We start from the raw sequence: 250,774 nt of genomic DNA on the forward strand, positions 1-250,774 counted from the left end.
TATCACCTCCTGCTAAGCCCAGCATAAGTGGCGAGTCCTGTCCTTGTTACCGACGAGTTGGGGCCATACGGGGGGTTGCAATGTTAGTTGTACGGTTCTGGTGTCACCATTACGTGAATATAAAGTATTTTAAATATTGCCAAGAAAAAAAACCTTCAGCATAAGTGAAATCAGCTGCTCAACGTGCCAAACAAAATATTTTAATATAAAGTCTACAGACATGGTTATTGAAATGTCTTTGCTTTTCTCATGGCATCTCCATTTTCTCATTTATCTGCTCTGATAGCTGTTGGTCCATTGTGGCACACTTTGGAATCACTCTCATTAAGCTTAGACCAGTTCTTCCATTTCTTCAGTTACTGTCATATTATAATAAAGCTCTCTGGGCCATCCATTCTTTTGGCCATTGTGACAGTGCCCAGTCCTGGTTTTCCTTTCGGATCCCTCTCTTACTATGGAGTATCATCTTTTACCTTACCTTGCTTCTCTACTGACCTTCTCAACAGCTCACTCATTACCTATTTACATACTCACATTCAAAACTTTGCTAAGGCTGCAACTGTGGAATCTACTCCCATGCTCCGTTCAACTTTCTACAAATCTCTCTGCCTTTAAACCATCTATTTAAACACATTTCTTTAAAGAAGCATAATCTCATCTAGCCTACAATATCTTCATTGTACACTATAGCCTGCTAAATGCAAAGCTCAGTGCCACATATCTCACCTTGCCCACACCACCCCCACTCCTTGTGTCTCATACTCCTTCTCTTCTTAGATTGTAAGCTATTTTGCCTTTTGTATTAATGTTCAGTTGTTATTTTTATGTAATCTGTATATTCAATGTATACACACTGTTATGGATTGACTATTAATGTAAAACCAGTAGATGGCGCTGTTACATGTTAACTGATATGTGTCAATCTGTCCTGCTGGTAATTGCTTTCCCTAGCATCTGCCTCTATCTGTCTATTCCTCCCAATTTGTTGGCAGTTCAGCCATGTTTCCTCCTGCTACTGTGAATATTTTCTGCACTACTACAAGGTCCAGCATATAACACACACATTTATAGTAAAACATCACAGAATATGTTGTGCTTAAGGACAGGATAAGGTATAATTACTGATGGGTACCATTTTGTGATATTCTGCTTCTTCTCTTTTCTTTCCCTAAGCCAGCACATGATAAAGCAGCTATGCTCAGCTTCTCACTTTACTCTGCACCACACTCGCGGGGCTAGATTTCAGATTTATAGGCCCCTAGGCCGGCCTGTGATTACGTACTAATCGGCCCCACTTGGGAGCTGTGCCCGCCTCCTCCTCACCTCAACCTGCACCTTGGCCCCTATCTGAAGAAAAGGAGCCATGCTGAGAGATTTGAAAGCTGAAGCAGTCCCTGGTGCAAATCCCTATCAACGTGGCAAGTCGGCAGCATGCCACCCTTAAAAACTTTGCTGCACTAGGCCTTCAAGAAATAAATAAATATATATGTCAACCCCAGCAGGGGCCCATCAATTGAATCTTTGCCCTGGGCCTGCTGGTACCCTAAAGCAACCTTATTTGTGACAAACATTCTTCTAGGTTGAATTAATTCTGTACTCCTGAACATTGCCGGTCTCTATAAACATACATCACATATGTAAAACATACATCCCATATGTAAAACACTGTTTTATCTAAATAAATCATTTGAATATACTTTTCTATATTTAAGTACACAGGCCATCCCCTGGCTCATAAGATTTACTGTGCTCACACACAATCCAAGGACATATATACATGTTAGGTTACATCAGGATCATGGGCAGGGCTAGCTTCACAGATCAGGAGGGACTCGCTGTGGGTGAAGGGGTTGGTGACTCTGAAGGATCCGAGGGTCAGTGGTTATTAGCGGTACATTTAGCATTTAGATTTAGATTGACAGTGGTCACGGTTACACTTTATAATTGAACATCGACCGATTCGTTGAATAGGGTTGCCACATTTTCGGGAAAAAAATACCGGCCTTCCTATATATTTATCTTTTTTCCCTATTAATAACATTGGTATCAACCATTATTTTTACCGGCCCGGCGGGTAAAATACCGTCCAGGTTGCAACCTTATCGACGAATGAGAGGGGACTCCATGTGGGTGAAGGGGTTGATGTCTATAGTGTAACTGATTAGGTGACTCCATTGGATTTGTAACGCATTACCGCTTTATTACAGTACTATGCCGCAGCTCGCAATATAGCATTTCTGATAAGCGGTATATTTAGTATTCAGCTGGTGGGTTGCGCTTGAGGCACGGCTCAGATACCAATAGAAGATCACGGTTACATTTCATATTTGAACATTTGAACATCGACCGATTCGCCAGATGGAAGAGGACTCCATGAGGGAGAAGGGGTTTGTAACCTATGACTGCATTAATATCTTGCTGTTCACAATATAGCATATCTGATAACCTGTTTGCATATCAGACATATATGTACAAGACCAACCCACTGCCTCCTGGTGGTCCGTCCGCGAACTATTTACCTTTATTTTAATATAATTGATGCACAATGGACATTTGGTTTTAAATAATTTATTAAAAGTTATGTTTTATTAACTAATTCATCGGATGTGATGGATGGGAGGGTGCAGTTACATGGGTCAGTTCTTTTTTTCTCTCCTTTGTTACATGAGCTAATATCCCCCCTTACCACCTGGCAGCAGTGCCCCTGCCCACGAATTAGACCGCCATCTCCAGTAGAGTTGCCACCGTTCTGTAGCCTACGATCGGGGATGGGGGTGGAGCTATGACTCAGCGATCAGCGTTTGGCTGATCGGCATGTCAATCAAGGGAGATCCTGACCAGTTTTCCTTATTTGGAAAACCAGTCTTGACCCGGGCAGGCCTTCTGAATCCGGACTGTCAAGGTCAAACCCGGACAGGTGGCAACCACATTCCCCAGCCTCCTGCCGCCTCATTCTTTTGGGATTTTCCACTTTTCCTTGTGAAAGGGTAAAACCTGGTCCTAATCCTCGGACCTGTAGCTACGAGTGCACTCGATTTAAACCTGCCACTCCAGGGGTCATCTATCACTGTCCACTCTGGTTCCTTCACCTTGGAAGCTGGTGTGCGCATTGACAGCAAGCATTCAGTGACGTCACCTGAGCTTCTCAGCATGCATGGCAAGCAATCAGTGGCTTCAAGGTAATTGGATGCACATGTGAAGTGACATCATTTCTGACAACAGGACATCGTAATGATGTCACTTCCTGTGGTGTCACTGACTTTACCTCCCTCTTTTACTCCCACGCTTTTTCCTGTTACAGTTACGGTGGCATTATTTCCTGCCAGGTAAAAAGGCAATATTTACTTATGTATATGCCAATGTTGCAAGATTATTTAATAATTCACTTATTATGATACAAATTATTTGTTGGATAAGAATTCATTGACAAGTATAGCTTTCCTTTAAAAAAAAAAAAAAAAGTGAACAGGAGGAGAGGACTTTGGACATGTTGGGGCAGATGTAGTAGAAAAGATATTTTAATTTTATGAAATTAAAAGCTAAATTGTATACAAATATAAATAATAATTAAGAGAGTCCAACCTAAATGCCAGTGAAAACATTTAGCAGCCCTGAAATGTTGATATATTTCCTTTAAAATATGGTCATATAATGTATATGAAGAAAATATTTACATTTAGAAAAGCATTCCAAGACGACATGATTCAAGAATTCAAGAAATCTTCTAACCTACTTTCTTTCAATGTTTTTCTGTTGCCATTGTGTTTGTGTAGTTCGCCTGTCCAGTATGCAGTTGCAAATATTTTAGTTGCTGTAGCAACAAAGCTAAATCTCTAACTACAGTTCCCATAATTCTTAGCTGACACATACTAAAGTTCGCTTTATAACCTTTTACCCTGTTAATCATTATTTTTCTCATGTATCATGACTAAATTAACATTATGGTTGTGGTTTACCAATTTATGCTTTGTGTGCTATTTACTTTTCCTTTAGCCAAAAATTAACTTTCTTAACATATATTTGCACACATGTTTTTACTACTGATTATTACTGATAGTAGCGATTTCCATTGCTGTGAAATAAACCAAAGTTAATGTCTCCCTACTAGTGTTTGTTAATAAACTGGTTTGTGTGTGCTATTCTGTTCCTGAAAGATGTGACTTTTGATGCTATATAAAGAAACTATGGTATGATGCCTGCAGCAGCATGGATACTATGAACTACATTTCCCAAAAGACCTTGCTCTGCAGTGGGCGTGATGGAGGAAATGATCTAAAGGCAAGGAGGGGAGAATATCTGGAAGGGGGCAGTATTTCTTACATTGCCTTTTGAACTATCATACGTAGTTGTTACAGTCTGGAATCTGTCTGTCAGTCCTACACTCAGTAAGTTATATTATCTTATTTGTCTTCGTAGTTTAACAGTCTGGAATCTGTCTGTTAGCCCTTTACTCAGTAAGTTATTTTATATTATTTGTCTCCTTTGCTTGAATAATTATCACTTATATTTAAATTGATATTTTTATGGGACATGAAGGCACAGCTTACTTACATTGTCAGCTCTGTGCAGCAGAGCTGACAATCTAAGTATATATGTATATCTGTATATATTGTTTGTTCTCTGTACAATCACTATTGTTATACAATGTGCAGTGCTGTACGTCAAAATAGCAATATATTAATATAATTATTTACGCATATATGCGTAAATGTCACATGTTATTGGCAGCTGTACTGTACGCCAACTTTTCGCAATGGTAGAACACAATGCCTTATCTCAAACGGGCCCTTTGCAGATGTATTAAAAGGGCAAGCTAAACTATTAATCTCAATACATTCACTTTATAAAGAGACACTAGTACAGCTATGGGACCTGTTTTCCAGATAACTGTTTTATTATTTACCTTTTTCAAAATTTGGATTATTTGGATAGAATGGAGTCTACCGGTCTTTGCGTAATTCGAAGCTTTCTGGATAATGGGTTTCCGGATAACAGATCCCATGCCCAGCGGAGTAACTACTGGGGGAGTAGGGGGTGCGAATGGACCAGGGACTGCACCCCTGCAAGGCCCCCCGTCAGATCGCGCCCCGCTGCAGCCACACCTGGGCCCGCCCCCACCTAGTTACTTCACTGCCCATACCTGTAGTTCTTTATCAGAAAACAGTAGAGTTATTAAAGGTATGTCTTTTGTACACCAAGGGGCACATTTACTATTGGTTGAATATCGAGGGTTAATTAACCCTCTATATTCTACCCTCGAAGTAAAATCCTTCGAATAACGAAGTCAAAGGATTTACCGCAAAGGCTTAGATCGAAGGAAAAATCGCTCGATCGAACGATTAAATCCTTCGAATCGAACGATTTGAAGGATTTTAATCCATCAATCGAAGGATTTTCCTTTGATCAAAAAAAGCTTAGAAAGCTTATGGGGACCTTCCCCATAGGCTAACATTGGTACTCTGTAGGTTTTAGGTGGCAAAGTAGGTAGTCGAAGTTTTTTTTAAAGAGACAGTACTTCGACTATCGAATGGTCGAATAGTCGAATGATTTTTAGTTCGATTCAAAGTCGTGGTCGAAGTAGCCAATTCGATGGTTGAATTTGGAATTTTTTTTTTGGCTACTTCAAAGTTTTTTTCATTCTAATCCTTCACTCGAGCTAAGTAAATGTGCCCCCAAATGTTCAAGGGCATAAATTCATCCCACATACCAATTTCACACCATAGTTTTCTGTTCCCAGTAAATAATTCTAATCGAATGGTGCTCTAAGGGGTTTACACTAAGCAGCAGATCTATCAAAATGTGAGATTAGAGCTCACCACAAAAAATGCACTCGCTTTTATTCTTTCATAAGATTTGTATTTATCAAATAGTGAACTCTAACTTTCACCAACTGATAAATACGATTATGAATATCCTCTGGGAATGAATAGGAAGTGAGTAAATGATCTAATGTCACATTTCGACAAATATGCTTCTAAGTCATACTCACTTGAGACCCTACAAACTGGTAAGTGTCACCTGGGTGTCTACATTGGGCACTTCCCACACTACATTCTGGATAGAGCACATACAGTAGTTGCTCTAATCTAACCTTGCCTATCTAACATTACTCGAGTGTTTTGTAACAAGAGTAACCTGCAGCTATCTAAACCTAATTCACAATGTTACTTATCCCCAACTTCACTTAGGCCTTAGCTACCTTCTTACCAGGGCCGGAACAAGGGGTAGGCAGAAAAGGCACATGGCTTCTAGGACACCTGGTTGGCTTGGTCAGCCCCTGCTCAGGGGAGATCCTGGCCCCTCCACCACCTGAGGCAGCAGTTGCTGCTGCCCCCCTCTCCCAGAAATTCGATCTTAAAGTACCAGGAGCAGCATTTTTGCTGCCCCTTGGACTTAGTGGGGCGCTGCCGCCTGAGGGAACAGCCTCAACTCGTCTCATTGGCGAAGCACCCCTTTCCTGCTTCTTACTGAGGCCTCTGACTTCAGACTCTCCAGCAGCATCTGCCCCAACTCCTGGAGGGGAGTCCAATTAAAAAAAGCCATGTATTCCCTCCCAGCACAGGGCCAACCCGGGCAGGCGCCATAGGCAGCACGGGCTGTTGCATTGCCCCACAGCCATGCATGCACGAAAAAACGTGCGCAAACACGCACAAAAAAAGGATATAGCGTGAAAGGAACATCACACATGTGCTAAAAACACTGCACACGCAGGCTAGACCGGGGACCAGACTAGGGGGTAGGAGAAGGAGAGTAGGTGTGTGCCTGGCACCCCCAGTTTTGTGCCCTAGGCACGTGCCACTCTGCCTACCCCTAGTACTGGCCCTGCTCTCTCCCCTTATATAGACAAGTGGACAGGAACTACAACTGCAACTCCTGGGCCTATGGAAACATGTTGCCCCCCAGAGCATAAATACACTTCCTCAGTCCAGGGATGATTAACTTCTTACATCTCCAACAATACATTGATATTATGCCTAAAGGTTTGGATGTAGCACAGATCATTTAGACATAGAGTTCATCATTTTTAAAAATGGAAACCTATATCATGCATGCATCTTGCATACATATTCTACACCTTTATAGGCATTCCATGGATTATAAATAATTAAAGGGGTTGTTTACCTTCAGACACTTTTTTTCAGTTTTCGGTTCAATTTGTTCAGCAGAACAATAACTTTCTATTTTTTATGTGTGACCGTTTTTCTAAGTATAAAGTTTAATTTTTCATCTTCTAAAGCAGCTCTGGGAGGGGGGGATCACTGACCCTGTAAACTGTTCTAAATTGATACATTTAGTTGATACATTCTTATGGTTGTCCCTGTTGAGCAGAATCTCTGGAATTCATTACAGGCAGCTGATAGAATTGATACAATAGTTGCTAATACTCCAGATATGCTGCTGAAAACTGTAAATTCAACATTGTAACAGTTTGCACCTGAATTATTGAGCTGACAGACTCAAACACCAGAGACCGGGACATTAAATCTTTAAACTTAAATTGTGAAACAATCTGGGGAACTGAAAGCAGTGTTTAGAAGGTGACCAACCCCTTTAACAAAAAAACATGTACCTGTAGTACTTTTTTTTTTTTAATTAGAATCATACTGTATACAGTGTTTATATAAAGTGTTCATATGTTTTATTTATAGAACATTGAATCACATTGGAGTTAATTAGTTTATTATGCTTTGATCAACAGAAATAGACTCTTTCATGTAAAAGTTAAAAAAAAATGCTACAGCTGATTTAAATAACTGCTTAATTATAAGTTCCCTTTCAGGCAGTATTTAGTAAATATGTCTGGATCTCTCTGGTTTGAACTTTGAGCTATAAGGTGGTGGTTCATTACTTAGTTGAGCCATGGGAGACTTAGTAGTAGTGTAGCCTTAGTCACAATGCTAATATGAATGTACATGTTCTTGTATGTTTACACTCTCCTTCTCCAACCTTTTTACATCCAGTTGACTGGTCCTAACTATTTTAGCCAATAGTTGCTTAACCATTAAGCTCAGGGCCGTTTTAAGGCCTTGTCCCTGGTGTGTATAGCATGCCAAACATTTTGGTAAGGCCACACCTCCTAAATACCACGTATAATATTTTAAGAAAACATAACTCAGTCATGCCAGTATTAAATGGATAATAGAATATTAACCACAGATCTGACTGTATACTACATTTACTACAAAAAATGGATAATTAGCATATTAACCCTAGCTGTGTAGAAATGGCCAATGAGCACTCCATTGATCCCAGACAAGCAAGTAAGATTACAAAAACATGGCTAATGAACAGAAAGTCTCTGTGACCATCTGTGCTTGTGGCAGATTGGCAGTAAACCAGAGCCAAGAGAGAATCAATTCTGAGAAAACAGAAATTCTGATTAAGTAGGGAACCCGTGGAAGTGGAACTCCCTGTTCATTAAAGGGATTGTTTAACTTTAAAATAAATTTTAGTATGATGTTGAAAGTGATATTCAGAGACAATTTGAAATTGGTTTTTAATTTTTTATTATTTGTGTGTTTATAAGTGTTTTTTTAATTATTTAGCTTTTTATTCAGTTTGAAATGTTAACAGCTATCTGGTTGCTAGGGTCCAAATGACTAATAATCAACCAGGTGTGTGGTTTTACTGAGAAACTGGAGTTTGAGTAGGAGAGACCTAAGTAGAAGACTTGTAATAAATAGGGATGCACCGAATCTGAATCCTTCTGCTTGGCCGAACCGAATTCAAAATCCTAATTTGCATATGCATATTAGGGGCAGAGAGGGAAATCGCGTGACTTTTTGTCACAAAACAAGGAAGTAAAAAATGGTTTCCCCTTCCCACAACTAATTTGCATATGCAAATTAGGATTCAGTTCAGTATTCCCCCCAAACTCTCCCGAAGGATTCCGGGGTTTGGCCGAATCCAAAATAGTGGATTCGGTGCATCCCTAGTAATAAATACCAATAACAACAAAATTTAGTCTCTTAACAATACAGCCCATTGCACAATACTTTATGGGCTGCCATGGGGTCTACTCTGTACACAAAAAAAACCCAGTGGCACAAGGTCTGCATGAACACTTGAAGTGTTTATTTTAGCGGAGTGCAGTGCAATGTTTCGGGGTAAACCCCTTTGTTTGTGTGCACCACAAATCCTAGAATCTCGGGGGCGGTCCTTATTTTATAAAATGGCAATTTTCTATTTATGATTACCCAATGGCACATACTACTAAAAAAAGTATATTATTATGAAAATGGTTTATTTACACAGAACAGGGTTTTACATTTGAGCTGCAATATCTTTTTATAGAGACCTACAATGTTCTGAGGGTATTGTTTTCCATTAACTGGATTGATCACTGGATCACATTACATCAAGTGATATTTATTCATTTAAAACATCAACCTCTGAACTGTGTGTATATGTACCAAATGCCAATGCATTTTCTGATACATATTAATTATACTTATTATAAGAAACATGTTCCTCTGTACTTAACTGGTTGGGAGCAGGTGTAAAGAACATGATTTGCCTATAGGCATGACCATTGTACCATACACCTATTGTAATGCAGCAATCACTCTGGTTATATTAATGTTAAATATGCAGTAGCTAGGTGCACATGTTTTGTGCATGGTGTTTGGTCCAGGACCCTCTGAATTCTTCATTTCAATAGTGTGTTGGTTGTCACATATGGAATGGAAATATCTCTTCTCCCGACTCCTGCAAGAAACCCATTACATGTGGCACAAAGTTTTACAGCACCAACAACTCCCTGGCACACCTATAATGATAGGCAAAGGTAAATATAACAGATTAAATATGAATTATTACTAATTATTACAGCAGCAGCCTACACCATGCCACACTGTCTGGAACCCTGACTCAGGGTGTTTGCACAGTGTAGGCTGATGCTGTAATAATTAGCAAATAGTAATAAATCATAATTGGTATTTACTCTGTCCTTTCCCCCAAATTATCTCTGCTGCACCAGGACCCATTGAGCCCAATGACTTTGCCTGCCTTATATCATTATCAGATATATCCATCAGACAAATATCTCTGACATCACAGACCATTGACACAGGTGCCTCTTTCCGTTTTTTCAGCTACTGTAAAAAAAAATATATAAAAAAACCTTGCAAGTTAGTGGGCCCCCAAAATAAGTGGGTCCTGGGCAGATGCCCCTTTTGCCGGCTTATTAAATCAACCCTGATTAAGCGTCCTATCTGAGATCTAGCTAGCTGGTTCCTGAGTTCCAGCTCCTGTTCTCTGCCTGATTCTCATGCCCCGATTTATGATAAAACATTAGTAAAAACAACCAGGCTCCACTGCTTATTTAGATGTATAGGGTCAAGTGTATCCAGTTTTCGGATCCAGAAACATTTTCTCTGTAGAAGACAATTTTTTACAATCTTTACCTGTCATTATTCTAACTTCCTATAAGATTTACAAATAGAAGTCTTGGGACAGATGGGGGAAATATATTATACTGGTCAAGACTGCACACCTTTAATCCCCAAGGTCCTATTGGGGATCAAATCCAAAATACAAAGAACTAGTAGAAGGTGGATTGCAAAACCAATATATTTAAAAATACAATTTATTTAGGGGTTCGATCCGAATCCAGGATTCGGTTCGGGATTCGGCCTTTTTCAGCAGGATTCGGCCGAATCCTTCAGCCTGGCTGAACTGAATCCACGTCCTAATTTGCATATGCAAATTAGGGGCAGGAGGGAAATTCCGTGACTTTTTATCACAAAGCCAGGAAGTAAAAATGTTTTCCCCTTCCCACCCCTAATTTACATATGCAAATTAGGATTCGGTTCGGTATTCAGCTGAATCTTTCGAAAAGGCCAAAATGCAGGATTAACTGCTCAAACTTTGGTTGAGCAGTTAATCCTGCATTTTGGCCTTTTTCTTGTGAATATACTAATATACTATATATACCATTATATTATCACCCAAACCCTTGTAAAGGCATCTGCCATTACATCACCCGGCAGTGGATTCCATACCCTCAATGTCCTCACTGTGAAGAACCACCTATGAAAATTCAGTTCCTCTAATCTAAATGTTGCAAAATTTTAACAGTTAAGAACCTGTACCTGAATTACTGAACTGCCAGACTGAAATACCAGAGACCGGAACATTCAACTTTAAACTTAGATTTTGAAAAAACATTAAAAAATAAATAATTGAAAGTCTTCTTTCTGGGGAACAATCTAATACCAACTGATTTGAAAAAAGTGTTTGGAAGGTGAACAACCCCTTTAAGGATCTTATATAAATAATATCTTTTAATTCATATCCCAGCATGCTCCCTGGATGCAGCTTCACTGGTATAAACGTGACATTTGAGAAGAGATACTCACTGAATTGCACCTTGAAATCTATTAGCCACAATGTTGTTTTAACCTTGGTGTCCCCCTTTTTTAATGGACACAGTTTCCCACTTACATTAACTAATGTGCAGAGCAACCCTCTCTACTTATAACTGAGTAACAGGCTGTGTGACTTTTTGATCCTTCTAGGAAACTTCTTGCTTCATTTGTTGTATCTGATTATAAGGGGTTTGTCAGCATGTCTATTAGGTGGTGCACAAAAAACCCAAACACTGTATTCATACATTCGGGTAAGCTTCTCTTAGGAAATTTGTTTTAGGTGAGCGTTTAGAAGCTGAAAAATTGGGAGAAATCCAGACAGAACGTGGGAGGGAAATCAAGAGAAGGGGTGCAGCCATTGCAAAGTCTTGAATGTGCGTATTTGTAAAGTTAATGCGTTAGGTCAGGAGAGAAGCATATAAAGCTAATGGTGAGAGCTTTTTAGATAAGCTTAAGGGTGGAGTAGAGCTGTGAAATGCTTTGAATGTCAGGGTCAATAGTTTAAATTGAATTCTGAAAGGTAGTGGAAACCAGTGCAGAGTGATCCTAACAGCACAATTCATTGACCAATTTACAGTGTTACAGTTGTTGATATATGATATGTTGAAAAAGTGAATCAACACTTTGGTGGCATTTTGGGTGAAATATAGTCCTTAAAATGGTATTTCACCTTTAAATTAATGATTTAAATCTTAATATTATGAGACTTCAGTATCATCTTTATGCTGATGACACTCAACTCTACTTGTCTACTCCTGATCTTTCTAATTCCTCCAAGATCTTCCCCTGTCCCTCAGATATCACTCACCGTAAACAACACCACCTTTCATTCCACCACACAGGCATGCTGCCTAGGAGTTATCTTAGACTCTCATCTGTCTTTTTCACCACACATGCAAACACTTGCAAAATCTTGCCGTATTCAACTGCGCAACATTGCTCGAATACGACCATATCTCAGTTCAGAATCAACTAAAACACTGATTCAGTCTCTCATCATCTCCCGCCTTGATTACTGCAACTTACTCCTCACAGGTATTCCAACAAGTCACCTTTCACAACTCCAATCTGTTCTAATCGCGGCCGCTAGACTCATTCATCTAGCTCGCCGTTCAACATCAGCTGCTCCCATATGTATGTCCCTTCACTGGCTCCCAATCTCTTCTAGAATCAAATGCAAATTACTTACACTCACATTCAAGGCCCTTAATAATGAAACCCCTCCCTATATTTCATCTCTAATCTCCAAATACACTCCTTCACGAAACCTACGCTCTGCTTCTGATCTTCGCCTCACTTCTCCTCTGATCACTTCTGCCCATTCTCGTCTACAAGACTTCTCTCGGGCTTCTGCTTTTCTCTGGAACTCTCTGCCACAAGCTGTCAGACTTTCTCCTTCTTTCCAAACTTTCAAGCGCTCATTAAAGACCCATCTGTTTAAAGAGGCTTATTCGATGTACCTTAATTAATCATTGTTGTATCAAAAATGACAAAATGTTTATATAATCCTAATGTCTCAATTGTACCCTAACCTTTAGTTTGTAAACTCTAATCTCTAGGTCCTTCTAACCCTATTGTACTCTGTAATCCTTGTTTGTTATCCACCATTTATTCCCTGTTTGCTATAACTGCAGTAAAGCACTGCGTATCTTGACAGCGCTATATAAATAAATGTTGATGATGATGATGATTGCAATTGGTTATCAGTTTGTAGTGTTTCAGTTATTTACCTTTTTGTTCAGCAGCTCTCATGTTTGGTATTTTAGCAGCTATCTGGTTCTGCACTTATCAAAATTTAACCTCATTTGCCAGTTTGTCATCCAGTTCCTCATTTTCGTCAAATAAGTCTACAAAGTGATGGCATCCTCCATCTAAATTATAGTTTTGCACAATTTAGTATCATTAGCAAAAATAGAGACAATACAAACAATGCCAAATTCACGGTCACTAATAAACAAGTTAAAAAGCAATGGGACAAGGACTGACCAATGTGTTATCCCACTAACAGGGGTCCAAGTACCACATCTTTATGTAACATATCCTTTACCCAGTTCTTTTTCCAAGTACAAATATGTTTCAGATCAGTATTCCTTAATTTAATCTGTAACCTCCGTGGTACTCTAGCAAATGATTTGGCTAAGTCTAAGTAGATTACATCCACTGTGACCACAGGGTCTAGGTTCCTGCTCACCTCCTCATAGAAGGGAATTGGATACATCTGGCAACATATATTATACCTGTGCTGGCACAAATGCATAGTATGCTTATTACCACTGATGTCAAACTAACAGGCCCATAGTTTTGAGAATTAGATTTCTTTTTTAATACTGACACCACATTACAAATCTCTAAGCACTATGGCAGCTCTCAAAGTATCCTGATAATGAGATTTGGCAGTCACAGAGCTAAGCAGTTTTAGCACCCTTGGATTAATACCATTCAGTGCTGGACCTTTTCTTACCTTCACATGTTTTGTCTCTTGAATTTTCTCCTGAATCACTAATCCATTAATTGTTATATTATCAGAATTGGGTCTATTAACAAGGAAGCCTTCATTAGCTGGTTCCTCAGTTGTATAGACAAATGAAAAATAATAGTTAAAAATTTCTGCTTTTTCCCTGCCAATCGACCACAAATTGATGTTTTGCATGCTTTACTGACCACTTGTCCTGCTTTTCATATGTCCTGGCTAATTTAAATTCCCAAAATGCACATTTTGTTTTTCTTATCAACCTCAACACTAACATTTCTGTTTAACCATAAGGGTCTTATGTATTACCTTGCTTACAAGGGGAATTTATAAGACACATATAATATATAAGAAGATATAAGAAGCATTTAAAAGCATTTAAAAGAAATTCCATTTTGTTTCTGTTTAACCCTGTAATGTATTGCACAGATGCATGTCTAAAAGTTAGTGTTTTAGTTACTCTACTAATAGAGTTGTCTCTGCAAAATTATCTCAAAGGGAAACATGTCATGATCGCTGTTTCCTTAAAGAAGAACTAAAGCTTAACTAAAAAAGTAGCTAGAAATGTTGTACATTATGTTTTGGGCTTCTATACCAGCCCAAGGCAATCACAGCCCTTTAGCAGTTAAGATAATGTGCCTCCAAAGATGCCCCGGTAGCTCCTCATCTTCTTTTCTGCTTATTCACTGCACATTCTCTGTGCTGCTGTAATTTACTGAGCTTAGGGACCGACTAAAAATATACAGTACACATAGAATATAAATGTCACAGTATAAGGCTGATTAGTAATTTATACAGATAATTACTACATGGCAGCTCAGAAGCCAAAACAATTAGCATCAGAATTTAATAATCTGCCTTGTAGCATCAGTTTATATTACAGCCCAACCTGATTTTCTGCTTGCTAATTTACAACAACCCATAAACTTAGCTGATCAGAGCCCACTGAGCACGTGAGTGTTGCAGACACTTTCCAAGATGTTGACCCCCTGTGACAAGTATGATGTTCTGGATCATTGCTGCTATTGAGAAGATGAACATATTGATTGTTGGGGTTTAGTTCTCCTTTAATGTTCACCTACGCAAATGCTAGAAATGAATTCAGCTTTTTTAGTTATTACCAGATCCAAAAGAGAGTTTTTCCTAGTGGGTTCCTAAACTACCTGCAATTGGAAGAAAAAGTTAATTTAGCATGTAGTTGCAAAGTGTTGGCTTTAATTGACTATGCTACCCCATTACTCCAGTCAATGTCTGGATAATTGAATTCACTCGCAATAAATCTTTGGAGTCTGAGTAATTATTGAAGATAAGTGAAATGTCTTCAATAATTACTCAACAAGTCCAGTTGCTCTCGATTTACTTCTACTAGATATCACCTGCAATAACAACTTGACATAGTTGTGAAGCCACCTCCATTTGTAATAGTAGCTAAGCTTTTTTCTCCTCATTTATACTGGGTGGTTTGTAGGGGGCTGGTGGTGATGTCATTGGGTGGGACAATTACATCACGGATGCAATGGCTATATCAGGGGCGAGGCTGGGACATGGCAATTGTCCAATCACAGCATCAATCTTGGAGGGTCCTGCCTGGTTCTCCTAATTTGAAAAACTAGACAGACAGCTTTGACCTGGAAAACTAGACATACAACAATGATAATGTTTGGAAATATATTTGTGTTTCCCTATATATTATATTATATTAAATATATTAATACAGTATGTTTGTGTTGCATTATGATACTATGTTGTAACTATGTTTCTTGTTTCACCTCTTAAGCTAAGAATCAACAGTATATTCCAGATGGCAACACGATTGTTTGAGGGGAAATTACATGCATCACACTACCAAAAATACAGGATTTCTCCACCACAGGAAATCCAAGATCTGATCCTCAATTATCTTGACAAAAGGGTAAGTGTTCTTACATATAAAAGACACCGACCCATCAAGTTCAACCTTTCAAGTCTATATATAACATATAACCTGCCTAACTGCTAGTTGATCCTGAGGAAGGCAAAAAACTCCTGAAGCTTCTCCAATTTGCCTAAGAGAGGGGAAAAAAATCCTTCTGGACTCCAAGATGGCAACAGACCAGTTATTTGATCAACTTGTACTTTGAGCTATCTTTTTTATTATCCTGTATTCCTTAATTTGTATAATTTAAATATATATTTGTACATCATTATCATATCACCCCTTTCGCGCCTCTTCTCCAGTGTGAACAACTTGGCCAGTCTTTCTTCATTGCTGAAATTTTCCATAACTTTTACCAGCTTAGTAGCCCTTCTCTGGACCCTCTCTAATTCAATAATATCCAGTCTGAGTGCTGGAGACCAAAACCGTATGGCATATTCTAGATGGGGCCTTACCAGCGCTCTGTACAGTGGAAGAACAACTCCCTCCTCCCATGACTCTATGCCCCTTTTAATACAGCTCAAGACCTTGTTTGCCCTTGATGCTTGCTTGCTACAGTCAAGTTTATCATCTACAAGGACTCCAAGGTCCTTTTCCATTATGGATTTGCCTAGTACAGTCCCATTAAGGGTATAAGTGGCTTGGATATTTTTAAATCCCAGGTGCATGACTTTACATATATCAACATTGAATCTTATTTGCCACTTAGCTGCCCAGATTGCTGGTTTGTCAAGGTCCTGATGCAAGGATGCTGCATCCTGGATGGCATGAATTGGACTGAATCGTTTTGTGTCATCTGCAAACACTGATACATTACTTACAACACCCTCCCCTAAGTCATTAATGAGCAAGTAAAGTAAAATGGGCCCAATACAGAGCCCTGAGGGACCCCACTAAGAACCTTACTCCAAGTAGAGAATGTACCATTAACAACCACCCTCTGCACCTGATCCTGTAGCCAGTTTCCTATCCATGTGCAAACGATTTCATTAAGCCCTTAGTTAAGAAAGCAGTTGTTTGTGCTGCACTGTATCAAATGATTTGTCAAAATCCAAATATATCACATCTACTGCAAAACTGAGAAATTACAAAAAAAGGGGCAAAGCATGCCAGTCTTTTGCTGATCAGTCATATAGGCAGTGCATTTTCTTTAAAGCAGAGTGCCAGTGAATTACATCAGAGACATTTTTTAAAACACATCAGTCAATAGTGCTCATCAAGCAGATCCCTTTACCAAAATTAATTTTCAAAAGAGCAGGTAGATTGTTTTATATGTAATCTTAACATAAGGCAAGTCATTTGTCTTCTTCAGTCTTATTTAGGGCTGGGACACACTGGGTGATTTGGGGAGATTTAGTCTCTCTTCCCCGAATGCCTCCCCTCGCTCTGCGCCTGGCTAAAATGAAAAATCGCCTGCGCTAATCACACGCGGCGATTCGTTTTCCGAAGTCGCCAGGCGACTAAATCTCCCCAAATCGCCCAGTGTGTCCCAGCCCTTACTGCTGCACTGCAATTTGGAGTGATATCAAATCTGCTCCCCCTTTTCACAGCAGCTGATATCATGCAAACAGAGGCAAGTCTAAGTCATCAGAACAATGGTTAGGTAACAAACCTCTCTCCCTTATACTTCTACTGAAGGATTCAGCTGCCTGAAGTCAATGTTGCTCTATGTATCTATGCTGCTGCCCCTGCTCTGTTTCAGGATAATAGTATGTACTAGTGAAGAAATAGAAACTGCCTTGTAAGTTTAAGGAGAAAACGCAAAAATTGTTCGTGTAGCCTCCAATTCACTTTAAGGATAAGAAAAATTCCGGCATTTGATGCCCCATGGGAAATTGCACTCTCTATGGACAACAAATGCCAGAAAACTCCTTTGCATACATGATTTTTTTTATGCCCAGACAATTCGAACCCTGTATTTGTGAGACAAAAGCCTTATGTGTTCATGCAGTTATATGATTAAATTTATTTGTTTATATACACTATAAATAATGGTACAGTTATTCCAAGAACAATATCCCCACATCTTCAGTACATTATACAGTGATAGGCAGAGGGTATTGTCACCCCCAAAAACATGAAATATATTCTCAGCCAGTGGAATCTTTAGCTCCAAATACAATATTTTTATATTAACAGACAATTGGTTTTGTCACCCTAAACAGCACCCTTACCATTCCAACCATTCCAAAAAGCAGGTTACCTGAAGGCTGGAGAAGGTTTATCATTATGATTCTGTTGCTCAGCCCACAATTCAGATAAAATGGGTGGATTGGGTGCACACAGGTGGGGCTTAAAATCAAATATCAACTGTAAGGCATTCCATATGACTCACAGGGGAAACTAGATACTAAACCTCAGCAAGGTAAAGGGGATATATTTGATAAAATAGTTACATGATTTGTGCAAAGTATGCATAAACTGCTATGTCCTGTTGGAGGCTCTGGCAACACTCCATTCCTCTTCAGCACATCCAAGATGGTGATGCCCATGGTTCTCATATGTATTGCATCTCTGGAGTAGTGACATCATCACTCTAGAATGTGGTGTCAACCCACCGTGGCACCAAATTCAAAATAAAAGGAAGCAGAGGTTGTGAGTTCAATACTTGTTTCTTTGAGTTCCTGGGTGTGCTTTAGTTGCTATTTTTGACCAATTCTCTTGATCCTTCTGCTTTGATTCTGACTTCATTGATTGCCACCTTCCCCTGACTTTTTGCCTGCATTTTACTCAGAGCCTCTAACCTCTTGTGTACTGTATATTGAACTGTTTCAGCCTGTCTGTATTACTGCTTCCTCCTTGGTCCTGACTTCAACACCAGTAAGAGCCATCAGGCCCCAACACAATGGTTACATTATACAATCCATTTCACTAAATATGTCTTGTTTATCAAAAGTGGAAGTTTTCCATTTAAATTGTGGCGGTTTAGCATCTGGTCTTCCTATGAGTTATATGGAGTACCTGGGTTTATAACATTTGATAAAGACATTTCATAGGAGAGGCATCATATTACAACATACACTTCTCAACAAAACTGAACAGTAACTCTTTGTTTTACCAATAGAGTTTTCATTGAAACCTCAGTTAGTTAAAAGCTCAGGGTCGGAATGGCCTGCCAGGAAACCGGTAAATAAACGGTGGGCCCCGATCCTGTTGGGCCCCGAACTCAACCGTTGTTGTAATAGTTTAACAAAGCTTGCAGAAAAAATGCCTCCGAAGGTGCACTACTCTAAAGATCTAAGCAGCACGCTGATGATTGAAGTGCTTTTATGTGGACGAGTGTACATTCCAAGGCATTTGTTTTGCTTCTGCGAGTTGTCTGCTTGGCAGGAGGACTATTAAATTATGTGAAGGCCCGGTAGCGGAAGTGGAGGAGGCAGGAGGAGGGGATGGGCTTGTAACACTGTAATATGGTCAGGGAAAAGACAGAAGTCCCCTTTACTGCCCCAGATAATCAGGAGAATTCAGAGATGTTAATTATAAGGGACATACAGGATAAGTGTTTCAGGAATCCCTTTCTATTGCTGGGATGTAAATAGCAGGGATAGTGAAGTTTGGCCTGTTTTGTGCTCTCTACCTGTCTGCCAGTAAATGTTTATTCATTGCATATTCCGTATTCTCACACAGCTTGTAGTAACAAAGGTAACAATAGCCAACAAACAAAACCCAGCTGCCCACATAGCATTTGTCCTGGACCTGTCATTGTGGAAGCTGCCAAACTGCTTGCTTTGATATATCTATATAAAAGGTTTACCATAGGCCTAGAAATTTTCTTTCAAAACCAGTACCTACTGTACTAGGCTATATTAAGCAGTCAAATTTTGTCAATTAACCTCTCCACTATGGGCCTACACAGCAAGAACAAAATGTAAAGGATCGCCAATGATTGGTGGGCCCTTCATATCAAGTTCTCTGGTGGGCCCTTGGTATCCCTGTCCGACACTGTAAAAGCTGCACAGTGTTAGATTGCAATGGCTGAGTAGTGCAATTTATAAAGGACCAAGAAAGTATTCCCTTAAGTGGAAGCATGGCACTTAAGTACTAAATCTAAAAAGGCCTAGTTTTAGACAAGCAGCTGCTAGAATCTATGCAGCAATATACAGAGTATCTGGCACTGCTCCCAAGAGAAAACTAGCAACAATGTATCAAGTAAATTATTTCTTTGGAGCTGGTCCCAGGAGAGACTTTGCAACAAAGGATTAGCTAACACAAACACAAAGAAAGCTGCAATCTGATTATAGAGAGGGGAAGGACATCATTGAAGATAAACCACACACAAGTACAAGGTTTAGGTTAGGGCCAGGCAGGGCAGAAATCAGTCTGTCAGAATCTGTAGGCTGATTTCAGCCCCCGACCGCTAGCCAAATCTTCTTGTCTGCTAGCGTCTGGCTTGTGTTGCATGTAAATAACTGTTTAGCAGGGGTTAAAAAAGTGTTTGCTGCGCATGCTGGGAGTAAGGTGGGAACGTAGAATTGAAAGCATGACTGCTGTGTTATTCCGAGTGTTACCTGGATGATAGAAACTGCCTTTACTCAACAGGTTTCTGTCCTCTGGTTTAAAACCTCAGTACATTTAAGACTGCACTTATGTGAATAAGTTGTTAGCAGTAATTGAAAACAAAAAGGTGTTGAAAACTAGAAAGGTGGTGTACATGTGTGTATCTTGGGGTGGCCATTCCAGGGATTCCTGGGTTTTCCTTGAAAACTGAACTGCAGTATCCAAAATAGGAACTGCAAATATGGGGAAAGATTTATGCATCACAGAGCAGTCACTTGCAGGAGTGACTTGTGGGGGGGTTGAGATAGAACAGTTAGGGTAAGTGAGGGAGACAACATTGTCATAGTTGTGCAATAATAACAGTTTTTCCATGGGCCGGTGCATTTTTCTCAGAACTGGAGCACTGGCTGGGTATAAAACCTAAAAAGCTATTTATAGGTGCTTTCGTAGTGTTTTAAATGGTTTAATAAGGTTGAGCTTGTCAGGCAAGATTTATTGTGCATGAAACCAAACATATTATTGTACCGCTAATGCAAACTAACAGGCCTATAGATTTCAGGCTGAGAAAGGGATCCATTTTTGAAAAAATGGCACTATATTAGCAATTTGCCAATCTCTCTGCATCATTCCAGACCTCAAGAAATCCTGGAAAGTTAAGTGGAATGTCTAATATAAGTAATTCTAAAACAACTGGACTTGCTGAGTAATCATTGAAGACGTTTCACTACTCATCCGAGCAGCTTCTTCAGTTCAAGTTGAATGGTTTGCCAATTGCAGAGCTGACCTCTTTTAATGCCCTGGGATGAATAAGATCTGTTTCTGGACTTTGGTTAATTTTCACATGTTCTCTTTAGCACTAACTCCTGAGTTACTCATTAGTAGAGCTGGGACTGTTAAAAAGTAAACTTTCCTGCTTTTTTTTTTTTAATGTTTAAAAATATATTTTAAAAAATACATTTGGTTTTGTTAAAGGGGTTGTTCACCTTTGAGTTAACTTTAGTATGATGTAGAGTGATATTCTGACACAATTTGCAATTGGTTTTCATTTTTTATTATTTGAGGTTTTTCAGCTAATTAACTTTTTATTCAGCAGCTCTCCAGTTAGAAAGTCCTAAATAGAAAGATAAATAATAAAAAATAGCAATAACAATACATATGTAGCCTTGTAGAACATTTGTTTTCAGATGGGGTTAGTGACCCCCATTTGAAATCTGGAAAGAGTCTGAAGAATAAGGCAAATAATAAAAAACTAAACTAAATCTAAAAAAAGAAAAAGTTGATTAGAATTGGACATTCTATAACATATTAAAAGTTAATTTGAAGATGAACCACCCATTTAAGCAGCAGTTTAAAGATATTCCATTTTCCTTCTGTGTCTAACCCTGTGAAAAGTCTTTCCCAGTTAATAATGTTACCTTTAGCCATACCATATGGAATGCTAAATCTAATTGGTGAGGGAATCTCAGACCATTGTGGGTGGAGGGACTGATGTTCCTCATGAATGAGAACATGGCCCCTGAAAAGTTTTCTTTCATTCCATGTCCATGCCATTTCCTCAATGGAGGGCCATTGCATGTGGGGGCCCCATGTTTTTGGAACCAAAAGTACCTGCTGATATTTTTGTGGATGAGAGGATGGTCCCTGAGAAATTTGGTTGCATTTTGTCATAGCGAATACCCAAACAGATAAACAAACATTGTTTTTGTGTGTGTGTATGTGTGTATATATATATATATATATATATATATATATATATATATATATATATATATATATATATATATATATATATATATATATATATATATATATATATATATATATATAACAAACAAGGGAAAGTTGTGCTCACCACTATTTTTTAAAACCATTAGGCTGGGGTGCAATGAGGGTGTGACCACAAAATACATATAGTCAACTACAAGAGGTCCTCTGCACTCAACCCATTATCAATATATTTAAGACAGCGACATTATAATTAAGCTGGCCAACTACGTCAAAGTCATCCCATATCTGGCCAGTCCTACGCTTAATTTTCATCTGATTCATTAAGAATTCAATTGCTTAATTATACATTTTACAGGAGCAGTGACCAGCTCCATGTTGTAGCTCCCACCCTTCCCAGCTATAGTCAGGTGATCCCACTGGTGTCTAATAAAAGGGCAGCCAAGTTTGGGAGTTTTACTTTGAAAGCAGCTAGTAAGTTGCAGGTAAAACTTAGTCCCTTTGTAAAATGTATAATTAAGCAATTGAATTCTTAATGAATCAGATGAAAATTAAGCGTAGGACTGGCCAGATATGGGATGACTTTGACGTAGTTGGCCAGCTTAAATATATTGCAATATATGGACAAACAATCCCTGTGTTGTTTAAAGGGTAAGGCATTTTTTAGTAGCAGTATGCACAAAATGTCGCTGTCTTAAATATATTGATAATGGGTTGAGTGCAGAGGACCTCTTGTAGTTGACTATATATATATATATATATATATATATATATATATATATATATATATATATATATATATATATATATATATATATATATATATATTTTTTTTTTTATATATATATTTATATATAAATATATATATATATATATATATATATATATATATATATATATATATATATATGGAGAGCAGGGGTAGGCAGTATGGACACGGCCCCTGATTCGTCACTCAGTAAAGAGATCATCATTCCCAAGGGCATAAGTGCTCAGTATTGGGCACTCCTTAGTGCTCTTACACTTGCACCTGCACCCCAGGGCATAATAAATTACCCATTGTGTATATAATTATAACTGCATATATCATTATATAATTGTGTGTGTGTATATGTATATATATATATATATATATATATATATATATATATATATATATATATATATATATATATATATATTACCATTGACTATTATTCCCCTAGTCATTACTGATATATATTCAATTGTATAAATATTCTTGAAACTTTTCTCTTCTTTTGCAGCTAAAAAAACCCTTTGGACTCGCAGTAGATGTTGGTTGTGGAACTGGGCAAAGTTCAAGATCTCTGATTCCTTATTTTCAAAATGTTTTGGGGACAGATATAAGTGAGGCCCAAATAGAAGAGGCCAAACATGCAGATGGTTTTCCAAACTTGGTCTACAAGTAAGTTACATCTAAAACTTTCATTTTTCATTTATATTTGTTCTATTATTAGTCATCATTATGCCTTTGACAAAGCTCCCTGAGCAAGCGAAACGCACGTCAGGTGCTTGTTCTTTTTAGATCTATTAGGCAGGGCGATTGAACTTTGAGTTAAACGGCCAATACCATGTATAACTCACGGGTGGTTTGGGCTGGTCCATTATAGCAGCTACAGCAGAATCGGCTCTTATGGGTAAATGAGGGGACGCCAACATCTTAGTTATGTTTTACCCATACCTTATGTTTCATACACCATATCAATTCACACTGTAAGCTCTTTTGGCAGGGCCCTCTTTACTTATTGTATTATTTGTTGTTTTTTGTATGTATTCTGTATGCTTGATGTGTACACTCATTTATTGTACAACATAGGGGAATATGTTGCATATTCTTGATGAGGCCTTATTAGTGCTTTTTTTTTTTTTTAAACTACCAGCTGATTTTGTCAAATAAAGTTATAAACTGAAGCAATTTTTGAATGTGCCCTTTCAAATTAGGGACATTTTCTGTTGTGCAACGGTTAGCACTGACATAACTACTATATAGCAGTGGGGAGGCCCACAGGATCATAGTCCACCCCCTAACACCCTCTGCCACTTAAGCTTATATACGGCACAAAGCCAGTGAACAGCTTGTTTGAGGGAGCTGTGTGAATAACTAGAGTGGGAGTAAGGCCTCCCTAAAAAAAGTAATTTTTGTGGGGCCTAGGCCAGAAGTTATGACACTGATGCTTAGAATACCTAGAGAAACTGTTGTAGAATAACGTAGTGTTATATATGGGAACATATTTTTTATGCATAAAATTAAATAGAAAATGTCCCCTGAACATGTCAGTACCCAGGAGTATAACTTCAGGGGCCCCCTCTGTTGATTTTGTGGGGTTGTGGGTCACACTTAATTAGGAACATAAAACATTCTACTTTTTTAAAGAGTTTTTTAAAACTCAAAATTAATAATAAAAAAATGAAATATAGACTAACAACTTTATATGTTTGTAGGGCATGTGCAGCTGAGGAACTACCAGTACAGGATGCATCTGTAGATCTGATAACTGCATGTGCTGCTGTCCACTGGTTTAATATTGAAAAGTTTCTGAAAGAGGTAATTAAGTAATCTGATACTTTTGTTTTGCAATAATAAAGACATGTAATAATTTTATTTAAGAACAATAAATTTTACTGACAAATGGAACCATCTTTAACCTGTTACCGATTTTTAAATTCGTATCAAAGTGTATCTATATTGGATACTACGAAAATGTAATTTTCACAGTTTATTAAAACAGTCCATCCTCGTTGAAAATTAGGAAAATGGGATTTTAGTTTGTGTGTCAACTTTTTTTCTCACTTTCAATTAGGCTGAACATCTTGAATGTTTTAATTAACTGGGAAAATAAAAAATTAAATGAAGTTGTTAGAGGCTATTCCTATTGACTCTTTTAGAAACGTGCCAGTTTGAAGCAACACCAACTTTACTTCTTTCTTGCAATGGCCTCTTTTCTGTTATACCACTCATTTAAAACAAATAATTCTATTTTTGTTGTATTTAAAGTCTCTAAAATGTCTCTCTGCTTGTTTGCTAAGCTGAAGTTTGCCTGGAAAGGTCCTATTTATCAGGCAGAGCAAGAATTGCATTCCAGGCCACACCCAAGATTTATCTTCTCACAGCTACTTACAAATGTAGCAATCAGGAAAGAAAAATTCCCTTCCCTTCCCTCACAAAATTGTTTGCATTCTGTTCTCACAGATACATCACCATTTCAACATTTGACCTTAATATATTTTAAATGGCTAAAACTCTACTTTCACTGTATTTAAAAAAAAAAAATCAGGCATACAGCCACATTAGTAGTTAGGCATAGAGACTTACAACACATTTTTAGTCTGCAACAGCTGCATGGGATCATACTTGTGTTTGCTTTTCACATTTTATTTGGAAGAATTCAGGCTGAGAGACTGGGTGAGCCATCACTGGGTGCTTAACAGGAGGCGTTGTGGTCAGCCAGCACCTTACTCGCTGCCTTACCTTTTGCAAAATATCTACCAAAGTTGATGGATGGCCAGAATTGATGAGCATGTAGTTCCCCTCAGCTCTACCCTCCAGAGCCTGTAGTAGGAACTTGTAGCAGCGGTGCAGAGTGGAGGCAGGAGTAGTGGGCAACCCAAGACTGAAACACCAATGCCCTGTTGGCAAATTTTGGCCATGCATGACATTTGCTTGCCAGGGCCATGCTTCTGCTGGTTCTGCTGAGGGGGCAATCCCTGGTCCCTTTTTTCCCTCTCTCCCATGTGCTACTCAATTTTAGGGCAAGTAAATGCAAGTAGGTCTCAAATTTGTGAACCTGCTGTTTCATTCAAATCCATAGTGGCCAGTACCTCTTCACCCAATTTTTCTAAGAAAAGAAACACTGCTTCAGCACAATGGGACTCAGTACCAAACAAGACCCATTATTGTAAACTTCATTAACGTCAGTGCATTTGCTCTAACACTTTTCAGTGTAACATTATTTTGTTAAAAATCAAAACTGCCATGATTGTCTTGACCAACTAAAAGATAGACAAAAAATTATAGCATGCAATGTTAACCATGTCCAAATATCTTAGCAGATAAATCTGCATATGATTATATTAATGATGCATTATTATTACCGTATAAAGCAAACATACTGTATTTTAAGGTATACATTTTTACATGCTCTACATCTTATGGGCCTGCAATCTTCAAAATTGGATTATGCAATCATGAAAGACAGCTTTGTCAAGTAATCTTCTTACACAAGGGGTCTGTGCTGAAATTCCAAAGACTTGACTCTTATTCTTTTAAAACTTATTTTTGTTTGGAGATTTGCGGAAGCAATTTTTAACGCTCATCCTTACCTTTCTTTTATCTTATCCTATTTTCCTTTCTAAGGTATGTTGGGTTTGCGTTTTTGTAGAACGGTCTCTTCTAACTAAGATTAAGGAAGATTAATATTGAGACCGCAGCCCTCCAGTCCCTGACCTTCCTCCCACTTTTTGGTACTCCGAGGGACTAGAAACAAATGAGTTAGATTCTATGGGAGTAACTCCACCAACTATATTATATCAATTTCCTGGTTATAAACAAAAGAGCGACATGAGAGACAGATAACCATTCCCACAATTGAATTTTTATACCAATTTTTTTTATTTTTGAAGCACAGATCACTTTATAAATTTATGAACTGATATATAAGGAAATAGAAAATTAATTGAGCTGGATAATTAAGGACTAAGCACTTGCACTTTATAATTTATTAAATGATTCTGTTCTTGTTATATGTAATTGTGTTTATAATTTATTAATTAATTTATAGCCATCTTGAAGCACTTACACTTTGTAATCACAAACTAATTAATTTAATCAAGTGTCAGCAACTAATGGTTGCATATTGAATTGTGATATATGTTTAAGGACCAAGCACTTGCACTTTACTACTTGGGTTAAGTTAACATTGTTTTAAATTAATTTATGGTTCACAATTTATCAATTAATTTATAATCAATTGATGACACTTATACTTATGATCTCTGACAACATTAATTAAGAAGTGGTTTATAAAATTTGTGAAATTAATGAACTGGTCTCAAAAGGAAGGCGGAGGAGGTGTTTTTTAAGCAACGAAACATTTCAAAAAGGTTCTTTCTCTTCTTTTTAATACAATTTGAATAAACAATCCTTGTGTGTTTTAAGAAATTGTGATCTAATTTGGAGGAATTGGTAGTGGCCATACTAATTCATACCTTACAAAACATCTGACTCAGGCAATGATTACCACTGTAAATTGCAGCACTTGTTGTCCTCTTATAGGTGTAATTGTTCCCCTACTTAGCTTCAGACAGAGGGTAGGTTCTACCCTTAGGAGGAACTAAGCCAGAAATTCGATCAATTGCACAATCCCAGGAACAGTTTGGAGGGAGGCCTATGGAATTCTTCTTAAAGGGCATGTAAAGGCAATGAAAATCCCATTTTTACTTTCTTGAATGAAAAAGAAACCTATCTCCAATATACTTTGATTAAAAAATGTGTACTGTTTTTATAAGAAACCTGACTGTATGCAGTGAAATTCTCCCTTCATTTACTGCTGTGAATAGGAATTGTCAGACGTTCCCTAACTGCTCTGCAGGGAAACAATCATACTTATGAACAGCAGGGGGAGCCCCCACCTTACTTCCCAGCCATACAGAACTCAAGCAGCTTTGTTTGTTTCCCTGTAGAGCAGTCGGCGGCTGTGTAGAGATTTGTATTGGATTTTATTTTTGCCTTTACTTCCCCTTTACTGTTTCCAACTCCAGCTGCAGGGACAAAGATCATGGAGCCAGATTTAAACAGATAAACTGGGATTCTAATTGGAGGATTATTTTGCTGCAGCCACTGGTTCTGCAGAGTTGGAGAAAGTTTGTATTAAACAATACAAAAACTATAAAATCCACATCAGATTAGATTACACAGGACCCAGTGCAGTCTGCATATTCTGATTATTAATCAGTCTTGCTATATCAAATTCTGGCAGATATTATTTGACTTGTGCTGTTTTGATAATTTATGATGATCCCTAAGCAGCCCAGACCACACTGAGCATGTGCACTGTCTTGGTCTTGCAAACATGTTTAACAAAGTAACAAGATGACAACCCCTTGTAGCCAACTTTGAAAGCATAAGTCATTTGTTTGATTAGGTGGTGCAGTAAGTTCATGTTTATGTTTAGTATACAAAATACAGTCAATTCTATTTTAGACTTTACTTCCCCTTTAAATATGACTAAAGAAGTAGGCTAGAAATGTTCTATATTATGTTTTGGACTTCTGTATCAGCCCAAGGCAGCCACAGCCCTTTAGCAGTAATGATCTGTGCCTCCAAAATGCCCCAGTAGCTCCCCATCTTTTCTGCTGATTCACTGCACATGCTCTGTGCTGCTGTCATTTACTGAGCTTAGGGACCGACGATGTCACAGTATAAGGCTGATTAGTAATAAATACAGATAATTTCTACATGTCAGCTCAGAAACCAATGCAACTAGCATCAGAATGTAATAATCAACATTGTAGCATCAGCTCATATTACAGGCCAACCTCATTTTCTGCTTGATGATTTGGGACAACCCCTAAGCTTAGCTTCTCAATAGCTGCTCAGAGTCCACTGAGCAGACACTTTCCAAGATGGTGACCCCCTGTAACAAGTTTGAATTCCTGGATCATTGCTGCTATTGAGAAGTAAAAACTTTAGGCTGGTGCAATAAGTTCAGTATATAAAATATGGCATTTTTAGCCACATTAATTTTTAGGGTTTAGTTCTAATTTAAAGACATGAAAGATGCCTCTAACACTTAGGTATTAGTTCATAAACAGGGACAATTAAAGTGGTTGGAACTGAAAAATTTGAATGTGTGCATTAAGTTGTGCAGAAGACCGTTCAATAGTTGGATTATGCTCTTGCTGCAGCTAAGGAAGTTCCAGAATTCTAGGGGTTACAGGACAACTGATACCAATCCGTGGGTATTTAAACATTTACAACACACAATTCAACAAATATATACATATAAACATGCATATAAATTCTTAAACTGTCTTTGTCCTAAAAAGTGATTTGCGTAACTGCCATCTCATTTCAATATCTTATTACATTTTTAGTGCTATTTTTTTTTTTTTTGCAATATTTAGAAATGTCATACAAAAAAATGCTAACACATTTACAGTTGGAAGTTTGGAGAAAATAAGAAATATTTATAGAGACTTGCCAGATTGTGTACTTTCTAAAAATATATGGTTTTCTGAGGTCTGCATAATCCTAGGACTCTCATGACCCAAATGCATACAAGGTTCTTGTTTATTTTTGCCTGTGGAGAATTTATATTTGTGTGTTATTTCCATTTGCTTTAAGGACAAGTCATTTTAGTTCTCTACGAAAAAGGCATAGCAATCAAAATGCCCATAGCTGTCAGTAGCTGTTTCCCATTGATTTAAATGTAAAACTAACTGCATATGAAACTAATGTCAAATGACTTCTCCAAGACATATCTACCTAATAGCAACAGTACCTGTCATTGGCAACACATTATTTAGTACACTGATAGTATATTGATAGATGGATCATTTCAACTGCTTTTTGCATGCTTATAACTAAATGGGAAGTATAACCCCTTGTGCAACATGAGTAGGATTTGTACTGAACATACTTTCTGCCTATTGTTTAAATCACATAAAATCTGTGTTTTTTTTATTTTTACTTGCACTAAACAGGTAAATTGAAGCTACTCCATGTTTGGTTCTTGTGAGTTTTCATGATTAAAGAAATATACAAGTATGTTTAGCATAATCTTAACTTAAAAAAGTTAATGTACTGTCCTTTAAAGTAGAAGAATTATTATACATGGTATGCAGCAGGGATAAAATGCAGTTTTTTCCTATTTTGTGAACTACTGCCTGTTAATTAATTAAAAAAAATTAATTTTAGGTTGACCGAGTACTGAAGCCCCATGGTTGCCTTGCTTTTTATACCTATCTTCCAGATATGGAGGTCCATTACAAAGACCGATCGCAGCAGCTTACACAGGTCATGAAGGAGGTAAGAAGAGAAGTTCATTACCTTTTACTAAAATGCAGTACTATGTTGTGAAATAATGTATTGAAAAACTTTAGGATTTCTATAACAAAAAAGTAATGTATTACAGGCCTTGGTCCCTTATCTGAAAACAGAATGCTTAGCTCCCATTTTAACTAAATAATTTTGATTTTCTTTGTAATAATAAATATATATAATATATATACTATTTTCTATACAAAATTCTCCCACTTTTAACATATTATTAGAAAAATACCATACAGTCGGTTCCTTTTCATCAAGGCAGATATGTGTGAGGTTTGTGCATAAATCATGGCAATTGAGGTACAGACCTTTGGAAATAGGACATAGCGGGGATAACAACTACTAAAAAATAAAAAATGATATATGTAGATACATGACCTTTTTAAAACACATACAATCTGTATGATATTTCTCAATTCCCGAAGGGCTGGGATAGTGTGAGGATAGTCACCATAAAAAGAGAGATATAACTGAAGCCTTATCTAGTTTCTTGACTTACAGTCAAGAGTTTGATTGCTTTAAATTTGACATTCAAAAAACCTTTGCTTTATTACAGACTGATATTGTTTTACTAAGATTCTACAACCAGGCTGCAATTTTATTCCCAGAAGATCTACATTCTTTGTCACCCAGTTATAGTGGAACTAAAAATGCAAACAAAACTATTTGGTTAACACACAGTGGAATGCATAAATGTGGTCAGGGCCACTATCAGAAACATTGGGCCCCATACAAGTTAATTATCTGGTCCCTCCTAGAAACACAAGTGCATAGAACCAACACGTTGACCATGTTCCTTGTGTGTGCTACACAGTCAGCTAGCAGTTAGGTATGTTGTAGGTTTTGCTTGGCCAAAAGATTGATAGGCCTTTGGTGCTTTTATATGGTCGTGGAACTCCTTGGTAATATAATATCCTTATATTTTACAAGGGGGGGGTACTTTATTCACTATATAAAACTTTGATTTAACTTTGTAATTCATAAGTCAGTCCATTAATTGGGGGGTCATTGTAATTTACTTTAGGTTCTTTTTTAATTCATTGGTGGTCAGGGGAGTTGCGATAAGTTTATACCCTACAGTCTGTCCTGCCCTTGTCACACTGTTCTGCCATTGCATTGACATAAGATTCCATGTAAGGGCAAGGCCTGACATGTCGTTTTTACGTAGCGTTTTTCAAAAAGCTCCGTCAGGTGTAAATACACCACTGAAACCACACGCGACCGCCAACATGCATTTTCCATGCATTTTTCAGCACGTAGGTTTCTTTTCCCAACATGCACTTCTCATTGTTCTCGTTCCGCATAATTCCACTAGCTGGAAATAGAAAATCTATTTAGAAATAGAAAAACTATTTACATGCAAAATGGAGCAGGGATGATCGTCAATACACAACGTAATTACGTCACCAGCCGTAAAGACGTATATGCTTCATTTATCTTGTGAGAATTTGGATGCCATATTTAAAATACGCTGCGTATTTACGTAAAGTGTGGTTTCAAACTTGCAGATCCCATAGAGTCTATTGATTTGGTCGTTTCTTGACGTATTGGCGTTTCTGCTAAAAAACGCCAATACTGGCGTCCCATGGCAGATTTCAACTTGCAAGTGCCCTGTGAGAATTGCCATAGTGCGTTTTCCATTAGTTTAAGTGGTAGTGCAGTTTGTGCGTATTTTTGCCCGACTGAGCTTTTTTAAAAACGCAACATAAAAACGCCACGTCTGGCCTTGCCTGGAAACTTACATAACTTAGGGCAAGTCATAGAAGTTATTTAAATTGTGCAACTTTTAGCATATGTATATATGTAAATTACACAATTTATGTAACTTTGAGATATGGCCCAGGACCCCCTTCTGACCAGAACTTGTCCGGGCCAAGAGTGCCCTTTTCCCCACTCGATGGATGGGACAGGAAACTTTAAAGCACCCTGTTGCTTATTTTATAGATAGATTGAGTGGTTCTATTCACAACAAACTTCTGACTTTATTTTTTTTTCAGGTGCAAGATGCTCTGTCTCCATATGTAAATGAAAAAGTTCAACTTGTCAGATCTGGTTATAAGGAAATTTTTGATGTAATACCCTATACCGACAAGCAGAGGTAACTACAAGGAATGACATTTAGGGGCAAATTCATCAAGGGTCGAATTTCGAGGGGTTAAATCCCTCGAAATTCGACTGGGGAATAGAATCGAATAGGCAATTCGGGCGAATTTACGCGCTGGCGAATAGTCGAATTGGCGAATATTCGCCAGGCGAATAGGCGCTCGATCGAATATTCGCTCGAAGGATTTTCATTCGATCGAATGCCTTTTTATTCGATCAAAAACTTGGAAAACAAGCCTATGGGACTATCCCAAAGGCTTTTAAAGCAATTCGGTAGGTTTTAGGTGGCGAAGTAGGCAGTCAAAGTATTTTTAAAAGAGACAGTACTTCGACTATCGAATGGGCGAATAGTCGCAGCGTTTTTGCGCTCGATCTATTAGAATCATTCTACTCAGGCGAATTTATGCCAATTCGATAGTCGAGGAGCACAAAAAAAACTCGAAATTCGAAGTTTTTTTACTTTAATCCTTCACTCGAAGTTAGTGAATCGGCCCCTGTATATAGCAATATTTCCACTTTTAAAGGAGTGGTTAACTTTTAGTATGTTATAGAATGGCAAATTCTTAGCAACATTTCAGTTGGTCTTCAGTATTTATTTTCTATATTTTTTTTTAATTATTTGCCTTCTTCTTTTGACTCTTTCCAGCTTTCTAATGGGGGTCACTGACCCCATATAAAAACAAATGCTCTGTAAGCCTACAAATGTATTGTTATTGCTATTTTTGATTACTCATCTTTCTATTCAGGCCTCTCCTATTCATACTCCAGTCTCTTATTCAAATCAATGCATGGTTGCTAGGGTCATTTTGACCCTAGCAACCAGATTACTGAAACTGCAAACTGGAGGGCTGCTAATTAATAAGCTAAATAACTCAAAAAACACAAATAATGAAAACGAATATCAAATTGTCTCAGAATATCAATCACTACATCATACTAACCGTTAACTCAAAGGTGAACAACCCCTTTAACTTGTAATGGATTTCAGGGTGGTGTTCAATAATTAATTGGTAAAATAACAGAACTGGATAAATAACACTATTATTGTACACCACTTCATACATTAAAAAAAATGTTATCCTTAGCTGAATCCTGTTTTGTCTTGGCAAAAGTTTTACATATCCTGTTTTTTTGTTCCTGATAACGTTAACTATGGAAAATAACCTTCTTCCAATTGCAGGTGTACATAGTTCAGCTAAAGTCCAGTCAGTGTTGCTAAGCCAAAATAATTATTTATGCGGCCTTGTTTAGTCAAAATAACCTAACCAGAATTGCTAGGCCCCAGGACAGTTGTGGACCCTATACAACTAAACAACATTTTTAGGGGCAAATCAAAATGTAAGATGTGAGCTCACCACAGGAAAAAACTCACTCACTTTTCATTCCTATGGGATTTTTAGAATCATATTTATCAGTGGGTGAAAGTTAAGAGTTCACCATTTGGTAAATATGGCTAAAAATACCATAGGAACAAGCAGAAAGTAGGTACGTTTATCTGAGGTGAGCTCACATATTGATAAATCTGCCTATTGGAGTCTTTAACCCTTTAAGTGCCACCCCACGTAGAATCTACGTTCTGTGGGAATGACACTTGAAATGCCACAGAACGTAGATTCTACGTTCTGCAGCATTTCAGGGTTAGGGAACGGAGGAGCGGCTTTTCAAGCCGCTTGCTCCGTTCCTTTTCGTTCCCCAGCCCCCAGGCAACGAGCAGGGGCTGGGAACGAGTGGCCCCTGAGGCGCGATCGCCCAGGGGCCCCAAGGCAGCAGCAGGCACGTGCAATATATGTGCCCTGCTGCTGCCTGCACTTTCAGAACGGAGGAGCGACTTGTAAAGTCACTCGCTCCGTTCTAAGTGCTATCCACCGGTTCCCCAGCCCCTAGGCAACGAGCCTAGGTGAAGAACAAGGGGCCCCTGGGTCGCGATCGCCCAGGGGCCCCTAGGCAGCAGCAGGCACGTGAAATCTACGTGCTCTGCTGCTGCCTGCACTCTGTGAACAGAGGAGCGGCTTGTAAAGCTGCTCGCTCTGTTCAGACTCATTCCCCAGCCCCCAGGCAACAAGCCTAGGCAGGGAATGAGTGGCCCCTGAGGCTCTATAGCCCAGGGGCCCCAAAGGCAGCAGCAGCACGTGGAATGGACGTGCTATGCTGCTGCCTGCACTTCCTGGCCGCTAAGCTCCGCCCCTTTTACCGGATCATCAGAAGAGGACGGTGCCAGCTCTGCCTGCAGCTCTCCTGGACGATCTGGACCCTACTACTCCCAGGTTAGTGCCCATCCACACACACAAACACACACAAACACACACAAACACACACTTATTTTCCCATTACACACTTACATTCACACTTACACACAATCACATACATTTTTGGGGGATCAGGGGGGTCACACACATTCACAGCACCCCCACACGCTTGCACACGCACACAACATGCAATTGGTCAGTTCTACACACACATACACACTTACACTATGTTGTGTCTTTGTTTTTTTGTTTTTATCGCATCGTCTGTTTTTTTTTGCCTGAAAAAACTGTTTTATTGCCATTGCGAATAGCGTATTTGCTAATTGCACTGCGCAATACCTTTTGTATGTTATTTTGGTGATTATACTGCAATTCTGGTGATTTTTGTGCATTTTTAGCCATTTTATTGCATGTTTAGCCATTTTATTACATTTTCAGCTGTGCAATGGTGTTGTTCCCCTGTTTCTGTCTGTAAAACTTATTTGGCCATGCTAAAATATTCAACCATTGATTCTGACTGCTGATTACAGTAGGCGGAAAAAAAAAAGCATTGATTTTTGCGGTTTTGTTGGATTTTAGTGATTTTATACCATTTCGCTTTGTTCTTTGTTACTTCATTTTGACCATGAAAATTTTGTCTGCTATATAACCATTTGGAGGTCTCTGTGTGCAAAATAGTTTGGTAAATCTTTTCATACCAGGCATCAAACTGTTCAGTACACCCCTGGCGTTCATATTTAGGATGACTTTTGCTGGTACGTTACAAAATGTGGGGTATATAATGGGGTAAAATGCTTGCTTTGTGACTATTTTCAGAAATTCCATAAAAACTGTTATGTTTAGCATTGCTTTGCGGTTTGGTAGTTTGCAGTAGAAAGATGTAATTACTTGCTTTAGATTCGTCTGAATGTGTACTTTCGGAAAATATATGGGTTTCTAGGGTCTTCATACTGTTAGGGGGTCTTATGGTGCATAATGCACATACCAGGTGCTAGTATTGTAGCAGTCAGTGTGTCATACGTGAAAATTCATATGTACTATTTTCATTTGGGCATCTCTGTATGCCACCTAGTTTGGTAAATCTTTTCATATCAGGCATCAAACTGTTCAGTACACCCCTGGCGTTCATATTTAGGATGACTTTTACTGGTACGTTGCAAAATGTGGGGTATATAATGGGGTAAAATGCTTGCTTTGTGACTATTTGCAGAAATTTCTTAAAAAGCGTTATGTTTAGGATTGCTTTGCGGTTTGGTAGTTTGCAGTAGAAAGATGTAATTACTTGCTTTAGATCCGTCTGAATGTGTACTTTCGGAAAATATATGGTTTTCTAGGGTCTCCATACTGTTAGGGGGTCTTATGGTGCATAATGCACATACCAGGTGCTTGTATTGTAGCAGTCAGTGTGTCATACGTGAAAATTCATATGTACTATTTTCATTTGGGCGTCTCTGTATGCCACCTAGTTTGGTAAATCTTTTCATATCAGGCATCAAACTGTTCAGTACACCCCTGGCGTTCATATTTAGGATGACTTTTGCTGGTACGTTGCAAAATGTGGGGTATATAATGGGGTAAAATGCTTGCTTTGTGACTATTTTCAGAAATTTCATAAAAAGCGTTATGTTTAGGATTGCTTTGCGGTTTGGTAGTTTGCAGTAGAAAGATGTAATTACTTGCTTTAGATCCGTCTGAATGTGTACTTTCGGAAAATATATGGGTTTCTAGGGTCTTCATACTGTTAGGGGGTCTTATGGTGCATAATGCACACACCAGGTGCTTGTATTGTAGCAGTCAGAGTGTCATATGTGAAAATTCATATGTACTATTTTCATTTGGGCATCTCTGTATGCCACCTAGTTTGGTAAATCTTTTCATATCAGGCATCAAACTGTTCAGTACACCCCTGGCGTTCATATTTAGGATGACTTTTGCTGGTACGTTGCAAAATGTGGGGTATATAATGGGGTAAAATGCTTGCTTTGTGACTATTTTCAGAAATTTCATAAAAAGCGTTATGTTTAGGATTGCTTTGCGGTTTGGTAGTTTGCAGTAGAAAGATGTAATTACTTGCTTTAGATCCGTCTGAATGTGTACTTTCGGAAAATATATGGGTTTCTAAGGTCTTCATACTGTTAGGGGGTCTTATGGTGCATAATGCACATACCAGGTGCTTGTATTGTAGCAATCAGAGTGTCATATGTGAAAATTCATTTGTACTATTTTCATTTGGGCGTCTCTGTATGCCACCTAGTTTGGTAAATCTTTTCATATCAGGGATCAAACTGTTCAGTACAGCCCTGGCGTTCATATTTACGATGACTTTTGCTGGTACGTTACAAAATATGGGGTATATAATGGGGTAAAATGCTTGCTTTGTGACTATTTTCAGAAATTTCATAAAAAGCGTTATGTTTAGCATTGCTTTGCGGTTTGATAGTTTGCAGTAGAAAGATGTCTTTACATGCTTTAGATTTGTCAGACTGTGTACTTTCGGAAAATATATGGTTTTCTAGGGTCTGCATATTGTTAGGGGCTCTCATTGGGTGCTATGTTGTAGTAGCCAGAGTGTCATACGTGAAAATTCATATCCCCTATGTGGATTTGGGGGTCTCTGTATGCCACATAGTTTGCGTAAATCTATGTTTATTGGGTATCAAACTGTTAAGTAGACCCCCGGCATTCATATTTAGGATGCCTTTATGCTGGTAATGATACATGGACGATACAATGCTGGGAAGTTTAAGCTTTGAGGCAATTTCAGGTATTTCACCAAAACTGCCATTTTTGGGAAAGCCTTGCGACTCAGTCGTTTGGAGCAGAAAGGCATGGGTACCCATTTTAGATTCGGTAGAATGTGTCCTTTTCCAAAAATATATGGTTTTGGGGGGTAAACCAATATTTCTGTGTTTTTTACCCCACAAAAATGCAGTCAATGTGTTGATTTTTCATTAGCTGAAGTTACCCACAGAACTATTTGTATGAGCTAACTTCATTTTGGAGCCTCTAAATGCCAGATACTTTGGTAAAACTATGAACAATGGCACCAAAACTGTTTGGAGAAACCCTGGCAATCATATTTAGGGGGCTTTTTCTTGGCACCTAATGATACATGGGTGATATGGTGTGGGAAGTTGAAGCTTGAGGCAATTTTTCAGATATTTCACCAAAACAGACAATTTGGGAAAGCCTTGCGAGTCAGTAGTATGGAGCAGAAAGCATGGGTACCCATTTTAGATTCGGTTAGAATGTGTCCTTTCCAAAAAATATATGGTTTTGGGTGTTAAGCTATATTTCTGTGTTTTTACCCCACAAAAAATGCAGTCAATGTGTTGATTTTCATTAGCTGAAGTTACCCACAGGACTATTTGTATGCCGCTAGCTTCATTTTGGGGTCTCTAAATGCCAGATACTTTGGTAAAGCTATGAACAATGGGCACCAAACTGTTTGGAGGACCCCTGGCAATCATATTTAGGGTGCTTTTTCTTGGTACCTAATGATACATGGGTGATATGGTGCTGGGAAGTTGAAGCTTTGAGGCAATTTTCAGATATTTCACCAAAACAGACAATTTTGGGAAAGCCTTGCGACTCAGTAGTATGGAGCAGAAAGGCATGGGTACCCATTTTAGATTCGGTTAGATGTGTCCTTTCCAAAATATATGGTTTTGGGGGGTAAACCTATATTTCTGTGTTTTTACCCCACAAAAAATGCAGTCAATGTGTTGATTTTTCATTAGCTGAAGTTACCCACAGGACTATTTGTATGCGCTAGCTTCATTTTGGGGTCTCTAAATGCCAGATACTTTGGTAAACCTATGAACAATGGGCACCAAACTGTTTGGAGGACCCCTGGCAATCATATTTGGGGTGCTTTTTCTTGGTACCTAATGATACATGGGTGATATGGTGCTGGGAAGTTGAAGGTTTGAGGCAATTTTCAGATATTTCACCAAAACCGACAATTTTGGGAAAGCCTTGCGACTCAGTAGTTTGGAGCAGAAAGGCATGGGTACCCATTTTAGATTCGGTAGAATGTGTCCTTTCCAAAAATATATGGTTTTGGGGGGTAAACCTATTTTTCTGTGTTTTTACCCCATAAAAAATGCAGTCAATGTGTTGATTTTTCATTAGCTGAAGTTACCCACAGGACTATTTGTATGTGCTAACTTCATTTTGGGGCCTCTAAATGCCATATACTTTGGTAAACCTATGAACAATGGGCACCAAACTGTTTGGAGGACCCCTGGCAATCATATTTAGGGTGCTTTTTCTTGGTACCTAATGATACATGGGTGATATGGTGCTGGGAAGTTGAAGGTTTGAGGCAATTTTCAGATATTTCACCAAAAACCGACAATTTTGGGAAAGCCTTGCGACTCAGTAGTTTGGAGCAGAAAGGCATGGGTACCCATTTTAGATTCGGTAGAATGTGTCCTTTCCAAAAATATATGGTTTTGGGGGGTAAACCTATTTTTCTGTGTTTTTACCCCACAAAAAATGCAGTCAATGTGCTGATTTTTCATTAGCTGAAGTTACCCACAGGACTATTTGTATGTGCTAACTTCATTTTGGGGCCTCTAAATGCCATATACTTTTGTAAACCTATGAACAATGGGCACCAAACTGTTTGGAGGACCCCTGGCAATCATATTTAGGGTGCTTTTTCTTGGTACCTAATGATACATGGGTGATATGGTGCTGGGAAGTTGAAGGTTTGAGGCAATTTTCAGATATTTCACCAAAACAGACAATTTTGGGAAAGCCTTGCGACTCAGTAGTTTGGAGCAGAAAGGCATGGGTACCCATTTTAGATTCGGTAGAATGTGTCCTTTCCAAAAATATATGGTTTTGGGGGGTAAACCTATTTTTCTGTGTTTTTACCCCACAAAAAATGCAGTCAATGTGTTAATTTTTCAGTAGCTGAAGTAAAGTCCTGGACAATTTGGATGTGCTAACTTCATATTGGGGTCTCTAAATGCCAGGTACTTTGGTAAACCTATGCACAATGGGGATCAAACTGTTCAGTGGACCCCTGGCAATCATATTCAGGGTGCTTTTCTTGGTATCTAATATAGTGTGTGATATGCGGAGCAGCAAAATAAAACCTTTGAAGTGATTTTTCAAAATTTTGATACATTTTTATAAAAACCGCTACGTTCAGACAAGCTTTGATGTTTGGTAGTTAGGAGTAGAAAGACATAGTTACCCATTTTGGAATCCGCAGAATGTGTACTTTCTAAAAATATATGGTTTTCTGGGGTAAACCTACAGTTTCAGGATTTTGTGGCCTTGGAATCTAAAGTATGCCGTTTTCTGCCTTCTGCTTTCAAAATTCGGTAATATACTGCCGGGAGTTTTTGCTGTACAGATGTCCTAAATCTGGCTAAAACTATACATATCTGGTATTGGCACGTTCGTGAAACACGAGGCTTTCCAAATCAGTTGGATTTTCATGCGTAAAATGAAATATTTTTCTGGTATAAATGCATATATTGTGAAAAATAGGATTTTTTCATTTTTTTTTTGCATTTAGAGCTATAAATCTTTTTGCAGAGGTGGAAATACATGACAACTCAGGCAGATTTAGAAAGCTCAGTTTCTCCCGAAAAAAACAATGTATAGTTTTCCTAGGTAAACTATAGGTTTCCCCTCAGAAAATGCCACTAAAGTGAGAGAGCACAAATGTTTCAAAAACGGCTGGCATTTCGCGTAACCAAAATGTGAAATTCTGCTGGCACTTAAAGGGTTAAAGAAGAAAACAAAAACATAAACACTAATTAAAGGGGTTGTTCACCTTCAATGTACAAATCTTATGAAACCACTGACAATGCTCTCAATGTGTTAGAAAAACCATTTTCCATAACAAAAAGTAAAAATGCCATTGTAAAAGCTAATTTCTATACCTATTAACTCAGTCCTTCTCCTGTCTCTCTGACCAGTTTTCTGAAGTGATGGGAGTGGCCTATTTTGAACCTGACACACCAAGAACTTCCTATATGATGACATCATCATGCCCAGGCTTTGCCCTTACTTGTTTCCTATTGGATGTTGATACTGCCCTCCTCCTAGTAATTTATTGGGTGCTTGTGAACTGTAACCAGTCACATAATTTGAATGGCCATTGGTTGATTATTCAATTGTAATGGCAGAAGTTAACAGACGCAGCATATAAACAAACCTGCCTTACAACAAACAATCACACAGCCAAGCAGACAAATACTGCAGAAAAGGAAGGAGCAACATTGTTTGGCAACCTTTGGCATTAAGCATAATGTCAGTTATTTACAAAATTGCAACAAAACCAGCACTGACTTGCTTAGAAACGTATGTAACTTACACATCTAGCAGGGACAGTAGGGTTGCCACCTCACCCTTTTAAAACCAAACACATATGAAATCCACAGGCTGCATGGCTAATTATCAACTCATTTAGATGCTGCAGACTGAACTGATTTCTGTGCAGCCATGTATCATGCATCTAAATGAATTGCTAATTAGCCATGCAGGCTGTGGATTTCATATGTGTTTGGTTTTAAAAAGGTGAGGTGGCAGCCCTAAGTGACAGGCAGAGCAGTGATGAGGGCAGGTACGTTTTTTGAACATTTTGTGCGCTCTCCTGTGCGCTCTCCCGGGGGGGGGGGCGGTAATTTACCTAGGAAAACGATACCTTTTTTTAAGTGTTCCACTTCTGGAACAAGATTTAGAGCTCTAAATACCAAAAAATGAAAAAGTTATATTTTTCATGATGTAGGGATCTATACCAGAAAAATATTTTACCTTTTTTATGAGGTAAATACACAAAATAATACATGGACTCCCCCCCCCCAAAAAATAATAATATGTTTCTGGAAAGTACAAGTGTCATCTCCCATAGTAGCCATTATAATCCAATAATTCAAATTTTTAAAAATGATTTGTTTTTCCTGTGTAATAATAAAACAGTAGCTTGTACTTGATCCCAACTAAGATATAATTAATATAATTAATTGGTTATTGGAAGCAAAACCAGCCTATTGGCTTTATTTAGTGTTTACACCATTTTCTAGTACTAAGATCTAAATTACAGAAAGATCTGCTATCCGGAAGACCCCAGGTCGCAAGCATTCTGTATAACAGATGCCATACCTGTACCTTGTACTTGATCCCAACTAAGATATAATTAATCCTTATTGGAAGCAAAACCAGCCTATTGGCTTTATTTAATGTTTACATGATTTTCTAGTAGACTTAAGGTATGAAGATCCAAATTATGGAAAGATCCATTATCCAGAAAACTCCAGGTCCCAAGCACCTTGATCCCCTCCATCTGCACAGTTGAAGTCTCTGCAGTACACAGCCCACACTCCCCCTCCCTCTCACAAACTTGTAACAGTTTCTCTTCAGTACCTGAATGCTGCTCAAATTCCCCAGCACAGGAAGCAGTGGCAGATTGACAGCAGACATAGCCAATAGGAGTTAAGTTAGCTGCCAGTACAATGTGTGATGTCATATAAGGAAGAGGAAGTGAACACTGTAGTGTTTTTGGGGGTCAGTGACCCCCTCCCAGCACAGGGTCTGTGTGGAACTGAAGGATTAGTACAGGGACACTTCTGAGGTGAATATCTCTTCAACTGTACTTTTTCTGTTAACTATTTCTATGGAAAAGTTTGTTCTATTCATGTGAACTGTTAGATTTGTCAATTTGTTACAAAGGTGAACAACCCCTTTAAAGTACTGCATTCAACAATAAATAGAACTAATTAACATACCACACTCAACAGGATCAGTGATGCAAAAAAAAAAAAAGGTTTCGTTTTGATCACTATATTGTGTGGACAGGGGAAATGTTAAAAAAAACAGGAAATGCTTTCAAGACAAATTCCCAGTAACCATGGAGATACAGTGAGAAGAATCAAGCAAACAGTGCTAAGCTCAGTCAAAACTCAAAAATACCACCATACAAACGGTGCCCTACAGAAGATAACCTTTTAAATGCACCCAGCATAACTGTTGCAGGTGTATAGGAATAAAAGTCTGCTTTCTAATAGAGGTTTAGTGATGGCAAGGTAGTTGTAGAACTATAACACTCCACTGCAAGCTAAAGGGCCCAAAAGCATAACCTAACACACAAAGCAATAAATGGATGATAATCTCATATTCAGTTAAGGATAGACTCTTTGTGAATGGCAGCTGTGACTCCTCAGGCATAGCAAACAAGAATGCGGACAGTACAGAGATTTAAGACTCGATTGTTATGTATTGTAGTGTTACCACTGCTTTGTCCCACTGATGGGATCATTTTTCCCCCATAGTTACATAATTAAGTTGGTTTGAAAAAAGACACAAGTGCCTTTTATCCAGAAAAATAATCTCAACTTTGACAGTCTCCATCCCTATTTCCAGCCTTGTTTCATATCTCAAGCTTATTCATATACTTTTTAAAGGAGAAGTGAACCTTAATATGGCCAGAAATAGCACACTTTATATATTGAACCAGCCTAAAGGTTCAGCATTTCTATAGTACTAATGATCCAGGCCTTCAAAGTTGTCCCAGGAGTCTCCCATCTTTGATTTTGTTGCGATTGTCTGTGATTCGCACATGCGCAATGGGCTCTGAGCAGTTGTTACGAAGCTAAGCCTAATGGTTGTGGCACATCATAAAGCTGTAAATAATATTTGTCTGTCATATAAACTAATGATACAGAACTGATTACTAAATTGCAACTAATGCTAATTGTGCTGGTTTCTGAGCTACCATGTACCAATAATCTCAGTTATTTACTAATTAGCTTTATACTGTGACATTTATATTATATATATATATATTCAGTATATTGTGCATTGTATTGAAGTGCGGGTCAGGGTTGTCCTGACCCGCACCCGACCCTAACCCGCCCTGCGGAAACCTGCGCTTCCGGGGTCCTTTTATAGACCTGCACCGATGACATCACAATGATGTCACAAAAGGGGAGGGGCGAGCAGACGCGAGACTATAAAACCGGAACCTGGAAGTTGGATGCCGGCATTTGAAGGTGAAGGGCGGGGAGAGCAGGAGAAGAGCTCAACCCGCACCCGCCACCCGTGAGGAGCAGTGCGAGAACGCCCCGAACCCGCTTGACCCGCGGGTAAACACGCGGGCCTCGCGGGTATCGGTCGGCCGCACATCACTAGTGCATTGGTCCTCGTGGGTATCGGTCCCTAAGCTCAGTTTCTGACAGCAGCACAGAGCACGTGCAGTGAATCAGCAGAATCAGCAAGGGCTGTAGTTGCCTTGGGCTGGCAAACATAATATATAACATTTCTGCCCTACTACTTTGGTTAAGCTTTAGTTTTCCTTTAAGGACAGGAGCCAAAAACTGCTCTGCATACTCAAGGTGAGACCTTAATAGGGTCTGATAAAGATGTAAAATTATGTTTTAAACCCTCATTAATTTCCTTTTTAATGCAAGACAGTACTTACAGTAATTTGTTTTAGTAGCAACTGAATGACACTGCCTAGAATTCTAATGACACCCAGTTTGTGTTCCAGTGGATACATGTGTAAACAGTACACGCACTCATACGGTTCAGTAACTGGTGTTTGATTCCAACCATCCACTGTAACACAACCCCACCCCACTTATGCTGCTGGATTTAATAGCAAAATATCCAGCAACAGAGGAAGTTGATTACAAAGTATCCAGCAACAGAGGAAATTGATAGGAAAGTATCCAGCAGCAGAGGAAGTGGATAGGAAAGTATCCAGCAGCAGAGGAAGTGGATAAGAAAGCATACCTCCCAACTGTCCTGTTTTGAGCGGGACAGTCCCGCTTTTGACAGGTCAGCCCACAGTCCAGGATTTTTACTGACATTTCCCAAGTTTCTCTTTGATCTGCTTCACTGAACAGCCAGAAAAAGATACAAAGTTTCTAACTTAATTGGCTCTTGGCAGATAGTCCAGAATACATACTTAAGATATTTTTGTAACAGTTTTAGATGAGAACAAAGACTCACAGCTTAAAGGGCAAATCACCTTCATTAGCAAAACTGTAATAACATATAAAAACCATAGAATGTGTTCAGACTTTCATAACCTGGCAAATTTTGTAAAATGGACATTGTAATTAGGGGGGTGTGGCCTCAAAAATTGGCGTGGTCAAAAAGATTGCAGCGCTCCGTGCGGCAAATCTTTTTGTCCCTCTTTCTGTTTCCAAAATGTTGGGAGGTATGGGAAAGTATCCAGCAGCAGAGGAAGTGGCGTTTTTTTGGAAAGTTTTTTCTACCTTATATGCATGGAGGGCCGCCCCCTTAAAGCTGCCTCCCAAGGCACAGGCCCTCCAATCCTATATGGTAAATACGATACTGGGTGTATCTTTCATTATTCCCACAGGAAGTGGTCATAACTTTGAGTGACAGAACTCTGCGTTAGCAGGTGAAGTCCCACCCCATTGCAGCTCCACTTCACTGTGGAAGGCCCAAACAACTAATGTACTCTGGCTGAAAGGCTGGCAGCATAGACCAGAAAAGCCATTTGGAATTGGATACTGTGATACCTGAATCTGAAAACAGCCAGTCACAGGTCATAATTCACTATAGTAGATGGGTCACCAAATGTCCATTTTTTTTTTTTTGTTTATACAAAGTGCAAGTGCGCCTGAGCTCAGATGGACTCAAGGTTGTACAGATACGGACTTTATTCATTAAAGGGACTTGCATCCAAATATAGTATAATTCTTACATTGTTGCACTAAGTGCCTGTTCAGTCATTCAGAAAACTGTGTTCATGCGCTCTTTTGTAACAAGGGGACCCGGAGCTATCACCAGCTTAAAAGTGGTGGGAATTCCAGGGTTTAGAAAGAAAAGTATTGGCACAATAAAGTAGCTGCAATTAGGGTGGTCACTCGCTTGCTTTTCGACTGCAAATTACTCTGGACTCTCTGCACTATTGACATGCAACTCAGTGGCTCATGGGTGTAATGTCATTCTAGTAGTATTATTAATACCAGTCTACCTGTGGGTTTACATAAAACTTTCTTTTGAAATTCTCCCCTTTGATATTATATTTATTTATTGCAGGGTGGAGAATATAGTTAGCTCATTCTCAATGTCATTGAAAGATGTGTTGGGTCTCATTCAAACCTTCTCCATGTACCAAACTTTTCTTAAAGTCGAACCTGAGAAAGCAAAAGATTTATTGGAGACAACTGAAAAGAGGTAAATAAAATTATGCTTGACGTATTAAAGAAGGAAATTGCATTTTTTTTACTGTTTTTTACAATCCTTCCTTGTTCTAATTTGCGTATGCAAATTAGGGGTTGGATTCAGTTTGGGAATCGGCCGAATCCTTCATGAATTTGAGATTTGGGATTCGGACAATTCCCAAAATCATGGATTCGGGGCCTTCCTAGTAATAACAAGAAAAGAAAGTTCTTTGAAAATGTATTTATTCATTTACTTTCTTTAACTTTCTTTTTCTTACTTGCAAAAAACAAATGTAGTTGCAAGTACAGGCATTGTTTTATGTTTTAAACCAATTTAAAAACATTTTGGTAGGGAATTATTTCCATCACAAGGAAACCAAAGGAAATGGAGGAAAAGAAGATTTCCACCATCCAGTTAAGCAGGCTTGCTTTATAAGGCTGTCACATTATGGAACTGTCTTCCACAATTTTAGTACTGGAAGATATTTCTGTAATGCTAAATTCTCAGTTGAGCTGCTCCATTTTTTTCATCTTCCTGTGTTTAACCTATGACAATGGTTTTTCATACTTTCTTTTTTTATTTGACTCATTTACGTTTGCTGCCATGTTTGTAGTTTATCAATTAATTTTGTTCTACCTCTGACTTAAATGTCCATATTTATTTTCCTCAATTTGTTGCAATGCTCTAGCTTTATTTTCTGCATTTGTTATTCTAAATATGCTTCTGAACATTGATGTACTATAGGCAGCTAGTAGACACAGGGCAAATTCACTAATGGGGAACTCCGCACCACTTTGTCAGGCGCAATATCGTTGCCACTACGCTAATTCACAAAAATGCGAAGTTACATCTCAGCAGCCAAACGATGGTGAATTTTCACCAGCGTTACTTCGGCAGTTAGAGAATCTCATAGCGAAGTTTTGCGTGCGTTCATTACTGCATAGCAAACCTGCAAACAGGATATGATGTCACTGACATAAGATTGAGGAAAATGTTGCTTTGTTTTATCAGTCCGTCTGGTGTGAGGTGGCAAAGTAAACTCTGGCAAAAGAGGTAACGTTCAGTAAAATTAGTACTTTACTGAATTTGGGAGTAACGCCAGAGCGAAAAGTCATCTGGCGATAGAGAACGAATGCTAGCGACAGTCTAGTTTGCCAGCAAATTGTCCTCTATGCCTGTTATTGAATTGGCGATGTCCCTGCGAATGGGATTTCTGGCGAATGGAATTTCTGGCAAATTGACGCTAGCGTTGGCCACTTCACCCTTTAGTGAAACTGCTCCATTATCTTTGAAAAACCTGAAAGTCTAATTATTAAATCTTTGTCTCATTTCAGGTTTCTGGAAATCATGCAAGTCTCATCCACAGAGACAATAGTAGAGCTACAGCACAATTATAATTGTGTACTGGCTTCTAAACCTTAATAAAGATGGAAGATATGAATGATCTCGTATCACTTTGCTTGAAAACTGATCTCTATTGATTAGTTTTCCGATAAATACTGGTGCACTGAATGTGGTTTGAGAATATCACAATTTAAAATTAGTAAGGCATTGGAAATTCTGCGTTGGTTAATTTCAATGAAATTTTTTTTCACTTTCATTCTTGGTTGAAAATTACAAATAAAGTACTTTATGATTCTTTTTTTCTATGATTTTATTATCATTGTGTTCATCATGGATCTGAAAATTTATTTTGCAAAACAAATTTCAATTAAATATAATACATTTAAACTATATGCTATGTTAGTCTGTATTTAGTTTGCTTGTTTAAATTAGAATTAGAAATTAGGGGCCATTTTTTTTTTTTTAGTTGAAACTTTTGTGAAATGATAATTATTAATTCTGTACTCGACACTTACTACAAAAATGAATCCCCTGCCACCATAGCATAATCTCTATAGTTCCAAGCACAGGAAGATCCAGCCACACATTTTAACACATTAAGGGGCAGATTTACTAAAGGTCAAGTTGTTTTTTTCACGAAACATTCTAATTTTCTAGGGTATTTTTCTGTCAAAACTCGAGAAAAAAACAAGATAAATTAAAACTTTTTAACAATCACATTTTTCGAGATTTATTACCCCTGGAAATAACTCTAATCCAAAAATACTCCATCTAAAACCTGTCTAGGTCATGTAGAAGTCAATGGCATAGGTCCCTTGAACCATGTGAAGATGTTAAAAGCCTTCATGAGGTTCAAGTTTTTTTCAGTGGGTATTGCTCAAAAACTCAATCAATTCAAGTTTTTTCGGCGGAAAACTCGATGAATTAGAGTATTCAACTTTTCACCCCTACTACACTGATTTGAGTTTTTTTACATTCAAGTTTCTTCTCAAATTAGAAACCATTTGAGTTGTGAGTTCATTTGAGCTCAGTTCCCATAGGAATGAATAGAAAGTGGGTGAGTTTTTGATAAATCTGACCCTTACTGTCAGATTAATAATGTTGTTGTAGGATATTTGGCTTTTTATTTCTTCATGAAATGGGATTTAACATACAGAATAAATGTTGTAATTTCCTGGATATATAATTAGTACTTTCCAAAAAATATTCTTTAAAAATAAAATTATGAAAGGTTAAATTTTCTTTAATTCAAGAAAAAACCTGACAGCATGATGTAGAATGTTTCACAAAACAACAGCGGTAAGCAAATCTATCAGTTAACATAATATGTAAAACTAAAATAGCCCCACAAAATGATTGTTTTTAGAAACTACATATTTCCAGGCTATTGGGTGTGCTGTAAATGTCAACTAAAGAGCATCTAGTGTATAGAGCTTTTTCTGTAATGAGTTTTTTTGTAAAACGTAAGATCAAACATGATTTGGCAAAAAAAAAAAAATACTTTCAAAGAGACAATTTTAAAGAGAGAATCTTCTCCCAAGTAAAGGAATACCTAGCAAGTATAGGTGTAAAAAACACCAAACACCCCAAAACTATTACATCTAAAATGTTGGTGGCTGCAATCATAGGGACATAGTACTGAACTATGGGGCAGTACTGCACTATGTTCAGGGCATCCAACTGCAGAAAAAACAAGTGATTTCCTGAACTCATTCTGCCTTTCTGCATTTGGTTGAACTGGCTTGCTGAGGGAAGAAGTGGATTTTTGACAAAAAATAAAGCTTACCACTTATAACCTAGCAAGCTTTTCATTTTTGTCACAAACATGCTCCTGGAAAGAACAAGTCACACGAATTGTTTGCATAAAAACCAAGTGAATTTAGAAACTCATTTCTTCTTCAGTTGAATGACCCTAACCCCAGTTAGTACTTTTAATAAATCTACCGAAAACTGCATACCTGGGTGTTTTCCCTCTATACCCCCATTTACATTTTTAAAAATACACACCGCTATTTAGACATCCCTATAGACTTTCTTATGTCACCACCAAACAATGCATTTCTGACTGCACTCTAAATGCATACATTGTGAAATATTCCCACAAGCACATTTTACCCAAACTGCCGACAAAATGTATGTATTTTCAAAATCTCTTGTCTTGTTTTTTGGACCATCTCTAGTGCTTTCAGCACATCTGTCCTGTTGTCTATTAGGAAACATTTATAAAAACAATTGTTACTCAAAGTTTACAACTTGTCACAAGTTAAAATACCAAAGAAGCAACAAGGGAAAGTATAGAACAGCAGTTGTCAGGACCGTTGTGGTTAAGATGTCTATGTGTGCATTTAAAGCAGCAGTAGCAGCCAAAAAAAGCCATCCAGAAGCTTAAAATGAAGAATTTGCTCAAGATAAACTGTTGTAACAATTTCACCACCAAGTATAACTATTATCTCCTCAACATCCCCAAGCAACAAGGGAGCAGCGTTAGTTGGTAACTATAAATGACAATTTGGCGCCTGGTACTGCTGCCTTGTAAACAGGGGCATAACTACAGAGGAAGCAGACCCTGCGGCTGCAGGGGGGCCTAGGAGGTATAGGGGCCCCATGAGACCCTAAATCATATACAATTTTAATAAATATTGGTAAAACAGGTCAACCTATAGACATTTTGGGGGGCCTGAAAAATAATTTGCTGTAGGGCCCAGTAATATCTAGTTATGCTACTGCTTCTAAACAACAAAAGAATTAAAAAGGCCCATTTGTATAATTGAAATTGTTGTTAATTTTGTACCAGGACTTTGGATTTGTCAGGCTTTTATAATGGTGTTGTGTTTGGTCAGTTTTATCAGTGTCACCCATATATATGCTTTGTTACCCACTGGCTTTGATTTAGGAGCCCTTCCATCACTTGTGTGTTGCACAATGGTTATCCCGTTGTCAATGGTAGCATTTTTAAATCAACATATTTTATTGCAACAGTTAAAGCATATGATTTCATTTTTTTATTCAGTAGCTCATTGTCCAAGCTTTTTCAGTTAGAGATAGATGATTGGGGTATATAAACAATGTAGGTCTCTAGACAACAGAGGGGAGGGCAATGAAAGGGAAGAGTAAGGGCAGGGGAGGTAGGGAAGGAAGTAGGGGCGAGCGACAGAGAGGAAGGAGGTAGGAGGGGAGAGTTACAGAGGAGGCAGGCAAGAACTGCACAGGGGAGTGAATCTGAACTAGGGGTAGGCAGAAGAATGTTGAACAGGCACCTGCCCAGCGCCCCCACATAATTGAGCCCTAGGCAAGTGCCTCTTCTGCCTACCCCTAGTTCCGGCCCTGATAACATCTAAACATGCATCTAAACTATAAACTTCTTCATAAATTATGAAACGTAGCATACTCATAGTTTCACAGTTTGTAAAATTTAATTCCATAGGGAGATTCATTACTTATGACATAATGAAGGAATTTCAAGCACTCATTAATATACCTACCTAAAATACTTATTTTATGCAAATATTTTGGATGGGGGGCATAAGCTCTGTAATGTTCTGAAACGGTTATGTAAAAAGAGTCTCAATTTAAAAAGCCTGTCATAACAGGCCTCAACAAAGGGAACAGCCATAAATGTGTTAGGGGGAACCCCTTTGGAACCCCAATCTCCTTCAGACCTAAATGCAGTGGGTGGCTTCAGACATACCACACAATCTGCCCATACCCCATAATCCCTTTTAAAATATTGAAATTATTGTCCAAATTACCCTAGCAACCATGACTGATTTGAATAAGGGACTGGAATATGAATAGGAAAGGCATGAATAGAAAAATGAGTCATACAAATTATTAATAACAATAGATTTCTAGTCTTATAGAGCATTTGTTTTTTTAGATGGGGTCACTGCCCCAATTTGAAAGCTTGAAAGATTCAGAAGAAGAAGAAAAATAATTTAAAAAAACTTATTTTAATTGAAAAGTAACTTAGAATTATCCATATATAATATACTAGATGTTAAGTTAAAGGAGAACGACCCCTTTAAAACTCTGACTCCTCTATTGCATACAATAAAGAAAAGAACATGTTAAGCATATTTGCTTTATATAACAAAGTTATTTCCATTTTTTAATGAGGCCATGTTGCATTTTTTACTACTGATATATATTTACTACTGACTTATTAATAATGTTTTATTTATTTTATAATAAATTGTTATAGCCTTTGCCCTCGTTTACTTTCTTTGCCTTCCTGATTTCTGTTTTACACTTTATTAACCACCATAGGGTGGTTCTTAACACACATTTCTAAGAAACAATAATGATTTCATATTTTAAATAACTGACCTACGTTATTGTTCTGTGTTTGTAGTGGAAAACCTAATGTGCCCAAATTTTCATCTGATCTATCTTCCACATTATTACTCATTACTCCACCCACCATGCTTTATTTAAACTATCCTCCAACCTTCTAGACATCTCTCCCCCAAAACAGTTGCCCCACCATGATTGAGGTGCAGCCCATCACAGGCAAAGAGTCATTAGTCAATGAAAAAATCATCTTAAGTCTCTTAAAACCCAATCCCTCCCCTTACACCAATTAAAATGAAAAAAGTTAAAATACAATACAATAACTACTGATGCCATTAAACTACTAAAATCTGTACAAATACTAGATACTGAGTTCAGCAATCAAATAGACAAAAATAATAATTGAAACATGTATCTCACAGGTTCAGAATACAGTATGTACATGTTTACTAGCACTTCACCTTGAGTATAATCCTTGTATTGAGTGAATGAAACAGGATAGCCATATCCACCAGTTCACTAGAATTTATCATCAGTAGACGGCACTGCAAAAGAATCATCTTAAAGGGATACTGTGATGGAAAAACATGTTTTTTTCCAAAACACATTGGTTAATAGTGCTGCTCCAGCAGAATTCTGCACTGAAATCCATTTCTCAAAAGAGCAAACAGATTTTTTTATATTCAATTTTGAAATCTGACATAGGACTTGACATTTTGTCAGTTTTCCAGCTGCCCCAGTCATGTGACTTGTGCCTGCACTTTAGGATGGAATTACTTTCTGGCAGGCTGTTATTTCTCCTACTTAATATAACTGAATCAATCTCAGTGGGACTTGGCTTTTACTATTAAGTGCTGTTCTTAGATCTACCAGGCATCTGTTATCTTGTGTTAGGGAGCTGCTATCTGGTTACCTTCCCATTGTTCTTTTGTTTGGCTGCTGGGGGGAAGGGAGGGGGTGATATCACTCCAACTTGCAGTACAGCAGTAAAGAGTGATTGAAGTTTACCAGAGCACAAGTCACATGACTTGGGACAGCTGGGAAATTGACAATATGTCTAGCCCTAGTTTGCTCTTTTGAAAAATGGTTTTCAGTGGAGAATTCTGCTGGAGCAGCACTATTAATCGATGCATTTTGAAAAAAAACATGTTTTCCCATGACAGTATCCCTTTAAAAAACTTAATTCAGACATGAATTGTGACCTAGGCAGCAGCAACATTTCTGAACTTTTGTTTTAAACTAAGCTACTACAACAGTGCATGCATAAACAATTTATATTGTAACAACATAGTGCCATCTAATGGTGACTCACTTTTTTTATAAGGTACAAAAACTTCTCATATGTTGCAAAAAGAATGCATTTTATATAAATTGTATAATTTATCTGTTTATCACAATGTTCTATCCCTTCGTTACTTATCAAGAGTTTTTAGAAAGTCCACATTGTACATATAAAGTGAATATCCTTTGAAGAAATAAATAGAATTTTAAAAATGAAATACCCGACCACAATAAATTGCCAATAAATAGTACTCAGATGAATCTTTCTATTTAGGCCATGGGGTCATAAGGTCTCCAGCTGGTGGATCCACCTCTCCTCTTTGCTTTTAGAAATGACCAGAAGCAACTTGATCAGATTACCTAGTATTGATTGCTGACTTGTGTCCCTGTATTCCTGTCCCTAGTAATTTGGGTAGTGTGATCACCGTAAGTCCACATGGACCTTTAATTGCAAACATCCTCCTCTGGCAATTAGAAAAGCAATTGCATCCCAGGCAAGGGAATATCTCACTTTTACTTAGGTGGGTTTAAAATATGCAATTATCTAACTGTGTTACAGGCATTGAACAGCAACACAGAACAATAAAATACTGTATAATAAAAGGATAAAATCACTTAATGAAATTTTTTTAGAAATGAGTGTTCCTTATATGTGATCAAGTAGTTCAACGTACAAACACAATAAAAGCACCCAAAAATGCAATAAAATAACTCCATTAAAAATATGTTAATTTATAACAAATCTGTGTATTTTATTTCCTTGTGGGGGTCACCTGAGGTGTATCCCTTAGTGCCCAAATATAGGCACAGCACTATAAAATCCTAGTTCCTCAGTTTCTTACAGTATATCCAAATTCCCAGGATTGCCTAATTGCCAGCAGGTATGCTGGAGTGTGATCCTATTCTAAGTGAGCTAAGAAATTGTTACAAAAATGTATCAGTTATTATTGTCAATAAGTTCCTGCTGCCTTTGTTTAAGGCATGCACACTGGTGGCTTTCTTACGCTACAATAGCACACATTGTGAAAGCATGTCCAGCGGCTGGGGGTTGAAAGTAAGGTACATTATAAACGGATTAAAAATACTACACCTACATCAAACTGTCTTTTACATGGCATAATGCCTTCAGATTTGGGTATGTTGCACTACTTTTAACACCACAAATTTTCCATAATATACAGTACGACCTACGCTGGGAGCATGTTCAAATACACTTGAACTCAATGCCTCTTGAATATATTTTCAAGCACAAAAAATTTGAAGCCCTTTGTACCCCTTATTCCAACCTCACACAACTGAGGTGACCTCTCTCTGTATGTTTCTGAACTCCTTCTGTTTCTAGTTTTAATTATTTTGCCTCATCTGCTCTGATCTACACCCACTCTATTGTGCCTCAACATGTTTTTAGTTTGCCTCTCTTCACCCTGCCCCACAATCAGGGCAGGCCAGGCAACCCGGCCGGCCACCCCCCACCCTGGCCGTGACTGAGGGTAGGGAGGGGACATTGACGGAGAGAGATGGGTGAGCAATGGAGAGGAGGGATGGAGGGGAGAACGATGGAGGGGTGGGTGACAGAGGGAAGAAAGAGGTGAAGAAGGTGCAAACATGGACTAGGGGTAGGCAGAAGACAATTTTAGAGGCAGCTGCCCTGCACCCCCCTATCATTGCACCCTAGGCAGATGCCTCTTCTGCCTACCCTTAGTTCTGGCCTTGCCCACAAAGATTTATATACAGAAACAACCAATAAGGGATCATGGGCGTCCACAGACAATTTTCCAGGAGGGGCAAGATCTTCTGTGAGTGGAGCATGGTATGTTTGATATATATGACTTAGAATTCCACAAGTTTTAAGAAAAGCTGCAATGTGTAATATCCTGTTAAGGCCTACATAGACCATCTCAGAGTAAAGTCAGGATCAAGATGGAAGCAGAGTTTGAGGGAAGCATAAATAGTCCGATACGCTGTATCCAAAAAAGAGTTACATTTCAGGCACAGGCAGGGACAGGTAGCAATGAGAGTAGTCAGGATCCAGACTATTAAACAGAATAGACAATTTAGAACACTCCCAGGTACAAGAAAAGTCCTATAATTGGGCATTGAACTCATGACCCTGGCACCCTTTTATCTTGAATTTGGTGTCAACCCCTGAAGTGATGACATCAAGTGCTGACATAATGATATCACTACACTGGCGCTGTGTCCAGCGTGGAGACCATGGACACCATCACCATCGTGGATGCAGCACCAAAAAGGAACAGATGCTCCTTACATCTCCTATAAACTCAAAACCTCAGCATGTCTCCAGTCAAAGTGAAAGAATACATAGTATATCAGAACATTTTCCACAGTGCCATAACAGTAATGCAGAGGGTGTAACATTTTTAGACATAAGTTCTTTTTAGGCATAGGTCCTTAATATTTGTGAAGATTCTCATTCTTCAAGGTCATTAATGCTTTAAATAGAATCTGTGTAACACCCACTCTGGAAATTAGAGGCAAATTAAGTCCCAGATTCCATCACTTCACATAGTAAGGTTTGCATTATGCTTGAGGCTTTAGAAGGATGGGGAACTGTTGCCTGTAAACAGAGATTGGATATCATGGTTTCCTTTCAATCCGTGGAATCAGGTATGTTTTTATAGAAAAAAAGATATTTATATTTATTTCTTAGATAGTAGTTATGCACCTTTTTATCATAAATTCAAATTAATGAGGTCATGTCAAAAAGGGGGGGGGGTATATTTTTTCTTTAAGGGCATAATAAAACAACATATGGGCTTTCCACAACCTCATTGCCCTCATTGACGCTACTTCACTGCTTGAAATGAAAAATCAGTTCTAAAGGAGTGGCCTATTGTTCTTTGATCTTGAGCAAAAAAAATCCCCATCATCTATAATGTTCTCTAATGTACATTAGAGAATGTTCCCTCGCAAGCACCTTCTCTCCAGAGAAAACCGCAATGGGAAATATGTGTATAAGGTTCCTCCCATCCATATCTGCTAGAGACAAAACTGCAAATATAATGAGCACATTAGAGCACAGTGATGCAGTGGAACTATAACTCATTTGCTTGGGAGGCCATATAATTAAGGTTCCCAACTCAAAACTAGTGTTAACACATAACTGGAATATTGATAAAAAAATAAGAAGGGTTTTCTAGCAAATACCTTTGTAGTTTGTAGTAAAATACAAGCAGTGTAATTTGTTTATAGTGGCCCTGACAGACATAGGAACTTTTTGTATTTAAGGGTCTCTATGCAACACATTATTGGATAATCCTATTTATATTGGGGTTTCACAAGACCTGTGATGTATTTGTGATGTATTTTCTTTGTCTATGAGAATGTGACTATTTTAAGTTATCTTGTAAGAAAGCATTACTGCAAACATTTTAAGGTTAGATCAAAAGACATATTTAACCTTTATAAATTATTCAGAAAGCGTAGGTCCTAAAATATAAGGTTTTCTTGACTTGACAATTCCGGACTTTTGAGACATATAAAATAAAATCAGTCATGTTCATTTATTAACACTGGGCAAATCTGCACCCATGAATTCTTAAAAATGTGTACTTTCCAAAAAGATATTGTTTTTTGGGGTTACTATACTGTATATTGTTTGGGGTTCCGTACTGTATGTTACGAATTTATTTTAACAATATACATGCGCGGTGTCTTTTTGTTAGTGAAGAGCTGAGCTATTTATTTGTATGTATTGCAGGATCCGCAAGGGATGGAGCCTTTGATCTTAGACTATCTTTAAAATTGTCTGTTGAAATGACTGTGGTAAAATGTCCTTCAGATTGGAACTCCTTCTATAGCACATAGACCCTTGGTTTGGTAGAAAAGAACTTAACGTTTGATCTTATTGATGTTATTTCAGTGTTTATTAATAATACTGCTTATTTCATTACTGCCTTTCATTACTGCCTGTTCTATAAGTACTGATCTCAGACTATCCTGATTTTTCTTTTGAAGCCATCAGAGTGTCTCAGGTTGTGTGGAGAGTCCTATGGTCTATGGACTAACTTAAAATGTTTGCCTTTTTATTTTAGTATAACTCTCAATTCTTTTAGCATGTGCCTTTAAAGTATCAATAATATCATATACGTTAATTTTGCATTTATATTGTCATTTAAGGAGCAGAAAATAAACTCAAACAATCATTTTTTAGGGCCATCCCAGAGTATTGAAATATGATCGATCTAACAATACTTTTGCCAAAATTACCAACTTTCACCTAAAAATGTTCCCTCCCAAATACGAAAAAGCATTTTAACATATGGTTTTGATATATTTGTAGATACATGTATTATCCAAGATGAAATAGTTTAACTACCAAATAAACTTAAGTACCTTGCATTAAAGGGGTTATTCACCTTTGAGTTAACTTTTAGTATGATGTAGAGAGTGATATTCTGAGACAATTTGCAATTGGTATTCATTTCCTATTATTTGGGGTTTTCAAGTTTTTTAACTTTTTATTTTGCAGCTCTCCAGTCTGCAGTTTCGACAATGTGGTTGTTAGAATCCAAATTACCCTAGCAAACATGCATTCATTTGAATAAGGTCTGAATAGAAAATGTGTAATAAAAAGTAGCAGCAACAATAAATGTGTAGCCATATAGAGTATTTGTTTTTAGATGGGGTCAGTGACCCCCTTTTGAAAGCTGGAAAGAGTCAGAAAAAGAAAGCAAATAATTAGGAAACTACAAAAAATAAACAAGACCAACTGAAAAGTTGCTTAGAATTTGCCATTCTATAACATACCCAAAGTTAGCTTAAAGGTGAACCATCTCTCTAAATTTTACCTTGCTTACTTTCCACCTGATACTTACTTAAAGGGATTCTGTTATGGGAAAACGTGTATTTTTACAAAACACATCAATTAATAGCGCTCCTCCTGCAATGAAATCCATTTTTCAAGAGAGCAAACAGATTGTTTCAAATTTAATTTTGAAATCTTATGTGGGGCAAGACATGTTACTAGTTTCCCAGGTGGCCCCAGTCATGTGACTTGTGCTCTGATAAACTTCAATCATAGTTTACTGCTGTACTGCAAGTTGGAGTGATATCACCCCCTCCGTTTTCCCCCATCAACTGAACAATGGGTAGGTAACAAGATAACAGCTCACTGACATCCACATTGCTAAAAATGCTCCCATGTCCCACCTAGGGTAGATATGAGAACAGTACTCAATAGAAAAAATCCAAGTCCAGCTAACCCGAGTCACAACTCCTTCAGTTAAATTATGTAGAAGAAACAACAGCTTATCTGAAAGCAGTTGCATTGTGAGGTGCTGGCTCTTTCGGAAAGCTCAGGATCAGGCAAAATGACCTGAGATGGCTGCCTACACACCAATATTACAAGTAAGAAAAAAATTATTAGTTCAAGAATAACATTTTCTATGGTAGAATAAATTACTTGAAATGTAGATGTAGATGTAATTTAGTAATAAAACCTATACCATAAAAATCAAGACAAAATCCCTTTAAAAATATCTCACTGATGTCAGACCCATATCATGTTTTATGGATGTGTATAATTATTCTGTATCTCAAGGTACAAATAACATTTGATCTGTTGGACTAATATCCTTTTTTTTAAAAAAAAAATACATGGTAACTGCTAACTGATTTAACAGTATAGCATAACTACTAACTGCTGACTCACTTCTTTGCCTAGTGGTTTGATTATACTCTTTAGGCTTTTTATTTTGTTTTTTAATGTAAGATTTTATTAGTTTTAGCAAACATAATTTTACATTATACCCAGCCAACATTACATTACAGAAAAAATCAGGTGTGGTGAACAGAATCATAAGAGGTTGAGTATACAAAACATATCTGACAAACACATTGAACTATGTATTTGTATTAGCATGTTTGTCCAGAAAGTTAGTCTAGCTCTGTTATAAAAATTTCCCCCTGTGTGCCCCTTACTTCTGAGGTAAGTTTAATTAGGGCTATTGCTTTGTTGACCAATTGCGTCCATGTTTTAACTGTTAGTGGATCATGGCCCATCCAGGGCATAGCAATATCTTTCCTTGCGTAGAACAGGAGGAATCAGAATCTGTTCCTGGTATATTTGGCCATCATAAACATATTCAGGACCCCAGGAGACAAATAAGCAGAGAAACAACATTGGGAAAGTTTAAGACATCAATCAGAATGTTGAGAATCTTTGATCATTACCTAGCAATAGGACAGAACCAAATCATGTGGAGGACTATGGCTTGTGGGGTATTATACCAGGGATAAGGCAGGACTGGATTTACTCCCATTGCTGCTCGTCAACCCCAGCACCCTCCCCTTGACACTTGCACATGCGTAAATTCCTTCCTCAGGTCAAGAACACTGAAGATTGCTGCTGGGGAAATTTAAAAAACTATCAAATTTCAGAACCAATGTGGATGCAGCTGGGTGGTGTGCCACCCCTACAATTCTGTCACCCTAGGCCCAGGCCTTTGAGGCTTGTCTCTGCCTGACTACAAAATACAGGTGGAGGAAAGTAGAGGATCTGCTCAGTGTGACTTTTCCCTAATTTAAGTGGATGTCTGGTCAGACTACTATTAGACCGAGGGCACGTGGAGTGGTGGCTCTACTGCTCCAGGACTGTATTTAGGTCTGATGCCGCCTTAGGTATTGGACCTAAACACGCCCTTACAGGTCCGGACTGAAATTAAAATAGGCCCTGGCATTTCAGGTACACAGAGGCCCACCCAGCCCCCACCAGCCCACTAAATAGTGACTTTCTATGGCACCTTATAGCAGACTCTTGTGTTTGACCTTATAGCAGCCCCTCTGGCATTTGCCAGAACCCACAGATTGCCAGTCCGGGCCTGCGCCCTTACGTTGTGCGTGTGATGTTGGCGCATTGTGCGTGTAACGTTGGTGTGCTGTGCACATGACATCATACACCATATTCAGTGGAAGTGACGTCAGTGCGCCATATGCATGACATCACTTCTGCATGCTTTCGCGGCCCCCCTACCCGTCAGCTCCGTCACCGGATTTCCTATGCGAATCCGTGGTGGAGGGTGGAAGGGGGGTTGAAAACACAAACAAAACAGTAAAAAATAGGCACCCCGCCCCCAAAACCGTGTCGCCCTAGGCACAGGCCCTCGAGGACCTTAATATAAATACAGCCCTGTACTGCTCTCAGCCTGCGTTTTTTGTGCAGACGGTGAGAAGAAGATCTGCTCCATTCCGTGGAGTCATGTGGAGTGGAGGTTGGCCCTAAAACACAAAAACAGGCATTTTTAGGCTGACCCCTGCTCCATACCCTGTGCCATTTTGCAGCAGAGGCTGTACTATTCTTTGCAGATTAGTGAAGCAAAATAAATGCAGACTGAGAGTATCCTGACACCTCTTACAATGTATATTTCATGAATGATTAGATGTTTTCCAGATTGCACAGTGGAAGGAGCTGAAGAACATATATATACTATATATATATATATATATATATATATATATATATATATATATATATATATATATATATATATATATATATATATACTATCTATATATATATATATATATATATATATATATATATATATATATATATATATATATATATATATATGAAGCACTACTACTTGCTGCAGTTATGTATTTATTGTCCCAATGAACTCTTCCATTTCGCACACACATGTGGATGGCTGTCTGTAGGAAGGCGCAATGTAAGTGCTCCGCAGAAGCCTCCGCCAATCAGCGCTCCCAGCCCACAAATCACCTCCCTGGGTCATGAGCTTGGAGATAGCCCAGCTTTGCGTATAGAGACACAGGCGAGGGACCCACATGATTTGGGAACAGATCGGGAAATTCTCCTCCGTTTAACATATTGTTTCTTTTGTGCAATCGCGCTCAGCCGTCGACGGCGAAAAGAAGCCTCGTCACGCCCAAGCTACGTTTATATGTCGCTGTTGGTATTTGGATGATATTCGGATCCGAGACATGTTCAATTCCGGCTCATCCATTCAGCGCTGGCAGTGGGAAGCCGTTTTATCCCGATAGACACGATGGCTGGAGAAGCCCATAGACTGCGCCGTAACCGGCTCTGCTCGCTCATTTTACCGGCACTGCTGCTGCTGACCGTCGCCTGGCCGACACAGCTTGTGGCTTTTCCGACCTCCCTTAGCGACTGCCAAACGCCCACAGGCTGGAACTGTTCCGGTAAGTGTCAGCGCTATGTACAAAGCTTCGCATTCATTTTACTATAGAATTCCAGCCATGGCTTTCATTGATTAGTGAGAGCAATCTATCTGCTGAGGTGAACTGGAATAGGAACACGTTATTTTTGCTGATTTATTTAGTATGCTGCTGAAAGATGCGGTCAAACCTTATTATCCATTTTATTTCATGGTTCGTGACGTCATAGTAATAAACGTCAAAAATCAACCCCTGTGCGAAATGATAACGGAAGACTAACGTGTATTGTCATCCAGTGTCTTGTCATCCAGTGTATTGTCATCCAGTGTCTTGTCATCCAGTGTCTTGTCATCCAGTGTCTTGTCATCCAGTGTATTATCATCCAGTGTTTTGTCATCCAGTGTTTTGTCATCCAGTGTATTGTCATCCAGTGTATTGTTATCCAGTGTATTGTCATCCAGTGTATTATCATCCAGTGTCTTGTCATCCAGTGTATTGTCATCCAGTGTATTGTCATCCAGTGTATTGTTATCCAGTGTATTGTCATCCAGTGTATTATCATCCAGTGTCTTGTCATCCAGTGTATTGTCATCCAGTGTATTGTTATCCAGTGTATTGTTATCCAGTGTGTTGTTGATTAACGTGTATATGGATGGACTGGTCTGAAACAGCCTTACAATTCTGTGCAACTGTTTACATTTATAAGCTGTATCTTTTCCATGGCTTAAAGCTCTGGCCTAACAGTTCTTTATTATTTATACCCTGACTATACACAATATTTTATAGGGCAGCTGTCAGAAGCTATGGTATTTTTCAGGTGAAACCAGACATAATTAACTAAATCAGAAATGTAGGGCATTGCAGTAAAATGATGGGTTTATTTGAACTACAAAATATTTTTTGATAATCCACCTGCAAAAAAAGGGCCTGCTAATAAATGAATTGGGCTCACAATGGAACAGTCAAGAGCTGTCATTGGATCACCCCCCCCCCCATGGATGGCTGCCTAGGAAGAAGACAGTGGAGGGCCTAGTGCAGAACTGAGTTGGATTAGAAAAGAAAAGATGACTGAAATTCTAAGTACAAATTGTAATCTAGGAATTGATGTGATTGGCCTCTTGGAGTCGGGAAAAATGTTTTTCCTCTGTTAAGCCTCAGATGAGTTTCAAACTGATTTAAAGGCCCAGTAACACCATTCTTTAACCCTGGGCATATGAAACCACGGTAACTCCATTACCTTAAATATTAGGTTGAGGTGTAGGGTAAAAAGTAAGTTGTCACCCACCTCTGAGTAGCAGTTTGTTAGTGCTGGACTGGTGGGATGAGATTTAGCTGCCAATTGTCTGCATCAAGGTGTCGCCTCATCAGGACCTCTGATCGTGGTATGCGTGCATGCAATGACTTCTGTTTCAAATCAGAAGTGAAGTAAGCAGGCTCGATCCTGGCTGTGCTGCTGAAGGTGGGCTTACCTATGCCACTATCCTGTCTTGTTTCCCCGCACTTAGCTTTTTATCTTCAGAGGGGGCAAGGAGGGGCCACATTACTAGAGTACAAATATGTTCTCTGGACTAGAACAGATGATTTAAAAATCAGAATTTTGGCTCTTAAAGCCATCTAGTTTTGAACTGGACAGTTGGGTTTTGATATAGATGGCTGGCTCAAAACTGCCTGCACGGATTTCACAATTCTGAAACTGGACAGCCCTGTCTTCTGATTGGTGCACAATCCAGCTAATTACAAGGCTCTGCATCATAACCCTGCTCACAAACTTCATTGGCCCGTCCTCTTGATGTCATTGGTCTGCCCCCCAACATCACCAGCCTGCCTCTGACATCACCAGCTAAAAACCCAGATGTTTGGTTTAGAGGCTAACAGTAAAAGAAAGGCAGGACAATAGTAAGACAGACAGGATGTGGTCCAGTGTAGCCTTTTTAGGAATGGGCTTGACCCAGACCTCATTGACTAAAGAAGGGAAAGTATAAGAAGTTAGAGAGACATTGAATCTATGAGTAAAACAAGTTAAAGTAAGGGCAGGAATCCAACGTTTTAGTATTGTCGAGTGCATAGAATCAAGTGATCTAATTGTAGGTGGAGAGGACAGGAGAAGCTGAGACTCAATGACAAGAGCAAAAGAGCTGAATATGGAAAAAGGAGATTTAAGCTGTCTATAGATTCACAGTTATTGTCATACAAAAAGGTTCGGACTGTCTGAGGAAATTTTCTGTTGGGTAATGATAATATTACTGCATGTATTGCCATCTGATGATATCAGTGGGTGACTACCATTTGTTGGAGAAAATCCAGAAAAATTCACGAGAGGCAAAAGGCTTAATGTATCATAAGGATAAGTTTACCGCTTTCCCAGTTGGGTTCGGGTGCACATGCCCCAGACCTTCAGCATAGGGGAGTACTTCACAACACATCACATTAGGCAGGCACCAGTCCGGAACTTCCAACGAAAGTAGATTCCAAGAGCCAAAAATATATATAAAATATAATACTTTATTTTACATCACATCTATAAAAGAAGAATAATGCCTGACGTGTTTCGTGTCACAAGGACACTTAATCATAGTCTAATTTGTTGGGGGTACAGTCACAATATTTTAAGGAAAATAAGCCAATAGAAAAACACTTAGGCGGAGTTAACAGCACCATTTGTTGGACATGACTTCCACACAATTGTCTGTCTGTCAATTAATGGCCAGAACATCATCTGATCTGTTATTTACCCTACTTTAATCCTACAATTTAAATCTGAATGGTTAGTTTTAGATTGTTCCAAATGAACGAGTGCTATCTCACCATTCGTCATACAAGAACTAATATCTGTGTGTGTATGACCAGCTTTATTTGTGTCTGAGGGAGGGACGACCATTTGTACATAGTCTACTTTGTGGAGTCTGTTCGGGTGTGAGTGGTTAACTTGGTGTGCAATGAAGAAGGGAATGGAAAACAGAAAACAACCATTGTGGGTTGTGCCTGGGAGAGGGCAGCATTTAGGCATAAAATGATAAACTACTATTGCAGATGCATTAAAAAATATTAGGTACATAATCTTGTTGCTGATATTAAAATGTGTAAAATATGGGCAGGGGCATAACACATAAGAGGACCCCCTGCGGCTGCAGGGGGGCCCAGTAGGTATATGGCCGCATGAGGCCACAATACATATAAAATTTCAAAAAATATTTGTAAAACAGATCAACTTATAGACATGTTGGGAGCCTGAAAAATAATTTGCTGTGAGGCCCAGTAATATCTAGTTACACCACTGATTATGGGCTGCTCATAAGAAGAGGACAATTTGTTAAATTAGCTTCTTACAAAAATATATACATCTTGTTAAAGGAGAATTCAACCCCCCACGGTGAAAAGTCCCCATTGGCCCCCCTTCGCTGGCCCCTCTCCCTGCAGCAGCGACGCTCACATGCACCATCTTCCAGCACTAATCTTCGGTAGTCTTCGGGTCTTCTTCCTTCCCCTTGGCAATTTCCATCACTTCCAGTGCATGCAAATTAGTCGCAAACGGGAAGATTGGTCCAACTGCACATGCACCAATACGGCGCTCACTTTACAAAGATTACCTAAGATGGTGTCCGTGAGCTCCTCTGCGCTCACTCTGCATGTGCGTCAGTAATCTTACAGGGGACACAATTCTGGGGTAACATTTAGCAGGGGGGAGGCAGGGAGGGGGGGGCCAGTGGGGACTTTTCACTGTGGGGGGTTTAGTTCTCCTTTAAAGTAAAAGTGTTGGAGATGGAAATTGATGTCTTGAAGTTCTTGCATATAAACACTGTGTCACTGTGTTTGGGGGAACTCTGGGGGGAAGGTACGTATTTCCCAGAATGCTCTATAAGACTGTATGGAATGTAAAGAGAATTATAGATGCTTTGAACAATCTGCATTGCTAATTAACTGCAGGTGAAGGGAATGATGACATAATCTGGGGGAGGAGAGCTCTCTGAAAATGAACCAGGAAGTGTATGTGTGTGAGGTAATGGCTCTCTGAGGGAAAAGAGCTTTGGATATACCCCTGTGCCAAGTCTGTTGGAGACTAAGGTATAGACTGAACCTCTATTTGGGGCTTAAACTGTGCTGTAAAGGGCAAGAACACTGCAGCCAGTGGGCCAGTTGAGCAGGCTGTTCTGAATGTCGAATAAGAATTGTCAGTTGCTTTACTCCTGTTAAGTGTACTGTTCTCTGGTAAACTTTGTTGTGATTAAAACATACAGATTTCAGTTAGTTATCCACGTGTCATTGTTTTGCTACTTTCAGAAGTCATTGCTAAGAATACCATTTGAGTGAAATTCCCACAACACCTACAACCTACGCCTACAACTTACATACTGTCGTGGGTGCAAGAAAAAAAAACTTTAATAATTTATGTAGCACAGCAGTCAGCATCACTTCAGATGCAAATATCTCCAAATCCCAATTGTTGACACTAATGCTGGATATTCATAATGCTTTTGACACAATGCTGTTGCAATATTTATTTCATATTTTACCTTAATAAAATATTGATGGAGCTTTTCTTGATGCCTTGAGTGCACCAAATGACAACCCTTGGCCTATAGGTGAAATTAGATCTGAATTTCACCTTTCACTGAAGAAAAGATAATGCATATTATATAGGAATTAAACAAAACTACATCATGCTCCTCTTTATATAGAATTTATTACAAACCAATGTATTATCTATATAGGTAAATCTAAAAACAACTGGACTTGCTGAGTAATTAATGAAGATGTTTCACTACTCATCGGAGCAGTAGTGAAACATCTTCATTGATTACTCAGCAAGTCCAGTTGTTTTTAGATTTACCTATACTAGATATACCATGACCTGGATGAATGAAAATCTTCATAGTCAAACCAATGTATTATAAATTGTTCAACTTTCTTATAGATTGGGATAAATGGACAATTGTATGGTTAGATCGTATATCAATGAGACCGGCAGTCTTCTGGAATTACTCAACCTAATAATGGGGGATTCAATGAATGGGTGGAAGGGTGTTTGCGCTAACAAATTCGGAATAAATTCAGCATGTTAATTATAAAAAGAAAGAACAAGTGTGGTGAGCTGCCACATTTAACTTGTGTAAAATGGCATGCGTTCCTTCTCTTGGTTGTTTTGCTGGGATGAGATGACTGATTAAATGGACAGGGAATATGCAACAGTAACTTTTTCTTTATAAGCATTTACCCTGGGTGATATTTTATATTGAGTGAGGTGAATTTGGTGTTAGTTAGTGCCAAAATATAGCACTCTTATGCATACTTCCACTTCAGGTAGCTGAAGCTGAGTTGAATTAGGATACTGTGCTGCATTTAGGGTTTGTAAACAATTTATTTCTATTTTTATTGTAAATGAGTAAAAGTTAAGTTTCAATTTTGAACTTTTGTCTGACCATTCTGATTACATAAATTGGGAGGTGCAACTTTATTGGCTGCTGTTGGGCTATTTTTTCTACTTTGCCCAAGTTGTTCCTCCATGAATGCACCTTTTCAGATTACAAAAAATGCCAAACATCCCAACAGCAAAGGCACTGCACTATCATACAATCAAATATCACAATTTTAGTTTATACAGTCACTACACTGTGCCCTTGTGATAAGCCTTATGTGATCTGCTGCAAAGTTCTCACCACTCCAATTATGCCGTAGAATTAAATGAACAAAACGTGCATTATAAAATAGCCTGGTTACATAACTCTGTAGATGCTTATAATGAAGGTATGGTCTTCTTGGGATTAAAAGAGCAATATGTTATTGAGTTTAGTGGCTGCACACATCCTAATATGATACAGAAGTCAACACTACATGAACTACTTTGTTTGCTTTGCTTTTTTATTATTCCCTACTTTTTTCATTTTTGTGCACCTCCTGCTGAAAAAAAGGAAGGAGTTTCTGAGTGTGACTTAAAGTCACGAACTGCCTGTAAAACAGAGAGTGTGTTTTGCTGGCACAGAAGCTTCTAAATATGGCCTTGAAGTTAATAGTAACAGTAGTAACAGAATGTGTCAGTAAGTGACTTATTATCCTTTTCCTGCGGAGGGGGAGATGCCCATGCAAGTTGAAATATTGCGTGATTACTATGATTCTGAAGAGCTAAATTAACTGCAGGTTGGGGTAGAGTCTTAAGATTATTCAGGTGTCTTAATTAATGAAAGTTTAACAGTAAAGGAGTCAACCATTTTGAGCGAAAAATCCGAAAAATATTGTATGACTGCTGTCATTGAAGAATATGTGTTGGATTTCTATGAACCCTGATGTCTTAAATGGATGTACATTCCTCATGTTGTTGCTACAAATAAGAAAGCATGTATTTGTATTATTTTATATTGTGTTAAATTTGCAGTCACTGGAAAAAGGGACCTAGCCTAAACCAAGAAAAACAGCCCAAGACCATTATTCTTCCTCCATGAAACTTTGCAGTGAACATTGCATATTCAGGCATATGCCATGCCTGAGTGTTCCATCAGGCTGCTAGATGATGAAGCAGGATTAAGCCTTTAAGAAGAGGCATTCCAATGCTCCAGGGTGCAATGGTAATGACTGCACCATTCCAGCAAAAGCTTGGCAGTGTCCATGTTTTTTAAATGGCTTATTGCCAATGAAAACCCATGTTGTTAACTAAAGTATATTTCTGTTGCTGACATTGCTGGCATCTGGCTTCCGAGTGATGTGCCACAAAGGTTATTGTGATCAAATTAAATAGTGGAGCTAAAGCTATTTTAGTTTAGTTTTATTATTTGCAACTGTTAGACTGAAGTTGCGTGTATTTGTCCTTATGTTTAGGTTTTGATGACAAAGAAAACGATCTCTTTCTTTGTGACACCAATACATGTAAATTTGATGGTGAGTGTTTAAGAATTGGAGACAGTGTAACCTGCGATTGCCAGTTCAAGGTAAGAAGCTTTGTGTATAATTTTTTGATGTGCATGAGCATGAAAGAGAATCAAGGTTGTAGTACTATGCATGCAGGGCATAAAACTGTTCAGAAAACCGCTGGGGTCTGTAATTAGGATGTTTTATCTTTGTGTGTAAGGATATATGGGCAGGGTTGGACTAGGCCGGCAGGACACAGGGAAAAAACTTGGTGGGTCCCGCAGGCCCAGACTCCCTTCCAACGGCTGTTAGAGCCTTAGCTCCTTCCTGACCTCACTGCATAAAGAAATAACATGCTTGAAGAAGGTATGCGCTGGTGTGTGTGTGGGGGGGGGGTCAGAGGGGAATTTGCGGTGGGGAATATGATGTAAAAAAATACAACCTTTAAGGTGATTTTTAGAAATGAAAAAAAAGCATAGCTTTGCAGTGTAGTTTGAGGGTATAAAGACATGTTTATCTATTTTGGATTCACCAGAATGTGTACTTTCCAAAATTATATGGGTTTCTTTTACTTTAAGGGTTTTATTTCAAATAAAATGCATGCAACTGGATTCTTATTTGCCACAGCCAATGTGTCAGTAAGTAAAGTCGGTATGCAAGTAAATTCATATGTACTGTATTCATTTTCTACATGGCAAATACCATGTACTGTAAACTGGGCATCAAACTATTTAGATGAGGCCTAGCGTTCATACTTAGTATGATTTGTGTTGGTACATAAGGGTATGTGTGATATAAGATACTGTAAAATGCAGACTTTTCAGAAATTCTATAATATATTATATACCATACGCTAAGGAGTGTATTTATTAACACTGGAGACAAACCTCACCTGTAATGTTGAGCATAGCAACCAATCCGATATTAGCTTTGAGCAGTTATCTTCAAGTTAGAAATCAAAAGCAAAAGATCTATTTGGTTGCTATGGGGAATATCCAATGCCCCCTAAGTATATGGCAGCTTATAACTTGATTATAACTTGGTCTAGTCGCTCTTTGTATACTCTGGGTGATTATAGTAAAACTAATAAGTAATAAACAAAGGTTCCACATATCTTTTAGTTGAACTCAGGAACTTCTCTTTATTTGTCACCAGTTCAGCTTCCACAGTGACAATTGCCACACACAGGTCTCACCAATATATGTCCAATAGTATAACCAGAACTCAGGAGTCCCAGGCCACCAGATGCCTACCTACCCTTCCTTCTCTCTTCATCAGGGACACTGTATACCTTAACAGACTTGCCTTGAGATACTAGGCCCTATCAATCCTAATCACATCTCCTCTGTGTCCCTAATCTGGGCAAGGTACCACCAGGACACTAGTTCTTCTCTCTCTCTCCTTGTTAGAGCTCAGCTGTACAGTTACACCACCTTCACTTAACTCTCGTCCACCATACTACCCTATCACTAACAAATCTATCTAATGCTTCTCCTTAGTACCTCTCTGAGGTGGCAAGCCTCAGACTCTCCAACGTCATTCCCTTGATATTCCTTTTAGCCAAAGAGGAAGTTGTCTCCTAATCTTTCCCTTGTATAACCTCTGACTGGGGCTTCCCCTTACCAACAATGCCCCTTTGTAACCAATTAGAATTAAAAACACTTATATAACATATATTATGTTACCCCTTTAAAAGCAGTTGTGTAATACTATGTATACTACTAATCGTACTGCTCAGAGGAACCTGGCATTCATATTTACAATGTTTTGTCTTGGCACTTAACAACAGGGGAAATAAGATACTGTAAAATATTGTAAAATACAAATGTTGAGGCAGGTTTTAGATATTTCATAAAAACTGTTAATTTTAGGAAAACTTTGTAGTTTCGAGTAGAAAATAATGTTTACTCATTGAGTACATTTCAAATGTATATGACTTTATGGGGGTTTGTATTGTTTTGGGGGGGTCTTATGAGACAGAATATGCATCTAGTATGGTTATTGTGCCATACGCAGAGGGTTAGTGATGAAAATTCATATCCACTGTTTTCATTTTGGAGTGTCTACAATGCACATTCTGTGGTAATCCTATACTAACTGGGCATGAAACTGTTCTGAAGACCCCTGGCATTAATATTTAAGATGTTTGGTACCTAAGTTTATAAAAGCTTTGTGACTTGTGAATTGTTTTGAGTAGAAAGACATGTTTATCAATTTTAGATTAGACAAAATCTGTACATGAATATGTTTTTTTTGTTTATGGAAATTTTTATTAAAAAGGCATTGCAGTTTGGTACATTGAAATTCAAAGATATGAATACCCATTTTAAATACAGCAGAATGTGTACTTTCCAAAAATGTTTGGTTTTCTGGCATAAACCTATTGTTTGTTTTGATCTATACTAGTCAGAAGTCTCTATTAAACTTTATGTACCTTTGTCACATTCGGGAGACAATAAGACTTTCCAAACCAGTTGCATTTTTGCAGATGAAATACGTTTCTGGCAGGTGCCTGAACACTCGAAGATGCATCAGGCTCGTTGCACGCCTGTCGCGAGTTTGGTGCACCACGCACCTTGCCTTGTCTTGTCTGGCTACCTAATCTTTTCTCAGCAGCGACCAGACCCAGCAGCGCAGATAAAAAATTTTTTTAAAAGAAAAGAAAATTAATTGAAAAAGCTAACTGTCCCCTAGACCAGTGCTGTCCAACTTCTATGGTACCGAGGCCCGGAATTTTTCCAATCTACATAGTGGAGGGCCAATAACGTAAGCCAGTGTTAGCCACTCCCTGTTTTTAGACCACACCCACTTTAAACCACACCCTTACTGCAAGACCATGTCCACATTAAGAGCACACCAAAAATCCAAATGGTTGGTGCTCACTGCAGGGATCAGGGCCGGAACTAGGGGTAGGCAGAGTAGGCGGCTGTCTAGGGCACCATCATTGGGGGGCGCAATTTTTTCAAGCGTTTATTTAATAATTTGTTTCAGTAATCATGGTCACCCAGTTGGGTGGAATCCATCTCCTTCCCCTTCTCCCTCTTGCCGGCAAGTAATAGCTCCTTCTGTGCGGTGCACCGCGATGTGCATACACGCGTCAATGACGTCATTGATGTGTTGGGTGACAGAGAGAGGCAGAGAGCTGGCGGCCTGCTTGGTGAGGCTCTCGCTGCTCTCAGCCTTGCACAGTTGTACGGAACTGAAGACTTTCTTTCTATTACTGTAAAGTGTGAAGCTTCCTGCTGGCACAGCCAGGTACAGATTTGGGGCCCATATGTTTGCTGTTGCTGCTAGGCTGGGCGCTGGTACAGGTACATAAATACTTGGGGGCAATATAATGTGATCAGATTTATTTTTGGCTGCTGCTGACACAGGTAAAGATTGGGGGCAATATGATGGCTGCAGGAGGGCTGTATGATGGATGGCTGCTGAGTAGGGATGTAGCGAACGTCGGAAAAAAAGTTCGCAAACATATTCGCGAACTTGCGCAAAAATGCGAGCGGTTCGCGAACGGTTCGCGAACCCCATAGACTTCAATGGGAAGGCGAACTTTAACATCTAGAAAAGACATTTCTGGCCAGAAAAATGATTTTAAAGTTGTTTAAAGGGTGCAACGACCTGGACAGTGGCATGCCAGAGGGGGATCAAGGGCAAAAATGTATCTGAAAAATCTGCCTGTGTGTGCTTGGAAGAGATAGTGTAGGGGGAGAGCTGTTAGTGATTTCAGGGACAGATGATAGTAAGTTTGCTGGCTAGTAATCTGCTTGATACTGCTCTGTATTGGAGGGACAGAAGTCTGCAGGGATTTGAGGGACATTTTAGCTTAGGTAGCTTTGCTGGCTAGTAATCTACTGTTCTCTTTAAACAACTGCCATACGTTGACCTTGTGTTTTTTCTGGAGACGGTAATATTATGGATATTTAGACAGAATGTGAACAAGGTCACACAGCTAGATGGCGGGTTGAAGAAAACAGTGTGCAAATAAAGCCTACAGGGCAAATAATGCCTAAAAGGTCAACTTATACACTACTACAGCGGTAGTAAAATAAAAAAAAGTAAAATAAAAAAAAATGAATATTAAAAAAAAAAATTAAAGTTGGTGCTGCTGAACTACTAGGAGCAGCAGATTAGCACACCAGTCCCACTCCCCAACACTGCTAGACTAATAGCACTGGGCTCTTATAGTAGTAGTAGTAGTAGTAGTAAAACAACAAAAAAATAAATAAAAGCAGTCCTTACAAGGACTACTGTTATTGCAGCAGTCAGCAGATGAGATCAGAAGCAGGACAGCTGCCCACTGCAGCTACATACAGAGCACTGCAGTAGAAGGTAGATTACTAGCCAGCAAAGCTACCTAAGCTTAAATGTCCCTCAAACCCCTGCAGACTTCTGTCCCTCCAATAACAGAGCAGTATCAAAACGATTACTAGCCAGCAAACTTTCAACTGTCCCTGAAATCACTAACAGGCAGCAGCTCTCTCCCTACACTATCTCTTCAGCACACACAGGCAGAGTGAAAAAACGCTGCAGGGCTTCGGTTTTTATAGGGAAGGGGAGTGGTCCAGGGGAGAGCTTCCTGATTGGCTGCCATGTACCTGCTGGTCTGGGGTGAGAGGGCAAAAAAAAGCGCCAACAATGGCGAACCCAAAATGGCGAACGTCGCGCGACGTTCGCGAACTTCCGGCGAGCGCGAACACCCGATGTTCGCGCGAACAAGTTCGCCGGCGAACAGTTCGCGACATCTCTACTGCTGAGCTTGCTTGCACAGGTACAGGGGCAGTAATATAAATGAAAAAGTGTTGTACACTTTCTTGCTCTCTTTATTTAAAATATTTACCATCATGGTAAGGAGGGAAATGGTAATGCAGGACAGGGGGGCACTGATTGAAGCTCTTGCCTAGTGTGCCAAACTACCTTGTGTCTGCCCTGGCAAGGATGTCACTCATATGGGAAAAAAGCTAAATCATATTAAGGCATACCCATAAATCCATATGCCTCCTCCTCCCCTGTGTATAATACAGTACCCCAGCATATGATTAAACACCTTAGAGACCACTAACAATAATTTTCAAATGCTAACAACCCCCAGAACAAATACCAAAGTATGACACACACAGGGAGCATAGGGAAGGCAGAACAGAGCAGGAGACAGGAATCAGGACCAGTCTAATATGTACTACATACAGTGACACAGTGCTGGTGCCCCATTAGCATTTTGTATAAAGTGTGAACAGGTGAACAATGTGGGCAGTTTCAGTCTGGGTCTCAGGTGTGAACAGTACAGGGCTTTAGGGGAGAGAACAATAGAGGTGCCACAAGTGTGAACAATGCAGGGGATTATTTTGAATTTGTGGTTTAGACAATGCAGGAGCCAGTTAATCTCTGTAGTGATACCTTTTAAATTTTACATATGGTAAACAGACACAGCAGGCAGACTTTGATGTGGAGGGCCACATGAGGGGGGGTTGGACAGCCCTACCCTAGACTATAGCCTAGGGTAGCCTATTAATTAATCCATTCTTGAACACAATCTACAGCTTTCACATCATGCCAAAGTTAATGGGCCATGAAACTTCCCAAGGTTATATTTATGTAATTATGTTATGTATATTTATTCTCATCTACCTCTCTGCCTCACTTATACTCACATTTCCAGTGGGTTTGGCATCTGTGTAATCCCTGCAGTAACTCCAGGAACTGTCCAACTAAAATGTAACCCATTCTATTAAAACTAATGTTTAGGACGAACCAGAAATTTAATTTACAAGTATTATAACACCTGGGTAATAGTGATCATAATATTATTCGATAACAAGTTGTCTAATTCTGGGCAGTGTCATTAAAAAAGGGCATTAACTCAAGGGATGAAAACATAATTATGCCTCTTCATAGTTCCCTCGTAAGGCCTCATCTGGAGAATGCAGTGCAGTTTTGAACTCCAGTTCTTAAGAGGGATATAAATGAGCTGGAGAGAGAGCAAAGACATGCAACTAAACTGGTTAGAGGGATGGAAGACTTAAATTATGAGGGTAGACTGTCAAGGTTGGGGTTGTTTTCTCTGGAAAAAAGGTGCTTGCGAGGGGACATGATTACACTTTACAAGTACATTAGAGGACATTATAGACAAATAGCAGGGGACCTTTTTACCCATAAAGTACATCACCGTACCAGAGGCCACCCCTTCAGACTAGAAAAAAAGAACTTTCATTCGAAGCAACGTAGGGGGTTCTTCACAGTCAGGACAGTGAGGTTGTGGAATGCACTGCAGGGTGATGTTGTGATGGCTGATTCAGTTAATGCCTTTAAGAATGGCTTGGATGATTTCTTGGATAGACATGATATCAAAGGCTATTGTGATACTAAACTCTATAGTTATTATAGATATGGGTATATATAATTTATGTGAAAGTATGGAGGGGTGTGTGTATGGATGCTGGGTTTTCATTTGGAGGGGTTGAACTTGATGGACTTTGTCTTTTTTCAACTCAATATAACTATGTAAATATCTCAGTTAATGTGTAATGTTAATTTGACCGGTGCACTCAGTATAACCTCCAGATAGGTTACCTCAGACTTGATCATACCAGTCACAACTCCCTGTAACTACTGGTAAAGTCATGTGTTACATGGGACTCTTCAATTACATTGGACCTTATTGTACTGGTGAAGGAAGGTTAAAACACATGACTTTACACTATCATGCAGAAATAATTGATCTTACAATAACTACACTATCATGCAGAAATAATTGATCTTACAATAACTTGGGCACTAGTGGTTCTTGCAACAGTAAAACTTTATTTGCTGGATTTTACAAACTCTTTTGGCGGTACTGGTCAGATGGTACAATCAATATTCACTTCATAAATGCTTTAGACATTTTAATCCACTTGCTGATCTATGTTTAATCCACTTGATGATCTATGTCAACTCCTATGATTTTCTTGGGAGTTAACTGGACTCCTGTCAGTATACTATTCCCTTGTTTTTTTTACAATTTCTGCATCTCAGTTAGATGTGTGAATGTGCAGTGAGTTTTCAGTGATATGGAAGGGCTTGTGTACCTACAGTATAAAGTGTGTACTCTGTAATTTTAAAAGGGCCCTACCATTAGGCCAAACCCATATTTTTCAGCAGCAGCAGCAAGGCTAATTCAGCATGTGGTTGCAATTCTAGGTTGACATGAGGTAGTACTCACTTATATGCAAACTAGTCCAAGTGCTAGCAGATGCTTGCACTGGCGGTTTACACCAGGAAACACCTATTCCCGAGCCTAACCATTTAAGTCCCTATTCTGGTGGGTGACAGGTTGAAATGTCACCATCCACTGCTGGTTAGGGTTGGGTGCGGATCAGACTGGTAAAATACACCCCTCCACTGCTCCCAAAGATTTCTTGGAACCAGAAATGTAGCACAGAAGTATTGTACAGAACAAAGTGGCATGCTATGGGTTGGGTCCTACATTGGCAACATTTTGCAGGGTTAGGGTCTGTATGAGTTAAGGTTTTGTGGGTTAGGGTCGGGTATGAGTTAAGGTTTTGCGGTTAGGGTCGGTGCGGGCTGAGTTTTTTTAAAGATATGGGAAACCTGACACCCCTGGTCAATTACATAACTGGCAGGTAAAGTTGTTGTACCGTGTATACAAAATGTTATAGGGAAACCCTTTTGAAATAAAAAAATAACAAAAGTTTCTGAAAGCTTGCTATGATTATATTAGTTAGCCAATAAAGGTATCACCTTTATACCACTTTTGTTATTTTTTATTTCAAAAGGGTTTCCCTATAACTGGCAGGGAAAAACTTCAAACTGGAAACAGTTCCCCCTCCCATCTACAAAAAATCTCCCCAAAATATTAGTTGTAAAAAGGAAACATATGCTGGGTCATCAAAGGCCATCAAATTAAGGAACGCTTTTTTTTTTTTTTGCACCTTAAAGGAGAAGGAAAGACATTTTTACGTGGGGTGCCAAAAGCTAGGCTACAGTATGTTAATTGAGTACCATGGTTATAAAATTGCATTTGATTATGTAAGGAAGGTTAATTTGTCCAGAAGATGTTGAATGCTTATTAAGTATTATAGGCTTGGTGCACAGATGTCACGGAGAATTAAAATAGGCCCTGGCATTTCAGGTACACAGAGGCCCAATCAGCCCACATAGAGGCCCAAACAGCCCCCACCAGCCCACTAAATACTGACTTTCTATGGCACCTTATAGCAGCCCCTCTGGCATTTGCCAGAACCCACAGATTGCCAGTCCAGGCCTGGATGCCACCAGGACTTAAACGAGAGGTGCAAGGCGAGAGGTTCTGGATAAGCAGAGGTGCACGACTGTTAGCAAAGTCTTCTGGCAGAAGGTCATGGTACAAGGTGTTAGACGGGATCGTAGTCGGAACTGGCCTGGTCGAGGCAGGTAGAAAGTGAGCGTAAACAAATCAGGCCGGGTCTGGGCAGGCAGCGTTCAAAGCGAGGTCAGGCAGGCAAGGGTAATCTGAAAATACTCCATCTCAGATCTCATGAAGAAGTCAATGGAAGATGTCCCTGAAGTTGTTACTTGACATTGTGATCTGCGCTGGATAATCTGAAAAAGTCGGGGTTTTCAATAAGTGGAGTTTTCAGAGTGTCAATCGTACTATATGAATTGACGCTCAATTTTGTTGCAGCTTTTTTCACTCCGACTTTTTCAAGGAAAATTATTGATAGATGAGTTAAATTCATGAAAGGTAGTTTGGTCGACTTTGTTTTTAGAAAAAGATATTAATTTGAGTTGTAGTAAATAGGCCTCTTAGATAAGGTGGCCATAGACGTAACAATTATGATCTTTCTTGGAAAAGATCTTTCCAAGAAGGATCATTCGTTTCAACACACACGGGTAGAGCTGAATCGTCAGATATACAGGGAGAAACAATAGAATTCTACCTGTATCTGACAATTCAGCACTAACAATGGGCGATGTTTGAGTGCCTAGAAAGGCACCCGATCAAAATTTTTCGTCCAGCCTGATCGACGAACTAACCAATATCAAAGTCTTCTGCTGATATCGGTTGGCACTTTTCCCACCATTCACGCACCAAATATTGTATGAAAATTATCATACGATATTATCTGTGTGTCTATGGCCGCCTTTAGTGTAGATCAACTGCAAAAAGATGCCTAATCCCATTGGTAAATACCTTATCTGCATTGGTTCTGTTCTTGCAATTAAGGCAGATGAAGGAGTGGTAGGTGAGGCTTTAGCCATTGGTCAATTGGGATAGACAACTGAATATGTTTTTAAGGCAAACTTGAAATCCCAGATCAGTTTTATCTGATCAGACCAGCCAAAACAGTAATTTTTTTTTTTTTGTGGGGTAAAGCCACCCTTGCATCCTTGACATAGAGGTATACCTATAGGGCTCTGGGAACAGGGAACCCGTTAAGGACTAGTAGTGGGGGTTAATAGTAGATCACATGCAAGTGCCAGTGCATCGATACAGTAGTGTGATTTGTGATGCTGGAAGACCTTGCCCCCTGGTGGAGATCACATTTGATAACTAACTAAAGCCCATAATAACATCTACATTACAGATATTGTTGAATAGTCTGTATATTCTATGCAAGTTTTATTTTGCCTGACACTGTTTCAGTAAAGGGACTATTAAATGCATGATGTCTATGTTGTATGTCAGAATGCCTTGTTTTAGTTTCCAGTTGGTGTTGTTTTAACTCTGTATGTAAAAATCTGAAGAAAGCCATTTCCTGTTTTTTTCCCAAAGTGTCCCCATGATTACATCCCAGTTTGTGGCTCCAATGGTGTCACTTTTCGCAATGAATGCTACCTAAGAGGCGCTGCCTGCAAACAACAGAGTGAAATACTTGTAGTTTCTGAAGGATCCTGTATAGCAGGTAAGTATGTTCGATCTCGTTCTTTAAATTTTTTATTACACTTACATACAGGAATTGATTCTAGCCAAGTCTTTTTTATTTTTTAATACCTGCTTAATCTGATAATATATTATCAGATGCCACTGTGTTATTGGACATTTTGTTCTTGTTACATCTTTGCCAAATATAAAGCCATGTTAACATAGGAACTTTTTAGCTACATTTAAAGACTAATAAGCAGTAGTCTTCATGAGCATCCTCTACATTTGCTTGCCACAAGCATTGCTTTTACTCTACTAAATATAGCTAGCCGCTCAGTGTGTGGCCTCATTATAAAGAGGCTTATTTGTTGATAACATATGTTTTTTTTTAGCTGCAGCCAAGCCTTTTTGTTAGGAAAATGCTAAATATTATCTATTAACCAAGCATATATAAATGTACAGAAGCATTGGTCAGATTTCTTTTAATTCTGGATAATCCTCCCTATTTATGCCATTTAACCCTTTCACTGCCAGCCGATTTGGTGCACATGAATTTTCTCAAGTGCCAATTCAGCTTTTGCAGTCTGAGCCCCCTGACTGTGTAATATGTGCTGCAAGATCCCCTAACTGTACAAAGACCCCACCCACCCAGAAAACTATATATTTTTGGAAAGTACACATTCTGACGAATTTAACAAGCAAAAAGACAGCTTTGTATATCAATGTACCAAACTGCAAAGCTATGTATGTTATGGCTTTTAAACCTTTCACTGCCAGCCTATTTGGTCACTTGCAAACGTTTATTGCCAAACAGTTTTTGCACACTAAGTGCTCTTTCAATTTAGGGACCTTTCCTGGAGGGGACTTAATGTTTACTTAGGTAAACGATATATAGGTTTTTTTTCCAGAACAACCTAAACTTTCAAAATATGTGTAACACTAATCTGACTAGGCAGACCAAAAAGGGGTTAATGTCCAGCTAGTTGTTAGAGCATGGGTTACATGTTATTCAAAACACTTCAGGTTAGGGCCTTCACTACATGGAAGATTTCACAGGTGGAGTAGTATAAGTACAACTCTCACGCTACTGTGCTACACCAAATAGAAATAATGGGCGCCAGGAGATTCTTGCGATGAACCAAACGAATAACAGTTTATTTGTACAAGACAAATGAGCCCAGGGATTACTTACAGAGGTCAAGGCATACACAATGCCACACAGTAGGCTGAAACAGGTTACATTACACAACAGAGAACAGTGACTCCCATCAGGCAAGGTAGTCAGGTAGTACATCCATTTTCTGCTGCAATATACCTCATAGTAGTCTGGCTCCCACCCAGTGGAGTGGTCCGGGAGAACACTTTTCTATTCCTGACACCCTATCCACTGTGGCCCCTTCACTCTAGGCAATTGAAAAGACGTGGGAAGCTACCCCCTACTACAATCCTCGATGGAGTTCGAACTGCTCTTACTATCTGTCCTCTCTACCTTACTCTCCTAGAGAGTCTATGACAGAATTAACCCTGTTTAGCTAACCTCATTGACAGGGTTCCCTGCATCGCCGACTCTACACTATAGGACCCAGTCCCTCTAGGGCTAACACTTTACTGGGCCTTGTTGCACCCAGTACCCCAGCAGCAAAAGAGGAAGATCCATCCCTTCTCTCTCACTATACCAAAGTGTGACAGGTTGTGGTCACAATGCCTCCTGGCCAATAATTTGGATATGCAAATATTTAACTACATGAGCTTCTGCCCAGTAACTAGGGAAGGGAAATAAAGCCATAGGGGCACATTAACCCTATGGGTCCCTACATTTGCTAACATTTTAATGTAATTCCACTTCTGTAATAAATTATAAGCTTCTAACTAATTTAAAAAAAAATCATATTTTCTGTAATATAAACTGATATACAGCAATAGAAACATAATTTATTTTATGATTTTATGAAACATAATTTATTTGAAAATGCCCATGTATCCAGAACACACCAATTCCAAATATGTATAGTTTTATGGAGATTTCTAATTTGTATAGGTCAAAAAATCCCACATTTTCAAAAGCTGCTCTGGAAACCTGCATACTTCTGATTTCAAGGCCAAAAACTCCACTAACAGTGGATGTATCCTAAAAACTATACCTTTTTGGAAAGAACCAAATGCAAAATAAGTAGATATGTCTTTTTATTTCAAAATACTCAGCTACAACGCTTTCCTAAAGTTAGCAGTTTTTATAAAAAAAATGTGAAAAAAAATTTGGAAGCTTTGAGGACATTTTTGAAAAATGACCTCAAAGCTTCCAATTTACATTATCCTTTCTCCTACATACTGTAACTATAGGTAGAAAGAGAAATCAACCTAAGTATGAATGCCAGGAGTCCGCTGAACAGTGTGGTGAACAATGTTCATAGTTTTACCAAAGTATGTGGCCTCCAGGGGCCTGAAAATAAAGAAAGCCCATATGCTGTATAATTTCTGTCATTCAAGCTACTGCAAAATGAACACATTTACTGCATTTTGTGTGGGGTAAAGCTACAAAAAAGAAAGTCATATATTTTTGGAAAGTACACATTCCCCAGAATCCAAAATGGGTAAATACATCTTTCTGCTCCAAAGTACCAAACCGCAAAGCTTTCCTAAAGTTGATAGTTTTGATGAAATTTCTGAAAATCGCATAAAGATTTAGCAGTTTGCAGTAGGGATGCACTGAATCTTCGCGAAAGATTACTGAATCGTAATTTGCATATGCAAATTTGGGGTTGGAAGGGGAAAGCATTTTTTACTTCCTTGTTTTGTGACAAAAAGTCACGCGATTTCCCTCCCCGCCCCTAATTTGCATATGCAGACTCGGATTCGGTTCGGCCAGGCAGAAGGATTCGGCCGAATCCGAATCCTGCTGAAAAAGGCCGAATCCCGATTCGGTGCATCCCTAGTTTGCAGCATTTATCTCACAATGGGAAGGAAAATCATCCTGAATATGAAAGCCAGAGGTCTACTGAACAGTTTGATGCCCAATAGATTTACTAAAGTATTTGGTATTTATGTACCCCAAATGAAAATAGTGCATATGAATTTACTTGTTTGCCAATTCATCTTTGCAAACTGATCCCCCTGAATGCGTATTATGTGCCAAAAGACCCACTAACTGTGCAAAGACCCCCATAAAACCCATAAAACCATAGTTTTTATGAAAGTTCACATTCTGACAAATCCAACAAGTGTAAATACGTATGTCTTTCTACACCAAACTACCAAACTGAAAATCCTTCATAAACATAATGGCTTTCATGACATTTCTGGAGCATGTTCAGCTGACTGAATAGTAAAAGGAGTGTTACAATTTAGAACAGTGAGAAGGGGGAAGCACTGAGAGGAGAGATCAGGCTCCCTATAACCAAGCCACACTCATTGGGATATGTACCGGGGCTTGTAAGGAGGCATTGAACGTTCCTGAATGTTTGGATTTATGCCATGCTGAAGTAAGCAGTTTTCATTTTACACTTGAACTGTGTTATTTTGCTGAATAAACGAGCAGGCCCAGTCCTGTTTACAAACTCCACTTGCTGTTCACGTCATGTTATGCAAGCACTGCAGCCACCAATTGAGCAAATCCCCACATATGGTGTTTGGATGCGGGCAAGATTCTTAAAGAGACAGTACTCTTAAAGGGAATTTCTCAGCAATTAGGGAGGAACTAGTAAAGCAGCTAGTACTGGCAAATGCTAACCAGCAGCAGGCAAACCAACTGCAGCAAGAGACCAACCGACTAAATGTTGAACAAATGCGACAATTATCAGACTCTTATCATGCCTCTGTGAAAGAACAGCAGCTGGTAAATCAGTCATTGCAGCAGCAGATTCAAGTTATCGCAGAGAGACAAGTTGGGTCAGTTTCCAGGTCGCGAAAGTTGATCCAGTCCTCCCTGCAAAAGCTTACACTTGACGATGATGTTGAAGGTTACCTGACCATCTTTGAAAAGGTCGCAGAGAGAGAGAAGCTCCCTGAGGATCAGTGGGCTGAAGTACTGGCTCCTTTTCTAACAGGTGAACCCCAAAAGGCATATTATGATCTTAGCTGGCAGGATGCCAAAGTGTATGCCAAGCTGAAGGGAGAAATCCTGGCCAGGATGGGTGTTACCCTGGCTGTCCGAGCCCGGAGGGTCCATGTCTGGGAGTATAACTCTACCAAACCGGTGAGATCCCAAATGTTTGATCTGTTCCATCTTACCAACAAGTGGTTACAGCCGGAGGCACTTACTTCCAGTCAGATCGTGGAGAGAGTTGTCTGTGACTGTTTTATCAGAGCCCTGCCGCTAAAACTAAAGCCTTGCATTGGACGTACGGATCCCAAAGATGTGGATGAGCTTATTTCCGTTGTGGAACCATATACCACTACAGAGGAGTATGTCCAGGAGCTGTATTCTAAGAGGGTATTCTCTAAATTCGCTAGACCACAGACTCCGGTAAGACTGTTCCTTTTGGGCAAGGGGTAGCGCAGGCTCCTAAGGAAAGGGGAAAGACTCCTGTACAAGTCAGGCTCAAAAGGGCACCTAGCCCTAAAAGTGGTACTTTTTCCAGAGACAGGGCACAAACTGTGTGTTGGCGGTGCCAAGGACTAGGACATATGGCCGCTGAGTGTCCTTTACTTCATGAGCCAATGGAGTGTGAACTAGGCATGACGCATGCTGATGTTTGCAAGCCCTGTGTGCACAGCCCACTTGAATGTGAGATAGACAGACAAATGTGCTCTATCAAAATAAAGGAGCATCCACTGAGGGCTCTATTAGACTCGGGAAGTTTGGTCACCCTGGTGCATGCCAGTCTGGTTGCAACAGAAAAGCTTCAGCCAAGGCAGATTGGAGTCATCTGTATACATGGTGACACTAAAGATTATCCTACGGCTACACTAACTTTTGAGACTCCTTGTGGCACGGTAAAGCATGCAGTGGGTGTGGTTAAAAACCTGTTACACAGTGCCATTATTGGATGTGATTTTCCTATGTTTTGGGAATTGTGGGCTGAAACACAGGTAGTACCCCCCATAAACACGTTGGAGGGAAATATTGGCTATGACCTTATCCCAGAGGAGAATCTGGTAACAGGTGACTCGGTAGCACCCTTTACAAGTTTCCTTGATAACTTCCCCTTAGAGGTTATGGCTGGGGACCCAGAGGAACCCCCTCCTGAAACAGAGTTGCCTGACTTGCCAGTCTCAAGGGACAACTTTGGAAGTGCCCAGATAAAGGACCCCAATTTAGTTAATGCCTGGAGAAGTGTTAAGGTAATAAATGGGGTGCCTCAGGAGCCAGAGACCAACATAGTGTATCCTCACTTTATGGTGCAAAATGATTTACTGTACAGAGTAGATAAGGTACAGGAGGAGGTGCTAGAACAACTGGTGGTACCTCAGCCCTATGTAAGAATGGTGTTAGACCTGGCTCATTCGCACATTTTGGGGGGGGGCACCTAGGGGTAAGAAAAACTAAAGAGAGAATCATGCAAAGATTCTTTTGGCCAGGGATATATAAAGCTGTTGAACAGTTTTGTGAGTCTTGTCCCGAGTGTCAAATGAAAGCGCCCCAACCACATTTTCGGAGCCCACTAATACCACTTCCTATTATTGAGGTTCCTTTTGAGCGGATTGCCATGGATCTAATTGGCCCTCTACCTAAGTCGGCCCGGGGCCACCAACATATTTTGGTAATCCTAGACTATGCCACCCGTTACCCAGAGGCAATCCCTCTCAGGAACTCATCATCAAAGCTCATTGCAAAGGAGCTATTTCAAATATTTACCAGGGTGGGAATACCACAGGAAATCTTACCTGACCAGGGGACACCTTTCATGTCTAAAATAATGAAAGAGTTATGTAGGTTGTTTAGAATAACCCACCTTCGTACGTCTGTGTATCACCCCCAAACGGATGGGTTAGTGGAGAGATTTAATAAAACTCTTAAAGCCATGCTTAAAAATGTAGTAGACCGAGATGGAAAAGACTGGCCTCCACAGGTTTCTCCCCATTCGAACTGCTATATGGTAGACATCCCCGAGGCCTATTAGATATTGCCAGAGAAACTTGGGAACAAGAAACTACCCCCCATAAAAGTATAATTGAACATGTCACGCAGATGCAGGAGAGGATAAATGCAGTTATGCCTATTGTTCGAGAGCATATGCGTCAAGCTCAAGAAGGGCAGGCTAGAGTTTACAATAAATCGGCTAAGGTGCGTGCCTTTAACCCAGGGGACTGGGTGTTGGTCCTAGTACCCACTGTCGAGAGTAAATTCATAGCCAAATGGCAGGGACCCTATGAGATTAGGGAAAAGGTGAATGAGGTAAACTACCGGGTATATTAGCCAGGAAAAAGAAAACCTCTTCAGATATACCATATTAATTTACTAAAACCCTGGAAAGATCGCAAGGTTTTATCAGCGGTGGGATGTCGTAGAGTGTCCCACTCCCAAGAGGAACCTGAGGTTAAAATTGCTGAAACTCTGTCTTCAGCTCAGTCTCAGGAAGTAAGGGAGTTTCTACAAAGACACAGAGATGTTTTTTCTCAATTGCCAGGTCGAACTAATGTCATAAAACATGACATTATTACTGACCCTCAGGTAAAAGTTAAGTTAAAGCCCTATCGGATACCTGAGGCTCAAAGACAGGCAATTTCAACAGAGGTTAAAAATATGTTGAGTCTTGGGGTAATAGAAGAGTCACACAGTGAGTGGTCCAGTCCCATTGTCTTAATTCCCAAACCTGACGGCAGTTTAAGGTTCTGCAATGATTTCAGAAAGTTAAATGAGATCTCCAAATTTGATGCTTACCCCATGCCAAGGGTAGATGAACTAATGGAAAGGTTGGGCCAAGCTAGATACATCTCTACTCTTGACCTTACCAAAGGCTATTGGCACGTACCCATGAAAGACAGGGCAAAGGAAAAGACGGCTTTTTCTACCCCAGAAGGCCATTTTCAGTACACTGTTCTGCCTTTTGGTTTACATGGGGCCCCCACCACTTTTCAAAGAATGATGGACCGTATACTAAAGCCACATAGTAAGTATGCCTCAGCATATTTAGATGATGCAGTGATCTTTAGCAGGGACTAGATTTCCCGTCTTTCAAAGGTACAGGCTGTTCTAAATTCCATACGGGAAGCTGGGTTAACAGCCAATTCAAAAAAGTGCACAATAGGCATGGAAGAAGCCCGGTACCTGGGGTATAATATAGGACGGGGAGTTATAAAACCCCAAATAGATAAGATTGAGGCATTTGAAACCTGGCCCCAGCCTATTTAAAAAAAACAAGTTAGAGCCTTTCTGGGGATTGCAGGTTATTACAGAAGATTTGTGCCCAACTTTGCTACTATAGCCGCCCCACTTTCAGACCTTACAAAAGGAAAAAAGTCTGCCATGGTCAAGTGGACAGAGGAAGCAGAAAAAGCCTTTCAAAGGTTAAAAGAAATATTATGCAAAAGGCCAGTGTTAATTACACCAGACTTCTAAAAAGAGTTTCTGGTACAGGCAGATGCCTCTGATGTTGGGCTAGGAGCAGTCCTATCACAGGCAGTTAATTCAGAGGAGCACCCTGTAGTTTATCTTAGCAGGAAGTTAACTCCAGCAGAAAAAAACGACTCCATAGTAGAAAGGGAGTGTCTAGCCGTAAAATGGGCTTTGGACTCCTTGAGGTATTATTTGTTGGGTAGACAGTTTAAATTGATTTCTGACCATTCTCCCTTAAGATGGATGTCTAGAAATAAAGGGAATAATGCAAGGGTTATGAGATGGTTTCTGGCCTTGCAAGACTTTAAGTTCTCTGTAGAGATTAGAAGGAGAGCGATCCAAAACTAGAGAGGTGAGCGCACATCAGCGAACTGCCTGGCAGGTGTAACCGCTAGATCCGCTCTGGCCGCGCAGACAACAATCCAAGGAAATAGGGTTGCGGACACCTCCAAATTATGTCAACACGTGTGAACCGAGGTAGTTTAAAACAAATTCATCTTTATTAAGCAGGTTAAAAGTAGCGGGCAGGGGAAAAAGAAACAGGCTTGACGCGTTTCGTGACGACAAGGTCACTTCATCAGAAGCCAAGTTCTCTGTAGAGCACAGACCCGGGTCTCAGCAAGGAAATGCTGACGCTTTATCACGAGTCCACTGCTTGCTGGCCAAAAGTGCTCTACCCCACAGGTCTGAGCAGAGGGGGAGGGTATGTGAGACACCAGCTGGAAAAGTTATAAATGGTGTCTATATTTCACCTAGGTTTCTTACCTATACATGGTGAGGGGCTCCAGGGAATAGATATAGGGAGAAAACCATCTTATGGGTTTTCTCCGAGTTGTTTTGAATTTCTGGTCTGGGTCCTGGAGTCCGGAGGCGTTGTAGAGCATTGGGTGGGATGAAGCTTCCATTCCTGAAATAAACACTACTACTTCATAACAGTGTGCTGATCCTTCAAAAAAAAAAAAAAAATTATATATATATATATATATATAATTTTTTTTTTTTTCTGAAGGATCAGCACACTGTTATGAAGTAGTAGTGTTTATTTCAAACAAAACACATTCTTATCTGACGTTTCGGTCACACCTGGGGACCTTTTTCAAGGTGGGACCGAAACGTCGGATAAGAATGTGTTTTGTTTGAAATAAACACTACTACTTCATAACAGTGTGTGCTGATCCTTCGCAGAAATATACATGCTTTATTGACCGTGCACTGCTGGCTACATCTGTCTGAGTGCTGGTACTGTGGGACTATATATATATATATATATATATATATATATATACACATATATATATATATATATATATATATATATATATATATATATATATATATATATAGTCCATGGAGGAGTCGGCACTCACGTCACAGAATTCAAATATGCCTGGGTGCAGTGTCCAAAAATAGATACAATATCATACAAAATAAGGTCCGCACTCTCAGGACTTAGAAAAATATAAAAGGTTTTTATTCACAAGGAGACTGACATTTCGACCTCTTCAGAGGCCTTTCTCATGATATATATATATATATATATATATATATATATATATATATTATAATTTTAAATTTTAAATAACCATTCTGCTCTGTTTTTAGTATTCTTTATTGAATAAGTGTAAGTTTGCTTTTTGCAACATACATTAATTAACATTATAGTCACTATTATTCCCTAGATCCACTGTTGCATAATTTATGGTTGTGTCCTCAATAATCTGTGACATGGAATTGTAATCTAACAAGTTTTTTTAAATTTATTTTCATTAACTGTCCTGGTAGCACTGTTGCAACTGTCAATATCTGGGTAAGTTAAATTACCTATTGTAAGAAAACTGTTCCTCCAAACAACATAGGTCTTTATAAAAATATAAAATTATTTACAAAGTGGGATTTATACTTTTGTACCAGCTGAATACTACTCAATTATTACCATCAATATACAGTAAAAAGACAATTGGAGCTCATTTATCAACACTGGGCAAATTTGCCCATGGGCAGTTACCTATAGCAACCAATCAGTGATTACCGGTAGCTTTTTGAAACCAGCTGCAAGTAGAACAATGAATGCAGAAATCTGATTGGTTGCCATGGGTTACTGCCCATGGGCAAATTTGCCCAGTGTTGATAATTGAGCCCCAGTGTTTATTAACAACCGTGCCAATTAATCACAATATATATTAAAAACATTTAAAAGAAACCAGATGTTGAAAAAGAACAAAACAGATCCTACCAGAGACAAATCATAATGTTCCAAGTATTATCTGCTTGTAATGAAACTGTTTCATTACAAGCAGATACTACATGGAACATTATGATTTGTCTCTGGGAGGATCGGTTTTGTTCTTTTTTGTGCGGAAAAGACCCATCCATGATTGATCATATACTTGAGTAATCATGCATGCCAGATTAGTGGCTTTGGGTATCTTTGAATAAACGCACTAGCGTTATCATTAGAGATGGGCAATAATATATGAATCCAATATCGAGAATGTATGGCTAAGATTGTTTTTAAAACAATATTTTTTGCACTTTAATAACAAATATTTAAGAGATTTTAGCACTGTATTTATACTTCTTAATAACCTAATGTATTTTATATATGGGTGAGAAATTATGTTGCGTATTATCACATTCTAACACTAAATATGCTGGTCAGAGGCCAGCCATACAAGAGTTAATTACATTGGTGATGTCACTGGCACGTTACAAACAATGTGGGTGAAGGCTATTTAAGTGTTGATTTGATGTGTACCTTGAGAAAGGTCCCAATGGGGACCGAAATGTCTGTTGTGCATACCATACTATAATTCAAGTTTTTTTGCAAAGACCCTTGGTGCTGTTTTTTGTTTTACATATACATATTATTTAATGGAAAACTCTGCCGTTTAAAATGAATCCCTTAGAGACATTAGAAATAGAATATATACGCCTCCTTGTATTTAATACTTAAATTTTTATATATTAGTTTGGATATGTCATGATTAAATTCTTAATTTTTATGTAATTTGTTTACATTTAATTTATGTGTTTTATCCAATATAAGGCAGACTTTTTGCTTGGAGGGCTGGGATTATTTCAACCCTTTATTAGTAGACATATAGCATCAGGTACAAGCTTTTTATTAATGAAGTTATGGTGCATAGAAATTGCCTTCGAACTGGTACACTTTGGTACAGTCACTATATTATAAAGTAATATGTTTTTTTCATCTTTGCAGATGGTGGATCTGGCTCAGGTGATGGAGGTGAGAAGAAGAAAAAATGTTTGAATGGGATTCTATGTGTGTTTGTATGTTACATTAGTTTAACAAATATGAGTTTAAAACTGACCAAAAAGCACAATACTAAGCCAAGTTATGGTGTTTGTAAAACAAAAGCAGGAACAGAAATGGAGCTACAAAGAAATAAGTGATGCACTGAATCCAAATGTTTTGTATTCAGCCAAATACCAAATCCTTCAAAGAGGATTCAGCCGAAAACCGAACCCAATCTGAATCCTATTGATGGTAGAATATTTACCAAAGCTACAGAATCGATTGGCAGTGTCGGACTGGGGGGACCCATCGGGACTGCTGTCCAGGGCCCTCGTTCCCACCCACCCCGCTCCCCTACAGTGATGCGCCGATCCGCTCGGCGCACATGTGCAACCGTCGCCACGCGCAAATTGTGCCACTTGGCGCGTATACGCTGTGCGGCACCGAAAAAAAAATTTGGTAACCCCAATATCGGGAGAGGGGGTCTGGCCCATCCAACCCTGTTGATTGGTAACATATGTAGAGCAGGACTATGGTATTACATCGCAAGCCTTTGTCTATATTCATTTAATGGTTGCAGTTTTAAATTATGACTTGAAAGAATATGAATGATGACTTGAATGAACATTAATGTATATGTGACTAAGTAAACTGAAATTGAGTTTTCATTTTCATGCTATAAAAAGACAACAAAAGGCAAGACGTTTGGTGTACTGCTGGTTTTTATTGAACTTGGTCTTGAAGTACGTTCTAACAGAACAAATAATAGTAAATACAGTAATGTAAAATTACAAATATTGTATTGCTAAAGGGCACATGTAGGTTAAAGGGATACTGTCATGGAAATTTTTTTTTCCCAAAATGAATCAGTTAATAGCGCTGCTCCAGCAGAATTCTGCACTGAAATCCATTTCTCAAAAGAGCAAACAGATTTTTTTATATTCAATTTTGAAATCTGACATGGGGCTAGACATTTTGTCAATTTCCCAGCTGCTCCTGGTCATGTGACTTGTGCCGGCACTTTAGGAGAGAATTGCTTTCTGGCAGGCTGCTGTTTTTCCTTCTCAGTGTAACTGAATGTGTCTCAGTGGGACATGGGTTTTTACTATTGAGTGCTGTTCTTAGATCTACCAGGCAGCTGTTATCTTGTGTTAGGGAGCTGTTATCTGGTTACCTTCCCATTGTTCTTTTGTTTGGTTACTGGGGGGGGGAAAGGGAGGGGGTGATATCACTCCAACTTGCAGTACAGCAGTAAAGAGTGATTGAAGTTTATCAGAGCACAAGTCACATGACTTGGGGCAGCTGGGAAATTGACAATATGTCTAGCCCCATGTCAGATTTCAAAATTGAATATAAATAAATCTGTTTGCTCTTTTGAGAAATGGATTTCAGTGCAGAATTCTGCTGGAGCAGCACTATTAACTGATTCATTTTGAAAAAAATGTTTTTTCCCATGACAGTATCCCTTTAAGGATTGCAGTAAAATATCAAGGAATTAAACATTATGGCTTATAACGCGTACTAATTTACGAAACATGATGGCTATCAACAAACAATCCTAAACAGTAAACAATGGAAAATGTAACCTTGAATACAACTTTTAAAACACTTGTACTTAGCTTTGTTTAGGTGGTGAATTTTAACAGAGGTTCCTGAAGAGCTGGAGACTTTAGGTGATGGTACAATCCCATGAGCCTTGGGTCTATGGTCATCTGCAGTATAAAATTACTTGTTTTAGGCACCTCCAATGTCCTAGGTGAGATTCTTCTTTAATGTCCTGGGTGGGATTCTACAGAAAAATCATGTGCAAGCTCATTTCTGAACCAACATAACTCCCTAAATATGCTAACTCTGCCTGTACATTGGGGCCTAGCAGAATAAACTGATTCTTCCAATTTTCTGTATATTAATAAAGTATTTAAAACTCCCCCATTCAGATAATGGAAGATAGCTTCCTTTATATGATAAACAGATCTTGGGTGGGGTGAAGAAACTCCCGGTATTTTGTCTCTTTACCATTGTGTTGGGTATAAAGATGCCCAGCCCAGGGTCTTTTGGGTTACCTATTAGTTTGTGTGCGCGCTACTGATTACTGAAAAGTACTTCTCTCAGACAGCAGTAGCACACAAGTGAAAACAAACAATAGTTTGGGAAGATAATTCTACTTTTTCCATGAATGAACATGACCTTCGGAGCAACCAATAATAGGATATAGATAGAAAGTATTAATTTCATTTTCAACAGTATTGATAAACATGGGTGAATTATTTTTGTTGACAAACACATCCTCCCAAATACAATGAATCCTCAATGTTAATACTCTGATTTTCCTACATTTTACATTGTTTTTGTGGTCCCACTAATTTGTCATGCATTTTCAATGGGTGCCTTTCCCCAATTTTACATAATGTTTTCCCAGAAATTACACCAAAATTTTGTCCTGATGTTTCCAAAATGTCTGTTTTCTGTGAATATTATTATTAGTGAAGCTAGGATGTTTAAAATACTTACCAGATATATTTTGTCATGGTTCTTGCTATAAATAGTCAAGTCAAATGAGTCTGCATCTCATATAGCATTTCCATGATTTTACATTTTCCTGGATTTTTCTTTATATTTTCCTGTTCCCCTGAAAAAAGTAAAATGGGGGTTCTACAGTTTTCCAAATGCCTATGCACTTTTTTTGGACGTTGGACACCTTTCTTCTCTACCTTGGGATTTTGAACCCTGTTTAGAGTTTTGGTCATCAAGGCTTTTAGGAGTACCACCACTATCATCACTAGTATGATCACTGTCATCTTCGATTTAAGTTTGGGTCAATATTAGGTACAGTTGTAAAAGCCTCACCAATTGAGTAAGGCTGGAAATCAGCTGCCATCATGGGAATAGCAGTGTGAATTTTTAACAACATGAGGGTTATCAGAGGCCCACTGATGTTTCTGTTTTGTTAACTCGTTAATTGTTGCTTGCTTTAGGTTGGCAGTTTGGACACAAGTGGATTTCTGACTGTGTTCTGGACTTGGAGGTACAGTACTGGTCATTGTAGAGGTGATACTGGTGGTAGTACCTGCATTGAAACATAAGACTTTTTGATATTCTGCTCAATGCCTCAGATGTAGATGTTTTAACAGTGGTGATGTGGTATACTGTTTGTGTCCTTGTCACCTCAAGAGTAAATACTATATTTGCCTTCTGTTCAATCACCCTCTTTTACTGACAAACGTTTCCAGACTGGACTGATTTTTTGAGAATTTTTCCATTAGCTGCACCTGCAGGCCACAATGAAAAAAAAAAAACAATCTCTGGTTTAGACCAATAGACTGGCTTCTCCATCAACAACACTTTCGGGCAATAAAATAGTACTGTAATAAATATAACTGGATGGGGCTGCCTAGGGGAGTTTTAAAAAAATGATGTTGACTAGTACACTGAGTACACTGAGTGCTCATTAAGCATTAGTATGGTACATCTACTTCTCCACACTGAGTTGCTCAGTCAGCAGCAATGGCATCATGATTCATGAATAGCACTATATCACTATTCCCTAATATTATTGATTTGATTCACAAAATTAGAAGAACATTTTTTTTCCGTACGAACCTTAAGCAGGCTTTTTGTCTGGGTGATAATGATGAATGATGATGTTGATGTGAACTGTTAGCTGTCTGCCACTGCTACACAGCCTAAAGTGTATGTTTAATTTGTATGGTCAAGGATGATCTGGAGTCTGACTGTAATATATAGAAAACACAATGATACAATTAGTCAGATGGATGGACAAATATGCAACATTTTAACCCCACCCATAGGCACTATTAGATAGTAACATAGTAAGTTAGGTTAACCTGCCTAACTGCTAGTTAATCACAATCACTTTGTTTGTAACAACAAAGTTGCTGTCTTTGGCACTTGATAATTATTAATATGAAAAAGTAAGTAAAGATAAAATCAGAAAATATTTTGTTTGTCTGGCAGTCTGCCACACAGAAGGAGCAAGAGAAAATTTGCCAGCACACGATTTGCCTTTAAAAATAATTATTACAAAAAGTGGCGTGTTAGTACCACACTTTGGCCAAAATATCAAAATATGTAAGCTCACGTGCCACGTCAAGACTCCTTATTGCACTACAATATAAAATGCTAATAGTGTAGGAAGGTAATTATTCACAGGTATATTTTGTTGTCTGGGCTTTCCCACTAGAGCTCCTGAGCTAAGGGTAAGTGCACACTAGTCTTACTACTCGGTCACATTGGTTGCTGGGGGACTTGATTTTAAATGCACTACAAACTTATAATGCTCACAAACAGTGTAGGTGCACTTCCCCTTAACCCTAAGAAGCTTTTTAGCCCCAGCCAATTAACATATATATAAGTAAGTAAGGGGAAGTGCACCATGGTCTTATTACTTAGTCAAATTGTTTACTGGGGGACTTGATTTTAAATGCACTACAAACTTAAAATGCTAATAGTGTAGAAGTAATTATTCACAGGTGTATTTTGTTGGCTGGGGCTTAAAAGCTCCCAGCTTTCCCTCTAGAACTCATAAGCTAATGGTAAGTAAACAATGGTCTTACGACTCATTCACATTGGTTGCTGGGGGATTTGAATTTAAATGCACTACAAACTTATAATGCTCACTAACAGTGTAGGACTCACGTACAATGAGGTACCTTGACATGGTACATGAGCTTACATATTTTGGCCAAAGTGTGTGCGCCGGCAAATTGTCTCTTTCTCTTTGTGAACAAATTTTGGCTTGTTATCGTTTACGGCAGCTGATCGTCTCCAGAGTGTTGGTTAGACCGAGCGCTGGGACAATGGTGTCTACGGCAGCTGGTCAACGCCACAGCGTGAGTTAGACCAAGCGCTGGTGATTTCTTTCTGTGTTTCGTGTACACAGTAGGAGCAGTCTTGTCTCTCAACTCACCTCTTACAGACACTTTGGGGCATATTTATCAAGGGTCGAAATTTGAATTCAAAAAGACCAACCGAAATGAAGTCAAAATGAAGCGTTTTTTTGGTCAAATAGGTCTGTTTTTGATTGAATAGGTCCGTATTTGGCCAAATTCTAATTGTACGATTTGAAGGAATAGTGCATTCGATTCTAATTAGATTTGAAGTTTTTCCCCAAAAAAACTTTGATTTTTCAAAGTCCACCAATTGACTCCACATAGGAGGTCCCCCATAGGCTAAAACATCAATTTGGCAGGTTTTAGATGGTGAATGGTCGAAGTCGAATTTTTAAGGAGACAGTACATGATAAATTTCGATATTCGAATTTTCAAATTTTTTACAACTTCGAATTTGGACTATTCCCTAGTCGAAGTACACAAAAAATAGTTAGAAATTTGTATTTTTTTCATTGGAAAATTCATCTCTACCTTTGATAGCTTGCCTTCCATGCGATATCACATGCATTTATCAATATGCAACCCTAATAAAAGATATACATGGATAATATTCACCTCAGGAGATTATTGGGGTTTTCAATCTTCTGTTCAAAATCTAATTGGCAGATGCTGGGAAGAATGTTTGCGGTTTCTGCCAAAACCCACTAATGACTGAGTAGATATGTAGATATGGTAGCCTTGCAAGAGAAAAGTCTAAATCAAAACAAACCAAATATTAGGCATCCCCAGTGATTGTAATCACTTACCTGATACCCCAGGCTGGTGGTCATGTTAGCAGAAAACTGCACCAGCTTGGTTAATGAGCACCACAGAGAAAAACTCTTCTTCCACTTCTTCTTTCTTCAATACATGTGCAGTAGAGTGAAAAAACTGCCTTTTGTTAAAGTTCAGCTTTTCACTTTACTTTGTATGTGCATCTGGAATAGTATTGCTCCGTGTTGCTTGCTGAAAGGTATCCCAGGCCAGCTGCAGTTTTCTTCTAACAAGAGCATCAACCCAGGGTATCAGGTAAGTTATTAAAATCATAGGGGGTGCATTGGGCTATTTTTAAAAATTTTATTCTCTCCTATAATAATTGACCTAAGGATGGAATGTACCTTTGCATCCATAATGACATGTATATGTTTCTAATATGGAATATGAAAAAGTAATTTTTTGTATAAGATTGCTCTTCTTAATTAATCCAACCTTTTGTTTCAGTTTTTTGGTAAAGTTTCTATTGCATGTGAGAACAATGGATTCGGATTTGGTTTGTTGCTGAATACTTCCACAAAATGGCTGGATTTGGCCCAAATTCCAACAGAATCTGGGATTTGGTGCATCCCTAAACATAATCCAAGCCCAAACAATGAAAAAAGCCAACCCCTAAATAATATATCTGATATATTTTCCAAACTTTAATCCAGCCTTTTGCATAAAATTTACATCATACTTATTTCTCACTTAATTTAACATGCATATTATCAAGAGATATAAGATTTCACTTACAGATGTTGGAACGTCAAAGAAATTTTTTTTCCCTTATTATTCAATACAAAGCCTTTATTGTTAATTAATTAAAGTTAAACAAAAGCAAATGACCAAATCACACCGTACGTACACATTGTCTTCATGGACACAATGGGGCACCTTTATCAACGATCAGATTTCAACTTTTAGCAATTATTCATGGAGTATATTGTCAGGCTCATTTATATGACTTGTACTTGTAATGTATTGTGCAGTTAATGTGTAACATACATATATTCATTATTTTTTAGTGAATGAAGGCTCTGGGGAAACAGTCCAAAAAGAAACATCTACTTGTGACATATGCCAGTTTGGAGCAGAATGTGATGAGGATGCAGAAGATGTGTGGTAATTTTTTTTCTCTTACTGCTTCTGAAATGTGCTAGGTTCTTAGTTATGTTAATGATATACTCACACAGCACGCAATAAAAAATAGTAATACACTTGTAAGGCTATAGTAAATTGAGCAGCACCGTTAATCTAACCTGCAGCTTTACATCAATGTGTGCTCCAGAGGAAACTTATATATTTATAAAGGGGAGCCCTTGCAACAGTGTTGAGGCAGGGTGTTGTAATGGAGCTACGATACCACTTAGCACATAAGCTTGGGATAACTAGGGGTCATACTGAGTTACTCCCTTCTTTAGACAAGGGGTCCCCTTTATGCCTAATCTTAAGGGGAATTAAATAAAGTAAATAAGGATACATGTATCAGTCCCCTACACACACTATAGAAGAAATAGTAAATACATCTTATAAATACACAAGTAACAGAAATACTGTCTTCCTTATGTAGCTTTGTTGACAGATTGGTTGAACTCCCCAGCAGGGAGGTATGTTGACTATTTGTGGAAGCCTAGTCAAATAATGTGTGTGCCTTTTTACACATGGTGGTCTTCCATTTAGGTTGATGGCACACAAGGTGATCTATCACCCACAGGAAATAGTGCTCCAACAGGTGTCCAGACACCCAGAAATACCCCATAATTAGGACAAACCGCAATAGCGGCAAGAAAACACTCACATTTTATAATTGCACAAAATGGCATTCTCCTGCATCTTTGCAACTGAAATGTTTTACACATGGTGAGTGCTGCTCTTCTCAAAGAAGGGGTATTTCTGGGTGCTTTGTCATCTGTAGGCAGTGTGATTTCCAGTGGTCAACAAGGCATCCAATTGCCATCACCCTTATTTGTGCAAGATATGTACAAGAATGGGACCTGTTGTTCAGAAGGCTCGGGTTTTCCGTAATGTGGCTCTCCATACATAAATTAAAGCCAATAGGTTTGTTTTGTACTCAAAGTTAGGTAGTCTCTAATTTTGCTGATGATGCTAAATTGTGCAAGACTTGAAACACAGAAATGGTTAAAGCCAAAGTGCTGGACACTAGAAGAAAGTCATACATCTCAGTCTAAACACATCTGGAAATATCTGAAAACTGCAGTTTACAAAATAGTGGTCCAGTCTGTCTGTAGATAGATGCAGAGATCTCATTCATGACTGCAGGAAGCACTTCAGTGGGATTAGAACGGAGGCACAGAGTATATCTGCTGAAGGAGATCCCACTGTTACAAATAAATCTAATAGTAATTATAGATCTAACTCTCCAATGAAGTTGATATTATGGGTGACTGGAGTAACTTAGGGGCCAATTCATTAACTTCGAGTGAAGGAATAGAAGAAAAAAAACTTCGAATTTCAAAGTGTGTTTTTGGCTACTTCGACCATCGAATGGGCTACTTCTACGACTTTGAATCGAAGGATTCGAACTAAAAATCGTTTGACTATGCGACCATTCGATAGTCGAAGTACTGTCTCTTTAAGAAAAAACTTCGACCCCCTAGTTCGCCACCTAAAAGCTACCGAACCCAATGTTAGCCTAACTTTTTTTGGTCGAAGGATAATCCTTCGATCATTGGATTAAAATCCTTCGAAACGTTCGATTCAAAGGATTTAATCGTTTGATTAATCGAACGATTATTCCTTTGATCGTTCGATCAAACTATTTGTGCAAAATCCTTCAATTTCGATATTCAAAGTCGAAGGATTTTCATTCCCCAATCGAATATCGAGGGTTAATTAACCCTCGATATTCGACCCTTGATGAATTTGCCCCTTAGTGTCAAAGTCAGAAAAAGCACCAGGTTTATGCTAAGGGGGTTATTTATCTAAGTCCAAATTTATCTCAATATTTTCTACTATAAACTCCGATCAAATCTGTTCTGGTTTTTTATGTTTATTTATTATTGCATTTTCCCAAAAACTTGCTTTGCGGGGAAAAAAATCTGATTTTCACGATTTTTTCATCAGCTTTTCATGAACTATCCCGAATTTCATGATTTTTTTGGAAGTTTCACCCCAAAACTTTGGGGTATTGCACGAAACCCTGCGCACATCAAAAAATCATTGGGACTTCTCCCATTGACTTATATGCAACCGTGACAGGTCTGAGATGCCGGATTTTAAGATTCAGACTTTTACATCCTCAGGGTTTAATAAATTCCCAAAAAATTTGTGATTTTTTAAAAGTCTGATTTTATAATCACTAATTTTTTGTGATTTTTGCATTTGGAGTTTAGTAAATAACCCCCTAAATATCAACGGAAGTATAACAGTGGACGATGATACACCACTGTCATTGCTGATTTGTTTTAGAATAAATCCCAAATACTTTTTTAAAATATATAAATAAATGTATATAAATAAAGATTAAACCAAGATTACTAGCCCCATCTAGAACTGCTGTTTGAAGTTCACACTCCCATAATCCTTGCACAATTGTGCATATCTGTTAGAGTTCATAACACAGGATCAGCATCCATTTTCTTCTTCCATGCACTACCCAACTGACTGCTGCATCATCATCCAACCATTCTTCACCCCCAGTACTACCTCCACCAATTAGGTCCTGCTCAGTGAGAAAGAGGTTCCTCTCAAGATTTGCAGAATCTTTAATAGGAGCTTTTATGTTGCTCATATCTATAACAGAGCTAAGAACCCATGCTTCTTGTAAACTGTCAGACATTCACTCTTACTTGAAAAAAGTAATTGTGGAAACCTGGTTCTGTCAACTTCAAACTGATTTTACAGTAAATTCATTTATTTGACCGTAATCACTTTTTCAAGAGTTACTTGAAAAAGTGCAAAGGTGCCTGTTTGGTCACATGTGTTTATAAAATGCATTATCATTACATGTAAGACCACTTTAAAAATACATCCCTAACTCTCTTCACTTAATATTCATTTACCAATCACTACTAGAAATATAGGCCATATGTTCATCTATGCTAATAGATGAGAATAATTTTCAGTTAGAGTGTGCTCAACACAACAACCAAACAAGTACCTTGCTGAGCAGACTGTACCAGACACTAGACACTGCTCTGTGCACATTTCATCTTAGTTTTGTATTGCTTGTTGTACTTATTCTTGAAGTTGTTACAAACTCAATAAAGAATATTGTAAAAAGAAAATCTTCACTTCAGTCCTTTCAGGTGTCGATTTGTGTAATTTTACATTGCTTACTGACTTTGATATATAGACCCCTGAATGTTGCATATTAAATTTATACTTTACTGTTCTTTAGGTGCGTCTGTAACATTGACTGTTCACATATCAGCTTCAATCCGGTCTGTGCTTCAGATGGGAAATCCTATGACAATCCATGTCAAATCAAAGAAGCTTCATGTCAGAAACAGGAAAAAATTGAAGTCAAATATTTGGGTCGATGTCAAGGTAATACCAGCATGAATTTTACAGACAGTCTTAACAGATTTTCAAAGGATATAAGCAGTGGCATAATTAGATATTACTGGGCCTCCAAAATCTCTAGAGTTTGCCAATATTTATTGAAACTGTATATTAATCAGGGCCTTGTGGGGCCCCTATACCTACTGCCCCCCATGCAACCGCAGGGTTTGCTTCCTCTGCAGTTACTCCACAGGATATTAGAATTTTGCAGTCTATTATTTTTAGCTTCATATAAAGTAGAACTAAAGCCAAAAAAGATTGTGGCTATATAGGTTGTATTTATATTCTTAATCTACTGTACCAGTCCAGAGGTTTATCAGCGTTATAAAAGTTATCTATGCCTTAAAGAGACCCATGCCTTTCACATGAACTTAGCTGCAATGAACCCTGGCTGGTGAAGAGGCGTGCCAACCGGGATATAAAGGTTGACAATTTTAGTTGGAGGGGGTACGTCACTAATTGGCAATGACAGGGTTTTTTTTGTCCTTTAGGTTTCTAAATCAACTAATAACTCTGTTATAAATACCAATATGCAGCAAAACAGCCCAATCCAATACTTTTTTCACCCAATCAACCACATCCTGAACAATGGCACCAGGGAGACATCAAACTGTTTAGCTGATTGTTATGAGAACCTTATAACAAAAAACTGCCTAGACTTAACCCTGGCCTCTATTTCACTACTTCAGGGGGTTTCTCCCAGATATTTGAAGGATCAGTCCCATAAATAGCCTCCAGCCACCAGCCTCCCTTTTTCCTTATGTTTACATTACTGATCTTGAAACCATAATGTTATCATTATATTCCGTACATTGATCTGTTCATGTATAATCAGATACGTACTTAACCAGAATCATTCATAATATGCTGGCAATGTCATAATATATTAAACATTGATCTGCTCACATATTCACCTCACAGCTAACAACTCTGATTCTGGACCCACCATACTCATCTCATCTTTTTGTTTTATCATTCTTATAGCTTTTGTGGCCCATTTAACTCATCTAGTACTGATTTACTTTTATTTTACCAATACTTATTACAGATATGGGATCCGTTATCTGAAAACCCGTTTCTGGAAAGCTCTGAATTATGGAAAGGCCATCTCCCATATTCAAATAATCAAAATGTTTAAAAATTATTTCTGTTTTTCTCTGTAATAATGAAACAGTACTTTGTAGTTGATCCAAACTAAGATATAATTAATCCTTACTGGAAGCAACACCAGCCTATTGGGTTTATTTTATGTTTACATGATTTACATGATTTTCTAATAGACTTAAGTTATGAAGATCCGTTACCTGGAAAACCCCAGGCCGAGAGCATACTGGATAACCAGTCCCACACCGGCATTTGATTGAGACTAGTGGCAGATTTGTTTACTATATGAGTAAAAAATCATTTAATCACATTATCAATGTACAGTAGTTATATATGTATGGTAAAAATCATTGATATGGGTCTGTTCCACTTGAATTTAAACACAGAATATATTTTAGTAGGCCGGCCAGACAAGCTTTAATTTTTCTAAATAAGTGTAGAGGTATATGATTCAAAGAAGATATATTTTTATGAACTTATAATCAATTAATAAATGAGCATTTGTGGTTTTTACACCCCACACTCTATTGATTTGTCCTTTTTACTTTGATAAATCCTTGGTTTTGTCCTGGGTGAGGAGCAGGAGTGACGTTGCAATGCGTTATGGTGACAATCTGGGTTTGTCACAATCGCGTATAGCATTGCTACTCCCTCAACTGGCCAGGAATCCAAATTATAGAAAGCTGATGGTTAGGTAGATAAGGTATGTGCCTAGTGTCCCCCTCCCCCTCTGTTGCACCCTAGGCACTTGCCTCCTTTGCCTTTAGGGATACCTTATATTACGATTGTATAGTTGGAGACCCTCAGGTTACATTTGCTCCTCTGAGGGGGTTTATGGCCCCCAGCTTCAGGACTGCCATCAGGAATTACTGGTCCTCATACCACTTAAGTTAGCAAGGCCCTCCCCCTCAAGGGGGTGCAAATCATTAACCCACTTGTCACACAGGCTCCTGGGAGGAAGGCCCTGTAAACAAGTAATAAAGTAGTATATGTCTCCAGTAGGAAAAAATTACCCTTATATGTATGGACATGTTCCTGACCCACGCAGTCACACCTATTATACTAACAACCCATAATCAGGCCCAAACCCCATTTATGATTAACCTAAACCTTAGCCACTCTCCACCCAAACCTCTCCCACAAGGCTCACCCCTTTTACCACCCACAAACTATATTTTTACTTTCTGCCCCTGACTGTAGTAATAACTGCTTAATTGCAGTTCTGTAAATCGTAGACATGGTGGCCTATTTATCAACAGACTCATTTTTGTGGTTTTTAGCATTTTTTGAAACCACAACTTAACTCACAAACTCCCAATTGTGAGATTTATTTCAAAATCTGAATTACAAAAAGTATGAACAGAAAAAATACAAATACCGGTACCTCTAAAATTTGAGTTTTTCTGACAATTCCTAGCCAAAAAAAACTATAAAAGTACCTGGCAAAGTTTTGTATTAGTGTTTTTTTTGGTTTTTACACGTAATAAGTCTTTAATTTTTTGAGTTATTTAAAGAAATGAGAAAACTAAACCTTATTAGAGATTTGTGGGAAAATCGTAATTCAAATGTTAGTAAATGATCCCCTTAATCTTTTTTTTCTCACTAGAGAATACTACAGAAAGTACAAAATCTGAAGACAGTCATTTTGCAAGAACAGATTACACAGGTAAATTACATAATACACTGAAGTAACTGATTTTGTGCAGTGTAATGTAAATTGGTGGAACTTCAAAGTTGTGTGTATACTTCACACTTAATACATGGTAAGGTTTAATACTTTTGTCTGTAAATGGCACAAAGGTGGACACAGTATGTACCCACTATGTATGGGATCAGCACTTGGTCATCACCTTGCAAGCCTTACTTGCCCATCATTGCACCGGTGTGAGTGCAGAGCTTGTGGATGCAAGGTTTGTTCAGAGTTATTTAATTACTGCCTGCTTAAGGCAATAGATAGCTACAGGGTTCCCTGACATTCAGTCATATAAATGTCAACTGTTTAAAGGAAACAAGTACTGAAACAACTTTAAACACATACAGTACTATAAAACATTTTGCATTTAATGCATTTGTCTTTGATAAACATTTTAACATGCCTGTATACGGTAGTAGTACAATATTGCAAAGTATTGTACTTTAGCTCTACACATTTGCCACTGACATGTACATGAGAATTAGTTTTCCTTACACAGCAAAGTAATACAGTATGGTTTACTGTAGAATCAAGAACAAAATGTAACTACAGCATGCAGTATAGTACACCATGAATTAAACAAAGTTATTTTGAAAAAAAGGACAGTACATACGTTACAGTACATACGGTACCTGTAGTATAGTGCAGTGTTCCAAACTTTATAAAACTTTAACAGTAGTTATAAAAACATTGTCTACACAGTATTACACACTGCTGTGCTGAACTGTACATTTACTGTATTAAACATTGTGCACACTTACATCTCTGCAATGTCAAATTGGTACAGTACTTTTACAGCACTTTTGGGCAGGGCCAGATTTCCATCTGCATTGCCCAGAGGCCTCATGGTCCTAGTGCCCGCTGTCCCCTTGCGCAGCCCCCCCGTGCGCGAGCGCATGTGCATGCGCTATAGCACTGGGGAACTCTGCGTTCCAAATGCGCTTGGGAGGCATCCCACCCCTAAAACTTCCCAATCCTGGCCTTCTAGTTTCTTACTTGTGGGGGGTCGAATTTAAAATTTATGTGAATTTTTTTACTCTAATAAATTTGAATGTACTCACAACTCAAATGGGAGGCTATTTATGAAAAAACTCAAATGTCTAATATTGGATTGAATAGTCCCGACCCGAAAATTCGAATCGAATTCAAATAGAGTTTTCCTCCGAAAAAAAACCCTCAAATGTCAGGAACGCAATTAACATATTCAAATGGTTCAACAGATCTCTGCCATTGACTTGTAAATGATCTTGGCCGGTTTTAGGTGGCAAATATTCAAATTTGAACTGTTTCCATGGTCGAGGTGTGATAAATCTTACATTCAAATTTACATTCGAGTTGGTGCTTTTAAATCCAAATTTGTGAGTTTTGCCACAATTTTTTTTGAAAATTCGAATTTACCATTCAAACCTTAAGAAATCTGCCCTTATTGTACATACACTGTACATCACATGTACCTGACAAAAACATATTTTGCACTACTTTGTAATTTTTTGCCTGCTAACCTGCTTTTTGCACCTTGTACAAATTGTCAAAAAGAGATGCATTGCTTTCTACAGTGGAGAACACGGTGCTTCAAAACTTATGGGAATATGGATTTCCTCATCTTCTACTGGCTCAGAGGCCTTATCCTCATCATCTTGATCTATTTCATTAATGTGATCATCCAGGATTTCATAAGTGTTACGGGCATCAAAAGATGGAACGTCATTATCAACTGCCACAAAGTTGCTGAATGTTGTTCCTGTTTGCAATTGCTCCCAAGCATCATTGAGTAAATTATTCTCTTCTTCCAGGCTGTCCAGCTTTCTGGAAACAGTTAACAATGGTAGATTGCTTAATCTATGCTTAATTCCACAATTGTGCAGTATAGTGCAAAGCATCAAGCACATTTATTTTCAGTTGTTTTGGATCTTGGCAACTCTCAAGCTCACTCAAGGCCCTATTCACTTTTTCTGTAGTAGGATTTAAAAGCATGGATTATGCATAAATCTAGTGGTTGTAGCTGACTAGTACAGTTAGATTGGAAGAAAACCAATTTGATTTTGCGAAGATGCAAGCCGGGTGGGTGCGCAGGGCGCCTATAGTATCAAGAAACAAGAGTATCTTGCATTTTTGTAGCCTCATTTTGTTATCCAATGCATGAATCTGTTCTTTAAATAATTTTGTTGTCATCCAGGCTTTTGTATTTGCAGTGTAGTTTGTTGGTAGAGTGTTGACAGTTTTAAAACATCGAGGCTTCACTGACTTGCCAATTACAAGGGGTTTTCATTTTTCATTGTCATCTGCATTTGTTGTGAACAAAACCGTAAATTGTGGCTTCCCGGGCTTTCCCCCATGACAATCTTCTCCTTTGAAGTAAAACATTTTTCCTGGAAGGACATTGAAAAACAAGCCAGTTTCATCTGTGTTAAAAATATTCTTGAGCTCATAAGGGTAAGGGCACACCTGGTGATTCAGGGAGATTTGGTCGCTTCCCCCTGTCTTGCGCCGGGTATAATAAAAAAATCGCCTGCGGCATGGCAAGCACGGCACTTCGTATTCCAAAGTCACCCGAAGTTTCCTCGCCAGGTGTGCCCTTACCCTAACCTTCAAGCTAGCGGGTAAGCTGGTTTTCTTTCCAGTTGGTGACAGTGTCCATATCAACACTTTTACTTTTGTTTTCTCCACATATAGCTTTGCACATCACATTGTTTCTCTTCTTAAATCTGTCTATCCAGCCATTTGATGCTGAAAGGTTGTCAATGCCAAGTCTTGTGGCAATGTGAACTGCTTTCTCTCTTTATAAGTTGCCACTTATTGGGACATTTGAAGCACAAAGACTTGCAAACCATTCTTGCAACAACCTCTCCATCGGTTCATACTTGGACTGAGACACATACTTTCACTTTTTTGCCTGTGGACCACACTTAAAACTGAACTTCCTTCAATTGATGCTCTCTGCTTGATATGATATGATTCAGCACATTCTGTAATGGCAATCTTTTCTTCTTCGATAGAGATTTTCTTTTTCTCTTCTTAGGATTGTTCTTTTCACACATTTTTCTGTACCTAGAAATGTACAAAAACGTTACTTTGTGTAGAGCATACAGTGTGTTTGTACCCCCCACTCAGGCTCCACTGCACAAACATGCATAACGTATAGTCACATCATACTAACACACACACGTTAACACGGCATCACACAACCAAATGCATGAAAACCCACTGCAATCAAATTTTACAACAAACAGTACTGTATTAATGAGTGCTGCATTTACCAAAAGTACTCTTTTATGATAAGAATTCCTGTTACGATATGGCGGTGGCTTTTGTGGACAGGCTGGCAAATCTTCAAAGGTGGTCAAGTGATCTCTGATTTGTTCTAGGGGTCAAGAAAGGAGACACTTAGAATGTTTGCAGTTTACTCACATGATTATACAGTACACACGTCTGTTGTTCTGAACTTCCTTTATTTCAGAATACTGTGCAGTACAAGTCTTCTTCTTCCTTATAATGTGGCAGACTTTCCAGATGTAATTTGCTGTAAGAGGTCTGGAAAAGGCAGTTCCACACAGAATTAGAGTGCTCACCTGAACGTAATTACCCTCTCGGGTGCCGGGTGCTAAACAGTCCACAGGCTTGATAAAGGGCCCTGCGTGGCCCGAAACGTTGCCAAACTTTATGTCTGCCGTGAGCCAATAAAAACACTTTTCTTCACAAGACAAGTTTGATCGGTGTGCTACAGTTTTCTTTGGATGATGGAAAAGGCAGTTCAACAAAAGTTTAATGAGTGAAATCCACTACTGTCACATCACCTCCTCCCTTAAAGCATACATCACACAGTACTGACACCACAAATACTGCATGACACTGACACAGTGGTACCCTATAACACCTCCACCCCAAGAGCGTTAAGCACTGACACCACATTGCTGCGTGACACTGACACAGAGGCGCCCCATTAAACATCCACCCCAAGAGCATACATTACACATACTGTTTTGTTTAGCACTGACACAGAGGCACCCCATTAAACCTCTACCCCAAGGCCATACATTACACATACTGTACTGTTTAGCACCGACACAGAGGCACCCCATAAAATTGACTTTAAAATGTACATCCATCACTCTAAATTAATAAAAAAGATGCAGAAAGATTACTGTACAGCACAGTATTGTTTAATCTAAGACTAAAACCAGAATCTGCACCTTATACAGCTGTTTTAATGGAGGACTGTTGTTTCTGTTGAGCATTTACAAATTCCCAGAGCTTGCGCATGTGTAAGCTCAGCGCATGTGCAGTGTGAAATATGACGCAATAATGGTGACCTTCCTAAGATGGCATCTGCGATTGCAACATGTTGGGGAAGCTACTAATTGGTAAAGTAAGAAGTATTTGACTAACGTAAAAGCGGGAAAGCGATAAATCCGGGGATGTAAATTTGGGGTTATGCTGTAAATAAAGGGAGTCATTTTTAAATTTTAACGTATAATTTTTTTAAATTCAAATAAGCTAAACATAAACATCTTTCTAAACTTGAAAATGTCCAGGCATGTTTTCCTAATCACAGAATTTCTTCTCAAAAATGACTTGTAAATATGTAAGTCTCAGGGCATAGAAAGAATTGAAAGGGCTGTTAAAATACTTTCTTACTTTGTGGTCCCACAAAGTGCCTGCCGAGAAGAAGTAGGCATTTAGCTTCCTTTCAGTTGTTGGTATCTGGTAAGTTTTGTACATCATTTGGGGATGAAAATGTGCAGATGAGTCTTAACCCTTTTAGTAGCAAATATTAATTATTATATAATACTCTATTAAAAGGTAAATAATACATGACCTAATATTAAGGCTGTTAGTAACTGTTTTAATTGCAGAATAACTGTCTTTTTACTCTGACATTCCTTACATTTTAGGAAGGCATGTCAGAATAAATATAATATATCTCCTCTGCTGAAGTATGTCTCACAATCTCCTTTCTATTTTAGAGAATGCAAATAAATTAGAAGAGACTGCAAAGGGTCTTTATATTCCATGCCCTGAACATTATGTTGATTATTGTGTACATGGGAGGTGTGAGCACACTGTTAACATGCTGAAGCCATGGTGTAGGTAAGAAACCATTTTCAGTTGGTTTATTTACAAAAAATATCAATGGCATTTTAGTGTCTCAATGGTACTGTATACAGTATAACATTTATTATAGAAGAATCTATATACCTCATTTTAATTATAATAGTCAATACAATATGATTTGGGTACTATGCTGCAAACTGCCCACCTTAGGCACCAGGCCTCTTTCTCCTGCCTGTTTTTGTTTTTTTGCATCACTGCAATTTTGCCTGTGGGTTCCTTCTGCCTTTCTCTAGTCCCACAATCTTCTGGATGTAGACTTATAATCTTATTATCTAGACCAGGGGGTCCACCACCTTTTTTTAACCATGAGCCACATTTAAATATAAAAAGATAGGGAACATTCCTTGGGGGGTTCCACTAAGGGCTGTAATTGGTTATTTGGTAGACCCTATGTGGTCTGTTTGGCAGTGCAAATGGTCTTTTTGCCTCCATAACCTGCTTCCAAGTCAGAAATCCAAATATGAGCACCTGTTTGAGGCCACTGGGAGCAACATCTTGGAGAGCAACATGTTACTTGCTCGCCACTAGATCATTGATCTAATTCCTTTTCTGCTATGTGAGCAAAAAAATGCACACATTTAAAATTTTTGTGCACAGTTTTTAAAAACTGAGTGCTCAGGTCACAATTAATATAAAAATGTTGTGTTTGCACACAAAATTCTTTGTGTGCACCACAATTTGTTGTGTGCACTGGGCTCAAAATTGTGTGAGCAGACACCTTAGAGGGAACATTGAGACATACGTATATTTATTATACTAACTATATACTTTATTATATACACCTGCTTTATGCCCCCTTGGTCTCCACTGACTTTTTCAGCCCTAGTCTACCAAAATGTCCTGAAACCCTTGATATACTATCTAATCTCTGTCAGTTTGGTACTCCTGCTACTGTCAGCAATATTTGCTATACTCTTGACTACCTGACCTTAATGGGTTCTGGTACTGGATCTATACCTGCCTCAAAGCTGCCATTGTTCACCGCAGTCTGAGTTGCTCCATCCACTAGGACCCAACCTCCTGACCACCTGTTAACCACACTCCTGCAATGACTCCTGAGTCAGTCCTAGCTGATTCATCTTACTAAAAACTTCAGGTTTTTGGGTTTGGGTACACTACCTGGCTGACATCTCTCCCTCCTTATCCCCCACCCCCACCTTGGGACACTAATAGTTCAGGCACTGTTTGACACTCTCTTCTGTCTCCCAGCTCTCCCTCCCAACTATTTCACTGTATTTTTCCTGTGGCTGTTACTGGACCCTGTGAGACATAGGGCACTAAAGCAGTATGCATTGTTCCCAAATCATTTCCCAGCAAACATTCATAGGAATTTCATTGTTACACCCACTTCCCTTAGATCTTTCACCACAGCCCAATCCCAAGTAAACTCGTGACACAGGCACCTTTGGGAAGCTTCCACACACTTCCTATATTTAAAAAGTCTTCCCAGGTATAATGTCCCCAATTTTGATCATCTCTGAACTCACCATAGAGAAGAGAGTCCCTTAGTCTCTGAGTCACTTTGTTGAAAGACTGCATATGGTGGGAGAGGTTCTCTGTCTTACCAGACACAAACATAAACATTACCATGGACTGTACAGGTGGAGTCTGTTCTTTCTGTTCTGGGCAGGGGATCCTCACATGGCTACCTGGTTGCAAAAAAACCCTTTAATTGACCCATCCATCTGTTTTAACAAATATGTATTGTGTTTGTCCCTGAAGACTGTATAATGCTCTCAATGAGCCTTACTGCAATGGTTAAATGCCTAGTCCAAGCACTAATAATTTAATAAAAAATATGCTACCTCAGCCAACCAATTTGTCACATTCAGACACACACGACTCTAGCTGAGGCTATATGGGGTTACGTGCTCAGTCGCTCACCCACCTTACACACAGGTAAAACTACCATTAGATGCCCCAAAACAGACCAACACCCACAAAACTCAGTCACTTTGTCCATCTACCTTAACAACGTAGCAACCTGATATTGGTTCCCTGCTCTCTATAACAGATAATATTTTACTCTACACAGAGTGGGCAAAGGGTTTGTTTCTACTAATTCAATGAGCAGTTCAGTAGCAAAGGGTTTAATTCACATTCAAACACACTTCCTTCCTGTCAGCAGTCAACTAGTTCATTAGCATATACATGGACAACTTCCCTTTCAAGGCACAGCTACTTTCATACAGGTTAAGGGTTCTATAGAGTAGCAAAGACAAAACTTATTTTAAGTTTTTTATTTTTAATAAAAAAATAGTGCATAAATATACAAAATGATATAAAAAAGACATGCATAAAAATATATAATTGCAAGACAGTAAATAAACCGTATACATACTCGTATACGTATCAAGTTAGAATTTTTTGTGTTCCCCTGGGGGAAAGTTCTGGAGACTGGGCAGACGATTGATGCCTCACTTGTATTGCACAACATACTGCTATCTCACTTTTTATTCCCTACAGGGACATTCCTCTTCATTACCTTATGTATAAGATAGAAGTGCCAAGGAAAGTATCCTTTACAACGCCCTGTAGATGGTGCCAAACTAGTTTCTACAATATAATATTGGTACTTTCCAGTATCAAATATAATTAAAATGTAGACACGCCGTGTTCCATGGAATGATACCTAACATAAGGGATGTTTCAGGACATCCTTCATTACTGGTGGGTATAGGTTTGCCAAGTTTGGAATCATTTAGAAGCATGTCATAACCAATATATGATCTTAGAGGTTGTGAACCCCAAGTGAGAGGATATATGGATCCCTTTCTGGAATATTCTCATTCTCCTTAAAGATCTGGGTCCACTTGGCCATTTCCTAATTAACATTTCAGAACTAGTCAACCCTCTCATTTCATTAAAAAAATTTTTTAAAGAAATGTCTTTATCATTGCAGGTGTGATACAGGCTACAGTGGGTCTCACTGTGAAAAGAAAGACTTCAATGTGTTATACGTGGTTCCAGGTCCAGTCCGTTTTCAGTATGTCTTAATAGCTGCTGTGATTGGAACTATTCAAATTGCTGTCATTTGCATTGTTGTCCTCTGCATAACAAGGTTAGCATCATTTTATTCTTTTAGATTAATGTTGGATCTGCATTATGTATTTATTTTCTTAAACACTTAATCAGTTTTTAATATTTATGATTTACTACAATTGACAATGTGTTATGTTATAGGAAAACAATTGCATGCAATTAAAAAATGGTGAAGCCCTTTTAAATATGCTCTGAAAATTGAACAGGGACTTTCTGTGTAAAAAACAAAAAACTGTTACCTGTAGCTTGTCCTGCAGAAGAGAAAAAATGGTGCTTAGCAAGCCACACCAACCACAGCACACACACCCCCATGCCTGCTCACTTGCTTGCATTGGACAGCAAGGGGTGGGGGAGGTAGCAATTACACCACTTTGTTTACTAATGCAAGAAGCTTGACTGACAATATGTGTGAGCAATATGATATCATTGCTGCAATATGAACAAGCATTGCTCAAGCTATGCAAACTTATTTTGTTGGTAAAATGAAATCATAACTTTTTGCAGGAATCTCTCAATTAGGGCCTGGAACTGCCAGCTTATACTAAAATATAGAGGTGTTACAACTTATGGTAACTGTCTTAACTCTGTCAGTAAACAAACTTATAAGGAGTTTATATCATTGAGGAGATTACAGACCTACATCTTTAATAATAACATACAACATATTAAATAATAATAATACATACATATTCTATTATAAATGTAAAAATTGGTTACAGGTGTAATGCAATAACAGCTACTCAATAAGTCCAAACTGTGTTACCCAATTTTCTACCAGATATCTGGCCAAAGGCAGGTTACACACCACAAATGTTTTATATCTATGGAATCAGCATTACTTTTTATAAAAAAATGAGCATATTGTCATTGTGCTACCATGTTCGTATCAACAGCTTTGTTCATGATATTATTGGCTTAGTCAATATATCTACATGGGTCAACACGAAGACTGTACTTATTTGTTATGTCTCGGATTTCTGTGTTTTATTTGTAACTGTTTACATATTTAATGTATGTCCTTGTCTTATTATAATTTGTTCTTGATGCCAGTATAACAACTACAGCAGCAAAATTTGCACTTCTATGAAAATGTCATATCCTTGTCTTCAAGGAGAAGGACACTTTTTACCCCTTTTTGTTTTTTTATTTATTTTTATTTGGCAATTATCCCATGAGATGTATCCTACATAAAGCATTGAAAGGAACAGCTTTCCAGTATCCAGAGATACATTAATGCAGCAGATATGTCTAAGGAATTGCTCATTTTTTCTGTGATCAGGAGTACAGGACAGAATACCAGGAGTCTTCTTTTCAAACTTCCAACTTCAGTTTATTCTGCAATATCAACAGGCAGAAAAAGAATTACAGCTAGAGATGGCATGGCTCCAAAGGGATACTACTGAGCAATGAGTCCAGGGAGTTAAATATTTACAAACCTCATTTCTAAAAATGTTCCTGTAATGGAAACAGATGGAGAATTGGACACATTTCTGTTCAGTTTTGAGAAAACACAAAGACAGATTAATTTTCCCAGTTAGCAATGGGCAAATGAACTGATCCCAAGGCAAAAGGGCAAAGCCTTCCACCAGAAGACCAGCAGATTTGTATGATGCTATTAAAGAAGCTCTAAACAGGCACTAATATCCAGGGGGTATCCCTCAATAAATTCAGGGCAACTCAGTTACTCTGATGTGTTTGGAAGGCTGAGAATGTAAGAGTCTGTTCTGTTACTTGGAGGATCTGATAATAAAAGACCGATTTCTGCATATGTGTCCAATAGAAATGCTTTTTTTTCTGGATTGTGAGCTTAAAATAGCTGAATCCAGCAGCACATATCACAGACACCTACATGGCTAACAGGATGCCATCATATAGAAGGGAACCTTGATAAAGAGTTGACTGAGGGAGCGTCATATAGGAGGACCAGAAAGTTACATCAAGTCTGGTAAGAAATCTGAGGGGCCTGGTGCAAATGTGGAACGGGGGAATAGCTGCAGAAGTAATGTTTATGTCTGGCAAAGCAGAGATCTACTCTAGTGTATGCAGTCAGTGATTGTGATAGATAATGTGGATCAGCGGTTAAGGGACTCTTGAGTCTAATTTTTCTCTGAATCCAGAGAAGATACATGCTGGGGACATGATTGCTATGAAGGCATTTTCCATAAACATTTACCTTAATTGGGGTAAGGAGAGAAGTCATAGGGAAGTTGGAGTATCCAGAGCAATTCCTTTAATGTGCTTTCTGCTTTTGTTCCAAATGACCTGGCCTTACAAATGTCCCGCCACTCAGGTAACTGAACTAAATAAATAGCAAAAAAGTTTGGAGGGAATGTGTCTTGCTCGGAGGCAATGTATATTATGCATCATGGATGGAAGTTTATGAGCATAGCTCCTGGCAGAGAAGGGTGAAACAATCTTTCTTTACAAGTCAACACTTCACCAAGGCCAAATAAACCAACCACTCTCAGATCCCTTAAAGCTAAAACTAAAGGTGATATCTCTACAATTTTGTTAGAAGCACAAACTAGCATGTATGATCCCACTATGATGGAACCTGAAGTGGAAGAAGACGCCAGAATGTGATTCTGAAGCTTGTTGGAAGAGCAATGTATACTAACATACATAAAGCAGTGACTAACGAAAAAGGAAATTGCTAAAATTAATAATATCTGCATGTCGTGAAGAGAAAAATAAAAATGGAGCCTGCATCACTAGGTTCTTGGACAAAGCATCTGGAGTAATAAATAAATACATTAGTAAAAAAGAAAAAAAAAAAAATCAAAACAGTATTAAATAACCAGGGGAGCCCGGGGGGGAACTTGAGGTAAAAGTTGGAAAAATAATAAACACAAGATCTACTGTAAATAATGCGTCTTGACTGATAAGACTGATCAACTTATCATAAATCATCAATTGTTTTGAACTTCCCTAACCCTTTAGAATGTACGGTAAGTCCTTGCGAGTAGGGACCTCTGATTCTATTTTTTATAAATGTTAAGTGCTGTGTAACTTGCTGTGCTATAAAAACAAATGATGATGACGAGGTACTGCAACAAATCTTTAACAGTATGTTAGGCAGAGGCCAAGATGCTTAACTTGTAGAACATATAACATCACATCTTTAAGATTTGTAATACAACATTAGAAGCTCCAAGTAGGGCTACCTATTTGAAATATATGGATATATTTTTATCTTTCTTCTCTGTTAAGAACATTGCCATTAAGCATCATTTTTACTGGCCAGGCTGGTAAAATACTGGCGAGATGGCAACCCTGGCTCCAAAGTATATTTTAATGCCTTTATAGTTTCTTGGTTAAAGATCACATTATTGGCTCCAGATGCCAGGCACTTGCCACCAGAATGAACAAGACAATCATAATAGTTTTACAATCAGGCAGGGCCGGAACAAGGGGTAGGCAGGGTAGGCAACCGCCTAGGGCGCAATCACTGGGGGGCGCACTTCTCAGGGGGGGGAATTTTTTATTTAATTTTTTTTTCATTTTTGCAATTTAGTTGTAAAAGCATTATAATTATAAAAAAATTGCATGTCTAAACCCCCTGTGTGGCTTGTTTAATCCTGGTATAAATTAAAAAATAATTAAAAAGTGCTCCCCCACTCTGGAGCATGACTTGGTTCCTTCCATTTTTGGGCCGCCTGGGAGAGAGGACCTGCTGCTGTGCACACTAGAGGGAGCAGTAACATGGAGCTGAAGAGAGCTGCTGTCTGTCCTGCTGGCTGGGGCCCCTGGGCGCTTTGGGACAGCTGCCTACTACTAGTACTTTCCTAATCCTTACTTTGAAGTCGCTTACTGGGCTGCTGGCACAGGTACAGATGGGGGGGCGGGGGGCTTGGGGCCTTGGGGACATTGGTGGCTGCTGGCACAGGGGGCAGTATGATGGATGGCTGCTTGCACAGGGGGCAGTATGATGGATGGCTGCTTGCACAGGGGGCAGTATGATGGATGGCTGGCACAGGTACAGGGGAGCAGTATGATGGATGGCTGGCACAGGTACAGGGGGGCAGTATGATGGATGGCTGCTGGCACAGGTACAGGGGGGCGGTATGATGGTCGGCTGCTGGCACAGGGGGCAGTAGGATGGCTGGCACAGGTACAGGGGGGCAGTATGATGGATGGCTGGCACAGGTACAGGGGGCAGTATGATGGTTGGCAGCTGGCACAGGTACAGGGGGCAGTATGATGGTTGGCAGCTGGCACAGGTACAGGGGGGCAGTATGATGAATGGCTGGCACAGATACAGGGGGGCAGAATGATGGATGGCTGCTGGCACAGGTACAGGGGGCAGTATGATGGTTGGCAGCTGGCACAGGGGGCAGTATGATGAATGGCTGGCACAGGTACAGGGGGGCAGTATGATGGTTGGCTGCTGGCACAGGGGGGCAGTATGATGGATGTGGCAGAAAGATTGGCTGAAAACTCTGCAGCTACATATTAAGCTACCTCAAAAATGGGAGGGCTGGCAGTGGAAGGGCTACTTTCATTACTGAGGAGGTTTTAGCTTATTGCACAATTCTCATAGGAGTTGTGCTAAAAGTAAAATGTTGTGGACATTCCAGTATTGGTGTTAAGTGAACCCTTCATTTGCACTTTGTTTAACAGGATCAAATTATCCTACTGTTTTGTTTTTCTGACATTTACCTTATTTTTGTTAACATTACATATTTATTTAAATGATAAGTTTCATTCATTAATGCGTTGTACACTTTCTTGCTTTCTTTATTTAAATATTGTCATGGTAAGGTAGGAAATGGCAATGCTCGATGGGGGGGGTGCGCTAATTGAAGCTCTTGCCTAGGGTGCCAAACTACCTTGGCCCGGCCCTGCAATCAGGTAATAGACCTTCCTCTGTTTGCTATTATAACTGCACTTAACGATCCCAGGGGTACTAAAATTATGCTACACAGTATAATGATATAATACACAAAAGCCATGAATATCTTGTAAATTATATCCTTATAAACGGTGAGTTCTGATGTCATCAGTTATAAACGGTGAGTTCTGATGTCATTTCTGTCACATGACTCACTAAAACTTGTGTATTATAATAAATAAAGTACCCCCAGTTGTAAAATATGAGGATATTAGAAGTTAACTCGGAGTTCCATGACCTGTATAAAAACACTCGGCCTTCGGCCTCGTGTTTTTATATGGTCATGAAACTCCTCGATAACTTATAATATCCTTATATTTTACAAGAGGGGGTACTTTATTCACTATATAATATTCAGCTATAGCTCTAGTTATCTACAAGTTTAATAACTAGAATACACTAGATAGATACGAAAAGAATACTTAGCATATCTTCTACAAAAATAAACCAAAACATTTGATGGATGATTTAAATATGTTTATAACAAGGGTTTGTGTCTGTATCATATATATATATATATATATATATATATATATATATATATATATATATATATATATATATATATATATATATATATGTATCTATATGTATCTATATATATATATTTATTTACTATATATATATATATATATATATATATATATATATATATATATATATATATATATATATATATAAAATTCAGACACAAACCTGTTTTCTGCTGTGAGACCCAAAAGCCTTTATTAGGGTCACATGTGTCTGCATCCCTTGTGGCTGCATTTTACTTTCAATTTAATGTATTTCTCAGATTCATTTTTATTAGTGTAACCCTTTCTTCACTCAAAAGAGGTTTAACGGAGTTGTTTGCCTTTGAATTAACTTTTAGTACAATGTAGAGAGTGATACAGTATTCGGAAACCATTTGAATTTGGTTTTAATTTTTTATTTGTGATTTTTTGTTATTTAGCTTTTTATTCAGTCTCCAGTTTGCAATCTGATTGCATGGGCCACAAATACCCCTTATTTGAATAAGGGCCTGGAATATGAATAGGAGAGGTCATGAATAAAAAGTAGCAAGAATAATACATTTGTAGTCTTGAAGAGCATTTGTTTTTTTTTAGATAGGGTCAGTGACCCCCAGTTGAAAGCTAGAAAGGATCAGAAGAAGAAGGCAAGTATTTCAAAAACTATGAAAAATAATAAATGAGGCCAAATGAAAAGTTGCTTTACCATTAAACTATTAGTGGACACACAGAGTGGACACACAGAGAAGGTCGTCAGATATTACAGTGATGTAATAGAGGTAGGTTGGTTGAGGGCTGCAATATATTGATGTACAGTATATAGCAGTATAGGCAGGGGTGCACAGATGAGGAATATTACTTGTAGGAGTGAGAAGATATGCAAGTTAGTTACAGATCTGCCTCGTTTAAGTGCTGTTTTCTTAGCACTTGTGATTCATGCCTCTGACTAAGTATAAATATAAAGAGATTAAAGGAAAGCTATTACCCCCGAACAATGTAAGTCTCTATAAAAATATATTGAATAAAACAGCTCATTTGTAAAACCCTGCTTAATGTAAATAAACCATAATAATATACTTTTTAAGTACTTGTAGTATGTGCCATTGGGTAATCATAAATAGCAATTGCCATTTTAAAAATTAAGGGCCACCCTTTGGGATCCTAGAATTCACGGTGCACACAAACAAACCATACATGTTAGGTCACATGATCTAACATGATCTAGTTATATATTTTGCTTCCCACACTTCTTCCTGTTACAGTTAGAGTTGTAGTATTTCTGGTCAGGTGATCTCTGAGGCAGCACACAGATCATCACAAAATGGTGGTTCAAGGCAAGAGATGTAAAAGAGCAATATTTACTTAAATATATATTCCAGTTTGGCAAGATTCTTTAATATGCCTTTTAATATGATACAAACTGTCTGTTGCTTAAGTATTCATTTTGGGGGTATAGTTTTTCTTTAAGTGTCATGTGGTAAGAAACACATTAGGAAGGAGGTCTCTCATTAAAGCCAGGATTCAAAGTCAGTGAGGAGTGTAGAAGAGTATGTAGTAGAAGGCGTCTGAAAACAACTGGCACATATGCCGTGGGTGGAACAGTTTAATTGCATTCACTTCGAAAGAAGGAAACAATGGAGATACAGTATAGAGATGAGGTTAAAGCTGCAATAAGGGCAATAAGTGAAAGAGAGGCCACCACAATAGAGAGCTGCCTAAATACTTTTGCCACTCTGAGAGAGCCAGGTCTCAGTTAGAGCAAAGAGATAATGGATTAAAGTGGATTTGTTCATTACAGAACGACTAATGAGAATGATAGATAGGAAGAAGAGAGAGTGGCAATCTGAATAATGTTAAACAGGTTAAATGGTATGGGTCCCCAATGCAAGCTTGATCACCCCCAGCTTGTCACCATCAAATACAAATTGAATGCCAGTCAGCAGGCAGAAGAGGTATGTGCCTAACCCTCCCCACAGTTGTGCCCTAGGCACACGTCTCTTCTTCCTACTCCTAGTTCTGGCCCTGATTAGCAGTATTTAATTGTATGAACAGATTGGAAACATTACTTGGGCAAAAGCAGATTTGGCAGTTGCCAGGGTTTGGAGAGATGTCCTCTGTACCACTCAAGAGAATATAACACTGGCCTACTGGGAACCTCACTTGCTGTATAGACAAGTGGTGGGCTGGTTATAGTCAAGAATCAGTTATGTATCAAAAATGGAGTGTGCTAGGGTAAATTTCCAACACCATCCTAAAAAAGACTATAGTCTCATCTTTAAAGAGTTACCAACAGGAGTAATTAATCCAAAATGTACAATTGTCTGGTATTTAGCCTTGGTCAATCCACTCTTGGGGTATTCAAAACATAAAACATAACCTTTACTATTGTGGTTTTACATGATTTTATAGGCACCACTAACACTTGGATCAACTGGTGTCAATTGTGGGGTGCTGACCACAGGTTGTAACTTTATTGTAGTGATCAAGTTACTAAGTTATAATCAAATGTCATAAGTCTTGTAAAGAAAAGCCCCTCAGATCACCCATGCAGAAGTCCCCCCCCCCCCACAGTCCCATAGTCTTTCCCAAAAAATATTTCAATTCTGTCTCCAGTACTTACTACTGCTCAGCACCTTGGCAATTGTAGGGCAGTATATGGGTTATGTCAAAGGAGAAATTGTCCTGAACAGCCAATGGGCAAACTGCTTACGCATGGGAGCCAATAAAGAGAAAGTTTTCCTTGTGCTGTCTCTGGTCTGGTGCCATTGAGTGACTAAGGAGGCCACTCCATGTACCACCCTGGGCAAATTTTGAATACACCACCTGCAGTATCATTGTCTTGTATGAAAGACTATTTCAGTTGAACAATTCAGCCTCAGTCTAATGAATTCCCCTATTAGAAAATAACATCCTGTTGATTCCAATTGATGAGTAGAGATTTGTAACATTTGCATTTTTGTTAATCATAATATTGAAATCTATACTTATAGAACTATATGTATATGTTAAATGATAAGTGAGACTTTTTTTATTTTTAAATACCTAAACAATACGCTAAAAAGTCCCAAAATGACAAACCTCTCTCCCTACATTAAGGGGGTTAATTACTAAAACTCAAATTTTTCTGGTCTTGCTTTTTGGGGAAAAAAACAACTGATGCTGCAAAAAGCCTGAATCCAAAAATTTGCCATCTCAAACTTGTCAAAGTCCTGTATAAGTCATGGCAGATGTCCCAATTTAAAGATATTAGGGTTTTTGGGCAATAACCCAAATTAAAAATGATTTATTTGAGTTATTTTTATGATAAATACGGCAAAATCGTGGATGACCCCCTATGTGTAATGTCCTTCCTAAGAAAGAAGCTGAAACCTACAGTGGAAATCAATCATTTTCTTATCTAGAGTGAAGTATAATTTTGGTTTATTGAGCTTTCCTTCTCCTTTGAATAGGAAGTCGGTCAAAGAGCTGTCTACTTTGCATGCTTGCTACCTCCTGCTTCAATGGAAATCAATCAGGCATGCTCAATAGACAGCCCTTTTACCACCACAGTTACTGTATAGTATTGCCTTTGAGATTTTTGTAGCTTTAGTAACATTCTGTGAGCATTCTGTGGAACTATTGGGGAAAGAGTTGTTCCTGGCAAAGTATTTCTAAACACTTTGCCATCAGTTGTTGAGCAGGAATGACACTGTACCTGTATTCCTTCAATGTAGACATGCTAAATGTTGATCAGCTTTAGTGCTGAATGATTTCTTGAAAAGAAGCTTCACAGTTTGAATCATCCTTTCAGTTTGACTATTAGACTGAGGATATACAGGTAAGAGTGAATCATTTGAATTCCTTACTAGGATGCAAAACTATGGACCTTTCTACTGGAGAAAGGCATATTGTCTGAAACAATCTCCATTGGGATGCCATGTCTGTCAAACATGAGTTTTGCTATGCTGCTATGCAAAGTTTCATTCTGAACTTTTGGGATTTCTAGATATTTAGAAATAAAAGTCCACAATTAACAAAAGTGCTTGACCTCTAAAATCAAAAAAATCAGTTTCTATCTTGAGACATGGAAGTTCAGGTTTATCACATGACAATAAAGTTTATTTTGCGGTTAGCAAGTCTATTTTCTTGATAGACTGTTCAGTTTACCACAATCTGTTCAATGTCTTTGATTATACTGGGCTAACACATGATAATTGTAGCTCTGGAGCATTGTATACTGTTATAATATTTATCATATTATAATATATTATAATGATTATCAGTCAAAAATGTAATTGGATTCATGTAATTGGATTCACAAGCATGATGTCTTTGAGGGGGTTGAACCAGTTTGCTCAGTAGTACTGTGCCCATTGTCCACTGTAATATTCATTGTAGGGTGGAGCTATAAGTTCTAGAGATCTCTGATATTTACAGGTACCCAATAAGCCAGAACCAGACTGTGGCAAATGCAACTTTGACTGGAAGAGCAACAGAAAAAAGAGCAACAGAAAAATATATTCTGAGCCAGCTCAAGAAAAAGGAAGGAAGGCTTTGAAGTTGGAATTCCTTATTGTTATTGTGCCTATATGCTAAAGAATTCTATGAATTATTGGTGGTCTTCTGGACACCCTTTTGCATGTCAGATTAAGTAACTCTTGTTTCTGCTACTTACCTGTAGAGCTCAAATCCCTGCTGTGAGTATGCTATTGCCATGCCTTGTGTTCTTGTTGTTCTTAGAACAGTGAGATTCAATAGCATCAAATATCGGAGATCATTGCTAAGGAACTGAGACAATAAGACTCACTTATTAAATGCAACTGCAGTTGTCACAGCCATTGCTCAGATTGTGGCCATTCCTTAAAGGAGAATTCAACCTGTAATAAAAAAAAAGCCCTCCTCCTACACTGGGTAGACCCCCCTCCCTCCAGCCTACCTGCCCCCCAGGCAAATGCCCCTATTTTTTTGCTCACCCCTCTGTGCAGATTCTGGCCTCAGAGTTCACATCAGCCATCTTCTTTCTTCTGTCTTTTTCTGAACTTTCGGCGTATGCACAGTTGGAGTAAATTTCCGTGACTTTTGGCGCATGTGCAGTGGTTTGGGACTGGAAATCTACTCCAATTGCGCTTGCGCCGAAAATGCTTTCAAGACATGAAGATTACTGGAGAAGAAGAAGATGGCTGCCGTGAACTCAGAGGCCAGAATCTGCACTTTAAGTTATAAGAAAACTGCTGCATTGTGGGTAAAAGTCATGGTAACTTGCACCCAAAATTGCACTTTGCTTACTGTACTTGTGCTCATAAATTAGCACATAATATGTAGTCTGGCATAAGGGCTAATTCAAAGGCTAGGTGTAACAGTTAGTAATAACCCAATGCTTATGGGAGGTGGTCACTGCGAGGGTGGACCTGGGGGAACAGGGGGCTCTGGTGACCCAAGGTTTTGGGGTGGTTGAAATTTTTTTATGTGGGGGCCTGGGCCCCCAATGTAAAGCCACTGTAAGTGACAGTAATATAGAAAACACTAAGGGGCACATTTACTTAGGGTCGAATATCGATATTCAACCCTCGATATTCGACTGTCTAAGTAAAATCCTTCGACTTCGAATAAAGAGACAGTTCTTCGACTATTGAATGGTCGAATAGTCGAATGATTTTTAGTTCGAATCGTTCGATTTGAAGCTCGAAGTAGCCATTTCGATGGTTGAAGTAGCCAAAAAAATCATTCGAAATTCAAAGTTTTTTTTATTCTATTCCTTCACTCGAGCTAAGTTTTTTTTATTCTATTCCTTCACTCGAGCTAGTTTTTTACACATTTACTAGAACAAGTAAATGTGCCCCCAGATGTTAACATGACTATGAAGATTTTCATTCATCCAGGTCATGGTATATCTAGTATAGGTAAATCTAAAAACAACTCATTGATTACTCGGCAAGTGCAGTTGTTTTTAGATTTACCTATACTAGATATACCATGACCTGGATGAATGAAAATCTTCATAGTCATGTCAAGGGGCAGATTTACTAAGCTCGAGTGAATTTTCGAAGTTAAAAAGGTTTGAATTTCAAAGTAATTTTTTGGGTACTTCAACCATTGAATAGGCTACTACGACCTTCGACTTTGATTCAAACGTTTCGAAGTAAAAATCGTTCGACTATTCGACCATTCGATAATCTAAGTACTGTCTCTTTAAAAAAAACGTTGACTTCAATACTTCGCCAACTTAAACCTGCCGAAGTGCTATGTAAGCCTATGGGGACCTTCCAGAGCAATTTTCTATGTTTTTTGGTTTCGAAGGAAAATCGTATGATCGTACGATAAAATCGTTCGAATAGTACGATTCGAAGTACGATTGGAGAACGATCGGAATACGACCGTACGATGATTAAAATCCTTTGAATTCGGATGTCGGAGGATTCTATTCGATGGTCGAATTTCAAAGTATTTTCCACTTCGAATTTCGACCCTTGATAAATCTGCCCCTAAATGTAAACATTTCAGCCTCTTTAATTCCATTGACACATTTATCTTCAATGCCCGCTCTTTGTTAGTTGCTACCCAACCTCCATCATGGAAAAACAACTGTTGCTAGGGTAGATATAGTTTCTAGCAAGAGTGCTAATTAAACCCCAAGTAGATGTTTACTCTTTTTCAAAATATGATAGTTGGTATGGTAAGAAGTCTGACTCCCTGACACAGCAGAATTTCATTGTATAACCATAGAAATATGTTTTGAAGAAACAGATTTATTTACAGATAATCTGAATGCTTGAGAACTATGTGACAAATGTGTTGGTTTTGCTACATGGACAAGAATGAGGATCCCTGCACATATTTTCATCTAAAATTGCATCAGCTAATAGTAAATGAGTCTCTCACCTGGGGTGGCCAAGCTCAGGGAGTGTTCAGCATTCCTCCCATCAGTGCTCCTAAGGATGCTCATGTGTTGAATTTTTGTACCTTTGATAAATAAAATCTGACACGGCAGTATTGCATCCTATCTGTGGCTTAGCTCTTCATGGACTGTCTGTGGGACTAAGTAAACCTGTAAGGTTTTGAAAGTCCAGTGTGCAACTATTTCTTAAATGGCAACACAATTATGACTTGAATAATTCCCTTGCCAGATGCAGCTTAATATTCTGTGGGTCAAACAAAAATGTTACAGTAATATATATTAGTATGGGGTCTGCCTTCACCACATGGCTCACTGCTACTCTGGCACTTATCACCAGGTTGCATCTCGACTACTATAGAAGACGTTGGGTGTTTGCAGACATTTCCCCAACTGACAAGACCACATCCAGAGCCTGAGTACAGTAATGGTCATGGAGAAACTTTGTTTTAAAACATTCCAAAACACAATAGTAACTTGTAATTTTTTTGCCAACCTGTGCATGCTTTATGCTGTTATACATACTTTCTGTGGGGAATAGAGAGCTAGCGCACTCTTTCTGGTTATAGGCAGAATGGCACTTGGTAGAATAAAAAAAGCTCAATCTATACACATCCATTACATTTTGACATTGTTCTACTAACACCAATGATTTTTTCAATACACTGGGATCTTGATTTTAGGCAACTCTACGGGGCAGATTTATCAAAGGTGAAAATTCGAATTTAAAAAATTTGAATTTCGAGCTAATTTTTGTGTACTTTGACTAGGGAATAGTCCTAATTCGAATCGAATTTGAAAAAAATGTGAATATCGAAATTTATCATGTACTTTCCCTTTAAAAGTTCGACTTCAACCAAGCGCCATTTAAAACTTGCTAAATTGCTGTTTAAGCCTATGGGGGACCCCCTAGAACCTATTTGGAGTCAATTGGGGAAAAACTTAGATTCGAATTAGAACAAATCTAACTTTTTTTTTAAATAAATTTCGGTTGGTCTTTATTAATTTGAATTTCAAAGTTTTTTAAATTCGAAATTTGACTCTCGATAAATCTGCCCCTAAGTAGTATCATTTTATGCACAATTTTATTTTTCTGTATTCATTCCTGTGTGGTTTGGCCTATGTATTTTGAACCACATGGGCATGTTGATAAGTGTACTTCATTTTGAGAATTATTTGTCATATACTTATGAAATTCCCTCTCATCTGGTTCAAGTGAAAGGTCTCAATCATTCTTTGATTGTTCTTACAGGTGGTACAACTGATCTCCTTCAAGGAAAATGCCTTTCATTTGCAAAAAGGAGGACAACCTGTTCATCTTTTCTATCTCTCTTAGTGTCTTAAATCTAGGTATTCACGAATATTTAACCATAATTGTTTTCCTATACGCTAACCCCGTCTCTTAATAAAAATGTGCCAATGTCTAATTTTTATATCTGTCTTTTAAATATATAATAATAAAGGAATAATGTATATTCTGTTTGAACTATTCTCTTTATACAACCCATTTTGATCTTGAATCTCCGTTGCCAGCCTTGCTTTCTCTAGGATGGTATATTTATATCCACAAGCTTTAAATTGCTTATGTACATATGTTAATTCCCCCATTATTTTCCTTCTGCAAACTATCTCTTATCATTCTCTTTATTTGGCTTTTCAGTATATTATCTCACCAGTTTTGTGGTAGTAATTATAGTACAGGTATTATATATATATTATATGTATATTATCCGGAAAGCCATTATTCAGAAAGCTCTGAATTACAGAAAAGCTGTCTCCCATAGAATCCAAATTTTGAAAACTTATTTTCTTTTTCTCTCTAATAATAAAGCAGTACCCTGTATTAGATCAAAACTAATATATAATTAATCCTTATTACAAGCAAAACCAGCCTCTTGGGTTTATTTAATGTTTACATGATTTTCTAGTAGACTTAAGGTATGAAGATCAAAATTAAGGAAAGATCTGATATCCAGAAAACCTAAGGTTCCGAGCATTCTGGATAACAGGTCCCATACCTGTATGGTATATACTGCAATATATATAAAAGCTTGGTTCTATATGACCATAAATATGGATAAAAATTAAAACTGGAGTAAGAATTATCAACATTAAAATTAGAATTTTTACTGCAATTCAAGTTTTTTGTGGCAAAATCGCAAATTTGAAATCTCCAAATTTTCAAGATTTACTAAGTGCAAAAAATAAAAACTTAAAAATTGCCTTCTTGCTTTTGTAGAAATCAATGGGATTTGTAATCTCAAATTTCAAGCTATTTTTCAATTCATGGTTTCAAGCTTATTTCAAAATGTGGCAGACTCTTTGAAAATTAATGTCATCTTTTTAAGTGATCACATTTTTGGGTTTTAAGTATTTTTCTTAAATAATTATACATTCAAGATTTTCAAGTTTGCGTTTTTTTAATTTGAAAATTCTAAATCTGAATGTTGATAAATCTATGTGTCACCTAAAAGTAATACAAATACAACAAACAAATACACCAGGATATTAAACTGAGAATATTTTTTTTTAAATACATTTATTCAGATATAAGTATTGATGTATTGAAATATATATACACATTTAGCACCTGATGAAATATACCCCTATGGTTTGCAATATATAGGCTACACCTATATGAGCAGAGGGGAAAATTGAAATGTAAGAGCAAGCTTCGATAAACAGTTCTGCAACAAATAGCTGACCCCATTTGCTTTTATGGTAATAGCCTGCAGGTGCAATTGCTTGTCTGCATATCGTTGTAGCGTATTAAGCTTGAAAATATATTGTCAGCATTTTAGAGTTGCCCTCAAGATCCCACAATCATGATCCAACTCTGCTGGAGTTTATAGGGGGAAGTAGGAAGATGTAAAAATGAGAAATTATTGCCTTCAATATAGTCTCGAAAACAAATCCAAAGTTTATTTACATTGGTCAAAGAGACCAGGTTTCATGGCTAGAATGGGCTTATGAGTAAATAAACTTTGGTACTTTTTCTGTGACAAAGACATTTAGATGAAATGTTTTTTGTCTAAATGAAACCACAAAAACAGTTGTGAAAACTGTTATCAAGGCAAGCTTTAAATCACCACAAAATCTTGTGTATGAACCAGAAAGTAGGACCTGACAGACATTCACAAGTGAAAGTTTTTGCTGTGGCATAGAGGCATGGAAGACAGCTGATATGTTACAGCTGAGATTTTTAAATACTTTTATAACAGGTATGGATGGGTTTTTTTAAAAAAAAAAAAGAATTTGGGTTTGATGTTTAATTTGAAAAATACTTGTGGGTGATATAAATGTGCTAGATTTTCAGGTTACATTTTTCTGATACTCTGTATTTTTAATAAGTGCCGTTCTGCCTATAATTAGGAAATACAGTACTGAATGCATAGTGATGTACAGGCAAACAATCACATCCTTAACTAAGTCAATTATTGTGTTTTGGAATGTTTGGAATAAAGATTCTCTTTCCGTTACCAGTCTCTGCCTCTGGATGTAATTCTGATTAGCTGTGGATATCACTGCAAACACAGGTAATTTCAAAAGTGATTGGTTTCAGTAGTATTCAAGTAAAAAGTGCCACCAATAGCATTATGTGTTATTAATAAATTACTTGAGCTTCTGCTACATAACCTATACACTTTAAAGTATTACAATATTGTTCTTATTATTCAAATTGAATGGTCCATTTAATTACAAAAATGATGATTTAATAGGAGGAAATAAGAATTGGAACATGTCGTTTTGGGAAGTGCTGATCATTATGACTGGATAAGTGGACTCTTTTTGTGGTAGCAACACCTGACTGTTCCCAGATCATTGGCATGTCATTTTTCATTCTGCATTCTAAATGAGATTGAACTATGCAACCAAGGTAAAAAAAAAAGAAGTATGCACTATAATACAATTTTCAAATAGATATTGCCAGTGGTGTGTTAATAATTCATCATTGTTTATTTATAAAGCCCCAACAATTACACAAAGCTCTTACAAAAATATAACAAAACAAGGGTTAACATAGTACAATAGGATTAGAGGGCCCTACTCACAGGATCTTACAATCTAAAGGGATAGGGTACAATTAGGATTATAGAAACAAATGGTGATTTATGATACAATAATGTCTGATTGATTAAAATACATTGAATAAGCTTCCCTAAATAGGTGGGTCTTTAGAGAGTGTTTGAAAGTTTCAGAGAGTGCCAGAGACAGAGAGGCTGAGAGAAGTATTGTAGATAGAATAGGATGAGGAAGGAGAAGAGAAGGGAAGGTCAAAATCAGAGCGTAGATTGTGTGAAGGAGTATATTTTGAAATCAGAGCTGAAATATAGGGAAGCCTATTAAGAGCCTTGAAAATGTAGTTTGAATTTTATTCTAGAGGAGACAGGGAGCCATTGAGGGGATATGCATAGTGGAACTGCTGATGTTGGGCGGTGAGATCAATGGATGAGTCTAGCAGCAGTGTTTAGAACAGATTGGAGTTGTGAATGGTGACTTGTTGGAATGCCTGCGCGGAGTAAGTTGCAGTAGTCAAAGCAAAAAACAATAATAGACTGAATAAGTGTTTTGGTTGTAACTGAACTGAGGTTGTATTCAAGCAATGTTGCAAAGAAATACAAAAAAAATTCATATGATCTGTAAGTACGTTAATTGAAGAAGGAACAAACTTTAAACATCTGAAATTATTATTCAAAGGAAATATACTGCAGGGCATAATTGGTTACTTTTGATCTGCTGCCAAACATTTCAGCAAAGTAGGTAAAAGAATGGAGCTTGCCCCAGTAAATAGAAAGGTTCAATACCACCATCAGAATTATCAGCTTTGTGAACTATAGGTTTTGCATGTGAAGAATAACATATGGCAAGATGGAATTACTGTAGATCTGTTAAACATGAACAATGTTGGGAAAGAAAATATGAGAATAATCAATACAGAATGTATCTGAATTATCATTAAAAAGAAAATAATACCCTCTTTTGAAGCTTAATTAGCTCTTTAAGATATACTTACATAGAAAAGGTGCATAAATAGAATAGTGAGAATAGAAATGTATTGAGTTTTTTTTACTTTTTTTTTACTTTTTTTTTTACATACATGACTGAAAGGAAACAATGATAGTCTATCTCTGTGTTACTAGGATCAGTTCTTCACACTCCTTTTGCTAACAGTCACTCAATAAATTATGCACAGCTTAGATTCATTTGCACAGTGAACATTTTCCCTGCATGTGTTATATATAAAAATGTGGTTAGGATTGATTTATTTTAATGTGCTAAAATATAATTTTTATAAATTTTTATTTGTGCTGTGATTGTCCTTACGAGCTTTTTAAATATAGCATAATTGCAAATAGCAAATATTTATGTGCATACTCTGCATTCAAATTATGGCGCAACTTTTGGTGGCGGAAAAGTTATTTGCTAACCAGTTTTGCAAATTGCAAAATTATATTTGCAAAATGACACACATTTGCACACGACGACACACAGTGGCCATACTCACGCAAACACCTGTCTCATTTGCAAATATTTGTGTACAATGTGCATGTCACTTGGATTCACAAAAAAAAGGAAAGATGGGTACAGCTGTGCAATATTTAAGTAGGCAAAAACATGTGCAAACCAACCGATTGTGATAACTATGTGTGGTGCAAAGTTTATAAATTACCCCCTGCTTATAATGCAGCCTTGTTCCTTTGTAAAGCAATGGATTCTGGGGACTTGAAGTCCCTCTGATTTCTATAGTGGTTGCACAGACACAGAAAGTAGATAGACAATTAGCAGGTGCCAATGTTGAAGTTGTTTTTCACTAACCCTCATGAAATGTAAATGAGATGATAAGCCCCCCTTAAAATGATGGCCAAAGAGATGAGGAATAATATTTTATTTTTGTTCAGACCATTTTTTATTTAATTTAGAAACCAGCTGCTTGAGAATCAGATTTTTGAATAAGCAGAGAATGGTAGTTGAATGTTCTACAGATATTGCTGTCAACTCTATTCCACCATTCACTGTGCTCAAATTAAACATAATTTTTCTTTTCAGCTAACAGATGCCATTTCATGCTGACCCTATCTCCTTCCTGCAGGCCAATGGCTTGACACGTGTACGGTATAGGACCTGTTATCCAGAATGCTCAGGACTTGGGGTTTTTCCGGACAACAAATCTTTCCATCCTGGGCCGGAACTAGGGGTAGGCAGAAGAGGCATGTGCCTAGGGCGCAATGAAGTGGGGGCGCCAAGCATGTACCTCTTCCTTCAGCCTACCCCTGGTCCGGACCCTTTCTCTGCCATCGGCACTGGTTCCCCCCTCCACAAATTTAAATATTGACAGATGCGCATTTCGGGAAGCGTGCCGGCAAGAGGGCGAATCGGCCAACCGTGTTGCCTTGGGCGCCCAGGTTGCTTGGCCCGGACCTGTTTCCATCATTTGGATCTTCATACCTTAAGTATTTCAGAAAATCATGTAAACATTAAATAAACCCAATAGACTGGTTTTGCCTCCAATAAGGATTAATTATATCTTATTTGGGATCATGTACAATGTACTGTTTTATTATTACATAGAAAAAGGGTATCCCTTTTAAAATTTAGATCATTTAGATAAAATGAAGCTTATGGGAGACATCCTTTCCGTAATTCGGATCATTCTGGATAACTGGTTTCTGGATAACTGATCCCAAACCTGTAGTAACAAAAGCTGAAAGCTTGTACATGCATTTAATAGATTAAATGCTAACAAATTACTGTTTCATAGATTACTGACCTGCAAATGTGAATGTATCAAGCCTTAATCACCAAGTCATATGTAAAAACAGAAAAAACAAGTTTGAGTTGAGGTGGGGGGGCGATATCTATTGTCTGCCACACACAATGCTGTTGATATGTTCCAAACCCAGAACAAACCCCCAAAGTCCTAGGCACGACTCGATCTTCTGTCTATAACAGCCACCTTTCACTTCGGAAGGAGTCCTCCGCTACTCTGATGCCGGCAGGTCTTAATGTGAGAGGACCAAGGAGAGAGTTCTGGGCAGACAAAGGACCGTATGTTTGCAGCAGGAACGTAGAACAAGAAGTTTCGTCGAGGGACAGGCTGTGTCAAACACAGTACACAAGCAGATGGTCAGGACAGGCAGCAGACTAGACAGGATCAGGGAAACAAGAATCACACCCAGGAACTACAAAATAGTCCTTTACGTTGGGCAGTGAGAAACTGCTCAAGGCCCCTTTAAATATTCAAACTTTGCGCCAAAGCACAATAACGTCACTGCACTGCAGCTCATAACCCGGAAGCGAGCAGGCACGCACCCCATAGAGGAAGAAGGATAGTGCACGTCGGAGCGCTGAAGATTTTGAGCGGCAGGTATCCCTGACGCCCCGCTACACCACCAGGACTTCTCACTGTATTTAACTCCAGAAAGTTCAAGGACCAGTAAAGTTTAAAAGTGAAAACTTTTTCTTGACATTAAAATTCTTGTTGATCTAGGACAGTGATCCCAAACCAGTAGCTCGCGAGCAACATGTTGCTCTCCAACCCCTTGGATGTTGCTCCCAGGGGCCTCAAAGCAGGTGCTTATTTTTGAATTCCAGGCTTGGAGGTGAGTTTTATTGCATTAAAACCAGGTGCACTGCCAAACAGAGCCTCAATGTAGGTTGACAATCCACATAGGGGCTACTAAATGACCAATCACAGCCCTTATTTGGTACTCCAGAAACATTTTTCATGCTTGTGTTGCTCCCCAACTCCTTTTACTTCTGAATGTTGCTCACGGGTTGTAAAGGTTGGGGATCCCTGATCTAGGATATACAAACAAGCTGTTTCTTGGCAACAAATGCCCTGTTTATATGAGAATGGTAATTCTATAGTCCTGTAAAAGGCCATGAATGACAATGGACCTTTTGTATATTCCTGTGTAAGAACTAAACCCATTAGCAGTTATTTTCTTATCAAGCATGTAGTTGTGGTCACAATCGTATTAAAAGCACCTCCCAGCACCCCTGTGCTTTTAGCCTAGGGGATATACCCCCTATCCCCAGGCAAGCATTCATACTGGCACACACCAAACTGCTGTTCTTTTGTCACTTACACTGGCTTTTAGTAAACTGATTTTGTCCCATCTAGAGATCTAAGGGTACCAGTCTACAGGTCACTGCTAGAAAGGAATAAGTATTTTAGGAAAACCTAAAACTAAGCCAGAAGTTGAAAATATGAAAGCAGACTTTGAGTTTAAGCTTACTAAATATTGTTTAAATGTGTCTGGCAGAAAATTTGGCAATTTGTCTGGCAGACAAGTTTGGCATGTTAGACTTTGAGAGACAATGTTTATACAGATGGACACACTTAATGGTGAGTTAGAGATTTTTGGGCAGATTTATCAAAATTTAAGATCTCGCTACAAAAAATCTCACCCACTTTCTTTTCATTTGTATGGGATTTTTAGAATTGTATTTATGAATGGGTGAAAGTTAGAGTTCACCATTTAAACAATCCTGTTACGGCCTTGCCACAAGAAGACGTGGCCATAGAGCCGGACTTATACAACACAACTCCTTTAGGGAATGCAGCTCTTTATTGTTCAATGGACACTTCAACATCACAGGTTTTCCTCAGTGTCTAGATGGTAGCCAGCCGGCATTCAGTAGTTCTGCTTGTGGATGATGCCAGGTTTGGGCACTGCTATTGCTGGTTACTGGATCATGTGGATACAGCTGTGGTGGCTTACAGATGGGTAGTATCTGTGGTCCTCCATTTGTGTAACAGTTTGGAATTCTAGGTAACCAACTTGGTAAGCTAGAAAGCGAACAACCCCTGTCGAAAATGCAGAACAGGGTTTGATTTCTTCTGCCAACCACAAAGGCAGCTTCCAGAAACGCCAATCAGGGGGCCATTATAGGGACCAATCTGGCCATGATTTGTAATGGTGCCAATCACAGCTAATACTGCTGTAATGGTGTAATGGTGCCAATCACAGCTAATACTGCTGTAATGGTGTAATGGTGCCAATCACAGCTAATACTGGGGTGCCATTGGGGGAGCATGCCCAGTTTAGTCTGAATGTAGGATCCAGACAGTACATAGCTCTTGCATAGGGTCTCGGGCCAATTATGTGTATTTTGTTACAGAGGGTTCTGGTTTGTTTGCCCTCATGGTAGGGGTCACTTACCAAAGAATTCTGGTCAGGCTATACAACATCAAAACTACACAGGGAAAGGAGCAAAGGTTATCATACATATACCATTTGTTGAAGCAGTTAGGAGCAAATAAGCAATAATATAATAGTTTACATTTTTTCCCTCTAGATTAAAAGTATGTTTTATCACAAATCCAATCCACAGATATTTTCTGAGGCATCAATGTCACCAGTTTCTTATTCCAAACAGGTATGTCCAATACCAGTTTCAGCATGAACCACAACTGCAAAGTTTTCAACAAGTGATTTTTTTAAATCTTTTTTACAGGAGCTACAATGTAAGGATACCTCGGATTTGCTTTCTAAGTGATTGAACCTTGTCCGATATAATAGATTAGACTTTGATTTGATTTATACTGCAAACATGTATCACGTTTTGAATTCAAACGACATCATTCATATCAGTCTGTGCCTGGTAAGGTTGATGTAACGTCTCTTTCAAAACCGAGATTAAAGCATTTTTTTATTTTTAAAAAAGTACATTTTATCCACCTATGACAAAGTAAGTAGTGGAGAGTTTTATTAAGCGGGTGCAGGATGATAAGTACAATATTATCTGAAAACACAACAGGATATGCTAGACATAATGTTATGCAGATTATAAAGCACCTGATAAGCTTGTTGATAAATAGTTAACCATTAATTCAGCTGACAAAGGTGAATCAATACAGTGTTATATGTCGTTGAAATTGTCTGTTAAATAATACTTTTAAATAAACTGTACAATAAGACCCCTTGACTGATATAGGTTTTTTCATATATTGAAACAGGTATGGAATCTGTTATCCACATACCCATTATTCAGAAAGCTCTGAATTGTGGGAAGTCCAATTAAAGGAAATACAATTTTAAAATTATTTCATTTTTCGCTGTAATAATAAAACAATACCTTGAACTTTATGGTAAACAAGCTGCATGAATGCATATTGGTGGCATAACATCCTATTGGGTTTATTTAAGGTTTAAATGATTTTAGCAGACTTAAGGTATAGAGAGACAAATTATGGAAAGATCCCTTATACATAAAACTAAAGGTCCTAAGCATTCTAGATAATAGATCTTTTACCTGTAAAGCAAAACTGTGTATTTATCCATTGAGCTAATGCTCTTTTTTTAATACTGTTTTTAAGCAAAATAATATTTTACTTGTAGAGTGACTCTGCATAGAGTTATACAGTTTATCCACAAATATTCGCCAAATGCTTCTCAATTAAAGAGGCCAACAACACGTTGTGCATAGCCTTGCCTTTATCAACACTGAACCTCATTTGCCAGTTTTTTGCCCAGTTCTCAAATGTAATCAAATGTCTATGCAAAGCGGCAGAATCCTGCATGGAACATAGGAAAAAACATAAACAGTACTTGCCAACTTAAAGGTCATTAATGAAGAGAATCCAGGGAGGCTGTTTATTATATAGAGCTGACTGGGCTAGTTTCTTACAAACAATTTTCATAGTGTAAATGGGAGAGCAAAAGCTAAAACAGTCATTAAACAATCATATAGCCTGAGCTATAAACAGCTGTTTGTGCTATTCGCTGAACAAACTTTATTGCTCTGAGCTCTTACACAGCTTGTACTAGCATTAAAGGACTGGTATAACCCCAGCCCGGTGCAGTTTTCTGCGATAGGAGCCCAGGGTTTCAGGTAAGTCAGTACAATCACTTGGGGTGCCTAACATTTGGCACCCCCAAGTGCAAACAGACTTTCCTTCTCCTTTAATGCAAAAAACAGAACACAGCAACCCACACAGAATAAGACCTGAATGAACTTTTTGGAAGCAACTGATACAAAATACAATAATATGTTTCTCATAGACTTCAATGAACTGGTGTCTGTGGGCAAGCAACAGTGCCTTTTAGGCTATATTAAAAATCACGATAAGAGAGTACAAGGAATGGCCAGGAGACAGGTTCACTGCTTAATGTGGTTTATTGTAAGCACAACAAGTTTCGAGCCTTTTGGCTCTTTGTCAAGTGTTCACAATAAACCACATTGAGCAGTTTACCTGCATCTTGGACATTCCTTGTACTCTCTTATTGTGATTTCCAATTGAATACTGATAAACTACCTGCTTTGTGTTCTATAGTACCAGTCCAACCTGTCTTTAGTTTCCTTTTAGGCTATATTAGTCAGTTACAATTGAAAATGATCAATGAATCCCTCAAACATGGAGGTACCAGGGATTTTCTCAATAAGGGGAAAATGTTTTAGGGTTGGTGGGCCCTTGATAACAGGTTCTCTTGGGGACCCAGTCCAACGCTGGTAATCTATCATTCATCCAACTCTCTATCCAATATATTAACACAATGGATAGGCACATAATCATATAACATAATTTTTTTTTGGTGAACAAAACAATCATACATTTATCCAAAATTTACAACAAACCAAATGAGGTGCTTTGTGGTCCCTGAGTGCCTCTCTCTTAACATGTTTGATGTCAATGGGTGCTTCATCAGAAGAGGTGTGGTATCCCAGTGAGTTTCCCTTTTTATATACAAAAAGAATGTAAAACACATCACACAAAGCAAATATATTAACAATACATATTTTAAGGCAAAATACTGTCACTGTTCTTTGACCCCTGTACTTGCTTTATTGCATAGTAGTGTAAAAATAGACTAAATAGATTGAAATGCATTTGATATACACAAATGATCAAAAAAAGGAGTGCTTGGTCCTCTTTCTCTTTTCCAAATTGTTTATGCATGTATATGTATATATATATATATATATATATATATATATATATATTATGTCACAGCAGGTCAGTAAGGGTAAGGCCAGACGAGGAGATTCAGGGAGATTTTGTCGCCTGGCGACTTATCGCTACATCTTTTGCGCGACTATCTCCCCGAACTGCCTCAGCGTTTTTTCCCCATTAGCGCAGGCGATTTTGCGCTGTAGCCTATGGGGAAAAAATGCAGATGCAGTTCGGGGAGATAGTCGCGCAAAAGACGTGGTGATAAGTCGCCAGGAGACAAAATCTCCCTGAATCTCCTCGTCTGGCTTTACCCTAAAGGTTTGTGGATTTGTGCAGGATGGTGTGTATATCTGTCCCAGGTTTGAGCAGTGCTCTCAGTTTCTGGTAATGCAGTCAGCTCACAGACCAGTTAACGAGCTCAGCAGAATCTAATCTGCTGATCCAGGTTTCTATAAGAATTCCCAGCCTGCTTAGGGTTTGGCTCCACCCTGGAACCAGTTCTGATGTGAGATATCAGGCTGGGGAGTTCTGTGAAAGACTTTTTTGGCAAACGTTTGGTGTTTTGGGTATACAAAACCTTTTTTGTGTGTGGTAAAGACTGCTGTTGCTAACGTAGAGACCAGAGCCGTGCAAGATTGTTTCCGGTCTGATAGTCAGGGAAGCCGTAATGTATAGTTAGTTGCCAAGCTGGCGACAGTTTATTTTGCTGTTTTGTTTTTTTTTTCACCTCTAAATGGTGTAAATAGTGCTTTTTAAATAAAAACCCACGTGTGTTTACTTAGACCCATTGTTCTACTGTGCCTGATTTATTCGGTGTACTCATCCAGGGAGTCACAGGGTTCAATTTTCCTAGCACTCAATGATTATAAATTGGTATAAATCCAAGTGATTTGCCCACCCTACAGGAATATCTGCACATTCGGTCACATCGTTTGTACAAACATGCCTAAGCCAGCAGTGCCTTTTGCGTCCGGTAACATGCTATCTACTGTATCTATATATGTTTTCTAGCTCTCTTAAATGCTCAGCTATTCGGCAGTCCTTAAAGGGGCAGGAATAGTGGGTAAGCTAACATTAAACAAAGGAGAAGCCATCTCCCTATATTACTTATACATTCAACAAAATGTTACTTATCCAATAGTAAAAGACAATATATTTCTGTAACAATAAAATAACAAAATTGTAAGACGGTGTACTGTAACTTACATACGTTTTCAGGGTCAGACTGGGGGGCCTGGGGCCCACTGGGGCTGCTTTCTCGGGTCCCCCTTCGACCCCCGCCCATACTGCAAAGACTATTCTGAGGCTCCTGTCGCGCACACATACCCCCCCCCCCATACACACACTTCGGCTCAGACTAACTTATACCTTTCCCAAACAGGACCAGGCTCAGGGCAGTGGTGACAGGTAGTGAGTGTGTGCACCCTCCTACCTTTCACTTAGACCAGGAGGAGTAGGCGTAAGCACGCTCGCTTGTACCTTTCAACTTTTCTGACCAGGAGGAGTAGGCTCAGGGGAGCGGTGACAAGGAGCAGTTATGGCCTGGTGGGGCACATGAGAGCTGGGGCCCATCGGGTTTTTCCCAGTGTCCCGCTGGCCCAGTCCGACCCTGTACATATTTGTTACCATAGATCTATATTTCAGATTAAAGTTGAACCATTGTGATATAACAATATATTAGTTACAAGACAGTGCATATTTATTTCCATAACTACAAAAGGCAGTTGATTTATATCTAAATTGGTTGCCCCCCATCTAGTTTTACCTTGCTATAGTATGATAGCATATGGTACAATACTGATATACCATGTATACCAAAGAACATATTATCATTTTTTTCTTTAATTCAAAGGTTTTTTATTGTTTCAACATTTTCATTCGTAACATCACAGTGGGCATTAGCCGAGCACTGGTATAAAAGATATGGTCATACAGTTATATGGGTTAACCTATTACTGAACTAATGTCCGGAAGCAGAGTGAAAGAGTAAAAGAAAAAAAAAATAGGGTATAACAAAACGTCTGGGTGTTAGACAGTCAAAAGGCTTCCCTTTGCCACTACACAGACGATACACATAACTATGCCTTTGGGGGGGTTCGGTATATTGCCAAAAGGGATACATTTAAAAGATGAAATCTAGTCCTTAGTCTGTAACTAGTAGTTAGCCATATTTTTTTAAATATAAGAATATGATAAGAATGAATTTTAGATTCTTCTTTTTTAGGTTTGGGTTCCAGAGCTGCATTGATAGAAGCACAATGCATACTAACTACTCTCTCTTTAATAGTTATGAGCAAATTTGCAGTGTTTCACTTTGCCAAAAAATTTGAGAAGCTGCAGAATTTCATTAAGGTGAAGGAGTTTTTAGCTCAGCAATAGGATATACATTCCCCGACTTTGTAAGAGAATCTCCTGTCCACTACGTTACAACGGTTCTTCATAGAAAAAGTCACAACAGTATTCAGTAGGAAAATATGTTAACAGCAACTGCAACTAATCATCCTACCAAAAATTAAGTAACTATGAAAAGAATATTCTTACACAACTATGTCCCTAGTTTACTTACGGCTAGCAAAGATCATACGTCTGCTGTGAATGTTGAGTATAACACAATAGCACTTACAGCAGCATAGTGTTGGCTGGATTGGTTTCACTTTCTGAAGAACAGGCCAGGTACTTCATAAAGTACTGGTTGAAGAAGCGGTACAACAACCTTCGCCCAGGCACAGAAGGGGTGCATGAGAAAAAAAGGGAAATTATGTACCACCTCAACAGGAAAATGGGGAGAAAATTTAACATTGAAATGGAACTGTGACAAGTCCAGAGACTGTGGTCAGACCTAAAACAGAGAAATAGCAGGATGCTGAATGAAATTTCAATGGGTGAGACAAATAATTATTACTTAGCTCATTTTTGTAGCTCACCGTGGCTCTGTTTTCTGGTGTCCTCCATGTAGATAACATAACTCTCATTCTAGTTTCCACCTTCCTTATAACTGTGTTTGGGACTGTGAAGAAATTGGATTCATAAAGGGGACCTGTCATCCAGACATAAACCTTCATATTAAAAGTCATTTTCAAATCAAACATAAAACACTAATTATTTTTATTAAAACATTCATAAAGGTATATAGGTCAGTCATACTGTATATTGCCTGCCCTGCCTATATTCCTCACTTTACACCTACTAGTTGTCATTGTACTTCACCTTCACATCCACCTCCTCATCATCTAATTGTGTAGCCAGTAGTACATGGGCACAGTCATCAGATGCCTGACTGCTTGCTGTGACTGTGAATTCCAATAAACCAGATTTAAAGAATTTAAATAAATTATACAAAGTTTATTTTGCTTGCTAAACCCTAAAGAATTTGGAATAATTTATTAGGTGATGACATGACCCCTTTAAGCAGTGTGTGTGTGTGTATGCATATGAAATAATAAATTTTTAAAACTTTCTTTGTTTTCAATTTCTTGCACTTTGGGAACTATTAAGCTCTCTGCAAGCCCAAACTGGCAATCTGACATTAATCTTTGGTAAACATTACAAGAATATTTATGTATTTACATCTGCTGTTTTCCAGAACTAGAAAACAGAAGCAGATTGGAGGAGCAGCACATGCCTGAACCTGGCGGTGAAGGTGATGAGCAGAAACCCAGAAAGAGAATGTCAGTGACATCACAGGCCATGCCCCTGATCAAGTGATTGATGTCTGTGTACAAATGGAAGGCAACATCCCAGTAAATTTGCAAGACTTGCTTAAAAAATCATGCAAGTTATTAAGGAAAGAAACACGTGTAACAAAAATTGAAAGAGATATTTATCGTTGAGTAACAGTCTTGTTGTTCAGAATCAACATCCAGTTTCACACCATAAATTCACACCGAAAGCTAATGTTACTTTAAGCTATAGGTGCTAGTTGTTGCTTCTTGGATATATATTTATAGATTTGTTTGTTTATTTACCAATGACAAATTGGAAATCTGTTACGCACAGTTGGGATTGGCAAAACAAAGCAATGGCAACATTTTATCTTCAATTGTTTTGAGAAAATAAAAAACTTTTTTTTAGGAACAGTGTTGTGTGTACTTTTTTTTGTGCTAATATTTTATCTTGAAAGATGTTCCTTATTCACATCAGCGTTCAAGGACCAGTGTTAAATTTCTTTACTATGTCTGGTGTAACCTATCACACCTAATCAGCAAGTAGCATGTATTACTGGAGGTAGACAGCTCATCCTCATCAACGACACAGAGTTCCTCCTCTAAACTGCTACTGGAATCTTCCTGAGCCAGATCCTAGGGTCTGTCCCTCTCATCATAAAATCTTTCCCCTGGATCACTTCTGAATCATACATGAAGTGATGCTGGCCTGCACCTCAAGACCAGCAGCTTACTTTCCTGCACAACATTCCCTACTGCTAAAGTACTAGTCTGTGCCACATTGTCTTCTTCCTCCTCAGACAAAAATACACCTTCGCCATACCTGTCTGCTCCTCAAAATTATCCTTGTTGTCTGGACCCAAGTACACCTTCAAAATGTAGCATGGACTCTGGGGAGTTCCCTAGCACAGAGCTGGCAGGTGACCTCCTGCTGCTGACTAGTGCCCACATCAGAGAAGGTCAGCCAGTCCACCACTGTCTCTGCCTGCTTTGGTGCCCCACTGCTACTTAATGCCGCGTGCTGTTGCCGCTGCTGAACATTGTGAGAGAGAAATATACCATATATAAGAACATATTATCTTAACGCTAAGAAGATAAAAAAAAACGTCTGGGTGTTAGACAGTCCAAAAGGCTTTCCTTTGCATATACATAAAGAACATATTATCTTAACACTAAGAAGATAAGAAGAGAGAGAGAGTTTGTCCCAAGCACAATTATTATGCTCCAGGACACTATTCCTTAATTTAATCAGTAACCAACTGTGTGGTACTGTATAAAATGCTTTAACAAATTTAGTAGATCACAGTAGATCACATCCACTGACACTGTTTCTGCTCACCTTCTCATAGAAGGCACTTAAATTAGTTTGGCAAGATCTATTATAAATAAATCCATGCTAGTACAAGCTCATCATAGGGTAATTTGCTATGTGTTCAGGTATCTTATCCCTTATTAACCAGTTCAACTGCTTTCCTACCACTGATGACACATTGGCAATTAAACTGTTGTACAGAGTTGGTATTGGCGCAAAAAAAGCAATGGCAAAAATGTCTGTTATGAAAAAATGGCTAGACATATTGTCAATTTCCCAGCTGCCACAAGTCATGTGACTTGTGCTCTGCTAAACTTCAATCACTCTTTACTACCGTACTGCAAGTTGGAGTGATATCACCCCCCTCCCTTTTCCCCCACAGCAGCCAAACAAAAGAACAATGGGAAGGTAACCAGATAACAGCTCCCTAACACAAGATAACAGCTGCCTGGTAGATCTAAGAACAACACTCAATAGTAAAAACCCACTTCCCACTGAGACACATTCAGTTACATTGAGAAAAAAACAGCAGCCTGCCAGAAAGCATTTCTCTCCTAAAGTGCAGGCACAAGTCACATGACCAGGGGCAGCTGGAAAATTGACAAAAATGTCTAGCCCCATGTCAGATTTCAAAATTGAATATAAAAAAATCTGTTTGCTCTTTTGAGAAATGGATTTCAGTGCAGAATTCTGCTGGAGCAGCAATATTAACTGATTCATTTTGAAAAAAAAATGTTTTCCCATGACAGTATCCCTTTTAGGTTTAATAATAGTGTGAGAACAGTCATCTAAGTGGATTGTACATGATCCTGTGCTTGCAGGAATAGCCAGTCTAATCATTGTCACGCTGGGTCTATGGTCATTGGTGCTGTGGTCTATATCAGTAATACCAAGTATTGCCATCAGAAACTTTAGTTTAAACCCTACACAGCTTCCTACCCCTGTCACGCTGCTCAGAGTTGCCATTGCTTGATAAGTTGCTTAAACTTTAGGGGGCCCATTTACTAAGGGTCGAAGTGAATTTTCGAATTCAAAAACTTCGAATTTCTAAGTAATTTTTGGGTACTTCAATCATCAAGTACTGTCTCTTTAAAAAACTTCGACTTCGATACTTTGCCTCCTTAAACCTGGCGAATTGCTGTTTAGCCTATGGGGGAACCTCCTATAGCCGTTGGCTGAGTTTTGAGAAGTCGAAGGTTTTTTTGTAAAATCGATTAAATCGTACGAATCGAACGATTCGAAGGATTTCATTGTGCGATCGAACGATTTTAATTTTAAGGAAAAAACCTTTGACTATCGTACTACACCTATTTGATGGTCGAATTTCGAAGTTTTTTCAATTCAAAATTCGACCCTTGATAAATCTGCCCCCAAGAGTTTAAGAGGCCCAATGATCTGTAGATGATAGCTCAAATTATTAAGTAAATAGATATCAATATAAATAGTTGGTTACTTTAGTATAACTAGGTGATATGTATGTATGTATATTTTTATTTGTATAGCACTCCTTGAGGGCAAAGCACTGTACAGCAGAACAATAAATAAGCATTGACAAACAAGGGGTCATTGAAATAAAACGTTACAATAGGTGCATTATTAGAAATACAATTCACATAAATATAAAATATAATTACAATACAGATTAAGTGCTCAGTGTCAAGGAAACAAAAGGCCAGAGGACCCTACCCCATAGGGCTTACAGTCTAACCGGGAGGGTAACATACAGACAATTCAGAGGGGTATTAAGATGCTGTAGGTTACAGTTTGTTACACTGTTATATAAGTGCCAGTTCAGGTTTTATCCAGGTGCTCCCAGAGGTAGTCTTTGAGTTTCGTTTTAAAAACACTGAAGGAGGATTCTCTCCGCATGATGTGATATATAGATTTAAAAAGATTAATTAAGGTTCTAATAAGTAATTCATTGGGGGTCAGTGGAATCTACTTTAACTTTTTTAATTAATTTGTGGTCAGTGGAGTTTGCCCCTGCCTACCCCATCAAGCTTTCTCTGAGGCATTGTTGACCTTCAATCAAAGATTGGATGAAAGTCCATTGTGTGTTACAAGAAATTAAATGAGAATTCTCATCTATGAACTCAGTATTTCCGTAGCGGTTACAGTATGTGATAATTCAAATTTCTTCATCCTTGATTCCAGATTTGGAAGCAGTGCTTTAAAGTATCTAAGTTTTTTGTTTTTTTTTACTAAACATCGAATGCAAAATTTGTGGTTTTTTTAAATAAAATCTGACTTTTAAAAAAAATCACACATTTTTCGGAATTTATTAAACCCCGAGGATGGAAAAGTTTGAATCTGAAAATCCGGTATCTCAGACCTGTCGAGGTTGCATATTAGTCAATGGGAGAAGTCCCAATGTGCGTTGGTTTACAGGCAATACCCCAAAGTTTTCGGGTGAAAATTACGTAAAAATCGTGAAAATCTGATGAGAAAGTCCGAAAAATTTGTGAAAATCTGATTTTTTTCCCGCGAAGCAAATAATAATAAGCTTAAAAAACAGAGCGTATTTGATTGGAGTTTGTAGCAGAAAATATTGAAATAAATTCGGACTTTGATAAATAACCCCCTAAGTGTCATATACAGCTTTGATTCATATATTTATCACTTTCATCCTGCATTAACCTATCTTTTTGTTCCTATTTGCAAAACAGCTAGTGCTTCATGCAGTGATCTCTAGAGAGCCAATTATGAGCTGGTTAGCCAAACTGTAAATATTATAAGCCAGCACCTGAGCTAACATAACTTTTTCATGTGAGATTAACCATGATAACTGTTGAATATTAAATAATGGTTTATGTAAAAAAAGAAAAATGTTACTTAATAATTAATCTGTGTGTATTTTCTTCATAGAAAATGTCCAAGAACCAACAGAATCTATAGACAAAAACAAAATCTGGGCCACTACAGTTCAGACAACACAACAAGAGCATCAACCCGTCTAATATAAAGCAGCATGCTTCCATAATGGCAAAACTTTCATATAAAATCTTGGACTAGAAAATACTGAGAGATTTAAACTGCTTGCCTTGCATTTATGGTAGTATATTCCAATGAATTTGTGCTACTATTGTACTTTAATATGTATGAGTATACTTGAAATAAAGAGTATAATTTGTGTTGTTCTTTTCTGTAATGTACATAAACTGTTTATAATATTTTTCCTTTTAATGTATTTGTAATATATAATAAATACTCATCTATGAGAAATAAAGATTTGTGACTTTTTCTAGTGTACTGAAAATACATTAAATACTTTTTTATTTTAAAGGACAGGGAACTCCCAACCTACCCAGTTTGAAAAAGTGGCCCACTCCCCATCCACATTATGCTGAATATCAACACCGCTGCTCTGCTCTGTGTTCTAATAAGAAGAAAATACCAAACTCCAAAGCCAGTGAAGCAGAGAGAACCCCTGCGTGTTTATTAGTGACTTGATGTAACGTTTCAGGGGCGTGCCCCTTTGTCAGACATCAGACGTCAGATGTCTGGCATTGGAGTTTGGTATTTTCTTCTTATACGGATATTGGGAGAGGTGCCGACCCCTCCAACGATTCTCAAGCCTATCGCTACTGAGAGATAATCGAGGCTAAAGGAAAATCGACAGAATACTGCTCTGTGTTCTAAACCAGGTATAGGGTAAGATGCCAGCCCCTGGGGGAGGACTTAATGCAAATGGGAATGGAAAAGGGGGTCTGTGTGGATTGCCACTTATGAAAGCGGCAGTCAATTTTTTTTCTTTTTTTTAAAAGAAATCATAAAGCATTTTGAATGACTAATCATTTTACTCAATCCAAAAACCAGTTCAACCACACTCTGGAGTGGTGCTGAATGCTTCCTGGATACATAGCTATGCCACAATTATTTTGTAGTAGAACACAATTAGGAGCAGCACACACAAAATGTATGGGGTGTATAGGGGATAAGAGGGCCCTTAGCTCTATTCCTTCCATCAGTCCATCTAGGGTATTGGGCCGCCATCAAAAATCCCTGGGCCCCCTGGGTTGCACCCACCACAAGCCCCACCTATGGGTCCGCCCACCCCACAGGTCTACCCCCCACCACACACTAAAAAAAAAAACATTGGTGGCTATGGTTCCCACATGTTAATAAAAAAAAAAAGGCGGTGAGGGCCCCCCATTAATAAAAACATTTGTGGTCAGGGCCCCCATTAAAAAATATTGGTGGCTAGGACCCCACATGAGGAAAAAAAATTGGTGGTCAGGGCCCCCCTTAAACGTCCATGTTAAAAAACTTGCCCCCCCCAGAAGTGCCCAGGGACCCACCACACAACAGGGACCACAAAGGATTACCTTTAGGGGGGCTCTGCCATGTTACATGGCAGAGCCCCCCTAAACGTGAGTTGCCAACTACAGAAGGGAAGAGGGGAGCACAGGTGGCTGCAGCAGCATTTTCTTCCCTTATTGGTCACAGAATTTCAAGTCCTGGTAAAGCTGCATGGTGATTGGATGAGCTGGAGGAGAAGTTCAAACCTCAGCTATCCAATCCCTGAGCAGCTCAACCGGGACTTAAACTCAGTGACCAATAAAGGAAAGGAATGGACAGAAGATACCCTCCCCTTGTGCTCCCGCCCTGCTTTCCATAAGTCAGCAGCATTCAGAAAGCAGGGGGCCGGCTAATCAATAAATTGTGCCCCCCCTGATGGCTACCCTGCCAATTCCCATACATTTTTACCATCCACTGGTGTTGTCACCTGGTCCGGTCACTAGTAGAGGAGTGAGCTTATTGGTTGGGGTATGCTGCGGGCCAAAGGAAAAGCTTTGGTCACCCTAAACAGGCTTGCAATAAAGGTATAATTCCTATTTCTATATAGAGTTCCTTGTAGTTGCATCTGTGTCCATTCACTTAAGCGTTTTTTGGGCAGGATTTTATTCCCACCAGCATGCTTTTAATGAATAAAAATGCATTTGATAAAAATCTCACACAAAGAAAAAAAGCAATCATTAAAAGAAAACACAGGCAAGTTCAAGAACTCACTAACATTTTGTTATATCACTTTACCTACAAACAACCCTTAATTGACACATTGGGGTCACAACTGGGGTGAGAAATAGGGAAACAGAATGGATGGGTTGTGAAGACAGAAGGGAGGCAGAAACACCAAGCTATGTTAAAAGAAATAATGACACTTCCAATATAATAAAATATATGTAACCATACAAAATGTATTTTCTCGCCAACAAAAAGTATAATTCCTTCTGAATTCCTTTTTTAAAATGTAATAATTACAAAGACATGCAACCTAAAATGATCTTCGTATGCTGTGTAGTGGGAGAGAGAGAGAGTAGGAGTAGTTGCACACAAAAGTACACATCTGAATTTAGAACAGCTGACTCATTTTGTTAGTTAAAATCTGAATTTTTGCATTTATCAACATTGAACCACATTTGCCAGTTTGCTGCCCAGTTAGTCTTCTAGGTGCTAAGTGGCAACATCCTGCATAAAACTTATAGTTTTGCACATTTTAGTAGCATCAACAAAAATAAAGATACTACTTACAATGCCAACCGCTAATGCAAAAATCAAAGGACCCAGGACAGCCTATTATGGTACTCCAATAAAAACATTGGCCTAATTAGAAAATGTTCTGTTTACCATCAATCCATTACCATATCCTCCAGCAACTACTAATAGGTTTTTGAACTACTGGAAATAAAAAGTTGGCATTATGTTATTTACATTATGTTATTTAGCCAAGTCAAGTCTTCCTGACTTCGCTAACCAATTATTACATACTCAGTCAATGTCTGGATACATTAAGTCACTTTACCTATTTCTGACACCTCTTCCATTTGGTAGCTGGGCTTCATTATCCTTACTTATATTTGGTGGCACTGGCTTGTAGATAATTTTCTTAATAACCTTAGGTAAAGCTGACATTTCTACCATTGGGGCTTTCATCCCCCCCCCCCCCAGTGCTGTTCTAGGCCATTTCTTTAGTGACTTTAGTGACTATTCCTTGAACGCTGCCTGTACCGACCCGGCCTGATTGACCATGCTTGAACTGCCTGATAACGCTTTTTGTCTACTCCTTGAACTGTTGCCTTCCGTTGAAAACACTTGCTTTGCTCTCAAATTAAGACCTGGCGGCATCTGAGTAGCTGAGGGCTCCTCCTGAGGCCAAAGGCGGCTACTACAGGCAGAAGATTGAGCCATGACCAGGGAGCCTAGCACTTGTTCTGAATTTAGGGAGCTGTATGTGACACTTCTTTATCACTGCTCCCCAGTTTTATATCTTTTTGCCCATTCCATTTTAATTCATTTTCTACTCCTCTGCATTTCTTTTCTTATTCTCTCCCTTTCTTTCCTATTTTCTGTTTGCCTTGTGTCTCCACCATTCTGGTTCCTCCAATTGTTCTGCCTCTCTCCCTGTTCCTTTCTCCTTTTTTCTCTAAATTCAGCCTTCAGTGAAATTTAACTGCATACTGTCCCATCCAGAAACATGGTTCAATGTTGAATTTAGAGTACATGATCCCAGATGAAGTAAAAAGTTTTGTATTATGGAAAAGGCTTGGCAGGCTGATTGCTTAGCACTGCTTAAACACAGCAAGGTCAGTGTAGGCTTTACGGCAGACAGTCACATCAGTTATATTTAGTCCATAGCCCCTCTGACTCCCAATGGTTATTACCTCATAATGAATATTAGGGACATTTAATATTTTTGGGGACCATGGCCCCTGTGGCCCCTCCATTCCATCACCTATGGGTGACACAGTTGACTTAATAATGCACTTTTGGGGACAGTGATGTACAGTATTAGGATACTGAGACCCCAGAAGAAAACTGCATTGCAGATGCACACAGCAGAGTCCTGCAGCGGGTCGGGTACCCATGGGTTATCCGCAAAAAAAGTAGGAACCCTGCAGAATGAGGGTCCGCATCTATGCGGGTATGGATGTGGGATATTATTTACAGGATATCCATGTATAGTACGTGTGTATTATAATGGAATATTGCATAAACTGCAGGAACAAACGCAATCAATTCATGAATAAATAAAGGGTTGTATAATAAAGCAGTTTTTTTTTATGTCTCCTTATCCCATCCCACATTGTAACCATTTACAAAGACAAGGAAATTCTTTTATTGCATAAAAACAAGACATAATACACCAACAAAGTGGCTGAAAGCACAGGGACAACACAGTTCCTCTGATATGCTCAGATAGTTTCTAAAAACAATTCTTTTGCTTGTTAGCGTTGTTGTGTTAGTAAAGCTGAAAATTCTACTGCTATCCCTATTTAAGTAGAACAATAACCAGAATACTAGTTTAGTGTTAGATAATGTGAGACTGGAAAGCTGTATGCTATATATAAGGTTACTTTTTGCCATAGCAACATACAGTAACTATTCCCTTACACAACTCTCCTCATGCCGCAGGTGTTTCAAACAAGCTAATGGCGCCAATCAATGAGAGCCTCGCAGGAATCCGTCCCGCAGATATCATCCCTTCCAATCAGAACGCCGCTTTCATTCAATGACCAGGAAATGGTACAGCGTATCCGATACTTTTTTTTTTTCCCCATTTGTTATTGCACGCTGGTTCTGTTTCGCCGGGCAGCTGATGAGCAGGGCTCGTACGTTCCTTTTCCATTATTTTAGTAGACACCGTGTTTCATTACTTTTGTGAGCGTTGCTTTTATTGAAAGGCCTTTATAGACATAACATGAATCCGCTGAGTGCAGTGTTTAACAGCGTAGTTTTAGTTCTTCTTGCCTTGGGGGTGACAGACGTCTTCTTCTCGTATGAGTCCAGCCGCTGCAGCATGACCTATATGTTCGAATACCCGCAGTACCTGGTGAGTGCCTTTTACATTTATACCGTTTTACTTTATTCACGGTTTACAGGATAAATGTCAAACATAAGTAGTTGTCACTCACAAAAAATGCATGTTTTATTGGCAGCAAACTCGAATTTAATGCATTTATCAATTGAACAGATCCAGGGACCGAGGTGTCCGTTTGTAGCAGTGGTTTTTTGCACTTTTAAGTGACAAATGAAATGAGTTGATCATAGAGGATATGTTTTCCCATTTGGTTGGATAGGACCCCTGATGACGCCTTGACATCTTCCTGAGACTTAGTTAAAGGGGACATAAACCCTAAGCCCAAACTGGAATGATTACAATCTACATCAGGGGTCCCCAACCTTTTTTACTCGTGAGCCACATTTAAATGTAAAAAGAGTTGGAGAGCAACACAAGCATGAGAAAGTCCACGGGGATGTCAAATAAGGCATTTGATTGGCTGTTTGGTAGCCCCTATATGGACTGGCAGCCTACAGGAGAGTCTGTTTGGTAGAACACCTGGTTTTTATACAACCAAAACTTGCCTCCAAGCCTGGAATTCAAAAATAAGCTCCTGCTTTGAGGCCATTGGGAGCAACATCCAAGGGGTTGGAGAGCAACATGTTGCTCGCGAGCTACTGGTTGGGGACCACTGATCTACATCATACATAAAGAGCATGCTTGAAACTTTGAATCAAAGCTGAAATAAGCAGTGGGAGTGTCCAGTAGTAAGCAGTCATTACTTGTGATTGGCAAGTGATTCTCTGTAACAATGCCCAGCCTGCTCCAAAATCTCTTCTGTGACAGCAAACCGATGTCTCCACACAATGAAGTGCTCTCCCTCTGTGTATTTACAGCAAACCAATCTCGGTCTGCAGCCCTCCAGCCCTTATTAACAGGGCTTACAACATTCAGGCCATATCATTTTCTTTTTAACAAAAACACTTTCCAGCCACACAGTACAGATCGGTGTAGTTTGACAAGCAGGAATACAGTGACCCTAGACTGACTCTGTGTTGTGATACTTTCACCACAGTAAAAATTGACTGTTGGACTCTATTTTACAGCTGAGCCAGTGGTCCAGGCCATAAGGGTACTGGCTTCCCTCCCACCAGGTGACGATTGCTTGTGCATGCTTCTATTATAATTGCAAGTGCTGCCAGAACTCTTGGATAAAAGAGATAAGCGGGGAAGGAAGTACAAACTTAAAGGGCTCCTGTCGCCTTAAAATAATTTCCCCCACCAGAGGTGCAGGACAATAGAGCCTGTGCACTGTTTGGTGGGAAACATAATTTTTTTTTAAATGACCTGCCAGGGCTTGGCCACTAACATTGGGAGTGAGCTTACAGTGCGAGCAACCATGTTGTGTAGCGCATGCCCTTAATGAGTATCTGACGTAAGTGCCTCAAAATCTGACATCACACTCATTCATGTAATGGCAGGTGCTTTAGGTGCATGTGTGAGCTCCCTCTCAGTTTGACAGCCTAGTGCAGTAAGGGGGAACTAAAAAAAAAAAAATGGTTTCCCCTAACCAGAGTGTTGAAAACTATTTCAGGTAATAGGTGCCCTTTAAGCGCAAGAACCAACAGCACACCTTACCATCTTCAGTTAACTTAAGCGGTCCACGTCTACAACCTTATTATGCAAGCCTCTATGTATATATTAGGGATGCACCGAATCCACTATTCTTGATTCGGCCGAACCCCCGAATCCTTTGCGAAAGATTTGGCCGAATACCGAATCCTAATTTGCATATGCAAATTAGGGATGGAAAGGGGAAAAAATTTACTTCCTTGTTTTGTGACAACAAGTCAATCGATTTCCCTCCCCACCCCTAATTTGCATATGCAAATTCGGTTTGGCCGGGCAGAAGGATTCGGCCGAATCCTGCTGAAAAAGGCCAAATCCTGGATTCGGTGCATCCCTAGTAAATATGCTCACCTGCCATGTCCCTCCCCTTTTCATGACACCAGAGATGGTGGTTTTGGTGCAGGTTTATAAATAGAGCGCAAGCGCTGGGTTAGGGTCGGGCACGGGTCCTTTTTTTTTCTCACCCACACATCACTAGCCCAGTGTCTGATATAGAGGGTCAGCAGAAATTTGAATGAAGTTTGCTACTTTCAAGCATCTCTGTTGCAAACATTTGTATCAAATTGATGTTTTTTTTATGTGTTCTCTTGAATTGATATGGTATATTTAAATGCATATGACTATGCTACTGTTTTAACGTTAAATGATTTCACTTGCTCTCTGGATTGTGTGCTTGACAAAAGGGCCTGCCCCTAGAACATTTCATTCACTAAATATACGTGCAGGGCGTTGGCCTGCTTGTAATTGCCCTTGTTGTGTAGTACAAGGACACTGCTGGCAATGTTTTTTTGCTATAAAATAATGGTGATGTAACAGTTTATTACTTTTATACCGTTTTAAGATGTGGAGAAATATCTGCACAGTGTTGTTTTTAACTCTTAATACCCCCTTTTAATAATCAAATGATATGCCTCTTGCTGTTTGACTTAAAAATAAAAGGCACATATATCCACAGAGTTCAGCCTTTTTTTCCCAAATGAAACCTGCCTACCTGTTGATTCAGAGGAAGGTGAAAAACAAATACCTGAAGCCAATTTGCCTTAGGGCGTAATTTCCTTCCTGTTTCCAAGATGGTAAAAGGGCCAGACCCTGAATCAACTTTGTGCTAAGAATTAATTCAGTAACTCTGAGCTGGTTGGGTGGCCTATGGGCGCACAGTTTATAAATTGGCCCTGTGTATAACCTTGTATTTATCAATATGGCTCTCATCTGGCACTTAGCCAGATGAGAGCCATATTTGTCCAGAGAATGCCACATCTTGGAAAGAATTAACTGACCTGACTAGTTTTTTCTTAATTTAATCATATAACAAGCTACATTTTTTATATTGCTTTGGCTAAACAGAAAACCCTATTCATCCTGGAAGATCAGAAGAAGGAGCATCAAGTTTGTTTTATATGGGCACTGTCAGATGCATGCTCTAATACTTAAAGGGGCGGTATACTACCTTGTTTAGCGAATAAGGCTATGAGCTTAATTTTTCTGCCTATTTGATTAATGACAAATCTACATTTACAGCAAAGAGTGACGTTAGGGCATTGTATACTGTTAATCTAATTAGCTACCTCACAAGAAGCAAACATGTAGTAGTTTGAGTTTCCCAATTTAGCAAAAAAAAGTACTTAGATTTATTTTTAAACAATGTTTTTTGGGATAAAAGGGGTATAAGTATTAAGTCTAATTGAGGTTTTAAAGGGGATTCAACTGACCCACTTAAAACACTGGCCACTTATTTTTGCATACCACCTCCCCCCCCCCACAATTTTTTTTAATTCAGTTATCCACATCGGTCAAGTTTACACAATGGAGTGAGACTTTATGGACATTTTCAAGATTATCGTTATCAAGGTTCCAAGTTAGGGATCACTTTGTTCCTTAAGACTACAGATCGCCATATTGTATATCCATTCATATTACCCATGTCTATTTCCAGTGGGCTACTATACTTCTTTTTTACTTCACATATTGGGATTGTGGCACAGCTTGAAAAAGATGTGAAATTAACCCAAAAGGACCTATTGCAGCCCTAATTTCGCATGAACCCCCTTTGATTTTTACAAACACATATTTACTGGGAATGGCATTATTCGCTCTGCACTAACTAACAGATGAGAAATAGTTAAGACTGATTCTTCCTTATCTTTAATTTTTGAGCAGACCCCTTATGGGTTACAGGAGGGCCTGTAACTTGTAGATGCCCTCAGAAAATAGTAACACCAGGCTAGGTGGTTCACTGGAATCTGACATTCTTCAGTCTGTATCACCTGCAGTGGCATGTCTCAAAGTGACAGTTTAACTACCTTCATTCTTGATGGAAATATAAAATGTCACAGACTTGTGTACAATAGCACTCATGTTGTGTTCCTTGCTTGGTGTCCCTGTGGCTTGTCTTTTATTAAGAATGCTACATCCACTTACAGGGAGAGAATGAACATGCTGTATGCTGTGCCCAGAAAATGACCAAAGCAGATTTATCTATAGCTAAACATATTTGGTTGCTATTGTGCTAATTGTGATAATATTATTACAATTCATGCATATGTTCATTGGCCTTGTTCCTGTGCCAAGAAGGGGCAACCATAGCAATATAATACAGTGAAACCTAAATTTTACATCCCCTGATTTTATGTATTTTCCTCATTTTGCATTGCTGTTTTGTGGTCCCACCTATATATTATGCATAATACATTTCCCTGATTTTACACCATTTGCACCATTTTTTTCTGGTCCCCTGAAAACAATAAAATGGGGTTCTACTGTATTGCTAAACTTTGAGGCATCCTGGATACAGTGCCTAGATATGGTTGCCTAGATATGGTTACCCTTCTCTGTGTTTCTATGCAATGTTGGACTGGCCCACCGGGATACCAGGAAATCTTCCGGTGGACCCAGGTGTCAGTGGGCCCTCATGCTGCTAAACATTTGGCCATTCCCTATGTCAAAGAACAAATAGATGGAATAATAGACTATAGCATTTAAAGAAAAGAGGTTGAGTGAGGAGAGGAAGAAAAATAGTATTGAGAATGGGCCCCAGTTTTTTTGGTGGGCCCCTGGTATCCCAGTCCGACACTGTTTCTATGATATTAAATCCAGGATCAGTGGATGCCTATTTAAACATAGCATCACCCACATAGACTTCAACACGCTTTGTTTGTATATATATATATATATATATGGTTACATATGCAATAACACTTTTTCTACTTGCAAAAAAACCTGGTGTTGCTGGTCTTTTTTATCTTTATATATATATATATATATATATATATATATATATATATATATATATATATATATATATATATATATATATATATATATATATATATATATATATATATATATATATATATATATATATATATATATATATATATATATAGTGAATAAAGTACCCCCTCTTGTAAAATATAAGGATTTTATAAGTTACCGAGGAGTTTCATGGAACTCCGAGGTAACTTCTAATATCCTCATATTTTGCAACTGGGGGTACTTTATTTATTATAATACACAAGTTTCAGTGAGTCATGTGACAGAACTCACAGTATATAAGGATATAACTTACACGAAATTCATGGCTTTTGTGTAATATATATATATATATATATATATATATAGATAGATAGATAGATAGATAGATAGATAGATAGATAGATAGATAGATAGATAGATAGATAGATAGAACTGGAAATGCCGGCACAGCACGTATACTGGTATAAGGTGCCTGGGTGCAGAGCTATGTATTAGTATTTACAATGGCTCAAAAGAAGCTAGCACACACAGGACTTATGGAGAAAAAAAACTAATGTTTCGGCTAGGTCCCTTGCCTTTCTCAAATTGACTTTGTGGCATTGCTCATATTGATGCATGAACAGGTTAGCAGATGAGGGCTCCATGGCTGCCCCCATCGCTGTCCCTGCAATTTGCAAATAGAAACTGTTCTCATAACGAAAATAATTCAAAGTTAGTGCCAATTCAAGTAACTCGAGTACAAAAGGAATGGGTGGGCCAATATAGGATGAAAACTATAAGAGAATGTCTTATAGCATCTATGCCCGCTGTGTGTGGGATTATAGTGTACAGACTCACCACATCCATGCCAACCAGCAGATATGGTGTATCATATGAAGGAGATAGATCTTTGATACATTTTAATAAATGTGGTGTATCCCGTAGGTATGTGGGAGTATCTCGCACTACAGGTTGTAGTAGTGTGTCTAGATAAATGCCAATTGGGTGCAGCAGTGAGTCACGGCCCGACACTATAGGTCTTCCTGAGGGCAAAAATAGACTTTTGTGGACCTTGGGTAATGTATACAGTACCGGGCATTTAGGATAATCCTGTTTTAAAAAAATTACACAAAGTATTATCAATTACATTTGCATTCAAGGCCATCATAATCCGTGCATCCACCATAGATTTAAATTTGGTCACAGGGTCACATGTTAACACTTTATATACCTTAGCATCAGATAACTGACATATAATCTCATTACGATAATCTGTATAGTTCATGATAACTATTCCCCCACCTTTGTCGGCGGGGAGGATCACAATGTTAGTGTCTGACATCAAGGACTTAATAGCATTACGTTCATCCATGGTGATGTTGGCCCTGCGTGTGTTTGTGGTAGTCATAGTCTCACCCACCCTCTCAATTCCCTGTTTGAATAGTTTTATAGTGTGATTAGTCAGAGGGGGATTAAAGAGATTTTTAATTTTAAAGCCGATATTGAATTCTCCCTGTTCACGTTATCTTTAAAGTGATCCTTCAGGGATAGGGTGCGACAAAAAAGCAATCGACCTCCCAATTAAATGAGTTGAAATGACAAGTAGGTACATAAGACAAACCTCTTTGAAGTAGATGCAATTCCGCCGCTGTTAGGGAATGTTGAAATAGGTTAAAGATGGGGAGTTCTGCTCCCTGTTGCGACCCCTGCCTCTTTTTGCGTGTCCGCGTCCTGATTGTGTAGGGGTCGGTTCTGCAGATGTTGGCGTGCCTTTGTCTCCTTCTGAATCACCGGAGCTTACATCAACAGAATTGAGGGGTTTGTTGAGTTTACATCGTGGTGCTCTCCTTTGCCACATAGAGTAATATGGCGGCTGTCGATCAGCACTAAGCGATCTGTACACAGGGTGGGTGGCATATTCCTCTTTGACCCTGCAGAGTTTCTCCCTTTTAAACCCGCAAAATGTCCTGTTTGTAGGCTTTCACCTTCTCTCCAACTCTGGGCAGGAACTTGCTTTCAGCATTGCTCTTTAACAGATTTGCCTATTCCAGTTCCAATCTTGCTAGCGACTTGCGTACCTTAGTCAGTTCCCCGGAAACTTCTTGGATAACCAAGATCATCAGATCAAGGAAGCACCTATTCAGTACTCTGGCAAACTTCGACTTCTGTAAGAAATGGATCGATCGTCAAGATGTTGTGTATGCGGAAGCCACGAGGTATGCGTTTGGCCCAGTAGTAGAGAGAGAGAGAATATACAATGTGGCAGATGTTTTATGTGATACATTGTTTGTTGTTAATGTCAGAACACATGATTACGGGTCACTGTGATACTTGTATAAATAACTGTGCACAGGTGCTGCTGAGGTGGCTCGATAAGACCAATGTCGGTCTGAAACGTTGTCGATTGTCTGGTTCAGAGCCCATGTCTCAATAAAGGCATTTTAAAGAAAAGAAACCCGTGAATGGTGCTGTCTATGATACATAAAAGGGTGATCCTATATGTCATCAGCAAACAGGAACTTCGGATAAAGTAGAAGCAAAGGCTAAATCACTTGAAATAATCAAGTTTAACTTCACTATCCCTCTCTTGGCATGTCTCTTCATTCTGTCTTCATGCAGGAGTTGGGTGTCAGATATTCATTGACTGTTAGATCCAATATATCTTATAGGGGGCTTCCTTTCCTAGCAGATTAATTAGACCTCATTCAAACAACTGATTCCAGTACAAAGAAAATCTAACAAAATAACTGCCTTTTGCACAAATTCTACATGCAGAGAGACATGATGTCTGGTGATTTTAATAGAGTGTTCTCTAATAATGTGATATAGAGGCAGCGCACGCCTGGGTTTCCATATAAATCGCTCATCTCCAGAACAAAACGTAAAATTATATACTTTATTTAAACATCGTATTAATCATATATAGCGTCTAAGGTCTGACGCTTTTCGTGATAAAACACTTCCTCAGAGACCTCCCTTCCCGTCATGACACAATGTATTTAAATCCCCCCGCATCTGATCAATTAGGCTAACAAGGTTCAAAGTTGATTTTAAAACAGTCATGTCAGATGTGAAATTTGAAAAACCAAATAGATAAAAAACAATTCCATATATCCATTTTATGATTAATACTAAGTATAAATTACATGTAATCTTATATTTAATATCTCAAATGTATAAGGGGTATTTCTCACATGTAAATTACATTTTAATTTGTCATTTAAAAGTTAAACTTGATCTAATGTTGTTATCAATAGCTGGAGACTTGTGAAAACTTATAATTAAATTGTTTTGTTTCAAATTATTAAAATAGCGATTATCTTCAGTACACAAAAGATTTTCATCAGTCAATGTTATCTTTTAAAAATAGCAACTAATGTCAAAGATAGAATTTAGCCCTTCTGGTATGTAATTTAAAAATCCATTTTACTTCTGTTTTTAATAATTTCGCTTGTATAATTTCGCTGGGGTAAGATACCAGTATGTTTTACTGCATTTCTAGGTGGAGTAATGATGTGGAAGTCCAGTATTAAAGTTTAAGAGCAGGGTTCGGGGGAGTGGGCAACCGGGCCACCCAATATTTATGGTGAGCGAGACAAGGCTGTAGTACTTATTTATGACTGGTGTCAGAACCCGCAAAAACATTCTTTGTGATGGAGGCTTAAGCCAATAATAGTGCTGGAGCTCTTTTCTCAATATCTGTGATCTCTAATACATCTTCTATGCAAAAGGAGCCCCCCTATAAGATATATTGGATCTAACTGTCAATGAATATCTGACACCCAACTCCTGCATGAAGAGAGAATGAAGAGAAACAGATGCTGAGAGATGGATAGTGAAGATAAACTTGATTATTTCAGAAACAATGCAGAATTTTTAATTGATTATATTAAAGAAAACTTCTTATTTCAGTATAATGAAGCTTATATTAAATTTTAATTTTCGCAATAGTTTGCCTTTAAAGATTTTCTTGACCAACTTCCCCATTGCACTTAAGACAGAGCAACCTGTAATACCGTCAATTCCAAGTTCCATCAGCCTGGCACTTCTTCCCAGAGCTTGAACTTGGCACATGTCATGTGCTGTTTTGTGGTGCCATATACTTCATCTGTACCGATACCCTGCACCCTGGTGTTGTGATCCAGAACAGGAAATGAAGACCACTCCAGTGGAATCCAGGAAATAAGAATCAAGCAGAATTATATCTTCTATATGTGGCATGTTATTCTTGTCTTTCAGGGGTAATTAATCTATGTAATATATTTAATTATAGTACTTGTTTGTTTTTTTTTGCAGCAAATAAAACTATCCAAGAAAGTGTCTAGACTTTATCCACTGTATGAGCTATATCTGTATGGTGAAGGCTCTTATGCAGAAGAAAACAAAAACTTGACACTGACTGGAGTTCCAGTTTTGTTTCTTCCTGGAAATGCAGGAAGCTACAAACAAGGTAAGGTGTTTTACTTTGTAATATTTTTTATTAAGTATATGCAAATGTATTGTAGGCTGCATAGTTGTATTTTTAAACATTGGTGTAACTGTGATAAATTTTTCATCATTGTTTAGGAGATATAGCTTTAAAATGGAGAGATTGAATTTTTTTTCCTCTAATAACAAGGGTATTTTGTTCAATATTTAAACATTTTTAATGGTAATTATACAAATTTGCATTAGTAGAAATGTTCAATAATAATGTGTGGGGCAGCCTGGAACTATATATATCTTTAGTGTTCTATTGGCACATCCCTTTTGTGTAGTTGCTGAGCAGTGTTTATCTTAAACTTAAACATGTCATATGCTTTATGTAATTCCAGTCCAGAGCTGTTAATATTGCTTGGGAATAATCTATGGACAGACCTCCCTTTAAGGAATTATTAAGGTTTCCCATTAATTTTTGCTTAGGCTTTAAAATTATTACAAATTGACTATACAGTAGTATGCTTTACAAAAAAATGCTTGCTATATGATATTAACACTGAAAATATGATTTAAGACCTTTATGCATGATGTACTTCAAGTCCAGAGCACAACACCTGCACTTCAATACAATTGTAATTGTGTAGTAAATTTACTTTGTGCTGTTCCATTATGGTGTTCTCTGCATCTGAGTAAGTACTGAAAAAGATCAACACACCCCTCCTTCAGCATAGGACACCTAAAAGGTAAGACCATATTTTTATTGTTAAAGGGATACTGTCATGGGAAAAAAAAAAATTTCAAAATGAATCCGTTAATAGTGCTGCTCCAGCAGAAATCCATTTCTCAAAAGAGCAAACAGATTTTTTTATATTCAGTTTTGAAATCTGACATGGGGCTAGACATATTGTGCTCTGATAAACTTCAATCACTCTTTACTGCTGTACTGCAAGTTGGAGTGATATCACCCCCTCCCTTTCCCCCCCAGCAGCCAAACAAAAGAACAATGGGAAGTTAACCAGATAGCAGCTCCCTAACACAAGGTAACAGCTGCCTGGTAGATCTAAGAACAACACTCAATAGTAAAAACCCATGTCTCACTGAGACACATTCAGTTACATTGAGAAGGAAAAACAGGAGCCTGCCAGAAAGCATTTCTCTCCTAAAGTGCAGGCACAAGTCACATGACCAGGGGCAGCTGGGAAATCGACAAAATGTCTAGCCCCATGTCAGATTTCAAAATTGAATATTAAAAAATCTGTTTGCTCTTTTGAGAAATGGATTTCAGTGCAGAAGTCTGCTGGAGTAGCACTTTTAACTGATGCGTTTTGAAAAAAACATGTTTTCTGATGACAGGATCCCTTTAATATCATATAACAAGCAATTATTTGTAAAGTACTCTACTGGTAAAAATGTTTATTTGTGCAAAGTCCTGCCAATTTGTAATGACGTTAAAGTTTTACAGTAATATCTAATCCCTCTATGAATTTTGGAAGGCAACAGATGCAGATCAAATGTAGCAATTTAACATTGTTAAATAATGGTGGTTAGGGAGAGGCAATAAAAGGTGCAATTTCCCCCTTCTTCAACAAGTATACAGTGACTAGGGCTTTTTCCTATTGTAATTGTCACAAAAAAGTATAGTTTTGTTATTTCTTGCTCTAAAGAGGATTTGAAGCCACTGGAAGTGATGAGTTCTCTGTAACACAGATATCAGTGTTATCAATATTCTTTATTTAGATATTATTGTACAATTGTGCAAATTCCATGGAACTGTTGTGGACGTGAAATTAAGCTTTTGTTGTGTTTTTTTTGTTTACATACATATGTCATTTTTGTTGTTGTTTGAAAAGAAAACAAAATGCCAAACAGTGGAACCAAATAAAATGCTTAAAGTACGTGTCAATGTAAAAAATAAATGTGTGTTGCCTAATAAAATAAAACATAATTCTAAGCAACTTTGCAATATAAATTTATTGTAATGGTTTTTAAGTTATTTATATATATATATTATTGTTATTAAAAACAGTGTTTGTCCCTTTCTATTCTCTGGCTTTTGAAACAATGTAATACAAGTCAGAAGACTGACAGACCTGTATTGCTGGAGGAGGCTGACTTTTGTAACATTGTTTAAAAAGTAGTTGATTAATCAGAAGTTAAGCAAATGCTGCTTTCAATAGCAATTACATTTACAAATAACTTGTCATAGCCTCTTCTAGGCCTAATTGACAGACTTTTTATATCCATATTATAACCCTAGCCAACAACAGCTAAAATACTTGCAAACATCTACAACACACGAGTGATTTGTGCAACAGCTTATAACTCGTAATGAGAACAAATAATGACATTTATGTCATTGTTATTTACATATTTTGTCACAGCACTGTTTCCATGAACTGTTCAAATTTTGTTAACCGATACACACACAATGTTTACTTTACAAATCTGATTTTATTTTTTATTTAAAGCTCGTTCGTTTGCTTCAGTTGCACTTAGAAAAGCTGAAAACATCGGTAACAGATATCACTTTAATATCTTCACTGTAAATTTTAACGAAGAGCTAGTGGCACTCTATGGCGGCAGTTTACGAAGACAAACAAGATTTGTGCATGAATGCATTAAAACAATACTATCTTTGTATAAGGTAAGGACATTGTCTACCACGGAAGTCAAACTAACAGGCCTATAGTTTTTAGGATGAGAACGGGATCTCTCTCTGATAATGGCACGACAGTAACAAGTCACCATTCTCTCAGTCAAACATCAAAGAATCCTGGGAAATTAAATAATAAAATTAGTGCTGTGTGTATTTTTGTCAGTTGGTTTCTAACCATCGACCCCAGGCTAATGCTCGTTTTTCTTAAAAAGTGCACTAGCCTTGTCACACATGGGTGTTATTCCTAGTCCAAGTCCAAGTAGTTCCTCTTGGCTGTCCACAACCATATGCATATGCCTTATAGCACACGTGCATGGTCCCACATACTGTATATACTGCACTGCACATTCAGTGTAGCTGGGTTAGTGGAATCTTTTTATGAGGCACAAGATCGGTAACTAGGGGACCAATGGCCTGCGTTAAAAAACTGTTCCTGCCCCACCCCTGGCCAGAACACATACACACCATGGTTTGCTATATCTTTGCTTGTTTATTAGAAGAATATACTGACCAGTGTATTTTTTATTTAAATGGCATTTAAAAGAAAATTCCATTTCACTTCTCTTAATGCTGTGAAAAGGGGTTCCTATTTATTAAGTTGCAGAGGAGCCTTTATACTGCTGTGCTTTAGTTTGTATGTCTTGAAATACATGGGACAAAAATCTGGCATGTACTATAATCCCAAACTTCTTCTCTTTCTGGATAATTGAACATATAATGGGAGATTTGTAGTATACACCAATGACAATTTTCCTTATCAGTTGCCCAGATGCAATCTCTACCCTCCACACTCCCCTCTATATTTTGTAATTTCTGTAGCTCATAGCTTTAATTTTTTTTTTTATAGCTTTAATTTTTTAATCTCGCTGTTCATCTTAAAAAATTGCACAGCCCTGTCACGTCATCCCATCATGTGTCCATAAAATTATATTTTCATTTAAAGGAGCTGTAACACCAAAAAAAAAAAAAAAATCAAAGTTTATCAAAGTAATTAAAATATAATAAAATATAATCTATAGTAGTCTTTCCTGTCAGGAGTTCTCTAACGGATCACCCACACCATCAGAAAATGGTGTCTTGTGTCCATATTAGTACATTGCGCACAAGTTGTGGTGGTTACAACTTGCACCCACAATTATGATGGAAATCTGGGATAAGCACTGCTTTATGGGTAAAAAAAAAAATAGAACTTTCCATCCACAAATGATCAATTGCACCATGTACAACTTTAGTAAATGATAAATGAAGATGAATAGAACAATATTTTTTTGTTTCATTACAGAATCAAACGTTTCCTCCAGAAAGTGTTGCTATTATCGGACATTCAATGGGTGGCCTCGTTGCAAGAGCATTGTTTACTTTAAAACATTTCAAACCTGATCTTATAAATGTTATCATAACTCAAGCTACTCCTCACATTTTGCCAGTGTTATCTACAGATATTTATCTTACTGGTAAGGATATTGTAATATAACTGTTGTTGTCTATGCAGTGCTGAGTGACATATATTATGCAAGAGGTATTAAATAAAAAAATTAAGAAAACAGAAACAAAATTTATATCGTTTTTGGAAGACCAAAAGAATGCCCTGAGGGTGATGTTAGATGTGATTTGGCCAAAAGACACAAATATGTTGGAAAAGAGGCTGTAAATAGGAAGAAGGAAGCACTGGACGAGACCTCAATGAAGGCTGCAGTGGGTAACAAGGTGAAACAGGGAGAATAATGCATTGGGCTAGAGTCTAGTAATACAGAGAATACTGCACTAGGGCAAAAGGCTGGAAATGGGCAGAAGAATGCATTGGGCAGTTCTAATTCTAACTACAGCAGTTTCTCTTTTTATCTCTGCTTCGGTCAATGCTTTCTCGTAGGAGGGCACCCACTTCTTTCACTACTTTAGCCCCATGCACGTTTTCCTTTGCCTGTTGAAGATTTTGCTAATGAGCAGTCCTTAAAGCTCTTCCTTCTGCTACCATGTTGTACCATCTCCCTCAATCTACCAAGATGTTTGCCACATCCTGCACACTTTTGAATGTTCATGGAATACTAATACAGCAATGTGGCTATTATATTGCAGGAATGTGTAACCTACTTTCTTAAACCTGTACTAGGTATGCTTGGAATTGCAACCTTGGCATTTGCTGAGCTACAAGTTATACAGCCTTAGATTAGAATTGCCAAACTGCTTTGCTTTGTGCATAGAATGTGAAAAAAGACAAATGCGGTAGGAAATGTAGGTTAGGAAGAAAGATTCACAGCTATTAAAAAAGCATGGATAACAAGTCTATAGGCATTACACTAAGTTCAGAGACCTACATTTTCATTAGCAGAATAGTAAACGACCAATTGCTCTGCTAATGTGTGACATGATACAGTTGCAAAAAGTTACTTTTTTTAGTAGCAGTAAAGAAAAGTAGTATAGAAGTTGCTTCTTTTTCCCATTGTGGTAGAGGTACGTGGAACTTTCCATATAAATAAAAAACAATTGTTGCAACCCACACACAATGCGGAATATTGACTTGAAATTCTACTATCTGTAGAGATTGTTAAAGGGGTTGTTCACCTTCAAACAACTAGTTGTTATCAGATAGATCACCAGAAATAATGACTTTTTCCAATGACTTTCTATTTTCTATGTGTCACGGTTTTTCTAATATTGAAGTATAAAGTGTCATTTCTCTCCTTCTGAAGCAGCTCTGGGAGCCTGGTCGCCGATCCTGTAAACTGTTCTAAATTGATACATTTAGTTGATACATTTCTTATCTTTGTCCCTGCTGAGCAGAATCTCTGGGTTTCATTACAGGCAGCTGTTAGAATTGATACAATTGTTGCTAATACTCCAGAGATGCTGCTGAGAAATGTATCAACTCAATGTTGCAAAATTGTAACAGTTCAGAATCTGCACCTGGATTACTGAGCTGCCTGACTCAAACACCAGAGACACGAACATTCAACTTTAAACTTAGATTTTGGAAAAAACGTAAAAAATAAATAGTGGAAAGTAATTGGAAAAAGTCATTATTTCTAGGGAACAATCTAAAAACAACTAAATTGAAAAAAGTGTTTGGAAGGTGAACAACCCCTTTAAGGGGACAAAAGGCTACAGCGGAAGATCATTTCCCCTGTAAAATGGCTGTGAGGCTGCATTCCTTTCCAAACTACATTTTTGTAAAGTCCGGGTTGAACACTTGAATTGATGCTTCATAAAGGGCAATGCAGGGCCCAAAACATTGCTTGACTAGCTAAAGCAAAATATTTTTACATCGCTGTAGAATTATATATTTAACGGTTAAATATTGTTTTTCAGATTTTTATACAATGGTAAACAACTACTGGATTTATAATTCTTTGAAGCTCAGGAATATAACTATGCTTTCAGTGGCTGGAGGATATAGTGATTACCAAGTTCGTTCTGGATTGACTTTTCTGCCAACCTCAAGCTTTCACACTAGTGCCTTATCTGTTGTGGTAAATACATTTTATTCATTCATATAGTGCCAACATTTCTATGTTACATTTGTTTACCATTCATATTAATACCTAACCCAGTGAAGTTTATAGTACACAAAACCATATGTAGGGAGTCTTCCAGTTACATACACCCGACTTACATACAACTTGTACTTACAAAAATAGGCTATTACAGTAATGTATTGTGGTTTGCTTGGTCTTTATTAGCATTTAGCTTTATTAAACCACTTGCCTCAATCCCCGCTGGCATGTGTTGTAAACTGCAGAGCACAGAAAGGTAAAAATACATATTCACAGAATTGCAAAAATTAAATACTCTGTTAAGGCAAACATCTGTCTTGTTGCATTTAATAAGTGAATGTATATATTTCAACTTACATACAAATTCAGCTTAAGAGCAAACCTACAGACCTGATCTTGTACATAACCCGGGACTGCCTGTAGTCAATTTTATCAGGAGCCAAGTTGCAGGAAACTAGAGTGCCTGGAAGCAAACCACATAAAAACTTAATATGCCCTGGTTCAAACTCAGGACCCCAGACCATTTTTTATGGCTGTAGCAGTACTGCAAACTCACACACAAATTCCATATTAAGAGCCCTGACCGAGCTCATTTATTGAATATATTCGTTTATTGGTGGTATAACAAAATCACTGATAGAAGCACCTGCAACATCAGGTTATGTGGCAACAAGCACTATTCTTCAAAACAGGATCTAAATGCCCTCAAGACATTATGGAAATTGGGTAAAGCTTAAAACCAGTGTAAACCATTGAGAGTATTGGTGAGGTAACCCCGCTGAAAATCAATTAATGGGTAGAAGTAAACCCTTAAATTATCAAGAAGCAAGAGGTCTTTATATTTAAAAATGACATATCTTGTCATAATCTTGCGCTACTGTCAATGTCCCAAAAGGAAGGAAACAGTGATACTGATTAGCTAAGAAACCAGTTGTTAACTATAGATGCCCAAAAAGGCCGAAAACCAGAGGCGTGTGCATTCCTGCGCCATGTATGACACACTTAAGAAACTTAGGCTAAATTAATATTTATAGATTTGAGGATGGAACTGTGGTCCCTCTGGTTAATTAAAGTACAAAATAAATAAAGATACTTCCCTTCAAAGGTGGATAAAGTCAAGAATTAACATTGATGATGACATAGTTCTGCACATTCACAAACTTTAGCATAGTACAGACAGTTGATAAATACATTTGGATTATTAGACCATTCATGAATTTCCAATTATCTCCATAAAAGTACTTATGCACAAAGAACACACAGTGGGTCACATTTATCAACACCATGCAAATTTGGGATTCCTTTGTTATATTTTCAGGTTACTGGAAAATCATATAACTGGTTGCTATGGGTTACTACTGCCCAGGTGAAATTTTCTCCAGTGTTGATAAATGATCTTCAGTTAATTTTGGAAAAAAGCCCTCAGTGAGTAAGGAGCATTCAGTGAAGTTCAACATCTTAAAGTGAAATTATACCCCTAAACACTGCAGATCACATAAATAAAAAACAAAATAGCCCTTATGTAAAATACTGTGTCATAAAGAAAGTATTTTCATGATAACTGTACTTTTCTAATAGTGTAAGTGCTATTGGATGAACCCAAATAGTGTAAAGTGCTAAGCATCACCCTTTTGCTCATATGAGGCATTGTATCCACACTGAAACCAAGGGCATGCATACATGCTAGATTACACCAGACAATTAATAAATTGATTGACATGCACAGGATACTTAACATTTATGTCCAGTTATAAGTAAAAATCAGCTGCTACACCCAACCTACTATTTGCCCATTTTCCCAGCCTTACATACATCAGAGACTTGGCCAATTTGGGCTTTATTTTTGGATTTTATTCCTTTTTTTCCCAAAAAAGTTTGATATAATCAACACATTATCTTTGTAGATTTTGTTTTCAGTAATAGCAGCCTGCACTTTGTTGCCAGCTGTGAGGGATTGGATTACAGGATCTGTAGTCATCCCTTAAACTGCAGCACACTTTTATTCCATTGCTCTCTGCCAGCTGTGAATCATTTAAAAAATAATTCAGATGACCCAGCTAAATTGAATTCTTTTAGTCTAATGTAAGGTTTGATAAGAATCTGTGATCATTTCCCATGTTCCTATTCTCTTGGATGAGACGTGTGCAAATGCTGGTGTGACTGATTTTTGGCCTGAGTGTTTTGGGGGTCAAAACACACACACTCACACACACTCTTCTGGCTGAAAAGCTCCCTAGTAAATGCATGTTTGTTTCTCAACTATCACAGTTCTATGCATTCAATTGCATGTACAATTATTGAAATCCACAAGTTTAGCAAAGAGTAGTTGTTTGCTAGTTTTGTGTAAAAATATATTCTGTATATTTGTTTGCTGTAGTGATCCCAGCCCAGCTACACCAAAAAAAAAAATATATATTGCTCATCCTTGCCCAAAATCTTGACTCATGTTGAACGCAAAAATTCTAATCACTGCTTGTGGGTCCCTGGTTTACTATGAAGGGTCTGCCCACTCTATAGTTACACCAAAGGCAGTGTTATTTTCCACATAGGTATTGCTCACTCAATATATAATCAGTAGCTTTTCTTTCTTTGTAGAGTTCTGCAGTTCCAATAACCTGGGCTTCAACAGATCATCTTTCAATAGTATGGTAAGGATTTTTTTCTCCAAAAATATTTCTTTCTTTGGCTCAGATTGGGCATGTATAGAAATCTGCTTACATGTGAAAAAGGAAGTACACCTCATGGCAATCTTTCAATATACATTATGGATAAAGGTGATATAACAAATATCATGCACCAATTGAGCAGCATTTTTAACGAAGGGTTAATAATTGCTAATAAAAATATGTTTGGAATTGCAGTGCATCTTCTGCTTTTTATTAAGATTACAAACTGGCTCTTCTGCTGCACAATATTCATTGCTTTCTCAGAAGTACACCCCTGTATTTAATGGCTGCCTACTGCACATCGTAAAAACATGAGGCACGTATACAGTAAATTGTATTTACATCTCTATGGCTTAAGTTGTTGTAAAATATTGGTAAAATTAGCCTCCCCAAATGCAAAAATCACTTTCTGCCTATGCCTGTTAATTTGTTTGAGATAAAATCCTCTTAGTTAAGTATCAATATATCTCCACAGGCACATCTGTTTTACTAATATGAAAAATAAAAGACCATCAGTTCTTCCAGTTTAATAACGTATTTCCAAACCAAATGCTAAATTCAGTTTTAGCTTTTGAAAAACGTTCTCTTGTCAGCAAGGCTTATATAGTATAATTTGGTATGTTAGTTGATGTGTTCCTTTCCACAGGTTCGATCCGTGGGCTTCTGCCATCTGAGGCAGCAACCCCGATGCTGCCCCCCTCTCCCACTCCGCGCTTAAAAGTTTAGCGTTGGAGCAGGTCAAAAGGTGCAGCATCGCTAGTGTATTGAGCACGTACTGCGCTTTCTGCACTAGCAGAGCCGAATTTCAGGTTTAAAAAACGGATATTCGGCTCTTAAAGTTACAGGAGGCGGCTTTTTGCCGCCCCTTGTAACTGGCTGTTCCCTGCCGCCTGAGGCAAGGTGCTCACCTTGCCTCATGGCAGGAACGACCCTGCCTTTCCAAAACATAACACAAGCATGTAGGCACACAGTTTGAAAGGAAATCGGGCTTGGATTACTGCAACATACCCACAAACAGGTAGAAGGTGAATAAAGGCATCCAAGACACAAGGGTGGCACCCAGAAGTATACATTTCACATGGGTTTTATATTCTTATAGTCAAAAAAATAATTGGAAAATTACCAGAGCAACGTCGTTCAAGGTTACTTTTCGTTTTCCTAGCACGAGGTAACCAAAGCAAGAAGAAAAAACGTAATACAAGGTAATCCCTTCTAAAGTTATAACTGGGATCGTTTCATTATTAGTTTGTTAATATTGCACAAGCTCAATTTATCATTGATCATTTTGTTTGGTGTGCTATACAGAGTCACTTAAAGGAGTTGTTCACCTTTAAACTTTTAGTCTGATGTAGAGAGTGATATTCTGAGACAATTTGCACTTGTTTTTCATTTTATATTATTTTTGGATTTTGAGTTATTTAGCTTTTTTCAGATGCTCTTAAATTTGCAATTTCAGCAATCCAGTTGCTAGGGTCCAAATTACCCTAGCAACCATGCATTGATTTGAATAAGAGACTGGAATATGAATAGGAGAAGATGGTAGCAATAACTATAAATTTAGAGCCCCTTAAAGAACATTTGTTTTTAGATGGGGTCAGTGCCCCCTATTTGAAAGCTGGAAAGAGTCAGAAGAAATCGGCAAATAATTAAAAAACTGTACAAAAATAATGAAGACCAATTGAAACGTTGCTTAGAATTAGCTATTCTATAACATACTAAAAGTTAACTTAAAGGTGAACCACCCCTTTAAGTACTATGTATATAGACCACCCACTTGTGTAATGTGATCCTTGTTTACTTTCTCAGAATATGCATATTAAATGGTTCTACATTGTTCACCATTGTTATGAAGTCAGACATTCAATTTCTTCCTGGACCATATGAAGCGTACCTCATTTTCAGATGGTGCTTTTAATCTGTTTTTATAGCAGATATTTGTACATTAAACTTTTGTGTGTTTGTAGTTTAATCATCTTTTCTTCACTTCTCTAGGTGCAGGGAGTTGGTGTTAGTAACAGCAAGAGCATTGTTTGATCTCATTGATGAACATACCAAGCAGGTTTGTCTTTACCTTTATTTTTTCTTTGGAAATGGCATATCTATAGCCATGTGGTGGGATGGAGCAGCTCATACAAGTTTTTTTTTAATAGACGATTTCATGTCTACTAAGGCAATTACAGTTTTCCCCACCTAAATGGTCTTTCTTCAGATAGATCTAAAACATGAATTTGCAGTTTTGGTCAGTAGGGGCAGCAGATGCAGTACAATACACCAAACCAGAATGGCTCATATAGCAATATAGGGATACAGTGCATCATGTCGCACTATTTTAAGACCTCTTATTTCTCATGAGATACATGAAATTTGCTGATTTAACATAGGAACTTGCATTGAAAAATGACGCTTGTCCATGGAGTTCAACCTTTGCTGATAAAGAATATCATACGTCACACTTTTAAAATTCTCATTTATGCAGCAAGTTATGTAAAGCTTTACAATTTTTTCTTTTAAAATGATATTGACACTAAAAAACAACTTTTTAAAATATGAATGTACGTTAAAAGTCACCTATTGGTCATGTTGATCGTTTTTTTGCTGAGAGGTTTTTTTATTTAAGTTTTTGTTAGTTGAAGTTTCAACCTGACTGTTTTGACAACCTGACTGTCCCATCAGTTAAGGTTTCTAATGCTAACGGACTCCTACTGCACAAATATGGCTGCCCCCTCATACAGGAACATGGGGCATCAGACAGGTACAGGGGCGTAACTACCGGGGGAGCAGGGGGTGCAACTGGGCCAGGGTCCGCACCCCCGTAGGGCCCCCCGGCAGATCTCGCGCGATGCAGCCGGCTGCAGGCGCAGAGAAAAATCACACAGACGAGGGTGGGGGCGGGCCCGGCTGCATGGCCCGCACCAGGGCCCGCGCCCACCTATTTCCATTACTGGACAGGTAATGTAAAAACATTGTGCAAATACTTTATGGCAAAGTAGCTTTCAAAGGCAATATTATGATAGATGTAAAAAAGAGTTTAATTTCTGGTGTCAGTTTCTCTTTAAAAGCAATAGTCTTAACATCAATACCCTGCTTGCAAGAGCTTGCAATCTAAATAAATTTGGAAAATTTAGCACACAAGATTGTTAAAAAGTGAATATCATGATATGTGCACAGATATTTGTACTCAGATGTGTGGAAGCTCTGTAGGTATAGAGTTAAGATGGACCTAAGGTTTCTAACATAACTATCATGCACACGTGTATTCTATAAGTCACCAGTATAAGAGAGGAAAATGAAGGCCAGCTAATTTAACAAACTGGAGAGGCTTCACAACTAGGTCAAGTTGTTATTATGGATGATTTCAGTTATACATGCATTGAGTGGAGTAATGGGGTAGCCGAGCCAGAAAGAGCTTACAGGTTTGTAAATATGCTAAATGCCAACTTTTTGTTTTCTGTAGTACATGAACCTACTTGGAATTCTTCTCTATTGGATCATGTAATAAGTAATACTGAATTCTTCTATAGCATTTGTGTGTTGGAGCATTAGGTGAACAGTGATCACAATATGGTCTCCTTTGAGATTATGTTGCAGAGACCGCTATTTAACCTTTAGTGGGAAAAATATTTTTTTTTGCAAAAATCTAAAAAGCATGCCAATACCAAAAACAAATCCAAGTACCAACTTTTTGTGCATAAAATTTACATTGCGATAAAGATGGAGGCTTACACTTTACCACATATCCACTGACAAAAGCTAAAATAAATGTTGCTCACCAAAACGATAGCTTTGGTAAGTCACACACATTTTGTCTCATACTCCAATTTTAGATTGTGAGCTCTATTGAGCATTGCTCTATTTAACTTTTGTTTCGGTCAATATTTGTTTGTATGAATGATATGTACCCCAATCTATATTATATTGCTGCTTCATATGTCAGAACTGTGTAATTACATGTTAATAATGTGCTGACAGATGAGCTTTGGAGATGCTAGTAAAAAAAGCTTGTTGTATAAAAAGAAGATTAATGCATCTCATGCTATGCACCACAAGTTCAGTCATGCACCATGTTTTGGCTATGACCTCAGCACAAAGTTCTATGCATTATCTGAAAAATGCTTATTTAAAGGAACAGTTCAGTGTAAAAATAAAAACTGGGTAAATAGATAGGCTGTGCAAAATAAAAAATGTTTCTAATATAGTTAGTTAGGCAAAAATGTAATGTATGAAGACTGGAGTGAATGGATGCATAATATAATAGCCAGAACACTACTTCCTGCTTTTCAGTTCTATAACTCTGAGTTAGTCAGAGACTTGAAGGGGGGCCACATGGTACGTATCTGTTCAGTGAGTTTGCAATTGATCCTCAGCATTCAGCTCAGATTCAAAAGCAACAGGTATGATCCATGTGCCCTCCCCCATCAAGTCTCTTGATTGGTTACTGCCTGGTAACCAGGGTAACCAGTCATTGTAAACCAAGAGAGCTGCAAAGCAGGAAGTAGTGTTCTGGCTATTATGTTAGACACCCAGTCACTCCAGCCTTTATACATTACATGTTTGCTTAACTGACTATATTAGAACCATTTTTTATTTTGCACAGCCTATCTATTTGCCCAGTTTTTATTTTTATACTGAACTGTTCCTTTAAGACTGCAGTAGTATAGACATTTCTGAGTCGTATTTTAAAAAAATGCTAAACTAAGCACACCAATAACAAAACCCAACAGCTCCAATGTTATACTACGGGTATACGTTCCTTTATCCAGAAACCCTTTTTTCCTGAAAGACTCGAATTACAGAAGGGCAGTCTCCTGTAGACTCCATTATAATCAAATAATTCAAATTTTTTAAAAACAATTACCTATTTCTCTTTAAAAATAAAACAGTACATTGTACTTGATCCTAACTAATATATTATCAATCCTTATTAAATGCAAAACAATCCTATTGGGTTTAATTAATGTTTTTAGTAGACTTGAAGTATGGAGATTCCTTATCTGGAAAACCCCAGGTCCCAAACATTCTGGTTAACAGGTCCCATAACTGTATAATTTTCTTGCTTCAATAAATTTATAGAGTACTTATCTATTTTTTTTGTAGATTACATAGATATGGCGAAGACTAAAGTGTATCTAGAAACCTAAAACAAATTTGCTATAGCACTTTGAACAGTAGTAAAGCACACCTTTCATAATATTCTTTTTTTAAAAGATTTTATTCATATCATAATATTCTTTTTACAGCATATTTGTCTATAACCTAGTTCACAGTTTTTTGTTTTTTTTTTTTGCAAAGCACAGCAGGATGTGGCAATAGCAGAATAAACAAAGACCTTCCCTTCGATCGTGACAGCCCAGGCTAATCGGTGCAACATAACCAGGTCTATAGATATGTGGCAATATATTTTAAAAGACCACTGTAAGGGTAGGCTGGAGCAATTCCATGTAACGTCTCACCCCCAGTCAGGCCCATGGTGTGCGCACTCAGGAGAATTCAGTCCCCAACTGGGAATGGCACAGTATTGTGGGTCTGCACCCACCAACTTGGTGCACTACCTTAGTGCAAAGTCAGCATGTAAACAATAGGGAATTAGGAAAACTGCATCCCCATGAAAAGAACTGCGTCCCCATTTACACTCCAGCATAGAGCTGACTGACAAAAACTGAATTGTCAAATCAATTGAGTGCACACAGACCATTCCATAATGGGCCTAACAAAATTAGTCTCATGCCCAGCCTTGTGGGTCATTATGCGACTATCTGGAAACCTACTGGTAAACGGGTCTGTCTTAGCAGATGGAACGCCCTCTATATGGGAGAGGTCTCCTACTCAAAAAGAAAATAGCACATCCAATAACTCTGCTAGTGGATTATGTCACAAAGATTAAAACATAAAAAGTGCAAATGAAAATCACAGAAAACAATTAAGGGGTATGTTTCATTCAGTCCTCTTGGAGCCACAGTCAGTAATGAATAAATCACACTGTAATAAAAGTTTGTCGGTTCCATCTTTTCCTGGGGGGGGGTGGAATATAGTCAATAGCCATAAAGCAGAGGGTTGGTAAAGGATGCACCATTTTTGCAAAATCTCTAGCAACCGGTTGTTCCCAGCCATGTTTCTTTTCCTTGAAGCCAGCACCTTCGTTTTGTGTCCTATCCGTCAATTGTTCACTGATGAAATGGTCCCAGAGACCGTTGTTTCCTCCCCCATGTCTGGTGGCAGGGGCCTTGCTGGTCAGTTGAGAATGGTGGAAATCTCTCTGATGTCGATCAGGATATTAGCAGTTATTAGCAATGACTGTTTCAGACGGAGCTTCAGCCATTTTTTTAAAAATTTATATTTCTTAGTTGTCTGTTTCCTAGATACCGCTGTACTTCATTTTACTGGGTCTGTAGTTAAGTACTAAATAAATATATTCAATGAATGTTTTTTATTTTTCAGGGTGAGAGGTAATTTCAGTGGGTGCTTGCTGCAAATAATGTTTTATATTCGGTGGTCCAAAATACATTGTGACAACCCAAATACGTTAAATATAGTTAGAGGAAGTGGGAAGTTTATTACCAAATACATTTGTACCAAATACACTGAACATTATATACACTGAGAGGCAAAGGCAATCTTGACACATCGGACCTCCCTTACTCTTGCAAAAAAAAAATAGACAAGGTTTCAACATTGTGTAGATCAAAATGAACTCGGAAATTATTTGCATTGCTGAATATGCTCCATCATCCAAGCAGGAGGAATAGAACCACAATCCCATGACTCCTATGAATAACAATGAATAGTGGAAACAATAGCTATCGGAAAGCAGTTGCATTGTGAAGTTCTGGTTCTTTCTAATTGCATAGTTTCAGGCACAATGACCCGAGATGACTGCCTACACCCCAATATTACAACTAAAAATATACATTTTGGTTCAGCAATACATTTTCAAATGGTAGAATATTTTTTGCTTTGTACACAGTGTAATATTGTAAAAAAATGACATCATCGAAATCATGACAGAATACATTTAAAATTGTATATCTGCCAATCCTATTGTTTTGTGTTTTAAATTATTTTCATGAAATACTTATGTCATTAAATCTATGTATGTTTTCATGATTTTTTTTCTTTGTTCTTTTCAACATTTTTAGATAAATATAGATGCTCAGAGTAGAATGTCTGTCATAAAACATCACTTTGTCAGGCACCCAGCAAAACACCTTGAGTCAAGACATCAGATAACTGCATCCTTCACAGGTACTAATGAGAAATGACCAATTGTTGGGGGCGGGGGATTTCCTGAAGTGGTCTTTGCAAACTAATTTATTACGATAATAAGCAAATAAAAAGTCACAAAGTGTAAAAATTCAGATACAGGTGTGGGATCCGTTATCCAGAAACCAATTATCCAGAAAGCTCTTACGGAAAGGCAGTCTCCCATAGACTTTATTTTATTCAAATAATCAAAATTGTCTCTCTAATAATAAAACAGTACCCTGTACTTGATCCAAACTAACATATAATTAATCTTTATTGCAGGCAAAAGATGAGTAATACAAAGAAGCAATAATTATACGTGTAGCTTTACACAGCATTTGTTTTTAGATGGGGTCAGTGACCCCATTTGAAAGCTGGAAACAGCCCAAAGAAGAAGGCAAATCATTCATAAACTATAAAAAAGAAAAACTGAAGGCCAGTTGAAAAGTTGCTTAGAATTAGGCATTCTACGTGCTAAAACATGTTCGACATACAGTATTTAGCCATTTGACATTCAGCTTGAATTTGACATGCAAAGTGCCCCATAGGAGAAAGTCGAAAAGTCAAAGGCAGCTTGAATTCCTCTGTGTGCTGAACTTGAAGTCGGCTTCATACCCCATAAACGAAAGCTTTTTTCGTGTCTGCAGCTTAAATTAATATTTCTATTTCTGTGGACAGCTTTGGGGGGGTAATGATGTAAGCATATATTTAAGCTGCAGATGCTGGGAAAAAAGCTTAGGTTATTGCTATGAACTTCTGGTTCAGCGCACAGAGGAATTCAAGCTGGTTTAATAGAAAAAATAATTTGGGTTTGATTTTTAAAAGGTCTTTTATTATACAGCTTTTATACAGGGCCCCTTTAAATAAATCTGCCTGTAACCTTTTCCATTTCTTTGTGTATCTTTATCTGATCCTAGTATCTTTTATTGGTGTTTATGCCGAGTTCCCTTTCTTTTATTTAAACTATTAATTAAACATAGAAATGTTGTTTTGCTATATTTATGCATATTTTTGTTTGTTATTTAAGTGCCGTTGGATAATATAATTTCAATAAAATTAAGTATTTTGCTTCTAGAGACACCCAAGTTCACACTTGTAGAAGACTCAAAATGGACTTACACTGTTAATAAGGTAAGATTTTATTTCTTTTTGTCTTACTTTATATTTATCTTGCCTAAATGATGAATCTATCCAGTGGGTGTTATCTGTTCCTTTAAAAATGTTTGATTTAGGCCCAGTTTGTTAGTTCTGCAGACAACAGTTTGACTTCAAACTGCTTCTTTAAACTCCTTTCATAAATACATACAATTTGAAACTTTTGTAAACTATTTTCTGTTATTTTTTTAGCAGTAGTGACAATAACACTTAGGGGCACATTTACTAATGGTCGAAGTGAATTTAGAATTTAAAAACTTCAAATTTCGAACAAATTTTTGGGTACTTCGACCATCGAATTGGCCTAAATTCGACTTCGATTCAAAGTAAAAAAGTTTGACTTCGAAAATCGAAGTACTGTCTCTTTAAAAAAGTTTGACTTCGGCACCTTATACCTGCCGAATTGTTATGTTAGCCTATGGGGACCTCCTAGAACTTATAGCGAACATTTGGCTACGTTTTTAGTCAAAGTAAAATCGTTCGATCGATTAAATTGCTCAAATCGTTTGATTCAAAGGATTTCATCGTACGATCGAACGATTTTACTTAGACCAAAATTCGATTAAAAAAACCTTTGACTTCGAATATCGAAGTAATGCAATTCGATGGTCGAATTTCGAAGTCTTTTACACTTCGAAATTCGACCCTTGATAAATCTTCCCCTTAGAGGAAAGCTACTGAATGTATATGGTCCTCTAAATAAAAATAATATAAATAAATAAACATGTAACATGCTGGGGTGGTAGTATCACGAACTATTTCAGTGACAGTTGAGTTTTGAACTTCATTTGCATTCAGTGCCAGATATTTTTTGGAACAGAACTCTTTCTTTTAGTCTACCTTGAAAAAAGTCTACCTAAGTCTTCCAAGTCTTCCTAAATGTTTTAATTTCACTTCTGTACCAAGATGTAGGGCTCCCAATGGACTGCTGATATGATTAAAATATTTTAAAAAAAATGTTTAAAAAAAAACTACGTGTTCAAAAAAATACAACTAATTTGAAAAGCCACTGTCTTTGTTTTTATGGAGATTCTTAATCAAAAAACATTAGCAGTGCACAACTTATGTTTTTTTTAAAGCACTGCACCATCATTTTAGTAGCAGTATGTTTATGCCAGAAAACCATATGTGTTTGGAAAGTGCACATTCTGGAAACTCAAATGGGATATACATGTCTTTCTACTATAAAACTGAATTTACACATTGCATTTAATTTGTGGTGAAAGCATCACAAAGTAAGAAACTTCATAAAGACGTGTATCTACTGCTACCTAGGCTAACCTTTAAAGTATTTCACATAAATAAACATAATGTATATGTATGCCAGGGGCCCTCTGATATGCCTAGCATTGTCAAAGTGCTATATAGGTGTGGTATATAGAAAGCCTAAGGGAAGAAGAAGAAATAAAAATGCTTTTAAACACACCGCTACAAAAGATGCCTCATTCTCATTATTACTATACTCATGTGGCTTTTTTAACAGTTGACTTTATTGTGCACTAGTTTCCATTTCTTAAACTCTGCTTTGGGGACTTCGCCATTTCTTGTGCTGAAACTCTTGCCTTCAGCAAATCCACCCACATTTTGTTTTTATATTATTTTAATGTTTATTCCGTTTTACTGGTTTAGATGTCTCAACACTCAGGACATTTCTCTGTTAAATACCCAATATACTCACTGCTTTGCAGGCAACTATTGTCACCCCCATGCTTAAGAAAAATTCCCACAATGCTTCAGAATAACTACTGATGGCAAAAGGCTTTGCAGACTTACCACAGCAACCCTCAGGCTGTATTAGCGTTTAGCACAAATTATGCTTGCCACCGTACACCTATTCATACACCCAGAGGCAGATTTATTAAGGTTCAAATAGTAAATTCAAATTTGAATTGGTGTCAAAATTCACACTCTCGAATTTTAAACCCCCAATTCAAATGTAAATTCAAATTTGCGATTTATCAACCCTCAACCATACAAACCGTTCTAATTGAAATATTTGTCACCTAAAACCTGCCAAATTCATTTACTCAATGGCAGAGGTCCATTGACCCATTTGAATATGTTAATAGCCTTCCTTACGTTCAAGTTTTTTTCAAGGAAAATTTAATTTGAGTTTCGTTCGTATTCAATTTGAATGCGAAACGAATTTTTAGATCATTCCCATTCGATCGAATTTTAGACATTCAAATTTTTTCATAAATAACCTCCCATACGATTTGTGAGTATATTCGAATTTATTAGAGTAAAAAAAAATTCACATAAATACAAAATTAGACCTTTGATAAATAACCCCCCTAGTGTATGAATATCAACCTCACAGACCGTAATTGCACATGTGGTCTGACTGATTTTTCCACCAGGATTGCAGGATTTAAATTTTTTTATTTCTCATTATTATATTAGAAGTCACTTTTTCATTTTTGTCTTGTATAAGCAGAATCAAAATACATCAGCAGTCCACTGGGAGGCCCAGAGGCTGCAGATTGCTAGGCTATGAGAGAAGAAGTATTTCATTATAAAGTGGCTTTTCGGTGGACTGCCAATTTGTTTTGATTCTGCTTTTACGAACCAAAAGTAGAATGTGACTTTCAGTTTCAGATTTTACCCTGTTTAGTGCAAGCAATAACAAAATTGATACATATATCCTAATTAATACAGTAGGCTAAATGCTGGTTTAGCACAAGCCCTATAAATTAAACTATGGTTCGATATGGGACATTTTAGAGTAACAGTGCTAAAATTGGCAATATATTTTAAAGAGAAAACCTATTGTTTTGATCTTTTATTGTTCTTAACAAATGATTTCTTTTGAATTATCAGGAATCCAATGAATCATTCTTTTTATTTCCACTCCTGGATAAAAGAATTGCATATAGCCATTTTCACTGTCAAAACACATTCCTGGTAAGAGAAAGTGCCTCCTTTATTTATCATTTGCAGTTTTTTTTTTTTTGTTTAAATCTATTGTTGACATTAATTAAATTAATTAAAGTGGCTTTACACTCCCTAAAGATTATTTTGTCTAAGGTTTGGGGCAGATTCGGGGAGATTGTCACCTGGTGACTAATAGCCTCTTCGGTGGGGTGAAAATCCCCCCGAACTGCCTTGAGTCTGCTTTCCGCCTGCTTGAATGAAGAATCACCTACGCTAACTTCTGAAGTTGTCCGCAGTTGCCTCACGAAGAAACTTTGGGCGACTTCGGAAATCAAATCGCTGCGAGTGCATTAGCGCAGGTGATTCTTCATTCAAGCAGACGGAAGGCAGTTCGGGCAGATTGTCGCCCCGCAGAAGAGGCGAATAAATCTGCCCGTCTGCCCCAACCCTAAATATCCAGAATTCCTTATTAATCGAGGAGCATGAACCTTGAAAATGGTCCCAAGGAATTCTCTGTGGCTGGATAATCATTCCAGTGTAAAAGATATTCTGTCCTCTGCAAAATGTTGACTTCAAAATTCTTCAGCTCCTTGGACCAACATCTCATCCCATTAGCTGTGGGGGCTGCTTCCTTGGTTGTTATGTAACTGTATGTTTTAAAGTTAAGAGAGATTTAGAACCTAATGTAAAAGAAGAAGTAATGTTGGAAAATAAGAGGGCTGAACCTTGTCCATTGAACTTTTTACAGAATATTAAGTACACATTCATAGTAATTTAGGATCTAGAGAAGAGCAAAAAAACTAATTTGAAGCCTCTCCAATTTGAAGAAATCTTTCCTGAGTCCAAGATGGCAATTGTACCTCTGGATCAGTTTTGTATGGCTTTATATAAATTCTATTCAGTGCACATACTGTATTATGATGTGTGGAGGTTTTGTTGCACCACATTTTAGCGTGTGCTGTCTTCTTTACTTTTCATATTTATCCTTATGCTGATTGAATCAAGTTGTTGTCAGGATTGCTGCTCACCTGGATAATCTGTTAGCAGCAATAAGTTTATATGTATGACACAATAAACTGTATTATTTATATATAACTTTATATCATTTATATATATATATATATATATATATATATATATATATATATATATATATATATATATATATATATATATAATATATATATATATATATATATATATATATATTATACACCAGGATTTTTGCAAGTAGAAAAAAGTGTTATTGCATATGTAACCGACGTTACGTTTCGGTCCCCGTTGGGACCTTTCTCAAGGTGAAACGTGCCAAACAATTCACAGAATAAATACCCTCCCCTCCCAAGTTCAAACAGGAAGTGACCCTTCAGTAATTAGCATATAAAAATAAACAGTAATCCATGTGTTAAAGTGCTTGTGCATCCATAATACATAGCTGACCTCAACATAGCCTGATTGATGTGAAGTGAAGATAAAGTGCTTAAATTCATATAAAAATATCATAAAAACATGAAGGAATGTCCATATAAAAGCTACTGCTATACCGTATGAATATTTTTAAACTACACACATATTTTTTACAGCATGTATCCCCAAAGGAATCACTACCAGCATTTATACAGTAATTTTAAAGTACTCTTCGAAATGCAATCACAATTATAATATTCAACATTATCTTAATGATAAGAAGCTGTTAAATTGAAGGTAGGTATTTAATCCTCTAGGTGCTACACTGTCAAGTTCATAGGTCCAAAAGGCCTCTCTCTGGAGCAATAAACGATCAACATCTCCGCCCCGTGGGGGCATTGGCATAAAGTCTATCGGCATACATTTAAAAGCTGCAATAGAATGTTTAGCATTTAGCCAGTGCTGTTCTACCGGCTGTTTGGATATATCCTGTTTTTTGTATCCCCCTTGGGTTTAGGATCCAAAGCTGCCCTAATTGAGGAGCGATGCATGCTGATACGCTCCTTCAATTGTCTACAAGTCTTACCGCAGTACACAAGTCCGCACAGCATTTAATTATATATATATCACATTTTTGGCCGTACAGGTTAGTCTGTCTTTTATCCTGTACGCTTTGTGATGAAAAAATTGGTTACCCGTTAAAAGTGTACTGCACATGCTGCAGTTGCCACATCTGTATACTCCAGGTCTAACTGCCAATGTTTTGGAGTGACAAGTATATTTGTTAATCGGATCCGTTTGTGTCAATGTAACCAAAAGAAAAACCTTCACTTACCAGTTTGTCCAAGTCCGGATCCGTTGCAACGATTGGCCAATTCTGCAAGACAGATTGCTTAATTAAAGGTGTATGTGGGCCATAAGTTGTCATTTAAAACAAGTCTCCTTTGTTTTGTAACACTGAGGCTCTATCCAAAGACAGTGCCCAAGCCAAAAAGTCACTTGCCATATCCTCTATTGCTCGTTGTCTCTCCTGCCCCTCACTCGTAATTCTTACGGCTCGCAGCATTTGTGACTTTGGGAGAGATTTTAGGAGGTGTTTGGGATGGCTGCTGTTGAAGTGCAGCAGTGTGTTTCTATCTGTGGGTTTCCTAAATATTTTAGTATGTAATTGCCCACATTGCTTATATACAGTCACATCCAAAAAATCAATTTTCTCAAGATTATGATGCCGGGGGAAGCGTTCAGTACTGCTGTGTGGGTTGAGCTCCCCAAAGAGTTCTAGCAATTCCTTTTCCGAACCATAAGAAAAACAGATTGTCTATATATCGTCTGTAATATCCACCAAATCTGCGAAATATGGGGTTACGTAAAATATATGGCAGTTCATAAGCATGCATGAAGGCATTTGTATATGTGGGGGCCACATTGGACCCCATAGCTGTCCCAGATGTTTGCAGAAATATATATGGAGGAGTCGGCACTCACGACTCAAGGTTCACAGTTGCCTGGGTGCAGTGTCCAAAATAAGATTCAATATTATACAAATAAGGTCGCACTCTAAGAATTTTTTTATTCACATAGGAGACATATATACAGTTTCTTTGGCTCATAAAGAACTTTGTAATTCCATGCGGAACATATGTCCTTTCAGATCTAAAAAATCTGCCACTGACAAAACTATTGACATCCTAGACTTAATAATATTTGCTAAGAAAAACTCAAATAAAGCTTCTTTTTTTTTTTTTCTTTTACATAGATCTGGGTTTTACTTGGCCCATTTCCGAATGCTCAGTTTTTTTTTTTTTCAGCCATTCCTTGGTGGATTCACTGGAATGTTTAGTGTCATGTTGCAAAATGCCCTTTCATTTGAGTGTCTGTATTCAGGCATCTTCTAGTCTAATGAAGGGTTCATAGTGAATTTTATGGTGGTGAAGCCAGCGCCGATTCTGACTAAGGAGCCGCCTGAGGCGTCTCCTGCAATGCCGCCCCCCCTCACCAGCTTACGTGTCGGGAGGGGAGGCAGACACACTATTGCGGAGAGCGCTATTGCGCTCTCTCGCAATAGTACAGCCGAATTTCCGGTTCAAAAACCGGAAATTCGGCTCTTAAAGGTGCAGGAGCGCTTTTTGCCGCCCCTGGAATCCGTTCAGGCGCTGCCGCCTGAGGCGAGCGGCTCAGCTCGCCTCATTGGCGGCGCGCCCCTGGGTGAAGCTAAATTACCAGGACACAGGACTCGATGCAAGTGGGGAAAGCCATGCATATTTATTAAAGTGTAACATTTCGTGGTCACGCCCCTTCATCAGTCTAAAAAATTAAAAACAAGCATATTTCCCATAATATAAACATCTATATCAGAAACATTATTTTATGCACAAAAACATCACAGATTTGGAAAGGTTCCATTTCTCATTAATGTGCCAGTCCTATATACGTTCGTTTTATGAAGATTTCTCACGTCACTGCTCACTGCTCCACATACCTCAGATTTCAAGGCAAAACATTCCATTAAGAGTAGGTTTAACCTGGAAAACAACATTTTTGTAAAGAACAATCCAAAAATAGGTCTTACTACTTCAAACAACCAAGCTGCAATTCTCTCCTAAAGTTATAATTTTTTTTATAAAACTGTGTGAAATTTTTGATAAATTACCTCAAAGTGTCCAGTTTACAGCCTCTTGTATCCTACAGGAGTTCATTAGGCAACCAGATAAAACATCCTAAATATGAATGCCAATGGTCCATTGATTCCCAATGTCCTTAGGTTTTACAAATGATCTATAATTTCTGTCCTTCCAAACTCAACAAATTTAAAGTATTTTATGAGGTGTAAAGCCACAAAAAAAGCACACTCACCTTAGAATGCCATATATTTTGATTGCACACACTTCCTCAAATCCAAAATGGGCACACATCTCTTTCTACTAAAAAGTACAAAGCCACAAAGCTTTCCTTAGGTATGCAAATTTGATTACATTTACAAAAATCACCTCAAAGCTTCCACTTTGCAGCATCTTCTCTCATTAGGTACCAAGATAAAACCTTCTAAATATGAAGGCAAGGGATCCACTGAACAGTTGATGCCCATTATGCGTAGGCTTACCTAAGTATGTGGCATATACATGCAATCTTTCATTTCAGCTACTGCAAAATCAGTGGCAAAGCTATAAAAAAGAATAAACGAAAAAACGATGTGGCAAATGGCGGAGCGCTTCCCATGCACGTCAGCTCCTGCTACGCCGCAGCTCTCGCGATGAATCGGCTCCTTCTGGCTGGCTACCACATCACACTTCTGTTACCGCTGCAGAGCGCTGATCAAAGCATTCTTGGAGTCTGGCAAGTTAATCAATATATTGGCTTTATTTTGCGCTTTTAAAATTACAAAGGAGGGGATTTACATTTAACGCATTTCATCCGAGTGAAGTGTCAGGTCTTCTGACACGAAACGCATTAGATGTAAATCCCCTCCTTTGTAATTTTAAAAGCGCAAAATAAAGCTGATAAATTGATATTAACTTGCCAGACTCCAAGAATGCTTTGATCATCGCTCTGCAGCGGCTATAAAAAAAGAGTGCTCACCCCAGAAAACCATATCATTTTTGGAAAGTACACTTTCCCCCGAATCCAAAATGGGTTCGCATGTCTTTCTACTCCAAAGTACCAAGCCACAAAGCTTTCCTAAAGTTGGCAATTTTGATGACTTCCGAAATCACCTCAAAGCTTACATTTTTGAATCTTATATCCCACATATAATTCGGAACCAAGATGGTATGAACCATCATAAATACGAACGGCAGGGGTCCACTGAAGATTTTGATTCTCACTCTCCATAGGTTTACCGAAGTATGTGGCATATAGGGGCCCAAAAATAACAATACCCCCAAAAATGATTGATCATTTCTGTCATTTCAGATACTGCAAAAAGTTTTACATAAAACTTCAATAAAATTAAAAAATAAAATACAATTTGATAAATAAAATAACTGACAGCATGGTCAATAGTCAGAAAACCTGATCTGATAGTCATGCTAAATGAGTCTATGGGAGACCGTTATCCTGTAGTTCAGTGCTTTCTGGATAACTGATTTACGGATAACTGATCCCATTCTTGTATGCAAGTGTGTAATTTTGTGCAAAAGTAAGTCAGAAAAGCAAAAAGTGATAAAAAAAAAAAAAATGTGCATTTGTGTGTAAAGAAAGGCCACCATTTTTGTGGTACCGATGAGGATCCCAGGATAGCCAGGTCTAAACATTAGGAAGTGAATTGGCAGGTGCTGGGGGGCTAGAAGGGGCATAGCTAACAGCAGACATGTATCTGCAGTTTGGTCGCTTGATGACAGTCCTGTGATTGTTGCTGATGAGATTGAGGGCGCATCTGACTCGCAACACCGGCAAAAGCTGCCAGTGCAGAGAGAAAACTATAGGGGGTGTGAGTTTAAAAAGTCAAAATAACCATGAGGTGTACCTTTTCAGACAATTGTGGGAATATAAAAGCAGTGTTATTTTCCATCTTTTTGTGACAGAGCTGTTCAGGGAAAAAGTGCATAGTCTCAACATTTTTGCCCATAAGTCTATTATAGCAACAGCTTACATATATAGCTATGGTTAAAATTAAGCATTTTCTAAGTGGTAAACACAACCCAAAGCATCAATGGTGTTTTAACACAAGATGGTTATCTAAAAAACAACAGGAAATTCCGTTATTTCTACTGAAATTTTTATGTTGTCAAAAATATTTATTTATGAGTTTAATTAAAAAAAACAAAAAAAAAAAACCTTTGCATAATGGTTTGATATATATTGTTCTATGTGTTGCTTTATGTACACCAGTTATCAGTGTGGTAAAAGTGACTATATTTTGTGGATACAAACATTTCGTTTTACATGTACATTGTTCAAATCTAAATAGGTAATAAATTGAAATACTGAGATGTGAATATGTTTGTTTAAAATTATAACCCACATTGTTTATTTGCAGTATACTCACAGCTGGATTTTTGGCTGTAATAAGACAGTGTCGCCAAAATGGTAAGTTGATTCTCTGTAATCAAAATTGTTGTTTGTTAAAAGAAATAAACTAGGGATGCACCGAATCCAGGATTCAGTTCAGGATTCGGACAAGATTCTGCCTTTTTCAGCAGGATTCGGATTCGTTCCTTCTGCCTGGCCGAACTGAATCCGAATCCTAATTTGCATATGCAAATTAAGGGCGGGGAGGGAAATCGCGTGAATTTTTGCACAAAACAAGGAAGTAAAAAATGTTTTCCTGTTCCCACCCCTAATTTGCGTATGCAAATAAGGATTCGGTTCGGTATTCGGCCAAATCTTTTGCAAAGGATTCGGGGTTCCGGCCGAATCCAAAATAGTGGATTCGGTGCATCCCTAAAAAAACTAACCATAATGTTCTTTTCTTGATTTTATCGATCAACTCTCAATCTGTGTTCAGACTGTGGAGATGTAAAACAGATAGGGCAGTGCTGTCCAACTTCTGTGGTACCGAAGGCCAAAATTTTACTGGCCTATGTGGTGGAGGGCCGATAATGGAAGTCAGTGTTGGCTACTCCCCCTTTTAAACCATACCCAGTGTAAACCACACCCATATTACCACAAGAACTTTTAACATCATATCCACATTAACGGTGGTAGCACACCAAATAATCAAATGGTTGGTGCTCACTGCAGGGAAATCCCTCATCACTCATTTGTGAAAAATTTAAGCACTGGGCAAGCAGAGAATGGCACACACAAGCAGCACTGAGTAAGCAGAGAATGGCGCACACAAGAAGCACTGGGCAAGCAGAGAATGGCACACACAAGCAGCACTGGGCAAGCAGAGAATGGCACACACATGCAGCACTAGGCAAGCAGAAAATGGCACACACAAGCAGCACTGGGCAAGCAGAGAATGGCACACACAAGCAGCACTGAGTAAGCAGAGAATTGCACACACAAGCAGCACTGAGTAAGCAGAGAATGACACACACACAAGCAGCTCTGGGCAAGCAGAGAATGGCACACACAAGCAGCACTGAGTAAGCAGAGAATGACACACACACAAGCAGCACTGGGCAAGCAGAGAATGACACACACACAAGCAGCACTGGGCAAGCAGAGAATGGCACACACAAGCAGCACTGAGTAAGCAGAGAATGGCACACACAAGCAGCACTGAGTAAGCAGAGAATGGCACACACAAGCAGCACTGAGTAAGCAGAGAATGGCACACATAAGCAGCACTGAGTAAGCAGAGAATGGCACACACAAGCAGCACTGAGTAAGCAGAGAATGGCACACACAAGCAGCACAGAGTAAGCAGAGAATGGCACACACAAGCAGCACAGAGTAAGCAGAGAATGGCACACACAAGCAGCACAGAGTAAGCAGAGAATGGCACACACAAGCAGCACAGAGTAAGCAGAGAATGGCACACACAAGCAGCACTGAGTAAGCAGAGAATGGCACACACAGGGAGCAGGAGACAAGGAAAGCTATCATTCTAATATGTACTACATACAGTGACACAGTGCTGGTGCACCATTAGCATTTTGAATAAGGCCAAAATTTTACTGGCCTATGTGGTGGAGGGCCGATAATGGAAGTCAGTGTTGGCTACTCCCCCTTTTAAACCATACCCAGTGTAAACCACACCCATATTACCACAAGAACTTTTAACATCATATCCACATTAACGGTGGTAGCACACCAAATAATCAAATGGTTGGTGCTCACTGCAGGGAAATCCCTCATCACTCATTTGTGAAAAATTTAAGCACTGGGCAAGCAGAGAATGGCACACACAAGCAGCACTGAGTAAGCAGAGAATGGCGCACACAAGAAGCACTGGGCAAGCAGAGAATGGCACACAAAAGCAGCACTGGGCAAGCAGAGAATGGCACACACATGCAGCACTAGGCAAGCAGAGAATGGCACACACAAGCAGCACTGAGTAAGCAGAGAATGGCACACACAAGCAGCACTGAGTAAGCAGAGAATGACACACACAAGCAGCTCTGGGCAAGCAGAGAATGGCACACACAAGCAGCACAGAGTAAGCAGAGAATGACGCACACAAGCAGCACTGAGTAAGCAGAGAATGGCACACACAAGCAGCACTGAGTAAGCAGAGAATGGCACACACAAGCAGCACTGATTAAGCAGAGAATGGCACACACAGGGAGGGAAAGCAGAACAGAGCAGGAGACAAGGAAAGCTATCATTCTAATATGTACTACATACAGTGACACAGTGCTGGTGCGCCATTAGCATTTTGAATAAGGTGTGAACAATTTGGGCAGTTTGTCTGGGTCTAAGGTGTGAACAGTACAGGGCTTTAGGATATAAACAATAGAGGTGTCACAAGTGTGAAGAATACAGCGGATTAGAGTCTAAATTTGAGGTTGAAACAATGCAGGGGCCAGTTAATCTCTGTAGTGATACCTTTTAAATCTTACATATGGTAAGAAGACACCGCATGTGGGGGGGGCATAGAAGGGGGGTCGCGTGCCAGTTGGGCAGCCCTGACCTAGGGTAAAAGTAAATTTAAGAATAAAAGACACAGGGATTCATTTATAAACTCCGCTCAGAGCAGAATGATTGACACAGTGAAAATATTTGCCCTGCACATGGTTATAGTTATAAAGCTGGATAAGAGTGCTGTACTTAATGTGCAAACAGAATTGTGATTTTTTTATTTTTTTTGCACTGCAAATGTCCATAAGAGCTTTTTTTTTTTTTTTAAATATGGCAAAAAATGCAAAATGCAAATTGCAAATATTTATACGAATACTCTGAATTTGAGTTACGCCATGACTATGGTGGTGGAGAAAATATTCTCAAAATATTCTGCAATCCCCCACAGAGATGAATATGGGTGGAGGTCAGTCACAGCTTTATTAGGATACTTATTCTGAATCCTTACCAACACACATTCATATAAACCAAGACCATTTTATAAGAAATTAACTTTTATCTGGAAACCAAATACCAGCCATTGCAACAGCAATGAGCATGTGATATCAATATTTATCAATATGAACAGAAGCCAAAGATCAAAAAACCACTGTGACTCAAAGCATTACTTACAGAGGAAAAGTTGACATAATAAAATTATGATATAATTTACAATTATAAAAGCAAAGCAAAGGCATCATTGCATAATGCATTACTTTCAGCTGCACTTTTTTTTGGGATTTATTTCATACATTCATGCTTCTTCTCTCTTGTGCTAAGTTACATGTGCAATTCTGAGTAGCGGTGTAGGAACTGAAGTGCTCCACTGGCATTTTGTAGCATATGCAAGGCAGCATTGGTTACCTGTATAGTGGATTTAAATACCATCTACCACTCCCTTTTCAATTTTTCTGGAGTGCACCAAATAAATTTGCAGTTTTAGATTAATTCAGGTACCATTTTAAAAAATAATTTTGTTTTATGAGGATTGTCTGCCTTTTTTTTTCTCCAGAGTGACAAAATTGCCTGTTCTTTTTTGGTGATTAGTATGTTTCGGCTCTTTTAAAAGGTTTTAGGTGCCAAAGTTTTTCTTTGTTCCAAAAGCCGTTTGGGAAGACCAAGTAGCTTCCAGTAAGGCCCAGGAAAGGCCACTTGGCTTTATTTTACGCAATTTTTATGGTAGCTGGTTATTCTCATGCAGATGGCAAATTAAACCAAGGCAAATTAGAATCAAGTGGAATGACTTTTGTTTGTAATATTTTTGTGGAAATTTAATTCAAGCAGAGAAAAATACGCTACTAAAGCATCAGTTTTTGTAAAATGTACTTAGAGATTCAGACAGGCTGAATTTGAGCATTGGCAATTTTTTCTTTTTTTGAGCGCAAAAGCGAAGTAGCTTTTAATGATTCTTTTCTCTTATATGTTTGCCATGTTTTACGGGAAGAAAATGTACAGATCAAGTTAAAATGTTATGCATTGTTTTAATTGTAAAATAAAAACGATTTTGTTTTACATTTCAGTTTGCAAATCAATGACCTTTCATGGGAAACAGAGCTTCTGCCTTCAGCAAAGGTAAGACCTCATACTTCCAATGTGTAAAGGATAAGGAAAGGCACCCTGCACTTGAGGATACCACATGTTAGGCACCCCCCCCAAGTTATTGTATTGACTTACCTGAAACCCCAGGCCGGTGCTCCTATCAGCAGAAAACTGCACCGGCCTGTGGTTATACCAGTGAGCACCACAGAGTGATCTTCTTCTGCATGACCTATAGGTAACTTTTAATGTACATTCATATTTCAAAAAGTAGTTTTTTAGTGTATGTATCACTTCATTGACAGGGTGATTTTTTTATTTATTGCCTTTCAAATACTGTATAAAGAACAGAGACTCCTGAAGTTCTGTTACTGATATTACCACTTCACCTATCATTGAAGAAACATTTTGGCTAATGTGTTCTGATATAAACAAGGATTTTCTGATGCCCAATGCTTTCTCCATTGTCTCTTCTGTTTGCTTGCTTCTTGTTTGTCAGTCCTTTAAAAAAGACTTTAGTCACTCTTCTCAAAGCTTCAATGACCTAGTAAAGAACTCTGGTGGTACAATTTGTTAAGGACCCTCCAGTGACGATAATCGTTACCATTTTCCATGTTCACTGCATTTCTCCCCAATCCCAGTAAAATATTCCAGGCCACTGTGTTTTTTTCTTAGAGGCACACCTTTCCCTTGGGCATCAATGTGCTATAGCAATTAAGAGAAAATGGTAGTGTGTGGAAAGTCTGGCCAAGGTAAACTGAATTGCAAGACAACTATCTCTTGTTTTATTATTTCATTGCAAGGGTTTAATTAATCTAGCAATTAAATTAATGAATAATAAAATGAAATAATGAAATTAATGAATAAAATAAATAACGAAGAACAATTGAAACAACACAGTTTATCCACGATCATCCCTTTTAACTTTGAGCATGTGCACAGTCTTAGTTTTTTTTATTATATAAGGCTGACTGATACCAGAGACACCAAGCATTGTCTTGATACTGCTTGAGCTTCACAAGTCTTTTTTTCAGATGGTAAATTAAAAATTGGTCTCTGCTGATTCACAAACTTTATGTGTATACACATACAGAATTAAAGATGACTACAATTGAGAGATTAACAATACCTCTGTCAGGTCCATGCAGGTTATAATGAGAATTCAATCCAACTTTGACACAACTCTTAAAATTTGCCCGCGACATAGATTAACCTAAGGCAGGGCAGCATTTCAACCAGTTAAAAGTATGCACTTTATTCAAATACATTTTCTTGTTGGAAATTGTAGAAAGAAATTATTTTGTATGAATTTGTAATCTCACATGATGAATAGTAGGTTTTTGCAAGACTTAAGTGTAGCATTTACTTTCCTTAGCAGCAGGTCTAAGCTTTAGGACAGCATAGAGAGTTCATGCATTATATTACATTACATATTACATTTGTTTATTTTAGGTTGTCAACTTGAAATTGGATGTCTATTCTAATTTATCGCATTTTATACTCTACATACCTGCAACAAATGGAAGTAAGGTAACTAATAGCAAATAAATGTATATACCGTATATACTCGAATATAAGCCGTATATACTCGAGTATAAGCCGACCCGAGTATAAGCCGAGGTACCTAATTTTACCTACGAAAACTGGGAAAACGTATTGACTCTAGTATAAGCCTAGACACAACTACAGCCCTGTCTCCCAGCAGCGCACATTCTGCCAAATCGACCCCCCAGCGATCAACCGGACTTCTTTGCAAAGTTGATGGTGACAGAGAATTGCCAAACGGATTACTGTGTGCATTGCCCCTCTGTCCCACTACCATGTGCAGAGGGTGCTGTTTGATATTGCCATCACTGTTATTCTTTCATACAACCAACAGATGGCGCTGTGTGATTTTGCAGTCACTGTTATTCTTTCATATAACCAACAGATGGCGCTGTGTGATATTGCAGTCACTGTTATTCTTTCATATAACCAACAGATGGCGCTGTGTGATATTGCAGTCACTGTTATTCTTTCATGTAACCAACAGAGGCCGCACTGTTATTCTTTCATATAACCAACAGAGGGCATTGTGGGATATTGCAGTCTCTCCCCAAGTGAACTGTTGGTATAGGAATGATTAAAAGTGACTGCAATCTCAGCTACTCCGGTCAGGTACTGCTGACCCGAGTATAAGCCGAGGTAGACTTTTTCAGCACATTTTGGATGCTGAAAAACTCGGCTTATACTCGGGTATATACGGTATGTGGCTGATTTTGCGAATCCTTCAAAATGTTTTCTTTTATTCCAGTTATTTTTTTCACCTAACCCACGAAATGATACTGTTATGGAGAAACGTTCTGTTTTCAAAATCCATCGGATTACTAGTGCTCCTCATACGAAATCCAGGATTGAAAAGCCATTAAAAGAGCAAATCAATTTTTTTAGTTCTTAACTTCAAAAAATTACATGTATCTCCTGTAATTCCTTCAGCCACCTGATGTGGCCTTAATAACATGAAGCCTGTCTTTACTGCAGCCCTGTAAATAGTTGTCCGTTCCCTTCTTCATTGGCTTGTCTGTGCATCCTCGCCTTAGAACAGGGCCGGTAACAAGATAACTGTCCCTTACACCTCTCCTGAAGGATACAGCTGCTAGAAGCTCCATGTTTCTATGCTACTGCTACTTCTCTGCTATGGGCTAATAGCATTTGCAGTCGGAGAAAATATTGTTTATATTAGTGGTTGAAGAAATGATGAAAGCTGTCCATGCTGCCTCCCATTCACCGAGAGCTACTACACATGTGTATTTTTGATTGATACTACTATCCAAGTTGAACAGTGGTCAAAACACCCATCCTCCTGTTGTGTTTTTGGCATGGAGGTCAAATTTTCATTTCTCCATATATGTCGGTCACGGTGCTTTTCATTTCATACAATAAATGGAATATAGATACTGCACATGTTATAAATTAATACTATATAATAACAATGCTTTGTTGTATAACTTCCAAACTATTTGTATTTTAGTTGTCAAGATCAACCAGTCTCTGCAGCCATGTTAGATTTCTACAAAACACAAGGTTAAGGCATTAGTTCTTAGCATTTAGTAACTGTAATTAAACCTTTTTTAAAATAATAACCATCTGCTCTTAAATCACTGTTTTTGCCCCATTAAAGACAAGACAAAATAAATTCATACTGTACATGTGAGAACATGCACACATATTATACAGTACATACCAAAAGTTTTTGTTCTAAAGTTTCTTTAAAGCAAAATAGCCATGTTGGTTTAAAAATGAATGCACAAAATAGTTTTTTCTGCCCACGTAGCCAAGAAGGAATTAGAAAGAACATTGATCACCTTAGCACATTGTGCTAGCATGTCCTTGCTGATCTTGCCAGACAAATTTATTGCCATCTGGGTGAGCAATAACCTACTTGCAGTGGTCTACATATATTTTGCTTAGTCATTTGACACATGATACAGCACCACATTATCATACATGGAATATTAGCCTGGAATATATTTGTACTTTTATGGAGATGAATAAAAAGGGATGATGTAAATGGAACATTTTCTTGTTGGACCATTGTTGCTAGTCAATCACCTTAGGGATCTGTCATACTTTGCTTTTAATATAATATTTTAATATGTTAACCTTGAGGTTCCAGGTACTGTGTACTTTTGCTGATGGCTTCTTATTATACTGTCTATTGTACAAAACAAGTTTCTAGCTAGCACTGGATGGCTAAATGGAAAATTATATGGAAAATAAGATTTAAAGTTCTTAAATGCAAAGCTTGGCATTTATTTAGCAAAACCTGAATGCCAGTTATACACTAAATAGTATTTTGTTGGTAGCTTCAAACTTGAGAACAATTTGTGGGTTATTGTAATTATAGTGCCAGTCAGTGTCTACTAAAGTTAAAGTTCTTTCCAGTATAAAAAAGGAAACTGACAAAAGATTGAGAAGCATATTTTTGCCTCTTTATAGTTTTCTTGGTATATCTAAATGAGTATGCAGTACAGTTTTGGTATACTATCCTTAGGTAATATTAACAAGCTCAACGAGTGAATAAAATGAAAACTTCTAAAGAGAATGGAACAGAATTGAGTAAGTGCTTGTGAGAGGACGTAATATCTCTTTGCATGATGTTCCCAGAGGAATTGTCACCTGGTCAGGAACAGAGATGGAATTCATGCTACAGCAGATAGTTTACTTTTTGAATGTCAGCAGTGAGTGTTCCTTCTTTTAACTACTGTCTCTCTCCTCCATTATAGATAAAGGCAATTCTGAGAGGAGATGGGTGGTGGGGAGAGAAACTTAAAGTACTGTATATACTCGAGTATAAGCCGTCCCGAGTATAAGCCGAGGTACCTAATTTTACCTCCAAAAACTGCGAAAGCTTATTGACTCGAGTAAAAGCCTAGGGTGAGAAATGCAGCAGCTTCTGGTAAGTTTCAATCAAATAATTGAGGGTTTCTGCTCCCATTGGAGGTGCCGGCGTCTCGTTTTTGGATGCCGGTGACCATTCTTGGACGCCGGTGAATATTCTTGGAGACTATTCTTGGATGCCGGTGACTATTCTTGGACGCCGGCGACTATTCTTAGGCGCCGGCGACTATTCTTAGATGCATGCGACTATTCTTAGACGCCGGCAACCGTTTTTGCGCATCCCCCGAGTATAAGCCGAGGTAGAGTTTTTCAGCATATTTTGGGGGCTGAAAAACTCTGCTTATACTCGAGTATATACGGTAAAAGAAAAGGCACAGGCAAAATTACTAAAGGAAGTCGAAAAGTGGAGGCACAAATAAAAAAAAAAGAGAGAAAATAAGCTAAAAGGTGGTACATGTGACAAAATGGCAGAGAGTGTATAGAGTAGCAGAATGGGCAAAATAGTGCTATTTAATTAGTGTAAGTAGGGCAGTAAGAGATCAGAAGGAAACAAAGCACATAAACATGAGACAGTAAGTCAGGGGTACAGAAGCAAATAAAGGATGGGGAGGGAATAAGAGAAGAATGGTGAAGAATATATTGTGTGGTGGATCTAGTCTTTCTGTTTGGCCTTCCAGCTGCTTCATCTATGTGCATATGTGTATATTTTGTGGTTGACAGGGAGGGGCCTGGAATGCACAGTACTGTGGCAGAGAAATAATGATTGTGCCTTTTACCTGTGTGTATAAACCGACATCACCTGCCCAGCACTAAGCACTTGTTCTGTACCAGCATCACAGCTGAACGGTAATATTTGGTCCATTTGTATCTAGCCCTAAAAATATTCTTCAGTGGTAAAAGATTTGTGGGCATGATGCCCCTTAGAACCCAGTCAAAATAGGTAGTGAAGTAGAGCACACTCCTCAGTGTAAACGATGACGCCCGGTGCTCAGGGTAGAGGGCTCGGCAACCCCCTCGGTAAAGGCTTCCAAAAAGGTACACTGGCACACAGGGCAATTGAAAAAGCAGGGTTACCCCTTGCTACTTTTATTTAAGCGGACGTGCGACGTTTCGGGGTTCCTACCCCTTTCTCAAGCATACAAACAGTGACCATCGTGCAGTGTATAAAACAGGTGTGCAATTAACATAATTAGCATATTAATGACATGCTGTGTACATTCTCAAGGAACCTAATCCTTTAGCCAATGTGATTGGATTGTGAACCCATTTGATTTAAAAACCTAATAAAAGGATCCAAACAAGTGCATAACGCATGTATAAATAAATATGCATTAAAATGTCCATACTGTGGTAAATCCAGCTGGTGCTAGTGCTGTAAAAGATACTGAAAAAAAGAAACAATGTAAAAATACAAAAATTACCAAACGGATTACTTACACAATTTGCACAGTAAAACCGATACAAAAAATAAAAGATTTAAAAGATACAATGTATCTAATTACAAACCACAAACTTGCCCTACTGGAATAAATTGATCGTTACCTGTCCCTGGAGTCTACAAGAGTGTTCTCATCTGCAAAAAAATGCGAAAAATTATTAAATTTTAATTCTTCCAATTAAAAGAAAGATCAACTGCTAAGCATAACTCTGCTTCATAAAAAACATGATAAATTATATTCCTCGTTAAGTCCCCTCGGATGTCTAGATTGTAGACACCAAATCCAAAAGCATTCCCTCTGTAATAGCTTACGTTTAATATCCTGTCCAGAAAACGCCGTTACTTTCTCCAAAATTTGCCATCTTAATTGTGCCACTCTATGGCCCTGCTCGTAAAAATGTTTCGCCAATAAAGTTTCTTTTTTTGGTTTACTTGTTTCTTCCTCATTACTTTTCTTTTTTGGAAATGGAGTCGGCAAGGGTTTATAATTTCTGAGTACGCTTTTGTGTTCATTTAATCTAACCTTCATTGGTCGGGAGGTTTGACCAACGTAGGCTAGTCCACATGGACACTTTAAACAGTAAATAACTTCTTTACTGTCACAAGAAAAACAGCCATGTATAGCATGTTTGGAACCTTTGTGGGGGTGTGTTACATAATTCCCTAGTATAATACTATTACAATGGCCACACTTTCTACACGGAAATGTGCCATTCAAATCAGGTTTAACAGGAAAAATCCCACTTTTTCTTTCTTTTTTGTTGGTTTTTACAAAGTCCCCAATGTTTTTCCCACGTTTGTAAGAGAACAGTGGTGGCTGCTGGAACAAGTGTCCATGTTTCGAATCAGAACTTAAAATACCCCAATATTTCATGATGATTCTACGACAAATTTTAGAATTATTATCATATACAGAGACATATGGTATTCTCTGCATTTTTTTTGAGGTAATAGGTTTTTTAGCTAATAGCTCTGTCCTAGGTAAGCTTTTCACTTCCTCTCTAGCCGACTCTAGCAATGTTTTATCATATCCTTTATCCAAAAATTTTTTTAAAACCTTATTGGACTCTTTCTCATATAAGTTCACATCGGAGGTGATTCGTTTGACCCTTAAAAATTGGCTTTTTGGTAAGCCTTGAATCAAACCAGGCGGGTGATGGGATGTAGATTTTAACAAGTTGTTACGGTCAGTTGGCTTAGTATATACTGTGGTTTCAAACAACCCATCAATATATGTGACATTTACGTCCAAAAAATGTATTTCCGAACGATTCACCTCCATAGTGAACTTAATAGTGGGATGTACAGAGTTAAGGAAAGTTAGAAAATCATCCAAAGCCTCCCTTGTCCCAGTCCACAAGAAAAACGTGTCATCGACATAGCGCATGTATGCCTGGATATATTGAGAAAAATCGATGTTAGAGAAAATGTGTTTCTGTTCAAAATGGTCCATAAACACATTTGCATAGGCTGGTGCCATGTTGGCACCCATGGCACAGCCTTGCATCTGTATATAATACTCGCCCTCAAATTGAAAATAATTCTTCAAAAGAACACTTTCCAATAAGTTACAGATCAGCCCAATCATGTGGTTGGGGAGGGAACCTTTACTGAGGTACAGGCGAATACTTTCCACTCCTTCACTGTGAGGAATTGAGGTGTATAAGTCCTTGACATCCAGAGAACATAACAACAAATCCCCCTCTGGCACCTTGATACTACTTAATCTGGTCAAAAAATCAGAAGTGTCAAGTAGACACGGTTTAAGTGTAGTTATAATCTCTTGTAAAAAAGTGTCAACATAAATAGCTATAGGTTGCCAGATAGACCCAACATTCGACACTATTGGCCGCCCAGGTGGGCGGGTAGGGTGTTTGTGTATTTTTGGAAGAAAATAAATATTTGGTGTCTTTGGACTGGCAGTCATTAGCAATTCATGCATCTCATCGCTTATTAACCCTTCCATTACCATTTCATGTAAGAAGATGTTCAGTTCATTTTTGAACTTAAAGGTGGGGTCAAAACTCACTTGTTTATAGTGTGCTTTATTCTCAAGCTGGCGTTTAGCCTCCAACATGTAATCACAAGAATTTAGAATCACAGTGCCTCCACCTTTATCAGCTTTCATGATGGTAATGTCAGGGTTTCGCTGTAGTGTCCCTAATGCTAACCTTTCATTTTTAGAAAGATTCTCAATGTGTTTATTCGAGGATTTACCTAACACCTGGTTAATTTCAGATGAAACTACGGCTTCAAAAGCGTCAACACAGGGGAAATTACCAGGAGGTATAAAATTGCTCTTAATTCCTAACTTGCCCTTTAGTGCTAGCATTTTAGAATCAATTTTTTGATCATTACATTTGTCAGAAAAAAATATCTTAAGTTTAAGTGAACGCAAAAATTTAAACAGATCAACAAACACAGAAAATGTCGGGGAGGTAAAAGTTGGCACAAACCCCAAGCCTTTTTCCAAAACTGCCAGTTCATTCGTATTTAGTTCGTATTTAGATAAATTGAACACAGATATTACCTGTGAAACTGTCCCTTGTGTTTGCCCCGACGGGTGCTGCTTTGATTTCCTCTGCCCCCTCCGGGTTTTCCTCCGTGTCTGGCCGAGCCTTCCCCTAAAAAAGGAACCGGGGGCTGTTGTTGTGAAGTAACCGGTGATACAAGTCCATCGTCCGAACTGCCCCCAGATGAAGTGTCGGCGAAAGGAGCTGTCTGGCGCCTGTAATATCGCGTCTTCCTCCGTGTATCTTGCCAGGTGTAGACTTCCCCTCTCTCGTAGTCCCTGGTGTCCCTGGTGAATTTCCGGAGCTTTACTTGAAGTATTTCCTGCTGCAGCTTCTCTATCTTTGCCTCGAGTTCTTTTAATGGCGTGTTGTCTGTATCCAGAATTACCTTGCATTCCTCTTCCGATGTGTGTATCTGCTGCTTTAACTCCCGAGTGCCCGTCTGCAACTGCTGAATGGTAAGCGTGATTAGATCGAGACTGCATCGATTTAGAATGCCACGCCATTTTTGTAAAAACTCGGAATTGTCCCTGAATAATGCTGGCTGTAAAGTGATTCTTAAACCACGGGGAATGCGATGAGCCTTGGCGTACTCCGCCAAGGATGCCAGATGCAATGCCCATGCCGTCTCTCTTCGTTTTAGCTGTTCAAGCTTCCGTACAACCTCTGTTGCACTGTGTGTTGCTGTAGCCGGCAACGGCTGTGTGGCATTAATTATTTTCTTCCGCTCAGTTTCAGTGAAACTGAAAGTCTCTGCTCGACGGTCTGTTGTAGCGGCAATGTCCGCAAAGGACATACTTAAATCAGTATGAGGTGCTTCTTACTTCAAGCCGAAAGGAGAACAGCCAAAATAGGTAGTGAAGTAGAGCACACTCCTCAGTGTAAACGATGACGCCCGGTGCTCAGGGTAGAGGGCTCGGCAACCCCCTCGGTAAAGGCTTCCAAAAAGGTACACTGGCACACAGGGCAATTGAAAAAGCAGGGTTACCCCTTGCTACTTTTATTTAAGCGGACGTGCGACGTTTCGGGGTTCCTACCCCTTTCTCAAGCATACAAACAGTGACCATCGTGCAGTGTATAAAACAGGTGTGCAATTAACATAATTAGCATATTAATGACATGCTGTGTACATTCTCAAGGAACCTAATCCTTTAGCCAATGTGATTGGATTGTGAACCCATTTGATTTAAAAACCTAATAAAAGGATCCAAACAAGTGCATAACGCATGTATAAATAAATATGCATTAAAATGTCCATACTGTGGTAAATCCAGCTGGTGCTAGTGCTGTAAAAGATACTGAAAAAAAGAAACAATGTAAAAATACAAAAATTACCAAACGGATTACTTACACAATTTGCACAGTAAAACCGATACAAAAAATAAAAGATTTAAAAGATACAATGTATCTAATTACAAACCACAAACTTGCCCTACTGGAATAAATTGATCGTTACCTGTCCCTGGAGTCTACAAGAGTGTTCTCATGTTTAATATCCTGTTAGATCCTGTTAGGTTAGATTAAATGAACACAAAAGCGTACTCAGAAATTATAAACCCTTGCCGACTCCATTTCCAAAAAAGAAAAGTAATGAGGAAGAAACAAGTAAACCAAAAAAAGAAACTTTATTGGCGAAACATTTTTACGAGCAGGGCCATAGAGTGGCACAATTAAGATGGCAAATTTTGGAGAAAGTAACGGCGTTTTCTGGACAGGATATTAAACGTAAGCTATTACAGAGGGAATGCTTTTGGATTTGGTGTCTACAATCTAGACATCCGAGGGGACTTAACGAGGAATATAATTTATCATGTTTTTTATGAAGCAGAGTTATGCTTAGCAGTTGATCTTTCTTTTAATTGGAAGAATTAAAATTTAATAATTTTTCGCATTTTTTTGCAGATGAGAACACTCTTGTAGACTCCAGGGACAGGTAACGATCAATTTATTCCAGTAGGGCAAGTTTGTGGTTTGTAATTAGATACATTGTATCTTTTAAATCTTTTATTTTTTGTATCGGTTTTACTGTGCAAATTGTGTAAGTAATCCGTTTGGTAATTTTTGTATTTTTACATTGTTTCTTTTTTTCAGTATCTTTTACAGCACTAGCACCAGCTGGATTTACCACAGTATGGACATTTTAATGCATATTTATTTATACATGCGTTATGCACTTGTTTGGATCCTTTTATTAGGTTTTTAAATCAAATGGGTTCACAATCCAATCACATTGGCTAAAGGATTAGGTTCCTTGAGAATGTACACAGCATGTCATTAATATGCTAATTATGTTAATTGCACACCTGTTTTATACACTGCACGATGGTCACTGTTTGTATGCTTGAGAAAGGGGTAGGAACCCCGAAACGTCGCACGTCCGCTTAAATAAAAGTAGCAAGGGGTAACCCTGCTTTTTCAATTGCCCTGTGTGCCAGTGTACCTTTTTGGAAGCCTTAGAACCCAGTCCCAGGTTCATTTGTAACTTCTGCAACTCCTATATCTAGCTCTATATCTAGCCCTAAGTAGGCACTGTGGAATCATTTTGACCAGATACTCATTGGATTGCACAAACTAAGCACTATGTTAGATGAGCCCATTACTGAATGTTTACCCCATAGGTATTCCCCTGTACTAAGCACAATTCTTCAGATCCTAAGCAGAAACATGGCTCTAAAAGTGCTCACAACCTGTACAGAGATGTACCATAAAACTATTGCAGCATAGGAATTCCAATGTGTGGCGCAAGTATCCAGTGATTTTCACTGTTAACTGTTATAATATTTATTGTACTTGGAGTGAAAGTACTAATTGGTTCTAGCTGTATAAAGTATTTGTGGTACCAGTATCTGATTACTTGGGATCCCAATGGCAACTGTTTCAAACTGTAAATAATGTTTGTGTTGTACCAGTACCCACTGTATAATAATCTATGGGAGCAGGACTACTACAATCATCGTATAATTTGATGCTGCTGTCATTGCAATGGCAGTGTACACCAGCTGTCTGCTTGGCAGTGGTTTTTACTGTTGTCTTACCAGACACTAACCATTCTAACTATGTCATCATTTATGGTTACTGTAACATAAAATGATACTTCCCTTAAAAATACTGTATACTATTCATAAATGTATGCTGTCCTGAGTCAGTTTACAGTTGCCTATACAGTGGTGTGAAAAACTATTTGCCCCCTTCCTGATTTCTTATTCTTTTGCATGTTTGTCACACTTAAATGTTTCTGCTCATCAAAAACCGTTAACTATTAGTCAAAGATAACATAATTGAACACAAAATGCAGTTTTTAAATGAAGGTTTACGTTAAAGGAGAAAAAAACTCCAAATCTACATGGGCCTGTGTGAAAAAGTGATTGCCCCCCTTGTTAAAAAATAACTTAACTGTGGTTTATCACACCTGAGTTCAATTTCTGTACTCACCCCCAGGCCTGATTACTGCCACACCTGTTTCAATCAAGAAATCACTTAAATAGGAGCTACCTGACACAGAGAAGTAGACCAAAAGCACCTCAAAAGCTAGACATCATGCCAAGATCCAAAGAAATTCAGGAACAAATGAGAACAAAAGTAATTGAGATCTATCAGTCTGGTAAAGGTTATAAAGCCATTTCTAAAGCTTTGGGACTCCAGCGAACCACAGTGAGAGCCATTATCCACAAAAGTCCTGACCTGAATCCTAATGAGATGTTGTGGCATGACCTTAAAAAGGCAGTTCATGCTAGAAAACCCTCAAATAAAGCTGAATTACAACAATTCTGCAAAGATGAGTGGGCCAAAATTCCTCCAGAGCGCTGTAAAAGACTCGTTGCAAGTTATCGCAAACGCTTGATTGCAGTTATTGCTGCTAAGGGTGGCCCAACCAGTTATTAGGTTCAGGGGGCAATTACTTTTTCACACAGGTTTGGATTTCTTTTCTCCCTAAATAATAAAAACCCTCATTTAAAAACTGCATTTTGTGTTTACTTTGTGTTATCTTTGACTAATAGTTAAATGTGTTTGATGATCAGAAACATTTTGTGTGACAAACATGCAAAAGAATAAGAAATCAGGAAGGGGGCAAATAGTTTTTCACACCACTGTATATATCTCATATATCAATATCTATATATCCTATATCAATATCTAATTGTAGATTGCATTGTTTATGTGAGTGTATGGAGGGGTTGGTGTGATTGTACGTTTGGACTTTGGGTTTTTTTTCCCTCAACCCAACGTAACTGTAACTACTGTGGAAGGGGGCTCAATGACAGCCATGTTTAAATCTTCTGCCAGTAGCTCCAGGGTTTCCACTTCCATTGTGTGCAAAAAAAAAAAGTAGACATTCCAATGACATGCTGAATAGAAAACTTTCTACACTGTTGCATCTAGTTTACAATAAAGCACAGCTGCATGCAATTTAGCGTATTGGGCACAATCACGTGAGGTGCATCTCCACCTTATCACTGCAGACTTGCGCCCAAAATTGCACCTGTCAATGAACCCTATAATCTATGCTTTACACTTTTCTGAAAATGATTTAAATATATTGCAGTTTTCTGTGGAGTGTGAATTCCTGTCCGAAGAGGCAAGAACTGTACATGTACCTGTTACACATGTTCTTTCATTTGGTATGTACAAATATATGCTGATTTGTTACCTTGCTTTAACTCAGGATCATAATTAATTCTAAATCTACTCACCCCACCTATCAAATAAAATATAAAAAATTGCTGTTTGTATAGGGGTGTTTTGTTACCATAAAATACATTTATATAAACGGAAAATGCATGGGTTGTGCAGACAAAATTAACCTTTTGTAAACCACAAAATAAATTTCATTTAATGAATTTTGTCAGACCAACACTAATATACAGTTTCTTAATTTATTTTACCACAAAATGTTTGTTTTTAACCATGCGCACTGTGATTCTTGTCAGATGTATATTATTGTTTACGCAGTATTTATTAGTACTCTGGTTATTTATGATTTCTGGGTGGTACAAAATAACAGGTTCTTACAGCTACAGTATACATGCAGAGTTTAACTTACACTTATAGACCTGCTGATGAAGTGGCAAAATTGGGGGGGGGAAGCGCCTATAAAACGGGAAGCTGGAAGCAGAATGCCAGCAGTGTAAGGTTGTGGGCGGAAGAGCAGGCAGAAAATCTCAACCCGGACCTGCCCACAACCCCTAAATGGTTTGTGGAGCTAAACCCGCGTGTATCAGGCAAGCCTGCACATCACCATTATCAACCCCATTACTCCAGAAATCACCCATATCAACCTGACCTAGTTGTTAAAGTAGCTGGGCTTTATTTTATTATAAGGTCTATAAATCTCTGTGTCTTCCATCTCTTTTAAGGGGGAAAATAGAAAACCAGCAAAGGAGAAACCACTGTAACAAAGAAAACAGTAGCCATAGATCAAACTTTCAATTGAGTAATGTAAATATTCGAGGAAAAAATAGTAACCACCACTTGTTGGCAAATGCTCAGAGATTGTCAGGTTAAATGGGAGAATTGAAGTTGATTGAATGCGTGGAAAATTATGATATAATTGTTATCACTAAGACCTGGTGGGATGAAACATACGACTGAGCAGTAGGGATCGAAAAGGATGTAGGCGTTTGTATTTAAGTAAAGCTAGTGTTAAAGTCATGCACTAAAGAAATTAGCAGGAGTAGCACTGTTGAGGGGGAGGTTACAAAGAAAATTATCATTGGTGTATGCTACACACTGACAAGTGTAAGTGAGGAGAATAAAGCCCAGCTACTTTTACAACTAGGTCAGGTTGATATGGGTGATTTCTGGAGTAATGGAGTTGCCAATGGTGATGGTGCAGGCTGGCCCGATAAACCATTTACGGGTTGTGGGCAGGTCCAGGTTGAGCTATTCTGCCTGCTCTTCCGCCCACAACCTTACACTGCTGGCATTCTGCTTCCAGCTTTCTGTTTTATAGGCGCTTCCCCTGCCCATTTTGCTACGCCATCAGCGGGTGGCACGGGTCTATTAATAGAGGGAAGGAGGCAGGTTTGGTAGAGGTCCAGTTTTTCTTGAGTTGCCAAGTCTGACAAAGCTAGTAGGTTTGTAAATATGTTAAAGGAGAAGGAAAGGCTTCTTACACTTGGGGGTGCCAAATGTTAGGCACCCCCAAGTGATTGTATTGACTTACCTGAAACCCCGGGCCAGTGCTCCTATCAGCAGAAAATTGCACCGGCCCGGGATTATACCAGTGAGCACCACGGAGCGATCCTCTTCCGTCTTCCTCTTTTCTTCGCGCAGCTGCACATGCGCAGTAGAATGAAAAGCTGAACTTTAACAAAAAAGTCGACTATTTCGTTCAACATGCGCATGCGTTTGCCCCAGGAAATTTGAAGAAAGAGGACGCCAGAAGAGGATTCGGTTTGGGATTCGGCCAGGATTCTGCCTTTTTCAGCAGGATTCGGCTTCGGCCGAATCCTTCCGCCTGGCCGAACCGAATCCTAATTTGTATATGCAAATTAGGGGTAGGGAGGGAAATCACTTGACTTTTTGTCTTAAAAAAGGAAATAAAACATGTTTTTACCCTTCCCCTTGCATATGCAAATTAGGATTTGGATTCCGTTTGGTATTTGGCCGAATACAAAATAGTGGATTTGTGCATACCCAGTCCTTTTTAATTGACCCAATTCCAATAATATTACTATTGATGGATGCATAAGGAAATGTAAAAAAAAATCGAACATTTAAAAAGTAAACGCAGGTCCGGGACCAGATGGTCTGTCGTGTCAATAGAGAATTGCTAATGTGGTGAAACTATTTAAAAAAGGCATCCTATTATCACCCTTAAAACTATAGGCTTGTTAATTTGACATCCGTGGTAGGAAAGCTCTTAAAAGAGGTGATAAGGGATAAGATATTTGAGCACATTGTAAATAACAATACTATGAGTTTGTGCCAGCATGATATTATGCATAATAGATTTAGCTTGAGTAATTAATTGCCTTCTATGAGGAGGTGAGCAAATTTAGCACTTTAATAACATTGCTTCAGCAAGTAGATTAGGACATGATGTTTTCAGCTAAAAATACAAAATAATATAGTTGTCATTTAAAATTATATTAAACAGTAGCGTACCTTCATCTGGCACTCGCCTTCAGGACCCAACCCTCTACCACTACCCACTTCCCCCTTCACCACTTTTTGCAGCCTGCAACAAATTTGATGTTTGAAGCAACTCAAGGAGGGGGGAACTACCATACAACAGACCACGTGGTCCAGCCCCCCTCCCCACATTGCAGCAGGGTCTGCTTTATGGTTGTTACACCACTGATATAAAAACATTACTGTTCTCAGTGTATTCCCTTAATGATGTATTGTAAAATTGTTACATTATGTGACTGTGCATATAAGTAAACACCTTCCAGCACAGCGTGGGTGTATTTCAAGGCTGGTTTTAGTGTTGGCCAGAAATCAGTAATTATACCTAAGGTAATTAAATATTGGTTTTGAATGACCATATAATTAACCTATATATAATTAAGACTTTCAGGTATGTGTATTGATTGTGCCTGTGCTGTATGCGGTGAACTATATAATGGGACACATCTCTGTATTCATGTAGAAGATGAATTTTTTGAATTTCAGGGATGGCCAGTAGACTTTAATTCAAGCACCAAAGTCCTCTCCCAGCATTATTCATTTTGTACTTACTGGAACTGAAAAGGCTCATGATCTGATCAATGTACATATCCTGTTTGTGCCTGTTTGATTTTTGGAGAGTGTACTTGCCAGCAGTAAAGGTCTATACTGGTGTAGCATTTGTGTACACAAGAATAATAAATTAAGTTCCTTTCTGTCATATAAGACATTTTCCAGTGGTCAAACAGGTTGCATTCTTCCAGTTGGTTACACAATTGTTTAGACAGTGTGCTGGTAAACCCCCTAACTAGTGCCTATCCTAGGACTGATATTTAAGTTAAAATCTCAAGTGAGAAGGAACTATTTTCAGGGCTGATTTGTATTGGGGGCATATTTTTTTTACATGCTTGCTTAAATTATAAAGGAAAGAAGTAGTTAAAACAAAACTATAAAAAAACTATAATACAATATTAACTGTAGGTGCATGTCAGCAGGGTTTTGCTCTTAATGGTATCTCCTTTGTAGGTAAATGTTTTGTTGCATTTGCTCATATCTATTTGGGCACAGCTTGTTGTTGGTGGGGAAATAATATTTTTTTAAATAAAGTATTTGTTGACTTTCTGCTGGATGTGATGATGGCCCCTGAAACATTTTGTTGCATTCTGTGTACATATGATTGTTTTGTGTTTACATTAAATTAGTAGGAGCCCTAAACTAAGCAGGTCTGTTACACATGGAAGTCCATGGTTTTTTTGAACATCCTTGTGATGAGCGAATTGGTCCCTGAGAAGTTTCAATGCAAAAGTTTTTATACTGTGTCTGAATGCATAAAGAACATCCAAGCAAACATGCTTTCTTCTTTGCTATATAAGATTAGAAGCACAGATATTAAAAACGTTTTACTAAGGTTTACTTTTGCAGGATTTTCATCAAGTCATGCTCCGTTAAATTCTTCTGGACTGCTTTATGTTATACAATTTGAGGACTTCAGCAAAGTAAGTGTTCACGCCTGCTTGCCAAGCGATTTGTTTCAGAAGCAAACCATTTTGTAGGGCAACATATTTTAATTACTGTAAATTTTAACTTTTTTGGTGTTGCTTTAAGACTTTAAAAAAAAAAAACAGCAAACATAATTTATGCATTCTACTTTTACATGTATCAGTGCTCCATCTTTTATGGGTTGCAGTTAGATGCAATTGCTCTATTTTTTGTGTGTGTGCGTGCAGATTCCATCCTGCAAAAATAGTGCAGGACTGCAAGATGGTATTTCAGAGCTTTTTTCCCAGCTAGTTTGGCCCTGGATATATAACATTTAAACTGTAAAAAAAAAAAATACATCTTTAAACATGAGTAGTTGATGCTTATTTTAGGTTTTATTTTAGATTTAATTTCTAACTGTTTAAATTGATGTAATGCAGATATATCAAGCATTCAATGTCTTCATTGTGAGGAACTGTGGACAAAATAAAGGTAACTATGTAAAGTGTATAATGTTTTTCAACTGCAGCATATAAATGCATCAATTTATAAAAGCTTTTGATTGTTCTAGTAATAAATGATTCTGTGTTATCTAAACAGTGTTTATAGGGAACCCAATAAATTGCCATATATAAAACATTTGTAATAAACTTTTTCAAGGGAATAATCTTGATAAAAGTGGTGTTGTAAATAAGTTTCCTTTTTCTCATTAATAACAGGATATTAAATATTCCATTAAATATTCCATTTATCCATTTACCTTCAGGGCCGTATTTCAAATTTCTGCACTAATGCTGTTCTCCTAGGCCAGCCTGTGATCTCATTCTAACCTCTAACCCGCCCCCTACTTCTACACTTATCACTCTTAATTTTTATATTTTCTTGCCTTTCCTTCTCTTAAAAATTTTATTTTTAACTTCAGTTTGTATGCCTTCCTTTTCATAAATTTTCCCTCCTGCACCTCTTTATTTGCTCTTGTTTTGTGCTATTTATCTAGATACCTAGATATGCCATGACCTGGATGAATGAAAACCTTCATAGACATATTGCCAGTTATTTTGGAGAAAATACTCTAAAACTGGTTGGGAATATAAAAGGACAGCAAGAAAACTGGCAGACTACTGAAACCATTTACGCTTCAATTCAGCAAGTCCAGTTGCTCTAGATTTACTTCTACTATATGAGTAAATGGTCATTTTTTTGCTACTTCTCTTAAAAGGGTTGTTCACCTTTAAATTACCTTTTAGTATGATGTAGAGAGACAACTCTGAGACAATTTGCAATTGTTTTTTTGTGTGTTTTTTTGTTTTTTGCGTTATTTAGCTTTTTATTCAACATCTCTACTTTGCAATTTCAGCAATCCTATTGCCAGGGTCCAAATTACCCTGGCAACTATGCATTGGTTTGAATAAGAGCCTGGAATATGAAAAAGAAAGGGTCTGAATATACAATGATGAGTAATAAAAAGTAGCAGTAACAATCTATAGCCTAACAAGGTATTGGTTTTTTCGATGGGATCAGTGACCCCCCATTTGAAAACTTGAAAGAGTCCAAAGAAAAAGGCAAATAATCAAAAAAACTATTTTAAAAAATAAAGGCTTAACGCAAGGTTGCTTAGAATTAGCCATTCTGCAACATACTAAATTTTACCTTAAAGGTGAACCACCCCTTTAAGCTCTCCTTTTTAAATAAAAAAAATTCAGTTTGCATACCCTCCTTTCATACCCTTTTCCATCTGCACCCCTTTAGTACCCCTTGTCACAACCTTTGCATGGCAAGTTCACAAAATGGTAAATGAAAAATCTGCCAGCACGTCACAGTGTGTGTACGGGGTGGGGGGGTTTGGGTTCCTATGGGCATAGCACCCAATTAGATAAATCGGCCTAAGGCCAGTTATATAAAATGGCATACACTGTTAAAAATTGCCAATTTTGCCATAAACTAGTATGAATACAGATGAATTTATAACTAGTTTCCTTTCTAAAATGCATTTGATATTATTTCTTTAAAAGTGTTATGGGTTATCTGCAAAAAATACTTGTATTTTAGTGGTCATTCACAGTACTTATTTACCTTTGACAAAATCTTGTAACTTGTTAACAATGAATTGTTGAGAAGCCAGTCAGATGACTAGCGAAACATCCAGTTGATTTGGCTTAATACTATAGATATTTCATTATAAGTTTTCATAACAGTGATGTTTAATTGTGTTACTTTTGCAGAAAGCAAGTCTAGTATTTACAAATTTCATGTACCATGGTCACATGAGGATCTTATTGGAGTATTAAGGTATACTATTAATGTTTAATTTGCATCTTAATGACATAAGTTAAAACTTTAACACAATATACTGCACGGCTTTTAGGATTATGGCAAATGGTAGTGCAACCTATTATTTGCATTTATTGAGTCTACCTGTCACTGATCATAAAAGTTTAAGATCTAATATACAATTCAATCCAGTATAATATTCATAGTTTGTTGCACCATATTACTTGGATAATAAGGGGAAGGGTTTATAATGCATTAATCATGTGCTACTATTCTGTCTGGGGCATTGGACACTTCCTGGGTCCTTTGCACTGTAATGGCTTGTCTTGGAGGTCCTTTGAGCTGTATTTCTGACTGCTTAGGGATAATTTTCCCATACTCCATTGTGCTGTAAATTAGCACTTACCAAAGGAAAGGCTTGTTGTTAGTTTATCTGAACACTTGTTAAAATCATCAAAACCACCACTTTGTCTTTTGGATACCGTACATAAATACGGTCCGCAATATAGATAAAAAAGATTTTTATTAAGTACCTGCAGTTTTCACCGATTCTATCAAAGGAAAAAGACAGGTATTGCATTTCACTGGTCTCAGTATGTTTAAACAAATCTAGTTCTCTTATTTATTTTATGGGCATCATGTTTGTTCTGCACTTTACAAAGCAATCTAGAGTTCCTCTCTCAGACGTTGTAAAGCATACCAGTATATTGTATGGAATTTGGCCTACAGTGTGTAGAATTATGACAATACAGGTGTCCTAGGTCTCAAAGGTTTTTGTTTTTTTTTGTGTTCTTTCTTTTTTTAGTGATGAACTTCCTGTTAGGATTTCTGCCAAGCTTCATGCTGAACAACCACAAAATGACAATCGCTTGGTAAAATTATTCCTGTATGCATCTCCAGAATGTCTACATGAGGTAACCCTTTATAGCTTTACTTTAATTGTTTGTATCTCTTTTTACTGATTCAACCATAGATAGTTTTTTTTTTTTTTTGGTTAGACATGTAAAGCTGTCTTCTACTGTGCATAATTCCTCTTTTTATCTAACCCAAGGGTTTTACCATCTTATTTTCATTCAGTATTAGGCTCATACTGTATATGGAATATTTTCTTACAACTGAAATATGCCCAAAACAGCCACAGTCACCTCCTATTTACTTAAATGGGAAATGTGTGTTTGTGCCCGTACTGACACTTTTTCAGTCTAAAAAAACACTAGAGCAGATATTCTTAAGTTAAGTGTGGGGATACAAATACATTTTTTCCCAATAAGGTGCCTAATTGATTATTAAGCCTGTTTTTTTTAGTTTCGGTACTAATGTGGTCAGGGTTTGGGACTGAGAAAAAAAATAGGCGAACCTATTAGACTCATTTTCAACTGTAGGTCCATGCCTATGCCCCCAATCTGTTGACTTGCTCCATACAGTGGTCTAACCAGGAACCCATGCCACCAGTAAAATATTTCTTGCACTGCCTCTACCTGACCCCACTATGCCACCAATCTATAACTATAAAATGTGTATGTCGTTTGATTTCTAATTTTGGGCATGATGTATATCTTTGTAAATTTGGGGACAGATAACATCTCTAGGATTCTCTATTTTTCTGGGCTCCCAACAATCTATGAATCCTGTCTAGTGCTATGAGATCTTTAGGGGCCTGGCTAAATCACTGAGGAAGCAGACCTCAGAGCCCTGGCAGTGATTTTGTGCTTGCCATGGTGCCCCGTGATTTCGACCTAAAATCATGGGAGTGTTGGACCCAGAAAATGTTATGGGATGGAAAGCCCGGGGCCAAGTATAGTGTTAAAGATAGCATATACAGTATTGTACAGATGACAGTTTGCTGCACATTTATTCGTAAATTCAATTGTCTTCCCATGTTGATGATCTTTAAATGTTTCCTAATGAAGTAAATAAAGTTGTGCTGTTCGTTGTCTCTACCGATTAAACTTATTATAGGTGCTCTCAACCATGTAACGTATGTGATCTTGACTATCTGTAACTTATCATCAAGTTAGGAATGTACATCACCAATGGCTTGAATGTATTCTTTATTTCCACCATGTTTGCCTTGTGTGCCTTGTTGTGTCTTGTCCCTAACTTGGCTACCACATTTAAGTCTTCCTTGGAGAGCAGGCTAGAATTGATCTCTAGTGAAGTATATAGACCCGCATTCTGATGTTGCTGTTAGGACTATGCCTAATGCCCTCCACCATCTTGTATGCCTGAAAGTCTTACTGAGGTTGTTCTTTTTTTGTTTAGGAAAATATCAAGAGATCCATGTTCATTTTGAGACAGAGACAGTCTCATTTTCTACCAGTTTTGCTCATTATAGTTCAATTTAGGGTAACAAGGATGTGGGTTTGGAAGCCCTGCAGGTAGAGATTTCAGCTGGACTTTAGTGTTACAAGGAAAATTATCATTGGTGTATTCTACCTTAAGATCAACAAAATAAAACCTTTACTTGTGGTGATCCTTCTTAATTGCTGGAAGTTGCCTCTCTGCATTTTTCTGGGATTAAGCAAGATTGCCGTGAGTAAGCTTGTGACAATTATAATGGTTATACTATGGAAAATCTTTTTTGGGATATTGGTAATCATGGGTGACAAATCTCATGGCCCTAAGTAATTTAAAAGGGAACTTCACAAAAAACATAACTTACGCTTTTTGAAAAGTAAACATAATTTCAACCAACTTTGCAATTTACATCAATTAAAAATATGCAGATTTTTCATAATTTTTAATGGTTTCGAACAGTTTTCTAAGCTTAGCCCCCTGCTCTCCTGCTGATCTGTCTGACTACTTTGCTGAGCTGACTGACTACTGTTACTTTGTATCAGCAGCCATCTGTCCTTTGCCTGCTTCCTCAAAACCCCACAATTCCCTGCACATGTGATTTCAATAAGGAATTGAACATCACAGTGCAATGCATTGTGGGATATGTAGTTCATGCATGCTGTCTGTAAGCTGTGGAGAAGTTGTTACAATTTGTAACATCAGTGTTTTAGTCCCTCCTTCCCTGCCAGGATTTCAAATGATGCAGAAAGAGGACTGTTAACCAGCTGTATTTCAGCATAGAAAATGGATTTTATTCATACTTTTTGTAGAAAACGATAACTGTGATGGGTATATTAGGGGTTTCTGTGTTATGTGGGCCTCTTTATCAAATTTTGGTTTGGAAGCCAGAGTTCCCCTTTAAGTTAACCAGGACAGTTGAAACTTTTATTGGGTACAAAGAGACCAATAAACCATGCAAAATGGCTGAAATAGAGAATGAAAATTGCATTGCAATAAGGATTAAAATGAATCCAGAAATAGTTTTTAAATATGTAAACAGTAAAAAAATAAAATAAAGCAGGAAGGGTTGGTTAATTGGTTGAGTGCAGAGAGAAAAAAAGTGTGAATTCCGAGTTTTTTTTCCATCAGCCTACACAACTGAGGAACCAGCTAATGAAGTCTTCATTTTTCAATAGACCAATCTAATATTATAACTATTAATGCATAGGTGAGGAAATTCAAAATAGACTAGAAAATTGGAATGTAAACAAAGGTCCTGGACAGATTGGTAGCTCTGTTATTGCCAAATCTATTTACAAAATCTGTAAGGAGTCTTTGAGATTTGACTTGGTGCCGAGAGATAGTCTAATTGTTAATGTGCTACCACTTTTCAAAAATGAATCCCATTCTGATCCTGAAAATTATAGGCCTGTTCATTTTACATCACTGGTAGGAAGCTTTTGGAGGGGGAGATAAAGGTTTTTGGAAGTTGAATACATTGAAAAAACACAATTCTTAGATTTTGTGCCAACATAGCTTTATGCATAAAAGAGTATGCCATACTGTTCTAATTGCTTTACTAATCTACTTACCTTCTGTGAAGAGGTAAGAAGAAACATAGACACTAGGATGGCTGTGGTTGTACTTTGCATAAGTATTTGGTAGAGTAACACACAGGTTACTCATAAAATTAATGCATATTGGCCTGGAACATAGGGGCAAATTCACTAAGGCGCGAAGCGCCGAACGCTAGCGTTAATTCGCTAGCGTTTGGCATTTTCGCTACTGCGCAAATTCACTAACTAACGCTGGCGTAGTTTCGCTAGTATTACTTCGCAACCTTACGCCAGGCGAATCTTCGCTAGCGACGAAACTACGCAAATTCACTAACTTGCGCAGTGTACTGAACGCTACCTTTTACGCTAGACTTCCTTCGCCACCTCAGACCTGGCGAAGCGCAATAGAGTAGATAGGGGTTGTTTAAAAAAAAAGTCAATTTTTAAAAGTCAATTTTTTTTCTAAGTCCCAAAAAACGCTGGCGTGTTTTCTACATGATGGGTGATAGGCTGAAAAAGATCGAAAATTTTTTGGGGCTCCCCTTCCTCCCCCCTACATTTCCTGGCAACTTACCTAGACAGTGGGCACATGTGTAGGGCAAAATAAAATTTTTATTTGCTGATTTGAAGGTTTTCTAGGCATTTGTAATGCAGATACGTGTTCCTCCATTGAAATTTGAATTTCGCGCCGTATGCAAATTAGCCTTCGCTAGCGCAACTTCGCTTTATATAGCGAATCAACGCTAGCGCAACTTCGCAACCTTACGCTACCCCTGTGCGTAACTTCGGATTTTAGTGAATTTGCGGAGCCCTGGCGAAACTACGCCTGGCGAAGTGCGGCGAAGTTGCGCTCTTAGTGAATTTGCCCCATAGTGTTTGTACTTGGCTAGAGTGTGTTAGTGGAGGAGTCTTTCATTGGTTCTTTGCTTTTTAACTTGTGTATCAATGACCTGGAGGCAATGTAAGTACTGTAACTATTTTTTGCTGATGATACTAAATTGTGCAAAACTATTAGTTCCATGCTGCCACTTTGCTGCACAGATATTTGACTAAACTGGAAAACTGGGCAGCAAACTGGCAAATGGGGTTCAGTGTGGATGTATGTGTAAGGTTATGCACTTTAGTAGAAAAAACAAATTCAAGTTATTCACTAATGGTATTGTGTTAGGTGTATCAAGAACGACTTGAGGATTTTCATGGATAACAAGCTGTGTAACTCTAGGCAGTGTCACTAAAGGTAGTAAAATATTGTCTTGTATAAGAAGGGCATTAACCCGAGGGATAACAACATACATTTTGCCTCTTTATAGATCCCTGGTAAGTCCTCACCTTGTGCATGCAGTGCAGTTTTGAGGCCACCCCTTTAGCATTGAGGAAATTAACTTTCATTTGAAGCAGAGAAGGTGAGGAAAGTGAGGTATACTGTTTAGATTGGCTTGAATGACTTGTTGAACAAGTGTAATATTCATAGTTGCAGTGATCTTAGGATCTACAGTTAGTTCCAAACAGTTCATATTTGTGAGTTTATAGATTTTTTACATGTGTGATACATGTGCACTGGGGTTGTTGATGGGGTTAAACTTGATGGACTGTCTTTTTCCAACCCAAATTAAACAAGGTAAATGTTAAGAAAAGTTTAATATAAAATAATTTTCTTTCTTACCATAGTAAAGCTCTTCTAACGTTTTAATAATTTATAAGCAGTCCTTAATGAGATCATCACAAAAATGTTCACTGTAAAAAAACAAATTTGCATTTTAAGTAATCTGCAAATTATCTCAAGTACTGTATGCTGCAGACTGCCAGAATTAATTATGCAGTAGAATATCCTTTTACTTATAAGCATTTGTCTCTGATTTTAGGTCACCATTTCTACTTCATTTTCACAAATTCTTGGCCAGGTGAGTGGTTATATTTTCACATACTCATGTTTTTTTTTTTAAATGTCACGTAATTTTTATTGGTAATGTTCTGAAACCATGATGTTTGTGTTTGACTCAATAGAGTCCTCTAACCAAATATTTAAATACTGAACCGGATCCACACCCTAACATGCATATTCAAATTTGCATTTGCAATAAAAACCTTTAGTGTTGGGATGTCATCATTTCTGGATGGAAATCAATCTGTATCAGTAGGAAATGTGTGGCAGATTCTTTAGGCATAAGTTCATTTTTGCAGGATGCTGTGGGGAACCCTGGGGCTACAGCCAACCTCAGAGGTGGCAGTAGCTCCAGAGTTCCCGTGCGTCCGTAAACACACTGCTATTTGATATGGGGTGGGATGGACCCAGTGGTGCCAAATGCAACTATGTGGAAGTGTTAAGGTTAGAAGAGGGTTGCTCTATCGGTTTTCCCCCGATCCGCACTGACCCTAAACCACCTTCCCTTGGCCCGAACTTCTGGGTTGATGTTATAGACTCGTGCCGACCTGCCCCACCAATGACATCACAAAAGGGGCGGGCGAGCAGGTGCAGCGTCTATAAAAGAGGAACCCAGAAGTCTGAAGCTGGCATTTTACGGTGGGGAGCGGGGAGAGCCGGAGAAGAGCTCAACCCGCACCCGCCCGCCACCTGTGAGGTCGGTCCGAACCTGCGGGTATTGGGTCGGCCCGCACATCACTAGTGGGATCCCAGCCTGGTGCAGTTTTCTACTAACTGGAGTACCAGCCCAGAGAATAAGGTAATATATAATAACTAGGGGGGTTCCTAAAAAAGATGGAGTAATACTATACTAATTTACCAAAGAACAGAAAAAACTGTCTTATGAAAAAAGCATCAGAAAAAAAATTGTAATGGTTCAGTTTCACAGTACCTTAAATCACACCGCTTCTTCTTCCCTGGAAAGCCCAATGGAAAAGCTAGAGGGAGTTCAGAAAACCCAGTAACGTGACCTCCATTGTTCCCTCTAATTTCTTGTAGACTGAACAAAAATTATATTAATTGCTCACTTTTAACCTTTTGGCTACTGTACTTTGGTCAGGCTCCAGGAACCTGTAAATTGTACTTTGTTGACAGGCTGTTAACTACCTTGCAGACGAAGCAGCATCTGTGTTGTTGTCAGAGAACAGGAGTTATACACTATTGGTAATTAGTCACTATGTTTGAGTTTTTTCCAACCCGCACCCGGCCCAGTCGGCTCCATCCCCTCCATTAATAGACCCGCGCCTGCCCCACAGGGATGTCACAAAAGGGGCGGGGCAAGCATGAGTCTACAAATTGATGGGCCGGAAGCCGTCGGTGTGACCCGAAGGTTTTTGTTACAGTAGCCTGAATCCCCCTGACCCACAGGTTTCAGGCCGGCCCGGACATCAATAAAGTGTAGCAAATTCTCTTTTACAGATTGTTCGATTTCATGGAATTTACCTACCTGTGTACATTGTTGCGAATTTACTTCTTGCCTATGGCGCACAGCTACATTCTATTTTGATACAAGGTAATCCGGTTTTACTTTATAGCATGTATTGCAACTCTATATAGTTACCTGTTATTTCCTGTGCTTCTATGACGTATACTATAGGTCATGGTATAGATTTATGCCATGGCATAATTAGTTATTGAATACTCAATGGTCATGGAGTTTGTTTATGATTTGCATAGAGCCTTTAGGACAGAAATTCTATTCATCTAGTTTGTGGACATTATGTATTAGGCACATTTGTCATTAAGATGAAATTGTAGGAAGATAAGAGTATTTGGAGACTTGAGGGGGGGCCACATGGGTCATATCTGTTGCTTTTGAATCTGAGCTGAATGCTGAGGATCAATTGCAAACTCACTGAACAGATATGTACCATGTGACTCCCCTTCAAGTCGCTGACTAACTCAGAGTTATAGAGCTGAAAAGCAGCAAGTAGTGTTCTAGCTATTTATGTTACATATCCAGTCACTCCAGCCTTTATACATTACATTTTTGGCTAACTATATTAGAAATATTTTTTATTTTGCACAGCCTATCTATTTACCCAGTTTGTTTTGTCACACTGAACTGTTCCTTTAAGGAGTTTATAAAATGCAATAGAGATTGAAAGACAATCACTGTTGCAAAGTATAAAGAAACAACAATTTTTAGTAATTCCTTTTATTACAGTCACGATATAATGGACTAAAATTTTTCACATTATACGGTATATACCTAACAGTTTGTGAAATGTGTTTCACTGTTGGAGTGTAAGGACAGGACTAGCTGTACATCCTGGTGCTTCTCTCTGCAAAATCTCTGAGTGGCAGATTTTCCATCCAGTGTCCTGTACAGAGCACATCATGCAGGCAGGCCCGGACTGGCAATCAGTGGGTTCTGGCTAATGCCAGAGGGGCTGCTGTATGATGCTATAGACAGTCACTATTCAGTGGGCTGGTCAGGGGCTGTGTGGGCCTCTTTGAACTTGAAATGGCAGGGCCTATTTTGACTACCATTCCAGACCTGCATGCAGCGTCATACATGTTCTTATAGGCCCCTATACTATTGTTGCACTAAAATAAAATTTTTAACTCCCTGAAAAAGGATTTGATTGGCACTGCAGGTAGTTCATTTTATAAAAACATTCGAACAGAACCAACTGTTTGGGGTTGTTGTCTGGCAACAATATTGGTGCCAATTTGGTGGCTTGGAGGATCATTTCATCATTTATTTGTGGTTTCCTGTTTATTTTCTTACCCTCCTGATGACGGTACATGTGGGGGACCGAAATATTTTGCTAAAATATTTTTGATCATATTTTTTTTTCAGGAAGCTGTATGGACTTAGATTTATCATTTGATGTGGCAGCAAAACCATATAAAGTTGATCCAGTATTAATCATATGCAAATATCTTTTAAAGTAAGTATATTTAATTCTTAAATTGCCAAATTTTCACTGTTTTAGCCAAATATTTCTGAAAATGTTCTATTACTATGTTACATTGTAATGAAGTTCAAAATATTGGTTCCTCTTTTAAAAGTAAGCCATCTGAGGATTGCTCTGTAAACAGATTAGAATTCAGAGACATATAGTTTGTGAAAAATTCCTGTGATTCCCACCATACGATACTCAATAGTATGATACTGATTGGTTAATTCATCAATACAGTTTTAACTTTATGGAAGTCTATATTAATCAGTGCAGTAACATTATAACATTGCATACTTCATGAGGGTTAAAGGAAGAGTCAAGTCCGGCTTATAATGTGGACGCACGGCCAACTTTTTCCCCTGGAGGTGCTTCCTAATAGCAAATAGCCTGATAGCAAAATAATGTAACCTAGCAAATCAGGAGAAATGGTAGCTGGGTGGTGGTGTGCAGACTAATTTTGGGAAGTTCAGTTTGTGGTTAAAAGTTCTTATAACCACACCCACTGTGTTTCTGAGGTGATGTCTACCACTGCTGCCAACAATTTGTCATGGAGGGGCCGCCTCAGACTTTTTTTGATGACGTATCTAAAAATTCAATGAGAGCTTGTATTTCCAGAATCTTATTTCCCACATGCCATTAGGTTCAAAGATAAAGCATCCTAAATATGAATGCCAAGGATCCACTGAACAGTTTGATGCCCTTTGTGAGTAGATTCACCTTTTGCACGTAGAGACCTCAAAATGAAATTAGTGCATTCATTCATATAAAGAGAGAATATTGAATAACGTCTTCCAATAACTTGTATTGTCTGCCCCCTCCCAGTGTAATGTGAAGCTAGTGATTCCCATTAAAGATATAGAGATTGATTGTTGTTGGAATCAGCTTTGAGGGAACCTTGAACCAATTTGAGTGATTGGTTAGATAGTGAGCATGTGGAGGCTCTTTCAGTGTGGTTTGACGTCACCTGGCAGGTCCGTGTTGGAATGGGCTTTGAATGAGGGAACCCTGGACAAATTGGAATCGGAATGGCTGGTAAAACTGTGGGTGTGTGGAGGTTTTTCCAGTGCGGTTTGACTTCACTGTGCAGGTTCACATCTACTGAAGCACACGCTGGGCACTTTACAGACAGATCATTGGGTGAATAGAGATTGACGGTGATGGGAGCGATGCTAGACGCAAACAGGAATTGAGCGAGAGGTTAAAAGATGCTGCGCACGAGAAACTGTCATTTCTGCCTTTCGATAAAGCTGAGTAGAGAAAAGCATGTTAGGGCAGTGTAAAGCCTAATGACTCAATCGAATTGAATTCTTTTTTTTTTTAAATTTGTTTTTATTAACTTTTTTCAAAAAGACATAGAAAAGTACTGAAGAAAACATAAGAATGTCTTACAATTGGTTACCTAGGATAGTCAAAGGTTACATATTAGGTACATCAAAGCAATATGCATGCATTTACTTCATAAGGAGCAATTCAACCAGACCTAAGTCATTGCGTGGTGCATGTGAGTGGCGGTGTCAGGCAGCTCAAGCCAAGGACCCCATATTTTTTGGAATTTTTCCGGACACCCTCTAGCTAAATACACTGCCTTCTGCAGGGGGAGTATTTCGTTTATCAATCTTTTCCAGCGACTCAAAGTGGGGGGGCAAGTATCCTTCCAAGGCTTTCTTCGCATAATACAGCAATTGCAAATGAAATAGTCTCTGGCACTGGGGGAAAGTAGGAGGTTCGGTGTGACCCATTAGACAAAGCTCCGGGGAGCGAATATTCGGTAAGTCAAACCTAGTTTGAATGAATTCTAGTACTTTCCCCCGGTAGCCTTGTATACTAGGGCATTCCCAGAACACGTGGAAGAGAGTTCCAACCTTCTCCCCACATTTGGAGCATGTGTCTGGCGTACCCGGGTATATCTTGGCAAGTCGTTGGGGGGCAAGATACACTCTATTGAAAATATTTATCTGTATTAGTCTATCCCTATTTGACATGGAAAGTTCTGGAATTTGCTCTGACACCCTTCCAAGCCTCCTCATCCATTGCTGGAATATCTACTTCCCATTTTAGGCGTAATCATTCCATATGTGAGCCCAAAGTGTTCTGTAAAATAGCATATATCCATGATATTGCTTTTTTCAGCCCCGGCTGTCTGAGGTATCTTTCAAGCTTGCATTGGTTTAAGTCTAAAGGGCAGACCCGAAGCTCAGTTGCAGATAGCGAAATATCATATTAGCTGGTAGCTGGCGCTCTACTCTTAAGGCCTGGAAGGGTTTAAGCTGCCCTCTCTCTACAATCTGGGCTAAGTATTTGATTCCCACGGACGCCCAAAGCCTAGAATCGGGAAGCCCCTTAAAATGTTGGAGTTTGGAGTTCTCCCATAAGGGGGTACCAGGCGATCATGTGTCTTGGCGGGGGTACATGCGCCTAATATATTGATTAAAAATTTTTATCACTGGGGTCATAGATGTAGTGTGGGGAAAAGTGGAGTTTTCTCCTCTGTACAAATTATTTGCCAGAACCTCTAGTGAGGTGGCACACGCCGCTTCCGCCAAAAGGGCATGATTATTCATATCAATCGTGAGCCACCAGTGAGCATAAACCAGTTGTGAGGCGTGATAATAAAGTAAAAAGTTTGGCAGCGCCAGGCCTCCCCCTGAATTTTTTAATCAAATATATTGTAATATTCTCCTTGCATCTTCTCTCCAAATCTTCCTTTCTTTCTATGGTTCTATGAGTTAGATGAGGTAATATTGAGACTGCATTCCCAGGGTTCCAGCCTTGTCTTTTACTTTGTGGTATCCCAGGGCATTAGATAGAAAAACAATTGTAATTAGTAGATTTTGGGATAATTTTCAAGTTTCATATCTAATTTTTAATCAAGGCAATAACTACTGAAACATCAATCCAATTAATTAATTAATCAGTCAATTTAATGAATTATTTATTGGCACAAGCACTTTGGTTACCAGGCAGTGTCCTTGGATTTATTTAGTCAGTCAGATTTATTAGGGCAGATTTACTAAGGGTCGAATTTCGAAGTTAAAAAACTTCGAAATTCGACCCACGAATTGAAATCCTTCAACTTCGAATATCTAAGTCGTAGGATTTTTCACCGAATTTAGCGTTGGAATGATCGAATAGAAATCATTCTAATCGAACGATTTTTAGCAATCGAGCAAAGGATTTTTATTCGACCAAACAAAACTTAGAAAAGTGCTCTGGAAGGTCCCCATAGGCTAACATTGCAGTTCGGTAGCTTTAATTTGGCGAAGTATGAAGTCGAAGGTTTTTTTAAAGAGTCAGTACTTCGTTTATTGAGTGGTCGAATATTGGAACGATTTTTACTACGAAACGAAGTCGAATATAGCCTATTTGATGGTCGAAGTACCCAAAAATTTACTTTGAAGTTCCAACTTTTTTAACTTCGAAAATTCACTCGAGCTTAGTAAATCTGCCCCTTTGTGTTGATACACAAATTAGGAACCTAAATCACTAATTATTTATAATTGACTTGAGCACTTGCACTTTATTACACTTCATTAATTCTTTTAATTAGTTGATGGATACCCTTTTTTGTTATATGAACTGTGGAAAGAATAGTGGGAGTGACTATTTTATAGGAGGAGTTGTCTTATCTCCTCCTACTTTGGATTGAACCATACCCTTGCGAGTCACACCAACAGGGAGAATTTTTTAATAAGCTATAGAAAATGTTCTTTGTCCTTTTCCCCAATTCCTTAAAGGGATTCTGTCATAATTTTTATGGTGTAGTTTTGATGTCTAAATTACACTGTTTATACTGCAAATAATTCACTCTACAATATAAAATTGAATTCCTGAACCAATAAGTGTATTTTTTGTAGTTGTAATATTGGTGTGTAGGCAGCCATCTCAGGTCATTTTGCCTGGTCATGTGCTTTCAGAAAGAGCCTGCACTTTAGGATGGAACTGCTTTCTGGCAGGTTGTTATTTCTCCTACCTAATGTAACTGAATGTGTTGCAGTGGGACCTGGATTTTTACTACTGAGTGCTGTTCAGATATACCAGGGAGCTGTTATCTTGAGCCGCTATCTGGTTACCTTTTCATTGAAAATGGGCTGCTGGGTGGGGGGAGAAGGGAAGGGTGGTGATATCACTCCAACTTGCAGCACAGCAGTAAAGAGTGACTGAGGTTTATCAGAGCACAAGTCAAATGACTGGGAGCAGATGGGAAACTGACAATATGTCTAGCCCCATGTCAGATTTCAAAATTAAATATAATAAAAAATTTTTGCTCTTTTGAGAAACGGATTTCAGTGCAGAATTCTGCTGGAGCAGCCCTATTAATTGATGTGTTTTGAAAAAAAACATGTTTTCCCATGACAGTGTCACTTTAATTTTAATATACTATTTAAAGTAGGCATATGGCACAAGAATTAACAGAGTACAAGGATGCATTCATTAAATTATTTACAAAAGTGTTTGTTTTCCAATGGTCACGAAAACCGCTAAGAATTCTTATGCTTATAGTCCTGTATATGTTGTGATAATTTATTTTTTCTTCCATATAGTTACAAATGGTTTAAAAATTACTGGGATGGGTTGATGCTCCCACAACTGGATGCTGTCCAATTACATGCCTATGGCTTCTGGTTTCCATTGGCATCCTTGTTCTTCTTCATATTTGGTACAAGCATAGCTTACTGGAGTTCTATTGGTCTCCAGGCAGCGGTCAGAATACTTTCCTCACTCTGGATATACTTAAAAAGGTATGATGATATATTCTTGTGCTGGACAATATCATGGCTTATTATTATTGTATCTAAAATTACTTACCATTCTTGTTCTGTGTTGGGTTGTGAACATTTCTCAATATTTTAATGATAATATATTGCATTTTTTTTCTTTAGCACGTAGGATCTTTTTTTTTTTTTTTAAACAGGAGGCAGCAAATGGTACAAGAAAGTATTGCAAGAAAAAACAGAATTTTTACGATAGATCTAAAGTTATTAGCCACGTATGTAGTCTTCCTTAGACCAGATGACCATCATGTGACCAGCCAGTTTACATGCAAGCCAGAGAACCTCACACATTTCCTTATGCTGGGAACAGTTCTTGACACCCTCTATTCATTTGGCAATATCTGAATTATTGACATATTGAAAAGTCAATCTGCCTCCTGTTGCCTTTGTTGTACTCCATTAACCAATGTTGCATGTCTGGTTTGCTTTACCAATGACAAAGCATATGCTGAATCCATTTTTTTTTCTTTTTTCTAAACCTCTGCTTAATAATCTCTTTAAACTTCTGATTTGTGCCCTGCAGTCCCTTAATATCATATATCATACCAAAGTTAGGCATTGTAACATAAAGGCTATATGTTTTTGTTTACCAATAAGAAGGTCAAAGTGCCAGGTTTGCTCTTGTATTTGCACCTGTCTGCTAATAGCTACTGCATTAATCACAGTCCCACAATACATTGCACCATTTTCTTACCATTCACAGTGTGCATATTGCAGTTTTCTACTGCAATTCGCCATGTTTTTTTTTCCTACAATGCCACATTATTTCCCAGAATTCAAATGTAATTGTGGCCATGCACCAATTTGTCTGTGTAGGCTGACTCAGGCCACATCAGTTCAGACACCTTTCAAACTTTAGGGTGCACGGTAATGCTCAAAAATACTACATTTGCTCCCCTATCTGCTCATCCAACATAGTTCACATCTTCAAAGTGGAACTATCCTAAAAAATATATCTTCTTTTTACAAAGTAATTAACATTGTGTTAGGTTAGGCTTACTGAGTAACTTTAATGGAACTGGGTGCTGTCCATGCATAATATCATACAGTATATACAAACCTGTTTCCTAAATGTCGAGACAATGTAAAGTAAAGGATAAATAAAAAGGAGAATAGGTTGATTAGCAATTTATTTAAACCCTAAATTTAATTTCATTGTGGCTTTGTGGCAATTTTCCTTAATGTGTGTGTGTGTGGGGGGGGAGATTCCATGTGTGTTTTATCAGGATTCACAGCTCCCTTAAATAAACAAAACATGCAAGGGGTAAATTACATATATCTGGGACACCGTTGCTAGAGCTTGCCTGCCTCTCCCCTCCTGCCCCTACCTAATATTTTGGAGGGTGGCTCGTTAGATAAAGCACAATGAATCCCAAAAAATAAATTTTCGACTATAAATAAAGTTTGTATTTGTGCATTACAGAACATGTATTTAGAACAGGGCTTAGGATAATATCCCTTTAACACAGTTTTCAAATGCTATCTTAAGAGAATCTACAATAGGTTGCAGCTGTACTTGAGAAGTGGTGGAGTCCTATGCTATTCAAATCCTATCAACCTTATGTAACCTGTTTGTGTATTTCACATTCTAAACAAACTTTATTTACCCTTCAACTGCATTCCCTTTATTTGAACTTGCTTATTGATGAATGTGCATATGGCATCTAAATTATTTTAAAAGCTAAAAATGAATCATGCCATTTACCTGACCGCTTTAATATCATAATCTCAGGTGTTGCTGTAGGCAGATTATGAATTTACTGTAGGCATATTGTGAATTACCATTACATAAAAAATGTAATGTTTTCTTATGTTTTATATTTTTTTGTCCCTCTTTACAACAGGCCTTCTATGTTTCCTAAGGAAAGCAAATGTATCGCATACAGAGTATATGCTGAGACTTTGTTCTTTGCTTTTATTTCTTGGAGGAGTTGTGGCACATTTTCTCTATTACTTGTTTTTCTGCGTTACTTGAGCAAGGTAATACTTGTGTTTCTAATATTTTTGTCTTATAGAATTTTTGTTTTTTTTTAATGTTTTAGTGTTTGCATCTCAAAGCTTGGAATCAAATTCATAGAAGCTTATTAGATGAATTGTTGCATGAAAAGAAAAACTTCGTTGACATTCGATTTTGGGGGAAACAAAAGTTTTGTTGTTTTAAATGCCCCTACAAGCTCTCCCAGTGTGGGCGGCCATGTTTAGTGGTACATATGAGCATAACAACCAATACTTATAGTATACTTGTTATGCGTGTACATGTGGTGTCACTCACGTGCCTAACTGTACCACAACATGGCCTACCGCACCAGGAGCTCCCTCCCAGTGAAGGTGCAGCAGGGGAAATTTATATTTAAAAACAAAGACTATTGTTACCCCCAACCAGAGTGTGGGTTCTCATAGCCTGTACTTTTGGTGGGGGAAACCATTTATGGGTGACAGGTGCCCTTTAAGTGTTTCAAGTACTTTCATGATCAAAATCTCTTGATACATGTTATTTGTGTCAGTGGGCTTCCTGTACTTATCTTGCCCTTGTAATGCATGCATCCAACATAACCAATAGTCTGGGGGTCCTAAGTCAATATAAATGTAATTTATGTCCGTTGTTCAGAATTATGTAAACTGTTGGAGTGTCAAAATAAAGGCCTTCCAAATAAATTAAACATGATAGGCATATGTATAATCAGAGTAAGCAAATGTCCCAAATAATTTTGTGCATGTTAACATTATCAATATCAAACAAAATTAAGCTGCTTTCTAAACAGGCTGGTAGCAAAATAAAGCAACATCTGTTATTTTAATATTTTACAAACTGTTTTTATATTTTAAGCTTTGTAGTTTAGTTTTATCCAGGATTTTGCATTCCTGGGTGCTAAATAACAAACACCGAATAGCCACAGTAAAGTATTTTTTATGCAGTTACCATAGTGTTAAAATAAGGGGATTTTCAGGGCATTTGTCACCTGTGGGTAGTGCTGGTGGGTGGCAAATCTTTTCGTTTGCTATTGGCCTAAAAGATCTGGTTCTGTGCATTATGGGGAAGATGGTGTAGGTCGGGGGTCCTATGGGAGGAGTGAGGTGAATGTTGCAAAGAAATCTGTAAATTTAGCTATAATTCATTTAAATTATGTAAATATCAGACCCAAAATTGGTAACCCCGCTGTCTGCAAATGCATGGAGATTTGTCAGGCTTCTTGGGAAAACTAGACACAATTGCATGACTATGCTGTGAAGGAAATGGATATACACAATGACAGAGGGGTGAACTGCACTGACAAAAATTACCAAGGATAGCACTGGGCAGTGTGTAGGGGGGCTATTTTTTAGCCAGACTTAAGGGTACATTAAGAAAATGATCATTGTTGTATGCTAAACCTATTCGTCTAAAAGGTAAGAATGAAGTCTAGCTATTTTTACAAATGAAAGAGGCTTCACAAGTAGGTGAAGTTATTATTATTGGTCGCTTATCCAAAAACTGACAGAAAAAAATCTAGCAGGCTTGTTTATATACTAAATTCCAACTGTTTGTCAGGTTGTTCAGGAACCTACTGCAAAAGATGGTCTTTTGCATCTCATAATAATAATACTGACTGTATCTCCAGCGCTTGTGCTGTTGAGCATTTGCATGATATGCAAAGTTTTTAAAAGGGCGTCTCTGCAACATGGGAACTGGGAATGTCTTTTCATAAGTGTTAAACACAGAAAAACAGAATGCATTTAAAACACTACCTAACAACCATACCTGTCTCTTGTAAACAAGTAAAGTATAACCATTATGGTTTGATAGAAAGGTTAGTAATGAGGTTAGTTAGAAAAAAACATGCATTCAAGTTACTCAGGTTATCTAGGTCCACTAAAACTTTCATTATTTACAATAAAAATGCAAAATAGTAAAACAGAGGCTAAAACTGGCTTTGTAGCAAATTGTAAAAAAAAATATTTCTGTATAATATGTAAATAGTAATAACAAGCAAGAAGGTAAATTGGTTGATGAGTGCATGGGAAAAGCAAAGAGATTTTGAACTGAGAAATGAACGAGAGCTTAACTATTAGGGTGACACTGGCTGTGATCTACTTTTGCCAAAGCTTTTGATACAGTACCACACAGAAAGATAATGATTAAGTTAAGGAATATTGGCCAACATAATATTTGTACTTGGAGAGATAACTTTCTTCAGTTGAAGAATTGATTACTAATTCATCACAAAGAGTGGTGCTAAGTGAAACATTTTTAATTAGACCTGTGTTAGTGGAGTCTGTCCAAGGGGTCTGGCTTTGGTACTTTGTTTTTTAATTTGTTGGTTATTGACCCTGAAGTAGGCAACGTAAGTACTTTATCTATTTTTGTTAATGATACTAAACTGTGTCAAACTTTTAGTTCCATACATGATGTTGCTGCTTTGCACAGAAATTGTATTAAACTGAAGAACTGGGCAGCAAATTGGCAAATAAGGTTAAGTGTTCATAAATGCAGGGTAATTCCCCTATTGTGAAAATTTCGATTCATCTGTCCCATGGTAGTTATACACCATGGGACCGATTTATCAAAATGCAGCCCCTTAGTGTTTTTTAATTAAAAAAAGTTAATGCTTGTGGGATGAAATCTAATCTCAGAAAACTGTGCGTCTTGTTGCATTTTTTTTTTAATGTGACTGCATTTTTGTCCTTGACCACAAAAATCAGCCTTCCCATATCGGTGTGTTTGTGTTCTCCTGAATTTATAAGCATTTGAGGATTTTAGTGGATAATAAACTATATAACTATAGGCAGTCATTAGTGGCTACTAGTACTGCCATGGCTAAAAAAGGGCATTAACTCAAGGAATGAAGACATAATTCTATAGATTTCTGGTAAGGCCTAGCTTTGAGAATGCAGTGCAATTTTTGGCCCCAGATCTTAAAAAGGATATTAATGAGCTGGATAGACTGCAGAGTTATTAAACTAGGAACAATTAAACTATGAGGAAAGACTATAAAGGTTAGGAGAAAATGTGCTTGCGAGGGGACATGATTACTATTTACTTGGGATGAGGGTAACTGCCACTTTTTCATTTAGCCAAAACATTTGGGAACCGCAAACTTTCACTGAAAAGCATTGAGGTCACAGTGAAAAAATTGCATTGTGGTTAAGGCATTTTTGCCCGGCCAGTATCAATCTTGATGCAGGGTTATGAGAGCAGTCAGTGTAGATGAACTGGATGTCCTAAGAGTCTATTTGAATGCAGTAGATATTAGAGAATAATTCTTGTTGCAAAAACTAAATTAGGCAGGAAGACTTTGGCAGAGTGCCCAGAATTCAGAGCAACCTTCACAAGTATTAAAGGAACAGTAACACCAAAATATTTAAAGTGTTTTAAACTAATAAAAATATCTCGTACTGTTGCCCTGCACTGGTAAAACTGGTCTGCTTGCTGTAGTTCATATAAACAAGCTGCTGTGTAGCAATGGTGGAAATTGAAAAAAGGCTATATGGCACAGGTTAAATAGTGGATTACAAATAACACCATTATCTTCTACAGAACTTATCTGCTATCTGCTGTGAACCTGAACCCTTTCTCATTTGAATGACTGTCCCCATTGCTAGACAGCAGCTTACTTATATAAACAATAGTAGTGTTTCTGAAACCAATACAGCGGTTTTACTAGTGCAGGACAACACTGCATTATATTTTTATTACTTTAAAACGCATTTTTTGATATTACTGTTTAATAAAAGTGGTATAAAGGTGATACCTTTATTGGCTAACTAATATAATCACAGTAAGTTTTCAGAACATTTTAGTTCCTTTTTCAAGCTTGAAAAAGGAACTAAAATGTTCTGAAAGCTTGCTATGATTTAACGGAGAACAACTGACGACAACATGGAAAATGTAGGGACTGGTGCTGGGTTACAGAGTGACTAGACATGGAAATCTGTGTTAGGTTACTTCTAAGAGAGGACAGAAACAAGTGAGGAACCAAACAGGCCTGTCCATACACAAGTTGAGCAGTACCAGGGGATAATCAGAGGAGTTGTCATGATAGGACAGGTCATACAAAAACAGGTGCAAGCGAAAAAAGGAACCTTAAGCAAACAAGTAAATCTAACTTACTTTTCATTTTTATTCTTTGTAAAGGTCCTGATTTTATATTCTTCAATGAAAAACTATGTAAGTATACTTCACTACTTAAACATAAACTGTCTTCTTGGTACTATTGCAATTGGTTATAAAAAGTAGTGTTTTTACTTTTTATTTTGACTTTCTGTGTCATAAGAAAAAACACAAACAACTACATCCAATAACATTTCAAAATTGGCAAGAAGAAAATATAAAGTAGGAGGCATTTTAAATGTTATGGAGACTTTGAGATATTTACCATTATAAGCAGCATTTTCCAGCTCTCCTAAAGGGGAAGGGAGACCGCTTCTCCAATGACAAGGGGCTCTGCATTTGCAAGACTCTGAACAACCACCACATAGCAGTACATTGTGGTAGTGCAGAAAGCCAGAAGGAGAGCATAGCTTTCTAAGGGCCCCAGTCTATATCCGTATCAGGTCCTGTTGGTTATCCAACATGGACTAATCAGTAGACATTTAACTATTTACAGATCTGGGCAATTAAGTACCCAGATTCTATAGATTGTACATTTTACAGTTTGCAGCACTTCTAAGTTGGGGAGCATCTTTTTTGTTCGCTATCCCTGCCTGCACTTAAATAAGTGGTAAACAAACTTTTTATACTTGCACACACACAAACTTTTTGTATCCGCACTCGCAGTCTAACCAACATTCTATAAAATACTAATAGTATATTAACTTTTAGTATGTTATAGAATGTCATATTCTTTAGCAAATTTTCTGTTCATTTTCTATACTTTTTGAATTTTTTGCTTTCTTCTTCTGCCTTTTTCAGCTTTCAGAAGGGGTTTCTGACCTTGGTAGCTATAGATAAAACACTTGCTCTTAAAAGCTACAATTTTATTCAAATTGTTTTTTTATTGCTTATCTTTCTTTTCCGGACCTCTCCTATCCATCATAAAGTCTCTCTATGAAGCATGACTGCTAGGGTAATTTGGACCCTAGCAACCAGTTAGCTGCTGAAATTCCAAACTGGACAGCTGCTGATAAAAAGTTAATCAAAATAGAAAATCAGTTTAAAGTTGAAATTCTACTTTGTGAACAGGCCCAGCCATACAATCTGGATATCCTGAAAAATGCTAGAATGGCATATATTTGTTTATCAGATGCTTGGACCTGTTGGGAGCTACCTGGGCCCAAGTGTATCTGGGGTGGGCGTTGCGTTTTGTTTAACAGAGAGACTGTTTATGCCCTTTTTCCCACCACAATACAGTATTATATATTTGTATATTAGAATTATAAAGAAGAAGTGAATGTAGTGTTTTATTTTTGTTTTACAGGTTTCATTGAATGCACACATAGTTAAAGACACGTCGTCAAAACAGGACTCTGTCAAGACAGATTCAGATACCAATATAAACTCTAATCAACTAACTCACCACCAGCCTTCTTCTTTAGAAATCAAAGCTCTCGATGACTGCCTTAAGATGCATTTTACAATTTTGCACTTGAATTTGTGGATTGTCCTCCTAGGTTTGCCTTCTTTTATTTACTGGTTAAAGACTCTCAGGTATGTAATTCAACTGTTTAAACATTTTATTTTTCTTTACCTCTGTAATAATAAAATCTTGTACTTGATGGTAACTACACAAGCATTAATTATATTGATAGCAGTTCAATCCAATTTATTTTAATGTTTAAATATAATATATCAGTATTTTAGTTCTGATCCAACTTAAGCAAACGTGCCATATATACAGAAATCCCCATGTCACAAGCATTCTGGATAAGAGATCCCATGCTTGTATGAAATTACTGTTCCCCTGTTGTAAACTAGCACAATATTTAATTATTTTAAGATACAAAATCATTTACATAGTAAATAAACCCAATAGAATTGTTTTGCCGTTAATGAGAATAATTTTATTAAAATGCACTCTATGGGAGATGGTCTTCCCATAATGCTGAGCTTTCTTAATAATGGTTTTCTGGATAAGGGATTTAAAAAATAAAAAAAAAGTTTACAATGTAGCATGTGCATGTGAACTATTACTAAATTTTTCTTTTTATGTCTTAATTTTTTGAATTATGCATTTGATGTTTGATCTAAATGTTTCAGGTATACCATTCAACTTGACCCTGATCCAAACAGAGTATCCGCTTTAGTTCTTATTTTTATTCTGGAAATTCTTATGAACTCCACCACATCTGCAATAAAATCAAGGTAACCTTTGGTTTGTATTAATATAGTTTGTGTACCAAATTTTTTGGACAGCCATCTAAATATCTAAAGTCATTTAAAACACCAGTACATACCTGTGTAAACATGAACCTTCCCACTAAATTCTAATTATTTGCCAGGATAACTGTAAAAGATATAACAAATGTGAATAAACCCCTTGCCTGTGTAACTTCTAAAATGTATACTTTGCCTTTCCTGCTTTTGAAGGAAAACATCATTCCCATTATTTAAAACACTTGCCTCTACCCCAAGCAGTCTCATACTACCTGTTTCAGACTCCAAAGCTAGCCATACATTGTAATTTTTGCCAAGTACTGGTCCAAATTGGGCTGATCTGATCATTTCGCCCCAAGGCCAACAATTAAATCCATTTCAAGGGCTTATGCAGACCCATTGGGCAAGGCCCACATTAATGTTGCAATGACTATGGCAAAATTGAAGATTGATCAAAAAGTTGGTATGAAATGAGCAGTAACATAAAGAAAGTTTTTTAATGTAATTTAATCATAATGTTATGTTGACCAGTGCTGGTAAAACTGTTCTGTTTTCTTCTTAAACTCTACTATAATTCATATAAATGCTGCATAGCCATGGAGGGGGGAGGGAGAAAAGGCATAGGCTAAATAGCAGATAAGCAAAGACAATACGATTCATTTACAGATTACTGTGCTCCCTATTCACAGAAGTTTGTTTGTTCTCTTGGGATATGTATTAATATCACTATTGCAAGATAAAGCGACAAAGAGAATAGGTAGTGCTCCATTATACCTACTGATAACTTAAATTCAAATTGGTAAAAATGTCTACAGTGCATTATTACCAAAGCTTAGTATACAGGTGAATGTAACCAGGATTCCCCTGGTGGACACTCCCCAGGGCTCCAAGTATGGTTAGAAATGCACATGATCCATAGATGATCTTTGTTTCTCTCACCCTCTGAAAAATCATAAACGGTCCAGTCAAGCTCTTCCTCCAGGTCCCACATGTTATGTCGACAGATCTTGATCTAGTTCAAAATCAGAGATGCAATATGTCTAGGCTCCTCCCAGGAATGTTATGGCTGCTCCAAAATGTATTCAATTAAGAGATTAAGGATTGAACTGTAAATAGTAAAACAAGTATCTAAACTTACATTTTAGTTTGTAATCACTGGCCTAATGTGTTTCATGTGTAAAGTACACTTCCTCAGCAGCTTCCTTACCTTTTTAGCCCCCTCTACTGATATTTATAGAGAAGCCCATATATAAATTTACCATACAAATAAATATTTAAATGGCAGGAATACGCCAAACCTTAAAAAGTCCATTAAAAACAAAAGGGTAGCTAGTCATAGAAAAAATATGCCATGGTTCCAAATTTATATCCACCTTGTCTTTTACTGGGATATTGATCTCTTGGTGTCTTCGACCAATTTCTGTTTAATATTATTTGCTTGTTGATAAATGATACTTTGTTATTCACTGATTAATCATAGGATTCATAGCTTTATACATTTTCAGAACATGTCAGTGTTTTTTCATTATTCGATCCAACTGTCTATGATCAGTGTTAAATTGGCTAATGAACAGTATTATTTTATTTTCTTTACCTAATTGTTCTTTATACAGAAGTTTTTCCCTAGTGGTGCCAGTGATCTTCTCTTTAGCCTGCTCCAGAAGTTCCTTCTTGTGACCTTTTTCAATAAACTTGCTACACAATTGGTCACAATCTTTGAGGGCCTTCTGGTCAGTGCAGACTTGTCTAAACCTGCCATACTGTCCTAAGTGAATATTATGTAGCCACCTGGAGTATGGATTAAAGCCATTAGCACCGTAGGTGTGTGTGATATATGCTTGTTTTGTGTTAGTTTTGTGGTTTTTTTCTGCCAAAAAAATTATGAGATCTAGGGAGTTCCAACGTTCTATGTTGGCTTGTAAACTTTATATTCCAGTTATCATCATAGAGATAGCCCAGGAAATTAGTCAAACCATCTAAGGTCTGACCCCATATGAAGATATATCATTGTAGAGTTTCCATACTGCCAATCCATTAGTATTTCCTACCAAATGTGTTTTCCTGTGGACCCATTAACAGATTGGTGTAGCTAGGTGCCACCTTACTACACTAGCTGTAAATAAAAATAATCTTCTACCTAAAAATAGTTTTTCAAGATAAATTGCATACCTTCTATGATTTATTTATATCTAATATAGTATTTTCCTGAGCCAAGGAATATGCTGCATTGCACTCATGCCTATGCATTGCACTCATGCCTACCTTGTGCTCTATAATCGAAAATAGAGAGCACACATCTTATGTGACCGAATAATAATGTAGTTGTCATACTATAGTCTCAAGAAATTGCATTGTGCGCAGAGAGTCCCTTATTTGCAGTGTTACTGTCTATGAAACCTACTCCTGATATATCGGGTCTACCAGATGGTTTTTTTGTATCTTTGGAAGAATGTATGGGACAGCGATCTTGGGAAAGTCTTATTTTAATAAAATCTTTCTCCCTACCCTAGTAACCCATCTTCGTATGCTTGATCTGACAATGTCTATAATTTTTTATATAGATATTTCGTTTGATCCTTGGTTAATTTTAAGGGCGTATCCTGATCCTGTAGTCTATTATTTTATCAGTATAGTTGTCAAGGCTTACCCTGGTGGTCTAGTGGGTACCAGGGACCGGCTGGGACGCCCGCAGCCCTAGTCCTCTCCGTTCAGCACTGATTCCTCCTATGGCGCGCGCGCACACACTTCTGCCTTTTGAGTGCTTTGCTTGATGACGTCATTGCGCTTTGGCATAAAAAAGTTTAAGTATTTAAAGGGGCTTCAGGCTTTATTGCCTGTTAGGTTTAATGGTGGCCATAGACGTTCTTTGCTCCTCTCATATTAAGACCTGGTGGCATCTGAGTATCATATTGACCTGGCGGCATCTGAGAAGCTCAGGGCTCCTCCCGAGGCCAACAGCGGCTGCTACAGGCAGAAAAAGAAAAAAGACTCACAAGTCCATACCGTGGCCACTCTTTCGTTGTGTCCAATCCCAATGGTGTGCTGGTTCCCTCTTACTGGTCTCCAATGCAGTGGACATCATATGTAGGGGGTTTAGCGGGCGAGAAAGCCATTCCACACACATAGGGTAAAAAATCACTATCCAGCTTTATTGAAAAAATTAAAACAACAAACAGGCATCCTTAGCAGATGTACTCCTACCCTATGACATGTTAGATCACCTGATGCGTTTCATGCCCCCTTCAGGCACTTCATGAAATGCGTCAGGTGAATAAAGCTGGACAGTGATTTTTTTACCCTATGTGTGTGGAATGGCTTTCTCGCCCGCTAAACCCCCTACATATGCTACAGGCAGAAGACTGAGCCGTGACCGGGAGCCTAGCACTAGTTCTGGATTCAGGGTGCCGATCGTGACAATAGTTAATTTTATTAAACATAACTTGCTCCACCCTTATCTGCTTTTTTGATTATAATTTTGTTATTACTACAAAGATTCTTAACTGCCTCATTTTCATGTTTCAAGAGGTTAACACTGCCCATTTCTCATTTTAAATGATCTATATCTTTAAGAAGTACTAGGTCCTAAAGGTAATTATTTGATAACTTATGTGTACAGGATTATGTTTGTTACATAAATTAGTGTGTCTTAACTCCCACATTTCCCTTACAATCTGCATCTCTGACTTGGACTTTTACTTGGGAAATATTTTAAGAAATATTTTTTCATGCACATTTTCATATACATAAATATTTGTGTTGAAATTATTGATACCTTTACTGGTAGCATATTTTAAACCGTTTTAAGGGCATTCATTTCCACACAAGATCACATGTAGTCACTCAGGTTATGTATACTATATAATATTTATTTTCTATCTAGAACTTTATCTTTATCTTCTCTCTTTCCTTTGTTTCTTCTTCTAATGCTCTTTTCCTCTTAATACTCTGAGTACTGGGATTTATACCCCAGCTTTCCTTTGTGCTATATCTGGACCTGTTGGTACTCAATTTGTGAAAAAAAAAAACTGTTATTGCCTTGGGGTGTTTGCCAGTGGCTGCAGCCCTCATCCAGACTCATTAAGGTGTCTTAATGGTGAGTACATGCTATGTTTTGCAAACTTACTCTGTTTATGGTCATCCCTCATTCTCCGTGTAACCTATTTTCTTCTATATTCCCCATTCCTTGTACTATATCTATTGTGCCTAGTATATTTAGAGACCTCCCTGTTCTCAGTTTTGTCCTTTTGTCCTATCCATAACTGTATACTTAAAAATTTTCCATTTGTGTGGTTCTCATCAGGCTTGTTCTTTTTGTTCCCCCATCTTAAATGTCTAGCCATTCTCTTATTCAGATCTCTGTTAAATATATTGTGTGTCTGATTCTATAGTCTACTAATTTTACTAGCTAGTCTATTGTATTCCTCAATTTTCAAATTATTTCATCTGATCCTTAGTTATTCATGTCTATGTTTAATTTGCCCATTTCTAAATTATAATCTATATTTGGAACTTAATCCTCATATGCTTTCTTTAAAATCACATCACACTTTTCTTGAAATGTGGGATCTATACTTTCAAGACTGGGTGTTTTTGTTTATAGAATTTTCTAAAAAGTACATTATCAGATCTCAATTCCATGACTGTATTAAAAGTATTAGCAGCATCGTGCACAAATACATGACCAATATTAATGTTCTCTGATTATTTATTATTCATATCATGATCAGAGTTGTAAGTAGGGGAGCACTGGCCAGGTGCAAAACCTGCACCTAGCCCAACGCCACAACACATGCTAGATGCATGATCTTGCCTATTGGCCTCTGTGTGGTGGGCCTTACTGGGGGTGTGGCCCAGGATTAGTCACACCTACTACTCCCCTAGTAGTTACACCACTGAGTATGCTGCAGTATTACCACTTAAGTACTATATAGAAACAGAAATCATGTACGAGCACTGTGTATTTCTAACCATTCTTGGAACCCTGGGGACTGTGCACCAGGGAGAATCCTGGTTACATTCACCTTTATACTGAGCTTGGTAATGGTAGTTATAAAGGAGCATTGCCTATTCTCATAATTATTTTACAGTGCAAAAAAAGCCAACAATCGCTTCAGTCAGTAATGGCAAGGGAACATATGTAGGAATCCCTCCCCATATCTTGCACATCATTCAGAGGTGCACAGTATGAAGTCACAGGATGCGCAGCCTGTGTCCTTTCTGCCTGCCACAGGAAAGGACATGGGTGAGCTGTGTCCTGGTGTTGCTTTCTGGACAAAGCCCCATCACAACTGCCCACTAATGGGTTTAGATTCTTGCCTAGTAACTAAACCCATTGTATTCCACAGAGCTTATATGTTATCTTCTATTTAACATGTGCCATTTCACCTTAATTCAACTTGAATGACTATCCTCCAACTATAGCTGTGTAGTAGTATTAATTACTTTAAAACACTAGGAGACCCAGAAGGATAAGTGCATGTGAGTGCACTATGGTTATTCTAAAAAATTCTAAAAAAATTCCAGAATGTTCAAATGTCAGAATGCCTTGGGAAGTGTGAATTATGTTATTGTCTGAATTATTACATAAAGATTGAGGTGGGTGAGGTTTGATGAGTTCCACCTAAATCATTTTCATTAACTGGAATGAGTGGTAGCAAGAGTGAAGGTCTGATTCAGTGCATAGTATACCACATATATGGAACAGTTCCAAAGTTCTTACCTCTGTGGTGGATGTGAACAATTTGCCACTTTAGAAGCTCAAGTTAGAGAACTAGAGCAGTAAAGTGTTGAGGTTGACTGTCAATCTTGAGGTAAGTCTCTTGCTCACTGTACAAGAACTAGCTGGATGACATAATGTTGGGGTAGAAGAGCAGATGCAGGACGATGAGGCAATCCATTGGGTAATAGTAAGAAAGCCTAGTATAGGGAAAAGCAAAAGGAAGGCTCATCTGGTGTTTGTGCTTCCCAACTGGTTTTCCGGATTCTAGTCAGTAAAAGTTCAGCGCTTTATGTGATTATGTTGACAAGTATGGGCTATAGCCTGCTGTGTCTATTGAGCCTGCTCCAGTTTGGTACTCCTGTTCATGTGTATAACGTGCACATGGATGAAGCATCATAACTTAGCAAATGCGCGAGAGTGCACATACCTGCGTGCATTGTCAGGGGTCAACATGAAGTTGACCAGGTAGACCTATTACTGGGTGATGCTGAACATGAACCAACTGTCATGGTACTTGTTGGTGATTAATGACAAAATGATTGGTGACAGAAGGACCTTAAAGTGTTCAGGAATGTAGGATCTAAACTTAAGGAAAGTAATTTTTTTTTTGAAAATTTTATCTGCGTCACGTGCAACTTTAGGAAGACGTTCATAGTTTAGGGAGCTAAATGTGTGGTGTAGCAAAGAATGCTCTGGGTTCCCAGAATGGGCTGTTTTTTTCTTGGGGTACAAATTATATAGCCGTGACAGATTGCACCTCAGTGGAAGGGAATTCACTGTGCTTGATTAGGGGACAGAGGAGAGGTGTGAGGGACGCATAAAGTGTACCTGTTTTGGAGAGTCTACTGTTACAAGAGAACGAACAAAATCTACAGATCAATCTTTCAAATGAATAATGTAAATAACAACCTGAAAAGTGTCCTCCACTGTTTGCACGCAAACTCAAAGAGTTGGTCAGACAAAATGGGAGAGTTGGAGCTTTTTGCATATGAAAATGATATTTGTATTACTGAGACCTGGAAAAATCTTACATTTAATTTAGCTGGTTACATGCATTTGAGGCAGGACTGCGGGATTAAAAAAGGCAGATAAATTTGTCTTAATGTAAAGCCAGAATTAAATCCATGTGCTTGCACTTAAGAAATAATTATGATTGGTATCCCAAACCCAGAACATTCTCCAAGGTCTCGGTCGTGGCTCAGTCTTCCACCTATAACAACCACCTTTCGATTTGGGAAGCCCTCCGCTTCTCGGGTGCCGCCAGGTCTTGGTGTGAGAGGACCAATGGAGAACAAGAAGCGTAGTCAAGGAACGGGCCGGGTCAATAACAAGGATCAGAGAATACGATACCAAATCAGGAGCAGAATCGTAGTCAAGGTCACAGGGTCAGGACAGTCAGAGAGTCAAACACAGATATCAATATAATAATTGCACCGAGGAACTACTAAACAGAACCTATATTGGACAATGATTCAGTGCAGAGCAGGGGTCTTTATAGGCAGCCTAATGGCTTACACTGATCACATGGGACCAGATGGGGCCAGATTGATAACAGGTGAACAAAGCCCTACCCTACTTGCAATTACAAGTATATCAGTGGGAGTGAACCAGGGCCTCAGCTGTCTGCTCACATAGAGCAATGGTAACTCAGACAGCCCTGAAACACCAGGTCACTGGTTCAATTCCAGGCAGGATATTAACTACACCAAGGACAACACTGGGAGGAAAGTGGGCCCTGTTTGTAAGCCCTATGGGAAGGGATTTTTTGCTGGACTTAGAACTGGCCTTCACAATATCACTTGGAAGGGCATTCCACAATTTCACTACCCTTGCATTGAAGAACCAACTAAGCTGCTTCAAATAAGAATACAATTACTCAAGTCTAACAGGGTAACCTCTGGTTCTTTGATCTTTTCTATGGGAAAAATCCTTCACTGTCTGTCTAATGTACTTATAAAGGATAATTATATTCCTTGCAATCACCTTTTTCCCCAGACAAAATAACCCATTCCTTGACAGGCTTTCCTCATAGTTTTAATCTTTCATTCCTTTTACCAGTCTATTTTAACATTTCTGCCTTGCCAGGAATCTATAAAGAGGCAAAACTATGTTACCATCTCTCACGTTAATGCCATTTTTTATGCAAGACAGAACTTTATTTACTTTAGTAGCCATTGAGTTTGTTTTTTATCCACAAAAAGCCCCGTGTCCTCCTCACCACGCTACCATTTATTTTATAACTTGCATTTGTAATTCTTATTCCTACCAAAGTAAATAACCTTTAACCACATTTGGAGCTTGCAATTTAGTGATTAATAGTTAGCCCATCTATGTTAATGTGGAAAATAGTTCTATAATTAATCAGATCTAGAGGTTTCTTGTTGGGTTTTGGATAAATAATGTGTGAGCCTTTTGTGATTCCTTTTCCCACAGGAACTGCATTCCATAATCTGGTTATGCACCTGAACAAAACATAAAAACACATACAAAGCTAAAGTCTAAGTGCTTTTACACATTTGATGTTACTCCAAGGGGACTTCTAATCACATATTTTACAAGAGGGGGTACATTGTTTTTTTTATAATATACAAGTTTTAGTGAGTAAGGTGACACAAATGCCATCACTAAGAACTGATTATAACCAATGACATCACTAAGCGCCATTTATAAGGATAACATTTACAGGATATTCATGGAGCTTTTGTATTATTTATACAGTCATTGTGAAATCAATTCATGGTCTGTTCTGAGTACAAATGGGAATAAAATATTTAATCTCTTACTGGGATGTAGTTCTTTTCATATTTTTGTACTGAACATAGAGGACTGGTGTTGTCTTAGCCTCAACAACTTTAGATTACATTTTTGGTGGGATTTTACTTTCATGCAACTTTCCAAATTAGAGTTTGGACTTGGTTTGGAATTCAGATATATTGTTTGACAAGGATATGGTATTTGACCGACCCCCCCCCCATTACTTATTATGGATGGACAATGTGTTCTGTTTTGCATCAGAGAATGTATAAGCCGATGTAAAAGGATTGTTACTAATTATTGGATTGTTATTAATTATTCTTAGCCAATTAAAAATACAGTATTAACATATTTTTGGTTTTATGCAAGCTCTAGCCTTGCTGTATGTGTGTATGTGTGTGTGTATATATATATATATATATATATATATATATATATATATATATATATATATATATATCCCATCTGTGATATGTATAGATCTGTATTTTCATATTTACAAAATGTTGTTTAGGGATTTGAAAAACAAAGGGGGGGGGTGGCATAGTAAATTAAACTTTACATCTGCCAATGTGTTAATTTACGTTAAAATGCTTTCTTTTTCCCTTTACAGTGTATGTTTGAAGACTGCAGCTGTACTTCAACTACCCTTGTCAATTATCGTTGTGGCATTTGGTACTTTACATTTGTATAGAATATCTAATTTAATAGCTTTCTCTCTTTTTCTACATGTAGTGTGTTGCTTTGTCTAATGAAGTCCTTATAACATTTATTTGTACTGTCCTTATAATACTTTAGTTTGTTTTGATATACAATAAAAGCAAAATGGTTTCTATATTGTCATTTTGTTTAGTTGCCCTTCAGAGGAAATTATAATCAATCGATTTAAATATATAAGAAACAGAACAGGAACAGGCAGGACTTTAGTCTGCAAACACCCTTTATTGGTGTATTATGTGAAAATACACCAATAAAGGGTGTTTGCAGACTAAAGTACTGCCTGTTCCTGGTCTGTTTCCTATATATTTAAATCAAATGCTTATCACATGATGGATGGTGTGTGTTGAAACAGCAGGTCTACACGTATCTGATTTTGTTCGCTCACTCTGTTTTGAAATTATAATCAACTCTGAAATCAACAATCAATTCTGAGCTTTAATGAATCGTTGTGCTATTGTAATGTTAAACATATGGATAACAATTCTAGTAAGAACTGGAATTCCAATTAAAAAGGATCTAAATAGATACTGAGTGGAAAACAAAGTTCCAAATGCCAATGTTTAAGACGCATTGACGTGAAAAAAAAATTGGGGCACCAGAGAATACTTTTTTTAAAAAACATTGGTTGCAGGGGCCTATAGAGTATTAAAATACTACATTGGTGGCCAGGGGTTTAAAAAAAATAAAAAACACACACATTGGTGTTCAGTAGAACTGAACTTGTGGCTTCAAGGCTTCAACTTTCGTGACTTCGGCTCTTTTCGCCGCTTCAGGAATTCAACTCTGGCTCCTTTCGTGACTTTGGGTTTTTTCGCTGCTTCGGGACTTCAACTTCAGCTTGAGTCTTTTCAAGGCTTCGGGACTAAGGCTTTTTGACTCCAAGATTTCAGGAGTGGCAGCACAGCTTTGGCGCTGTCAATCGGGACCCGGCTATTTCAAGCACAGCCAGGCCCAGGGCAGCAGTTCCCCCTGTTCCCCCCCCCCCCGATGGTGGCCCTGCATGTATACTTCCATAAGGCATTATGATCTAAGTTCCTTTTAGGCTGCTGTGTGTGAACCCTGCTAAAATGCAACACTGAGGTTTAACAAATGTGTAAATCCTTTGCTCAGATCCAGAGTTTCTTATACAGATACAAATAATACTAAAGGGTTATTAAGGCTGTGAAACACTTTAGCAGTTCAGTATAGGTAATTTTCCATAACAAATCTGAACATTAGTCGTATAGCATGGAAAGAATTATCAGCCACTATTTGTGTATAATATAAACACGGGTGGCACATTGCAGTATGTGAAACAGGAACCTTGGTTCTGCCAACAGAGATCTTAACTGATGCCCCTTTGTCATGTAGAAGTCAATGGAGTTGGCCTACGCAAAATTCAAGCCATTTTTAAATTAAAAATGTTTCACTTTTTTTTTAACCTTGTAAACTCACACATTCAAGTTTTTTTAAGCCTATAAACTCAACAAATGGAGGTATTGTAGTTTTTTCCACAATTGTATTCAAATGAGTTTTTTACATTCAGATTTTTTAATAAATGAAGAAACATTCTTTTTTTTTTTTTAATTATGCGTTTATTTGAATTTTGAGAAATAGGCCTCCCCCCTGTATTTTATGTGGGGTAAAGCTACAACAAATGTTTACCTTTTAAAACCTTATATTTTTGCACAGTACACATTCAGCAAATATAAAATGGGCATTCATGTCTTTTTACTTGAAACTACTGAGTCAGAAAGCTTTAATAAATTTAGCAGTTTCAATTAAATATCTGAAAATCTCCTCAAACTTAGCATTTTCCAGCATCTTATCTTACACATGTCTATTGGGTTCAAAGATAAAACATCCTAAATATGAATGTCAGTGGTCTGATGCCCATTATGCATAGGATCACAAAACTATCTGGCATTTAGACCCCAAAATTAAATTAGTGCAATAGTCCTTGAGGTCACTTCTGCTATGAAAAATCAACACATTTACTGCCTTTTACAGTAAATCCCATTTTGAACTATATAGTTATTAACTTATGTTATCTATATTAAATTAGAAGACATATTGAGATTTCTTATCCAGTCTGATATTGACTTTACATCCTTCTCTTAGGGCTTTAGCACATGGGCACATTCGGGGATATTTAGTCACCTGGCGTCAAATCGCCTCTTCTGTGGGGCGACCATCGATTTCCGAAGACGCCTGAAGTTTCCTCGCGAGGCAACTTTGGGCGACTTCGGAAATCGAAGTGCCGCGAGTGCATTGGCCCCGGTGTTTACTCATTATAGCAGGCAGAAGGCAGTTCAGGGAGATTATCGCCTCGCAGATGAGGCGATTTGTCGCCAGGCGACTAAATCTGCCCGTGCGCTAGCTCCCTAATCCTCATAAATTAGGATAAATAATAGATATATATTTTCATATAGGAAGATTGGATTCCAAAAGCTCATTAATGAGGTTATGGATATTTCAGACCTCTCCCCTCTTTCATTAGTTTTAACTTCGGTTACATTTAAACAATATTTCTTTCATATCATATTGGCTGGAAGACCAGACTAGATGTTGAGATGAAAGCAATAGATGGGAACAATTGTTTACTTCATAATAAACAAGAAGATAATCTGCATTTGTTTGTTGTCGGAAAGGAAGTAAATGGGGGAGGGGGATATTTTTTTATAAAGGCAATTTTTATTGAATAGTTATTAAAAAAAATATTGGAAGTAAGAGAAAAATTCTATCTAAACTTCAAAGTCAATCCATCCACAAGTAATAGAGATATTTAAAGCTAAACTGAAACACTGGCATTCTTTAGGAATAGATTTTCTCAAAATACATGAACGATAGTAAAATTGAAACAAACCTCAGAGGTTAAAATAATTAATGATCCTGAGAAAATAGTTTAAATTTTTCAAACTTTCTACCAAACCTTATATTCTCATAAGGTATCCAATAGGAAACTAAGAATGGAATGGTTTTAAAAAATTTAATTTTAAGACAACTTCAGAACAATTGAAATCTCTTAAAAGTTCCAAAAGGACATGGAGGTCTATCTCCTTTTTCGAAATGTCGGAGATTCAAAATGGCTACTGTAAATTTTTGGCTGCCTTTTTAAACAAGTTACTAATGATAAAGTATTGTCTTCTGGTTATCTTTAAATTAAAAACGAACCCATAATAAAGGTAAGGACTTAAAGGGGTTGTTAAAGGAGTCACTGACCCCATCTGAAATTCAAATTCTCTGTAAAGTTACATATTTATTGTTACTGCTACTTTTAATTATCTATCTTTCTTTTCAGGTTCTCTTCTATTCATAGTCCAGCCTCTTGTTCATATCAGTGCATGGTTGCTCGTGTAATTTGGACCCTAGCAACCAGCATGCTGGGGGCAGCATCTCAAATGCAGGTGGGGTAGGAGTGCTAAGAAGGAAAGGCCGTTTATAGTTAAAGGGGATCCAATTATATCTAGTGACCCAGAATGTATAGCAAATGTACAAGTAGTTGAACCCCCTGTGTAATAGTGATCAAAATGTTATCTCATTTCATGTTTGGTGCTTAAAGCAATTACTGTATACAATGGAGCAACAAAGACTCTGAATTTCAGAAAAGCATATATTAGTTCCTTAAAGGAACCGTTCAGTGTAAAAATAAAAACTGGATAAATAGATAAGGTATAGGTGTGCAAAATAAAAAAAATGTTTCTAATATAGTTAGAGTATGTTACACTGGAGGTGTAACATAATAGCCAGAACACTACTTCCTGCTTTTCAGCTCTCCAATTCTGAGTTAGTCAGTGACTTGAAGGGGGGCCACATGGGACATAGCTGTTCAGTGAGTTTGCAATTGATCCTCCGCATGCAGCTCAGATTCAAAAGCAACAGTTATGATCCATGTGGCCCCCCCTCAAGTCACTGATTTGCTACTGCCTGGTAACCAATCAGTGGAAACCAAGAGAGCTGCAAAGTAGTGTTCTGGCTATTATGTTACACATCCAGTCACTCCAGCCTTTATACATTACATTTTTCCCTAACTAACTATATTGTAAACATTGTTTATTTTGCACAGCCTAACCATTTACCCAGTTTTTATTTTTATACTGAACAATTCCTTTAAGGTCATTACTTCAGAGCATAGATTGGGGAGTTATATGTTGTGCTAAAAAAAAACAGAAATTGTTGAAAATTAAAATAATATTAAATCATTACTGCTCTCAATTTATCCCCTTAAGAACTAAATGTAAGAGTATTCGTGTGGGGACAGAAGGTGCATTTAATGAATACAAACACTATAAATGTAAAACAGTAATCCGAAAGGCAAAGATGGAAAAATGAGGAGCAGGTTGTGGCAGAGACTAAGACTAACCCCCAAAACTTTTTTTAAGTACGTATATCAATAGTAAAAGGATGCGGGTTGAGAGTGTGGCTCTATTAAATAATGTTAATATGTTTTAAAGGCTGTTCAAAAGTAAAATGTGCTTAATATATACAACTAAACAGTAAGAGCTTCAAGATCCACCCGATAGGAGCACTGATGGTGCAACTCAGTCTAGTCTGTAGTTGACCCAGGATGTGGTACATAATGGTTAAATTAATGTAAACAAGGCACCAGGGCCAGAGGGAATACAACCTTGAGTACTGAGAGAACTTAGTCCAGTTTTATCCTGGCCTCTACTTTCAAACATTTTATACTTCTTTCTTATACTACTTTATGTTTCTTAAGCCAAAACATTTTTCTTTGTTGTAATCATTTTCATATATCCACCACTAGGTGGCATCTGTGTAACCATTTACATTGATGAGGTTAATTTGTTTTGCAAATGCCTTGATACAGAAGGGTGGAATATCCTTTTTGAACTAACACAATTTTTCGTGGGATTCACCTGTCTTGAGGTTTGGCCCACATAGGCCCTTCCACACAAATGCATTTAACTACATTACAGGTGTTGCAAGTAGCATAATCCTTTAATCGTAAGGGAGTGACCTGTAGAAGGTGGTGGATTTTGTTCCCTTTAATAATATACACACAAAATATGCAACGAAGGCATGGAGAAGTGCCAGTTATTGGCTTTCTAACAATCTTTACTTCCATTTCTTTTGGTGGTTTAATAAAACATGTCTTTTAGGTTGCTACCTTGTGTTCTAGCCAGGAATTAAAGAAAGAATACCCAAGTCTTTTGTCCTTCTGTACAATAGGCCCGTACCTACAAATTATTATTTCAATGGATATACTTTGAGTTCCAGAAAGGAAAACTATTTATTTTCTCTTTTTGTATTTATAGGGTAGCAGGTCTTTTATATCCATCTGTAAGACCTTGTTAGCATATGGTTTTTATGGTGATACATAGTTACATAGTTAAATTGGGTTGAAAAAAGACAGTCTATCAAGTTCAACCCCTCCAAATGAAAACCCAGCATCCATACACACACCCCTCCCTACTTTTAATTAAATTCTATATACCCATACCTATACTAACTATAGAGCTTAGTATCACAATAGCCTTTGATATTATGTCTGTCCAAAAAAATCATCCAAGCCATTCTTAAAGGCATTAACTGAATCAGCCATCACAACATCACCCGGCAGTGCATTCCACAACCTCACTGTCCTGAAGAACCACCTACTTTGCTTCGAATGAAATTTCTTTTCTTCTAGTCTAAAGGGATGTATGTATATATATATATATATATATATATATATATATATATATATATATATATATATATATATATATATATATATATGTATGTTCAGAAATTGCTGCCCCTCAGCACCCGGCAATAAGATAGCCATCAGCCACTGATCACAAGCAAGACAGAGAAGAGAAAGGTGCAGGTACAATCATGTGTACCTGAAAACAGGTACTAAATGTGTAACACATACATTACAAAATTGTTTTATTTAGTGATTGGGACCTATATATGCATTTTTAAAAAATGACTTTAGATCCCTTTAAGCATCATAAAAATACACTAGAAATTCTGGCTCCCTAAAAAACTAATGTTCAACCTTAAACTTTAGTGGCCTTTATTCATACTACATTAAATACTTAATTGTAAATGGTGATCCACGTTATCCATCATGCCTGACAGACAAGGCTGTGAATTTAATACTAAGGGTAAGTTGGCACCAGAACTTATGTATCTTAAATAAGATGTATGTGGTACTAGTGGAACTCTAAAGGAGCAGCTTGGGTCTAGTGAGGAACAGGGCATAAAGGAACATATTTTGCCAGGCTTTTGACTTTGTGTGGCTATAATTAATAAGAAACATTCTTATGCGGCTTGTTTTTTAACTTCTTTAACTTTTTCGGTAAAGCATACAATTGTACAGTGATATCGTTATACTGAACCATTACAGGTTTCGTCAACATATAAGTTACAGTTTCAGTAAAGTGCTATCAAGTTCTTGTCACAAATGCAGATGCAGCTTATAAAAAAAAAACTTTACAAAAAAACCAATAAAGCAATAAGCTTTCTTAAAAAATAAAAAAATTGTAGACTTGTCCTCATTATATATGTTCTAGCAGAGTTAAGCGTTAAGATAATCAATAAGAAAGAACATATCTAGCAGATATTAAGGTAAGACTAAAATATCATCTCAGAAATTTAACTGGGTTACTGGGTAGTCCCAGATTGAGTGAGTAGCAATGGGAACGAGGAAGATTGTTTAAATTCAGTCCATGGTTGCCACGTCACTACATGAATCTCTCTATTGTTCTCATTTATTGAGGTTAAATACAACATCTCTTCAATATAGTTTAGAAACATACTGTGTTAGAGAGCGTGTTGGGGAGATCCAGTTTAATGCTATTACACATCGAGCAGCAGCCCATAATTGTAGTAGTAAATAGTTAGCTTCTTTAGATAAACCGGGGTAAGGGTAATTTAACAGAATATATTGTGGGCAACACTTCAAGGGAACCTTTAGTATTAAGGAAGCCTTTTTAACTATAGTTTGCCAAAAGCTCATTACTTTTGGGCAGGACCACAAAGAATGTTTATTATCACTAATTGTACCACAGCCTCTAAAACATGGAGATATGTTGGAATGCATCAAATTTTTACGTTGTGGAGTAATGTACCACCTTGACAGCACTTTATAAGATGTTTCCCGAGTTGCAATGTTGGTTGAAATTTTATGTGTGGATGTCAGTGATCTGGTCCAGTTCTCCAAAGACCAAGATAGATTAAAATCTTTTTCCCATGCTATCATATAAGAAGTTAATGCTGGCGGTTGTATTCCTATTAGTAACGAATATATCTGTGAAATACTCCCTTTTGTAAATAGAGGATGTCTACAACAATTCTCATATAATGATCCCCTAAGAGTGGGTTTGCAATCTAATTGGGAGGAATAAAAATGATAGAGTTGGGAGTAACTCAGAAATTCTCTCGGGGGAATAGTTAACTGCTCTTTAAGAGTTGTCCATGATTTGAAACCTCCGAGGGTTAAAAGGTCATACAGTTTGGTAAAATTTTGGGAGGACCACCATTAAAATTCTTTATGATGCAGTCCTGGGGGAAAATCTGGGTTACCATTTATACCTTGCATATAGCTGTTAGTCGTTTGTGGGATGAGTTTTTAGTTTTCATTGTTTCCCAAAGATGTAAATGGTACTTAACAATGGGGTTGGTAATAGTGTATTTCATAACATTATTGGTAGTGGTCCATAAAAGTGCTGAAAGTTGTAAGGGAAATATGGTATCATTTTCAAAATCTACCCATCGAAGCATACGCGAAGTATTATGCCATTGGATTATCTGAGCTAACCTGGCTGATCTATAGTACTGCCTAAGACCACCCTGATGCGGATGACGGTGCAGAGTATTCCTATTCAATCTATGAAGTTTATGTTTCCATACAAATTGTCAAGCTTGTTTTTGTAGTAGTGTAAGATCCTTTGTTTTAACCACTATCGGTAAAGCTCTGAATAAATACAGGATGTTAGGGAGTACTACGACCGTACCATTAGATATGTGAAGTATTCCAATGTATAAAAAAAAAATTTAAGTTTATTATACATAGATGGAAAGTTAGATTGATATAGTGATTGCTAAGTCTTTGTGATTTTAACTCCAAGGTACTGTAGTCTATTGTGGTTGTCCGCCAGTGAAATGGAAAATTGATTTCTAATAATTTTATTTGTGATTTAGGAATATTGATTGGCAAGGCTTCAGTTTTAGAAATATTCACTTTTATACCTGAAATTTTCGCAAATTTGTCCAAAAGAGAAAATAAATTAGGGAGACTCGTCGGGGTTTTTGTGAGAGTAAGACATATATGTGTGCTAAAGGATCTCGGTATAATATTCTTAAGGCATCCAGAAAGGCTCCTGAAAAATTGTATATCTAGCATTAATACTAACAGCTGAGATTGTGAATGGTTTGCATCAGAAATAACATTAATAAGTTTACGAATACTGTCTGTGGTTTGGCGTCCAGGGATGAAACCGGTTTGATCCGGCTGTATTAATCTAGGTTGATGTTTGCTAAATCGAGTGGCTAAAATTTTTGAAAAAAGTTTAACATCCACATTGATAACTGAGATGGGACGGTAATTTTGTGCCCCTGAATGATCCTTTCCTGGTTTAGGAATTAATGATAAATTGGCATGCAACATCTCAGGGGGTAAAGAGTGGCCTTGAAGCATTTCGTTGAACAGTACTACCAGATGTGGAAGTAAAAGTGTTTTAAATTTCTTATAATAAATGGCCATCAGGCCCTGGACTTGAAGTGTTTTTTTAATTGCTTGATTGTGGTTTCAATTTCTTCAATAGTGATGAGGGAATTTAAATTATTGTTGTCTTCCTCAGTTAATTAAGGCAAGTGAATGTTTCTTTAATCAAAGTATGATCTTGGGGTAGCATATAATTTGGTATAAAAGTCCTGGAAAACCTTTAAAATCTCGGAAACGGATTTTGTAATTTACCATTTCCTGATTTTATAGCTAGGTTTATAACCCTTTTCTAATTGTAATTTTTTTTGAAAGAAGCCTATCAGGTTTATCTTTTAATTGAAACAATTTTTGTTTAAACCATTTAGTTTGCTTTTCAGCTCTAGAATGCAAGAGGGATGTTAATTAATGTTTTGCTTCTAGTAAGTCCGTAAGCAGGCTAGATGTTGGAGTATGCTTATGCTGTATTTCAAGATGTGATACTTTCCTCTACAATATCAACTGGTCATTATATAGTTTCTCACGGTGAGAAGCCAATTTAATTATCTCCTCTCTAATAGTACATTTATGAGCTGCCCATAAGGTGCCCATAGATAATTCGTCATCAAGGTTATCGATCCAATATTGTTCTATAACATTAGCAATTTGGTCTTGAACCCCTGCATTTGTGATTAAAGCCTCATTCAACCTCCAAGAGGGTCTACCTGGAATGGAAGTGGGTAATTTTATAGTAATCATTACCAATGCATGATCAGACCAGGTGATAGTATCTATAATTGCTGAGGTTAGAGAGGGTAAAAAAGCCTGTGACAGAAAAATAAAATCTATTCGGGAATAGGAACAGTGCACTTGGGAAAAAAAGGTAAAGTCAATCGCAGAAGGATTTAAATATCTCCATGTCTATGAGAGCTGCATCCATTAGCATACGTTTTAAAAATTTTGTAGATGCAGCAGAAGTATTTGCAAGTGTTCCTTGACGGTCTATTAGTGGGTTCGTTACTAGATTAAAGTCACCTAAGAACATAACCATACCTTTAGCATAACGATGTAATAAATCAAAAACCTTAGCATAAAAAATCTGTAATCCTGTGAATGGAGCATAGATGTTAATTATGGTTATCTCAGAACCCGATATAGTACCTTGTAAAAGTATATATCTGCTTTCCGAATCCAAAATAATTTTCAGTGGTAAAAAAGTTAAATGTGAGCGAAATGCAATTGCAAACCCTGGTTTTTTTTTTTTTTTTTTTTTTCTGCATAAGCTGTCGCATATATTTGGGCATATGATTTAAGAAGATAAGGGGATGGACCTGTTTGCTGCCAATGTGTTTCTTGCAACCCCACAATATCTACTTTGTGTCGTAGATAATATTGTGCTGCCATTTTCCGCTTAGCTGTAGAATTCAATCCCTTTACATTAGGGATGCACCGAATCCAGGATTTGGTTCTGGATTCGGCCTTTTTCAGCAGGATTCGGATTCGGCCGAATCCTTCTGCCTGGCCGAACCAAAATAGTGGATTTGGTGCATCCCTACTTTACATTATGAGAAATGATATTAAGCGCCATTTAAAATTTGTAACGAAAAGCTTGCATCTTAATAATGGCATCTATCATAAACCTATTACCTGCCATAGTAATCAAACATACTGGCATAAGACATTCTATCTGAGGACAAAAAAAAATACATAAGAATAATAAAAATAACAATAACCAAATATTGCTGGAAAAAAAAAACCGTAAACTTTAAGAAAATAAATCCAAACTTGTCTGAGGATATAAAATCCTCGGTAAGCCATAGTCGTCACCGGTGATTCCCAACACGGTGATCCATGGCTATCATGAGGGAGGGAGAAGGCCATCCAGTCAAAAACGGCAACATAGTACAAATCAAAACAGAGATATCTTCCAGGGTGAAGTTTAGAATTTGCATCACGGTAATATAGAGACAATAGCAGAGGTGAATTGTCGTCATATGTGGTGAGTAGTGTAGTACTAAAATAATGTACGTTCTAGTCCATAGAAGAGACAGTGATAATCAAACTCCAGTCGCTTTGATATTGTAAATACAAAAATTTTGTCAGGGTCTACGTCTCGCTGGTTTCTTTTACCAAATTGGTTGAAGAGGTGGAGAGATGTTTTTTTGGGGTAGAAGAACTTTCTGTAGTTGCAATACCCAAACGGGCCAAGAGTCCCGAGCCATCCTGGGGATCCATAATAAACATAGTGCCATTCTTTAGTACAGTAGGTCTAAAGAAGAAACCCCATCTATACTTCAAGCCTGCTTGTTGCAACGCTAAAGTCGTTGGTCTTAATTCCCGACGTTTCTGTAGGGTGGAAGGTGCAATATCAGGGTACAATTGTAAGGGTTCCCCATCCAATCCCACTACGTCATGACTCCTGGCTGATAGAAGTAGATCTTCCTTAGTCTCAAATTAGTGGAGTCTAGCAATGACATCACGGGGGGGGGTTCCCCAATTTGTGGTTTAGCACGGAGAGCTCTGTGTGCTCTGTGTGCTCTGTGTGCTCTGTCCACCATTAACAGTTCAGAGCTGTACTCTGGTAACAATTTGGAAAATAAAAAAACTTTTTCAGAAAATATGTAAAAGATTCAGGCACATTTCTGATACGCAAGTTATTGCGTCTGGATCTGTTATCCAAATCCTCACCGTGCATATTAAGAGCAGCAACATTCCTTTGCAGCGAAAGTACTTGTTGTTGCAATGTTTCATGTGCCTGTGCTAGGGTGTCATGTCTGGATTCTAAGGTATCGGTGCGGATCAAGGTCAACGCCTGCAGATTTGAGCTCTGTGTGAAAATACTTTAAGTTTAGTGAATAAATTGTCCAGACCTGTTTCTATGTCTTCTTTCTTCAGGCAGGAGACGTGTAGATTCGCAGCATGTTGTTCTGGGCTGCTTGTAGGTGAAACGTGTTGACCAAGGATATATTTATGTAAATATGTATATTTATTCTCATATACACATATACATAAGTATTCCTGGTTATAAGGGTTCTTTAACAAAAGAGAGAGTTCAATCAAAACCAGCGCCATCTTGGTTTTTTGCCGGGCCCGGAGTGTGCTTCTTAAAGAAGTCTTTCTGTGAAGCACGGAGTTTAGAAGTAACCATAACGAGACGTCTAAGGTCCTGCGGGACGCTTTGTCAAAATAGTGCCATAGAAAGGTAATGTGTCCCCTCGAAATGTCGAGATGGTGTTTTGTTGATGAAGAGCTCTCAGAAGTTGCGTCCGGACAGCATGGCGTCAAGCTCCGCCCCTATGCGGCTTGTTTTGCGGGACATAGACTGGAAAGTTCTGAAGGATGTGACAACCCCATTTATACAGGAATTGGAAAGCATTTTGTATCTGAAATTTACAGCTACCCAAGAGCTCCATACCCCATGGTGGTACTATCCCCCTAGAATTTTTATTATTCTGCAATTTAATCTGAGAGAGCCACAGGTAAGTGCTATCATTATAGAAAATATAGACTTAACTTAGTTGATAGGATCCTATGAGTCGGGAAGCAAAAATGGGCCCTGTACTTTTTATTGTGGGTCTCAATTATTTACTTTAACTCACATTTTTACATCAATAGAAGTGCCTCATTAAAATGAGGTCTATAGTTTATTCCAATATAATTTTTAGATCACAAAATGACTCCCAAAATGAAACTGGATCCTCTTTTGAAACAGGTTAAGATTTTTTTTTAAAGAGAAGCCACGCTTTAGGTTTGTACAAATGCTTAAAAATTATATACAGGGCATTTCTATATCTGTAACAAATACTTCCTATTTTGTTGAGGAACAGCTTGGTTCTACATAGCAACTTTTTTAAAAGGAAGCCACACTTTTGGTTTGTAAAAATGTTTAAAAAAATACCCCGATGAGTACATACGGGGCATTTCTATATGTGTAACAAGTACTTCCTATTTTATAGAGAAATATCTTGATTCTACATTATTCCATACATAAAATTCAGTGGCAAATATATGGATTGAAACAATACTTTGTGGTATTTATATGTTAAAGGGATACTGTCATGGGAAAACATGTTTTTTTTTTTCAAAACACATCAGTTAATAGTGCTACTCCAGCAGAATTCTTTACTGAAATCCATTTCTCAAAAGAACAAACAGATTTTTTTATATTCAATTTTGAAATCTGACATGGGGCTAGACATTTTGTCAATTTCCCAGCTGCCCCTGGTCATGTGACTTGTGCCTGCACTTTAGGAGAGAAATGCTTTCTGGCAGGCTGCTGTTTTTCCTTCTCAATGTAACTGAATGTGTCTCAGTGGGACATGGGTTTTTACTATTGACTGTTGTTCTTAGATCTACCAGGCAGCTGTTATCTTGTGTTAGGGAGCTGTTATCTGGTTACCTTCCCATTGTTCTGTTGTTTGGCTGCTGGGGGGGGGGGAAAGGGAGGGGGGTGATATCACTCCAACTTGCAGTACAGCAGTAAAGAGTGATTGAAGTTTATCAGAGCACAAGTTTATCAGAGCACTATTAATTGATTAATTTTGAAAAAATTTTTTTCCCATGATAGTATCCCTTTAAATGTCTCACCACAGGATGGGTATAATAAATAATAAGGTACCCACTTCTTCCAGCTATGTGGCTATTAGAAGCCACCTGTATATAAGCACATCAGCCTCTAAAACAAGTTATTTGTTACATAACATCATTTTGAAGGCCAGGCCATTAGACTGTCAGCTCATTGCACTGACTGTATGCCTGCTACTAAGAAAGTATGATTTAGATTCCATTAAAGAAGTTTAGTTCTACAAATTATATTCTATAAATTAGGGCTCTGAAAGGCTTAGCTCCTGAGACCCTCCTCATTTGATATAAAGTATATACTGTATGTTGTGACTATATGAACGATTCTGATAATGTGTCTGGTTTTTGCAGCAGTGGATATCTGAGAGGACAGTGATACCAAACCAGAGGCTCATGAGCTCACCAACCCCTTGGATGTTGCTCTCAGTAGCCTCAAAGCTGGTGCTTATTTTTTAAATTCCTAGATTGAAGTCTAGTTTTGGTTGCATTAAAAACCAGGTGCACCCTCAAGTAGAACATCTTGTAGGCTGCCAGTCCATATAGGGGCTAACAAATAGCCAATCACAGCCCTATTTGCCATCCCCAGGGACTTAATGCATGCTTGAGTTGCTCCCCAATTTTTTTTACATTTGAATGTTGCTCATGGGTAAAAAAGGTTGGGGCCCCCAGCAATAGCAGATGGTCAGGACTATTCTCACTGCTATGCTTGCTGCACTCTAAACTCTGGTTAATTGTGGTTGGCATTGAATGGGATTTGTATTGCATGTTCCTATTATTATCCCTAGTGATCATTCAGTTAGTTAATATAGTATAAATCTTTAATAAAAAACTATCAGTGGTTAGTAAGTAAAACATGATATCCAGTAGAGGTGCTAAAGCAGGCAAATCAGGAGGTGGATAAAATGGAACCAAAGCATCTGCAAGTTCATTAAAAGCAATAAGGTGAAAAGTACAGCTACACTGTGAGTCATATTTTAAATGTTAAGAGGTCAATCTCTTATCAGATGTTTGCTTTCAAACAGTAGATCATTGTATGTAACCCATTACTGGTTGCCGTTAAAGGAATAGTAACACCAAAAACTGAAAACGTATCAAATGCACTGGTAAAATGTGATTGTTTTGGTCCGAAAGACTACTATAGTGTATATAAACATGCTGCTGTGTAGCCATGGGGCAGCCATTTAAACTGAAAAAAGGAGAAAAGACACAGGTTACATAACAAATAGTTTAAATACCTTTGTATTGGACAGGTCTTACCTGTTATTTGCTATGTAATCTTTTCTCATTTTATCCATTTTTACTGAAGGAAACACAGAGCTTTTACCAGTGCATACTAACAGTATATTATATTTTAATTACTTATGGGGGCAGATTTATCAAGGGTCGAAGTGAATTCGAGGGAATTTTCGAAGTAAAAAAATTAGAAATTCAAAGTAATTTTTTTGGATACTTCGACTTCGAAGTAAAATTGTTTGAATATTCAACCATTCAATAATCAAAAAACGTTGACTTCAATACTTCGCCAAATTAAACCTTCCGAAGTGCTATGTTAGCCTAGAGCAGTTTTCTACGTCGAAGGAAAATCGCTCGATAGATGGA

General features: G+C 38.0%; 4 protein-coding genes across 8 annotated transcripts; 3 read left to right on the plus strand and 1 right to left on the minus strand.

Moving 5' to 3' along the window:
- Positions 1–3,220: 3,220 nt before the first annotated feature.
- On the plus strand, positions 3,221–47,197 carry XB5885669.L (putative methyltransferase DDB_G0268948 L homeolog). Of its 3 annotated transcripts, none has more exons than XM_018236244.2 (8): positions 3,221–3,326; positions 15,617–15,751; positions 23,242–23,402; positions 24,440–24,542; positions 29,913–30,023; positions 32,042–32,142; positions 45,431–45,568; positions 46,891–47,197. In XM_018236244.2, the coding sequence occupies exons 2-8, from the start codon at positions 15,641–15,643 to the stop codon at positions 46,976–46,978; spliced, it is 813 nt and encodes a 270-aa protein (XP_018091733.1). In that variant the 5' UTR covers positions 3,221–3,326; positions 15,617–15,640; the 3' UTR covers positions 46,979–47,197. The 3 variants fall into 3 exon arrangements, with proteins under 3 accessions (XP_018091733.1, XP_041432410.1, XP_041432411.1); XM_041576476.1 differs by lacking the exon at positions 3,221–3,326 and adding an exon at positions 4,239–4,385; XM_041576477.1 differs by lacking the exon at positions 3,221–3,326 and adding an exon at positions 4,436–4,454.
- A 12,925-nt stretch (positions 47,198–60,122) lies between these two features.
- Positions 60,123–141,546, plus strand: tmeff2.L (transmembrane protein with EGF like and two follistatin like domains 2 L homeolog). Of its 3 annotated transcripts, none has more exons than XM_018234658.2 (10): positions 60,123–60,655; positions 67,439–67,548; positions 77,220–77,349; positions 88,025–88,051; positions 94,731–94,827; positions 98,066–98,214; positions 100,940–100,999; positions 105,991–106,114; positions 109,041–109,199; positions 141,190–141,546. In XM_018234658.2, exons 1-10 carry the CDS (start codon positions 60,502–60,504, stop codon positions 141,284–141,286), a joined length of 1,107 nt encoding a protein of 368 aa, XP_018090147.1. In that variant the 5' UTR covers positions 60,123–60,501; the 3' UTR covers positions 141,287–141,546.
- A 4,301-nt stretch (positions 141,547–145,847) lies between these two features.
- pgap1.L (post-GPI attachment to proteins 1 L homeolog) lies at positions 145,848–236,077 on the plus strand. Its single transcript, NM_001094241.1, is given in 27 exon segments — positions 145,848–146,155; positions 155,261–155,414; positions 157,852–158,027; positions 159,322–159,493; positions 161,346–161,506; positions 164,126–164,178; positions 166,189–166,255; positions 171,330–171,435; positions 172,511–172,566; positions 175,411–175,494; positions 181,847–181,896; positions 185,838–185,889; positions 187,306–187,383; positions 198,728–198,803; positions 202,717–202,790; positions 203,214–203,265; positions 204,996–205,062; positions 205,850–205,958; positions 210,740–210,778; positions 212,218–212,311; positions 213,605–213,695; positions 218,249–218,446; positions 220,324–220,459; positions 224,592–224,624; positions 225,874–226,103; positions 226,653–226,757; positions 235,856–236,077. Coding segments are annotated over 27 exon segments (2,784 nt in total). The 5' UTR covers positions 145,848–146,023; the 3' UTR covers positions 235,995–236,077.
- LOC121398378 lies at positions 191,164–195,671 on the minus strand. The gene is made up of 3 exons (XM_041577588.1): positions 194,202–195,671; positions 191,776–191,806; positions 191,164–191,617 (listed from the first exon to the last, which is right to left on the minus strand). The coding sequence occupies exons 1-2, from the start codon at positions 194,978–194,980 to the stop codon at positions 191,803–191,805; spliced, it is 783 nt and encodes a 260-aa protein (XP_041433522.1). The 5' UTR covers positions 194,981–195,671; the 3' UTR covers positions 191,164–191,617; positions 191,776–191,802.
- Positions 236,078–250,774: the final 14,697 nt, after the last annotated feature.

Source organism: Xenopus laevis, chromosome 9_10L (genome assembly GCF_017654675.1).
Source record: "Xenopus laevis strain J_2021 chromosome 9_10L, Xenopus_laevis_v10.1, whole genome shotgun sequence".
NCBI lineage: Eukaryota > Metazoa > Chordata > Amphibia > Anura > Pipidae > Xenopus > Xenopus laevis.

Coding starts and splice junctions, on each gene's coding strand:
- LOC121398378 (XM_041577588.1), bottom strand. CDS start 194,980: ATGTCCTTTGCGGACATTGCCGCTACAACAGACCGTCGAGCAGAGACT.
- tmeff2.L (XM_018234658.2), top strand. CDS start 60,502: ATGGCTGGAGAAGCCCATAGACTGCGCCGTAACCGGCTCTGCTCGCTC. Junction 77,350..88,024: donor TGAAGGATCCTGTATAGCAG/GTAAGTATGTTC, acceptor TCATCTTTGCAG/ATGGTGGATCTGGCTCAGGT. Junction 88,052..94,730: donor ATCTGGCTCAGGTGATGGAG/GTGAGAAGAAGA, acceptor ATTATTTTTTAG/TGAATGAAGGCTCTGGGGAA.
- XB5885669.L (XM_018236244.2), top strand. CDS start 15,641: ATGGCAACACGATTGTTTGAGGGGAAATTACATGCATCACACTACCAA. Junction 15,752..23,241: donor TCAATTATCTTGACAAAAGG/GTAAGTGTTCTT, acceptor CTTCTTTTGCAG/CTAAAAAAACCCTTTGGACT. Junction 23,403..24,439: donor TTTCCAAACTTGGTCTACAA/GTAAGTTACATC, acceptor ATATGTTTGTAG/GGCATGTGCAGCTGAGGAAC.